Below are 288,358 nucleotides of genomic sequence, written 5' to 3'. Positions count from 1 at the left end.
TAAGCTTCCCAACAAAATTCTTGTGTCTGTTTGCAACCCCACTGTTAGTTTCTCATTCGACCAATGATTTATTTTCTGTTGCTACTCTACTTGTCCAGCACTGATATTTGACTGAACAGAGACACCGAACAGGTTGACTAGCAATAGGCAGTAAATCACTGCACAAGCTGGCAAGAACAATGCAAGCATGCAAGAGCAGCATAGTGACAGCTGCAATCAAATCAAAATTTCCAAGTCACAAACTGCTGGAATGCACCTCCTTACTTCACAATCCAAATCACTCCAAAACTAGTCTGTTAGTATAATCCAAAGGTATTTTAATATTCAGAAATACATAAAACTATATATTGTGTAGGCTTTGCATGGAAATTTATGTAAGTTTAGCATGACAAGGAAGGTATTGTTTGCAAGAGGATCTTTTCTCCCTACTCTAGAGCAATGCTTTGTTTCTTTGCTACAATTACCACTCTGCCTTTTGCTCCATGACATCTTTTGTTATTCCTCTCCTACCCTCCAACCTATCCCAGGCCTTCCCTTTGTTCAACCGCGCACCTCTTCCCCCCCCCCCCCCCCAAAACAGTGTAAAATCCCAACACATTTTTACCTTCCTTCACTTCTGAAGAATTATATTCAACTCGAAACGTTTCTCTCCAAAGATTCTGCCAGGCCTGCTGAGTTTTTCCAGCACTTAAAATTAAAATACTACCAGGATCAAAAATTATGTTCAATTTTCCACTCCCTTATAATTGGCAGAGGCCAATTATAGCGCTCTTGTTGCTCTACCAAAGATCAGCACAGGCTGGAGATTGAACCTGGAGTTATGCCTCCTTTATGCACAGCACAGCTATTCATTGGGTCATGTTGAGTGAGCCAACAGTGCAGCTCCTGTTTAAATTGTCTCACCTTCCCTCACTCCGTGGACGGCGTGGGCTAAAGCGACCTTGATAGCGTCCTCCTCCACGACCCCCTCTAGGCCGCGCTCTAGCATGTTCAACTGTAACTCTGCAGGAACAAAATATTCTCTTAATGAAATACCCCATTTTAAAATGAAGAAAGTTACAGCTACAAAGCAACCTTTTACACTTGTTTTACCTTTCACTACACAATTCTTTCCCATCCAATTCATAAACGGCATCATCTGCATCCCTGTGATCTTCAAACTCCTAATAGGAGATAATAAAGTATAGCTAAATTGATTTATTCCATCAAAAATTGTATTTTTGAATATTTTTTTGGTTTGAGTTACAATGTTCAAATTTGTTGAACTAAAAAGCAACCTTACCACAAATCCAAATCCATTCTTCAAGTCAATTTCCTTTATTCGTCCATACCCTTTAAAGAATTTCTCCACATCCCTTTCTCTGGCATGAGGGCTTAGTCGACCAATGAACACACGGGAGCTCATTTTGTCTGGTGGCATTCCATAGAAAAAGTTAGAAATAAGGCGGATTAGTTTTGGATATTGAACGAAGAACTTTGATTTTATACACATTCAGTAGACAAATCAAAAACGATCTATTGCGACATTGCTCCCCGGAGTTGAATGATATGACACTGACGACGATAAAGGTGTTATGCCATACAATGGGAAGTAAGGCTGCATAGACTATGCTTGTGTATATATTTTTCTTTGCATACAGAAACTTGAGCTGTGATCTACTTGAAGCATGATGAAAGTTGATAAAGGAAGTGAAATATTTTCCCCTAGTGGGAGAGTCCAGAATAAGGAGGCATAAGCTTAAAAATTAGAGGCTGATCAATCAAGGAGGGGTGGGGGGAGGTCAAGGTGCTGTAGCCTACCATTATAACAGCAGGGAGTAATGGATATTTGGGTCAGGAAAAGGGAAATGGTCAGATAACGTTATAGGTACTTCATGTAGTAGATGAAACCGGTAATTGGCAAGATGAGTTAAAATTGGAAACAGTGATGAGGAGGAATACATAGAGGTGTTTGGAGCAGGAGGTAGCAAAACATACCAAGGATGTGGGAACAGGAAGAAAGATTCAGCTGTTCGGGGTGGGAGGTGAAGAGAGTGAATTGGTCAAGGGCTTACAGAACCTGGGAGTCCTGAGTGAGCAGTAGGCACTGATAAACAGTTTGCATTTGAGTGCTGGAGTGGCTCTATGGGCTGAGTATAGCGGAATTATTGGAAAGTTATGACAGTCACTCCAACTTCCTCACCTCCACACACTCCCTACAATCTCTTCTCACTTTGGCTCTTCACATTTATCACTTCTAATCTAGGTTGGTTGCTGTGTTCAAAAAGTGATTGTTTTTACATATGAATATAGTGCAAATAAAACTCAGCAACTTGGATAAAAAGAAATGGCCAATTTGTGACAAAGATTACATGCTGAGGATAGGTAAACCCATCACAGGGCAGAGCAAAGGCAAAGAATATTGAGTGAAAATGAAATCAGGCAGCAATGGGCCAATACAGGAGCAACAGGAGGACTAAGCACATTTCTCACAAAGTAAAATGCCACAGGGCAGCAGGGAGATGGGAATAAACTACATAAGAGCACTTTTTGAAGGACAAGTAGTACATACCAGAGATAAAACAGAACATATACATTTTAATATTCTACCCACTGATAAACTGCCAAACTATGGTACAGCCCTCCTGCATTGCAGGGCATGCTCGGATACATTAATTCAGATTGTTCACATGAAGCCCTTTGCTACAATGAACAAAAACAAGAGTTTTGCTTATTTAAGTAGATTATTAAAAAAACTTGGGGTAATACAACTGCAAATTCCTTAAAGATAGTTACTTTTCCATGATTAGGTCCATGGTTGCATTTTGAAATATTCAACTCGGGAGGAACAGAATGATTGGAATCGCGGGGTTGGGGGAAAAACAAAACTGGCTTTCCACCCCCACATCCAAATACTCTTTCGGTGGGGTGGGGGAACATGCCCATGCATGCGGATGGTATCAGGCAAGAACAGGGCTGGGCGGCGGGTCCTCCCCCTGCCGCTTTCACCAGCGCCATGTGCACAATTGAGGCGGCGGAAAACGTTGGGGATTGAATATTATAGACTTGAACTCATCTTTCCGACCTGAAAACAGGGGCGGAAGAGGGGGTGAGTGGAAGATGAAGCGACACTGGTAGGGGGAATGGAGACCTGGTATAAACAAACACACGGCACCGGGGCGGGGTCCCCTCTCCTGGGAATAGGGCACACAACCACCAAGAACAAAACCCTCGCCTCCCCGAGTCGCCAGGACCAGCAGCGAGCCACTGAGATGGGATTTACAGCGGGTAGAATCCCGGTTTACACTCCCCCACTCAGCCCCGGTTTACCCTCGCCCCCCCCCCCCCCACTCGGGCCCCGGTTTACTCTCGCCGCCCCCCCCCTCGGGCCCCGGTTTACTCTCGCCGCCCCCCCCCTCGGGCCCCGGTTTACTCTCGCCGTCCCCCCCCTCCCCTCACTCGGGCCCCGGTTTACTCTCGCCGCCCCCCCCCCCCCCCCCCCTCGGGCCCCAGTTTACTCTCGCCGCCCCCCCCCAACTCGGGCCCCGGTTTACTCTCGCCGCCCCCCCCCCCCCCCCCACTCGGGCCCCGGTTTACTCTCGCCGCCCCCCCCCTCGGGCCCCGGTTTACTCTCGCCGTCCCCCCCTCCCCTCACTCGGGCCCCGGTTTTACTCTCGCCGCCCCCCCCTCCCCTCACTCGGGCCCCGGTTTACTCTCGCCGCCCCCCCCTCCCCTCACTCGGGCCCCGGTTTACTCTCGCCCCCCCCCCCCCCCCCCCCCCCCCCACTCGGGCCCCGGTTTACTCTCGCCGCCCCCCCCTCGGGCCCGGTTTACTCTCGCCGTCCCCCCCTCCCCTCACTCGGGCCCCGGTTTACTCTCGCCGCCCCCCCTCCCCTCACTCGGGCCCCGGTTTACTCTCGCCGCCCCCCCCCTCCCCCCACTCGGGCCCCGGTTTACTCTCGCCGCCCCCCCACTCCCCCCACTCGGGCCCCGGTTTACTCTCTTCTCCCCCACTCGGGCCCCGGTTACTCTCTTCCCCCCCACTCGGGCCCCGCTTTACTCTCTTTCCCCCCCACTCGCGCCCCGCTTTACTCTCTTTCCCCCCCCACTCGCGCCCCGCTTTACTCTCTTCCCCCCCCCCACTCGGGCCCCGCTTTACTCTCTTCCCCCCCCCCCACTCGGGCCCCGCTTTACTCTCTTCCCCCCCCACTCGGGCCCCGCTTTACTCTCTTCCCCCCCCCACTCGGGCCCCGCTTTACTCTCTTCGCCCCCCCCACTCGGGCCCCGCTTTACTCTCTTTCCCCCCCCACTCGGGCCCCGCTTTACTCTCTTTCCCCCCCCCCCGGGCCCCGCTTTACTCTCTTCCCCCCACTCCATTATGCTCTCTTACCGGCTCCGACTCTCCGTCTGAAATGACGCAGGTGGAAATAAAAAACCACCGCACAAAATGGCGGCCCGCTCCTCGTGGCAGCCAATCAGCGCGCGGCTGTAGCGTCACTTCCGAACGTCATCGCGTCAGCCTCCACCCTTATTTCCCCTACCCATATTCCGCCCAACACCCACCCGTCCTCATTCCCACATTTCTTCTACCCTTCCCCCCATTTCCTCTACCCTTTCCCCCACCCATCCCCCCCCATTTCCTCTACCCTTCCCCCCCACCCATCCCCCCAAATCCTCTACCCTTCCCCCCCACCCATCCCCCCATTTCCTCTACCCTTCCCCCCACCCATCCCCCCATTTCCTCTACCCTTCCCCCCACCCATCCCCACATTTCCTCAACAAAAACAGAATTACCTGGAAAAACTCAGCAGGTCTGGCAGCATCGGCGGAGAAGAAAAGAGTTGACGTCCTCTGAAGGGTCATGAGGACTCGAAACGTCAACTCTTCTTCTCCGCCGATGCTGCCAGACCTGCTGAGCTTTTCCAGGTAATTCTGTTTTTGTTTTGGATTTCCAGCATCCGCAGTTTTTTTTGATTTTATCCCCACATTTCCTCTACCCTTCCCCCCACCCATCCCCCCATTTCCTCTACCCTTCCCCCCCACCCATCCCTACATTTCCTCTACCCTTTCCCACACGCTCCCCACATTCCCCCACCCATCCCCACATTTCCTCTACCCTTCCCCCCCACCACATTCATTCCCCCTAACCTTCCCCTTCCATCCCAACTCTCCCCCCTTTGCTCTTCACCTCTCCCCTTTGCTCTTCACCTTTCCCCCTTCCTGCTCCACCACCATCGCCCGAGAGGGTGATGGAGACAGGTTCAATTGTGACATTCAATTGGGAATTGGATTATTATCTGAAAAGGAGGAAATGCAGGATCTTGGGGAGAAGGTGGGGGAATGGCACTCAGTGAGTTGCTCATTCGGAGAGCCGGTGGAGACACAATGGGCCAAATGGCCTCATTCTGAGCTGTAACAATTCTATGATTCTGTGTTACAAACGCAATCTCTTAGAGGTTTTCACAAGTAAAATAATTTAACCTCAGGTCCAAAAAAAATTGCATTTATATAGCACCTTTAACCTAATAAGATATTCCAGGGCACTTCTGAGGAGTATTGGCAAACAGAAATTTGTCTTTGAGCCATATATTAGAAGTGGCGGTGAAAAGCTTGGTCAGAGGTATTTTAAGTGTCTAAAAGCAGTAGAGGTACAGTACAGAGGTGGGTAGATTTAGGGAAGAAGTCAAACTAGCATAAACTAAATCATTACTGTGATCAATTATACTATGAATGTCTTATGGTGCCTACGGACCACAGAAGACCTCAAGCTTAATGGTAGATGCCACATGGAAATCTGCACACAAATGTCGAATGGCTTCAAAGTGTTGTAAAATTCGACTTCAAACTTGCACCATTACTTTAAGTGTGCAACCAAACCTTCTATTTCCCTCACCATCCATGGTTCCAGCGACAATCTTACATCTGGGATTTACAGTGGAGTCCTGGGCTTCCCATGGTGCAGAGTGGAATGAAAAGTACTTTGAGTTACCGAGCATGATGGTCCATCATACAAGATGAACTATCCTTGTGAACTCAATGGGAGTGAGATTCTAAACTTTAATAAAGTGATTGAAGTTGGTGTTTACCAATGTTGAAGTCACTGAACCTCAAGAGTAATTCATTGTGTACAGCTTATTTTAATATAAATAGGCATACATTACATAGTTCTGTAGTATTCCATTTATATGGTAGTTTTAACATTGAGTGCCAAGATTCTCCAAAATGGAGTTAAGTAAGAAACAATTATTGTTTAGCAAGAATAACTTAAAGCTAGCTTGAAAAGTGTTTAAAAGAGATTTAGTGCAGTGGAGAGGCAGTGTCAGCTCAGCTGCCAGTTCTCTGCACAGGCGGAGAATGAGGAAAGCAGCTCTGAAGATGGGTAGAGGGATGTGGGTTGAAGAGATAGTCTAGTCAGGAATCATGTCTTTGGTACAAGAGAACATGGCTGGCCAGTAAGATAGTTGGTAGAGTTTATATCAAGGATGAGATTGAAACGATAGGAGGACAGAAGAGTCAGTTAGTGAAATTTTGGTATGGAACAATGCTCATACACTGCCAAAAGCACAAATTCTCCTACACGGGATTATTCCCTCAATGGCGCCTTTGATCTGAGCGGTAAACATATGGAACCAGAGCCTGTGCTTGATGAGAAACACCACTTTCTCTGCACTTCAATGATTGAAGCAGAGCATCACAGATGCCAGCTTTATAAGTGAACTAGGAAATTCAACAGACCTCAGTTAGTTCAGACGTTTGTCTCTTGCATCGGATACTCCCTTGTGGAGTCTGATAACAATTAACATTGTAGCAACAAACTGCTGATTATTTATCTAGCCCGTTGACTGAAAATGATTGTTTATCTGGCATTTATTACAATGACAATTAAGGGGTAAGTTTTTAAGATGTTGTTTGTAAATTAATTAATGTACAAGTGATGTAGAAGATAAAAACTACTACTTTGCCCCCTCCAACTTTTTACTTCACCTGTTAAAAGTTGACATTACCTTGGGCAGTTCAAAGGACATCAGCAATTCTTCATTACTGCCTCCTAGGTGTTATTCTTTATGAGTAAGTTACATTGAGTGTCAGGAGGTTAATAGAGTGTGGAGGACCTTGTAACCAAGTACAATCCTATTTTCATTAGTAGCCCACTCAAGAATAATGATCAGAAACAGGTACCCTGGATGATTTTACCTGGTCAACTTTGACAGACCCCAGTTGAAGCATCATGACAGTTTCTATTTTATGTGCTCTATATTTCATTTCTTGCATTGCTCACTGGGTTTCTCTTTCCAATTTTCTCCCTGTTCCCTCCTATCAGCTTTCCATTTCTCCCCTTTCCTAGTCTCTGCTTTTCTTTCTAGGATTTATAAGATTGCAAGGGTATAAACTATCATGCTCTTAAAAAGCTCACTTTGAGCAAGTGTCATTGCTTTAAAAAAGCTAGTTACTTTATAATCACTAAATTTCTGTACTGTTGCCTGTATATTTGTCCATAATTTCTGCTGTTCCCATGATGATCAAACATTACCATCAATTGGCCTGACCAGATGGCTAAATTCACACAAAGAGTGCCACAAGGCTATCTACACTTCGAAGAGCCCTACCCTAACATTAGTCAACATCGTTACGAGGGTGATACACAATTGGGGAAGAGGGACAATTAACAAGTTATAATAAAAGCAAAATACTGCAGATGCTGGAAATCTGAAATAAAAACAGTAAATGCTGGAGAAACTCAGCAGGTCCAGCAGCATCTGTGGAGAGAGAAACAGAGTTAACGCTTTGAGTCCGTATGACTTTTCTACAGAGCTAAAGTGAAGTAGAAATGTGATGGATTTTATATTGTTTAAGAGGGGGTGGAGCAGGTGGAACAAAATAGAAGTAAAAACAGAAAATGGTGCAAAGGCTCAGCAGTCTGGCAGCATCTGTGGAGAGAGAAACAGACTTAATATTTTGAGTCCATATGACTTCTTCAGAGCTAAAAATGTCAAGAGAAGATCAAAGATAAGTTCTCTAAAATAGAAGGTCAGGGATAGTTGGGAGCACAGGAAAGATTGACAAAGATGTTTCTCTCTCCACAGATGCTGCCAGACCTGCTGAGTTTTCACAGCATTTTCTGTTTTAATGTTATATTAAAAAGTTATTTTAGTTTATGGTATTGTTTCAATTCCTGAATTAGATTGCAAACTTCGTTTTTTCACTGATTTCTATATGTTGCTAGCTAGATATTTCTGCCAAAAAACCTCACCATGCATGTGGCTACTTTTTAGGCTAGCACTCAAAGGCGATAGTGTAAAACTGTGCTCATTCACTTTTGCCATTAGAATGTGCAATGTCTCAACTTCTGGCAAAGCATTTCATGTTCCAACAGCTAATAGAATCACAGATCTTAAATTAGGTGGGTTTCAATTTTATTTATGAATTGCATTAAGAAAATTTTACTTAATTTCCGATACTGGAAAAATTTACTGTGCAAAAATTCTGGAATGTACCTACAAGATGCAGCTGGTTCAAATCTAGGTATAGTTTTCTGCCAGTGAATAATTAATCTATCAAAACATATTTCTTTTAAATATTGCTGAAAAGAGAGGCATGTTGCCGAAGCTTCTCGTCTTACACTCATCAGGACAAACGCAAGAATGCCAAATTTCAAACTGTGTAATATAAATTGTTTGAAATTTGGCATTCTTGCATTTGTCCTGATGAGTGCAAGACGAAAAGCTTTGGCAACATATCTCTCTTTTCAGCAATATTCACATTTCTCTTATTCAGTAAAATTTATGTACGCAGAATATTAAGGCCTAATCAATGTTATACAGAAAACTGACAGCTCATCATTGTCACAGCTCTAATTTCCCCTTCAAAAAAAATGTAACTGTTGCTGGTAAAACACAGAGAACCTTTTAAAAAAAAATAATTGTTCAAATATTCAAAAAAATATTTGATTTGGAAACAGGAGTCAGATAGTGCAGAAACTACATTTGAAGTGTAGTTATTGTTGTAATGATGGAAATATAGCAGTCAGTATGCACACAGCAAGGTCCCACAAAACAGAAATTAAATAATTGACCAGGACAGCACAAACAGAAGGAGGTCATTCAGCCCAGAGTCTGCACTGGCTCTCTGAAAAAACATTCTACCTAATCCCACTCCCGTAACCTTGCACATTCTTTCTTTTCAGGTAGCAATCCAATTCCCTTTTGAATACCTCGATCGAACCTGCCTCCCTTTTAGGAAGTTTGTTCCAGACTTCAACCATCCACTGGATGAAAAGATTTTTCCTCACGTCACTTCTACTCCTTTTGTCAATTATTTTGAATCTGTGCCCTCTAGTTCTTGATGTTCTCTTGAGCGGGAACAGATTCTTACTATTTACCCTGTCCATACCCCTCAGGGTCTTGAATACCTTTCTCAAGTCTCCTTTTAGTCTTATTTTCTCCAAGGTAAACAGGCCCAACCTCGCCAATCTATCCTCATAGCTACAGTTGTTTGTCCCTGGAATCATGTGAATCTCTTTTGTATTCTCTCCAATGCCTTCACATCCTTACTCGAGTATGGTGGCCAGAACTGGATGCAGTAGTGCAGATGACACCTAACATATGTCTTATACGAGTTTAACATGACCTCCTTACACTTGTACTCAATGCCCCTATTAATAAACCTAGGATACCAAATGCTTTATTAACTGCTCTCTCAACATGCCCTGCCACCTTCAATGACTTATGTACATATACACCAAAGTCCCTTTGTTCCTGCACCTTCTTTAGAGTGTCTTTCATTTTATACTGTCTCTCCACATTCTTCCTACCAAAATGAATCACCTCGCACTTTTCTGCATTGAACTTCATCTGCCACTTGTCTGCCCAATCCACCAATATGTCTATGTCTTTTTGAAGTTCAAGACTAGCCTCATCACATTTGACAATGCTTCCAATCTTCGTATCATCTGCAAATTTTCAAATCATGCCCTGCACACCAGTTTCCCCCAATTAATTATCCCTGCTCTGGATTGCTCCTTGTCCTTCTCAATTGCCAACCTAAACCTTAGGATACAATGGTCACTGTCGGTGTAGTATATAGACCACCAACTAACGGGAGGGATGTTCAGAAGCAAATTTGCAAAGAAATTACAGAGAGGTGCAAGAATTATAGAACAATTATAATGGGGGACTTCAATTATCCAAACGTAGACTGGGATAGGAATAGTGCAAAGAGACAAGAAGGGTGAGAGTTCTTGGAGTGTGTTCAAGATAATTTTCTGCAGCAGTTTGTTTCCAGTTCAACGAGAGGGCTGGCACTTCCAGTGAAGCCCAACGCAAACTGGAGGAACAACACCTCATCTTCCGACTAGGCACTTTACAGCCTTCCGGACTGAATATTGAATTCAACAACTTTAGGTCTTGACCTCCCTCCTCCATCCCCACCCCCCTTCTGTTTCTTCCCTCTTCCTTTTGTTTTTTTCCAATAAATTATATATTTTTCTTTTTCCCTCCTATTTCCATTATTTTAAAATATTTTTAAATCTTTTATGCTCCCCCCACCCCCACTAGAGCTATACCTTGAGTGCCCTACCATCCATTCTTAATTAGCACATTCGTTTAGATAATATCACCAACTTCGACACCTATGTGTTCTTCTGTTCTGCCGTCTGTGACATCTTTTAATGATCTGCTTCTATCACTGCTTTTGCCTACAACCACACCACCCCCCTCCACTCCCCCCCCCCACCCCCCACCCACATTAAACCAGCTTATATTTCAACCCTTCCTGGGATTCACCTAGTTCTGTTGAAGGGTCATGAGGTCACGAAACGTCAACTCTTTTCTTCTCCGCCGATGCTGCCAGACCTGCTGAGTTTTTCCAGGTAATTCTGTTTTTGTTTTGGATTTCCAGCATCCGCAGTTTTTTGTTTTTATATCTGGCACTGTTGGACCTGGTTCTGGAGAATGAGTTGGCCCAAGTGGATCAAATAACAGTGGGAGAGCATTTAGGAGACAGTGACCATTATATCATAAGGTTTAGGTTGGCCATGGAGAAGGACAAGGAGCAATCCAGAGCAGGGATAATTAATTGGGGGAAAGCCAACTTCAATGGGACGAGAATGCATTTGAGTCGAGTGAGTTGGAATCTGGGGAACCTGGGGAACTCTACTACAGACCTTCCTCCAATCTGAAAAACAACCATTTATCACTACTCTGTTTCCTGTCACTCAGCCAATTTCTTGTCCAAGTGTCAACTTTCCCTTTTGTTCCATGAGCTAGAATTTTGCTCACAAGTCCATAGTGTGGCACTGTATCAAATGCCTTTTGAAAATCCATATACACGTCAACAGCATTACCTTTTTCAACCTTCTCTGTTACGTCCTCAAAACACTCCAGCAAGTTAGTTAAACATGATTTTCCCTTAATGGATCCATGTGGACTTTCCTTAATTATTATGCACCTAAGTGACTATTGATTTTGTCCTAAACTACATTTTCCAGAAGTTTCTCTACCACTGAAGTCAAACTGTAGTTGCTGGCATTATCCTTGCACCCCTTTCTGATCAAGGGTATAACATTTGTAGTTCTCCAGTCCTCTGGCACCACCCCCCGTCTAAGGAAGACTGGCAGATTATCACCAGTGCCTCTGAAATTTTCACTCTCAACTCCTTCAGTATCCTCGGATGCTTCACATCCGGTCCTGATACCTTATCAATTTTAAGTAAAGATAGCCTTTATAATACCTCCTCCTTCTCAATTGTAAATTCCTCGTATTCACCAGTTACCTCCTCTCTCACCTTGGCCTGGGTAGCATCCTCTTCCTTTGTAAATACAGATGCAAAGTACTTGTTTAATACCTCTGCTACTTTTCCTGTCTCCATGTGCAAGTCTCCTCTTTTATCCCTAATTAGCCCTACCCTTTCTTTTACCATCCTTTTATTATTTACATGCTTATGGATGACCTTGGGATTCCCTTATATGTTTGCTGCCAGCCTCTTTTCATGCTCTCTCCTTGCTTTTATGATTAATTTTTTCACTTCTCCTTTGGTTCTTCTATAATCAGCCTGATTCTCCATTGTATTTTCTACCTGACATGTCATATGTGTACTTCTTCCTTTTCATCTTCACTATTTCTCCTGTCATCCAGTGTTATAGATTTATTTGTCCTTCCTTTCCCCTTCAAGGGAATATAATATACCTTGACATAGCTTGCAATACCATCTCTTTGAAGGTAGCCCATTGTTCAGCCACCGTCTTTTCCACCAATATTTAATTCCAACTCACTCAACTCAAATGCATTCTCGTCCCATTGAAGTTGGCTTCCCCCCAATTAATTATCCCTGCTCTGGATTGCTCCTTGTCCTTCTCCATGGCCAACCTAAACCTTATGATACAATGGTCACTGTCTCCTAAATGCTCTCCCACTGTTATTTGATCCACTTAGGCCAACTCATTCCCCAGAACCAGGTCCAACAGTGCCAGCCCTCTCATTGAACTGGAAACAAACTGCTGCAGAAAATTATCTTGAACACACTCCGAGAACTCTCGCCCTTCTTGTCCCTTTACACTATTCCTATCCCAGTCTACATTTGGATAATTGAAGTCCCCCATTATAATTGTTCTATAATTCTTGCACCTCTCTGTAATTTCTTTGCAAATTTGTTTCTGTACATCCCTCCTGTTAGTTGATCTATATACTACATCAATCAATGTTATTGCACCTTTTTCATTCCTTACCTCTAGCCAGAGAGATTCTGTCCTTGACCTCTCTTTCCGGAACTGTAATACCATCTTTAATTAATGCTGCCACTCCTCCCCACCCAACCCCCCAACTTGTGTTTTTAAGAAGCTGCTTGAGTGGTCACTGTTGGACAGGACTTCCCGCTCTTCTTTGAATAGTACCTTGGGGTCTTTTACATCTACCTGAAAGAGCAGATTTGATGTCTTATCCGAGAGAGGACACATCCGATATTGCAATGCTTCCTCAGTACAGCAGTGAAGTGCCAGCCAAAATTATATGTTCTACTCTCTGGATTGGAGCTTGAATCCACGATTTTTGACTCCAAGGCAAAAATGCTATCACTGAGCCAAGGCTAACAAAGAAAAAGATGAAAATACAGTAAAATCGCGCTCTAATAAAATGATCTTTTAAAAAAGCTCAAAGGTCACCATGCAGTTGCATTCAGGCAGCAAAGGCAAACATTTCATTCAAAATGCTTTCATTTGATAAGATAGCAATTAAGTAGTCTAAGAAAATAAAATGTGTGATAATATTTATTTAGTTTCAATCAAAAGTATAATATATCAGTTATAATGAACAGAAAAACTAATATGAACTGGAGAATCTAAGATGTGCCAACAGCTTTTCACAAAAAACATTCCATTAGTTTACTCAATCAATCAATTATATATTCAATACCAAAGCAGCATAGAACTTTAAAACCAGTTCCAATACAAGAAAATTTATTTTGCATTAATGGACTTTGTGTATTAAAGAAAGAGTCACATTTTACAGTTCAACAAAAATCTAGATGAACAAAGAGAAGCATCCACAAACGCACAAACTGTCTCAAGTAAAACATGGCAAATATCAGTTTACAGAAGAAAACAGCTTTTCACAAACATTGTCTAATCAGCACTTTCCACCGAACGCGACCTGGACCTTGACTGGTTCGTCAATCCGGAAGGAGATTTTGATCTTGAATGTGCCTTCTTTGTTGGCTGATCTTTCCTGCCTGGTGATCTGCTGGCAGAACGGGACTTACTGCGACTCCTGCTTCTGGACCTACTTTTTGACTTTGAATGCCTAGGTGATGGTGACCTGCTGCGAGATCTTGAGGAGCTTCTAGAATGAGATCTGCTTCTGGTCCTGGAAATGAATTAGATTACCAAGTTTTTTCATTATCAAATATTTAGTCATAAGTCATCAACAACTTGATTTCTAAAGCTTATTCATGTAGAAAAGGCACCTCAGAGAGGTCATTTAAAAATATTTTCTTCCAGTAACATCTGTGAAGCATATCCAATGTACCCTGTGCCATATCCAGCACCAGCAATTTGAACAATCTGTGTGAAGATTGAAAAAAATTACCTGCTGAGAGATCATTCTGATCTTAATTATTTCCCCATCTCCCATAGTGACAATGAGGTATTGAGGGTAGTCAATGGCCATCTCCACATCAAAACAGAATTCCTACAGATTTTAGCTGATTGCAGTAACAGTGGAAAAGGGGGAGGGGGAATGAGCAAGAATTCCCACTTCTCATTAATATTGAGCAGCCTGACTGGAAAGTACGTGTGTGATATCCAAGTGCAGGGTTAGATCGAGCTGTAATTTTGCCCTCCTCCATATGGTTAAGCAACTGTAACTTGTATTTATATAGCGCCTTCAATGCAATAAAAATGTATCCAAGACGTTTCACGGAGGTATCATAAAAAATTGGACACTCTGCCACATAAGATGACCAAAAGCTTGGCCAAACAGATAGGTTTCAAGGAATGAAGGAAAATGAAGGAGGGGGGCATTGGGGAAGGTTTAGGGAGGGAATTCCAAAGCTTAGGGCCTTGGCAGCTGCAGGCATGGTCACTATAATGTTGCTTGCTTGTCACATGGATATAGTAATTAAGGACTTTTGTAAATTTAAAGGACAAATGTTAACAGTCTTAGAAACAATTACCTGCGTTTCCGATCTTCAATTAATCTTATTTTGCGACCGTTTATCTCCGCACCTTCCAGCTTGTTGAGAGCATTTTTCATATCGCTTGATGAGGCAAATTCAACCACCCTAAAACAAATAAAATTACATTTTGAGAAATTCACACCTTATAATACTGATAATCATGCAATATTTTGCCTCCTGCTCAGATGGTAAAGGCACAGCCAGGTATAAACTAAAGCAACAGCAGAAGATCCCCGGTTCAATCTCCAGCCCATGCTGAATGTGCACTCACCCTATGCTGTCACTAGGACTATGCAGGAAATCAATAAGGATTCTCGTCCTGATGGCTAAAGTGAATACCTGCTGCAATGTGAGCCTACATGGATACTGGGCAAGCGTGAGGTTGTGATGCCTTCCACAGTTTCAGGGTCCGCCAACGTTCAATTTTAGGGCTTGTCGTTGTTCAATGTCTGGGCCTACAGGTGAAGAATGGCCACTTAGGCAAGATAGTGGATGAAACCTGGTGTTGGTGGAATTAGTACAAGAACACGGATTAACTCCTTCAAGAAAACAGAAGAGAGAACATTGGAAAAGTGAGTTTTAAAGAAACAAGTGTTTTAGGAAAGCTTATCAACATGTATAGATTGATATTTCGTCTACACTCCACTATTCTACCCGTTCTGTAACATGAACCACCAACTTGCCTTGGAGCTGCCCTTGAGGCCAGTGGATCATGGCATGCATAATACTTGAAATTTCAGAATACAGTCACGGCTTCTATCCACAAGAAGAGGGATTGTAGTGAGCATAATATCTACTGAGGAATTTTGCTGATATCTGTGGTCTTTATAGTGTCTCTCTTGGAATTGCTGGAGACCGATATCAGATGCCAAGCAGTCACACAGGATAATCAGAAAGGAATTGGCTAGATTCTAAACTCAAGGCATATGTAGAACAGACTGCAGCTTTATTTGAGATTGTGAGGCTCAGTGAAAACAGGACTTGATTGATTTCCACAACACTTTCAATGTAATGCTTCTTCAACAAGCTGGGAGCCCTGGGAATATACAGCCAAATCTTGGATTTAATTTGTGATAGGTATTCCAGTTCAAAGCTCAATGCAAAGGTGGATGAGGCTGTCAAAATGGGAGTGAGACCAGGTGGTCATCAATGTTTTGAAAGACAATGTATGGCATGGGCTTGCAGTGCCTGTTCCAAATATTGCCTAAACTATTGTGACGCTGATTCTTGCAGATTAAATTGTGTTATTGGTGGACCACCTAGAACTTTACACATTATTAAGCATCTTGAACAATGGGTTAATGTGTCGGATACTCTATTGGAGGCCAGAAAATGCAGCTATAAAGTTTTGCACAGCCCAAAAGATTATTGTATTGTTTGGAGGGGAGTAGCTGCTCCATTTGTTAATTCACTTCATTACCTGAGGATCCCAATGTATGCAGACTTTAGCTCTGAGACCATTCAGAAAGGGCAAAGGACAATTTGATCATTCTCACCTACCTGCAAAGTTCCAGTGCAGGTAAAGTTTGTGAATATTATATAGCAAAACTGAATTTTATGGTTCAGAGCGCCTCAGCATGCACCAAAATAGCTTCCTCTTGATCATGTGCAAAATCCAGGACCAGACAAAGAGGTTTGACAAGCTTGTATATGACATGTGATTTGAACATATATCCTGGGTAGATTCTTCCACTATGCTGAACGCATACCTCTTGTACAACTAAAGAGGAAACTATTGCTGGAAGACATTACTAATTGTCAGAGCATGTGCTCATATATCCAGCGCTCTACAGTTACCACGGTTGGCTTGCAGAGAAGTTAGGCTGCTGGTGAAGTTCCACACTTACAACTAAGAGAACCACCATTAATGTGTCTATACTATGTTCAAGAAGATGGTGGCAATACAATCTTACATCTTACAAGGAGTAATGCTGCTCACCATTTTATGACAAGAAACTCCTGATACCTGCTGTCCACCTAATGAAGGCATAGCTTTGCACTTTTCTGTAATCTAATGACCAATTAGTGACTATACTCCTTGGGAGAGGGAGGCTATCATGGTGAAGTGGCTTTAAGATGACACATGTGATGATGGAAGTCAGCCCACTGTGGTCAATTCAATAATCCAATAACTGAACCAGATAAACGTACAACATTCCAAAATACTAGTGATGATAGCTAACCAGTTTGGCTCACTACTAGAGCCAGGAGGGACAGACCCATCACTGGAAGCTGGCATTTTTACAAGTTTGCTCCAAATAACTCTGAAATTCTGTCTTAATAAATAGGTTGATCCTAGCTGGAAGCTTACAAGTGTTGCACTTTGGAATTCCAGATACCTCGCAGCACATACCCTAGAATCCCAAAACCTTAGCTTTATCTTTTTGTGTCTAAGCTATTTGGATTTGGGTAAGTTGGCTACATCCTCTTAGTCACCAAGGTGACCAAAAAATCTTAGCGGTTTCCACTGTTGTACTTTACACAGATTCAACGAACAAGAATACCATGAACAACTAAATACAACTGAAATGTTCTTGTATCTGTTAGAGTTATTATATTTCCATTGGTCAAAGGGTTACTTGCTATCATAGAGTAACACCAGCAGTTACCCAATGGGTGATTATTCAAGCTATCTAGCCCAAAGTGTCTTTATGCTTTGATTAATGCAATATAATTGGATTCCTGAATTGGTAAACAAATCAATTTACTTTTCCAGAAGGGACTGGTGCGATTAAAATTGGGTCACACTCTTTTAGTTAGATAACAGTAAATAAGGGGCACATCTATTCTGATTGCTGAGGAAACAGGGACTTTTTAAAATTAAGTAATCTGAATGCACCAAAGCTAAAATACACTACCAAAGTTTATTACAAGGTGTATATTCAATATTTTTTTAAACTCCACTTGTACACAATTCTCTTCCTTCATGAAGTTACCAATTCAAGTTGTTCAGTATCTCACCCAAGTGACCATTCTTCACAGGCCAATGAATGATTCAATCAGACACTCCAGCCAATAGTATTGCTGCTATTGCCATTCAACTGAGATCAGTATAATCAAGACAGTTAAGTGATTGAACCTGGGTGCTTTCTGGTGCAGATGACTCAGTTCTACTCTGGGCAGCAGTACATTTACCATCTCAGTCACCAGAAGAGCCACTTTTGCCTTCTTCAATTGTCAGTTGTTCTCAATTCACGGCAGAAACTTGGAGGTAGGACAGGATAGATGTGCAGCTTCTCATTTACTGTTGTCTAACTAAAAGTGTGTGATCCAGTTCTAATTGCACCAGTCCCTTCTGGCAAGGTAAATTGATTTGTATAACCAATTCAGGAAATTAATAATACTTGAAATAAAAGTGGAAACTTGAATCACTTGCAGCTTCCTTCAGGCTCTGATGATGCAAGGAGCCTGTGTCGGACCAGGAGGCCGGGCTGGGTTCAGCTGTCACTGGCTCCAAACACCTCCCTATCCGTTCTCACTTTACTTGGGGTATTTAATAATGACTCAGCTAATCAAAAAAAGTTTATAATAAAAAAATGCAGCATCCTGAACTGTGTTCAATCAAATGCTTTGTTCGTACTGCATTCATGTTTCGTGTTCAATCAAATGCTTTGTTCGTACTGCATTCATGTTTCTTCTTCCCATTCTTATATACCTGTTGCCACAGAATTCTCTCAGATTTCATTTTTCCGTAGAGTCACTAACATTCATGAACAGTCAGCATAACAGTGATTAAATGGAAATAATCCTGTTTGACCACTACTCTAACTCCTCCAAAATAAGAGCGCTTCGGGTGTTCTAGTGCATGAATTGCAAAAGGTTAGTATGCAGGTACAGCAAGTAATTAGGAAAGCTAATAGAATGTTATTGTTTATTGCAAGGGGAATTGAATACAAAAGTAGGGAGATTATGCTTCAGTTGTATAGGGCATTGGTGAGACCACATCTGAAATACTGTATACAGTATTCATTCCCTTATTTAAGGAAGGATGTAAATGCGTTGGAAGCAGTTCAGAGAAGGTTTACTAGACTAATACCTGGAATGGGTAGGTTGTCTTATGAGGAAAGGTTGGATAGGCTAGGCTTGTATCTGCTGGAGTTTAGGAGAGTAGGAGGTGACTTGATTGATACATAAGATCCTGAGGGGTCTTGACAGGGTGGATGTGGAAAGGGGGTTTCCCCTTATGGGAGAATCTAGAACTAGGGGTCACTATTTAAAAATAAGAGATCGTCCATTTAGGACAGAGATGATGAGAAATTTTTCTTTTAGAGGGTTGAGTGTCTTTGGAACTCTCTTCCTCAAAAGGCAGTGGAAGCAGAGTCTTTAAATATTTCTAAGGGAGAGATAGATAGGTTTTTGATAAGCAAGCAGGTAATAGGTTATTGGGTGTGGGTGGGAATGTGGAGTTGAGGTTACAATCAGATGAGCCATGATCTTATTGAATGGCGGAGCAGGCTCAAGGCGCCGAGTGGCCAATTCCCGCTCCTAGTTCCTGTGTTCGTAAGATATCAATTTAATCGCCTGACTCAACCAACAAGCTGAGGAAAACAACTCCATATTATAACTTAGGTCTCAGTAAGTGATCCTGAAGCTCTATCAAGTTCCAGTAAGGCTGCATCTGGAGTGTTGTGTTCAGTGTGGGTCTCATAAGAACATAGAAAAATCTAGAACAAAAATAAAAATACCTGGAAAACCTCAGCAGGTCTGACAGCATCTGTGGAGAGGAACACAGTTAACGTTTCGAGTCCGTATGACTCTTCAACATAACTGTTACGGACTCAAAATGTCAACTGTGTTTCTCTCCACAGATGCTGTCAGACCTGCTGAGTTTTTCCAGGTATTTTTATTTTTGTTTTGGATTTCCAACATCCAGAATTTATTTTGCTTTTGTCAGAAAAATCTAGGCTTATTGCAGGCAGCCCAGGAGAGAGCTACAATTTTGAGGGCTTAGAGTTGAGGAGAGGTGATTTATCTTGGCACTTTATGGAAAAGAGAAGGATGAAAAGAGGCTTGAAGATCATGAAGCTATTCATGGATATGGAAAATTTGAATACAGTAAAGTTCCGTCAGCCACATGATTTGAAAGCGAGAAGACTTAGTTTACAGTTGAGTTTAAGAAAATCAAGGATATAGGCAACTTTTATGTTAAGATACAGGGTGATAGAATTTTGAAACAGAATACAAACAGTAGTGGTGAACAGAAATCCAAGGCAAGTTTTATAAAAGGATAGCAGGAAGTCCTATCAGGAAAGGGATACTGAACTATTAGCTCTGGAATTGCTAAGAAAACTGATAGGTAATTTGGTAGGTTAAGTTAGATGCGTGAACCCAAAAAAAATCATGTTATAATAGACAACGAAGCCAGTGACTAAAACTTATAACCTTCTATTGAAGAGCTCCAGAGTATTATTTCAGTCAGTCACTTTTTGCTCGCAACATCTTTTCAAAGCGTTCCAAATCTGACTTGGGAACCATTCTAGTTTTGTTAACAATGCTCGGGAAGCTGAGCAGTGCTTACCAGAACTAAGTCCAGAAATTACCTAATATCAGTAATTTTGGACCCCCAAAAAATCGACATGAGCTGGCTGGTGAAAACATGGGCTTCTTCATTCACAGCATTCTTTGAATAAACTACAAAATAAAACCAAATCGCATTCTTCATCTTGATATTTACTTTGACACAAAAATGCTACATCAGTTATCATTCGGCACCATTATTTCAACAAGTATGGTATAATTACATAGTGTGTACTAAACTTAAATATTAAAAAATGCAATTTGCAAAACAAAAAATAAATCCCTTCTAATTGACATTCTTAGATTTTGATATAGATGCATTTGTTGCTTTTTGGATCAATCAATATTAAAGGTACATTGAGGTAGACATGACAATATAATGGCAGACTTGTGTAATGTAAGGAAAATTATTCCACGTTGTGAGAACTTATATTGACAGCAGCATTAATGAAGTTATACAAATTACCTCAAAGAATACCCATTTTGCAATTGCAAAATATAATTATAGTTACTTGGTAGTACAGAACTTGAGTATTGCTGAAAAAAACATTTTGTTGAAGCTTTTCATCTTGCACTCATCAGGACAATCGCAAGAATACCAATGTCAGGAGAAGCAACAACTTTATACTGTATGAGAAGAGAGTGCTGATTGGTTGGCAAGTGGACTCTGACTGGTAGGAGCACTGCCATGGAGAATGCACATGTACACACATTGCACCTGTTTCAGGTAAACAAAATAAGTGATAGCCATTCGCTGGTTCATTCCTCAGGCCAATGCCATGACCATTCAGAGTCAAGCTGCCCAGTTTAAATTTCAAGCAATGCTTGGCAGTTAACTGTCAGTCACTGTTAACTGGTGCATTCTCCATGGCAATGCCTCTACTGATCAGAGTCCACTTGCCAAGCAATCAGCATTCTCTTCTCATACAGTATAAAGTTGTTGCTTCTCCTGAGATTGGTATTTTTACGATTGTCCTGCTGAGTGCAAGACATAAAGTTTCGACAAAATGTCATTTTTCAGCAACACTAAAATATAATTACTTCAGTGTTGCAAGCATAGTTGTCAATGTGTTCACAATTGCTGCTGTTCAATTCAATATTATACATCACATTCATGTTTTATGTATATCAGAAGTAACTTGTTAGCTGATGAAAGTACAACTATTTTCACATTTAAATCTTCTTAGTTGCATTTTCATTGTACTTGACTCCAAAATGTAACAGTTCCATTCTAGACATCCATTAGTTTTATGCAATCCAGAGAAGCTTACAGCACAGGAGGCAGCCATTCAGCCCATCGCTTCTGGTTATTTGCTAGACCACAAAACAATCCTATTGCCTTGCTTTGTCTCCATAGGCCATTATTTTGCTCAGTTTCAAGTGTTTGTTCAATGATCTCAACCGCATCCACTCTTTGTGCCAAAGTATTCCACTCTTCAAGTATCAGATTTTCTCCCAAAACTTTCCTTATGCTCTGTGACAATTTTAAATTGATGACCTCATCACTGAGTCCTACACCAGAAAAATGTCTTTCACTATTCACTCTTCATAATTAAAATAAAAAGCTTTGTTAAATCTCTTACTAGCCATCTCTACTTGAGAGTGGAAATAGTCCCAATGTCACAAGTCTCTCTTCATAAATATAAATATAATTTCCTATCCCTGGCATCATATAGTCAATTTATACTTTCTGCTTCCTATAGCTTTAATGTTCTTTCTGTAACTAAGTTCTGAAAATGGCACTCAGATTTTCAGGAAATTGTGTATTTGAATCCTAGGTCTCTGTTCATACATAACCTTATTGTCCTTAAATATTTATTCCCATCCCTTGTTCTTCCTCAGAAATTATTACCTCACACTTATCCACGTTAAATTTCATCTGTCATTTGTCTGAGCACTCTGTTAAGCTACTTACACCTTTTACACTCCTCACTGCTTGTTAGCTCTTTAACTTATTTGGTGTCAGCAAATTTTGAATTGTGATGTCCAAATCTAAATCATGTACATATATTAGGAAAAGTGAACCCAGCACTGACTCCTAGAATACATAATTTCCAACCATTCTCCAATCTGAGCAATACTTATTTACCCTAACTCACTGTTCCTTGCCTGGCAATCAAATTTTCATTCTATAATATTTCCTCTTCGACCTTATACTTGAACTTTTCTAATAATCGTACTGTGAGACGTTGTATTGAATGCCTTCTGAAAATCCACATATATATCAGCTACTGCACTTCTTTTATTTATGAAATTAGTCGTTTCTTCAAACTGGCAGCAAGTTTGTCAAAGGCAACTCACCTTTAACAATTCTGTGCTGAATATACTCGATTAACCAATGCCCTTCCAAATACTCACTAATTTTACCTAAGCCATGAATTCGTTCATAACTAGTACTAAACTAACTGACCTAGCCACCCATTTATCCTTCTCTCCCTTCTTGAACAAAGGTGCTACATCGGCTGCTCTCCAGCCTCACAGCACGATTTGCACATTTAAGAAGAAATGAGTAATTACCGCCAGGGCCAACAGTATGGTGGGAGGTTTGCTAGTGTATGGGGGGTGGGTTTGAATTAGCTTGGCGGGGCCTGGGGAACCTAAGTCAGATTCAGAAGGGAGAAAAAGCAAAGCTGGAAATGGAAGGCAGAAAATTATAAGTGAGTAGGGAAGGCAAAGGAAATAAAGGGTAGAAAAAAGACAACAAATGGTTGCTCAGTGATTAACGATATCTGCATTAGCTGGGATAAAATCAGTGAGAAAGGTATGAAGGACAAAATACAGGCAACGGAACATTTTTCTAGCCAGTACATAGCAAGCCTAATCGGAGAAGGGGCAGTTCCATATATATGAATGTATGAATTAGGAACAGGAGTAGGCTATTCAAGCTTTTTGAGTCTGCTCCGCCATTTGATAAGATCATGGCTGATCCAACTGTAGCCTCAACACCACTTTCCTGCTCTACCCTTTATACCCTTTAACTACCTTGTTGGTCAAGAATCTATCTAACTCTGCCTTAAAAATATTCAATAACCTTGCCTCTATTGGTCTCTGAGGCAGAGAATACCACAGGCTCACAACCCTCAGAGAAAAAATTTCTGCTCACCTTAAATGGGAGACCCCTTATTTTTAAACTCAGTCCCCTAGTTCAAGTCTCTCCACAAGGGGAAACATCCTTTCAGCATCCAACCTGTCAAGTCCCCTCAGGATATCATATGTTTCAATAAGATTATCTCTCATTCTTCTAAACTTCAGTAGATACAGGCTCAAACGTCTAACCTTTCCTCATAAGATAACCCTTTCATCCCAGGAACTCGAGTGAACCTTCTCTGAACTGCTTCTAATGCAATTATGTCCTTTCTTTAATAAGGAGACCAAAACCGTACACAGTACTCTTTATGTGGTCTCACCAATGCCCTGTACAAATGTAGCAAAACTTCCCTACTTCTATATTCTATCCCCCTTACAATAAACAAGAACATTCCAATTGTTTTCCTAATCACTTGCTCTACCTGCTTAATAACATTTTGTGATGTATGTACCAGGACAACCAGATCCCCCCGTACCACTGAGTTCTATAATCTCTCTCCATTTAAATATTATGCTGTTTTTCTATATTTCCTGCCAAAGTGGATAATTTCACATTTTCCCACATTATAGTCCATCTGCCAAAATTTTGCCCACTCACTTAACCTGTCTATATCCCTTTGCAGACTCCTTATGTCTTCTTCACAACTTACTCTCCTATCTACCTTCATGTCATTATCAAATTTAGTAACAATACATTCGGTGCCTTCATCCAGGTCATTAATACAGATTGTAAATAGTTGAGGCCCCAGCACTGATCCATGTGGAACTCCACTCATTACATTTTGCCAACCTGAAAATGACCCATTTATGCTTACTCGCTGTTTTCTGTTAGCTAACCAATCCTCTATCCATGTTAATATGTTACTCCCTACACCATTTGCTTTTATTTTGAGTAATAACCTTTGATGTAGCACCTTGTCAAATGCCTTCTGGAAATCTAAGTACACCACATCTACAGGTTCCCTTTTACCCACATCACTTGTTACTTCCTCAAAAAAACTCTAGATTAGTCAAGCATGATTTCCATTTCAAAAAACCATGTTGGCTTTGCCTGATTACATTAAGATTTTCTAAGTGCCCTGCTATAACCTCCTTACTACTCATTTTTAAACTCAGTCCCCTAGTTCTAGTCTCTCCACAAAGGGAAACATCCTTTCAGCATCCACCCTGTCAAGTCCCCTCAGGATATCGTATGTTTCAATAAGATTATCTCTCATTCTTCTAAACTTCAATAGATACAGGCTCAAACGTCTAACCCTTCCTCATAAGATAACCCCTTCATCCCAGGAAGTCGAGTGAACCTTCTCTGTTGTCCTATCTTACTAGCAGATTAAAGCATTTTCCCTATGACAGATGTTAGGCTAATTGACCTGTAGTTTCCTGTTTTCTGTCTCTATTTTCCAATCCGATGGGACCTTTCCAGAAACTAGAGAATTTTGGAGAATTAAAACCAATGCATCTCTTATCTCTGCAGCCACTTATTTTAAGGCTCTAGAATATCAGGACCTGGGAACCTGTCAGTCTTTAGTTCTAATAATTTTCTCAGTGCCTTTTCCCTGGTGATTGTAATTGTTTTTAGTTCCTCCCTCCCTTGCACCTCTTGAATAACAATTATTTCTGGGATGCTATTTGTGTCTTCCACAATGAGGACTCAGTTTTGGGGAATGAAGCAGGGCAAGTGGAAGGGGTGTCAGTGGGAGAACATTTTGGTGGCAATTATCATAATTTAAGTAGATTTAGCATAATTATGGAAAAGAACAAAGTTGGACCAAGAATAGAAGTTTTAAATTGGGGAAAGCCCAAATTTTGAAATGAGACGTGATATGACAAAAATGGGTTGGAACAGCTACTTGAAGGTAAATCAGTGTCAGAGCAGTGGGAGGCATTCAAAGTTGAGACACAGAGTTCAGAACAAATATGTTCCCACAAAGGAAAAGTGAGAGACTAACAAGTCTAGATGTCCCCCACACTGTGCCACTCCTCCCCAGATGTCAGAGTGCGTACCAAGAAAAATAAGGCAAAAAAGGGAAGCTTATGTCAGATACTGAGAACTCAATACTGCAGAAAGCCTAGAGGAGTACAGAAAGTGTAGGGGAAAAATTAAAAAAAAATTAATGAAAAAAAAGGGCATAAAAAAAGATCACAAGTAAAAATCAAAGAAAATCCAAAGACGTTTTATAAATACGTAGGGAGCAAGAGAACAACTAAGGAAAGAGGAGGGCTCAAGACCAAAAAAGGCAACATACATGTGGAGGTGAAAGAAGTGGGCATGGTTCTTAGTGAATTCTTTGCATCTGTCTTCACAAAAGAGGGTGGATGATGTAGACATTGTAGTTAAGGAGGAGGAGTGTGAAATATCGGATAGGATAAACATATAGACGAAATATTAAGTGGTTCAGCATCTTTGAAAGTGGATAAACTGCTAGGACCGGATGAAATGTGCCCCAGATTGTTAAGAAAAGAAAGGGAGCAAGTAGTCAAGGATCTGACCATCATTTTCCAATCCTCTCTGGCTACAGGTATAGTGCCAGAAAACTGGCAATTACAGGCCAGTCAGCCTAATCTCGTTAATAGGCAAATTATTGGGGAAAATTCTGAGGAACAGTGTGAATAGTCATTTACAAAGATACAGATTCATCAAGGTCAGTCAGCACAGATTTGTTAAGAGAAGGTTGTGTCTGACTATTTGATTAAATCTTTTGAGGGGGTAACAAGGAGTTCGCTGAGGGAAGCAAATTTGAGATTTCAGAGGGACCATTTGAGGTGGGTAGATAAGTGAGCTGCAAGGTATACAAGGTTGTTCAAATTTTGTTTCAGTCATTAAATTTTGAAAATAGCATGATGGATCTGAGGCTAGCCACATAAACATTAAAAAACAACTCTAATTAAATATTTTAAAAGAAACAGAAAACTACATTTTGAAGATGAATCTTCAAAGATTAGGCTATTACAAGGTTTCAGCCTTAATCATGACAAACTTTGCGATGATAATCTGTTACATAATATAATGGACAGTTTTCTTAGATCATACTCATTAGCTGGCTGTATGGATGCTACAAAGATTGCATATCACAATCTTTATGTCTAATTCTGCAGTAGGTCAGATAAACACTTTAAAGCTTTGTACTAAAAAATGCTGCATAAATCATCGAATTTCAGTATCTGAAATTAATACATATGCTCCTGCTTATTAGCTCTAGTGTTTTATTAAATCACAGCTACACCATCATGTCAGCCCACGTTGCTTTCAGATGATCATTTTGGGACTTCAGGTAAATATCTTTGCATTAAAGAATGGACTGAAAAAGATGAAAATATCTAGTGCAGTAATGCTAAATAATCACATTATATTAAAATCACATTGTCAGTAGATCTTTTGAAACAGCCAGACACTTGGAGAAGTTCTGGCTAAACTATTTTAAAGTCTCATTATAACACTAATGGGTAAACCTTAATTAAATAGATTTTTTTACAGACAATTTGGGTCAGCGTCAATGCCAGTGTTTATCCTCCACAGGACCCTTTTCCAGCCTTACTTGATCTCACCCTATCAACATATCCTTCCATTCCTTTTTATGGTGACTTCCTATCAAACTTCCCTTTAAATGCCTGTCTCATTAAGTAACACCACAGTTATCTCATGTTAAACATTAGGAAGGGACACATGGAAAGATAACAATGCATCTAATGCTGCCACTTACACCGTATTTTAAAAACAGTCAAAAGCGTACAAATAAGGTTAATCGGCAAAGCAAATTCAACTTACCCCTCATTTTTCTTTCTGTGTGCATCCACAAATGTAACCTCTCCAGCCTGTCTCATCAAGTCTTTCAAATCCTATGCACAACAAGAACAATATTTATTCATTTAACAGTGTACACTTTGATATTTACAGAATACACATTAAAACATATTAAATATGATTCAGGCATTTTAAAGTTTCTGTGGACATTCCAACATGGTTGAACTTATGTTCATCTTCCTTCAAAATATTAGGAATTTGAGAAAATACGATCATTTAAAAAAAATATTTGAATTATTAAACAGTATACATAAATATTTTTTTAACATTTTTACAAAGGACTTTTGGTTACTTATTGGTCAAAACTGCACCACAAAACGATTATTTTAAAAATAAAGGATTTAAATTAAAATTTGGTTTGCCCTGGGCGAGGCACAGAATGAAAGAAATTTCACCCGTCTAGGCACCAACCTTAATTTGTGAAATTGTTTCTTTTTCTCAAAGACTATAAAAGTATGATTTAATTACTTTTTTTACATCAGCCCTAGGTGAGTCACCTTACAAGCCTTAGCCGATGTCACCCAAGCACCTGCGCTGCCTTACCAGAGAGCCACTCTTCAATACTTAGCTGGTCATCTCGTGCATTCGGGCATTCAGGAAATCTGCCTCCCAAGTTTCTGGATCCACATTCTTTCATGGAAATGGAAACCGCTACAGAATTCCTAGGCAGTATTGGCTTTCCTTTTCTTACACTCCAAACAACCCACTAAAGAAATCCTATTATTTCAATCAGAAGCAAAAAACCCTTGAGGTAAGGGTAGGAAACCTGGTTGACAAGAACCGTGCAAAAAAAAAGGTTATCCTGATAAAGGTTGTTGCCAATACTTTGCTAGTTTCTAGGGCACTCATTAAATTTAAATATTAAATACGTTATGCATATCAACCTGAAATCAAATTAGCCAAGCCAGAGCTTCTATAGATGTAATAAATATGTGTAACCTGCAAACAAATGGAGACCATACAAAAAGTCAGCTAGGTTACCTAATCATATATATAAAAAAGGGAAAAGTAATCCTCCAAAGAAACCAAGTGGCTACCCAGACAATAGCCTATTAAAGAGAGAGTTCACACAAGCTTGGGAGGAAAACAACAGTTGGCTAAGCATAAAGATGAGTTCTGATGTAAGGTCATCAAGCTGAAATGTTAACTCTGTTTCTCTCTCCACAGATGCTGGCTATTTCCAGCCTTTTTTGTTCTTATTACAGTTGGCTAAGCTTGTAATCTTTGACAATTCCTCTGCAATTGTAGAGTCAGATTTAAACTGGACCCAAGCATAAATGAATTAAGTAGCAACAACAACTTCAAGGACAACTTATATTTATGTAGTGCCTTTAATGTAATAAAACATCCCAAGGCGCTTCACAGGAACATTATAAAATAAAATGACACTAAGCTACATAAAGAGATATTAGGTCACATGACTAAAAGTTAGTCAAAGAGGTAGGTTTTAATGCAGTGCTTTAATGGAGGAAAGCACGGTAGAGAGGCGATGATGTTTAGAGACAGAATTCCACAGCCTGGGGTCTGGGCAACTGAAGCCATGGCCACCAATGGTAGAGCGATTAAAATCATGAAAGCTCAAGAGGCCAGAATTAGTTGCGCAGAGATATCTGGGACAGTTTTGAGGCTGGAGGAGATTACAGAGATAATTGAGGTGAGGTCAAGGAGGGCTTTGAAAATAAGGATGAAAAATTTAAAATCAAGATGTAATGAGTGCATGGGTGATAGTTGAACAGGTCTTGGTGTGAGTTAGAACACTGTTGGCAGAGTTTTAGATAACCTCAAGTTTAGAAAATAGAATGTAGGAGACTGGCTAGGACTGCATTAGAATAATCAAGGCTAGAGTTAAAGGCATGAATGAGGGTTTCGGCAGAACAATGACAATGGCCAAGGTCAAGTCAGGTGATGTTAGGGAAATGGAAATAGGCAGGCTTAGTGATGGCTTAGATATGTGGTTCAAAAGAAATGCAAGATATCTCCCAAAAAGAAATGAAGTAATATCACTCTGGATGCTAAATTACTATAAAAAATTTAATTTTGAATAACTGGTTTACAAACATATGGGTCTCAAAATAGTGGCCGATACAGATAGTTGCATGTTAGGGCTCCTCCATGATGCTGTCCCACCTCTGGGCCATTTTTCCAGGGGTGGCTGCCATGGGAATTGGCAACCCGCTCCATGGAAGTGGGCAATCAATTAAGGCCCCCAAGGGGGCCTTTTTCCAAACCTGATGGACCGGCCACCCCACAATGAGCCTAGAGCCATGTGTTCTAAAGATTCATCTGAAATTTTATATAAAGTTAAATCTACCCCAAGCACTCTACTGCTAGTCCCATTTTCCATTCTACAGGATATATCTATCTCGAAGTACAAATTTTCCTAAATGCATGCTGTTTAGAAAAAAATAACTGAAGGATGTAGGTTTGTTTCGAGTTCCCAGATAACATTTGGCAAGAATTAAGGTCAAACAAGCAACACGGCCAACAAAAGACATATTGCAGTATGTGCAATAGCTGTACAAAGGGTCTCCCAAAGACTAATCACATTCCACATAAGATCATTAGAAAAGGGATTTCAAGACCAATGCAGCACATTATCTACAGAAAAACTTGCCACAAAAAATGCTTTAGTGCAACTGAATGTAAATGATTCAGATCATGGGGAGTTCAGGATCAAAGAACATCAGTCAAAGCAACTTACCAACTCAGGAGATATCAATGTGGGTGAAGGACGCATTATCTAAATAGTATGCTAAAATGCTCAAGAATGTTGGAACATGGTAAAAGCATTTCTTCACGTAATATCAAACAAAATTGTTCTAGGATAATCCAAAATAAATCAGTTGTTTTTAGTGTCACCATGTACATTATTAAGCACACATTCAAAAGACTGCCATTCGTTGAAGCCATAACACTTGCACAAGTACTTCTCTATGTGTTGCTACAGAACAATTCACTTTGCCAAACAAAGATGTTAAGCTCATAATTCATTTTCTTTCAGTGCATAATATATCTAGTCTATACGCTTTAACTCTGAAACAAGGCAATTGTTTTGATTAAAAAACAATTAATTTACTCAATTCAGTGGACAAATTTTAACAGCACTCTTGTTTAGCCACTTGATGATATGCCAGTGGGACTATACCAAATTTTTAATTAAGATACTGAGTGTAATTAGGCAATGTGTAATTCCCACTATACTCCACAAATTATTCGATAAATTTGTGACAGGGCCCATCAGTAACTTTTGCTGACTCACCACATTACTTTGCCAAAAAGTACCTTTTACCATGGGATCTTGTGTTTTTACAATCTTAGGTGCTGTATGCCTTGTCCCACTTCCAGAGGCAAACTGAGACTCGTGATATTCATTCAGCATTTTGCATCTGCATTTACTCTGGTGGTAACCAGCTACTAAACAAGATTTCAAGCAAAAACTTAGAGAACACTAATATATCATAATAATAATAAATGTGTTAGAAAATACATCACATTTCACATTTAATGTTGAATTTGTTTTGCACAACTGATACATTTAAGGATGAACAATCCAGCTGATCTGAGGTTAAATTTAGGCAAGTGAAATACCAAGTCATCAAAAAATTAATGTTGGGTCCCTGTAGTACATTAAATGTACACAGCAACAAATGAGAACATATTTTCCCATTGCACTTGTCTTATAACAGAGCTATAAAAAATACCCAAGTTAGTACAGTCAGTTTTAGCATAAACTGTATTTCCTACAGTACTGTAGGTTTAAGAATATTTAAGCCACTTATGAAATTATATTTGGTGGCCCTGCAACATGGATGGTAGAGCACTGAACTCCCAAACAGATGATCGAGAGTTCCATCCCCAGTCTGCTAGATGGGCCACTGTGTACCAGCAGAGCATTCCATCTCAGAGGGAAAAGTAAAAACAGGCAGGAACTGACCCACCGTACTGCACAATTCCAGTTGTCTGATCACGAAGTGAACGGATGCTGGCCATGGAGAAGTCTACAGCCCAGACCATGCCATTTTCCCAGTTGGAGGAGGAAATGTGTTGACAAGAGGTAGCAGATGGGGACCTAACAGGAAAACAAGTTATCTGGCATCAGCTGTTTAGGTTTCTGGCACTTGATGTGTTGGTAAAAGTATCATACTCAAAGTACATTCTTCAAAACAGAACCAGTACCATAAGTGTTATTAGAGTTACGGATTCTGGTAGACTTGATCAAACCCATTTTTTAGCTTTGGCACTTTAGATTAGGCTGACATTGTACTTAGAGGCATTACCATTTGCATATGTTCAGACATGAGAGATTCAAGTATTTTGCAAAATATTACACAATAAAAGAGTTTTAAAAGGTAAATCACAATGCTCACCTGCCAACTAACCCTGGAGGACAAGTTTTCCACAATAATTCTGTATTCAGTACGAACTGGACGGCCACCTCTGAGAAACAAACAAGAGCTCTTTAAGCCAGTATTGTTCTGACTGCGTTTGAGTGGCAATTTCAATGCAGATCTGAACAAGCGTGTATTTGCATAATTTGCACCGCAGAGTTGCATATACTCTAATGCTAGCAGCAAGAGCTGCTTTCCAGCCTTTCACATTCAAGCCACATTCTGCTGATTGAGAAGAGCTTTCCTAACAGTTGGTTCTTTCCAATCACAAGGAACCGAAAGGCAAGTTGCTGCTGCACAGGAGGTTTAGAAAACCTTAAAACATGTAATGCTAAGGTTTTCTGGCTGACTTTAGTGCACAAGTAGTATTGTTCTGGGTAATCTAATTTCAAATGAGGCAGCACAACTGCTGCAGTTCTGCAAGGCTGGGGGATGGTGGGGGAAAGACAAATTGTCCACGTTCTTATTCTTGATCACTACTCTTGTGACTGTTGCTGGAAATGATAACTGTGTGAATGTCAGGAGGGTAGGACTAGGCTTGGTTGTGATGTTTCCCAAGTCCAAATAGTCCATGAATATTCCACAACTGAGTAAGATACTGGAAGGCATGCAGAACAATATGTGGCAAAGAGGCAGTGCATTCAACTGAGAGGGAGAAAAAAAATCTACAAAAAAGGCATGTTAGACGTGGGGACCACAATGAGACAAGCTATAAAACTTACTACATGAATGGGATTACACAGGCCACAGAAACAGACCATCTGACCTAACCAGCCCATGTCAGTGTTTATACACCACTTCAGCCTCCTCCCACCTTTCCTCTACAAGAACAATCTTTAAGTTGTAGTGCCAATGCATCCTAAAGCAAGAAGAAAACTGTTTACAGAAAAACTCCAAAAACATGGGGCAGAAAAGAGCAGCAGCAGCTTTGTAAATATGATCTTTCACAAGGCTTTTCCTTGAAGGTGCATTTTTAATATTTCAATATGGTTTTAATTGGTATGGCATATGTTTTGTTGAAGGGAAAGATTCCTTTTAGGACAATTCTTTTCCAATTGGCCTAATGCGGGTGTTAGATTGAACATTCCTTTCCTCTCCTCTCCTCGGATGTTAGACAAAGCAGATTCAACTGTCACCAAAGTACATACAACAAAAATAACCATGGTGCTAGATAACTAATTTAAATATCTGGCTTTTGTTTGGTTATTGCAATCAAATCTTCAATCACTTAGAACAGATTGGAATACTACAGTGTGAAAATTATTATACAAATGTTTAGTGAACCTGTATTAAATTCTCCTTTACCATTATCTTGTTTTGGTCCATTATGCTAACGATAGCTTTATACTTGAGGTACAATCTATTTTGCTTTCATTCCAAGCATTACTTCCATTGTTGTCCACCTTGGTCTTTTTTCTATTATCCTTTTCCCTAATGCTCTGCTCATCGTTCAGTGTTTCTATTGTATTCAATCTTTTTCCAATCATGAGAATAATCTTAAACTCCGCATATCACAGTTCAGTGCTTTCTTGTTTGTTTTGCACTCTGCAAGCATTCGATTTCAACCCAAGTCCATAATTTCCTTTCCAAGAACACGAATATTGTTATTCCAAAGGGTTTATATGAGGATCTCACCTTCCCTCACCTCCACCACTATAAGGTCTGCGATAACTGAAGCGTGGTGGGATTCTGCTTCCTCTGCGCCAACCTCCTCTTGATCGTGATCGAGCATATTCAATAGTAACCCTATGAAGATGATTCAGAAGGTTGAATAAATTTCTTTTCAAGCAATGTAACCAAATTTCAGGAAGGCAAGGCAGAGTTGCCTGCTAACCCCTCCACCCACTATTTTCGCCCCTTGTCCTGAAGGCAACAACTCCTGCCAGTGTACAGTTCCACGAGTACCTGGTGTCATCTGGCATGAGCCTAGACAATACTGGTCAGCAGGAACTTTTGACCAAGTATGTTGGAGATAGCTTCACAGTGTGATGGCCATGTATGCACTTTCCAAAGGGGATTAATAGATAACGACCAGAAGTGGGAACCCTGGTTGATTTTGCTCCCCCAAGTGGGTCTGAAGACAATTTTAGTATCTCTAGGGCTACCATAGCCGAGATCAGCTAACATAGCAAAGATTAGGGGTCAAACTTGGGATGTTCTGGACTTTGTGACTCAAGTTTATTAACTGAGTCATCCAAAGAGTCACAAGGATCAATATGTTATTTACAGGTGAAAATTAGAATTTAGGTTTAACACAGGATTCTGAGTTGCACTGGTAAATTTTAGGTATTAATGTTGGTTCAGTATAAAACGAAATACAGTAAGTGCCCAAAATGCAATCAATGAAAATCACTCGAATTTGGAACATATGTTATTTCTTAACTAGAGGTTAGTGCCTGCTCCAAGCTTAAATCATTGTGAACACATGTAGAATCAGACAATGATACACACAGGAGGCCATTCGGCCCATTCAGCTGGTGCCAGCTCTTTGAAAGAGCTATCCAATTAGGCACATTCTCCGGCTGTATTCCCGTTTTCAAGAATTTATCTCATTCCTTTTTTCTTTTCGTTTCAAGAATTTATGCAATCCAGTTATTATTGAACCTGCTTCAATAACTGGTAGCAAAACTTTTAAAATTCACATATCTTTTCTGTGGTCATTTGTCAAAAGTGTATTTTTAGTAGTGATAGGTGAAAGAAAGAAATCATCACAGTGCTCTCTTCCAGTTGCTAGCTTGTTCCTTAAAGCTGTAATAAAGGTCCTGTAATTCTTAAATAATGTTCTGAAGAAAATTCAGTGCAAGAAATAAATGAGATCAGAATTATTCTACAACAACCATTTCAAACGTTTCAATGCGTCTCACAGCTAGTCATTCTTGCAACAGCAAAGTGGGTATGTAGCAGCAACGATAGAAAAAAACTACAGATAGGGGACATCACGAGACAACGGGCTCAAACTTGAATCAAAATTATATTTTCTGTTATATTTAGTAACAGCCTTCCCCATCCCCCATTAAGACATACAACCGAACACTATTTAATACATAACCCTAATGTGAATATTCCTAAATCAATGCTCAATAGTCTCAAAAATAAATAGGCCAATTTATCACTTGAGGCTGGATCTCAACAGCAGGCTTACAGGGTCATATCCTGTAAAGATTGCTTCTCTAGTAGGAATGTGCAGAAAGGAGTGAAAGAGCTGTCAAGATCACTCAGCTGATACAAATGTGCAAGCACACTTCAAAGTCTGATGAAGCAGGCAGGAACTTCTGCCTGAATAAAAGGAGTCAAGAGATCAGTCCCGAATTTCGGGAATCACATCCATTTTGCAAAGTTCTGGCTCATTTTTGCTCACCATGGGCTAAAATAGATAGGGAGGATGAACACTACTCACAAGGTTTTTAAAATTTATAAAAACTGTTCTTTCTCTTTCAAGTGTACCAAGAAAGCTATAGTGGAAATAGGTGGGTTTCAAAGACGCTTCCACAGGTAAAACAATTACAGGTAATTATTCTTCTCAGTGGACCTGCACAATCATTAAATTTGCACCCACACGAAACAAGTTTTGAGTCTGGCAAGTTGTTGTCCGTTATACATGGAGTTTGACTGAACAGATATTGCACAGATTAAGTAACAGATCTATCCATTTATGTACCAAGACAGGTATATACTGGTCCCTGAGATTGAGGATAATATGCAATTTATGCTCATCAATAATGTTCTGCATTCTTAGTCATCTGGATAGCAATAATATGGACAGAAAATGTAAATAGGTTTGCATTCTTTTTGTGGTGAGGCATGCCCCATATTAATTGTAATGCTGAATGGGGTGAAAGATTACCTTTCATTGCACAGTTCTTTCCCATTCAATTCATAGACTGCATCATCAGCATCTCTGTGATCTTCAAATTCCTGGAATAGAACAACTGGTTGCAAATTACCTTTCTACCAGATGCACAGGGAATGATATGTAGAATGAAAGGCAGTGAGTCATTGAATTTCGCTAGCTTCAAAACACTTGGCACTTACCACAAAACCAAAACCATTTTTTAAGTTGATTTCTCGAATACGTCCGTAACCCTTGAAAAACCTCTCAACGTCCTTCTCTCGGGCATGAGGGCTCAAGTGACCGATGAACACACGGCATCTCATTGTAACTTAGATGTAATTGAACCTGCTTTTATTAAAACATTTAAAAATATTAAATTCAAAGCAGAGCACAACGCTTCCTACAGAAAGTAAAGCAAACACATTTCGAAATTTGCCTGTTATTTAAACTAAATGGCTGATTTATTTGGATCCTTTCTTATGAGGCAATTTTGCCAACTTATCAGTTATCTAGATGGGTTAACATGCATATTACACTCTTGACACCTACAATTGAACAGAACCAAACTTAGAGGGATCCTTTTCATATTCAAGCACAACTTTATTTAAGAATTTTTTTTTCCTGCGGTTATCATTGGAAATGATAGATTAGTAAGTTCCAAATGAGATCTTTGCTTGGCCATTCCAGGGAAAAGAAAATAGTCCAACTAATCAAAGGGCAGAATATTAAATGATGAAACCTAATGACATTCTTATAAGTCACCACATCATTATTTCATTGACTAGGCAATGAAAGAATTGAAGTTTAGCCCATCTTATTGTAAATACTAGGGATGCAAATCTCAGCAATTTACGCTTTTAAGGAAAAGAATGGGAATTTGGGCTGGGGCTGTTTCCATAGCAAATTATTTGGTCACTGCAGGTGTCCCCATGGAGGCAACTGTAACATTTAGCTAGCTCATATGGAACCTCCAGTGGTGGAGATTGGTTACTACAGTGATACAAGTTGAAATAATGCAGAACTTTACACTTAAAGACTGCAAATGTTTTGACATTGCAAAGGGATTGTAAATCAAGAATGCTGTATAGAACTACTGGACAGCAGGGCTAAATTACAACAAATGGTATGGTAAAATAACTCTAAAATGTACCACGCAATTTGAACATGAATTAGCATTGCAAAAAATTCACATTCCTGCCAAGTATCCTAATGAGTGCATGGCGTAAGCTTAGGCATCTCTTTTTTCAGCAATACTAAAAGTATTGAAAAGCTGAACCCTCACTGTACAACTCTCAATTTTGATCTAGTTACATTGGCCCTTGCTGCATGCAAGCACAAACTGCTGAGTATCCAAGGAATTACAAATGATACTGAACATTGTGTAATCAAAATTGAACATTCACACTTCTGATCTTATGATGGAGGGAAGGTCATTGATGAAGCAGCTAAGGGTGGTTGGGTCTAGGAAATTACCCAGAAGAACTCCTGCAGTGATGTCTTGGGGTCAAGATGATTGGCCTCCAACAACCACAATCTGTGCTAGGTAGGACTACAACCATCTCAGCCAAAGATGGCATTTTAAAAAATATATTCTTTCAAAGGGATGTGAGCATCGCTGGCAAGGCCAGCAATTTTTGCCCATCCCTAATTGCCCTTGAACTGAGTGGCATTTCAGAGGACAGGTAAGAGTCAACCAATTGCTCTGGAGTCATATGTAGGCCAGACCAGGTAAGGATGGCAGATTTCCTTCTCTAAAGGACATTAGTGAATCAGATGGTTTTTACAAGAATCGATGATAGCTTCATCACCATTACTGAGACTATCTTTATATTCTGTTTTATTTTTTGATTAATTGAATTTAAATTCCACCAGCTGCCGTGGTGGGATTTGAACCCATGTCCCCAGAGCATTAGCCTGGGCCTCTGGATTACTAGTCCAGTGACATTAGCACTATGTCACCATCTCCCCTACATCTTATTGCGAACAGCAATCATGTAAATTAGGGGTTAAGCAGGCCAGCAATACTGTAGCAGGAGGCTGAAAACTTCTGCAGAAATTATTAACCATATCAAATATGTTGGCTTTGAATCCTCCTAGTAACTGACTGCCACTTAAATTTGCTACTCATGCTTTGACACAGTCTGAGCACATAATCAATTATAAATTTAAAAAATGCAATGAACATTATCTGGAACAGGTACAAATTAGCTTTAACCAGCAACTCGGAAACATACATCCGGGTTCAAGACAGTACAGAAAAGCAACTAGAAAAGAGTTGACCAGAGTGGTATTTAGGGTCTCCAATGACACAAGCTGGAATACACAGCCGAGTAAAACAATTGGATTTCTACATGAAAGCAAATTAAACAACAATCCGGACTACAGCTAATCCACAGTGAAGCCTGTTTCTGTCCATCTTATTTAATCTTTTCTTTCTCTGAAACAAAACATCTTCAATTTTCTTTGTTTCAGACTTTATTTCACTGCCCTCCCCCCATGTTGTTCCCTTTTATTTTTGCTTCTCCAGTTAGTTCCCATCCAGTTTAATATCCCCATCATCCCACAATATTATTCTATTCACCAACAAAAAATGCACACCTACTTTTTAAACCTTCATTCTTACGATGCGAGTGTCAACGGCAAGGCCAGCATTTACTGTCCATCTGCCCTGCAGAAGGTGGCGGTGAGCTACCTTCTTGAACCACTGCATGTGGTGTAGGTACACCCAGAGTGCAGTTTGGGAGAGTTTCAGGATTTTGGCCCAGCAACATTAAAGAAACGGTGCTATACTTCCAACTCAGGATGGTGAGTAACTTGATAGGTAACCTGCTGGTGGTGATGTTCCCATGCGCCTGCTGCAGTTTGGAAGGTGCTGTCAAAGGAGCCTTGGTGAAATGCTGCAGTGCCTCTTGTAGATGGTACACACTGCCGCCATTGCTGGGAGGAGATTAAGATGGTGCATGGGGTGCTGATCAAGTGGCCTGCTTATCATGGATGGCTTTGGGCTTATTCAGTGTTGTTAGCTGCACTTGTCTAGCCAAGTGGAGCGTATTCCATCACACTCCTGACTTCTACATGGTGGCAGGCTTTGGGGAGTCAGGTGGTGCGTTATTTGCCTCAGAATTCCCAGCCTCCAACCTGCATTTGTAGCCACAGTGTTAATATGGTTAGTCCATCTACCCTCCAAGATGTTGATGGTGGAGCATCCAGCAATCATAATGCCACTAAATGTCAAGGAGAGATTATCAGATTCACTCTTGATAGAGATAGTCATTGTCTGGTACTTGTGCAGCATGAATGTTACTTGATGCTTATTGGTCCAAGCTGGCATGGGTTGATAAGTTGGCCCTTGCTGCATGCTTCAGTATCTAAGGAATTACAAATGGTGCTGAACATTGTGCAATCATCAGTGAACATTCGCATTTCTCACTTTATGATGGAGAGAAGGTCATTGATGAAGCATGGTTGGGTCTGGGAAACTACCCTGAAGAACTCCTGCAGTGATGTCTTGGGGCCAAGATGATTGGCCTCCAACAACCACAGCCATCTTACTTTGTGCTTGGTAGGACTACAACCAGAGCTCCCTGGTGTCACATTTGGGTAAAAGCTATCTTGATGTCAAGGGTAGTCACTCAGCTCGCCTCTGGAATTTAGCTCTCTCATCCATGTTTGGACCAAAGCTCTAATGGAATCTGGAGCTGAGTGGCCCTGGTAGAACTCAAACTGAGCACATGGGAGCAGGCTATTGCTGAGTAAGTGTTGCTTTTTAGCACCTTCAATGACACCTTCCATCACTTTGCTGATTGAGAGTAGACTGATGGGGCAGTAATTGGCCAGATTGGAATTGTCCTGCTTTTTCTAGATAGGGCATACATGGGCAATCTTCCACGTTGTTGGGTATATGTAGCATTGTAGCTGTACTGGCACCGCTTGGCTAAGGGTGTGGCTGGTTCTGGAGCACAAGTCTTCAGTACTACAGCTGGAAACAGCCACTGTTGCTACAACGTGAACATTTTAAAAATTCATTCATGGGATGTGGGCATCGCTGGCTAGGCCAGCATTTATTGCTCATCCTTAATTGCCCTGGAAAAGGTCGTGATGAGCTGCTGCCTTGAACCACTGCAGTCTGTGGTGTAGGTACACCTACAGTGCTGTTAGGGAGGGAGTTCCAGGATTTTTACCCATTGACAGTGAAGGAACAGCAAGTCAGATGGTGAGTGGCTTGGAGGGGAACTTCCAGGTGGTGGTGTTCCCATGTGTCTGCTGCTTTTGTCCTTTTAGATGGTAGCAGTCGTGGGTTTGGAAGGTGCTGTCTAAGGAGGCTTGATGAGTTGCTGCATTGCATCTTGTAGATGCTACACACTCTATCACTGTGCTTCATTGGTGGAGGGAGCATACGGTTTTCCAATGATTTTAAATTTAATCATTAGGGATTGTCAAAGTCATTTTACACAGGAATTAATTTTAATATGCAAGTTACTTGATGCTATTACAGACACATGGATGACTAGTAAAGCTTGATGCAAAATCCTTTCAGGGCTCACTTTGAAACAATTCTGCAGGGATGAGTAACACCTTTAGTCAAATTGCAATCACAAATAATGAAGTCAGGTCAAGTCTCAAAGAAAATTTTAATTTCAATTTCCAGAATTTGAATTCAATCTTCCCTCATCCAATATAATGAGTTGAGAAAATTTTGTGAGATATTTTGAAAATCATTAATGCAGCCTCTTCTACATGTACAGATAAGTGGTACCCACAGTGTACATCTTACTAACCATTGCAATGTACGGTTTAATACAATTGCTTTTGTTATTCACAGCTCACTCCATTCTCTGCAGTTTTCCATTCAGTTGTCGCCAATATTAAACTGGTAAAGACATCTGCTCACAGCTGGAAGAAAACTTGGAGGAAGAAAGGGAGGATCCAGTTGTCACGGTCCATGTAAGAACCAACAACATAAGTAGAACCAGGGAATATGTTCTGCTGAGAGAGTATAGGGAGTTTGGGTCCAAATTAAAAAGCTGGACTTCAAAAGTAATAATCTCTAGGCTGTTCCCTAAGCCATGAACCAACTGGTATAGCGATAATCAGATTAGAAAGTTAAATGTATGGCTAAAGGAGTGGTGTGGGAGGAAGGAGTTTAACTTCATGGGCCACTGGCATCAGTACCAGGGAAAGAGGGATGTATATCTGTTGCAAATTATGTATTCTTCCTTTAAATGCTAACTACTGATTACGTAATTTCACTGAATGCAGTTACCCAATCTACATTAGTTAATGCACTCAAGTCTACATAATTTGCTTTGTTTGGATATAATGCTTTTGGCACTCTCATGCTCTGTTCCCTCTGTCCACTCATGACATACAGCTTGGCTGGATATCTGCCTTCCTCCTATTTTAATTAACAAGGGACAAAGATTTTGGGCTTTCTTTTTGTGCTCCAAGTGCCAGGTCCAGTCCGAGCATTAAAATGTAATTGCAGCAATTTCTGTTCCCCTATATCAACACTAATAGTGTCTACTTCCACACCATTACTCATCTCAACCCTTCTGCCATGGGAGCACTGAAATGGCATTATCACCAAAACTGCCCATTTCCACCTGTGCAACATCCCCCTGCCTCCACCCCCACCTCAGTTCACCTGCTGCAAAAAACCCTCACCCATGCCTCTGTTGCCACCAGTCTGGACTATTCCTTGCCCAGCTTCTCATCTTTACAAACTTGAGTTCATTGAAAACTGTAAATGTGGGGTAAACACCGTGAATATGTCATTAGACTTCAAGCCTTTGTGATAAATTAAAACCTGCTGCCACGTTTGATCTTTGGTTTTTTTTTGAAGCATGAAAGGCCATTTACTGTGCATGATTGCTCCAAAATAAAGTAAAATATTGAACAAAAAATGAGTTTTTAAAAAATTCATGAGATGTGGGTGTCGCTGGCTTAGGCCATCCCTAATTGCCCTTGAGAAAGTGGTGGTGGTGAGCTGCCTTCTTGAACCACTGCACTTGTTTTTAGCAGTTCAATACAACTGAGAGGCTTGCTAGGCCATTTCAGAGGACATTTTAAGAGTAAACCACGTTGCTGTGGGTCTGGAGCCACATGTAGACCAGACCAGGTAAGGACAACAGATTTCCTTCCCTAAAGGACATTAGCAAACCAGATGGGTTTTTATAACAATTGACATGATTTCATGGTCTTCATTAGACTCTTAATTTCAGATATTGTGGGGTTGAAACCCAGGTCCCCAGAGCATTACCGTGGGTCTCTGGAATACTAATACCATTACACCTCAAATAAAGGGGAAGCAATGGCATAAGTGAAAAGGGCCTGGTAGACATAGAGTAGCTTCTGTAAATGACCACAGATTAAAACTGAGCAGGAACAGTCTTTGCCAGTTAAAAAGATTCCAACAGTGATGTATAATTGCTGAGAGAGATGAGAATTGCATATCTTAAAATTCTGCAACTATTTTGGAACTGTCAGTAATACTGGCACTCCCTTATTTTCAGTATATTTGAATACTTACACCAAGATGACCTACAAAGTGACGAGAACTGGCTAGAAAATGGTCACATGATCATAGTCAGATCATAATTCCAAACTGGCCATTCATTGGAAACGTTGGAAGAAAATCTGTTTTAATTAAGCTGCACGTGGCAACATATTCTAACATTTACCGTTGCTGGAACATAAACAAACTCAAGTCCTTCCCAACTGGCATTTTGAACACATCGTTGACACTCCCCCTCAAACCCACTGACATTTCTCAATTATTACTTCTTCCAAAAGTAATTTCAGTTCACTTGGAGACCAAGATAATTTCCAAAACGACAAAATAGCCCAGCATTTAAACCCTGCATTTTAAAGAAAATATTTTTGGATTTATAATAAATCTAGAGGGGCAAAAGAACTCTTCTGCGTGGAGCTTTTCCTGGACAACACTCTCCCCCCCCCACCCCCAAAACCACCACCCTACTACTCCAACCCCACCCCAACCGTAACACTCATCACACCAACCCTATTACCACCCCACCCCCCTAATACCACCCCACCCCCATCACCCTATCACCACCCCACCCCCATCACCCTAACACCACCCCACCCCCATCACCCTATCACCCCCATCACCCTAACACCACCCCACCCCCATCACCCTATCACCACCCCAACCCCTTCCATCCTAACATCACCCCCACCCTCACCCCAACCCAACCACCATGCCACTCCAACGCCATCACCCCAACCCTGCCACCACCAAGTGCAGTGGGGGGGGGGGGGGGGTGTGACAGTTAATGTAAGTTAAAAATAACATGTCCTAATCCCACTTCTTTCACTGAAATTACCTGTGTCAAAATTGCAAGTGTTTTTTTGAGGGGAAGGGAAAGGGCGGCCGAATTTGGGTCAGAATCTTTACAATGATTTAACAGGCTGGCAGGAAGGGAGTTTCTGGGCCTGAGAGTCAGGTTGGGAGACACATCCTGTGAAGCTCAGGCTCCCTCAGTCAGTCAGCCTCTCACTACAGGAACCAGCAACAAGTTTCAATCGAGGGAATGTTGCAGATACTCAGCACGGTCTGCTTTTATTTCACATTTCCAGCTTCTCTCCCTCCTGTTCACACTCTCTCAGTCCGTCGCAAACTCACTCACTCACTTGTCCTTTTCCTCTTTCTCTCCCAAACCTTTTCCCTGGTGACCAACAGCCGCCACCTCCTGAAGCCCAGGCAGATACTGTCCGAGGCCAAGAGTGGCCGCGGCTCCCTCAGCAACCACCCTCCCGCTCACACTGCCCCCTCCCGGCCGGGAGGACTAGCAGCTCCCTCAGCAACCACCCTCCCGCTCACACTGCCCCCTTCCGGCCGGGAGGACTAGCCGCTCCCTCAGCAAACACCCGCCCACACTGCCCCCTCCCGGCCGGGAGCACTAGCCGCTCCCTCAGCAACCATCCTCCCGCTCACTCTACCTCCTCCCGGCCGGGAGGACTAGCCGCTCCCACAGTGATTTCCCTCGCGCTCACACTGCCCACTCCTGGACGGGAGGACCAGCCGCTGCCTCAGCGATGCTCTCCCGCTCACACTGCCCCCTCCCGGCCGGGAGGAGTAGCCGCTCCCTCAGCAGCCCCCCCTCCTGCTCACACTGCCCACTCCTGGACGGGAGGACCAGCCGCTGCCTCAGCGATGCTCTCCCGCTCACACTGCCCCCTCCCGGCCGGGAGGAGTAACTACTCGCAAAAATTCAGTGCACCTGTAATGTCCATGATCAGTGTAAATACTATGAAAGTCCTTTCTCAAGGGTTGGACAATGCAGCTATGGTTAAGCCTGTTATTCAATTAATTGGAACAGATTGTGTGAAAGTTTTCCAAAAGGGATGTTCATTATTCCTTTCCAATGATTTAAGTCTGTGAATGGTTGGAATCTGTGTTTTCATAATAACTCTGCATGTTGTTGTTGTTTGTGGCTGACTCACTGATGGTCTCCAAACAAACCATTGAACAATATTGCTGAAAAGAGAGACACAAAGAGAGGCAGATTCAACCCGAGTATTGGAAAGGGGATTAGACTGTTAGCTGAAAAGGAAGAATGCGCAGGGTTACTGGGAGAAGGTGGGGAAATGCTGCTAAGCGAATTGCTCATTCGGGGAGCTGGCACAGACCCAATGGGCCGAATGGCCTCCTTCTGCACTGTAACAATTGTGCGATTCTATGTTTATGAAGCTTTTGCATCTTGCACTCATCAGGACAAATGCAAGAATGCCAAATTTCAAATGATCACAACAACTTGTGCTACAGGAGCAAAGATTGCTGATTGGTTGGCAAGTCGACTGGTTGGCAGAAACTACCGGCAGTCTTGCATTTGTCCTGATGAGTGCAGGATGAAAAGCTTTGTTGACGTGTCCCTTTTTGGCAATATTCAAGTTCTGTACGACCAAGGGACTGTTTATTTAACAATAACTCTAGACTTGTAAACTTTATCCACGCACACTTCCTAGCTTTGTCATTTGCCTTCCAGTTGTTACATTTTTGTTTTTCCTTCCACTATCCATTCCTAGTCTACATAAAGAATGGAAGTCACCCAATGTAACTTGTCGTGCCATAATTACAAGCAGGGATGAGGCTGAAGCATTTCAGCTTTTGACTCTACTAGCGCCTCAGTATGTCGTGCAGAGAAACTACTGTGCTCCAACCAACTCAATTCCCAAGTTGCATCAAGAGTTCATAATCTGATAAATAATGTCAAATTAAGGTAGGAATTACAAATAAGGAGAGAATGCACAACTTATTACCTATCTGTAATTGGTAAGAGGAATACTATTTATATTCCATCCTTCCCAAGCTTTCTTAAATTGAAAGTGTCACCAGAATACACACTGAAAAGGGGAATCATATCCTAATCCTGTCCTCATCTGACATTCAGGTGAACACATTTTTCAGTAGAGCTATCACAGGATATCAATCAGAACCAGAGAATCTCTTGTAGCTTAAAGGCACTGTGATAAAACCTGAACACCACTACCCTGGCTGAATTCAGTTAGCTTAGCACAGGCCCAGGGCTGGATCTGGACCGTTCTGTTCTCCGTGACTGAACATCACTGCAGACCGAACACTTTACCCACTAAATCCATTGGGAACTCCCATTTTATGTATTGTCATTCACATTTTGCATGAGGAAATCTCGCCAGAAAAGAATCTACCCTCCATTTTCACTAACCGACCACAGTCGTTAGGTTTTGCTGTCTGCTTTATGATGACAAAGTTCGAAGGGGAATTCCAGGCCTCTGAAATAAAATAATTGTTAAGAACACTGATGAATTTACTTTTGAGGGCAAATGGAGGAGTGAGGTATTTTTGTTTAGTTACCATTGACATCATAGGACGACTGGTTTGGAGCTCTTTGATCCTCAGAGGAAAAAGAGAATCAGCAAAAATGCAAACAGCCAATTACCAAAGAAACAGGTGAGCGGTTGATGAGCTACTTTTTCTGTTCTGTCTTTTCCCAAAGGAAATTAGCAGGAAAGACAAAACCACTTACTTGTGGTGATTCAAAGAACAAAGAAAAGTACAGCACAGGAACAGGCCCTTCGGCCCTTCGAGCCTGCGCCGATCATATTGCCCGTCAAACTAAAACATTTTGCACTTCCGGGGTCCGTATCCCTCTATTCCCATCCTATTCATGTAGTTGTCAAGCTGCCTGTTAAACACCACTATCGTACCTGCTTCCACCCCCTCCTCTGGCAGCGAATTCTAGACACTCTGCGTAAAAAACTTGCCCCGCACAACTCTTCTATAGTTTTCTCCTCTCACCTTAAATCTATATCCCCTAGTAATTGACTCTTCCACCCTGGGAAAAAGCTTCTGACTATCTACTCTGTCCATGCCACTCATAATTTTGTAAACTTCTATCAAGTCGCCCCTCAATCTCTGTCGCTCTAGTGAGAACAATCCAAGTATCTCCAACCTCTCCTTATAGCTAATAACCTCCAGACCAGGCAGCATCCTGGTAAACCTCCTCTGTACCCTCTCCAATGCCTCCATATCCTTCTGGTAATGTGGTGACCAGAATTGCACGCAATATTCCAAGTGTGGCCTAACCAAGGTTCTATACTGCTGCAGCATGACTTCCCAGCTTTTATGCTCAATACCGCTGCCAATGAAGGCAAGCATGCCATATGCCTTCCTGACTACCTTATCCACTTGCGTTGTCACTTTCAGTGACCTGTGGACCTGTACACTCAGATCCCTCTGCCCATCAATGCACTTAAGGTTTCTGCCATTTACTGTTTAATTCCTACTTGTATTAGACCTTCCAAAATGCATTACCTCGCATTTGTCAGGATTAAACTCCATCTGCCATTTCTCTGCCCAAGTCTCTAACCGATCTCTATCCCGTTGCATCCTTTGACAATCCTCTTCACTATCTGCAACTCCTCCAACCTTACTGTCGTCTGCAAACTTACTAATTAACCCAGTTACATTTTCCTCCAAATCATTTATGTATACTGCAAACAGCAAAGGTCCCAGCACTGATCCCTGCGGAACTCTACTAGTCATAGCTCTCCATTCAGAAAAGCACCCTTCCACTGCTACCCTCTGTCTTTGATGACGAAGCCAATTCTGTATCCATCTTGCCAGCTCACCTCTGATCCCGTGCGACTTTACCTTCTGCTCAGAGAGCTCGTGGTACAATGGTAATGCGTCTGATTCCAGCTGCAAAGGTTGTGTGTTCAAATTCAGTGATGTAACATTTTAGCCTAAGGTTGCAAATACGTTGTGAGGGATTAAGACCTCGCACTGTGTATTTTTATAAAATATATATGGATATGCCCATCGCTATTTCGAAAATTTTTAACAACTGAACAAAGACCTTTAAAATGTCTAACAGTGTGTCTGTCTGTGACCCTGGAACAAAAGAAGCCACTGGGCAGTTTTAGGAATACCCACATCTTGTTATCTCTGAGGAGCCACTAATGACCCCCTGTGGACCATACAGCCCAACTTCAAAGATGCTATACAAAGACCATCTGCATTTAGTAACCCAGGCTAGCCAGAAGGAGATGGATCATCTGCTGAGACAAAGGCCCTGTAATCTTCCTTTCAATTCCTAATGGCTGGGACATTTAACTCTCTTTGGGATCCAGACGATGGATATACGTCCTTTGTCAAAGATGATGGAGAAGTGGGAGTGATGTGACATGAGCCTCTGGCTTGTGGAACAAGTAATATTGCCTTGCTGAACTGAAAAGCTCAGTCTGCTGTTTAGCAGCTAATTAGCAGCCTCACAGACAAGGAGCTCTGCCCAGATGGAATACCTGGCTGCTGTTTCTATGGGAACGTCTATACCATCACCTACAAGGTGATTCACCTTTGCAATTCTAACTCATCTTGATGAAGTCAGTGCCACCGGAAAAGTAAATTATACAGTGTTGCTTTCACACCCAACAACCTGTGTGAAGGAACACCTCATTGGACTTGGATTCTGGACTTTGGAGACAATGTGAAACAATATCTATTTTGCTTGATGGTCTCTGTACTGTAAAACCTCCTTTTCTCTATCCCTGACTTTACTGTATGAATGTGAGGGGTGACATGGTGACCCTCCAATCTGCATTTTGAGTGTGTGTAAATAAACTAACCCTTTGACTTCACCCTTTCTCTAGTTTGCTGCGGGGTTATTAATAGAAAATTGGATCACAGCAAAACCAAGGGGGCTGGGAAGCACACCAGCGCTTGTAAAGAGGGAAACAAATGAAAACACTTTTCTGTTTACAGATGGGATGGTGAGAAGAGGAATTAAATTAAACCTCTCCTGTCTGTAACAAGGGCAACCAATTTGCACAACAATGTCCAGCAAAAATCAAATGAATGGTCAGATAATCATTTATTTTTGTATGATATTGTTTAAAGGAGGAAATTTGGTAAGAATACCAAAGGCTCTGCTCTTCTTCAAATTATATCAAATAGTGCCAAAGAACCTTTTACATCTTGTTGAAAATGTAGTCAGTGTCTTGTAAATCTGGTCTAAGAGACAAGTCCCTGCTGTAGCTCCGTTGGTAGTGTTGACTCAGACAGTTCTGGGTTCAAGTCCCATTCCAGGATTGGAGTACAAAAACCAAGGCTGACACTCCAGTGCAATACTGAGGGAGTGCTGCACAGCTGGAGGTGCTGCCTTGTGGATGAGATATTAAAGAGCATGGGGTGAAGGTTATCCCTGAATACCTGGTCAATGTTTATTCTTCAATCACCGTTGTGGAAACAGATACTTTGGTCATTATTGACATTGCTGTTTGTGGGAATTTGCTAATTTCCTGCTGTGGTTTCCCACATTACAACAACGTGCAGAAGAATGTCATTGGCTGTAAGATGCTTTGAAATGTCCAGTGGTCATAGAAGGTGCTATATAAATGCAAATCCTTCTTTCCAATAAAGCAATTCTCCCTCAGGACTCCTGTGAAATGTCATCCTAGGTTATGTATTCGATCTGTTTTGGGATTGAATCCACAACCCAGCTCAGTGAGGTGACATTTAAAGATCCAAAGGGTAGATTTTAATTATTGCCACTGGAAAGGTCAATTGAAAGGAAATTGTTATACACTCTGCCCAAGCTTCCTTTCCACTTCTGAAAGAGAAGTGGCTGTGAATTAAACACTAAGATAAAAGCAAAACACTGCGGATGCTGGAAACCTGAAACAAAAACAGAAAATGCTGGAAAAACTCAGCAGGTCTGACAGCATCTGTGGAGAGAAAAAAAAGAGTTAATGTTTCGAGTCAGTATGTGTCATAAGGACTCAAAACGTTCACTCTTTTTTTCTCTCCGCAGATGCTGTTAGACCTGCTGAGTTTTTCCGGCATTTTCTGCTTTTGCTCCTTTCCACTTCATTGGAAGTGTGCAGTGTTCAGTTTATCGGTGAAAATTAAAATCTACCCCCAAATCCTGTCACCAAGATTTCTTTTTAAGATCCACCTAAATACAAGAAGGTGGTTTTTGTAATATAAGGGTCTGGCACATAAACGATGAACATGGGACAGAGTAAAGTACCACCCACACAGTGATGTAAGAGAACATATGACTCGCACCTAGGGGGTCAGTATAGTGTTGGACAGAGCCCTGTGTAGAAGCAAGCATGGAAACAGCTCCTAGCTTGGGCCTTTACTGTATCTATGTATATAGTTTCTAGTAGTTAATAAATACTTACTGTTGAACTACCTAAGACCTTAATAAGACCTACCAAACTATGTACAGCACCTTACAATAGTATTAGCTCCCCCGATGGCTCAATTGCTGGTTCACTCCTGGGACTTGCTTCAATTCACACATCTCAGTTGGGCTAGAGGTTGATAAGCATTTCACTTATGATAGTCTCAACAGTTCCGAACTGGGGAAGCAGTGGATATGGTAGGGACAAAAATCAGCCGGCTTCTCACTTCTGTTCTTTATCCAATGGTGTAATGTACGTATCATGTAGACATTGGTGAGGATAAGCTCCACTTCTTAAAATGTGCACCCACCTTCCTCACACTGGATGACCCAGTGACGATCAATGCCCAGCTCACTTAGGAAGATTGCTAACTTGGTTGCAAGGCACATGCTTGTGGCTGATCAGAATGGGTCTTATGGTGGATCTAACTGAGTCAGAAGTGTCTGATTTACACACTTGATACACCAACTCATCAAAGCTCTTGGAACCTGTGGCATTTGATGCCAATAGATTATGAATTAGGCCGTATGTTTTACTGCCATATGTTGACAAGAGGATTGCCCACCTCTTCTCCTTGCCCGATATGTTATTGGCTAAGAAGAAAAACACAAGGCGTTCAACATAATGTGACCAGTCATTGGTGGCCTGATCAAACGGTTTGATGCAGCCACATTGTGGCATATTGGGGGGGGGGGGGGGCACGATAACTTCAATGGCTACGGTGGGGGTTTACAATTGTAACATGCTTACAATTGGCCTGTAGGCACGGCTGGTTCACTACACTTGAGTTGTTGCAACTTTCCTTGGTGTCGTCGACTGGTGGTGTTTTGCCTCGTCACCAGTTGTTATGTTTTAATTATGGGGTCGCTTTGCTCGCGAACCGGTTGCAGGCTTATCTGTTATCAGGCGAGTCAATTACAATATACAGCAGACGCAGAGACCAATATCAAATGAAGCACATACTATTTATTTACACAAACACCAGAACACTTCTCCGGCCAGGCCCTACTCTAGACTAACGTTAATCTGGTAGCTCGCGCTACATAGCTATTGCATCTTACAGTCACGTGGTCCATCTGCTCACAGTCTCTTAAAGGTGTATCACACCTCAGATGACCACAGTTTCTGTGGTTGATTTCACTCCTGGTGACCTAACTCTAATTTCAAGTTTGTGCCCCTTTGCTCTGGATTACCTCACCAGAGGAAAGAGTTTTCTCTATAATTAACCTACTGAACCCTTTGATCATCTTAAACACCTTGGTCAGATCAGCCCACAACCTTTGAAAAACAAGAAGACAAGCCTCGATTCTGCAACCTGTCTTCATGATTTAACCCTTTGAGCCCTGGTATCAGCGTGGTGAATTTGTACTGTGTTCCCTTCAAGGTCAGTATATCTTTCCTGAGGTGTGATGGGTTTGCTGATCATTCATCATCCATTCAACAGAATCGAACTGATTGAAACAGTAAATCCCAGCGATGCACCAATCCACCAACTCTGCAGCTTATGGTTAAGATTCCACCTGACGGCCTCTTTATGGTTGGGTAGGGCAAGCCATGGTGGTTGGCTGAAAAATGAGAAGCACTGAGAATGAATCATCTCATTAGCTGCAAAAATGCCAATATAGAGAGGCAGACAACAAAAATCTTAATGTATAATAGTTTTACTCCCCTTTTCCAGCACAGGCGTTTCCTTGGTAATTTTCGAAACCGACTGGAGTAATTAAAAGGGAATTTAAAATAATTATTTCACTTAATCCACCATGAGTTTTGTTGGGGGGATGTTGGTTACAGATCAGTATGTCTAAAAGAAGTCTCCATAGTCTTCTGTGGGTTAACTGTAAGTCTTTATTAACTACGAGAACTATTTACACATGTACAGTAAGGGTTACAGGCTAGGAGCAGCCTCCATGCTTAGGTCTATACATGTCTCTGCTCAACACCACACTGGCCCTGGGTCTGGATCATCTGCCTTCTTACATTACAATGTGGGTGATACTGTACTCAGTCCCATATTAACCCTGTATGTGCCAAACCATTATACTACATATTTTTTTGATCAGTTTACAGAAGATTGATGTGTAAACTAGTTTTTAATATTTTGTTTATTCTCCTAGTTTGTTAGGAACTTTTCCTCATGTCATGCACCATTCCCAGCTCGAACAGGAACAGCAGAAGGCTATACAGCCCCTCCAGCCAGTTCTGCCATTCATTGAGACCATTGATAATCTGTAACTTACCTCCATGGCGGAATTGTACACCCAGTCGTCTTGGGAAACTCACATATCTACTTCTTTTGATATACCCTTTCTTAACACTTGAGCCATTCTTAACTGCATCCTCTTCCTCTTCAATGTTGGTAATCAAATTTACCACTCATGAAGATGGATGTGTTACATTCCATTAAGATATGAGGGCACCTGACTCAAGTTTGCAGTGCAATTCTAAGGACATTTAATATGGAGTCTCTGATCGCCCATTCCCCAGTGAGAACTGGGGTATTCAAATAGTGTCACCAAGACCCAAAAGTAACACATTTCTTGGGTGTTCAGAAAGAGAAATTGAATGCATTAGTTTTTATGTTCACTTGTAACTAAATATGAAAGGCACCCCCAATTGTGGAAGATCAATAGGGTTAGTCTGCTGGGGGATTAGGGATAGGTCATTCAGCCTCCTGAACCCATTGAACCATTCAATTAAATTATGACTGACATGTATCTTAACTCTACCTTACTTGCCTTGGTTCTTAATGGGGATACTTCCATATCCTTTAATACCTTCGCCTAACAAAAATCTATCCATAATAATAATACATGCAAAATACTGTGGATGCCAGAAATCTGAAATAAAAACAGAAATTACTGGGAAAACTCAGTGGCTCTGGCAGCATCTGTGGAGAGAGAAACAGAATGAACACTTTGAGTCTAATATGACTCTTCTTCAAAAAGTCTATCCATCTCAGTTTGTGCCACCCTGGATTGCCTGTTTCATTTCATATATAAATAAGTCTTTTGGTAGTATGCATGTGTTGGCAATTGCCAAACATACAAAAGAATTCTCTTTAAAACTAAAAAATCCCACCTTATGTTCAGCACTTTTAAAAGGTAAAACTTTTAGCATTTTAAAGCACTGAGATGATTTTACAAAATATAAGAAACTACAAGTGTTAAATCAAATGGCATAGACTTTATTGGTTGGAGTTATCATGCAAGCAGCAACTAAAATAACTTTGATGCTTTATTCACCAATAACATCTTGCCAACTTTACAGTTCAATTGCTCTAGATTCAAGTTATGATCCTTCAGTCAAAGCGTACAGTGCTTTCTTTGCAGTAAAGAACATCCATTACAACTGTTGCAGGGCTGCCACTCTGCATCATCAGTTCTTACAGGAATGCAGACAGACAGAATACCCAAAGGTTCCCTTTCATTGGAACATTGCAAAGCAAATTGATTGACTGTAAAATTAAGCAAATATAAACTGGACCTTCTCCGGTGACCAGCAGGAATCTGAAGCTTCGTTTGTCACAATTCTCAACAATTTCCAACAATGGCGTTTACAACATTCAAAAGCTACTATTGCCCTGGTATAAAAACAAAAAACTGCGGATGCTGGAAATCCAAAACAAAAACAGAATTACCTGGAAAAACTCAGCAGGTCTGGCAGCATCGGCGGAGAAGAAAAAAGTTGACATTTCGAGTCCTCATGACCCTTCAACAAAACTGAGTGAATATTAGGAGAGGGGTGAAATATAAGCTGGTTTAAGGTGGGGAGGGGGGTGGTGGTGGGAGAGAAGTGGGGGGGGTGTGGTTGTAGGGACAAGCAAGCAGTGATAGGAGCAGATAATCAAAAGATGTCACAGACAAAAGAACAAAGAGGTGTTGAAGGTGGTGATATTATCTAAACAAATGTGCTAATTAAGAATGGATGGCGGGACACACAAGGTACAGCTCTTGTGGGGGTGGGGTGGAAAGACTAACAGGGCGTAAAAGGTATAGATTTAGATTTAAAAATAATGGAAATAGGTGGGAAAAGAAAAATTTATATAAATTATTGGAAAATACAAAAGGAAGGGGGAAGAAACAAAAAGGGGGTGGGGATGGAGTTCAAGATCTAAAGTTGTTGAATTCAATATTCAGTCCAGAAGGCTGTAAAGTGCCTAGTTGGAAGATGAGGTGCTGATCCTCCTGTTTGCGTTGGGCTTCACTGGAACAATGAAGCAAGCCAAGGACAGACATGTGGGCGAGAGAGCAGAGTGGAGTGTTAAAATGGCAAGCGACAGGGAGGTTTGGGTCTTTCTTGTGGACAGACTGCAGGTGTTCTGCAAAGTGGTCGCCCAGTTTGCGTTTGGTCTCTCCAATGTAGAGGAGACTGCATCGGGAGTAGCGAATGCAGTAGACTAAGTTGGGGGAAATGCAAGTGAAAGGCTGCTTCACTTGAAAGGAGTGTTTGGACCCTTGGACGGTGAGGAGAGAGGAAGTGAAGGGGCAGGTGTTGCATCTTTTGCGTTTGCATGGGGAGGTGCCGTAGGTGGGGATTGAGGAGTAGGGGGTGATGGAGGAGTGGACCAGGGTGTCCCGGAGGGAACGATCCCTACAGAATGCTGCCGGGGGAGGGGGGGTGAAGGGAAGATGTGTTTATTGCCCTGGTACTTTTGCTGAAATTTCTTACTTAAAATTCCAGTGGTATAGTGAATAGTTGTTCTATACAGACCAGCTAAGTCCAAGGTTCAATCTGTAGTCAATACTGAGTTAACTGTCCTTAGTAGTGGTTGGAGATCTTGTAGCTCAGGAGATAGCACCTCTGAGCCAGAAGCTCCAGGTTCAAATCCCACTGGAGGACTCGTTGAACACTCCTTCTGTGGCCAAGCAGGTTGATAATCAACACTTCCCTACTATTCCCTAAAGTGGAAAAAGTCTGCGTGAAGAAACAAACGAACAGTAACAGTTGAATTGGCCAATTAATGCCCTAGGCTAACAGAGGGTGAAAAAAAAGCCCTGCCAACATTCTGAATCGCTTTGTGACGACTCCTGCTACAGTCACAAGCATGGGGGTGTAAGGAGGGGCCAGGTTTGAAATTGGCCTTGAGGATAATAGCTGACTGACACTTGCTCTCAAGCCTCACAACATGACCACCTGGGCAAGTTAGTGTAGAGCCACCAGCACCTGTGAATATGCACTCCAATGAGTAATGGAAAGGAACATCTGAGACAATTAACATACCTGTCCCCCACCAAAAGACCCCTCCCCCTCCACTCCCACACAAAGAAACTAGGCTCAAAGTGAAATGAAATGTCAGGGTTTTAAAATGACATTGTTGGTTAGACCACTTGATCAGAGAAAGAGAACATAAGTGAAATAAACACAGTGGGTATTGAAGTGTAGCACTATTTAAGCAGCAAGGTGGACACTTCCTGCCCCTTAATTCTTAGTCTTGGTTTGCTGCAGTGGACAAGCATCATGCAGAAATTAGACACTTCCCTGGAAGTGAAGGAGCTGAGGGGGAAGGTCAAACACACAAGTCATCCGAAATCTCACTTACAACCCTCAGTTCAAAGTTGCACTGGAAGAATCCCAGGACAGTGGAGCAATGTTTCAGAATTTGGTGAAAGCCCCTCTGTGATGCACAGCGTTATTATAGTGCAGAAATTATGCCGCAACAAAGGACACAGTTTCCTGGGAATTCTATGCTCCTCCGGAGATCCATGTTGAAAAAGTTGAAAAGCCAATTGTTGTAGAGTGCATTCCCCATTAAAATCAATGGTGGGATTGGGTTGGCTGAATTAATGGCCCTGTCATTGCCACAAGGTCTTGTGGCACAGTGGGTAGTGTCCCTATCCCTGGGCCAAGTGCTCTCGGTTCAAGATCTGCTCCTGGGCTTGATGGCCATGGAAGATGTGCTTGTAGGTGGCCAAACAGGTTGATTATCAGCCTGTAAATCCTCTGAATACGCCCAATGGCAGGTGGCAAGAGTATGTCCTGGTCAGCCATACTGCAGAAGGCAATGGCAAACCACTGCAGTACTTTATCATCAATATGGAAGCCCATGGTTGCCAATGTCCTCTTAGGATATGGTACCTGAAGGAGGAGTCATCATCATCATTGTCACTTAGAGACCATTACAGAATGAGATCAGTGTTGGGCAATCACAGGAATTGTATTTTACTGTTTAAATTAAGAAATAGTTTTGCTCTCATTAGGTGCTTTTTAAGAACAATATTTAGTGGTGGATTCATGACTGTGTCAAGGCACTGGTAGAATGTGACAGAAATTAAATATACAAAGACAAAATGCTGCAGCTACTGAAAATCTGAAATATAAACAGAAAATATTGGAAATACTCAACAGGTCAGGCAGCATCTGCAGAGAAAGAAACAGTTATCGTTTTAGGTCAATGACCTTTTATCATAAATTTTACATATCTGACAGGAAGGAGCAGATTACCAGTTCCTGGTCTTAAACTATTACTCCAATGAGACTTTGTTTTAATACATAATTCAGATTGTCAATCCTATGCACCGTGACTGTGTTCATTACAATATGCCCATTTACACCTTATTAGATTCACGGAGTAAACGAGAAAGCACTAGAATTACAGATTGCTTGAGCAATAAAAGTCTATAGGCCTCCAGTTCTCTTACTGTTGTTTGTACTACCTCAATGGGGTCATGGGGTGAGGGCCACTCTTCTGCCTTATGAACTAACCATAGACAAGAACATTGGTGTATTGATGAAAAAAAAGAGACATGCTGTTGAAACTTTATGTCCTGCACTCATCAGGACAGATGCAAGAATATCAAATCTCATAGGGAACAACAGTTTATACTGCATGGCAAGAGGGTGCTGATTGGTTGGCAAGTGGACTGATTGGTAGGGGCATGGCCATGGAGAATGCACCAGAGCACAGTTAACCCCCAAGCTTTTGTTTAAATTCAAACCAGGTAACTCAATTCTGATTGGTCAAGGATTTGCCATGGGGAATAACTGTCCCCTATGCTTCCATTTAGTTGAAAAAGGCGCAATGCTCAGACATGATTTTTGTTTGCAAAGGCCGGGGTCCTGTGTGTGAATGTATGTAGCTTCTAGCACAACAGGACATTTGCACTTGTTTCTACCCATGAGGCCAATCTTCAAACACTGAATTAAGAACGAACAAAAAAAAATTGCTGAAAAAACTCAGCATCTGTGCAAGAGAAACAGCATTGACGTTTCAGGTCGATGACCTTCCATCAGAGCTGAAGATAGACAGAAAAGTTAAGGGTTTTCAAGGCAGTGGGAAGAGGGAGGGGACAGAAAGAACAATGGAGAAGCTCGGTGATAGGTGGAAGGTGGGTGAGATTAATAACAAAACATTTCATGCTGCAATGACCCAGGAGAGTGCTAATGGATAGAGTAACAAAGCAAAGGGTGTGTCCAAATGAGGCCTGAATGGCTACATTAAAAACACTTCCGGGCCCGATTAGCATCACATCACAATGTAAGCTTGCCTTGGCCATTGACAACATCACTCCCAATTCATTGCTATGCGAAGTATCCTACTTATTTTTCCAGCAAATTATGGCATGAATTCACCAGAAGGTGATTGGGGAACACAACAATCCAAGTTATGGCATTCATTGGAGCAAATTCCAAGCCAATCTGGTGAAAAATTAAAGATTTAGAGATATAAAGTTGAAAATTATGGACAGAATTTATGTCAATGCACATAAAACAATGGGCTGGATCCTGCTGGAGCAGGGCATCACATGGTGCGCACCTCGAGTTAGAAATTTTCTTGCATCCTTCAGCTTGAACTTTCTTTGTGTCATTGCTTGCGGGAAGGGAGAACTGACAGGCTGCGTGGAGACGGTAGGAGAGAATCTGGGACTGACAGTCCACCCCCATAACCAAGAGGATTTAAGGTTTGAGAAAGAAACCGGGGAACAATGGAAAAAGGAAACAGGCTGAATTCAATGTCAAATCAAGTTCAGGGAGGGAAATAAAGAAAGGGAAAGGATGACTGAATTGACAGAGAAAGAACATGTAAGAAAACAAATTATACAAAAATGAGAGACTGCAGATGCTCAAAATCTGAAATAAGAATCTAAAATGCTGGAAAAACAGAGCAGGTCAGGCAGCACATGTGGAGAGAAACTGAGTTAACACTTCAGGTCAATGGCCTTTCATCAGAACACATCTTTCATCAATTAATTAATAAAACCTGGGATTGAAAGCTGGTGGCTGTAATGGTGACCATGAAACTATTGTCGGACGTCATTAAAAAAAAAAATCTGGTTCACTAATGTACTTTAGGGGAGGAAATCTGCCATCCTTACCCAGCCTGGCCTACGTGTGACTCCACATCCACAGCAATGTGGTTGACTCTTGAACTGTGTGGCTCAGAGGGCAATAAATATGGGCAACAAATGCTGGACTTACTTGGGGCACCCACATCCCATGAAAGAATAGAAGCTTTTTTTTTGGGAATTTACTGGTCGAATACCACCACTTGCATTGAATGTGCTGGTCGATTTGCACATTAATTATGGTGTGTGTTGCTACCAATACGCCCTTATTTTTCCAGTGAGATCAGATCCATTGCGTGTTCTCAAAGGTTTTGCCTTCCGAGGCATCAGTATTCCCGCCAGAGAGACACGAGAGGCAGCAGAAAACTCAAGACTGACACTGCTTTTGCATGAAGGGATTCAATATTTTTTTTTTTCAAAGGAAGACAGCTTTCAAGGCGGATTAGGTTTTAGACACAAAATCCAAAAAAATTCCAGCCAAAAACTCTGGCTCCATTTTAGTGCAAACCTGCATTCTTAGCTGCCGTTACTAATGACTTTCTGTTACTTTGCATTAACATTGAAGCTGAAAGTTCTGACCCCAAATTCCATGAAGCAGCAGTGTGGCAACGATTGGGCCCAAATCCATAGAGATGCATTCCTTTTTAGTGTATCTGCTTAAGGAATCATACACAGAGGGCATCCTTTTCAAAATAGCAGAGTGTATTTTTGGTTGGGGGTCCGGGGAAGTCGCAGGGGAGGATACTCCTTGTACATTTTTATATATTTGCCACAAACACCATCCTCTTACACTTCTGGGGGCTGGTTGGTGTCAAAGGGATCCTGGGCATCAACACGAATCATCCTCTACAAATTTCTGTATTTGTTAATTTATTAGCAAATTATTTTACTTGCTGTATGTATTTTGAAAATCCCCTGCAATAATAATGTTTCTTTTGAGTAGGTGACTCTGTCCTTTGGAGTTAGGGCAGGGAAGTTTGGTGTCAATATTTACAGTGTCTTTGTGAGCCTGTCAATATTGGTGGGGATCTGCAGTCTGTCAGTACTTACAGGGTCCCTCCACACTGTAGGGTTTGAAACATTGACACAACAGTGCCAATGTCCAGGAGTACAGCAAACCCAACTTTTAAATAAACTCACCGCTTAACATACTATACACAGTTGATTTGCAAATACGTCATCTTTATTTGTAAGTTTAAAGAACGAGTTACCAATACAAATAATTACTTTATGTATAAATATGCTGCAGTCAAAATCTTCCTCACTTTCTTTCTAAATGAAAAGTATAGATGCAATTTGACAATAGCTCCCACTTCTCTGACCCTCAAAACATTTAAAAAAAAAAGTACTTCAGTTAAAAAGTGCGAGTCACTTTTCAAATATGCCAGAGAAAACGTTTTATGTGCGGCTAGGAGTTTGGATGGCATTAAAGGATCAAACGTTGGTCTGAACTGAATCTTCTTGCATGTGACCTCTCTGACAAATAGGAAACCATTTTGGATTGTTGAGGTCAAATGTATTTCAGCAGGTAAACGAAGACCAAACTCCAGCAGGGCCCAGTCAAGCTTAGCCCTGAATGGATGACTGCCCAGGGTCATTTTGAATGGTGATCCAGTTAACTGTTTTTACATTTTAATAAACAGGAATATTCTAGGATGGTAGGGCACAGCATAAGCAAATGTGCCTGGTGTTACTTGAAATTCTCTCGTTTTGGCTACGTAGAGCCTGTTCCTGCTAAAACTTTACAAGCCCGTCACAAAATTGTTCCACATCTCACTGTACAGTTGGCCCAGGTTCAGAGTCATTCCAAAGCCACAGCCATTTCGGATGCATTTTTGATTAAACATAAGTTTTGATCAATCACCAAGAGCTTGAAATTAAGTGAATAACTTGAAAAGCTTGTGCATCCGGTGAGAGGAGCTACCAGAGCTGGCTGGGGGTGGGGGAGAAATAAGATATAACTTGCAGAAGCTTTTTTTTTTAAAAAACCAAGAAAAAGCTTGCAACTTGGAAAAGTCATTCATTTTTCATACAACGTTACGCAGGCACATAAAAAGTTATGAAAATATTTGTGCTTTCACATTGGGTTCAAAAGTAACCAGTATGTTCCATTTCTTCTCCCCCATCTGCAGTCTTTAGTAACTCGATCGCAAAGCAGGGACGTCAAAGTAGTTTAGTTTATCGGTGGACTGTACAGAGGAAATACTGTGGAACCTTGGGAGAAGGGAAGGCACATATTCATGTCAAAGCAAGGTTCCCATTCATTTATTCATCTAACATATTTACACATCTCAAGCTGCTGATATTAACAGGTCTTGGCGTACTAATTCAGAACCAATCCACCAGTGAGGCAACAGCACTAAGCATTGACCAGTGCAAACCTCTGGGCCTGCAAGATTCAATCAGGATCAACCAACGAATGCATCTGGGTTGCCCTGACTTTGACGGCAGGGTTTCCAGGGCTTGGGGAGGGGAAAGGGTACAGGTAGTCCCCAGGCCACAGGTTGGGCATCCCAGACACAAAAGGACACAGGCGAGAAACTCCTTGAATCACAGCTGAAATATAAGTTTTGCAAGTCTGTAATGCAATCTTATTGCTGCCTTTCCCATCTGAGTATTTTCACTACAACATCTGAAATCGCACACTGAATTGAGATTGTGGAAGTTTTCTATCATAAAGCAAAAAACCTAAATATCAAAACAATGGCACCCATCACATACAATGCAAGATGATTTAAAAAAAAGTCTGAAAATACTTAACTTACTTATAAAATAAATCCTTTATTATGCAGTGTAATGAGTGAACTTGCTTAATTTTGTGCAACAGTGAGTTACAATGTGATCTTATTTCATATACATAAAATGTGTACATTAGTAGAAAATCATGGAATGCAACATTGTGCTTAACTACAGATATCACAGCTAAAGTAAATGGTGCATTTCAATTCTTTCTTTTTGGAACGTTTTGAGAAAAATACCTATTTCTATAATAAAATATGTTTTGAAGTTGCCTGAAGAAAAAAATATTTCTTCTGTAAACTGCACTTTGCCAGCTCAAGCAGACATTCCGCAATTTCTTTAGTTTAAAGCCAAATAGAGGTGAGCAGACACTGGTTTGCATACAAAAGATGCAGAGTTAGAGGTCACTTTCGCCATAGAGCGCTGTGGAGAAGGACATGTAGTCCAGGGAGCCTGGAACGGCGTCCGGCCCAGTGTACGGTGCCATTCTTGCGATGCAGTATTCTGCCTGGTCTGGAGGTAATTCACGACGCAGTTCTTCAGCTGTGATATAGTTCTGTAAGGCAGAAGAAAATAAGGCCCTTAGAATGCAGCAGCTCCTTCCGGTTAAAATATAACCTGGGGTTTCCCCCACCGCCGTTCTCCGGCAATTCTACTAAAAACAATTACCTTGTTAAATTTTGTACAAATTCTCATTCACTTTGCAATTCAAAGAGGGCTTCACTTAACTTTTTTAAACAAAAAGTCAAAAGAGTAAACATTTCAGTTTGTAGAAACGGTATAAATAGATTACAGGGGTGAAAAGATGCTTCTGAAGACCAAGTGGAAAACATTTATAAAAAAAGAATCAAACTTCAAAAGAGTATGGAGGTGAAATTGCACATGATTAAGCAGACATCAAGGGAAACTGCATCTGTCAGCCATTATACGAATCACCTCATATTCAATTCCATTGAAATGGATGAAACAGAATATCAAATGGAGGATATAACAGGCATCCGACCAAAAGCACCTGTTTTGTGTCCCTGTCCATGTCCAACTTCACCGCCTAACTAGTTCAGTCTGTTGCAATAGTGTAAGTAGAATACATAGGTCTAAACCAGAGTAGAAATCTTTATCACCACCCCCACACCCACTAAAGCTGATAGAATGCAGTCTCACTCTACAGCTCGCAGGCTAATGATACAAATGTCAATTGCTGCCCCTAGTGAAGAGATGAGCCACATTAAATGAACTGATAAGAAGTCAGGCTCTACACCATGTCTGTATTAAATTCAAGAACTCACCTTGTCACCTGCCAGAACTTTAAACGAGGCCATGACCTGGTCAGCAGTGTCCGTGTCTGTGGTTTCCCGTGACATGAAGTCCAGGAAGGCCTGGAATGTTACCACGCCCATGTTGTTGGGGTCAACAATGTTCATGATGCGTCCAAACTCTGCTTCACTCTGAAATCATCAACCACAGCAATTGTACCAATGTCTTGTCAGGGTCAAAATAAAAAAAAAAGAGTGCGCACTTTCCCACATTACTGCCCATGTTCAGTCTGGTGGAGCGCAGTATACATGTCAATTTACAGCAGCAAAACTGTGCTCAAATAGGCAGCAATGACTGACACACAAATCAGGATTCTGTGTGCCAAATTTCTTGTTGCAAGTGTTAGCTCAACTCTGACTCAAAAAGTTGTGGATCAAACCCCATAATCCAAGACTTGAGCGCACAGTCTAGGCGGACACCTTGGAGCAGTAATGAGGGAGTGCTGCATTCTCACACATGCCGACTTCTGCAGATGTAAAGCTGAGAATCTGACTGGTGTGCAGACAGACATTAAAAATCCAATGACATTTATTCCTCCCTCTTAAAGTTGGTCAGGGATTTCTTCTGGTTTTTTTTTAGCCCCAAGTACATCACTGAATAGAATAACTGGCCATTTAGCTCATTACAGTTGATTCCCACTTTTGCTTACACTTCACAAATAGGGATTTAATTGTGAGGTTTTTTCTTTGGAATTTGTAGAGGATATGAAATGTCCTTAAGGGAATTCAGGTTCCTTTGTTCTATCCAATCATGCCATTGTGCGGAACTTGACATGCTCGCAGAATTAAATCATCATTTGAACTTAAAACATTCCCCGATTACTTGGCATTTGACATCTAGCAATTCAGGGTTTGCAAAGGAATTCTTAAAGAAAGGGAAGCAGGTGGGGAGAGGGAAATCTCGGGAGAGAATTCCAGAGCACAAAGCAGAGGTAGCTGAGAACACAGCTGGCACAGATCTGACAAAGAGTGGGATTCACTAGAGGCTGAAGTTAGAGGAGCAAAGTATTTGGAGAGGAGCAGCTCTCAGGCTGGAAGTGGTTACAGGTAGGAAAGGGTGAATTCATGGAGAGACTCAAACACAAGGATGAGAATTTTAAATTTGAGCCATCAGTGTACCAGGAACCAATATAAGTCATCAAATTGGAATAGATGACACTGGCAAGAATAACTTAAGTGTGTGGTGGGCGATGGAGGAAGTCTTCATGATGGACAGAATTTGGAGCTGGAAGCTCACTTTTAGGTCAAATGAGGTTGCAAACTATTTTCTTTAACCTGAGATGGTGGCAGATAGGGAGTTGGAGTCGGTGGTGTGGTATAGAGTTTGTATTGAGGGTCAAGGACAATTTTGCCAGTGTTGGACAGGAGGAAGTTACAGTTTAACCAAGACTGGGCGCTAGACAAACTGCCTGATAAGAGAGGGTGGGAGAAAAGTGATGGAGAGGTAAAGCTGGGTGTGACCAGCATACATGAGGAAGGTGGCTCAATGACAATGGATGATGTCACCAAGAGGCAGCTTTTATAAGGAAGAGGAGATGACCAAAAATTGATCCTGGCAAAGACTCCACATACAATGGTACAGGAGAAGGAAGAGAAGTTAGTGATGTAGATAGACTGGCTGAATTCAGATAGGTAAGGCCATACGACATAGGAGCAGAATTAGGCCATTCGGCCCATCGAATCTGCTCCACCATTCAATCATGGCTGATAAGTTTCTCAACCCCATTCTCCCGCCTTCTCCCCTTACCAATCAAGAACCTATCTCGGTCTTAATTACACTCAATGACCTGGCCTCCACAGCCTTCTGTGGCAATGAATGTAAGAATGGAACGAGACAAGAGCAGTCCCACACAGCTCAGCAATGGAAGAGAAGCTTTGGGGGAGGATTGTGTGGGTAATTGTGTCAATGGCTGCTCACATACAAAATCTTATTTACAGGTCTTCAGGACTTTTGTATCTATTGTTAAAAATAAAGGGGAACTAAACAGTATTGCTCTCCCAAAGCAGTGTACATCATTATTAATTCATTCATGGGATGTGGGTGTTGCTGGCTTGGCCAGCGTTTATTACCCAGCCCTAAATGCCCTTGAGAAGGTGGTGGTGAGCTGCCTTCTTGAACTGCAGCAGTCCCTGTGGTGTAGGTACATCCACAGCGCTGTTAGGAAGGGCGTTCCAGGATTTTGACCCAACGACAATGAATGAACGGCTGATATATTTCCAAGTCAGGATAGTGAGTGGCTTGGAGGGGAACTTGCAGGTGGTGGTGTTTCCATGTATCTGCTGTCCTTGTCCTTTTAGATGGTAACGGTTGTGGGTTTGGAAGATGCTGCCTAAGAAGCCTTGGTGAGTTCCTGCAGTGCATCTGACATGGCAAGTCGGCTAACTGGGAGTGGGGGCAAACCCAACCTGCATCTCACCATTGAGGCAGGACAGGGACTGAGCCTGTTGCAAACAAAGTCCACAATGGTTTAGATACTATTTTCCCCTTTAATTCAGAGTGTTTGAACTCCATCTTCAACTAATGTGTCCAAACCTCTCTCTCTGCAGCCCTTACATTTTCAGAGCCTGGCCACTCAACCCATTACAAGGTTAAGCTCATCTTCATTAGTTAACTGATTAGAAGTATAAACAGGTTAGATAGATGTCTCTTGGACTGGAATTCCACCAGTTTTCTCCCCAATTTTGCGCTCCTGGGCAGAGTTGCCATTTGGGGACAGTTCCAGGTGGTGCCGGTCACCCTCTGGAACATTAGCAATTATTCTGCTATGTGCCACGGCACCAAGTGTCAACAGGGTCTTCCACCTCAGGGGGAGGGGCAGCTATAGCTAAGTCCGAACCTGGAATTCACACAGTCACCAGGGCAGGAGTCTGCGCTGATCTCCCCTATTGTCGCTCTGGCGGAGATCACCAGGGTCTAGGGATCAAAGCCCAGACTGTATAGATTAGCGTTGAAAGGCCTCAACCTGCTGCGTGAGCCAAGGTGGCAGAATTTGACATCTGAGAAGGGAGATTATCTTGGTCACATTGATGTGAGTTTAGATTAAGTGTGGCTCCAGCAGAGAGCAGGGCGGCTGCAGAAAGTTAGGTGTCTGCCTCACTGTTGTAACAGTGACCGTTAGTTACCCATTTGCCTAACTTGGCTAGTTACCTCTCAGCAGTATACTGGAAAGCAAGACACATATTAGTTACATGGCACAGCATTAACATTCCTTACCTGTTGGGTGAAAGAACAGCTTTAATAATTAAAAGGCTGCTGGGTGGATACCTGTGTTCTCCTGGCTGTATAGATTTACTCTATCATTCTAAGGGGAATGAAAGGCAGTCTCCAAAACATGCGTGTGAAGCAAAAAGGGGAGAGGAATCTCTGGGCAGGTTTTATGAGAATTATATAAAAAAAGAAAATTCCATCGGATTGATCTGGGTTTGAATTGTACCCAGGTTCCAAGGGTGTAAGGACAGTTCGCCATCCAATGATACCACATAGCCCCTCCCTGCACATGTTATTTTAACAATTGACTTATGCAGTCATGAATTCTCACCAGTTAAACTGCATCCTGTAAATAGGGTTTTTTTTTTTGCAAGTAATTGTTCAATCCTATTTCCTGCACACCCACCCACCCCCCCTCCCACAACCTGCAACATATCTTTGTCCTGAGCACTGAGCTCTGGAGATTTCCCCTCTGTGTATTAATTATACTCCTCCAATCATTAATAAATTATACTGTAACAGGGTGCGTTTGATCAGTCTATTACGAAAACACTCCCCTCAATATTAGTATGGTGATGAGCAATCCTGCTCTCTATTGTGTTCGTTCCTGGATCATTCACAAACATCATCAGCTGAAATATTACAAGCAATGTCTTGCAACAACATGCAGCTTTAAGTACTGAATGGGAGATTGGATTCAATAAGTAGATCATCAAACTTCCCCATCATTTAAACAGCGTAGCATTCCTATCACCAGCTCATCATAGTAAGCAATGTACTAGGATTCATTTTGCGAAACTCTTGAGAATATGAAGAGCACCACAAATCAGGAGAGCAGGTCTTCACACCGTTCCTCTGTTCTGTTGAATAAGGCACTGTGACAGGAGCCGCCATTGCAAAACTACTCCCAAGTCCCACAAATTGTTTTGAAATCATTCTGTTTGCAAGACACAGATCCATTGGTGAGAATTCATGAATGTTGAAGATCATTTAGTAAATTAAGTGTTAAAAAGAATCCACTCAGAATGGGGGAATGTATGGGGCACTCAACTGGCACACTGCCCTTTCAACTCTAGGACCTGAATTTAAATGAAATCCAGACTCACGAGTCTAGAGAGTTAAAGGAAATTCCCAAAGATCTAAACACACCTTTTTAATATGATACAGGTCGAACATACTTTGTAGAATCATACAGCACAATAGGAGGCCCTTCTTCAATACATTGTATCTGTATTGGCTCTTTGACAGAACTATCCAATTAGTCGTAACTCCCCTGCTCTTTCCCTTCGGCCCAGTAAATGTCTCCTTTTCAAGTGTTCATCTAATCCCCTTTTGAAAGATACCATTAACTCTGCTTCCAGCACCCGTTCAGGCAATGCATTGCACTGCAGATCATAACAACTGCATGAGGAAAGTCTAATTTCCTGCCAATTATCTTTAATTATGGAAGACCAAGAGGATGCCACCTCATTAAAATTTAAAAGAAATTGCTTCCATGTGTCTTCGTCATTTTTTTTTGAGAATCTAATTGTCTTTGTTACATTTATTCAACTTTCCCTTTTCCAATCACCGATTAGTGAGGTCCTGAACATCTTCTCAAACATAAAACACACAAACTGCACTGAACATTTAAACTATACAGTTTTGTGCAAATTGCTTCATCCAAAAGCTGCAGTGCCCTCTAGTTGTCCCATGTTTACATAACAACACATGAAACAGTGGGGAGGCCTGCACCACCATTCAACTAGATCAGGGGTTTTCCAAACTGTGGGTCGCGACCCCCCCCCCTCCCCACCAAAAAGGGGGTGGCGGGACGAGCAATCGGGGTCACGAGTTCTGAGGCAGCAATGGCGAGTGAAGAGCGGAAGCTCAAATTTGACAGCCCTGGGATTGGCTGCGAGGCCCCTTTAAATGTGCATTTTTTTTCCGCCTGTGTGCCTGGCCTAATCCAATGAGCCGAAGCCAGATCGCTGACACCAACAGAGCCTGCAAAATGGTTGGTGTCTTAGCCGTTTTTTTTTTGTGCCTGTATCTCCGCCGTTTGAACCCCCTGCCCCACTCAACAAGGCTTTCCCTGCCCGCCCCCCAATTTTCGCTCTGGGGAGGGGGGTTCATGTCAAGTGTGAAGCATTAAAATGGGGTCACAGCAGAAAAATGTTTGGGAACCACTGAATTAGATCACGGCTGACCTCCACTTCAACTCCACTTTTGTGACTTTGGTCCACATCCCAAGATAGCCTTAACGTAAGTCTATCTGTCTCAATCTTGAATGCTCCCATTGTCTCAGAATCCATAGTCTTATGGGTGAACAGGGCTCCTAACTTATATGGCTCCAACTTTATATTTTTTGCAAGTTACATGATGTAAGCTGAAGAAGCTAGTCATTAAAAATAGCCTATCTAGCGGCTTCTGTAATGAAGTACTTAAGATTTTCCACAGTGGAGTAGTGTGCCTACTCATGTCGTGGACTTTGATTCTGCTGTGACTTTACAGTTGGCATAAATTCACGGGCCAATCCACAGAGTGAACCAGCCATTTTGCTGAACTGGAAAACCAAAGGTCTAGACGTAGTACTGCACAATGTTCTAGCAAAAAGAAAAATCCGGGGCCCTGCAGCTTTAGATCAGTGTTTCAATAGTCTTAAATAAGACTCTGAAAGAAACACAAGTATTTGGTGTCTGGATAAAGCAAGTTACTAAACTGCGCACATGTTCTTCTACAACGAACACCAGTTAACATGGATTTGCTTACATTCATCACCCAGCTTCAGAACCAGACGTTAATACAATGAAAATAGAAAGAATGGGAAGTCACCATACCAGATTGTAACCCATGGAGATAAGGCAAGCTTTGAAATCATCACTGTCCATCATTCCAGTCCTCTTCTACAGAGAGAGGAGGAAGGAGACACCAACAGGACAAAAAAGCAGAGTGAAAGGTAATCATGACAAGAAGAAAGGGACAGCAAAGTGCAAGACAAGCCAAATGGAACAACGTTTCAACGATGAATCAAAGTGGAAGAACAAACACAAGAGAGATCAAAATAGGTGAAAGGCAGACAAAGTGGTTCAGAAGTCATGAACAGGATTCATGGAGAAAAATCAACAGTGGAATGGGAAGACAAGTTACAAAAAGAATCCATCACAGACAGAGACAGTAGGTCAAGACAGATAAAAAAAAAGAGAAAAAAAAAACACAAGTTTAGTTAATTCAATGTATCGGATTGGAATACTTCACATCATACATTAGCAGTTAATACCTGTGCGTCATTTCCAATATCGTACCCCAAGCTGATGAGGCAGGCTTTGAACTCCTCTGCTCCGAGGGTGCCAGAGTGGTCCTGGGTTAGGCAATGCCACGTGGTACGCCATGCATGGTGATGGAGACAGCGGTTGTTGGGTGAGGGAAAGGGTGGGGAAAGAGTGAATATTTGGAAGGCGTGCATGCAAAGGAAAAATGGGGGAAAAGGGAGGAGGTCATGCAAGTGGAAAGAGGAAAACAAAGTGCACAAAATTAGACATCACAACGGTTCAAACATCATGGTCCCAAATGATCTAGCTTCATTTCCAGGCTACTAGAAAGCTGAACTCTTCGGTGGCTTGTCTGACAGGGACCAAAACTAACAATTCATTCCCTCTTAATCACAAGAGGTCAATTGGTGAGTAACTTCAAGTTAAGAGCTAGAAAGGAACAAATGTATGCGAATGGGTAACTTGAAATTCTGAGAAAATTCAAAGGAAAGATTTTCATTGTATCTTCTGAAGCTAACCACTGAATTTACCCATGCAGAGGAGTCCAAAGGTGGTTCAGGAGAATGGTGTTTTACTTCTGTTATCAGGTTTGCTCCCTGAAGTGATCACAGTACAAGTTACTCAGGCTGAGGGCTGGTGGTGGGGTGAGGAGGGGCAGGGGTTTGCCATGGGAATGGAGTGGATGACACAAGGGAAGTAGTTTACCCTGACCAGGTTTCTCCTTTCCCTGCCCGTCTACATCCTCCTGGCTAATTCACTGAGTGCTGAAGGTGTAGTAAGGCAGTCCATGGTCCCATTTACCTTTTCCAATATTGATATGAGGGAAGACTAAGACATTAAATAATTGTGTTTTTTTAAAGGCAGAGGGAGAAAATTGAAATTTATTTTTAAAAGTGGAAAGGCACTACAGGGCATCTTGTTTCTGCATGCCTACAGCCTCAGGCTGATCTGGAAAATTAGCCTTCTCCAGACGCTGGATAATAAGTGGCAATTTTGAATTCACAATTAAGTTTCTTTTCACCCCATTTCCCTCTTGCGAATAATTGTTAAAATTCATCCCCGTCAGTCTCCTGTCAAATCCATGACATTAGAAAGAACAGTTTGTTTTAATATTCAGAAGTACTGTAAAACAAACAAGGTATCAATACAATAGTACAATAGAATTTAACAAAGCTGCACATCCAAGAGCGGATGCATCCTTTAATGCAGTGACACAGTGCTCGGGGGCAAGGATATGCAGTGACAGCAGTGCAGTGACAGAAAGGCAAGTGCAGTCAGAGATACAAAGTAAAACATACTCAACTCTTCAAAAACTAAGTGTTCAATCAACATCAAAAATACATTCATTTTTTTTTATTTCTCAATGTGTTATTCTACTTGCAGCAATTAAACAGGCCTCTTACTGGGTACTGTGACAGTTGCACCATGATATACAACAAGAAATTAAGCACATCACATATAAACCAGATCTTAATATTCTCAGTAATTTAAGAATTAAACACAACGGTTCTCAAAGGGTTAACGCTTATACTGATCACACTGTTAAGCGACAATCTCGCAATAGAAATGCATTATCCAATTTTGACAAGGAGAAGAATTGCACAACCATCATGGTGTTGGTTTTATTTAAATAAATCATACACATTCCTTTATTTTCTCCTCAGGTATGCACCAACTGCACAGCACCTCCCTGGCGCTTGCCAAAGCTGCTCTGACCCAGCTGTCAAGAAAAACAAGTGATGACTTTCCTTCTCTTTCCGTCTCAGAGTCCACGGGATCAGCGATGCAACAGTATTGGGAATTCTAACCTGCAGCTCCCCAGAGCATCAACCTGAGGAGGCTAGTGTACCACATGAACGCTGTGGAATGGTAGAATGAGAGCCTTGGTATACAATCCGTTATTCAGCAAGTTTCCCGACTCCGCGGGGGCACCGGACAAATTGAAAACTGGGACAAGCATTTAAATGCTGACTGTGCAAATGGTCCGTGATGCTGAGGGACCAGTGCAGGGAAGGTACAACAAAAAGAAACAAATAAAAGGCATTCAAACCTGCACAATTTTTGTTCTTAATCTAATTGGAAGCTAAATTCATTCATCATGAGTCAAGTTTTGCTCCTGCTGGTTGTAAACTAGCACCAAGCAGGTTGATAATGTGTAAGGGAGCAGATCATGATTCTCACTCAGCATCCAGGGCAGCAAGCTGTGCCAACAGCCCCACACATCAAGGCCCAGTGACATAAAGTACTTGCCCCTCAGTGGAGCAACAGCTTAACTTCACTCACATCCGAGTTAAATGAAAAAGCCCAATTTTTGTGCAATATTGAAGGTGAAAATGCTTCATTTGTGCCAAATGGGCTTGAGGGGCTGACTAGCCTACTTCTTGTTCCACTTATTTGCCATTCACTCTTGTCCTCCCACAAGAAATGGGAGGAGTAGACCATATGTCCTCTTGAGCATGCTCCCCATTCAATACAATCATGGCTGATCTTGGGTTTAGACTCCACTTTTCCGTCCACTCCCCATATCCCTTAATTCCCTGAGCGACACCAAAAATCTGTCCATCCCAGCTGCAAATGTATTCAGCGATGGAACATTCACAACCCTCTGGGGTAGAGAATTCCAAAGGTTGACAACCCTTTGGGTGAAGCAATTTCTCCTCACCTCAGTCCTAAATGATCGGTCCTTTATCCTGAGACTGTGGCCCCCATGTTGTGGATCCCCCAGCCAGAGGAAACCATCTCTTCCCCCAAAAGGCAGTTCTCCTTTTCACAAACTACTTAGGGACTTGTCAACTTAATTATTTTCACTCCATCTCAATCCGGAATGTAATCATTCATTAATTACACATCTTGAATGGATAATGGACACTTGGCAGCTCTTCAAGATCTTATAAAGTCCAACCATAAGAGTCAAGTATAAACGTCAAATACTGAGCCTGTGTTAGGCTTAAATGCTTTCACCGCTATGTTACTCTAGGATGAAGCCTAGTTTAAAAAGGTAATTTCACCCCAACCCCCACTCCCCTGCTGTTTAATCTTTTGGCCCCCTCTACTTGATGCCAGGGATGCCAATAATCTCCTTCTATCTCATTGGAATGGTCATTCTTCATTCATGTGTGAGCCTGAACAGTATTGGCAGCAGTTTAACAGAGTGGATAGTGCAGGAGAGGAGGAGGAAAACAGGAGGGTGTTGAGGGGGTGGGGTGGGGGAGGACGCAGGAGCAGAGCATGATCCTGTTCCAATCAAAGTCAACATGCACTTTTCCAGATACTTAATAATGATCAGAAACAAAGCCATGGCGGACTTTGCCCCTCCCAGGTTCACAGATGCTGAAAATGGCTCAGCTGTGGGCGCCAGTTAATTCCGTTCAGGGATCAAATCACTGACCTTCCTGGACTGTGGGGCTCAGGATCTCCTGACACTTACTCACTGAGTCAAGAGGCAGCAGAGTGTGATTCCACTTTAAATTTAAGTTCTGTGGGAAGGGAGAAGGCAAGAAGAGAAAAAAAAACAGCAGAGGAGCTAAAGACACTTGGCACTAAAGGACTGCTATTACCTTTAGGTTTTGTATCAAGATGAGTTTTTAACATGCACACTGCGCTTGAAAGATTGCCATTGGCAATATTTGTGGGCAAATGCTTAATGCATTTGAACCTCTGGATGTCCATGGGCAAGACTTTTCAATGGTGGAGTTTCCCGACCCACCATTGAAAAGGTTTCCAGGGAACGCATCCATGCCAACCGTGCTTTGTGGAGCATTCATTGGCTGGAGGTGGAGCTTACACCCTACATTCGGGGGAGGTCCTGTCTCAGAGCCGTCGGCCAATCTGATTGGCCGGCAGCTTTGCAGGGCCAGCAGTGCCACCGGGAACGGGGGGGGGGGGCGGATCAGACCTTGGAGTGGCTGATCTGTAAAGGGGGCCAGCGCTGGAAGAAACCAACCACTCCCAATGGCCCATTCCCAACTGAGGCCCAAGCAGAGTTTCCTGCTGAGCTTCTCCTCTGCCCTTGAACGCCAACCATTGGCCTCAAAATTGAAGTGGTCAATAATTGGCTGCCTATGGACCCCAATTGGGGTGAGGACAGGAAGGCTGTCCTAGGCCTCATCCACCTCTGTAAATTTGTGGACAGGTTGGGGAGTGGGCAGGAAGGCTACCCAGGGAATTTTACAGGCCGCCCCTACTCTACAGACCCACCCTGTAATATTCTGGCTCATATGTATGGTGAGGGTTTAGAAATTGTGACCCCATTCTGCAGTCAAACAGCCTGACAATGCTGCTGTCTAGGTTCACACATGGAGAATGATCATTGCTGATGGAAACTGTACCCTAGCATGGTATCTCTACCTTCAGGATGGAAGGAGGATTGAGAAATTCATGTCTCAATGAATGAAGCATGCTTTAGTCTTAACATTTGATTAGTTACTTTGGGTGGGATTTCGACCATAAGACATAGGAGCAGAAATTAGGTCATTCGGCCCATCGAGTCTGCTCCGCCATTCAATCATAGCTGATAAGTTTCTCAACCCCATTCACCCACCTTCTCCCCATAACCTTTGATCCCATTACCAATCAAGAACCTATCTATCTTGGTCTTAAATACACTCAATGACTTGGCCTCCACAGCCTTCTGTGGCAATGAATTCCATAGATTCACCACTCTCTGGCTAAAGAAGTTTCTCCTCATCTCTGTTCTAAAAGATTTTCCCTTTACTCTGAGGCTGTGCCCTCTGGTCCTAGTCTCTCCTACTAATGGAAACATCTTCCCCATGTCCACTCTATCCAGGCCTTTCAGTATTCTGTAAGTTTCAATCAGATCCCCCCTCATCCTTCTAAACTCCATCGAGTGTAGACCCAGAGTCCTCAAACGTTCCTCATATGTTAAGCCTTTCATTCCTGGGATCGTTCTCGTGAACCTCCTCTGGACCCTCTCCAGGGCCAGCATATCCTTCCTGAGTTACGGGGCCCAAAATTGCTCACAATATTCTAAATGTGGTCTGACCAGAGCCTTATAAAGCCTCAGCAGCACATCCCTGCTTTTATATTCTAGTCCTCTCGAAATAAATGCCAACATTGCATTTGCCTTCCTAACTACTGACTCAACCTGCAAGTTAACCTTAAGAGAATCCTGGACTAGGACTCCCAAGTCCCTTTGCACTCCAGATTTCTGAATTCTCTCCCCATTTAGAAAATAGTCTATGCCTCTATTCTTCCTACCAAAGTGCATGACCTCACACTTCCCCAAGTTGTATTTCATCTGCCACTTCTTTGCCCATTCTCCTAACCTGTCCAAATCCTTCTACAGCCTCCCCGCCTCCTCAATACTACCTGTCCCTCCACCTATCTTTGTATCATCTGCAAACTTAGCCAGAATGCCCTCAGTTCCTTCATCTGGATCGTTAATGTATAAAGTGAAAAGTTGTGGTCCCAACACTGACCCCTGCGGAACTCCACTAGTCACTGGCCGCCATCCTGAGAAGGACCCCCTTATCCCCACTCTCTGCCTCCTGCCAGACAGCCAATCTTCTATCCATGCTAGTACCTTCCCTCCAATACCATGGGCTTTTATCTTATTGAGCAGCTTCCTGTGCAGCAACTTGTCAAAGGCCTTCAGGAAGTCCAAGTAGATACATCCATTTACTGGCTCCGCCCACCACTGGGATCGTCCGGTCCTGTCAAATGTCAATGTACTTTTGGCTGGGTTGCCAAATCTCCCGTGGTGGGTCCCACCATGACGGGGCCAGAAAATCCTGGCCTTTATCTTGTATCGAAATTTTGGATCGATCTTCAGCACAGCATATTTTCTTTGGCCTATTCACCTGGTCCCTTGAAGTTCAGGAGCAGCTGGTGCCTCCCATTTGAATAGGGCTTACTTTCCATGGCAAATACTCTACCTTTAAAAGTATCTCCTGTCTCCTGAAAGAAAACGCTGTAATCAAATGTCCTCAGGCAAGAAAATGGAGTACATTTCTCTGCTAAATACACACACACACACACACACACACACACACACAGACACTGCTAGCAAACTAAACCTGCTAGCTTACCCTGTCAAAGTGATTAAAGGAGGCCCGGAACTCATTCATCTGCTCCTGACTGATGCCTTTTGCATCTCTGGTCAGGACCTGGTTTTCGATTTCATTGATTGTCCTGGCAATGGTGGTGAGCAGCTGTTCCCAGCCCACACGGATATGCTGAAACAAAGAGAAGGAAGTCAATGAGATTAGTACACCTGCTTAAAGCATTCTCCATGGCTTCTCCTCACAACTCAATTTGCTACTCTTACTGAAGGCCGTTCTCTGCGCTTTCCTGAGCAGATCTGCACCTTAAAACAGATCAACAGTAACCTTAAAGAAAGAACCGAGAAACCATTCAAACTGGAACAGTTGGGCGTGTCTCCTCTTTCATCAGCTTTCCCCAGTTGCCAACATGGTGAGAGGGAAAGGGCCTAGCAGGAGTTGCCTCAGTAGCTGGGGCTTCCTGAATGTTCAATATCGCATCTTCGACAACCTTGCTTGTTTCAAAACCAGCCGAAAGGCAACAGAAAGTGGATGCATCATCAATGATCATTCTGATTCGATTGTTATTTTTTATTTCCCTGGTCTTAAAACATTGACATCACTTCAGCTGGTCATCAGCTAGTTGAGGAAAATGGTGGCCCTCACAGGAGGGCCAACTTATAAATGCGATGCTTTCAACTTGCGTACCGTAACGCTGAAGCAAACAAATGTTGCTGTAATCAAAGCAGATGGGAGGATAACTACTGAATTATTGTTCCTAAATCCACAAAAATTGGGCTATGACTGCTGGAAATCAGAGCTTGGGAGGTAAGGAACAACAGGATGAGAAAGTGACCACAACACATCTTCCCCTCTCACCACTGCTCATCAAGTTAAAAATACACATTTAGCAAAACTATTGGAGTAAATTCTAAGGAAAATAGCCTATCTCCAGGGAAGATGGTGTTGTAGTGGTAATATCATTGCATTAGTAACCCAGAAGCCCCGACTAAAGGCCTGGGGACATGGGTTCAAATCCCACCACAGTAGCTGGTGGAACTCAAGTTCAATTAATAAATCTGGAAGATATAAAGCTAGTCTCAGTACTGGTGTCCATGACAACTATCCTCAATTGTCGTAAAAACCCATCTGGTTCACTAATGCCCTTTAGGGAAGGAAATCTGCCGTCCTTACCTGGTCTGGCCCACACATCAATGTGGTTGACTTTTAACTGCCCTCAAGTGGCCTAGCAAGCCATTCAGTTCAAGGGCAATTAGGGATGGGCAACAAATTCTGGCCTTCTCAGCGACACCCACATCCCATGAAAGAATAAAAACAAAATATAGAGAATTTAGTTTTTTTAGATTGGGTGGCCTCCAAGATCCTAGTTATGTGGCTCATCTCAAAGAAACATTGATGAATCATTCTGAAACATGTTTCATATCTGATAATTTTATTGAAAAAAAAAATGTGCTTAAGCAGAATTTATTAAAAAAAAAAACCACAGATCCATCAAAAAGGATGCAGGACTTGCTAAATTTGAAGATTAGCTCTGGTAGGCACTAGGCTTACAGCATATATGCTGCATCTTAGCAAAATGATTATTGTTCCTCAAGTCTGGCATATACAACGTCCTGTATTGTGTGGATGAGGGCTGGCTACCTGTTGGATTGCATCAGTGTCCGAGTCTGGAGGCCATTCTCATTGGGGGGCGCGAGGAGGGGTAGGTGGGAGGGGTTAAAGGCCGTGATTAAAAGTCCCACAATTCATATCTACAAACTGGACCTAGGTAGACAAGCCAGGAATGACGAAGAGTAGCTGTGAGAACAAAAATAGGACCAAGGAAATGGCAAACCACTTGAGACACTGAAAAACATTGCACAGCTTAAAACAAAGTCATCGCCAAATCAGCAGAAGCACCTGGCGCAACATCATAAAATGACCACACGAGGACCTGAGCTTTGAGTGTAAACTACAGATGTTAAGGATTAAACAGGGTGCCTCGGCATGTGGGACCCAGAGCTGCATTGGGTGGGGGTCTAAAAGCTTCTCACCTCCATTGTGTAGTTGGTGTGCTTGTTGTCAAAGATTAGTGCCTCTTGAATGAGCTGATGGTCACCTTCTAGCTGATCGATCTTTGGTTTGTAGTTGACTATGCTCTTCTCGTACTGTCGGAGGTGGTTCAGTTGATCCTCCAGTGTGCCGTGCATCTCAATGGAAATACGGCCAATCTCCTACAAACGTGACCAGAAAGAGATGAGGATCAGGGTGATGTGGTGAATATCTCTGCTGCCCTCTTGTGCAAAGGAGTGGGTGCTGTACAAGAGGGATAACCACACGGAACTCAAAAATGCTTAAACAGTACAAGTCTTACCCTTAATTTTACAACAACTTCATTAAGTATGGATGTACATTCTCCAGAACCTAATCAAAATTTGTACAATTGCACTATCAACATTGTTGGGCTTACCATCGACAAGAAACTGAACAGGATTAGCTATATAAATACTGTGGCTACAAGAGCAGGTCAGAGGCTAGGAATCCTGTGGTGAGTAACTCACCTCCTGACTCCCCAAAGCCTGTCCACCATCCACAAGGCACAAGTCAGGAGTGTGATGAAATACTCTCCACTTGCCTGGATGAGGCACCATCCAGGACAAAGCAGCCCACTTGATTGGCACCCTATTCACAAACATTCACTCCCTCCACCACCAGTGCACAGTAGCAGCAGTGTGTACCATCTACAAGATGCACTGCAGGAATTCACCAAGGCTCCTTACACAGCACCTCCCAAACCAATGACCACTACCATCTAGAAGGACAAGGGCAGCAGATAGATGAGAATACCACCACCCGAAAGTTCCCCTTCAAACCACTCACCATCCTGACTTGGAAATATATCGCTGTTCCTTCACTATCGCTGGGTCAAAATCCTGGAACTCCCTCCCTAACAGCACCGTGGGTGTATCTACACCACATGGACTGCAGCGGTTCGAAACAGCAGCTCACTGCCAGCTTCTCCATGGACAATAAACGCTGGTCTAGCCAACGATGTCCACATCCCACAAACGAATAAAAAAACCAGCCAACTAGATGAGGATACTTCACAATAGAAGAGAGACCAACATCTAACACTGAAGGAGACATAAAGCATGGCCATATGCCAAATAGTAACTACAAACTTAAAACTCATTATGGATCAGAAAGGACATAATAGGAACATCGGATCAGAAGGAGGCCATTCAGCCTGTCGAGTATGCTCCACCATTCAATAGGATCATGGCTGATCTGGTTGTTGTGGTCCCAACTCCACTTTGTCATCTGCCCCCCCCTTAACGAGTCTGACACTTCACTGCGGTACGGAGGGAGTGCTGCACTGTAGAAGGGGCCATCTTTTGAATGAGATGATAAACCGAGGGCTAATCTCACCTCTCAGGTAAAAGATCCCATGGTCCTATATGACGAAGGACATGGGCGTTTTCCATATTATCCTGGCCAATGCTTCTCTCTCAAAGCACATCACTAAAACAGATTATTTGGGTCATTGCTGTCTTTGGGACCTTGTAAGCACGCACACACTGGTTGTCTTTCTTCCTACATTATAATAGTCATTACACTTCAAAAAAAGAATGGACATCATTGGCTGCCAAAAGCTTTGCCAAGTTCTGAGGTTGTGAAAGGGATTATATACATTCAATTTCTTACTTTAATTCAAATCGCTATCACAATCCTTGTAACAGCTCCATCATCAATAATACAGCTACCAAAGTGCCTGTAATAGCGCCATCAATAATATGATGCAGTCCTTCAGTCAGCTTGGAGTGCTTTTGGGGTCTTACCTCCATCTTTGTCTGAATCCAAGGGCCAATGACATTGGCTTGTGTTGCGAACTGTTTCCGCAGCCTCTCATTGGATTGCTGTCGGGCGTTCTCCTCCATCAGAGCGTGGTCCCTCTGTGGCACCAAGTGTCGAACCTGAAAACAAAGCATCATCATGTGAGTCACTGGATATTACACCCATTCCTTTAAACGGGATAAAAATCCAAATAGAAGTAAATTTCTTCCTTTACATCTACATGCATTTTACATTGATTGGGGTGCTGGGTGGTCTAACACTCTCTTTTCACCTTGAATCCAGCCCGGAGTAGTTGAATGATAGTTACCTTGCTCTTGATTTGAATACAACCCCTTTGCTTTTACCCTTCATCTGTGTTGAATTCGCTAATCTTGACCAGAGCAGATTGGGATGCAATAATGTGCAGTGCCCTTGGGTGAGGGAAGAAAGTGAAGAGCTCCCAGGATACCCAGTTCTAACTGTCTTCCAGTGCCTTCTGTTTGAAGTGCATCTGTGTGGACCTCAGATGGAGCCAGGGTCAGCTTCAACTGGGATATTCTTCACAGCGGAAGCCATTCAATGCCAAGAGTCACACCTGAATAATGGACACTTTGCAAGGCACTAGAAAGAAACCGCTCTATGGAAAACTGTATCCTCTCAAAGGGTCAACAAGGGAGGGAGGAAGTGGGAAAAAAATAAAAATAAGGACTCTATGCCTCCAAGAGGAAGATGGGCCAGTTCTTAACTGCGGCAAAGACCAACAAATCGAGAAGGAAATTGCCTTTATAGATAGCACTTGATCCAGAAGATCTCTGTGACTGGTTTAGATCGCTTTAGGTAGTTCAAGAAGATTTCCCCCACCACCTAAAGTATTTCTTCCCTTATTGATCCTAGGTTTGTTTCTTTTTGCCTCAGGAGATGAGATGGCTTCAAGACTGGAGAGCGCATGTTTAGGCTTGATGCCCTAGTCAGCTTGAATGTGAGGCAAGCTTGATGGATCAGCTGGCCTTTACCAATCTATCAATTTTGTAAGCAGCTGGTGTGCTCCCAGGCACAAAGGGCCAGGTCATGTTTCCACTGCACAAAACCATCCATGAGTCAGCAGTTGTACTATCTAAATTAGTTGGTTATTTTGGCTAACGAAGCATAAGGATGGCTGGTGCGGAAGTTAGAAAGGTCATTAGTGCAGCGGGCTGGAGGTGCAACAGTGAGGGCACATTGTTGGAGCAGAGCAGAGGGATCTTCATCTTATGGCACACCCATCTCACTCAGCACCTTCAAAAAAAAACGTTAACGTGGAGCAATAAAATCCTTACCATGTCATGCAAATCCTCATCCAAATAAATGGTGACAAGTTAATCTGGAGTGGAATACAGATTGGAGATTTTAGTGCAGTGTGTTAGGAAGTTGGCTACTGGCTCTTTCATTTGGAGACTTGCAAAGCTGCAATCAGTTCCTTCAGTAGATTACAGAAGGACAAAAGAATGCACACTCAGCTGGAAACAATCTCACCAACATTTTGTTTCCTCAGAGATTAAATTCCAAAGTTTTCAAAAGTCTGACACGCAGCCAAAATCCAAATGAAAGCCACCACTGAGATACACACAGTGTCTTTCATTCTGTACATGATGTATTGTAGCTATATTCTGTTAAGAATTTGTTCACCCTCAGGTAAGGTGGATAGACAGCCAACGTATCTTGTGCGACTGTGTTGGGTTTGTGTCAAAACATAATTTTGGAACAAGGCTTGGTACATGGGGACAAATCAAATTATGGAACAGAATTAAACGGTCAAGGCCAACGCAAGTAGTTCCATTATGTGTGGACAATCAGGATGGGAAGCTGAACGCCAAACGAGACTGCAATCAGAAGTCAGGTATTAGTGCAAAATGAAGTGACACCTTGCTGCAGTATTACTTTTATTTTGAATGCAGCTGTCCTTTTCTTCAACACTACACAATTGATAACTTTAACATTGTTCTCACCTTTTCCCACTTGCTGTTAATATCCTGCGGGGCGATAGCTGTGTAAGGGTTGGTACCAGCCATGTTGACATGGTAAGTTTGGACGATCTTTGACACCTCATTGTGTATGCCCAGGATAGCCTGGCGTTCCCGGTCTGCCTCAGGCAGAGTAGCTTTAAACTGCTCGTGAGCAGTGATCAATCCCTGGAAAAGAGGCAAGGAACACAACGTTAATCACACTGACTATATGGATACATTGGGCTTCGAACATCTCCAGGCAAAGAATCATTTGTTTTCCCTGGAACTTAAGCTGCACAGGAATTAATGGAAACTTATCACTTTGTCATCTCTAAAGTTCCCCTTGCTTAAATCTTTTGGCTTCCACTTTTTAATTATCCACTCCTGGTGCTACTGACCCATCCTGAAACAAGGCTCTTTGGGAAAGTCCGCTACCAAGTGTCATTGTCAAATGGTCACTCATTAATCACGAGCCTGGGGAGTGAAGTGATGCTGGACTGGATGCAGTCTTCACTCAACATGTATTCACTGGAGTGTGGTTGGAGTAAAGGCCCTAACTTATTTTTCACCTCCGTAATCCACTGGCTTCAGAATTGCCCTCGTTGAGATCCGCTAACTTAGTGCAGACCAGGAAATGAACCTGAGGCTTTCTGACTTTCCATAGCCCTGTTCCAGAGTGAACAATACAATTAAGAGCTGAGAATTTGAAGGCGTCTGCCAATTATAAAAGCTGTAACTAGACTAATGGAACTAATCTGGTATTTTACAAGTAAACAGAGAAACTCATCCATCATAAGCTATTACTGTGACTTAAATATGCTCAACAGTTCTCAGCAACATTTTCCCCCAGACTTGGCATGTTAAAATCACTGGACTTTACTAATTGTCGAGAACATGTTTGCCAACTTTCCCTAATATAGTAATATATTTTAACCAACTCTCATTGTTCTTGTTGCTTTCCTTGAGAAATACTGAAAGTATTACAGCAATTGGAGATTTAAACAACTTTCATTCCTCTTTTATTAAATTCATTTATGGGATGAGGGCATCGCTGGCTGGGCCAGCATTTATTGCCCATCCCTAATTGCCCTTGAGAAAGTGGTGGTGAGCTGCCTTCTTGAACCGTTGCAGTCCATATGGCGTAGGTACACACACAGAGCTGTTAGGAGGGGAGTTCCAGGATTTTGACCCAGCGACAGTGAAGGAACGACGATATATTTCCAAGTCAAGATGATGAGTGACTTGAAGGGGAACTTCCAGGTGGTGGTGTCTGCTGCCCTTGTCCTTCTAGTTGGTATCAGTCTTGGGTTTGGAAGGTGCTATCTATGGAGCCATGGTGCGTTCCTGCAGTGCATCTTGTAGATGGAGCACACTGCTGCCAGTGTGCGTCAGTGGTGGAGCGAGTGAGTGTTTGTGCATGGTGTGCCAATCAAGTGAGCTTTGTCCTGGATGGTATCAAGCCTCCTGAGTGCTGTTGGAGCTGCATTCATCCAGGCCAGTGGAGAGTATCCCATCACACGCCCGACTTGTGCCTTGCAGATGGTGGAGTCAGTTGGTGAGTTACTTGCTGCAGGATTCCTAGCCTCTGACCTGCTCTTGTAGCCACAGTATTTATATGGCTAGTCCAGTTCAGTTTCTGGGCAATAGTAACCCCCAGGATGTTGAAAATGGGGGATTCAGTGATGGTAATGCCATTGAATGTCAAGGAACGATGACTAGATTCTTGTTGGCTGGCACTTGTGTGGTGTGAATGTTACTTGTCACTTGTCAGCCCAAGCCTGGATATTGTCCAGGTCTTGCTGCATTTAGACACGGACTTCTTTAGGTCTGAGGAGTCATGAATGGTGCTGAACATGGTGCATCAACAAACATCTCTACTTCTGACCTTATGATGGAAGGAACATCATTGATGAAGCAGCTGAAGATGGTTGGGCCTAGGACACTACCCTGAGGAACTCCTGCAGTGATGTCCTGGAACTGAGATGATTGACCTCCAACAAGCGCAACCATCTTCTTTTGTGCTGGATATGACTCCAACCAGCGTCCAGTTTCCCCGATTCCCGTGGACTCTCGTTTTACTAGGGCTCCTTGATGCCACGCTCTGTCAAATGTTGCATTGAGTCAAGGGCAGTCACTCTCACCTCACCTCTGGAGTTCAGCTATTTTGACCACGCTTGACCAAAGGCTACAATGAGGTCAGGAGCTGAGTGGTCCTGGGGAAACCCAAACTGAGCATCAGTGAGCAGGTTATTGTTAAGCAAGTGCCACTTGATGGTCCCTTCCATCACTTTACTGATGATCGAGAGTAGACCGATGGGACGGTAATTGGCCGGGTTGGATTTGTCCTGCTTTTTGTGTACAGGATATAGCTGGGCAATTTCCCACATAGCTGGGTAGATGCCAGTGTTGTAGCTGTACTGGAACAACTTGGCTAAGGGTACGGCAAGTCCTGGAGCGCAAGTCTTCAGTAATATTGCCGGAATATTGTCAGGGCCTATAGCCGTTGCAATGTCCAGCGCCTTCAGTCATTTCTTGATATCACGTGGAGTGAATCAAATTGGCTGAAGACTGGCATCTGTGATTCTGGGGCCTCCGGAGGAAGCTGAAATGGATCATCCACTTGACACTTCTGGCTGAAGATTAATAGGGAAAACATATTGTTTACCTCATGGGGTGCAGTGGCATAGTGGCCATGGCACTGGATTTGTTATCCAGAGGCCTAGACTAACTATTCAGAGAAGGTGTTCATTCCCACCCTTACAGGTTGTGGATTTGAAATCAGTTAAGAAAAGATGGTATCGGTAAAAGTGGCCATTGTCGAGCTGTTGTAAAAATGAAAAGGAATGAGGTTCTCTAATGTCCCTAAGGGGAGGAAACCTGACACTTTTACCCTGTCTGGCCTACAAGTGACTCCAGTCCCACACCAACTATTAAACGCCTTATGATGTGGCTTCGGACTTCTCACAGTTGTCTCAAGCCACCTTGGAAAATGGGGGATTGGCAACAAAACGTAATGGGAAGGAATTTTACATCAAAATTCAACCTTACGCGTGCCTTTTAAAAAGCTCATTCTTGGGGTGTGAGCCTCGCTGGCAAGACCAGCACTTATTACCCACCCCTTGAGAAGGTGGTGGTCAGCTGCCTTCTTCAACTGCTGTGGACCATGTGGTGTAGTTACTCCCACAGGGCCGTTAGGGTGGGAATTCCAGGATTTTGAAGCAGTGACGAGCTGTGAAATATGTTCCAGTCAGGATGGTGTGGGCCTTGGAGGTGGTGGTGTTTGCTTGTGCCTCCAGCCTTTGTCCTTCTTGGTGGTAGAGATCACAAATTTTGAACGTCAGCCAAGATGCAGCCAGCCAAAGAAGCACTGCCTACAATATTTACTCTACAACACCAAGAACAGATGGCTGGCCAAGACTTTCCAAGTCAGTTAAAAAAATTATGAACGATGAACGCAATGATGAGGATAAAAACATATACAGGAACAGGTGTGTTAGCTGTACATGTTGTCACTGTACATATGTAGTCTGTCTCTTGCCACAGCGCTCAACAAAATATTACTGACACCAAAAGCCATTTGGATAAGCTGGGGTGGATTTATATGAAATTCTATTTCAAATAAGGCATTGAACAATTTATTTTATCTTTATTGAGAAGCATGAAATAAACCAAGCTGGGAACATCCTTGTCCAGAACCAGAGTATTATTCTGGAGCATATCACTGCAGTTAATAACTGAGGGAATGCTGTGTGGCGGAATATTCTGCCTTTCTGATTGGGAGGTACACCAGGTACTCTGTTTGGGGCACACAGAAGATCCCATGACGCTAACTGAAAAGAAGCATTGCCTAATGTCCTGGGCAACATGCCTCCCTCAAGCGAAACCAGCAGAACAGATTAACTGGTTATTTATCTAATTTACCTCCTGTAGGGACCTTGCTGTGCTCAAATCAGCTGTCTACAAAGCAACAGTGACTCTCCTGAAGATGTAAAAGTTACTGTTTAAGTTCAAGTTGTTTTTGTGATTTCTTAGACAGACAGTGGGGCCTCAGCTTCTTCAATTTACACCAATGACTTAGATGAGGGGGAGTGAAGGCATAGTAGCTAAATTTGCAGACGACACAAAGATAGGTGGGAGAGTGTGTTGTGAAGGAGACATAGGCCAGAAATTTGCCCTCGCCGGGTGGGCTAGGTGACTGCCGCCCGTGATTAGCTCCGCACCGTGATTTCATGTGGGCGGGCCAATTAAGGCCCACCCTGCGTGGGTCGTGAGCAGCAGCGCTGAGCACTGCCTGGGCAGGTAGGGGTGGGGGTGGGGGGGAAGAGGAGAGAGAGCGGGCCTGGGCACGCAGTTTGTGGGCCTGCGTGAAAGAGCGTTTTAATCCCCGAAGCACGGAGCGGCCTCAGGGAGATTGAGGCACTTTTTAAAAAACATTACTAAAGGCTATAAAAATGTACCGAAACATGTCCGCTCATGTGACGCATGAGATGGGACACGGTTTTATTTTTCAAAAAAAAAAAATAAAAATTTTTTATTCAATTTGGAAAAGCTTTAGGAAACCTCATCCTGCTCGTGGATGAGGTTTCCTAAAAAAAATGTAAAAGCCGCGCGGCCTTTTTGCCCGCCCACCAACCGCTCGGCAGGACAGGCAGCGTAAATTTCAAGCTAATGAGCTCGTTAATGGCCTTACAATTATCGGCAGGCGCGCAGCCAACTTCAGCACGCGCGCGCCAAACGAAATATCGCACGTCATATTCTTGTTAGGCAAGGGAATCAAAGGTTATCAGGGTTGATGTGAATGTGGAACTCAAAACACAAACAGCTCAGCCATGATTTTATTGAATGGTGGAGCAAGTTTGTAGGCCATTCAGCCCCATCTTCTACTCCTATTTTGTACGTTCATACGATGGGGGAATTTCATGCAAACACATATACACAACTAACTTTCATTCTTGTGCATGTTCTCCATGTACCTGCATGTTGAATGGACTACAACACAAACAATTCCTGTATTTAGTGACAATATGGACATGATGCTGTCAGGCTGACAGGGCTCTCACACACCGGTTAGGGAGCCCGCGGGGAACACCCCATCAGTCCCGTATGGGAGGCCCGATGGAAGCAAGTGCCTTTTAGGCACTTAGGTAAGCACCTTTGGGTCCTCCCTGTGATTGTCCTGCTTGCCAACAGTGGCCGGCCAATCAGAAGCCGGCAGCTTCTCATTGACACCAGCGCCAGCAGGGGCAGTGGCAGCTGTTGGTAATGCACCCAGCAGAGGCTAGGATTGACGAGGGATCCCAGTCCAAATTCCAGCGATGGTGTGATGGGGTCAAAGTGGTGGGAGTCAAGGGAGGGGGATGGCAGGCATTGGCTTTCAGGAGGTTACTTCCCTTCCCGATGCCGGGTCCCTCAATTGGGCACAAGTTGCCTGACTAGGAGGGGAACCCCCAGGAAGCCGCTGGCAGAGCCGAGAGGGTGGTTAGGTGGCCTTTCGAGGAAGTGGTAAAACTGCGCGGCCCTCATTTAATCCCCGAGTCACCATTGTGGGCTCAGGGATTATGGGTGTCAATTGAGCTCATTAATGAGCCCAAATGAGATCCCACTGTCAGCAGCCAGGAATCCCACGTCAGTGCCTTCCACCCTCTGACTTCATCAGGGGGAGTTTCCCCACTGCTGGGAGGCTGATGCAGGGCCTCTCCCGCAGTTAAGCAGGCCCAGTTGCCATGGTTACTGCTGCAATGGGCTGCAGAAAATACAGCCCTGTACCTCACACAGAGAGAGGGCGAGAGGGAGAGGGCGAGAGGAAAGCCTTAAATAGTGTGAAATTATTTTGTAGATTCATCTGCCAGAAGAGCTTTGCAACAGAAATTTTTAAGCTGGTCTCCACAACTCACCTCAATTCTCCATCAAAAGCTTCAAGCAGCCTCCAACAACAATTTTAAAAACTAATTTATGGAATGTGGGAGTCACTGGCCAAGCCATCATTTATTGTTCATCCCAAATTGCCCACGAGAAGGTGGTGGTGATCCACCTTCTTGCACTGCTGCAGTCCATGTGGTGTAGGTGCACCCACAGAGTTAGGGAGGGAGTTCCAGGATTTGGACCCAGCGACAGTGAAGGAAGCCATAAATGCCTAGCTAAAGTGAAGCGATGAAGAGTGACCACTTTCCCACCTCTCCCATGTTAATATAAGGGGTGGGGAGGTGGCAGAGAAGCATGGCAACACACTCCTAATCTGTGTTGACGTTTCGGGTCCGCATGACTTCTTGAGAAACGTTAACTCTTGTTTCTCTCTCCACGGATGCTGCCTGACCTGCTGAGTTTATTCCAGCATTTTCTGTTTTTATTTCAGATTTCCAGCGTCTGCAGTATTTCGCTCTCACCAATCCTAATCCGCCTTCCGCATGTCCAAGATACCTCAGGTGGGAAGCAACTGTTAAAGCTCTCATCCCTGCGCCTGGACTTTAAACTCAAATCAGGTTTGGATGTGAAATGCAAATCAGACGCCAATTAAGCAAAACGATTGCTGCCTTCACAACATGGCCGTCTACCATTCAAACGCGCCTCTCAAAAGGGTCAACTCTCTGAATTTGGAGAATGATTTGATTGAAGAGCATTCCGGTCAGGAGAGAATCAGGTTTGTCCCTCTGCCAGCACGGTTCCCCAAGAGAAGTGTCTAAGGTTAATCTTTCAAATCTAACCGTGAAAATACAAATGTTGGATGGTACAGGGCAGACGCTTTAAAAAAGAAAACAGTCGGTTATGAAGAGGTTTGACAGGCATCAAATCTGTTGGAGAGTGCGGTGCTGAAAATTGTTACTTCTGCGCGACAGCATTGCTCTCAACTGGTCAGATGTAACAGACATAATATCAGCATACAGATTAATTGGCTAAGGAAAAGATACAGATACAACAAGGTTGAGTGTGATTTTTATTTAACAACAATCTGAATAATACAAGAAAAATGAGCTGATGGTTATTGTGACATGTACTAAATGCACGTCTTAACCAACAGGGTTGCAACAAATTATCGAGCAGGTTTAATTTTTGTTTTAGTTTATAAATATGTTCATTTTTCAAATAAATTTAAGGGGGTGGTAGCAAATGAAGCTTTTTAATGTTTAAGTGACGCAGGCTCCCATTGTTCTGAGCATGTGGGAGTGCTCTTTATTGTGGCTCTATTTGACGTACCACGTGAGAATGACTCACTGAGAGCAGTTTAAAAGTCTGTTTTAATTAATCTTGCATCTGTACAGCCAGATACAAAATTAAATGCATCAGTGGATGGTGTCCTGTGTTGGGCTCCCTGACATGCACTCTTAGTTTGTTCGGTCACTGCCAGTTTTGGAAAAAGAAATGACAGCGTCCAAAATGGACAACCATCACATTGATCAATGCTCACCTGGATTTCCTCAATAGTGTGAACAATGAAGGTGTCCTGCAGGTCCTCCATGGCACCTTCCATCCAATTGTTAAAGGGAGCAGCCCTCTTTGCATATTCTAGATACAACTGGTCAATGGTCTCCAAGAGTTTCTCTGTCCTCTGAAAAGGAATGCAAAATACACTTAATAAATTGAGGAGGGATGCTTGTTTACTTAAGACAGCTTACTGATGTTAAAGGGAAGCTTGTTTGGTAATTCAACCCCATGGCAATAATAAACTGGGGACTTTATACAGATAGTCTGATTTTAATACTCTGTACTTGCTAACTTTCAAATTATCCATCACCCAAAGCTCTGGCTTAATAAATCATCTTCAGCAAGGTTTTCAGCGCTGTCTTGTTGCCAACATTACATACTCTGGAACTCTGCTCTTGAACACTCTGGTGATTAACTATTCTTGGGCGAGTCTTTGACAAGATCTGGTACTGCTCATTTTGGACCAATTTTCCACACACTCAGCAAAATTCTGTTCATGAATGTCTCATTCCTTCTCAAATCAGGGTTTTGTAGCTGACATCCTCTGACACATTTATAGTTCATTCAGGGTTCCCCAGTATGTTTTCTCTCTTTTCATCATTCACATCTTTCCCACTCATTATCCAACTAATACATTCCCTTGCGTTAATTTACATTTATCTTGTTCCTCCAGAGTACAACCCTTCATATTCATGAGCACTGTTCCGCTCACAGTGCAATGGCTGGTTTACAATCTCTTGATCTCTAGATATGGAGCAAAGAAAATCTGGTTCCTCCATTCTTCAAAAACACATTTTCTTGTTTCTTTCTCTCTCTCTAGCCAACCTTCAGTGTTTCCACATCTATTCCTTTTCCATCAATTGACATTCATGGTCTCAGTAATTCCTCAGAACTGCAATAGAACCTACAAATCCCTTTTGCAGCTAAGACAGCTCTCCAAATAGCTCAGTTCTCTCTTTTACCCATGTAGGTTTGTTTTGCCTTGAACAGTTTTAACATTATGTAAAGCTCAAGCCTATCCCAGGCCATGAATATGGTTTCCATACCTAGGGAGATTCTTCTGACGCTGTTCTTGTACTGATTCAAGAAAAAGCATGCCCATTTTGTGATTGCTCTTCAGGCAATATTCTTTGTAACCCTTTCCTTTTCTCTTTTAAGAAATTTTTATAACAGCCTCTCAGCGGCAGATCTTGTCTTTATTGATCTTTATAAACTGAAAATACTGAGCACTGATCACCAATTTATGCTCTTACAGTTCCTGCAAACAAATTCCTATTGAGAGCTAAACTCGCTGGACAACTCCAAGGTCCATAGTTGCAGGTTTGAACAAGTGGGTGACCCAAGGGCTACCCTTCAGTTTTCCAAGGCAAAAGTGACTAGTTAAAAATGTGTACATCTGTGTGCAAAAGGTCAGAAAAAAGTAATCTGTGTCTATACTTTCAACAAAGTCACCTAGCAGCGAGACAGGTGAGGGGATGGAAAATTATCACTAGCACAAACTGGTCAACAGTTCCACCTACATTTCCTGAGAAAATCTAAACACAGCATTAAGACGACATATTTTACCTGGAAATTTTAGAATCACTTTTTCCTTTACCTTAAAGATCCTTTCTCAAATGCTTCCCTCCCCATTCCATCTTGTAGGCTTGTTCATGTTGTATCGTCTCAAGTTAAAAACAAACTGGAGACCTGCCCCAAGCACCAAAATATCATTTGACTGATGCACACACTAGCAAAGGTGAACCTAATTTACTTAAATTTACGCTCCATTCATTTGAGTGTTATGGCATAATCATGAGGCAAACACTCAACACTTCACTCACAGGAGATAAAGGAGTTGCTCTCATTCATTATGAATGTAATTAGTTTACTGGAATAACAGGAAATCGGAAATGGAACTATAAATCGTACACTCTAACGTATTACATGGGTTAGTTATGTGGACACAGCAGATTTCAAAGGATTTAAAGAGTCCTGCACTCATTTTGCAAGGTGCTCCATCAGCTTGGTATCTGGCTAAGCACATGCACAAGCCTTACCACTAGAGGGCTTAATGGGAGCCCATAGATGCTAGTATGTGCTCCTGCTTATGATTAAGCAGCCTAAGCACTTCTCATTTTTAGCATAAAACCAGCCGCACCAACAGCCCACAGAGCTGAATCTGAAATTGTCTTGGGTCCATTCACACCAGTGCAGGCCAGGCATTGAACATGTTTAATCATTCCTTAACCTGCTCGTAAAGCCCGTTCCCCAATCTCGTGAGGATTGACTAACTCCTTACAAATGTGCACAAGAAAAAGAATACTCCAGCGAAGATCTGACGTTAAATCAGATTAACAAGCCTCCCCACGAGTTCCATAATTTTAAATAGGTTTTACTGCCTGATCCACTAAGTCTAATGCCACGTGTAAAGTGATTATACCTGTCTTCACCCTCACAGTGAGAACAGAATGGTACACACTAAGCGGGAACGCTGGCTGTTAAGCCAAATTTTTACTATAAATTAATTGGGAGTGCCTGTGCCCGAAGCAGCAGCTTCATATTTTCTGTGAACAAGGTTGATAAAACTAATTACTCCCTTCATGGGAGCAGGAGTAGGCCATCAGCCTCTCGAGCCTGTTCTACCATTCCATTAGATCTTGGCTGTTCTGAGGCTTAACTCCATCTCCCTGCCTGCGTTCTGCAACCCTTAATACCTATATCCTTGCCTAACAAAAATCCATCAATCTCGGTTTTGAGTTTTTCAGTTGAGCCTCAGCCTCAACAGCTTTTTTGGGGGAGTGAGATCCAAATTTCCACTACACTTTTTGTTTAGAATTGCTTCCTGATAGTTTAGCTCTAATTTTAAGGTCACACCTCCCTGACCACAGAAAATAAGTTTCTCTCGATCATCTTAAGCACCTCAGTTAGGTTAGCTCTCTTCTATATCCAATGCAATAAAGGCTCAATGTATGCAGTCTGTCCTTGTAATTAAACCTTATTAGATGGTTATCATTCTGGTGAATCTCCGGCACCACCTCTGAGGCCAATCTTCCTCAAATAAAGTGCCCAAAATGGGGCGCAGTGCTCCAGCTGGGGCCTGGCTAGGGTTGTACAGCTAAATATCATCCTTATGGGTTTGATTTAAAAAAGAGAATCTGACAACACGCGTAAACATTTGAGAAAAAAAAAATCATATCCACAAAGAACAGGTTGAAGATGAAAGTACCTCCAAGGCATCTCTTCTCTTCTGGGTCAGGGCTCCTAGGTTGTCCCACTGATCACAGATCTTCTGGCAACGCTCATTCACACTTGGAGAATCCCAATAATCCAGCTCACTGCAAAAGTCAGAAATAATTCTTCTCATCCAATGGCTGTACGAGATCAATAAAGGCTCATCTGTTATCACCCTCAGTATCATCTACAGGGGAAGCAATGGCGTAATGGTATTGTCACTTGACTAGTAATCCAGAGACCCAGGGTAACGCTCTGGAGACCGGGGTTTGAATCCCACCAGTGGAATCAGTAGAATTTGAATTCAATAAAAGTCTGAATTAAAATTCTAACGATGGCCATGGTTGTCAATTGTCATAAAAAATAATGGTTCACTAATGTCCCTTAGTGAATGAAATCTGCTGTCCTTCCAGATCAGCAATGTGGTTGACTCTGAAATGGCCTAGCAATTAGGGATGGGCAATAAATGTGGGTGGGATGCCCAAGTCCCGTGAATGAATAATAAAAAAGATCTTCCTTCATTACGAGTGCTGAAAGTTAAGACATCAAGATAATACCCTGACGGATCTCCAGAATACTGAACACACACTCGCCAACCCCCATGCTTTCACTCTCCCAGGATGTAGTCCCGTTAAGGTTAAGAGGCTGACTCTTTAATCTACTCCCTATGACATAAACAGGGGCATGTCCTGTGTCAGGGTCAGAGTTTGGGGCAGGGCAGAGCTTCTCTTGGGCTCAGAGCGGGATTTTGGCGGAGGGTATGTGGACTGGGGCCTGGGCCTGGGTGGTGGCCAGGTCCCAGACAGGTACAGGCCTGGGGTTCATCAGTTATAGTGGGAACCACACACACCAAACTCACCGTCAATGTGGGGAAAAAATCCACACGCTACAATGAAGATAAACAACTTTCAAGAAACTGTCCTGAGGCCAACTTCTCACTCGTGGATTTTAATGCAGAAACTTCAACAGAAAGGAGAACAATCTTACATTTATATGTCGCCTTTCATATCCTGGGGATCTCCCAAAGTACTTCACAGTACTTCTCAGTTATCGTCATGGTTGGAATGCAGGCAAATACAAGGGCCAATTTGCTCACAGCAAGGTCCCACAAATAGCATTAAGGTGAATGACCCGATAATAATGTTGACCAAGGAATAAATGTTGGCCAGGACATTGGTAGAATTCTTCCATTTTGCTTTGGGAAGTGCCATGGGCTGTGCAGGTCGAGAAATTCTAGGTTTGAGCTATGGTACCAATTTAACTAAGCCAGCCAAATGTTGCTGAGGAGTTTAGAGTTGGCTCAGGTATCCTTAGTTGGGAAAAGTTGAAGGTAGGAAGGAAAACCAACCAGGGTTCCTGCACCCTGATTGCCATCGAATAACTCCAGCTAGACACATGTGGGCTTCGGGTCAGGCCTGGATCAAGGATGACGATCAGCCTGTTCTCATACCAGGCAGCCAAATTTATCAGCTGGTCTGGTCCCTGTCTAGTGCTGGACACCTTTATGTCCAGTATTTTTATTTTGAAATGCCTCTAAGAACCACAGTTGTTTATCTTCATTGGAGTGCGTGACATTTCCCCTCAATAGACGGTGAATTCGGTGTGTGTGATTCCCACCATAACTGATGAACCCCAGGTCTATACCTGTCAGGGCCCTGGCCACCACCCAGGCCCAGGCCCCAGTCTGCATACCCCTGCCGCAATCCCGCTCCGAGCCCAAGAGAAGCTCTGCCCTGCCCCAAACTCTGACCCTGGCACAGGCCATGCTGCTGTTTACATCAGAGAGGGTGGGGAGTAAAGAGACAGCCTCTTAATCTTAAAGGGGCTGCATCCTGGGAGAGTGAAAGCATGGAGGTTGGCGAGTGCGTGCCCGGTATTCTGGAGATCCATCAGGGGCCACCCTATATCACACTTGCACTCCACAGATGAATAGGCCGACAACGCTCAGAATCTAAACTCGCTTAAGAAAAGCTACATGCAAAAGGTGCAGCAGAGCTGCTGACACCTGTATGAATTACAATTTGAGAAAACAAAATGGGGAAGGAATGGAAAAGTAAGCGTTATTCACCAAAGAGAAAAAACTCATGGCAATATGAATTAGAACAGAAGGACACAATTGCCAAAAGGATTGTCATGACTACCAGAAACAGATATTGAAAGAGGTCCCAGGGTCTTAACATTGTTTACCGCTGTCTCAGATTTGTAGTGATTTACAGACAGTCAAATGTTTAGTTCCTCAGGATATACGTTATGAAAAGATAAAAATTCCAGCTGTTAAACAAAATCTCAAAGGCATTGTAAGATCTCATATGAATTGGCTGGAGGCCTACTTCTCTTTCAGTCTCCCATCTTGGACACATTGCAGCCAACACAAGCAACTGCAGATGCCTTTGACTCTCCTTGCTCACCCCCCCCAACCCCCTCCAACACCATCCCAGCCACAGACAAGTCACGACAAATGTTCAACAGATGGAGTGTGCAGCTTTTTTCAAAAAGGCAAGAATGAATGACTCATTGCCCACTCACCCGGAGCTTCACCACATCTGGAGTCACTTCCTGGGCATTTAACCATGCCCCAGGTCCTCACACACAAACCAGGCAATGTCAGAGCACAGCATTGCTTAGCTTTTGCTGCAGGGCCCCAGCAATTCCAATAAAAGGCATCTGAGATAATACACCACAGGAAGCTGCCATATCCCTGATTAACCCACACACAATGCAGATCAATGAGAAGATGGGGCTCTGTAAAACACGCCAAGCCCTGAGATTGTGCTTTTGAGAGGGGGCAGGAGGGGGGGAATGAATAATCTGCTGTCAATTACCTCCTTTGGCTGCCTTCTCATCTCTGTGAAGCCTTCTTCCAACTGGGAGGGTAGGACAGTCTGGACTTGCAAACCGAGCTCTTGTGCATAAGGCACACAGAGCGGCTGGACGCTTCTCCTGGCCAATGGTTCTCTTCCATGCTAACGGCACCCCCAGTCACTCCACTCCCAAAAGAATGGCCTCAGCTGATGACTTAGAGATTTTCACGTTGAGGACACTTTGCATTTGAAGCTGAACTGACTTTCACTGGTCTCTGCCCATCAATAGAACTGGCCAATTACGCGATGGACAGCTTTTCGACCAGGAGAACAGAAGCACATGACAAAGCGAGCAATTGCAGCACCAATAAAACTGACTTTCAACTAATTTGTTTAGATTAAATGTCCTTTGAGGGCGTCTCCCATGGAACACTTCACTCAGGACACTTTCAATCCTTTGCGTTCTTTGATCTTTTACTTAAAATGAAAGCTTTATTAAAGCACATACTTCAGCTCCTGGGCAATCGCAGCAATCTGTTCCACGCGGTCCTGGTGAGCTGCTAGGTCACTTTCGAAGGCCTCATGCTTCTTCAATATAGCCTTGACTTCTGACAGCGTGGCGGTCTCGAAATCCTTTGCCATCAGCATTTCCTCCTTTCCTAAAACAGGGCAGTAGACACACAAACAACAGTTAAAAAGTACAGTCCACGAACAAGCTCTCACTAAGTTTGAAAAACAGAGGAGGCATTGTATTTCAGGGAGCCGGGGCAAGAAACGGATGATAGCTATGTTGACGGCATTGTATCCATTGGGAGTTTAGAAGAGTAAGAGGCAACTTGATTGAAACATATAAGATCCTGAGGGGTCCTGACAAGGTGGGTGCGGATAGGATGTTTCCTCTTGTGGTCGAATCTAGTACTGGGGGAGGTCACAGTTTAACATGTTTTTTTCTCTCAGAGGGTTGAGTGCCTTTGGAACTCCCTTCCACAAAAAGCGGCGGAAGCAGAGTCTATGAATATTTTTATGGATAGATTCTTGATAAGCAAGGGGATGAAAGATTGTTAGGGGTAGGGTGGGAATGTGGAGTGGAGGCTACAGTCAGATAAGCCATGACCTTATGGAATGGTGCAGCAGGCTCGAGGGGCCGAGTAGCCTACTCCTGCTCCTAAGTTGTATGTTCATTACCAAACAGCAATAATCAGCTCGATCTCTCCCCCTCCTCCATCAATCCCCAAAGTACTTGCAACTCTTCACAAGTGCCTGCCTGTCACCACAACCTGAATAAGCGCAGGTGTACAGGCCCTTAGTTGCACTGCTTATCCCTAAACCCTTACTGCTCCCCACAAACATCGATTACCAAGGTCCCCTTCTTTTATCTCACAAATGTATTCCTTTTCCACCTTTACTCCTGTCACTGAAACCTTAATGTGTGCCTTTATCACCTCAGAACTTGATGGGGGGAAGGTTTTGCTGGGTCACACTGATTTGCAGAGCTACAGTGAGTATCAGGAAATTGGGTGGGTTCCTTTATAGCTCCATACACTAAGCTTGCAATTTTCCCAATTTTCACATGCCCAAGCAATCGACTACTCTGGCTCCAGACCCAGGAAAATCTCCTCATTGCTCCAATGCTCTTCTGGCTTCTCAGCCTCTATTGACTGCAACTCATTCAGACAGTCGTAGCTGACATCCTGGGTCTATAGCCTATCCTTGCCAAAATACACTGGCTCACTTTGCACCAGCCAATTAGCTTTCAAAGATTGCCATTCGTGATTTTGAATATTCCCATCCCACCTGCCTAAGTGATCTCCACCTGTACATCCTTGCGGCCCCTTTTCTTCCTCAGCCACAGATTCCTCACTATTTGGGGCTACTCCTTCAACCACTTTGAGGCTACATTCCCCAACGCCTCCCCTTGTTGCCACACTCCCTGATGTCAATTGCCTCCTTCTCTTCCATTGTGCTTTTGACACCTTCAAACCTTTCCTCAAAATCACGAGTTATTCTAACAGTGCAAATAGGGAGAATTTGTTCCCTCAGGTAGGGAAGCAGAAACCATAGACTTACAAGCGAACTAAAGGGGAAGTATTTTCCACACATATGATTTGAACGCACTATCTGAAAGGGTAGTATCAAAGGAACTTTAAAAAAAAAGCAACTGGATGAGTATTTGACACGTATATGTATGAATATGGACACGTTGAAGAGAAGTAATTTGCAGGGTCATGGGGAAAGAGTTGGGACGCACAAGATCAAATTGGACAGCTCTCTCAAAGTGCCAGCATGAGTCTGATGAGCCAAAAGGCCCCTTTGATGGTACAACTGCCTGTGAAGCCTTTCTCTTTCCCTTTCTCTCCCCGATCTTCAGGGTCTGCTCTCTATTTCTCCAACATCCATGAAAGCGCTCGGACCTTTTTTTGCATTTGAGAGCATTTTGGAAATGTAGGTTTTTATTTAGTGTGTCAGCTGAGGCCCAGCCGGTAGTGCTCTTGCCTCGGAATCACTCGGTTCCGGGTTCAAGTCCCATTCTGGCACTTGGGCACAAAAATCAAAGTTGACACTTCAGTGTGGTATTGAAGGAGCATTGCACTGTCAGAGTTGCTGCCTTTCGGATGAGACAGTAAACTCAGGTCCTATCTGGTGGATGTAAAAGATCCCATGGTACTACTTTGAAAAACAGCAGGGCTGTTTTCCCTGCTGTCCTACCCAATTCTTATCCCCTCAACCAACATCACACACAAAAAAGCAGATTATCTACCGCTGATAGGAGATTGCTGGATGTAAATTGGTTGCTGCGTTTTCTACATTACAACAGTGAGTACAATTCAAAAAGTACTTCACTGGCTGTTAAGCACTTTGAAAAGCGCTATATAAATGCAAACCTGTTTTTATTGTCAGTTGAATAAACCGCATCACTTAAAAAAAGGCTAGAATGATGCAGCTGCACTCTTATCATTGTCATGATTTCTTGTCAACAGATCCTTGTCTCCTTCCAAGTCATCAATAACTTAAGGTGCCGATGGATTATTAACTAGGTTAATTAACCTCAAATTGTCAAGTAACCAGGTGCTAGGTGATGAACAGTGATAAAGTAGATCAATCCCCACATCCTACTTTCTCTCCACCCTTTTGGAAAACACCTGCATTCCATATAGGGAAGGTTAAAACACTAAGCGCGTGGAGTTCCAAATGCATTTCCTGCCACTTTCTTCTGGGTGGGCTAGCATAGCATGTAACTGTGCCACTGAGTGCAAGCCTAAATTTACCTCCAGTTCAATACTGGGTCTGAAAAGGGAGAATGGCAGCGCAGCACAGTTGTGGACCTAACAAACTTCATCAAGGAGCAAGAGCTTGCATGCTTGTGTCACAGTTCCTCATGATGTAGCCATGACGTACTCTGTGTCTTTGTTCTAAGCATCAAACTGAAGCTATGCCAGTAAGCAAGGGAGCCAGAATAATACAAGAGTCACTTAAGGCTGATTTTGTGCGGCCAAAGCAAAAAAGACATGTGGGGAGGCCTGGGCCAGTTCATTGTCTGGAGGATCCTGATGTAGCTAACTAGATGAACACCAAATGATTGCTGGGATATTACAAAGCAAATACAATTGTATCCACAAAAGCATTTCAGCTTTTCACTGCAGTGAATGAGAGGGGCCTTTATTCATGAGGATGGATTGCAATCAGCTTGGAATTTATTCAAGCTGAATGAATGAAATGGTAAGAAAAGAATGCTCCGCTGTGTTATGGGCTGCACCAACCTGGCTGGGCTGGAGCCCTACGTAGCACTGATCTGCAAATCAATATTAAAATTATTCCCGAACGGGCACATCATGTAAGATTATAGCAGAATAACAGGTCTATTTTTGCTATGAGGTTGACATGTTAGTAACTGTGTGAGGCAAAAATGTTCGGTAGCACAGACTGAAGTGAATGGGGAGGCAAGTGATTTATCATCACTATGTTGTTTAGTTTCAGAATACTCCTTTCCATCAGGCTTTAGGTGGTGCAGTGCAGTAGTAAACCGTTCTAGTACCTCAGCTTTCAGTCCGAATCCAGCTCAGATTGATGGGGATATAAACCTCTTTCTCCCTCTCCCTATAGCAGCTGAAAGGATCTTTTATGAAGTAAGTTTGTGGTGTCTCCACAATATCCAGAGTACACAATTTAAATATAGGCACAAGAGGAGGCCATTCAGCCCCTTGTACCTGTGCTGCCATTCAATCAGATCATGGTTGTTCTGTATCTCAGCTCTATCAGAGTCTTATATAACCCTTTCTTTGATCCTTATCCCTCTTTAAAAATTCATCAATCTCAAGTCTTGAAAATTTCCATTTATCCAGCATCCACTTTTTGGGGAGGGGTGCCCAGTTTTCCACTACCCTCTACGTGAAGGACTGCTTCCTGATTTCATCTCTGAATGGCCTCCTTTATTCTGGATTCCTCCTGCAGAGGAAGTAACTTTTTTGCATCTACGCTTTTATGACTTTAGCACCTGAATTAGATCACCCCCAACTTCCTAAACACCAGCCAGGTTTATGCATCCGGTCCTTATAATTTCATGCTTTCAGCATTGGCGTCATTTTGGTAAATGTTTGTTGCACTCCCTCCAAAGCCCTCATATCCCTCCAGAGCTGCAGTGCCCAACATGGAATAGAGTGCTCCAGAGTGGATCTGACCAATTGCCCAGCACAAATTGACAGCCTCCCACAGGCCGGGAGGAGGACCAGAGAGGCAAATGGCAAAGCTGACAAAGTCTTCAAAAGCTGCAACCCCATGGGTTTACAGCAGTATATTGAAGAAGGGTTGACTGGTCCACTTGGATATTATGACAGATAATCTCTGGTAGCCAATTAGACTGACCACAGCAATCAAAAATCATCTTTCCGCCAATGGCTTGTTGGGCATGTAATGGGCAAAGGGGATGTGAAGACAGAGAACCGCCAATGTAAAATTACATTCCACTTGGGGCTGCCATGCACTGAGATATTCCAGCATCCAATGCCAAGTTACCTAAGGGTACAAAACTGATCCATACATCGATATTTCGTGTTAACCTCATCCAAAGTTTGAGCCTTTAGACAGTGAAATATTTACCATTGGTCCAGGCCTCATGGATTGCTGCTTTCTGTCTGAACTTTTCAGCCAAGTGGTCCAGCCTCTCCAACCTCCTGATTTCATTCAGAAGCCATTCTTCATAACCTTTCTCGGCCTGCTCCAGCGAGCCCCAGGCATTGTTTATATCCTGCAATCACCACGAATCACAATTAGAGACTCCGAGCAATGTCACATCACTGGTGTGTCCGTTCACATTCATTAACCCAGGGTAGCAGCATTATCCTGCTCCACCTTAATCCCCCACCGCTCTCCCAGAACCAAATGGACTTCCAAACTCTGAATGGATCCCAACAGGATGAAATCAACTCAGGTGTGGATATCAGACCATTCAGTTTTATAACTGACCTCCCATTGTTCATGCTAACACATTTCTGAATGAAAGATATAACTGATAAGTGGCAAAGTAACATTTGTGCTACCCAAGTGCCTATCAATGACCATCTCCAACAAGAGCAAGTCAAATCACCTTTCCTTGGCATTCAATGGCCTTACCACTGCTGAACCCCCAGGATGTTGATAGTGGGGTTTACCATTGACCAGAAACTGAACTGGACCAGCCACATAAATACTGTGGATACAAAAGCAGGTCAGGGGCTGGGAATTCTACAGTGATTAACTCGCCTCCTGACTCCCCGAAGCCTGTCCAACATCTGCAAGGCACAAGTCAGGAGTGTGATGGAATACGCTCCACCTGTCTGGATGAGTGAAGCTCCAACAACACTCAAGAAGCTTGACACCATCCAGGACAAAGCAGCTCACTTGACTGGCACCCCTACCGCCATCTTCTACATTCACTCCGTCCACCACTGGAACACTGTGGCTGCAATATGTGCCATATATGAGATGCACTGCAGCAAATTGTGAAGGTTCCTTCGACAGCGCCTTTCAAGCCTGCTACCTCTACTACCTAGGGCAAGGGCAACAGATGCATGGAAGCGCCACCGCCTGCAAGTTCCCCTCCAAGTCACACATCATCCTGACTTGGAACTATATTGCCATTCTTTGATCGTCACTACATCAAAATCCTGGAACTCTCTTCCTAACTGCACTGTGGGTGCACCAACAGTACATGGGCTGCTGTGGTTCAAGAAGGCAGCCTTTTCAAAGGTAATTATCAACGTGCAACAAATGCTGGCCTTGCTCACATCTCATGAATGAACGGGAAAAAAAAAAACTCAGTTGTATATGCCAATCAAGAAACAACTTGAGCAAATCATGTTAGTGGAATCCTGAACAGTTCACGCAATACCCATCGCAGAGTAGGTCCAAATGGGGTGGGTCTAACTTAGGAGAACTCTCAAGGTGCCCTGTAATAGGCTACTCTGATCACCAGGGAATGCAAAGAAGAAACTGCACCACTCACGTCATACTCACAACACTGGACCTCAGGTAAAGGTGACTGCATTAGTAAGCAAGGCCCATGCACAGAAAATCTTAAGGACAAACATTGTCTCACAGCATCCATATACTTAGTAAGGAAGGGAATTTATGATTCAGCGCTGAACCAGTCCACACTTTCAGCAGGATCTTCTCAGCTCTGACTGTGCACTGCATCCACTAATTACAGAGTCCTGTTAATGCTGAATAAAAGCAGCAGGCTAATAGGAGTGTAACATTATTATTTGAGGGGGGGGTCACGCAATTTGCTTTAGCCATTCTTAAAGAGAAACCCGTAAACACAATGTTGCATTGTTCCCTAATCCCTGTGGAGATTTTTCAATTAATTAATCTAAATTAATCTGCAGTAACATAGACACTGAGCCTTCTGCATATGCCAAGGTCTGAAGGTAAAACCTGATCAAATAGTAGGTGGGCAGCAATGGCCAATTACAATTGGCTCAGACAGGCCATGGGGGACATGGCAACCCTTGCAGGACTTTTCTACTTAAAATAAAGTGTAAAATATGAACCAAAATCAATTTGCAGCCATACATTTATTCAATATATTTTCACTTTTTAAAAAAATAGTTAAACTGTTTTCTTGCTTCATTTTTTCCAATCGTACTTCAAGATAGCTAGCCTGCCCTTTGCCCATGCAACAGCAGTGTGAAATAGGCCCTTAGTTCATTGGGGCATTGGTTGGGGGGGGGGGGGTAAAGTAAATCTTCCACCCCGCTTTTCCTTCCTCAAGCACTGTTGTAAGTGTCTGGATTCCACTTCCTCATTGTCGCATTAAGGGGTTGTGAAGAACCAGATGAGTAATCTATTTTCTTTTGGTGAGGACTGAAATCTTTCAGTTGTGTGTGTGGGGAGGGGGACATTGAGGAAGGAAAAGTGGGGTGGAAGATTTAATCTTGGTGTTCTTTACCTCTCTCTCCCTTCCCTCCCACCCCCATGATCTAAGAGCCTATTTAAGACTGCTGTTGACACGGACACAGGTTAGCTATTTGGAAGGGCAAGCCAAGTGATGGTATGGATTACACGCTAAACATTCCACTTGAGGCTCCTTCACTTTTTAGAATGACAACAGATGGCGGCCCAGAGACAGTTAAGCTCTCATATTGGTGACCTCACTTTTTGTGGCCCAAATGCCAAATCTTCTGAGAATTGGTTTCTTGCGGGACGAACATGGTATTTGATTCCATGAGAATGAAAATCCTGAAATATAACGCTCCCAAATCAGTGCAGCTGAATGCCCTGTTCTGGGCCTTCACTTACACTTCTATCTTTTTTCCTCCTTTATATTCTGTTAAATGTAGTTTCCATCTCTCCCAAGATGTTGACCTCTTCCTGCAGCAAGCTTCCATAGGCACTGGGTACTCTCCAGGAGCTTGCACAAGTGACGATTATTGATGTGTGATTCATGACAATGGGAATCAACTGATTATTTGGCAATGGGAGGCATCAGAGCAAACATTAACCTTGTTATTTCTACTTAAATGCATCAATTTAAAAATCTCCACAGGGATAAGGGAACAATGCAAGTTGTCCTTCTCCAACATACACATGCAGATGGATTTCCAGCAGGGGGGGGATGGGGTGTGGGATGAGGATCAGGAGTGAGAACCCAGGCCCACTCACCCCTCTCCCAACCAAAGATGCGGAAGTAGGATGTAACACTATTGCTTTCCCTGAGGATATTAGCTAGGGACTGAACCTGGGCTCCTCACTGGCTTAACAGCTCAGCTCAGCTAATCACTAGATGAGCTCTTGGGACAACAAACTCAATTTGATTGTGAAAATGAGGATCCCTGGTTAACTACAACACTTAAAACAATTCATCACAGTACAATATCTAAATGTGTTTAGAGCCTTAGTGAGACTGCACCTGGAGTATTGCTTACAGTTTTTATCTAAAGAAGAATATACTGAGGTAGAAAATCAGCCATGAGCTAAGTGAATGGCAGAGCAGGCTCAAGGGACAAAAATGCCCCTATTTCCTATGTTCCTAGCTAACCACTGGGTCAGACACAATTCCAAAATCAACAGTCTACAAAGCTGTAAACATTTCTCTCCTGCGTGTAGGTTTAATAGGCAGAGGTTCAATCATGTTTCACATGTCTGTGAACAACTCCCCTATTGTCCCTCACCATCCCCCCTATTGTCACTCACCGACCCCTTCTTCTCAAGGGCAACATGAAACATAGGAATGGGAGTGGGCTATTTCGCCCCTCAATCCTGTTCCGACATTCAATGAGACCATGGCTGATCTGTGAGCTAACTTCACCCAAACACCTTTCACCAATGCCCCTTAATATCTTTGATAATTTTAAATCTGAGATTGGTCAACAAAAATCTAATAACTGACCCAGCAGTAGCTGTCTCTTGCAATAGAGTTCCAGACATCGAGCTCCTTTTGTGTGTAGAAAGGTTTCCTAACTTCACTCTTGAAAGGCCTTCTTCTAGGTTTTAGGCTAAGAATCCGAGTCCTAGATTCTTTAACCAGCAGAAATAGTTCCTCTCTAACTAGGTTTGTCAACCCTCCAGGATTGGCCCAGTCTCCGGGAATTGAAGATCAATCTTCAGGACACTGCTGTGCCCTGGAGAGAAATCATTGGGACAATAAAAAAATTGGGTTTTTTTTGCCATTTTCTTTGAACATTTCTCTTTACCAGATATAAAAATATTGAAAATGGGGGGGAAAAAAAGGCTGTTTGGCTGACAGTCAAGCATCATCCAATTGGGTAACGAGTCTTTTTGCGTTCCAACTGGCGTCGGAAGGCAGTGTGTCATGAGGATGGATGTGTTGGCCGGATAGTGGCTGGAGTGTGGAGGGCAAGTCATGTGATGAAACCTACAGGAATATATTAAATCACAGTTGGCAACCCTATCTCTAACCTTCCTACTCAAATCAAGGATGGGCAATAAATGCTGGCCTTGTTAGCTACACCCACCTCTCCAGAGTGAGTGAAGAAAAATCTTAAAATCAATTCCAAACATTCACAATGAGTGGATTTTATTTGCAGGCAATTAGCCATGAAGGAAGTGAGAGCTGGCTGGGTACCGAGAAATCAAGTTATGATTGAAGATCAGGAGCAAAAGGAATGGGAAAAAAATCATAAAATGATCTGGATGTTGAAATGAACAGTAAAACATTCATGTTTTAGGTTTATAAACATGTAAGGAAAGAGAGTGTCACTGTGCTCCAACATGTTAGCATAGCTGCTGTCTACAAAGAAAGATCCAGTGAGAAATGAGTTTGGACTTAGAATCCACACCATTGTCATCCACAGGTTCTTCCAGGCAAAATGACGAGTTACTGCAGCCAAATGGGGGGGTAGTGGTAATGTCACTGAGTTAGTAATCCAGTGGCCCAGGCTAATGCCAGGGAGATAAAAGCAAAATACCACGGATGCTGGAAACAAAAACAGAAAATGCTGGGAAAACTCAGCGGGTCTGGCAGCATCTGTGAAGAGAGGAACAGAGTTAACGTTTCGAATCCGTATGGCCCTTCTTCAGAATGAGGGACTTCTCCCAGCATTTTCTGCTAATGCCCAGGGAGACGTGGGTTCAAATCCCTAGTCAGCAATGGTGACCATGAAACGATCCACCTGGTTCACTAATACCCCTTTAGAAATATGCCATCCTTACCTGGTCTGGCCTACATGTGACTCCAAACTTTAATTGCAGCCCCCCCCCCCACCTAAAATAGCTGAGCAAGCTATTCAGTTCATGGGCAATCAGGGATGGACAACAGATGCTGGCCTTGCCAGCGACACCCACATCCCATGAAAGAATAAAGAAAAAAAAATCTGGCAACCCTACAACTTTAACACTACAGTCATGATAAAATTAATAACACATTCACAGCTGAATTGCAGTGCAGCTTATGTCAAAAATTTCATATATGGGCTAAGTAATCAAGGTAAAAACATGGGTACATGGAGCAACAAAAATAGACAAATAAATTCAGCAGGTAACAAGGAAGTGGTGGGCGGCTTATTAAAAGGGTAAAATCGAATCAAATGATATTAAAATTACAAACTAATGCTCCAATCCTACATTACAGACACTGAAGTACATATAAACTTCATCGTTTAAGAACCATGGAAGGAATAGGGCTGAACTCAGAAAAACTGCACCAAGTGTACAATGGCTAAACATTGCGCAACCAAATCCCATCCAAAACCCAAGAGTCAATTGGAAATGAAAAGTGAGCTTGGGGTAATCTCAGTTCTTGAGTATTTACATTGGAATGGCTTCTCCAGTTTATATTTAGAAAGATGTCCGGTATTACTCTCTTAATACGTACCGACACCATCTTGCCTTCCGATGGCATGAAGGCTGGTCTATTGCTGAGTCGCAGTTTGGTCTGTAGGGTGTTGAAGTTGATTTCCAGCTGGCACTTCTCCTGCACTTTGGGTGGTTTGTGGAGGCGGCGATAGTCTCGGAAATCCTCTAGTTTCTGCTGCATGGCCTGCATGGTGTTCTCGGGGGCACGGTTTTCCAACCAGGGAATAGTACGTCGGATCCACTCCAGGAGCTACAAAGAACAAGTGCCGTTAGGGACTTAGAAAGATGGTAAAACATTCCCCAGCTCCCTATTGCCCCGCTTTCCATGTGAAAGTGAAGCTTGGTGATCATAAAAGGAACAGTGCAGTCATGAGACTGAGACGAAGAGGAATTTCTTCACTCAGAGGGTGGTGAATCTTTGGAATTTTCTACCCCAGGGTGGGAGGAAGGGGTGTGGGGGCGCTGTGGAAGCTCAACCATTGATGTTCGCTCAAGACGGAAATACATCGATTTCTGGAGACTAATGGCATCAAAGGATATGGGGAAAGCGGAGAAAACGGTGTAAAGGCAGATGATCAGCCATGACCTATTTGAATGGTGGAGCAGGCTTGATGGGCTGAATGGCCTACTCCTGCTCCTATGGGGGGTATTTTGCAAATGCAGTTTGCTATGTCATTAATGGAGGGAGCAATGATGTAATTGGTGATGATAGCGTGTTTCTGATCACGCATGATGTTACAAATTTAAACATGACAAAAATGATCCAAGCAAAGTTGATTCTGGACACATTCTTCTGGAGTGGAAGACTTTATCCACTTGGTTGCCAATTATACTGTAGCTCAACTCTACTTGTATGGATGTAATGCTGAGGAACAAACATGGCTGCCTGCCACTTAGCAGATTTGGTTGATCCCAGATAGACACCTGCATACTGTGTCTAATTACAGAGCTCCTTTTATTGCCAATATCCTCCATTCTGGAGACTTAAAAAAATACCAGAAGTTCCTCAAACAATAGTATTAAAGGTAACTCGCTGGTGAGTTGGAGGGGGGAGGGTGTTGGCTATCACAATCTCCTGCAGACTTTGGGGAATCAGAGAGGAATTTACTGAGTTTGCTTCTCTCGTAGACAGTTTGCTTCCCTTTGATTTTTGCTTGTCCCGGGACATTGGATGATTAAGGGGTAAATGACGTGCGTAGTTACACTTTATCCAGATAAGGTGTGCTTTTCTTTTGTAGCATTATAAATGACTCAAGAGACAATGGGGATGATCTTTGACTTCCAGTGTAAATAATTTCCAACGTGGTGAGCACGGTCGCCTGTTTGGGGGGGGATTTTCCACCCCCACCCGCTGCCGGGGTCATCCGGTCCCGCCAAAAGTCAATGGGCTTTTGGCTTGGCCACTGACTCTCCCGCAGCGGGTCCCGCTGCAATAGGGCCAGAAAATCCCGTGCTACATGCAATACTTGGGAGTTCTTCCAAGCAAACCCAGGGGTCAGCACTACAGCGTGCCTGAGCCAAAGCAGGGACAGGGACAGATCTTTGCTGTACTCCATACCACCTGAGGTCTGATTTCAGCCTCCTTTGGGAAGAGGAGCCTCAGGCAATTACTCCTGTCGCAGCGAGATATGCCACCTCCCGCTGCATGGGGGGCAGATTACTGGCAGGAGTGCGTACAGCAAATGGCTGGCAAGCTGATTTGCTCAGCATCCCAACCACAGCTATTCCCTCTTCCTCCCAAAGCATCAGCTTCAAATGGTACCAAATGGTAATTAAGAGGGCGCGGTGCAAAAATGATGTTAAAAAGCAATTGACAAAAAAGCTGAAGGGAAAAAAAAAGTCTGTTAAAATCTGTGGCCCACCTGCCTGTGGGTATACCCGAATTAAAAATCTTGTGTATTGTTGAAAAAAAAACAGCATGCTGTCAAAGCTTTCTGGTCTTGCACTTATCAGGACAGATGCAAGAATGCCAAATTTCAAAGGGAGCAACAATTTATACTGCATGAGAGAAGGGCGTTGATTGGTTGGCACTAAAAATGTTGCGTAAGTTGAGCCTTCCAAGGTAAAGGTGGCAACCAATCTGGAATGACACAAATTGAACTGACTTTCAAATTAAGGACAAATTTCAACATTGCAGAGAGTAAAATGATAACACCCATCTGTACTTTAAGGCTGATGATGTCCAATTTTGTTATTTTGCTTCCAGTTATTCCGAATTTTATTATTTGAGCATTTAGCAAGGAAGAACTCTACAGGCGCGCATGTACGTGAAGGGATTCGGGGAAGGGGGAGGGGGGGAACGGAGGGAAATTTCCCATAAGAATCTGAAGAGGCCCATTTGTGGAATAATATTGGGGTGCCTATCCAATCCTTTTAATGAAGCACACCTTTCAGTTTCAAGGAGACAAACATCTCCACAATTCTCAAGTTCTGGTTATGCGATTGTGGAAATTTTTTTTTTATATACACACGTACGTCTGTAGCCAGCTTCTCGTAATCCTCCATTAGCTGCTCATTCTCCTGGTTAACGGCCAGAACTTTGCAGATTCGATTGGCTGCTGTTTCCGCCTGGAAAGAGGGGGAAACAAAAAGGACACAAGTCTTGGTTCACACGCGAACGTTTAAAAAAAAAAAAAATCCCTTCCGTACAAAAGGTTTTCAGCACCGCCCACTCGGTTACAGAAAGGGGACTCTGGTCACACCTGCCTGGGTTTTCATGCATCGTGACCGTTAGAGGACAAGTATTGTCAGCTAAGCCAGTGAGGCCTTCACAACACCAGAAATCAATTAAGCTACGCAACACAGTATGAGGAACTCAAGCTTGCTGACGCCGATACTGATATTTCTCTCGATATCGTCTGTGCCGTTCTCTACCACATTTTCTTCTTCAGTGAGGGGATTGGTTTAGGCTTCAAGTGCCTCCATCGCCATGGTTATACAAGGGTGGAATTTTACAGCCCAATTGCAGCGGGGGCGGGGCCATAAAATGCGGCGAGCCGTTCAAAAGTCCATCGACTTTGGCAGGACCGTAAAATCCCGCTGGCGGAAAACCCCACCTCACATTCTGCCAGTTTGCTTTCAGACGGTGGTACTGATCCTGAGAATACTTCTTCCACTCAGTCCCATCAGATAGCCCGGCCACAAACCGGCAAATAAAGTGCTCAGTAAGAGTAACGAATGAATGAAGGAATCAGGGGGAGGATACCAGGGGCGGAATCTTCCGGTCCCGCCACCAAGTGGGAAGCCTGGAGGGCAGAGGAGCTTAATTTGGCGTGAGGCCATAAATCAGTTACCCAATGGCGGGCTAACCTTTAGCAATGATGTTTTTGGGACTTTAAAGGCGGTCGAGCTTTCCCGCGAACAATGTCGGGAAGCCCTTTAGCATGCGTTAGCATCTCATGCATTCTCATTAAAAGGCAGGAGTTAAGTTAAGTTAAGTCAACCCTCCAAATTAAGTTCCCCGCCAGTCAGAAATTAGGATGTTCACTTTTACGACTGCACATAAGTGGCGTGCACCTGGTGAGGGAGACACCTTCCATGATTAACGGTGAGTTGCCGCAGCGTTATCCTTTTTAAGGGGGGGGGGCATCTGTAAATGCCAGCCTATGTTCGAGACCGGGTGGGGGCAGTGCCAGTTGCATGGGAGGATGATCAAGGAAGGGTTGGCGGAGAAAGGTGGAGCAGTGGCTGGGCAAAGCTGGAAGAGAGAGTGGAGGCTGTCCGGGGGCCTTTTCAATATGGCGCCAGGGCCTTCAACCCCATGAGGTAACCGTGGAGATGATGACTTCCTGCTGGCCCCACCATGAGAATCGGCAAACACCTCACAGATGCATGTTTAATGAGCTGAACAGCACAAGATCGTGTGTGGCTAGCTGTCCCACCCCCAGCGAAAATCACTCCCACCAAACTGAGGCTCCAGAACAGAAGATTCCAGCCCAGGTTGCAGTCTTCACAACTGGAGGTGCTCAGGCCCAAACAGTTAAACTTCCCTCAATTGTGCTTAAAAGTGCAGTCAAGTGGTGTTCTACGCCTTGCAACTCCGTACATTTGTGCCAATTGCATTTCATCAGGAACAGTGACTCAGTCCTGCAAAGGACTGAATTTAGTGTCAAACTGGAAGCAGAGTTTGCCGTGAGTTTGCAACAGGACTGATTTGATCTCGAAGCGATCACAAAGACTTTCACCCATTGTGACAGAGTTGGATAAAACCAACAGCACATCAACAGCTGAGAGAACAGAGCCCCAAAAAAGATGGCTACTGCTCTCACTTTCCGAAATATGAGCTACCATTTTAGAAGCTATTTGATGGATATTTCCTTTGGCCACTTTCAACAACTTCCCAGAATTTTCATATAAATCATTTCATTGGGGAGTTTTCTTATAATCAGCTATGGGAGCACAGCTAACTAACTCCAGCTGTGAACAATGTTTTAGTTATCAGTTTTGCATGAACTCGACTTGCAGCAACGCATCTAGAGTGGCTTTACTGGCCTCCAATTAATTCTTCTACCTGAAAAAAATATTCCACACAATATTTAAAACAAACCCTTAAAAGTCAGTTTTCCTTATCAACTATAAATCTCTCCACATATTTAGACATTTTGAAAAAAAGAGTTTTAGCCGTTATAAGAAAACCAAGATAAAATCATTAGAAATGTGGAGTAATCCACTTAGTCCCTCAAGCTGACTCCCCAATTCAATAAGGTCATGGCTGATCTAATTGTGGCCTCTACCCCACTTTCCTGCTTGCCCTTCCAAAAACCTCGACTCCCTTGAATATATTCAATGGCCCAGCTTCTACTGCTCTCTGGGGAGAAAATTCGAAAGACTGACAACCCTTAAGAGAAGAAATTTCTCCTCATCTCAATCTTAAATGGGAGAGGCCCCTAATTATGAAACTGTGCCCCCGGTTCCAGATTCCCCCACATGGGGAAACATCTTCTCAATAGCTATCCTGTCAAACCCTCTCAGAATCTTACATGTTTCAGTCAGATCACTTCTAAACTCCGATGAGTATAGGCCCAACCTGCTCAACCTTTCCCTCATAAGACAACTCCTTATTCCCAGGTATCAGCCTGGTGTACCTTCTTGGAACTGCTTTCAATGCAATGTCCCTCTTTGAGTGTGGAGGCCAAAACTGCATATTGTCCCCTAGGCGTGGTTTCATCGATGTCCTGTTCTGTTGTACTATTTTCATACTCCATCCCCCTTATAATAAAGGTCAACATTGCATTTGCCTTCCTAATTACTTGCTATAAATGTGTGCTAACTTTTTGTGCTTCATATACAAGGACACCCAGATTCCTCAGTACTGCAGCATTCTGCTTTCTCTCTCCATTTAAATAATATTCCGATCACATCCTGCAAACAAAATCGAGAGTCTACTCTGACCACCACCCAATCGAAGGCTTCACCCGATCAGATCCAGCTCAATTATCCAATAATGCAGGACCTGCATGGCCATCATACAAGACTAAAGTTCCCTCCTTTCCACAACACCTCTAACTGCCAGTGGAATAGCTGGGCTCTTCATTTGAAATGGTCACTGCGCAGTTTTATTGCCAAGCATTCAGAGCGCTCACTGCTGCAGTCAGTCTAAAAGAAGAAATATTGATTTTATCTGCAGCAACAAGCATTTGCCAAGATACCTCATGATAACCAGATCCTGGAACCAATTTAAGAACCTCTCTGCCTTCTGGCACTGGCCTAAACTGCAAAGCCACAATTTTGTGACAAGATTTAACCTCCTGACTCTCACCACACAACAATTTTCTTTCCTCAACCTCCAGTCACGCAATAACTTTTCCACCTTCCATTTGGTTGCTTGGCAACCGAACAGCAATCTGCAGCAGAAGTCCGGAAGGTGCTAATATTAGCCGCAGAATGTGTTTGTGACAGTGTTTTCAGCTGCATTAGTCTGCTGCCGAGCTGGCTGCCATAATCACTATTTGGCCCTTGCAGAGAACCGCCTCCAGTGTAGAAATGGGATCGGAGGCAGCAACACTTCATTGCTCAGTCTCCTGACACAGCTCAGTGCTGGAGTCAGCCCTCACTGGGTTTCTCAGCTTCTACCTCTGGCCTGTGCCAAGTTAGCAAACGTGACAGTGGGGCATTTTCCCATTTCTAACGAAGGTGCCAAGACAGACCCAGGGCAGCCAGGTCCACAGAAATGCTCCTGCCACGTTGACCAAATAAAGTGCCTTAGCCACCAAGCTCAGAATGGCAGTCTTTCCGTACCCCACATCCTTACAGCCCTCCGATAGCGAATTAACAAGCCGTGGGCGGTTTTGGGCAAGTCAGCCAAGTGTACGGCAAACCTGGCCCTGCTCTTCCCTAAAGCCCAACCCACTCCAACTTCAGGAGAGCGCCTCCTGTGCAACGTTTCCAACTCCCACTCCCAGTTATCCTGCGACATCCAAGTACGATCACCCTTCCTAAGCCAACCACCGTTTGCATCTGAACTACGCGGCCCACCGTCAGAGGAACTGAGTTTACCCGTGTTCAAAACCATTCCACAGCCAGCAAAAGGGAGGCTCGCCCCTGGTCAGCGAGGGCTGAAATTTCAACCCAGCTCTCAGCCTGGGCAAACGGCCACTCTGTCAGAAAGCACCCTGCAAAGTCACGCTCTCTTCTACTGACTTGGAATGGATGGGAAAGGGGGAAACGAGGAAAAACAAAAGGAGATGTCAACGTCACTCACCTCTTCGAATCTCAGCAAATGATGTATTTAACAGCATCATTTTGTTTGCTTCATGAGTGGAAAAGGTTAGCGTCATCCAGTACTTCCCACCCCACCTCATCAATTCAACTCCTGTTGGGCTTTTTAAATAGGTCATCAGTAAGCGGTCAAACCAAGTGGAAAATAAAAAAAACAGGATATCTGAATTGTAGAGGCTGATCAGGTTCAGCTCTTGTACTGCAGCCAAATTTAACAGTTTGGATTAGCAGGCCTGAGTAAAACAGTATAACAATGAGACTGGAACCTACAGGCTCCAACAGCTGGACTGAAGTCCATACATTTGCAACGACAGTCAGCATGAGGGAACCTTTCAAAAGGTAAGTTCAAAAAGGTCCTCCTCATGCCCCCCCCCACCCCCATGCCAAGGTATGCCTCCGACCTACCCCCATGTTCCCTCTTGGTTCCTCCCCCATGCCAAGGTATCCCCCCCCAACCCCCGCAAAACATCCCTCTATGGCCCCTTCAATCCCAACAGCATGACAACAGTTCAGACTGCCATTGTTGTCTCTGCTGAAACAGGGAAAGGAAAAAGGTAGACAGCTGAAACAAAGACATAGGAACAAACGCAAACCAGCAAAAGGCCGTGGGAAGGGAACAGGAGAGGTACTGCATTTGGAAGGCGATGGCAAGCGGTGCCACATTGCTTCAGAATGCACTGCCCGCTCATGGTCCCCCTGCAAATGGGGTTCCCAATTTTGATTGTGCGATGGTGGCACAGTGCTCAGTGCGAACCCAAGCACTTCTCCCACAGGAAGGAGAGACTTCCTTTTGAAAAGACAGTTATCCTTTCTCACTTCTAAGTGAATCTTACAGAGTGGTTAGGGTTACCAACGCTCCAGGACTGGCCTGGAGTCTATAGGAATTGGAAGATCAAATCTCCAGGACATTGCTGTGTGCAAGCTCTGGAGAAAAATCATCAGGATATTTAAAAAAAAAATGTTTTCTTTTTGTCAGTTTTTTGAACTTTTTAACCAGATATAAAAATATTGAAAATTGGGGAAATCAAGGCAGTTGGGCTGTCAGTCATACATCATCCAATTGGGTACTGAGTCTTTTTACTTTCTGATTGGCTTAGGAAGGCAGTATGTCACGAGGATTGACAGGTTGGTCGACTAATGTTTGGTGCGTGGGGGAAAGTCATGTGATGGAACGTCCGGGAATACATTTAATCACAGTTGGCAACCTTAAGAGTTAGTGCAGCAAAGGCAAAATCTGGAGCCAGTGTGTAGCGCAGAGGCTCCAAGAAGGGATAAAAAGCAGTTTTAGAAATGAAACGCTAATTCTATAGAAGCAGAAAGAAAGCACAAACGTGTTAAAAGCGAGAAAATGAACAAGCAATAAAAAAAAAAGGAAGAGATATACAGGAAAAACAAAAGTATAGAGTACAGGGCTGACGGACTAGAAAGAAACATTGACCCTGATTAAACACGTCCAATTTAAACTGATTAGGATATTACAAACTGAATGAAATTCCTGTACTTATTTCAAAGTTCAACTAGAGGGCACCAGCACACAATGGTGGAACTGGGTATCGTTATATAGACCAAGCTGCTCCCAGTCTCGATTTTCACTCAGTCCGGGTGACTTGGGAGCCTTTTAAAAACAGTGCACGGATTCAGATTCCGGGATTCCCAACCCCATTCTGATTTTCAGGAGTATCTTTTAAGGGTCCAGGCTGCGAGCCCATACCCTGCACTCCCAGCTTGGTCGGCTCCATGACAGGGGTAAGCGTGTCTTAGCCCTCTGTAATTTGCAGGGAGTCAGGCCAGCTTTTCAAAGAGCCACCTCAGAGATATCGCAAACCACAGTCTGCATGAGGGAACCTGTTGAAAGGTAAGTTCAAAAGGTCCTCCTCATGCCCCCATGCCAAGGGATGCCCCCCACCCACCCTCTATGCTCCCTCATGTCCCCACAATGCCCAAGTATGGCTCTCCTAAGGTCCCTCATGCCAAGGATTGCCCCCAAAACAATCCTTATGTCCCCCATGCCAAGCTATGGCACTTCCATGCCCATTCAACCACTATACGATGTAAAGGACCAACAAGCCCCATAATGACAGGAGGATGTGTAAAGGAAAGCTTTTTAAAAAAAGCAATTCACTGATAACTTTCCACTTTCTTCAAAAAAACTGTTTTCAACTACAGACCAATAAAAGTGCCAATCATCCAGACCCTTTAAAGTATTAATAGCAGAAACTGCAAGTACTTGAAATCTCTGCATCTTGTGTAAATCAACATTTTGAAATTGACAGCATAGATCGGAGAACAAAAGCTGCCAATCAAGCAATGTTTTCTCTGGAGCTCAGGGGTTTCAACAGGCTCTGGATTTCTGGGCTCTTTACTGTAATCTTGGCTGAGAGCTCAGGCATCCTTTAGAGTATTGAAACTCCTGAACCTCAGGGAAAAAATTGCTTGATTGACAGCTCTGGCTCTCTGATCTCTTCTGTCAATTGGATCAGGTGGCATGGATGGGACTGGATTGAGGTGACATGGATGGGGCATAGGAAGTGCGTGAGGTATGAGAGGGTAGGGCTGCAGGACCTTTCCATTTTATTATAACGGGGACGAAGTCCCACAGCACCGAGGTGGGCCTTTTAAATTGTCCGCCTCCGTACCTGGCAACTCAGTCAGCTATCCCACTGCAGACTCCAGCCAACCCCAACAACGAAACCCCCATCCTTGTGGGTACTTTCTCTCAAGGTGGGCGGGCCGAGCTGGGAATTTCCCCAACTCCCGTGACCTGTCTCGAGGGTGAAAATCCAGCCCAATGAGTCCACGTGCTTTTATATGAAGGGCAAAGCTTTAACAGGAGGCTATGCTAAATTGCTTTCTTGAAAGTGAAGTGATACCAAATTGCCAGACCCATCTTGAGAGTCACACTAACAAACCCAAGTAATCATAGTTCTAAATAACACGAGTTGTTCTCTATAATTCCCGACATGGACCGCATGTTCGGGAAAATACATTTAAGCAGCAGGTTTTTGAACCCGGGACTTTAAAGTTAAAACAAAAATAGGAAATGATTAGGAAAATGGGTCTTAACGACTCATTAGTTTCTACGGTCCCATCTTCATTTAACAATCAGCTTCTAACACTCAGCAGACAGAGATGTTCCTGGCCAACGGATTTGAATTCGAAGCTAAGCTGCCAACTTATTCATCTTCCATCAACATTATAAACTACTCCCCACTTCAAACTCAAAAGAACAAAAATAAAATCCTGTGTGGAGTGACTCATTGTATACCCAGCGCGTGGACAGTTCCTGCTGAGTGTTTACCAACTGCATTTCAAACAGGTGAGAAAATCTCAGATGACGGCATGTCAGTGAAAATTAAACTTTTCATTAAAAACTTGCTGACGTGTGTTTGTGCGGAAAGCCACCCAGCAAACACATTTCCAGTTCAGAGGCCATTTATAGTATGGGGACAGATAAAAGCCAGTTTGTTGTTTGCTTGTGGCCGTTTAAACCCAATATTTGCTTACTGAGAAATTTCCTCAGAGCTGAACAAATATGTTGGGCAGCTACACTAGATTGCCACGTGTGTTTGGTGGCAAATCCAGTTCGGACACTTCAATGTTTTCAATTTTCGCTGGGTGACAACATTCTCAAATTGTGTGCAGCGTTCAGTATTTATACAGCATCCTGAGCCAGAGTGCCCTCAGTCAGGCACGGGAATGGGTGCCTGTACATTCTGGAAATGATACCACATAGGATTGAGAAATTCACCCACCTCCACACCCCCCCAACCCACCCTTAGGAAAAAAGGAAAGCTGTCAAACTCCACCACATACAAAGAAATACTCTGGAGTGCAAGGATTTATGTAAGTAAACGTGACAATCATATTGCACAACAACGAAGATGAGCAGTTAATCCGATTCGGCTGACGGAGAGTCTGATTGAAAGCCCATTAACAGGTTAAATAAAATTACTCGTCTGCAACTCAAGGAGAAACTTTCACCACTGTCTCACTTTGCACAGACTGCCAGACCAGTTACAACGCGGAGGCTCCTTTAGATAGATTAAAAAAAAAGTGATAGACCTGTAGGGTATTTGAAAGTAGAAGAGATGCAGGACCAGTGGAAAGATTCATGCAATATCTAAAAGGGTGAGTTACTACACACAAACCAGCATCAACTTGAAAACACACGTGCAAAAGAAAAACCTCCAGCCAAACTAGGGCCTGTACCTGCACGACATTAAGGACAGAACGAGAGAAGGAGGAGGTTGCTCATGAGACATTTTTCCTCAGGCTTGCAACACTAAGTGGAAAACGAGCAATGAGAAGAGGGTTCAGAGCGGAGCAGAAAATAAATGTTTACATTTGCACAAATTCAGCAAACTACAGAAAATCTTTCCAGCTTAACGGTCGCTGTTTTGCCAATACAGTATAGACAGGAAGATCTATAGACAAGAACTGACCAACTGACCTTGGGAACATCATGTTCACTAAGCAACCCAAGGGTGAATAATGTTACATAAACAGCCTCGTGCTTGGACCACACATGCTGTCCAGGCATACGTTTACAGGCTAGAATAAACCAACCCCCATCAATAACAAACACACGAGACACTTACTTACCAATTATTTCCCAAATAACACGCTCTCAGCAAAGCAAACGTACACATTTAGGTTGTTCCACCCATCCAGGTGACAGAAAAATAAAAAAAAGGCAGAGTCTGCTTTGCTGCAGTCTCTCGCTAGATTGGTTATAAACCAGGTCAACTGACCACCTTCTTCACCAGGGAAGTGGCACAATAGAACAGAATGACTTAACAGGACAGAGAAGGCCAAAATATGAGGGGAAAAAAATGAGAACAACTTGGTGCTGAGGGATTTATTACAAATCTATAAAAGTATAGCTGTATTCATGAAACTATAGTCGTCGCAAATGGTTTTGAATATGATTTTTCCATTGTTTACCCTCTTTCTAGCAGAGAGAATCCACAGTGAACTTGATAAAAACGATTGGAAACAATACATCAGTTTTAATAAGCAGGCATCTGGGATCAGGAGTTGGACATAATTTACTGGAATTGGTTTTTATTCACTGTTATGTCTCCTATTTTTGACCATAATTATGATGCTCTACAGGTCCCATTAGAATAGTATTTTTTAAGAGCAGAAACCAGTTACATCATTAAATTTATGAAATGCTTCTGCCATGGGAAAGGAATAAATATGGAAAAGCCACAACGTGGATAAGACATTTTATCACAATCAGCAATACTTAAAAAAAGAAACTTGTATTCAGTTAATGCAGTTAAGAACCAAGTATACACAACAATTAACTGAGCATTACATTGAGGATCAGCCAAGCCAGAGAGTGAAGCAAAAGATATTCACACAACAAAGAGGAGTAGATTTAGTCAATGGTGGATAAGGACACCAGTCTTGAGAACGAAGCCAAGAAATAGTAAAAAAGAAATTTCTCTTTCAACATGAGGAAGTTACTATGGTTGGAAACTGATTTGCTGCTGGCTTACTGTGGACCCACTAATGTTAAATTCCTGGTTGGTATGTTGTAGAGAACTGGGATAAAGGGGACTGTCACAAACAGAACAATGAGAAATGGGGAGAAAGAAAGCTGTAAACCTGCAAGCCTACAATTTACAACTGTCCATTGATTACCGTCAACACTTTATAAGTAATTGTGGTTCTCCTGATTTTTCCCACTTAGAGCAGGGGCCTTAAACAATTCTGTGCCAGATCCAAGGCTAGATGCAACCAAACTTTGATACAAGTTTGAGTCCTCAGGTGGACCAATGCAGAAGAGCAGATACCAAAGGAGAAACTGGTGGGAAAGATTTTTATCTCTCAGGATGAAATCATTTAGGTTGGGGGTAGGCATGGTGGTGGGGCGGGGGTGGGAGGGGTCAGGATATAATCAACAATCAAACCGATAGCAGAATATTTTTCTGTAGACAGTCAAATAGGATGGCTACCTAATGGAGGCATGTAGAGTCACTTAAAGAACAGAACTGACAGCAACTGAGAAGAGAAAGCTGTACAATATGGGATAAAATTGGAAGAAAAAAACAAAAAAAAAAGAGGTAGGGCCAAATATTTGGTGTGATTTTCAGATCCAAAGATCTCATTGTCTCTCAAGCTTGTCAGCTTTTTTAAAAAATAACAGTCGCTGTAAGCACTGTACAAAAACTGGTGATGAGGCAACAATACTAATCCGCTCAACATCACTCCTACCAAGTCAGTCACAAAGTGATACTGAGGGAAGATGGATGGCGAGGTCTCCAGCCAGGAAGCAACTTTGATATATTTTGCTGCTCTTCATATTTCAAAATCTAGGAAAGTAGTTTGAAGAATTTGACTAGCCAATTGACCTGATTTATACCAAAGGAATCATGCCCTAGGTGTAAGTAGGATCCAAGCCATTGAAACCAACACACAGCGCATTTCTTTGTTGAGAATGTTTGTTTTACTTTGTTCAATCTCTTCCCACTCAACCCAGTGCCCCAGCTGTCCCCTATTTATATGTGTTCAAAGTATTTAATTAAACAATGCATTTCACCTGTGTATCCTGACAATATAGTTAACCTACCGTTAACACTAGGGTGACTGTGGGGGAGTTGGTGCAATGGATGAATGAGTGTGTTCAACCTCTAAACCAGCACCTCTTATGTTATTTTTTTAGCTGGACCACCGTAAGCCAGATCAAAAAAAAAGTGAAGGATGATATGGGATCTATGAAAACAAGAGTAAGAAAATCTAAATCAAAGGGGAATTCTACAGGGGTGAGGTAGGTTTCTCACCTTTTGCGCACCTGAGAACGCATGGTAGTAACATGAAACATAGGTCATTACAGCCTTTTCATCCGGCCTAAGCGTGCTTATAAGATCTGTGCAAGGAAGACAAGAAAAGATTAGGAAAGGAAAAGGTGAGCCAAGGTACAATCAGCGAAGAACCATACTGTTCTGATCATGCAACACAGGAGATCATATCAAGAGTGGAAAGTTCAGCATGGGGGGAAAAACACATACCAGCTGGAGAACAGAAAAAAATATAGTTAGCCAGAGAAGCTATTGCTGCAGGAAATATGGATTCCTGGGATACCTTTTGGGCTCCTGAAAATGCATGGTAGAAGCTAGAGACATAAGTCATGATTGCCTTCTCATCCGGACGAGCTGTACCCACAATGTCTGTCAGGAAACACAGGAAAGGGTTTATTTTTTTTTTAAAAACTCAACACAATGTTTTCATCTATTGAAAATCTTGAGGGAAAACGTTTAGAAACAGTTATATTGCACAACAGAGATGAGAACTAGTAGTCCCCACCAGGAGCCCGGCACACGAGGCCCGGAGTGATTTCCGCATTCGAAACTTTGGGGATGATCCATACTGAGTGAAGTCCAGCTCTTATGGTTGAGGATTTTAATTCTTCCAAGGCACACAACGCAATTGCAGATTAAGCTGAAAGCCCACCACCACTGATGACCAGTGGTGTTTGTTTTAAACACCCATCCATCCAGTTTCACACCGCTTCTCCTGGCGAGGGTCACGGTGGCAGTAAGCTGGGCAGGGCCCACCAGATTTTCCTTACCTCAGCCATAGGTTCCAGCACCTCCCAGGGGGGTTCCCAGGCGTTCCCCGTGCCAGCCGGGAGATCTAATCCCTCCAGCGTCTCCTGGGTCGGCCTCGAGGTCTCCGCCCAGTGGGCCGTGCCCGGTACAGCTCCAGCAGGAGCCTACCAGAAAGCATCCTTATTCAGATGCCCGAACCACCTCAACTGGCACCTCTCAATCCGGAGGAGCAGCAACTCTACTCTGAGGCTCTCCCGGATTACAGAACTCTTCACCTGGTCCTGGAGAATACGCCCAGCAACCCTGCGGAGAAACCTTCCGCCGCTTGTACCCGTAATCTTATCCTTTCGGTCATTACCCGCAGTTCATGACCATAGGTGAGGATGGGGATGTAGATCGACCCGTAAACCGAGAGCTTCATCCTAAAATTCAGCTCCTGCTTCACCAGCATAGACCGGTAGAGCGCCCACTTGTTTTAAACAAGTTAACAATATAAAAATGGTATTGTCAATGAGACCAGTGAAAAAGAATATAGGGCACATTAAAAACTATCAAAAGAGAGCAATAAAACATGGCCAACACAGACGTACATCAATAAAATCATCAGCCCAGTGAACTGGCTAGGTTACCATGACAGGAATGGAACTTCATTTTTTCAAAAAAAAAGTGATCAGGAAACTAAATATGGCCATGATCCAAAGTTATTATGCATTATCATAACTAGGGAGGTCTTGTGGTGTCCCTATCTCTAGGCCAGAAGCTTCAGGTTTAAGTCCCACTTCAGGACTTGGGGGCCAAGGAAGCTGTGTTCATAATGTGGCCAAACAGGTTGGTTATTAGCCTGTAAATCCTTCTAATTAAAAACCTGATGGCAGGTGGTAAGAATGGGAGAGTTTCCTGGTAAGCCATACTGCAGAAGGCAACAGCGAACCACTGCCAAGTATAATCATGGACCAATCTAATGGAAGTCCATGGTCACCAATGCCCTTATAAAGGCAGGATAGGAGGAGGAGGAGGACCTTAACTAGAAAAGTCAACAAAAAAGCTGAAGAACTTATCACTCAAGACAATAACATGTTTTACTTTGGACAGTACAGTGCAACACAAAAAACATGAAAAATTTAGAATCTTTACTATTTAAATTTCTACTAAATAGTTTTGCGTATGAAGGATATTGGAGGATGGTACTGTGCCCCACATAAGTAGACGTGATCAGATTTCACTGTATCCTGTAACAGTTAAGTTCACAAACAGGAGTAATTATCCCTTTGTTTCCTTAAGGTACCAGATTGTCACGCTCAGAAGTTAGAAGGCGCTTTCCAATTTCTGATTAGTATCAAAGTCTGGCAATGATTTCCAATAAATTGATCCCAAAAACAGGCTTGGAATGAATCAAGGTATTAATCATATTGACCAGTCAACAAAATGAAAAGTACTGCAAATGCTCAAGGCAGTTGATGCTCTTGTCAAAAGGAAGCCCTGCCCAAGAGGGAGAATACCTTTCTGTTAATTAATGTTAACATAGCAATGAGAAAATATGATTTCACACACCAGTTAGGTTAATAGGCAGGGCCCACTGCAATAAAAAAAAACATTCATGCAAAGTCAAACTCTTATAAAATAACAACATATGTTTAACTAAGTGCAGTGCTTCGAAAGGAGCTTTGATGTAGATGTGGTGTTATACAATTGATTTTATGCCAATGCGAAGACAGTTCAAATGTGCATTAGGCAACATCAGTAATGCCATGGAGAATTTGCCTCCAGATGTCACTGAAATTGTGGGGCATATAATCTCTCTTGTGGGCAGCCATCGCACCAGGTATGATGTAACGCCAACTCAAGGCACTTTAGAAGCACCCAGGGCCACTGAGCCATCCCAAGAACTTTGAAACTCAACCTTAAATCTTTTTGATACTGGGAAAGACAGGTACTCCTAACAGGAAGCATCAAAGCCCAGCATGGCAGAGCACACGGCAAAGTGTAGTCAGTGGGTCCATCAGCCTCACATTTCTCTCTATGGGTTCTGGTCAAAGGTTGACATCTCCTAAAGGCCCAAAACTCTGGGAGATATCTGCGCCCCCTCCAATTCTTACCTTCTGAGCATCCCTGATTTTAATTGCTCCACCATTAGCAGCCATTAGTGACTTCAGTTCTGTAGACCCTGAGCTCTGGAAAACCCTCCCTCCAGCTCTCTATCTCACTTTCCTTCTTTAAGACACTCTTTAAAACCCACCTCTCTGACCAAGTTTTAGGTTATCTGACTTAATATCTCCTTATGTGGCTGGGTGTCTTACTTTGTTTTATAATGTTTCTGTGAAGCTCCAGGGGATGTTTAATTACTTTAAAAGGTGCTTGGTAAAGGTAAGCTGTTGTTACTGGTGTAGTATAAGAGCACTCAAAGAGGAGCGCTAAGATACGGCACTACAAGTGACCATGCATTTTAGCAAACAATGATCTCTTTTAAAATAAAAACACAAGTTTATTAAAGATTGCTTTAACACTGTATAGCTCATATAGCAGCTAAGGGAATGCTGAAATGGAGAAAACACCCACAAGTGGATGTGAAATGGTGCTGTTTTCCCAGTCAATGTGGCATAAAAACTTCCACTTCTATTAAAATGTTAATGATCCAATTTAGCTATTATCACAACATTTAGGATCTAACAATAGTAAATCCTACCTGCTATATAAGGAACAGAACCTGTTCCAAGCTCACAGGGAATTACAGCTCCTTAGTTTACCAATCTGCCTTATCTGATACCAAATCCATTTATTCAGCCTTCCAGGCAAATACTTCTCAACTTTTGTGATTTAATCAGGAAACTTTTCTGCAGGTCAATTTCAATTCTGCCTCACTCTCTTAACTTTGAAACACCATTTCTCATCTTTGAAAGGTTCTGGACCATTGCAGCTCTCAAGGCTTATTTTCAGAGAAGAGGTACAGATGTTGGAAAACAAGGAAATCTTTTTATAATAAGAACAGAAAATGCTGGGAATGCTCAGCAGGACTGGCAGCTTCTGTGGAGAGAAAAACAAGAGTTAACATTTCAGACCTGTGAACTTTCCTCAGATAGAGTTTTGACGTAAGGTCACAGGCCTGAAGCGTTAAGTCGGTTTCTCTCTCCGCAGATGCTGCCAGCCTTGCTGAGTAGTTCTGTCACTTTCAGTTTTTATTTCAGATTTCCAGCATCTGCAGTATTTTGCTTTTGCATTAAGGAAATCTTTTATTTCCCCACGCTTCGATTAGAGTGATTGACACCTTCTTGCAAATGGTCTACGTGAATACATTTGTAGAACAAAATGCATTAATATTAAAGGAAATCAGAACAATGGACTAGAGCTTGTGGTTAAGTGCACCCCTGATGGCTTCGCAAATGTACCCAAGTATGTGGCTCAACTGTACAATGTACGGAGCCTGTAACTGATATCGTACATGAGCCATAGTAAAAGTTTCTCACTACCATTCAGTGTGAAGGATGGATTGGCAGGACGGGGAAGCGGTGGGGAGAGAAAAAATTAAATCCTTCACGGTCACTGCTCTTTATCAAAATTCAGAAGTCCCTCGTAGATTGGGAAGAGGACTGGCTGTCAAACATGCTGCTGACTCTCTCGGCTCACACGTTGATTATGCCCATATGGGAACTAACTACTCCCATGATCACCAGGCCACATTCCCATCTTCCACCCTGCCAAGGCTTGGGGCCATCCAAAGTTCTATGTCTGTTTGTCTCCTAAGTTGTACCAAATCCTGTCCACACCCACACACACACCCACACACACACCCACACATCCCCCCAATATCTCTCCAGTTCCTCCAGTTCTGGTCTCTTGCTAATCCCAAATTTTAAAATCAGGCTCCACCATGGGTGGCAGTATCTTCTATTGCCAGGGTCATGGGCTCTAGGATTCCCTCCCAAAGCCCTTCCATCTCTCGACTCTCCCTCCTTCTTTAAGGCGCTCCTCAAAACCTGCACATCACTCAAGATCTAAGTGTCAAATTTTGTTTGATAAATTGCCTGTAAAGCACTTTGGGATGTTTTACCTTGTTACAGGTGCTGTATAAATGCAAGTTGTTGCTGTGTCTCCAATTTCCAAAATTGTAGGGGTGTTCGCAAGAGTCTACTTATTGACATCTGTTAAATGCAAAGCTTCTAAAACATGATTCACAAGAGGGAGCTGAAGGGTTAAAACTACCACTACACAGAGGATTTCTATTTTGAAGGCCAGAGACAGTAGTTCAATTGAATATTTCAGTTGTCTGATTTCCCCTTGCTCAGCTGGTTGACATGTGCAGAAACCCATCTCCCTCTTTGGGCCTCTAAATAAGGCTTTTCAAAAATCTCTATCAACAGCAACTTAGATTTATATAGTGCATTTAATCTAACAAAACCTCCCAAGGTGCTTCACAGGGGCATTTTAAAACAAAGTATGATACCGAGACACATAAGGAGCTATTAGGTCAGGTGACCAACAGCTTGGCCAAAGGGGTAGGCTTTAAGGAGTGTCTTGAAGGAGCAAAAAGTGAGGTAGAAAGGTGGCGAGGTGTAGGTAGGGAATTCCAGAGCTTAGGGCTGAGGCAATTAAAGGCACAGCCACCAATGGTGGAGCTCTTTATATATCCCTCTTTCTTAGAGCAACTCACCTAGGGGCCACCTCAATCTCACAAGGAGCCCACTTTGGAAATATGCAAACCTTGACTGCTACAGAAGGTAAATATTGTAAATTTTTACAAGCCCTTTCTAGCCACTGATGACATCTTCTGCAATGCTGACTCTAGGGACCAGACTGGTAGTCATGGCACCTTAGCCTCTGGAGTTCCTTGGTTGGACCATTCCTTCAAATAGAATTGAAAACACTCAATTTGGACATTGAACAGATGTGAAGCGAGCATTTTTTCTGCTCTTTGCAATATAAGGAATCTTTGGCCTGTTTTCTCAGTGAGTTGCAGTGTAATCAGGATTCAGTTCCAGGTAGAATATGCCCTGCTGTCATTTGGGACCAATTAACTCTGGTTCTATTTATGCTGCAGATATGGCTGACTGAGGGTATGTTTGGGAAAGTGTGCCTGCCCCAGAGGTCACTAATTTGATCTCTGAAGTAAAACCTTAACTTCTGCACTCTGCATTTACATCAGCTATAAAGCAAATTCTATTGAGGCTGCTTAAACATTTCTCAATGAGACAATAAATTGTAACACATCATATATATATATATATATATATATATAGTTGACTTTTAGCTAATGCAGCTTGCAGTGACTTGTACCACTGAAACAGCACAAATTCTGAAAGAATGAAATTTGCAGCTTCAAACAACTAATCGGTCAAGACTGTAACATTTAGGTAATTGCGTTAACTAATTAAAACAGCTTTCGTTCAACGGAAAAGGTTTATCTTTCACCATCTTAAAACCGTTATAATCACAACAAAAATCCACGAAGGTTTATCGTGGCTAATTACAGGAAAAGGCCTCTCACCTTCAGCATCCAACATTTTGGGAATGTCCAGGTATTTTTCTGCCACATCAAAAGCTGTGTTCAAGTTGGTGTAAGGGTCATCCTAACACAAAAGAAAGCGAACGTCAACAGGACATCAAGACCGACAAGAGGTGATTTAACATTCTTAGCACGATCTTGAAGTCTACTGCAGTGAGGGGGTGTTTGATCAATCTTACATCAAACTGAAATGGAATTAGGCATGGTGGACCACATATGAGGTGAGTTTCCTCAACTTTCAATACAAAGAGTTAGAAATTAGAATTCTAAACTGCAGTATTCAAAAAGTGTGACAGCACTTCCATCTGACCATTATCTTCACCAATGAAACCACCAAATGCTGGAATATTTTTGTTATATGTTGTTGTGTCATCTGGAAATAGCCAGGAGCTAATGCGTTATGTGCCAGTGTTCGGAGAGGCACATTTCACAGCTGGACCGGAGATTGAAGTGGTGTGTACATAGACAATTCAATCTGGTTTTTCTTTTGAGGCAGAAGCATGGCAAAATTAAACATTAAGAATTTCTGATCTTTACAAACTTAAAGTGTGACGATTAATAACATTTGGAAACCAAAATACAACAACAACACCACAGCCATTTTCTTCAAACACAAGAGATAGTGACATCATGAGAAATGTAACAACCCTCCCCCAGATTAAAGCAAAATACTGCGGATCCTGGAGATCTGAAATAAAAACAAAAAATGCTGGAAAAGCTCAGCAGGTCCAGCAGCATCTGTGGAGAGAGAAACAGAGTTAACACTTTGAGTTCACATGACTCTTCAGAGCTGTGAAGAGTCATAGAGTTAACGTTTCGCGTCCTTATCACTGTTCTTCACAGCTCTGAAGAGTCATATGGACTCAAAATGTTAACTCTGCTTCTCTCCGCACAGATGCTGCCAGACCTGTTCAGTTTTTCCAGCATTTTCTGTTTTTAACCCTCCCAGATTTCCTGGGTCAAGTGGGGCAGATGAGAGGAAACATAATTACAAATCAGAGAAATAATTTACAAAGTTATGGAGAAAGAGCAGGCAAATGTGATTTATTGGATAGCCCCACCAAAGAGCTGGCACAGCCATGATAGGCTGAATGGCCTCTGTCTGTACTATGTGATTCAATGAGTAGAAATCAGAAACAAAGACTATAAGCATTATAGACAATCAGCAGATCAGGCAACATCTGAGAAAACATGTCAGGTTTCTCACCAATGCTTCCAAATTGGTTTTAGCTGATCCATTTTTTTCCCCGATTGATAGTCAGCCACATATTAGTTCATAAAACCTCTGGTCGATGTCTTATTTACGTAAGGAATATGAAGTTTACCAGTACTGTTGGAAGTTTGAAAGCATCTTCTGCAACAGTGTGCTGAAAGTCTGTCTGCTTTTCTGTGTAAGAGGGGAAGGTGGTGGTATTCACATCCCTGTGTTACCACAGTGAGCTTCCCATCAGGATAAAATCATTGATTTCATAAACAGGTACATGAAGCTAGGAGTTTACTCCTTAGAGAGAGGGGGAGATTTAATCATTTCCACTGACAGAAGGGAGACAGTGGCGTAGTGGTAATGTCACTGGACTAGTTATCCACATTTGTTTTATTCATTCATGGGACGTGGCCATCACTGGCTAGGCCAGCATTTATTGCCCAACCCTTATTACCATTGAGAAGGTGGTGGTGAGCTGCCTTCTTGAACCGCTGCAGTCCATGTGGTGTAGGTACACCCACAGTGCTGTTAGGGAGGGAGTTCCAGGATTTTGACCCAGCGACAGTGAAGGAACAGCGATATATTTCCAAATCAGGATGGTGAGTGGGTTGGAGGGGAGCTTGCAGGTGGTGTTGTTCCCATGTGTCAGCTGCCCTTGTCCTTCTAGGTGGTAGTGAGGTAGCGATTGTAAGTTTGGAAGGTGCCATCTAAGGAGGCTTGGTGAGTTCTTGCACTGCATCTTGTAGATGGTACACACTACTGCTACTGTGCATCGGTGGTGGACAGTGATTGTTTGTGGATGGGTTGCTAATCAAGTGGACTTCTTTGTCCTGGATGGCGTCAAGCTTCTTCACTGTTGTTGGAGCTGCACTCATCCAGGCAAGTGAAGAATATTCCATCACATTCCTAACTTGTGCCTTATAGATGGTGGACAGGCTTTGAGGAGTCAAGAGGTGAGTTACTTGCCAGAAGATTCCTAGCCTCTGACCTGCTCTTGTAGCCACACTATTTATATGGCTAGTCCAGTTCCGTTTCTGGTCATTGGTAACCCCAAAGATATTGATAGTGGAGGACTGAGTGATGGTAATGCCATTGAATGTCAAGGGGTGTTGGTTAGATTCTCTCTTGTTGGAGATGGTCATTGCCTGACAGTTGTGCGGCATGAATGTTACTTGCCACTTGTCAGCCCAAGCTTCAGTATCTGAGCAAATGGTGCTGAACATTGCGCAATCATCAGCGCAATCCCCACTTCTGACCTTATGGTGGGAGTGAGGTCATAGATGAAGCAGCTGCAGGTTGAGGACACTACCCTGAGGAACTTCTGCAGTGATGTCCTGGGATTGAGATCATTGACCTCCAACAATCACAACCATCTTCCTTTGTGCTAGGTGTGACTCCAACCAGCAGAGAGTTTCCCCCTGATCCCCATTGACTCCAGTTTTGCTAGGGCTCCTTGATGCCATGCTCGGTCAATTACTGCCTCGATGTCAAGGGCAGTCATTCTCACCTCAGCTCTCAAGTTTTTAACTCCTTTGTTCATGTTTGAACCAAGGCTGTAATGAGGTCAGGAGCTGAATGGCCCTGGTGGAACCCAAACTGAGCAGTGAGCAGATTAAATGTTAAGCAAGTGCTGCTTGATAGCACTGTTCATGACCCTTTCTTTACTGATGATCAAGAGTAGACTGATGGGACGGTAATTGGCCGGGTTGGATTTGTCCTGTTTTTTGTGTACAGGTCACAGCTGGGCAATTTTCCACATAGCCGGATAGATGCCAGTGTTGTAGCTGTACTGGAACAGCTTGGCTAGGGGTGCAGCAAATTCTGGAGCACAAGTCTTCAGTGCTATTGCCGCAATATTGTCAGGGCCCATAGCCTTTGCAGTATCCAGTGCCTCCAGCTGTTTCTTGATATCACGTGGAGTGAATCGAAGTGGCTGAAGACTGGCCTCTGTGATGAGGGGACCTCTGGAGTAGGCCAAGATGACACTTCTGGCTGAAGATTGTAGCAAATGCTTCAGCCTTATCTTTTGCACTGATGTGCTAGGCTCCCCCATCATTGAGGGCGGGGATATTTGTGGAATTGTTTAATTGTACACCACCATTCACAACTGGATGTGGCAGGACTGCAGACCTTGGATCTGATCCATTGGTTGTGTAATCACTTAGCTCTGTCTATCTCTTGCTACTTACGGTGTTTGGCATGCAAGTAGTTCTGTGGTGTAGCTTCACCAGGTTGACACCTCATTTTAGGTATGCCTGGTGCTGCTTGTGGCATGCCCTCCAGCACTCTTCATTGAACCAGGGTTGATCCCCTGGCTTGGTAGCAATGGTAGAGTGGAGGATATGTCAGGCCATGAGGTTACAGATTGTGGTCAAGTACAACTCTGCAGCTGCTGATGGTCCACAGTGCTTCATGGATGCCCAGTCATGAGTTGCTAGATCTGTTCTAAATCTTTCCCATTTAGGACAGTGGTAGTGCCACACAACAATAGAGGGTAGCCTCAATGTGAGGGCCTTCATCTCCACAAGGACTGTGAGGGTCACTCTTACTAACACTGTCTTGGACGGGTGTATCTACGGCAGGCAGGTTGGTGAGGATGATGTCAACTATGTGTTTCCCTCATTAGTTCCCTCACCACCACTGAAGACCCAGTCTAGCAGCTACAGCCTTTAGGACTTGGCCAGTAGTTGTGCTACCGAGCCACTGTTGATGATGGACATTGAAATCCCCCATCCAGAGTGCATTCTGTGCCCTTGAATCCTCAGTGCTTCCCCCAAGTGGTGTTCAACATAGAGGAGCATGGATTCATGATCTGAGAAAGGAGGGGGGGGGGGGGGGTGGAGAAACAGTACATGGTAATCAGCAGGAAGTTTTCTTGCCCATCTTTGATTTGATGCCACGAGACTTCATGGGGTCCGGAGTCGACACTGAGGACTCCAAGGGCAACTTTCTCCTGACTGTACACCACTGTGATGCCACCACTGCTGCTTGACTAGTCTCTCCCAATTTTTGCACTAGCCTCCAGATGTTCGTATGGGTCGGCAGGGCTGAGTTTGCTGTTGTCTTTTCCGGTGCCTAGGTTGATGCTGTGTGGTCCGCCTGGTTCCATTCCTTTTTTTTAGACTTTGTAACAGTGTGACACAACCGAGTGGTTTGCTCAGTCATTTCAGAGGGCATTTAGGAGTCAACCACATTGCTGAGAGTCTGGAGTCACATGTAGGCCAGATAAGGTCGGCAAATTTCCTTCCCTAAAGGACATTCGTGAACCAGATGGATTTTTACAACATTAGGCTTCTAATTTCTTTTTTAATCTGTTGCGGGGTTTGAACACGGGTCACCAGACCATTACCTTGGGTCCCCGGATTACTAGTCCAGTGACAAGACCACGATGCCACTGCCTCCTCTTTGCCCAGGTTAATGCTTTTGGGACATGAGTTCAAATCCCACCACAGCAGCTGGTGGAATTTGAATTCAGAGTAAATCTGGAACAAGTCTCTGTAATAGTGACCATGAAACTCCCATCGATAGTTTCCATCCTTTGGAAATCTGTCACCCTTACCTGGTCTGGCCTACCTGTAACTGCCCTATGAAATAGCCCAGCAAGTCCCTCAGTTCAAGGGCAATAAGGGATGGGAAACAAATGCTGGTGTTGCCAGCAAGGCCCACATTGCATGAAAGAATATATTTTTAAGAAGTAACCAGAAGATGCTGATTTAAGATAATTGGGGAAAGTAGAGGGGGGAGGGAAGAGAAGTTTTTTTTAAAACGCCGTCAGTAGCTATGATGTGGAAAAAGTTGCTATGTGGCAATTACCCTCAATAATAAATTTTAAAATTGTTGCATTTTTAATCCTGGTCTGGGGTTATGGAATTGGGGGCTGGTCCTGACCTCACCAATTTATGGCTCCTGACATTGGGGTTGTTTGCTCAGTGAGGTGTGGTATATTTGAGTGTTGTGGGTCAGTTTTAGCATTAGGAGCTTGGGGTGGTGCGGAGTGGCAGTGGGTCAGTGGGGGAGGGGGGGCATAATCTGGATCAAGTACAAAGGCAGAGGGTCAGAGTTCAAAGATAATAAGTGTCTAGGTCAGCTCGTTTTTGTGTTTTTGCTTTATTCACGATATCAGTTTCCAACATCATGATCTTACTGATGAGCTATATCTCAATATTTTTTGATGAGGTATGACTGATCTGCTGCAACTGCGACAATAAACATCAAGATATTTCTAAGCATCAAAAAGACGTTGCAAAGGTTGAACACAGAAGCATAGAAGTTGCTTCACAGGGGTTATGCTACAACTGTGAATCAAACGGGGCCAATAAATCCTCCTTTAAGGCCACACACACTCACAAGCAAAACTTCTGAATCATTAAAAAACAGCTTAATTGGTAGAAACATTGGACCTCAAGCATCCCTCCAGAATATAAAGCTAATTTGGTTGGTACAGACACCGAGGAAAGTAACTGTAGGTTGCAGACAGCAAGTGTGACAACAACATTGTCCCTCTAAAATACCAAGAGGAAACTGAAAATCAAGCATAGGATCATAGAAACAGGAGTAGGCAATTAAGCAAGCTAATACAGGTAGTACATACAAATATCCACTAACAATTGTTACTGTATAAATATTACATTATAAGGACAAATAAGACCCTCATTGGCTTTTGCTTCTAAAAGCACACACTGAGTTTGAGATGATTCTATCTCAGGGCTGCATAAAAGAGTATCATTCTCACGAGGTCAGCCATTATTCTGTATCTATATCTCGCTCGTTATCTGTTGACGTATAAAAAACCTTGTGGTGCCTAGGAGAGTTAACCACATAAGCTGCATGCAGCAACCAGTGTGGTAATGTTGTCTATTTACCAAACCGCATCTGCTCAAAACTCAATCTGTTCTTGCAGACTTCATGCATTTTATAATGTGGAAACTACGTTTATAAAATCAACTGGAGTCTTAGTCACAGTCTCAACAGGTAATCTCCGCAATGCTAATCAGCAACAAACTTTCAAAGTGCATTCTCATTGTCTGCTTGCAAGTTCACAAAGTTTCTGGTGGAAGATGATTTTTCAAGAGGAAACTGTAAAAAGCAGAAAACCTTTTTTTGCTTTAAGAGCAAACGGCTAAGAAAATACGCTAGTGGAAACTATCAATAACCCAAAAGATCTTTGCTGATTAAGTTAGGGCTCATAAGAAACCTCAGTTCCTCTTTCGTGTTTTCTCTCCTCTCTAACAAACTAAACTTCTGTTTTACAACTAGGGAGCCCAAAATTCTCACTAATGCAAGATGTTCCAGTGAAACACTAACTTGAACAATGCAAGCGATACCAAGCAAATTAGGACAGCAATTATATAGAGGGCTCATTTTAATTTTCATAGTGTCAACCGTGCTTGCTTAGTACAGTGCAATATTGATGACAAACTTTACATTATATACCCATATAGGTTGACTGCTAAAGTAAGAAACAATTAACTGACCTGGTTTAATTTAACTCAACAAATTTCCATTTACTAAAAGTTCTGGTCTAATGTGCAGCAATCAAAAACATGTTTTTATTAAAATTGCAGTTCTGTTCCAATTCTTCCCTTTACCCATCCTTCTCTAATGCACCCTTTTCCTGCTGTTCTGTCCCTGGCATGTCTGCCTTTAAATAGTGAACAGCTACATATTCAGAACTTTTGTTGATAGAATACTCGGCGTCTTAGACTTAACACATCCCCTCCCTGCTGTTGATTGGGGCCCTATCTCTTAGGAATGTTGGGGGCGCCGGGGGAGGGGGGTGGGGGCATGGAATGGAGGGATGGGGATGGGCGGCTTTAGCATCGCATAGACATTGCTCCTGACTCCCATTTATCTTTCTATTCTCAGGATAATTTAAAATACAGACAGCGGGCCAAAGGCACCCCCACTGGAGAGGTCAGCCGTTATAAGGCTTGCCGCAATTTTAATTTAAATAAAAACATGTTTTTGTTTGCTGCACATTAGACCAGAACTTGCCTCTGCATCGTCTGCACAAACAGGATTGTTCTTTCTGTAATTCTGCTGCCTCCTCTTCAGCCAGTGATGGATCATGCTGTGAGCGCCAAAAGTAAAACAAAAACAACACTTAGAGCCCCACTATTGTCACTGTTGTGGTAAACCTTTAAGTGGATGTGGTTATGTTTTCTATATACATTACTAGAGGGGAAATGATGCACTGTGTCACATGATTTAGACTCAGTCACAGTTTGTTCCGAGGAAGCTACCGACTTGTACAGGTGTACAAGTTTTCCAACTGTGTAATACCACTACCAATTCCTCAAATCCTTAATAAATGGACCCATGTATTTTTTTGTGTTGACCAATCCCTTCTGTGTGGTTGGTGCTTTGGTGTTTATCCACTAATTAAGTGCAAGGAGAAGAAAAACACAACAAACACGAGCTGGCCTGGGCCTAACATCCTTCAAATGATATAAAACAAACCACATTTCCCGAATTTGCTGCTCGTTTGCCACATGGGCGGACATCATCGGGCTTGATGACAGGAGGACTTTTTGCAGCAGAATGCATCCTGAAGCAATGTTCTGCTCTCCTCCCATCAAACAGACTAGAAAGGGCTGTGCAGGCCAGCTGGAAAGCCTAGGTCCACAAGGCTAGGTGCGTTTAAGTGAATTCACAATCTCCAGCCCATGGATGGAAAGATATTTAAGCAGCTGTAAAATGGGAAACGTTACCAAAGTAACCTATAGAAACAGAACAATGCAGTCCAGAAATAAAAGTTCTTTCCATTCCACTCAGATCATTCCCTTTATCACGGACATTTTCAGAGACATATCAAGGTCTTGCTGTAGTGGAATTTATAGAGAATGAGTCAATGGACATATGCAAAAACATGAATTTAGATTGAGTATCCAGCTATCCTAATGTATTAATTTGCACAACAGAGACATACAAGAATGCAAAAAAAGGATGCCAGACCTTTCGCAGCTTTGCATAGTCAATAAGCTCTGGCCGGTGTCGATGGATAAGAGCACAGAATCCAAGGCCATCCTTCCAACTAAAAACAGAGAAGCAGCAAGAAAATTATACTGGCTTTAACATTTCCTCAAATTCCATGTTTCAATTTCAAACTCCAGCCCTGCTTTGAAACAACTTGAAACTAAATGTCATAATTAAAATCCCAATATCTTGAAGCATTGTTACCTTCTTCAGTTCATCTGAATTTAATACGCATCTACCTTCCTCTGAGCGCTGGGTTAAAAACTGCTCAATGAAAACTGGTATTCAGCACCAGTCTGACAGGCCTGCATCTCCCTGGCACAAAGTCAATGCTGAGCTAACAATTCATTTAACTGTTCAAAAATAAACTACTTCTTCTAGTGGGGTATTCAAGAATAAGGGGGCATAATTTTGAAGTTGGAGCTAGGCTATTTGGGACCGAAATTAGGAAGCACTTTTCCATACAAATGGAAGTGGAAATTTGGAATACTCTCTCCTTACCTGGTCTGGTCTATATGTGATTCCAGACCCACAATAATGTGGTTGACTCTTAAGTACCCTTTGAAAAGGCCTAAAAAGCCACTCAGTTGTTGTATCAAGCCACCATGAAGTCTAAAAGTCTTTGTTGTCTTTGCTGTCCCTGGGTCAAAATCCTGGAAATCCTTCCCTAACAGCGTTGAGAGTGGTTCCTACAAAACAGGGGCTGCAGCTGTTCAAGAAGGCAGTTCACCCCCAACTTCTCAAGGGCAATTAGGGATGGGCAACAAATGCTGGCCCAGGTAGCGACTCCCACATCCCGTGAACAAATGAGAACCTCTTCTTCACTCTACAATTAGACTGCAAAACTAGATTAAAACTACATACACTGTTGATGCAGAACAGAAAGTGCTCTGCCGGCATTAAATTTATGGTGTAATCAAATTTCTCACAGGAAGAAAAAGAAACCAAGCACATAAATTCTGCTACAAGTCCCCAATGGTAAAAGCAACAAATCCAGCATCTAAACATGTTTGTGCATTTCAGAAGTAGATTGCCCAACTAGAATAGTTTGGAATGCACAGACTGCCAGGATCTTGACCCATGAATGTTCCTCAGCCAATCATTATGATGGGAAAACTGCACAAAAGTGAGTGTGAGTAAGAGCATGTGAGAGAATGAGGGCGCCAGTGTTTCACCTTACGCTACAACTAATTCACTCAGAGGGGTCTTGATTGCAACATTTAATTACCATCTTAAGTAAGCGGCCTCAAAATCCCTGCTGAATATCGTTACGAAGGAGTACGTTTTTCAGACTGGGTTACCTGATGTGAAAGTTCTGAATGTTCACATTCTTATAAGGAGCCGTCTTGCGCTGACACCACAGGAGGAGCCCTTCCTTTGCAGATGTCTCTGTGAAAACCAAGGGCAAACTTTAAAACAATGCACCACTGTTTAAGGTTAGAGGGATAACATTTACTAGGTGGTTCTCAAGATGGACACATAGTGGGGGGTGCAGTTTCACAGCACATTACAGACAGTATCTCAGGTTGAAAAGCCATAAAAAGCTGATGGAAATGTATGTGGAATTCCACTTGGAATAGTATTCAAAATCCAAGTGGTAATAATGAGTCAACCATAAAACTTTTAAAACTGCAGTGAGAGTCCTTTTTTTAAAATCTTTATTCTTTCATGGGTGGGGGGCATCTCTGAGAAGGCCAGCATTTGTTGCCCATCCCTAACTGTCCATTTTAGAGGGCAGTTAAGAGCCGACCATATTGTGTGGGTCTGGAGTCACACGTAGGCCAGACCGGGTAAGGACGGTGATTCCCCTCCCTAAAGGACATGAGTGAACCAGGTGGGTTTTTACAATAATCGATCATAGTTGTCACGGTCACCATTTACTGAGACGAGCATTCAATTCCAGAATTTATTCATTGAATTTAAATTCCACCAGCTGCCATGGTGAGATTTGAACCCATGTACCCAGAGCATTAGCCTGGGCCTCTGGATTATTAGTCCAGTTACATTACCTCTACCCAACCATCTCCCCCTAGTATTGGTGGAGTATTAGGCTCTTTACTGTAGGAAGCACATTGAGGCTTCTAAAAGAGTATAATACAGATTTACGAGCGTGCTGCCTGTAATGAAGAAATATATTTCATTCGAATGCAGATTATGAGGAGATATGATAGAAATATTCAAAATAATGAAAGGGTGGGACAGAACAGAGTGAAGCAGACTGTTTCCTGTTGTGGCGGGATCTACAATGACGAGCTATAGATATTAGATTAAATGTTACAGAATAATAATAGAAGGCAGGAGAAACTTTGAAACAGGGGGAGTTAAGAAACTGAGGAATTCACAGTGGCAAAACTACTTCAACATTTAAGATTAGACTAGATGAAGGAAAAGGGGATAAGGGGATAGGAACCAGTATGGGTAAATGTGATTTGAACTTTTGTCTGGAGAGTAAATGCCCACAGGACCTGGTTGAGGCCAATGCTCAGTTTGTGTGTTATAACTTCTATCTATGTCGACAGACTGCACATAATCCCATTTCCACTGGCCTTACAAGTGGAAATCCCAGCCTCAAATTCATCTGGTCTTCGCCCAATTATTTCTGCAGGTTCACAGTTGATACCTTATTCTAGCACTGAAACAGCAGAGGGCAACACTACTTCTCAAAGCAACCATTCTGTTGTGCAGTCAATGGGCAGCACTGATAGCAATCACAAAAAAGTCCATAAAGAGAACAGATTCAAAATAGTTGACAAAAGGGGTATTAGTGACGTGAGGAAATTTTTTTTTTTACCCCGAGGGTGGGTGGAGCCTGGAATGAACTTCCCGAGAGGGTGGTGGAGGCAGTTTCAATCGAGGTGTTCAAAAGGGAATTGGATTGCTAACGGAAAAGAAAGAATGTGCAAGGCTACAGGGATAAGGCAGGGGGAGTGGGACTAGGTAGAATGCTCTTTCAGAGAGTCAATGCAGACTCAATGGACTGAATGGCCTCCTTCTGCACTGTAGAGATTCTGTCATTCTGTGAGTTTGCCCTTCTGCTCAAGGAAACTAGCAAAGGACAGGAGAAGAAAGTATAGCAATAGGAAGAGACCTGTATAAAACCCAACAGGGGCAAACCTCCATGCTATAACCTATCACCAATTGGGAGATCACTACAAATCCACGAACAATCAACAGAATACACTCTGGATACACTCTCCAGTTCAAATCATAGTCACTGTTATTAAAGGAAACGTATACTTCTGGCCATGGGGAAGAAAAATAGAGCAATGGGCTGGAGGTGGGGTGGTGCTAAAAGGCTATTCAAATTATATTCAGGTTGCACTAAAGACAAAAAAAGAGCTTCCTGGAAACCTGCCCTTTTGGGTCGCCAAAGTCTGTTTGGATGACATAACTAATTCACAATCGATGATGCAGGACCAGGTTGACATTCCGTAGTAAGAGAAGAGCCAATCCCCACTCAGCAGAATGGCAGACAATTCTCGCCAGGTCCATGCGTTGTATCACCAGTTCACTTAGTTATTTATTTCAGAGCAGTGGCTGCTTGACCCAGGATAGGGGGCAGGGAGAGGAGCAGAAAGAGGTGCAGTTTCCTCCTCCTACACGCAACTGGTTACCAGTTAAGACTCAAATCCCTTGCTGGGGTATAGAACAACTGGAGGACAACAGGTTACAGTTGCTGGCGTTCAAGGCACGATCTGTATTTTAAAGTAATAATGCGACATGGGAAGTTCCTTGCTACAACGGCAGAGCTCTGGAGCTTCAACATGCGCAGGGATCTCGATTAAGTGAAAATTTTGTAATAAAGATTGCATTGGAGATCATTTCCTGTGGGTGCTTTTCAAAATCTACTGTTTAAAAAAGACACAGTTTAAAGAAAATTAATTTGATAACTGGCACCAAACACTTAGATGCTACTCAATTAGGAGCACTCCATCAATTTCAGGGACATTGTATTATAACATTCCTCACCAGCCATTTTAACTCAAGGACTGTGTTGTAGCAAGGGACAAATCTATTTGTTCTCCTGGTAGTAAAGGGAAGGGGAGAGAATACAAAAGTTTTATTAACATTTGAGCTCCCCTGTTGAATAGCATGTATTTTTTTACCTTCAGGGGACAGAGAAAACTATTTTAAATACAGTGTACTTAATTCTTGAGACCAGTCCTGTGCAAAATTTATGGTAAGTCAGCTGCAATTCACTGGTAACCATGTATTGAACCAATTAGGTTTCCCGGTTGGTAACTACTTAAACATTGACCAGGAGTATTACAGCCACTCGTCTGAAAGCATATCTGCACTTCCCCAATTCAATTCAAAAGGCAAGGTATAGTCACAGTGAGGTCGGCCACATATGGAAGGTAAAAGCCAAAGGAGCTTTCAAAGTTTTGACTGCAGTAAAAAGATGCTGTGTTTTTATTTACTGGACACTTAAGGACTTCAAGATAATTCTGACAGCGAACCAACTTACCTTCCACTGAGATATCCTGAATGGCAAATCGAAGGATAATTGTCCAGATCATACCAAGTGTCATCTTCGCATTTCCATCCACAATTTCTGGAAAGAGGGAAGAGAACAATTATTTAACACAAAGTCTGAAACGCCTCTTTCCATCATTTTTACCAAAAGCCTGCGGACAATCATCGAGTCCACTTCCCATTCAAACCAAACAGGTATTCAAATCTTAAACTCAAGTTAAAAGTGTCCTCATGCCAAAATTAGAAATTCAACACTGGTGTGCCTTCAGTAAGAAAGTTAAGCTGACTTGCACATTTCTGTGCCTTTAAGAAGGAGGATGCATACCAGGAGCTCTTTTGTAAGTAATTCAAACAGTTGCTATTAACAGTGTAAAATACATTTTTATTTTAAAGCACTTTACAATGAACACTACAAGCTTCACCTCCAAGTTTAACAAAGGTAAAGAAAGATAGTAAATTATAACGGAATTGGAAATATGCTTCAAAAAAAAGGGGGAAATCTCAATAGATATGGGGAAAGAGCAGGAGGAGTGAGATTAACACTTTCAAAGAGCCAGCACACATATGATATGGGCTGAACCTTTTTTACTCCAAAATTGGTAGCTGTCTTAAGTGAAAGATAACACTGCAATCCAATAGCAGAGGAAAAGATAATTATGAAGTTTAGAAAAAGAAGTTTAAAAAAAAATGGCTATAGTATGGTGTAGAATATCAACAGCACAAGTTCATCCCCACACCAGCTGAGGTAGATCTTGGGACCTACCTCCTTGCCTTGTCTCATAGTAATATCATAGCATAAGCCATAATTAGCAAGGCTCAGTCGATAAGGACGCTACATGGAGGGAGAGAGATTAAAATCCACAGCGATAAGTCAGATCACACACAACTGCACCTCAAGGTCATTTTAAGGCCACGTAGCTTCACCAAGGTTTCTAATATTTCTAACTTTCCATCAATATTACATATCTCTCTAAATCGTAGCCTGCTTCATAATAACAATTATGACAATAGTTGGTTACACCCATTGCATCATACCCATTTGGGATTCTTTTCCAAGAGCACATAATAAAAGACTAATTGTACAAATCTATCAATTGCTCAATCTATCAGCAGCAAACTGTTGAAAGTACTGGTAGTGACACCTTCCAAGTAGCATTCACACAACAATAACCGGCTCACCAATGCTCAGGTTATGATGCTCATTATTTTGTTCTGTCAGGGAAACTCAGCTCCTGACCACATCACAGCCTTGGCCCAAACATAGACAAAAGAGCTGAACTCAAGAGGTCAGGTGAGAATGGCTGCCCTTGATGCTACATTCGGTCAAATGATGTCAAGCAGCCCCATCAAAATTGAAGTCAATGGGAATCGGGAGTGGGGGAGGGGGTGCGGTGGGGGGGAATCTCTCCATTGCCTGGAGTCATACCAAGCACAAAGGGAGATGATTGTAGCTGTTGGAGGCAGGACATCACTCCAGGAGTTCCTCAGGGTAGCGTCCATCTTTAGCTGCTTCATCAATGGCCTTCCCCCCATCATGAGGTCAGAAGTGTAGATGTTTGCTGATGACTGCACAGTGTACAGTGTCATTTGCAAACTCATCAGATACTGAAGCACTCAGTGTCCACGTGCAGCAATGCCTGCATAGCATTCAGACTCGGACTGATAAGTAGCAAGTAACATTCATGCCACACAACTACCCAACAATGACCATCTCCAACAAGAGAGAATCTATCCATCTCCACCATTGACGTTCAATGGCATTACCAACACTGAATCCCTCACTATCAATATCCTGGGGATTACCATTGATCAGAAACTGAACTGGACTAGCCATATAAATACTGTAGCTACAAGAGCAGGTCAGAGGCTGGGAATTCTGTGGCAAGTAACTCACCTCCTGACTCCCCAAACCCTATCCACCATCTACAAGGCACAAATCAGTAATGTGATGGAATACTTTGCACTTGCCTGGATCAGTGCAGCTCCAACAATACTAAAGAATCTTGACACCATCCAGGACAAAGGCAGCCTGTTTGATTGGCACCCCATCCACCACCTTAAACATTCGCTCACTTCACTCCTAACGCACAGTGGCAGCAGTGTGTATCATTTACAAGATGCACTGCAGGAACTCACCAAGGCTCTTCTGACAGCACTTTTGAAACCTGTGTTCTCTCCCACCTAGAAGGAACAAGTGTACAGCAGACACATGGGAACACCACCCACCTGGAAGTACCCTTCCAAGCCACACACCATCCTGACTTGGAAATATATCGCTGTTCCTTCACCGTTGCTGGGTTAAAATCCTGGAACTCGCTCCCTAACAGCGCTGTGGGTGTACCTACACCACATGGACTGCAGCAGTTCAAGGCGGCGGCTCACCACCACCTTCTCAAGGGCAATTAGGGATGGGCAATAAATGCTGGCACAGCTGACACCCACATCCCATGAGAAAAAATGACAGCTCATTCATTCTATGGCGAGCTTTGAAATCAAACTGGGCTTTCACTGTTTCAATGTTCCAGTAACCTCATACGTTTAAACATGCTTCTTGATCTAACCTGAGCTTGCTGATCTCAGCAGGGGTGGAAAAATTAGCCCCAGGATCCTGAGAAGGAATCAACATGAATCAGTCAGGATTTCCCTTCCTGACTTAGGATCCATTAACCCTCAGTATTTGTGTGAATAGCAGGTGAAGACAGGGCGGCTCAGTCTACTGATGATGCCCTCAACCACCCTCATGGCACTCACTGATAAGGCTTGCCTAAGAAGACTGGCTGCTTGAAAAAGGTACCAGAGTGTTGCTGGCCCCTGGGGAACCAGGCTTTAGTATGGACCAACACCTTCAGGAAAAGGAAAGGGACAGAATTGGAAGCAAGATTGACACCTTCGTAATCTAAAAACTACCACAAACTTTCGCCCCCGATGACTACGGGATTTCCTCAGCATACTCTGAATAGCAAACTGACCGATTACTTTTTAAACTCAGTGTTTGGCAAATAAATAGTGTTTGTTGCCGGGGAATCGCATTTTGCTGGCATTTGGCTGCTTTTGAGGCAAAATTGCTAACACAAATAGCTTAGGATACGATCTGTCTTCACCCAATTATATTAATCTACAACCACATCTGAATAGACTGGTTTGAGACGGATGCGCTGACCAAGGCCATCTGTCAAAAATAAAAAAAATCTATAACCCTTTTCACCTCCATCGCGGCTCGTGAATGTCCAAACTATTACCCTTCCTCGTCTCTATTCCAGGTGTTCTTGAGGTATCAGTCCGGAATTCAACTTTTATCACTTTGAACCTATAAACAATTTACCTACAACCACAGTATACCTTTTCAACACTGTATAATCTGCTACAAACTCCATCATCTCGTCCTCATCCTCAATCGCCAATTTCACGTGCTGACCTGGAGTTTCTTCTCAGCAGCAAAGCTGCATCGCTCGTTGCCACCCCCAAAAAAAGTCCGTTCTTGTCCACAAGGCTGCAGCAAGAACTTGTTCTCCCAGTTGCAGACTGGCTCCAGCACGAGCTCATCTCCCAGGCCCAGTGGTGCGGTGTATCCTCAACGAAACCATGCACCCACCCACCGCCCCCCCTCCCCCTCCCCCCACTGATGCCATCAGAGGTCAGCGTGCCCCTTGAGGTCAAGCAGTCACTTGGTGCCTGGTGCTCTCTCTCATGGTTCGAAGTCGCTTTGAGCTTTTTCAAACTTTTAAATACTTGCAATCAATGTTAAAAGCTGTTGTAAACTCAATTGTTACAAACTTTTAAATGCTCTAAAAATCTTTTAAAATTTTTTACACACTTCAACAAACTTTGAATTGTCAACTTAGCAAACTTGTTATGGAAGCCAAACTACTGAGTGATAACCAAAGTTTAACCAGGTGTCAAAGAGATTAAGAACAAAAACAAAAAATACCTGGAAAAACTCAGCAGGCCTGACAGCATCTGCGGAGAGGGACACAGTTAACGTTTCGAGTCCATGTGACCCTTCATCAGAACGGAACCCTTCTGACGAAGGGTCACACAGACTCGAAACGTCAGCTGTATCCCTCTCCGCAGATGCTGTCAGGCCTGCTGAGTTTTTCCAGGTATTTTTGTTTTTGTTCCAGGTTTCCAACATCCGCAGTATTTTGCTTTTGTCAAGGAGGTTAATATTGGTGTACGATGACCAATGTTTTTAAGAAGATGACTAGATATACAAACCCTTTAGTGAGCCTGGATATAGAAACAGACTCTTCCAAAAACTGGCAGAGACACAAATCTGATGTCCTGACAGTTCAGTGAATCAACCGCATGACCCTGCTATTATGTTTACAGGGGAAAACGCTTCCCCTATCAACTTCTGTTGCGGGTCACCTTTCCACATCACTTGTAGATTGAACACAACTGTTGTGGGCCTCTCCCTTTCATTCATCATGCTCAGTTTAAAGAGGTCTGTACAGTGAAATGTTTAAGCCAGCTCTGTCGCCAGTATCCACATACGGTTTGCCAAATGCTTCAATACCTGTCACTCTCAGTCAATTATATTCCATTATTCACTGAATGTTCTTAAAACTTATGCAGCAATTCGTGTTTTTACAATAGCCCCATCCCGACCCCGAATTGTCACAAGAACTTTGAGTGATTTTACCTTTTCTGTTTGTACTTGGTACTTGCTCGTTTACAATGAATTACTCAACTCAAATTAACTTCACTTTAATGCAAATCAGCAGATCACAGCTCCAAAATAGAAAGACTTCTTTTCAAAAGGTCCATACATATATAAACCCTAATAACGCTCAGTGTCAGCATTCTTAACATCCAATGTGCCGAGCAGCCGATGGACACACTTCACCCGTAGACAGGAACACTGCTTTCAAGTCAAAGGGTAATTTACTCATGGAATGGAGATGTTAATTTGGAGTCAATTATATTGAAAGGTGCTGAGGAATCGAAGACGCACCTGCAACTTCTGGATTTGAGTGAGCCGGAAGTTGCGGCTGAATTTGTCCCTCAATAACTTCTCAGCCTATGTCTGCACATTCCCATATAGTAAATGTGCCATCGATATAGCCTCGAGTGTGTACAACATCACTGCTCGCTTTGACACTTGATGTTGATGTCCACAACTATTTTACCCGACTGATTCTCTAGCTACCCTTAGTCAATGTGCACAGATACCCTCAAAAATCTCCTCTTTTACCCTCAAAAATCTCCTCTTTTACCTCGACAAGTGAATTGGAATTCATCAGCTAAACACACTGCGCAACTGCTCTTTGTTTTATTCTTTGTGGGATGTGGGTATCACTGGCTAGGCCAATATTTATTGCCCATCCCTAATTGCTTTGTTCAGATGGTGTTTAAGAATCAATCACATTGCTGTGGATCTGAAGTCACATGTAGGTCAGATCAGGTAAGGACAGCAGATTTCCATCCCTAAAGGGAATTAGTGAACCAGACGGGTTTTTACGTCAATCGGCAATGGTTTCGTGGTTGTCACCAGGCTTTCAATTCCAGATTTTTACTGAATTCAAATTTCACCATCTGCTGTGGTGGGATTTGAACTCAGGTCCCAGAGCTTTGGGATACCAGTCAGCGACAATACCACTTTGCCACCACCTCCCCACGGGGGAGCACTTGGCGTTCACAAAGTTACGTTTCTCCGGGCCCGAAGGGAGCTAAGCTCCAGAAGCTAAAAGGTGGGATTTTCTGTTGGGATCATCTGCTCCTGCCGAAAGGCAATGGACTTTTGTCCGGACTTCCGAATCTCCAGCCGAGCTCGCCGTGACGGGGCCGGAAAACCCTCTGGACCCTGTAGGTTCTGTCCAAGCTTATCAAATTGTAACAAATTTATTGACCACGAGCAATCATTGTGCTGGTTGGTTTCGCTATTTAAATATTTTATAAAATATACCGAATATATATTAAGTGCTCCAAACTGTTTATACTTGCTGGTTTTCCTATTAATTTCGAAAACTGTTGTGAAGTGAAATGAAAAGTTATGAACAAAAAAAAAAATTAATATTACAATTAGACTGAACAATTGTACAACTCAGGGACAGAAACAACAGGGTTGCTTCATTTGAAACATGGGACCTTTCATGATTCAAAAGTGTCGTGTTTTTTTTTCTGCAGATGTTATTGCCAATGGCCAGAAAGGATAGATTCCCCTGCATTAAATGTTCTAGGTGCTAGATTTTCTGGTTTGGACATGGCTGGCAATCGCTAACCTGAGGTAACCAACAGATAGTCAGCTCCGCATAACGAAGTAGAGTTCAGGGCCCAGAGAAACAGTATCTGGCACTGAACGAATGTTGTGGGGGAGTTGGAAGGAATTCTCATTTTCCATCAGCTGCCAGTGGACAGGTGGAAACAAATGTAAAACAGCAGTTCACTAACATCACATGAAAGTAACGCAACACTGCTATCCAACTTCAGAAGAAAGGAATATACATTTTTTCCACTCAAATCAGCCTAAACTATGCAAGATGACCTAGAGGAAAAATCTCTCAACAATAAACACTTACCAGAAAGGAACAATCCATGCCAGCCACCTTCAAAGCTGCTGCCAATAATTCTCAGCAATGCAGTCTTACTTATGGGACAGTACAGACTTGGTAAGTGGCTAAACTTGGGAAGGATGAAGGGCAAATTCCACTCAGTAATCTGGCTGCCAGTATCACATTCACGAGTATTCTTGGCTCAAACCATTCATTATTTCAGGTGACTACCGCGCAGATTAATCAAAGAGTTCAAACAGCTCCTATTTTTGGTTTTACAGAGATATCACGAATTACGGTTGGTAGTACAGAACTTGAGGGTTGCCAAAAAAAGACATTTTGTTGAAGCTTTTTGTCTTGCGCTCATCAGGATAATCGCAAGAATTCTTGCCACTGTCCTGCTGAGTGCAAGATGAAAAACTTCGACAAAATGTCTTTTTCAGCAATATCACCAATTTGGTAACTTGGCAGTGTTTCCATTTCTTTTTAAAAATGTACAAGTAGTGCTCTATACGACAGCTTTGCAGATGCTATCAACTGGGACCTGTTAAGTACATGCCCAGGAAGCAGCCATGGCAACAGTGGAATGATCTTTAGCATTGCAAAACGTTAACAGGATAGGAAGCACTCAACCATCCATTTTTCTTGGAAGTAGTGTGTGTGGGTGCGTGTTTGTGTTTGTTTTATTGGCAGTGCTGGTGTTGACTTGTACATATGATCCAGACCTTCTGTGTGTGCTGCTCATAGAAGAACTCACAATTGTAGTATAACAGCAAGTTCTGAGAAATTTTTCCATTTTGTTGTTAAAAGTACATGCACCCTTTGATCACACTCGGCAATACTATTCCTACTTAATTCATCCAATGGTCACAGGTTTACTTTGTTACTTGATATCCTGTGAAACGGTTGAAAGATAAATCACCGGCTTTCATCTTTCTGAATATACAGTATTCATTAACTGTATGTAATACTACTGACGTACTGTTAATTTTATCATATGAATTACTATATTTTGTTTCAGTTATGAAGCAGTATAAACAAACAAGGTACTTTTATTAGACATTTTACCATAGAGAACCACTGTCGATTGAATAATTACATCAATGGTTTCACAAATTAGCAGGAAACATACTTTGTTTCAGTGAAAACCTGAAACAATTGATTTTATAAATCAGCAGACGCTTATAAAGAAACAAACAAACACACAGGCACACGCAGACACACACGCACGCAGACACACACGCACGCAGACACACACGCACGCAGACACACACGCACGCAGACACACACGCACGCAGACACACACGCACGCAGACACACACGCACGCAGACACACACACACGCACGCAGACACACACACACGCACGCAGACACACACACACGCACGCAGACACACACACACGCACGCAGACACACACACACGCACGCAGACACACACACACGCACGCAGACACACACACACGCACGCAGACACACACACACGCACGCAGACACACGCACGCAGACACACACACACGCACGCAGACACACGCATGCAGACACACACACACACACACACACACGCATGCAGACACACACACACACACACACACGCACACAAAGGCAGACACACACACAGGCAGACAGACACACACACACACACAGGCAGACAGACACACACACACACAGGCAGACACACACACACACACAGGCAGACACACACACACAGGCAGACACACACACACAGGCAGACACACACACACACACACAGGCAGACACACACACACACACACACAGGCAGACAGACACACACACAGGCAGACACACACACACACACACACACAGGCAGACAGACACACACACACACACAGGCAGACAGACACACACACACACACAGGCAGACAGACACACACACACACAGGCAGACAGACACACACACACACACACAGGCAGACACACACACAGGCAGACAGACACACACACAGGCAGACAGACACACACACAGGCAGACAGACACACACACAGGCAGGCAGACAGACACACACACACAGGCAGACACACACACACACAGGCAGACACACACACACACAGGCAGACACACACACACACAGGTAGACACACACAGGTAGACACAAGCACACACACACAGGTAGACACAAGCACACACACACAGGTAGACACAAGCACACACACACAGGTAGACACACGCACACGCAGGCACACACGCACGCAGACGCAGGCACACACGCACGCAGACGCAGGCACACACGCACGCAGACGCAGGCACACACGCACGCAGACGCAGGCACACACGCACGCAGACGCAGGCACACACGCACGCAGACGCAGGCAGACGCTCGCAGGCAGACGCTCGCAGGCAGACGCTCGCAGGCAGACGCTCGCAGGCAGACACTCGCACGCAGACACACGCACGCAGACACACACGCAGACACACACACACGCAGACACACACACACGCAGACACACACACACACGCACGCAGACACACACACACACGCACGCAGACACACACACACACACACAGGCAGGCAGGCAGGCACACACACAGGCAGGCAGGCAGGCACACACACAGGCAGGCAGGCAGGCACACACACAGGCAGGCAGGCAGGCACACACACAGGCAGGCAGGCAGGCACACACACAGGCAGGCAGGCAGGCACACACACAGGCAGGCAGGCAGGCACACACACAGGCAGGCAGGCAGGCACACACACAGGCAGGCAGGCAGGCACACACACAGGCAGGCACACACACACACAGGCAGGCACACACACACACAGGCAGGCACACACACACACAGGCAGGCACACACACACACAGGCAGGCACACACACACAGGCAGGCACACACACACAGGCAGGCACACACACACAGGCAGGCACACACACACACAGGCAGGCACACACACACACAGGCAGGCACACACACACACAGGCAGGCACACACACACACAGGCAGGCACACACACACAGGCAGGCACACACACACAGGCAGGCACACACACACACAGGCAGGCACACACACACACAGGCAGGCACACACACACACAGGCAGGCACACACACACACAGGCAGGCACACACACACACAGGCAGGCACACACACACACAGGCAGGCACACACACACACAGGCAGGCACACACACACACAGGCAGGCACACACACACACAGGCAGGCACACACACACACACAGGCAGGCACACACACACACACAGGCAGGCGCACACACACACAGGCAGGCGCACACACACACAGGCAGGCGCACACACACACAGGCAGGCGCACACACACACAGGCAGGCGCACACACACACAGGCAGGCGCACACACACACAGGCAGGCGCACACACACACAGGCAGGCGCACACACACACAGGCAGGCGCACACACACACAGGCAGGCGCACACACACACAGGCAGGCGCACACACACACAGGCAGGCGCGCACACACACAGGCAGGCGCGCACACACACAGGCAGGCGCGCACACACACAGGCAGGCGCGCACACACACAGGCAGGCGCGCACACACACAGGCAGGCGCGCACACACACAGGCAGGCGCGCACACACACAGGCAGGCGCGCACACACACAGGCAGGCGCGCACACACACAGGCAGGCGCGCACACACACAGGCAGGCGCGCACACACACAGGCAGGCGCGCACACACACAGGCAGGCGCGCACACACACAGGCAGGCGCGCACACACACAGGCAGGCGCGCACACACACAGGCAGGCGCGCACACACACAGGCAGGCGCACACACACACAGGCAGGCGCACACACACACAGGCAGGCGCACACACACACAGGCAGGCGCACACACACACACGGCAGACGCACACACACACACGGCAGGCGCACACACACACACGGCAGGCGCACACACACACAGGGCAGGCGCACACACACACACGGCAGGCGCACACACACACACGGCAGGCGCACACACACACACGGCAGGCGCACACACACACACGGCAGGCGCACACACACACAGGCAGGCGCACACACACACAGGCAGGCGCACACACCACAGGCAGGCGCACACACACACAGGCAGGCGCACACACACACAGGCAGGCGCACACACACACAGGCAGGCGCACACACACACAGGCAGGCGCACGCAGACACTCGCACGCAGACACTCGCACGCAGACACTCGCACGCAGACACTCGCACGCAGACACTCGCACGCAGACACACACGCAGACACACACGCAGACACACACGCAGACACACACGCAGACACACACGCAGACACACACACACGCAGACACACACACACACGCACGCAGACACACACACACACACACACACACACACACACACACACACACACAGGCAGGCAGGCACGCACACACACAGGCAGGCAGGCACGCACACACACAGGCAGGCAGGCAGGCACACACACAGGCAGGCAGGCAGGCACACACACAGGCAGGCAGGCAGGCACACACACAGGCAGGCAGGCAGGCACACACACAGGCAGGCAGGCACACACACACACAGGCAGGCACACACACACACACAGGCAGGCACACACACACACAGGCAGGCACACACACACACAGGCAGGCACACACACACACAGGCAGGCACACACACACACAGGCAGGCACACACACACACAGGCAGGCACACACACACAGGCAGGCACACACACACAGGCAGGCACACACACACACAGGCAGGCGCACACACACACAGGCAGGCGCACACACACACAGGCAGGCGCACACACACACAGGCAGGCGCACACACACACAGGCAGGCGCACACACACACAGGCAGGCGCACACACACACAGGCAGGCGCACACACACACAGGCAGGCGCACACACACACAGGCAGGCGCACACACACACAGGCAGGCGCACACACACACAGGCAGGCGCACACACACAGAGGCAGGCGCACACACACACACGGCAGGCGCACACACACACACGGCAGGCGCACACACACACACGGCAGGCGCACACACACACAGGCAGGCGCACACACACACAGGCAGGCGCACACACACACAGGCAGGCGCACACACACACAGGCAGGCGCACACACACACAGGCAGGCGCACACACACACAGGCAGGCGCACACACACACAGGCAGGCACACACACACAGGCAGGCACACACACACAGGCAGGCACACACACACAGGCAGGCACACACACACAGGCAGGCACACACACACAGGCAGGCACACACACACAGGCAGGCACACACACACAGGCAGGCACACACACACAGGCAGGCACACACACACAGGCAGGCACACACACACAGGCAGGCACACACACACAGGCAGACACACACACACAGGCAGCACCATGCACGCAAAGAGTAGAATAACATTTACTGCTGAATCTTTCTTGCTTGTGATATTTTTGCTTTGCGATGTTATGAATAAATCACCTATAAAGTTATACAAGAGAATTGCGATGCCACCAATAGTCATGGAATGGATGAAATGAACAGCAACGGTCTGGATTTTGCATTTAGCAGCAAATGGTGTTCACTGTTCATAATGCCTACACAGAATGGACTTTGACACAGCAAGTTAGGTTATCAGGCAGCTAAAACAGTGTGGTGCCCTCTACTGGCAATCAGGGCTTATGTGAGCAAGGCCAACAACACTGTCTCCTCAAGCAGATTGACGAACTTGACTGAAGCACACAGTTAATTCAATGTAAAATCATATACTGAAAGCAAACTAAAGAGAGGGAAAGAAAAATGGAATTGAGAGAGTATGAAAAAGAGACAAAGAAAAATATACTTTGTTTTAATGTTTAGTTTTTAAAAAAATTTACAATGATTACTATTGCTGAAAAGAGAGACATATCTAAGCTTTTCACCTTGCGCTCATCAGGACATTCACAAGCATACGGATCTGATCAAGGTAGGCATTATCCTGCAGGATGCCTTTGATGTGCCCTATTTCATGCTGTATATCATGCAAACTCATAAATTGGCCTAAGACCGTCACTTTCAGTCCTAAAAAGTACCCAGTCTACCTCAGGTTATCTTGGAAGGGCAAGGTATCTCAAAAGTTTGAGCAACAGGTGAAGCTAGCTGTTTCACACTGTTACTATGCAGTAGCAACACGGGTGGTGTTCACCACTAACCGGATGCTGCTGTCTAGCCAAAAAGATGTTCTGCCGATCACACAAACAAATAATGTGGTATGTGAATTTCAGTGCCAGAGCAATGCTAAGTATATAGGCCGTATGCCCCAAAGACTGGTGGATCATATCAAACAGCATGTCCCAGCCGCTGTTTGCAATGAGCAGTGTACAGGCTGTACCCAACCAGCCCCTGCTTGCAAAACTCAAAACACAGTATCCAACATTAGATGTGATTCTGCAATTGGACAACTTGCTAAATAATCCTCAATGTGCTAAGGATTATGCTGACAATCAATTTAAGATTGTCAGTTGGGCTTGCAGCATGGCACATTTGTGTGTACTGGAAGCTACATATATTAATTCACAGGGCCCTGTTCGATTGCAGACAGAAAGAGCATCTACACACATTGTGCCTGTTTCAGTTAAACAAAATAAGCGATAGCCATTTACTGACTTCATTCCTCAGTTCAATGCCTTGGACAATCACGGTCAAGCTGCCTGGTTTAAATTTCAAACAATGCTTGGCAGTTAACTATCAGTCACCATCAGTAATGCATTCTCCATGGCAATGCCACTTTCCAACCAATCAACACTCTCTTAGCATACAGTATAAGTTGTTGTTTCCCCTTATATTGGGACTCTTGTGAGTGTCCTGATGAGTACAATATAAAAAGCTTAGACATGTCCTTTTTTCAGCAATGTTATGGTATGGCAGATGGTATTTGCCAGGCTGACCAAATCCCAAAGGGAAACTTGGTCAGGCTATCACAACGATTTTACAATTTGCATTTATTACAAGAAGGTTTGGGCACTGAAGGCAGAAGTAATGAGTGCACTACCAACTTTTAAGATTTTAAAGATTAAATTAAAAACTCATTAACAAAAGAAAAGAAAATTTAAATACAAAGGACTACAGTTACACAGTACATTTAGTTTTATAACAGTTCTCACAAGATTTCCACTTAACTACTCCCAACTACACTCCCCTTTTTAGACAACAGTCCAGACAGATTCTAAATCTATAAAACATCCAGCAATATTACCACAAGCACCCACTGTCACTGGAAGGGAGGTATTCCACAGCTTTTATCTCCCTCTCACTCAACAATGGACCTCTTAATAGCTTTTAACACAATGCTGGTTACTGAAACAACAAACTTCTCCAGGGTGGCTAGAGGTTTTTTCCACTAGTCTGTTTCACACAGTGCACCTTTCAAGATCTTACACGGCCACACCTCAGACAGCTTTCCATCTTTCTTTAAATATATTTCTCCCTTTTCATCTGTAAATCCCATCATTTCACCCTACTTTGTGTTATGACACAGAACTTTTAAAGGCTAAGTTATTTAAAATCCCAGAGGGAAACTTTAGACAACTGTCATAATCTAGGTTTCCATTGTGATGTTTAAGATACAACTCCAAATTCAGGAATAAGACCATGAGTTCTTGAGAGGCTTTTATATCAAACTAAATGAGACATTTACTAATTTACAACGAATTAAATACATACACATGGCTACAAATTATTATCATAACTATTAACAAATTCCCAAATTAATCTCTACTAAGGCAACAATAACCAAAAGACTTAACCAGACACCAGGCAAAGCATTTTCACCTTACAAATTCAAATAAGTTCCTTTCAATTTGGTTCCTTTGCAGACAGTTGTAGGCTTACAGGCTTTGCTCTTACATGCCTCTGCTTTGCACACACAAACTCTCTTCTGTTATACCCAGCACTCCTCTTTGAATGTAAGTTCTCATTGTATCACCAGGCCCTTTGAACTTCTTTCATAGTACCAATTTTATTAGTAATATAGACATTGCTTGGTGTCTCCTAGCTGGGTGCAAGATTTCACTCCCACTCTTGAATGTCCATTCAACAAAATGCAAATGTACCCTCTACCTTCGTTTACATCTCAAAACTACTATACATCAAAGCACCCAAACTAGTTGGCTTTAATCCAATAAAGGCACACCCACAGACTAAATCTCGATTTAAAAAAAATAATTTCCAATAACAATATATACATTAATAGCTTCATGACATTCCCCTTCCTACCAAAAAATGTACCATCATAATTCTAAAAAACTGCTTCATTTTTTAATAACCCATCTTACTCACCTATACTTATTACACTATTACATTACCAGATGCATGCATTACCAAATCCTTGGTATCAACAGAAATCACTCCAGCTCAGTGTCCAGGTTTTTTTTAAATGTCCAATTTTCTCTTAAGTTTCAAACTCTTGATAACGCATCTGCAAACAGATCTTCTCTTCCAGCAATATGTATAATTCGTAGATTAAACTGTTGTAATAATAGACTCCACCTGAAAAGCAATGCACTTTTGTCTTGGAATTTGTCCGAAAACTTCAAAGGATTATAGTCTGTATAAACAAATGTTATCTTCCCTGTTGTACATTCAGCTTCCGTGAAAAATATCCCATCGGTTTTTCAATTCCAGTGTCATCTTCTTGTAACAGTACAGCCCCAATGCCTATATTGCTTGCATCAATGGCCAACTTAAATTGCTTGGCATAATTGGGTACTGCTAAAACTGGTGTCATAGTTAATACAGTTTTCAAACTGTCAAATGCCTTCTGACTCTCCAGCGTCCATTGAAATTTCTTGCTCTTTTTTAATAGTTCAGTCAGTGGAGCAATCTCACCGCTAAAATTTGGTACAAGTTTCCCATAAAACCCACTCACACCCAGAAATCTCAATTCTTGTTTTATTGTAGCACTGGGAAATCCACAATAGCCTTGACTTTTGTATCTCCCGGAGCCAACCTACCATGTCCAATGTTATGGCCTAGACACGTAACTTGCTCCTTTGCAAATTCATTTTTAGCCAAGTTCATCACCAAATTAGCTTCTTGTAGTTGAGTGAATAATTCTTCCAGACACTGTAAATGCTCCTCCCGCGTCTGACTGAAAACTATTAGGTCATCAATATAAAGAGCACAATCGCTTAGACCTGCAATTACTTGGTCAGTCTTTGAAATGTCACAGGCATATTCTTCATACCAAATGGCATGACTTTAAACTGATATAGTCCACTTGGCATTCCACAGCTGATATCTCCTTTGCTCTCTCTGACAACGGTACTGGCCAACGTCCTCTTAGCAAGTCAATCTTTGTGATAACTTTCGATTGTCCCACTTTCTCAATGCAATCTTCCAACCTTGGTATAGGTTTTGAATCCGCTTTTGTCACCACATTCACTTTTCGATAGTCCACACACAGTCTTTGTATTCCATCTGGTTTCGGTACCAGTTATTGCAACTAGACTCAATTATATCATTTTGAAGCATGAAATCAATTTCTTTTTGCACTTGTGATAACTTTACCGGATTTAATCTATAAGGATGTTGCCTTATTGAAGATGAAGTTTCTATGCATACATCATGTGTAGTTAAATGTATCTTTCCCAACTTATTTCCACAAATAGGTGTGTGTGGCTGCAATAGCTTTTCCAAATCAGTTTGACACTTGCTTAGAAGGTAACTCAACATTTCATTTACATTTTCAAACACCCTCTCATTATCCAATTTGATTACAGGAAAATCAGAGTCCTGCACTTCTACCTCTTTCTCATCATCCACTATTGCTAATACTTAGTTTTGTTCCTCTTCCCTGACAAAGTACTTTTAAAGCATATTTACATGACACACCCTCTGCTTCTTTCTTCACTCAATTTATTTTCAATCCTATAAGGCCAATAAATCTTGCATTTAATGAATCACCTGGTACTGGTAACAAAACTAGTACTTTCTCTCCAGAAACAAAGCTGCGAGTCTTAGCTTTCTTATCTGTTTTCACTTTCATCACTTGCTGTGATGTCTTTAAATGTTCCCTAGCAACTCACATGCCCTGTTCAACCTTTCCCTGAAACTTGATACGTAATCTAGGCGAATAGTTTCTGAATTATGACCCGCCAATTTCTCATGAATCAATTTCAGTGGTCCCCTTACATCATGTCCATAAACTTGCTCAAAAGGGCTAAAACCAGTCAATGCATTAGGAGCGTCTCTAATAGCAAATAACAAAAATGGAATTCCTGTATCCCAATCCTGTGGATAATCCTGACAGTACGCTGTCATCATAGTTATAAAAGCTTGATGCCATCTTTCCAAAGCTCCTCGTGACTCCGGATAATAAGCTGTTGACTTAAATTGTTTTATCCCCAAACTGTTCATTACTTCCTTAAACAGCCATGACATGAAATTTGACCTTTGATCTCATTGTATTTTCTTAGGTAAACCATATCTTGTAAAAAATTTAATTAACTCCTCCACAATCTTCTTAGTTGTAATATTTCTTGAAGGTATTGCTCCAGGAAACCTGGTAGACACGTCATTATTGTCAGTAAGTACTGATTTCCACTTATTGTCTTAGGGAGGGTCCTACACAATCAATCATGACCAGGGTAAAAGGTTCTTCAAATGCTGGTATTGGGATTAAAGGCACCAGCTTAACCACTGCATGTGATTTTCCTGTTACTTGACATGTATAACAAGTTCTACAGAATTTGACTACATCCCTATGCAATCCTGGCCAAAACAAACCTCTATCTTTTCCTGTGTTTTCCGAATTCCTAAATGTTCCCCCATTGGAATTTCATGAGCAGTCCTCAGAATCTCATTTCTATACTCTATTGGGACAATAATCTGAGGCACCTTCCTCCAGCTTTCATTTGCTGAGACATGATCTGACCTCCATTTTCTCATTAAAATAGCTCCCTGAAGATAATAACATACTGGAGTACATTTTGCATCCATTTCTGAATAAGCTTTGATATAATTGCTTTAATTGAAAATCATTTTTCTGCAACTCCACTAACCTCCTTGAATTAAACACTTCAGCTGAAGAGTCCTGTTTTCTTTCCTCATGAACAATGTTATCAAACACAGTGGCAGCTCATTGGATTTCGACACCTTCTTCTTGCCTTCGAACTGCCTGCCCTTCTTGTTTTTCTTGCTCCTCCCTATAAATCTTTGGTCTTGTTACAACACAATCAAGAAACAATCCAGGATGTTCCTTCTGTAACAACTGTTGAAAAAAATTCTACAGGCATCGCCTACATTTGCAATCCAGCTATATCATTACCGAGAATAAATTGAACTCCTGCAATGGGCAATTTTTCCACCGCTCCAACTGTAACTTCACCCATCTTCCATTTGCTCTTTAAATTTACCTTCCACAATGGAATAGATTTAGCATCTCCTTGAGCCCCACTTATTATTACCTGCTCCTGCAATACTCCCTTTGACCAACAAATATCACTTTCCCACAACATTGAAGGATTGACTAGCCCTTGTCTCTTAAAATTTTAACATCTTTACCTACTCCACCCTGTACACATGGAAAGACTTTCCCTTCACATGCAAAACCTTTAAACATTTCTGCAGCCTGCTCCTCAGAATTACCTTGAGTAAACTGTGAACACATTCCCACTTCTTCACCTATCACTAATTCTCCCTGTTTCACCTGTACACAAACCACTGGTTTCTCCTGTGCCTGAGCCTCAGAACCCCCAGTACTTTTACTTCCAGAGCTTTTTTGTACCCCAATAATTCCAACAGATTTTTCCCGCAATTTCCAACACACAGGCTTCATGTGCCCCACTTTATTACAATGCAAACACCTCAATTTCCGAACGTCACTTCTACCTTCAGCACCTTCCTTTTTATTCTGAGGAAAAAGTTCTTGGGAACTTCCAGCTACTCCTCCTCTTTCCGGGCTACTTACCTTCCTTTCTCCTTCCCACTTTTTATCCTTTTCCAATTTGAAAGGGTGACGAAAGAAAGTTTTATCTCTATGAACTAACTCATAATCATCAACTATCTCTGCTGCTTGTCTTACAGAATCAACCCTCTGTTCCTCCACATGTGTTCTCACTACTGAAGGGATTGAATCTTTAAATTCTTCCAAAAGAATTACCTCAAGAGCTGCATAAGTCATCTCTATTTTTAAACACCTGTATTCACAGGTCAAAATTATTTTGTTTTACTTTCTCAAACTCTATAAGTTTGTCCAGGCTGTTTTCTCATATTCCTAAATTTCTGCCTCTATGCTTCAGGAACCAACTCATATGCATTCAAAATAGCCCTTTTCACCGCATCATAATTCACCGACATTTCTTCTGATAGTGAAGCATTTACCTCATGCGCCCTACCCACTAACTTGGACTGTAATAATAACGTCCAGTACTCCTGTGGCCATTTCATCTGTTTAGCTAGCTTCTCAAATGAAATAAAGAATGCTTCTATAACTTTTTCCTCAAACTTTGGAGGAGCTTGTACAAATTTAAACATCTCTCCATTGGGTTCTACTTTGGAGATAAGTCCTTCCTCACTTCCTAGCGTCTCTTTTTTAACTGCCAACATTTTCAGTTGGAATTTTCTCTCTCTTTCTCTTTCCTCCTTTTCTATCTTCACAATTTCAAATTCCTTTTCCTGTTTTCTTTCTCTCTCCCGCCTTTCTACCTATTCCCTTTTAAAAGTCATTTCTATGTCCTTTGCTTCCAATTCAAGCTTTTTCAGTTCCTTTGCTTGTTGAAATTCAAGCGCCTTCATTTGTAACTGAAGTCTCACTACTTCCAGCTGTGACTCACTAATGTCAGGTTTCACTTCCAACTGTAGGTGCTGTGCTATACTTTTAATTATATCCTAGCCCCCGCAGGTAACCCCAATTTTAACTTAACTGCCAACTCTGTTAACTTACTTTTGGTTATTTTTCCCAACCCAGAGTTATCTCTTCTACTCCCAAGCAAGTCTTAGCAATTGCTAATGACATCTTGCAGTCTCACCACTTCTAAAATCCCTCCCAAATCCTGAATTCAAAGTGTTTCTCTTACTCCTAACCCTAAGGTTCACCAATTCCAAACCAATCAAGGAATTATAAATATTATCCCACAAGAGCCCCCAATTGTTATGACACAGCAGTTTTAAAGGCTGAGTTATTTAAAATCCCAGAGGGAAACTTTAAACAACTGACATAACCTATGTTTTCAACTGGTATGCTTGAAATGCAACTCTAAATTCAGGAATTTACCGGTTCTTGAGAAGTTTTTATATCAAACTAATTGAGACATTTACTAATTTACAACAAATTAAACACATACACATGCTACACGTGACTACAAATTACTATCATACCTTTTAACAAATTCCCAAATTAACCTCCACTAAGGCAATGGTAACCAATGGACTTAACTAGACACCAGGCAAAGCATTTTCACCTTACGAATTCGAAATGAAGTTCCTTTCAATTTGGTTCCTTTGCAGACAGTTGTAGGCTTACATGCCTCTGCTCTGCACACACAAACGCCCTTCTGTTATACTCAGCTCTCCCCTTTGAACGTAAATTCTCATTGTATCACCAGGCCCTTTAAACATCTTTCATAATGCCAGTTTTATTAATAATATCAACAGTGCTTGGGTCACCTAGCTAGATGTAAGATTTCACTCCCACTCTTGAATGCTCTATTCAACAAAATGCAAATGCAATACCTCTACCTCTGTTTGCATCTCAAAGCTACTATGCATCATAACACCCAGGCTAGTTGGTTTTAATCCAGTAAAGATACACACGGACACACCCACAGACTAAGCCTCTATTTAAAAAAGTAATAACTTCCAAAAGCATTATATACATTAATAGATTCATGACACTTTGGAAGTTATTTTTCCCAGAACATAAAACTATTTCATGTTGTCATTATGACCAGCATTTCCAGGAAAAATAAACATAATAATTTTGCCTTATTTATCTTGTCAGTTGTAAACATCTAATCATGTAAATTCCATTCACACTGCATCTGCTGAGACTTCATCCTAGCTTACTGATCTCCATTTCAAATGCCTATTTTACACTTAACCACTTTTGATGATTCAAACCCTGCAGTCTGACTATCTGCAGTTTAATTAAACCACAACCCCACCCCCCTCCACACACACACACACACACACACACACACACAGCTTTGAAGTATCCCACAGTAACATTGGGAAAAAATGATCTTTTCCTTTACAGCAATACTCAAGTTCTGTACTACCAAATGACTAAATGATTACAATCTGAAGGAATGAGACTCCTCACTTGTAAAAGTAAATTCTCAATGCCAGAGATTTTCTTTGGACGTAATTAAGACTTGGCAAATCATCAAACCTCCCTCAACATCAGCTTCCAAACCTGTGACCTTTACCACCTAGAAGAATAAGGGCAACAGGGAAACACCACCACCTGCAAGTTCCCCTCCAAGTCACACACCATCCTGATGTTGAATGATATCAAAAATCTGGAACCTACTCCCTAATAGCATTGTAGGTGCACCTATACCCAAAAGGTTCAGATAAAATTATCTAAAGAAACCATTTCAAGATAAGATACTGACAAAAAAAACCTCAGAAGCGACACTAGATGTTCCTTAAACTTATCTACTGACGTGGAAGGGAAGAACAAATGGCAGATACAGACTTTCACACCCCCTGGTGGTTAGGTGGAGAGACATTGGCAAAATGCTGGAAGCCCCTCACTTGCCTTTCCCTCTATTCTGGGAATAACATATAACATCGGGAGGAAAAGCAGAAGGTGGTAAAGGAAAAAGAAAGGAGGAAGTTAAAAATGCGCCAAAAATTTTTCTACAAGGCCGAATGACTGTGCATTGCCAAAGCCCGGGCAGATTACTTGAATCATAAATTTTTAGAAGGATTTTCTGCACACTTAGATTGTAAATCTCTTCTGAACCGTTGAACAACGAGTTAGAATAGGAGCTAAAGTGCAACTTACAGGCCACAACAGCTCTGCACTGAGAAAAAGGGAAAGCATCCGTTTACCCAAAATGGACAACTGAGCCAAACTTGTGATACTCTTGGACAGTGCAGGTAGAGCACAGTCTGCAGTCACACAGCAAGCGAGGTGTTCATTTTTGTTTTTGGGAAGAGGAGGTGCACGCTGCAGAACTTTCCAGGAAAGCTGAGCTCCAGAAGCAAAGTTCCCTACTACTACTACCACTACTTCATGGCAAATACTCAAATTCTTTGGGCAGAGTAGAGGAGAGCTCCAGAGGCTCAGTGGGAGGATAAGACAACCAGCACACTCCTGAACCACACCAAATCTCAAGGTTCAGTCCCAAGTTAGCTGATGTCAGGAGTAGAGGCACTGCAATCAGCTATCGACTGAGAAAAAAGGCAATGAGAAAATTTATGTTCCCATCACCTCCACTGGGAAGTACCATGGATGTATCCAGCAAAAAAACAGGTAAAGTACTCAACTCTGACACTTTAACTGGCCTACCCACACCCTGTTACCTTGGTCACACACCAAGAATGACAGCTTATATCCTATTTACAGCACAGAGACGGGCCTTTTGGTTGAACAGGTCCATGCTGATGTTTATCTGTCTCCTGAACCTTCTCCCATCTCACTTCACCTCAACATATCCTCGAGCCAAGTTCGGCACCACATATGGAACCATAAGGAAAGGACTGCCCAAGAATGCTTTCAGGTTTCTCAGGAAAAAAAAAATACCCTATTCCTCCAGTGGAATGCTGGGAACGTTCTGCTCCGTCTTGTGTCTCTTGCGCATGAACCAGTTTTCTCTTTCTCTCCCTGTTACTCAACTGAGCCAAAACAAGATAAAGATTAGGAAAATACGTTTCTCTTCTCAGCTCTCTTACCCCGCACCTACTCTCTCAGTCAGTTACCATAGTCCTCTTTCGCATGGAACCAATTTCAGACATGTAGGCAAACAGCAGATTATAAGTCTTCTGGTGGTTTTCAGCATCAAAAAAAAGTGTCTAACGTTCTTAATCCTGGCATCAGGAAGCAAAGCTGGAAGAGGTAAAGTTTATTCACACAGGCAGGGCCTCGCTGCATTATTTTAATGCAGGCATTGGCCCCCCATGAAGCACTGATCATTGTAAATTCTGCCTGAAAATCTGTCCCCGCAGTTGGTTTTACATTACTGCTGCAGCTTGCCCACAATATGTGGGCCTTCCACAGCTCTTGGCAAACCCAGAGTACATAAGCAGCTGGCTGCCTGCTGCACAGACCTGCCGCAGGTCTTGTGCAATATGACAGCAGCTCAGGCCAGGCAGCATGCCAGCTGCTGGGCAGCGGAGTGAACGAACCAGAGTACAATCTGTCCAGGCCCACTTGGAGGCTGGCCTCAACTCTGCCTACCCTCTGCGTTTCTCACAAACTGAACGCAACAAAACAACTTGAGGCACGGATTTCAATTGGCTTACGGAGCAGAGTGGAATGACCCTAGAATCTTACTAGCCAGAGACGGAGGTGAAAACTTCAAAAAGAGGCAGTTGGTGAGGCACAGTCTGAGGTCTTTTACGTTGCATTGCTGGTGCTGCTGGTGGCCCTGGCGTCCACGGCAGTGCTGTTAACAGTGTAGCACCACCTCCAGTTTCCATTTATATAAACACCACCACAGGGAGAAAGAGCCATCATCTGTCCCGGCTGCCCAAGGGGAAAAACAGGGAAAGGTCCAGCCAGAGGAAAAATAAAGCAACAAATCAACAACCAGAGCTAAAGAATGAGAGGCGACCTTATTGAAACATGCAAGATTCTGAGAGAGCTTGACAGGATAGACGCTGAGGGGATGTTTCCTCTCGTGAGGGAATCCAGAACTAGGGGCACCGTTTAAAGATAAAGGTGTCTCTCCCATGTCAGATGGAAATGAGGAGGAATTGCTTCTCTCCGAGAAGCGTTCATGTTTGGGATTCTTTTCCACAGGTCACTGAGCATGTTTCACAGGAGGACAGGTCACTGAGCATGTTTCACAGGAGGACAGGTCACTGAGCATGTTTCACAGGAGGACAGGTCACTGAGCGTGTTTCACAGGAGGACAGGTCACTGAGCGTGTTAGACTTTTCATTGACAAGCGAGTCAAGGGTTATAGGGACAGGCAGGAAAGTGGAGTTGGGGGGTCACAATCAGTTTAGCCATAATCTTATCAAATGGCGGAGTAGGCTTGATGGGCCGAAAGGCCTACTCCTGCACCTATTTCTTATGATCTTATAGGTCCTTTAAGTGCTGTAAAAACGGCAATACTGGAGCCTTAGGTTATTATAACAGGTTAAAGCAGCAGCTGTGTTATACAAAGGCACTAAGATTAGCGATTAAACAATCTGAGCACAGATCCAAATTTCTGGTTATGTGAAAGTGGCCGAGCGGCTTACAAACAACTCCACCATATCTGACTCTGGAGGTTTTCACTGTCTCATTAACTAGGAGACAACTGGCTATTCATGAGCTCAGAATTCGAACCTCACACTCAGCTGGCAATGGATTATTAACAGGCTAAAGCAGCCTGTCTCCTGGAGGGACCAGGGAAAACAAACCACAAACACTGTAATGGAGTGGAAGGGGCGGTGGGGTAGCGGCGAGTCCTTTAAATGCAGGAAGGAAGAAAATGAAGAAGTAAATCAGATCTTTGGGCAAACGACACCCCGAAGCTTGACTCTGGTTTTTCCATCCATGATGGCTAATCCAGCTTCCGTAATGCCATTTTCTTCCTTTTTAGCTAACTTTGGTTAAAAAAAAAGGAAATGGAATGACTGTCGGAATGGATTTCCTTTCATTTACAAAAACTTGACTGGGGCTGAGAGGGAGGAATCGTTTGTTGGCAGCATCAGCACTCCTTCCTATCAGATCACTGCGCCTCAGCACTTAAAGCCATCAACAAGCCCAAGTTCAGCCTTGAACGTCAGACTTCCTCCCCATCATGTTCTGTGGCCAGCAGTTGGAGATACCGCCCATCTTAACACGAGCCAAGTCATTTTGTGTGCAGAGCTATGCACTTATCAACATCCGCAGATGCCGAGAGGTTTCTCCAGGCTGGCTTGCTGCTGCCAAGGGATAATTCTTTTGTCCCAATAAAGGTTCACAGTTAAAAGGAAATCCATTTAAACTCAGCATTATTTTTTTCCCTTTTCATCTGGTTACTGCAGAACGCTCACCCCTATCATGCACCCGCCCCTCCGACTGACAAGACAAACCAGGACAATGGCCTCAGGTGGGACACCCACACTGCCAGGTCCTGACCTGTGGCTCCTCTGCACCTGGCAGCAAACCCAAAGCGAACTGGTTGTGTTTGGCCTCTCTTGACTTGGCAGCGGGATTTAATGAATCCAGCCGGTTTGCTGCTGCGTCTGTGGGTCCTGCAGGTTTAGGAACTGGCAGTTTAAAACAAGCTCAATGACTGGAGTAGGCTATTCGGCCCACTGAGCTCACTCCACCCTTCTGGTTAACTGTAACAACTCCTCCTTTTTGATCCCGACTCCCTATCGTTTTCCGACATCCATTCATTACCAGGAAAGTTGGGCCTCAGGCTATGAATAAATTACCACCCAAGTATTGTCGGGGAAATCAATGAATTACAGCAAATTGCTTCTTGATCCCTTCAAAATTGTCTTGATTAAACCCAAACCGTGGTTCATGATCCTTCTCTTGTCTCAGCAAGCTGATGGTCTGCAATCACTAGGACACAAGAAATAGGAGGCGTAGACCTAAACTTATAACATTATAAAGTTATAATGTTACATTCCTGAACTCTCAGGCCCTCTGTCATTCAATACGATCATGATTGATCATGGGGTTCAACTCCACTTTCCTGCTGTCATGCCCATAAGACATGAAAGAGATCATAAAATTGTTTAAATCAAACCTTACTTTCTGCTTTTTTAAAAATGGACTTTGCTGGACCAAAAACATGGCTCCTAGAGGTCACATGATTTGCAAGTTGACTACAGTTCTGGAACCTTCCAACGGTAATTACGAGACAATGCTCAACCTTCATCCATGTGGAATCTCACACTTATCATTGTGCGGACCCAATACTATCAATGAAACAAGGGAGCAGCAAATGGTCTGTCTCCCCAGCCTGGACTTATAACAAAAAAGAGAGAGAGCCATCAAAACTCATTATACCTGCAAAGGCACCAATAGCCACCATCTACCTCCTAAGGTGAACAATGTATTTTAACCAGAGACGTAGAAACTGATTGTTAACCTGAAACTGACTCACCAATGGATAACACCACATGACCTAAACTCCTTTGGCCTTTGGAAAGTTATAATGTTACATTCCTGAACTCTCAGGCCAGTCTGCTGTTAACATCCAGCCTGTCAACACCAAACCGGACTCCATGCTGACAACAAAGGCTGCCTCAAGTTTAAACTCCTCGAGGCCTCGTTCTTTGGAAGATTCCTGCCATCGCCTGTCGAGCAGACCAAGTCCCTGTGTACCAACCCCATCTTGCTGCATCAACATCAACTTCCAAGGAATTGAGCAACTCCTACTTTCAGCCAGCTGAACCTGCCTGAACACTAACCCCTATGTGAAGGAACCCTCATTGGACTCTGACATTCTTGGTTTTTTTTTAAGTTACTCCTAGTTGTTAAACTCTTTTCTTTCCTATCTTCTTCTTGTGTGCTTGTGTGTGTGTGTGTGTGCACGTAGTTGGGACGACCATCCCCCAGGTTTGAATGTATGAATAAACAATACTTCAGTTTTAACCCTAAAGAGAGTTTGCTGCGAGTCACTTGAAAATTGACTTCACAAACAGAGGGTTGGGAAACATGTCACACCCTATTTCAACAACTAAAACACCTCGGCTTACGAACAGGCGGCAAGAAAAATAAGAGCTCAGCTTGCCTCTCTCCCCTGACCGTAACATTGTCTACTCCCCCATATCCCTCGTTTCCGAGGCACCAAAACTGTCTATCCCAGCCTTAAATATATTCAACGATAGAGCATCTCCAACCCTCTGGAGTACAGAATGTCAAAGATTCACAGCCCTTTTGAGTGAAGAAATCTCTCCATATCTCTGTCCTAAATGATCGGTCCCTCATCTGAGACTGCGTCTCGTGTTTTCGATTCCTCGATCAGCAAAAACAATCTCTCAGCGCCCACCCTATCAAGCCCATTTAGAGTCTCACATGTTTCAATGAGATCGTCTCTCATTCTTCTAAACACCAGAGAATATAGTCATTATGAATCAGAAGGATCTTGGCAATATAAGTATCTCCCGCTTCCTGATTGGGAGTTGCCCTGGGAAACTATCTTGAGAGCATTCAATGAATACTTTCCCGTTAGTGTCAAGGCCAATGTAGGAGCAGCTTTATACAGGCACAACTGTCATAGCTTTCGCCCTGTCGGAGAGAAAGTCCAGCAACTCAAATGAGGACAGCTGTTGAATCTAGATTGTAGAGCTCCATCCACTCAGTCCACAATCTATGCATGCACCTCTGGGAGGTGCATTCCATAGAGCAAAGAGCGACACACAGAATTCCATTTTCTCAGTTCCAAATTTGTAATCTCAATTCACATGCGGGGCACAACTCCAGGGAATGTCTTACCCAGGTCCACAGTGTTCAACCAGAATTGCTCATCGCGCTCGGCTGCCTGAGATTTTAGTAAAAGTACAATACTGCAGACGCTGGAAATCTGAAATAAGAACAGCAAATGCTGGAAAAACTCAGCAGGTCTGGCAGCATCAGTGGAGAGAGAGACAGAGTTTACGTTTCGATGCACGATTCTTCTTTGAGTTCACATTTCCAGTCCGTATCGCTCTTCTTCAGGCTCAAAATGTTAACTCAAAGAAGAATCGTACATCAAAACATTAACTCTGTTTCTCTCTCTGCAGATGCTGCCCGGCCTGCTGAGTTTTTCCAGCATTTTCTGCTTTCATTTATGCCTGAGATTTTAGTCTAGTGATGGCCAGCATCAAGTAAAATCTAAAAATGTTTAGAATGTGGGTTGAATATGAACACCAAAAAGACAAGAACAATGGTAAATGGAAGGAATATATGAGAAGGGACTATAGTGAAGACTGATGGAATGGTGTCACACTGCAACAAGTAGATAAGCTTGTCTCCTTAGGACAAATGATAACAGCAGATGGTCCATGTGATGCCGGAGCCAGAAGAAGGATAGAGATAGCCAAAAGTAACTTAGTGAAGATGAGGGATGTGTGTACAACAAGAAAACACAAGCCTGTAGCAAGGAAAATGCTCATAAGATGTGACATTCTATCCACTTGCCTGTCGGCCTCAGAAACCTGGGCACTAAATAAAGATCTGTGGAAGAAAGTAGAGGCCTTTGAAATGTGGATGCTAAGACGTACGTTCAAAATTCCATATACAGACCAGAAGACAAATAAAGAGGTGTTTGAAATTGTAAAAGAAAAAAGAACTCTTAAAAAGTGACATCCAGAAAAGTAAAAAGTAAAAAGAAAATCCATTTGATCAGAGCGGAAAAACTACAGACGTTGTTTCTAGAGGGTAAAGTGGAGGGCAGCAGGAAGAAGGGTCGACCTGGGTGTAGTTGGATGATGGATGTCACCGAGTGGTTGCAGATGAGCTACTGTGGGCGTGTAAGGATGGTGCAAGACAGATAATTATGACATACCATGACAGCAGATCTCCTGGTAGGAGTAGCTACAAGCAGCAGCAGGCCTGCACACATGACAACACCAGAGGCACCACTGCTGTGAAGGCAAGCCTCACCCAGAGCTGGGTTCCCACACCATCGCCACCTCCCTTATTTAACTGTGACCTGCCGAAATCAGCCTGCCAGAGACATCCCTGCACTGTAAAAGCAGCAGGCAAGATGATCAGAGGGCCTGGGTCTGTCCGAAAGGGCCCTTGAGTCCTTCCATTTGCAGGTTGCCTCCAAATGTACTCCCTGGGAAAAGGGATTTGGCCAACATCCAACTCAAGACAGCAGACTGGCAGCATAGTCAATACAATTTTAAGTGGAAACTGCTATCAGCTTGATGTCCACTGCAGCAGTTAAATAGTCTACCTCTTCATATTGGTAGCACAGTACCAGCCTGTTCATGAGAGGTGGATGCCCATTATAATATTGAAGTTGCTGCACTCTTTTATAATCTGCATAGGCATTTGATGTAATAAGTGTGCAAATATTGCACAGTGTGTGGTATCTGGAAAGGATGAAGGACAAAGTGTATAGTATCATGCAGTGGTTGACCTTCCTTTTCTGAGATTGCTAATTATAGAACATTTCTCCCCAAATAAGGGAAGCAATAGCTTTCAGGAGGGAAATCCCCATAACCTTCATTTTACACAGTGCTGACACATACGCCAGCAAAAATACATTGGGGAGTTCTTTCGGTGAAGTTAGGCCATTTTGGAAAATTAACCCTTAACCAAGTGCACCCAAAAGAAAGAAACAATGGTAAAACTTCCCAAGGGCTTCTTTCATTCCCTCATGGTGTACTCCTGTGAGCCAGGATGGATTTGATTTGTGTCAGCTCCAACACTGTTCAATTAAGCTACTGCAGTATAAATCCCCAGGCAGGGATCTCTGCAAAGTTCAGCAGCTGAGCTACAGCAGCTTTATTTCATTAGGAGCAGCAAACTGCGACAACATGGGGGAGAAAAAAAACCTTTCAATGCAGCGAGTGGGATGGATCTGGAATGCACCGCCTGAGACTGTGGCGGAGGCAGATTCAACCGTGGCTTTAACAAGGGAATTGGTCAATTAGCTGAAAAGATAAAAATTTGAGGAGACGTGGTGGACTTTGGTGGGCTTGAGTGGGCTGGGGTTGGGGAGTGGTGGGGGATGAGCAATGTGACCAAGTGAGTTGTTCTTGCAGAGAATAGACATGAATACGATGGCCCAAATAGTCACCTTTGCTGCTGTAACCATTCTATTAATCTACGATAAATCGGAATCCTTCCCCTCCCACCTTGTTTCACAGGAACACTGGAATAGGAGAGGTCCATTCAGCCCCTCGAGTCTGCTGTTCTGCCACTGGAGGAGGCAGTGGCATAGTGGAATTGTCACTGGACTAGTATTCCAGAGACCCAGGTTAATGCTCTGGGGAACCCAGGTTTGAATCCCACCATGGCAGGTGGTGAAACTTGAACTCAATAAAAAAATCTGGAGTTAAAAGTCTGATGATGGCCACTAAACCATTGTTGATGGTCATAAAAACCCATCTGGTTCACTAATATCTTCTAGGGAAGGAAATCTGCTGTCCTTACCTGGTCTGGCCTACATGGTGACTCCAGACCCACAGCAATGTGGTTGATTCTTAAATGCCCTCTGAACAAGGGCAATTAGGGATGGGCAATAAATGATGAGCTGGCCAGTGACGCCCACATCCCATGAATGAATAAAAATAATTCAAATAGGTAATGGCTGATCTGGGTCTCAATTCCAACTTTGTACCTACTTTCCTCGCACCCTTGCCGAACAAAATTCTATCAACCTCCGTTTTGAATTTTCAAGTGAGCTTTAAGGGGCACTTCCAGATTTCCGCTACCCTTTCTGCGAAGAGCAGCTCCCTGACACCACCTCGAGTAGCCGCGCTCCAATTTTTCTGCCCCTTCACCCAAGTCATTAATATAGACTGTAAACAGCCGAGATCCCAGCACTGACCCCTGTGGCAATCCGCTTGTTACCAACCTAAAAATGACCCATTCATCCCAACTTCCCATTTCCTGTGAGTTAGCCAATCCTCTGTCCATGCTAATGCATCAGCCGAACACTGCAAGCTCTTATTTTGTGCATTAACCTTTTATGTGGCACCTTATTGGATGCCCTTTGGAAATCCAAATACAGATTGAGCATCCGTTATCCAAAATCCTCAGTGTTTCGGATTGCAGAAAATTCCGATTTTCGGATACCGCACATAGGCCCAGGCCTACTTACATTACAATGGCCGAAGCCTAGGCTAGCTAAAGTAAATAAAATGGCTAGAAAAGTAAGGTGTCTCACTGAATAATAAGTACAGGGTACCGGTAATAAGTTCCCAGCCCTGGCGCCATTTGCGATTCTGCTTGCAGGAGAGGGCTCAAAGCGCTGATGTGTAAACAAACAGCTAGACTTTGCGCACTGGTGGTCAGGTGGGAGTGGCAAAGTTCATGTTGGCTCAGGTCACAAACTCCCCCTGCTAAAGGTTGATGAGGTTCAAAGAAGGGCGGTTTTCGGGATTTACGGATAAAGGCTACTTGACATCTACTGGTTCCCCTTTATCCACCTTGCTTGTTATATCCTCAAAGAACGCAGATAAATTTGCCAGGCACAAAATCATGCTGACTCTGATGGAATTATGATTTTCTCAATGTCTTGCTATTACTTTCCTAATAATGGATTGCAGCAGTTTCCCAATGACAGATGTTGGGCTTATAGTTTCCTGCTGTCTGTCTCCATAAGATTCCACAGAACAGTCGGATGCCATATTAACCTGCTTTTGATGTGTTGCTTGACTAGAACATTGGAATAACTCCCTACTCTTCTTTGAATAGTCACGGAATCTTCATATTGACCTGAAGAGAAAGCTTGGTTTGAAGTTTCGTCCAAAGATGACCTCTGACCCAGGAAATAGAATGTTACCACTGAATCAAATGGAGGAGTGATGAGCGTAACACAATGTAAACGTGTTCATTTAGAAGGAGGAGCCGATGTCTACAGCACTTGATAGAGGAACTTATTAAGTACCTATCTAGTCCTGGAGAACAATACAAGCCCAGAATAACAGCAAAGGGGAATGAAGCAATCTGTTTTTATCAGTGTTAATCATGGGCAGTGTATTTCATGAGGGTTTCCAGGTTTGGCAAGTATTGCGATGGCTGTGGATGTGTGGTTCCCATTCAGGAAATGACCTAATATGACCTAATGTCCCTAACAGAATCACATTTTTACAGATAGGCAGGGCTGGTTCACATCAGCTGCAATAAGACTTATTTCACTGTATTCTATCAGAATTCAAGAACCAAGAGTCTTCTAAATGAACACGTTTACATTGTGTTACGCTCGTCACTCCTCCATTTGATTCAGTGGTAACATTCTATTTCCTGGGTCAGAGGTCATCTTTGGATGAAACTTCAAACCAAGCTTTCTCTTCAGGTCAATATGAAGATTCCATGACTATTCAAAGAAGAGTAGGGAGTTAATCCAATGTTCTAGTCAAGCAACACATCAAAAGCAGGTTAATACGGCAGAGTGCTGGCAGTTTGACATTATCCTCTTGCACAGTGGTATTAACCTGTAAAATGGATCATTTTCATTTTTCAATAGAGAAAGGGCTTGAGAAACTCAGGTAAATAGTCAGAATGCAGAACACCACCCAGCTTGAACACAGCAGGGTGGGAAAAGGTGAGGTACACCAAGAACTAGCAGATTGTTTGCAGCAAGTTTAGTCTGAAATGGCTGTAGATCTTACAAGCAAAAGAAGCCAATATTATAAAGCACCCCTCAATGCTGACTAAGTAAGTCCATTGGTCAACACTTGCAGACTGGTTTTTAGCATCAGACAGTTTTTATATGTGGTCACCATAAAGGCTTCCAATTATTTATAGGATAGGTAGGCTTTGGTAGAGGGACAATCTAATGCTATTTGCATTGTAGCTTGCTGTGCTAAAATAAAGGACCATTATAGCAGATTTGCTTCTTCACAGATACGCAACACCTGTGCAGAGTGAGATGGCAATATTATCAGCTACTTTTCTGACAAGATAGTTGGGGAAAGTGGAACCAATTATAAAAGTCTGCAAGTTAAGCTTGTGTTATTTTCCTTAAGGTTTTGATGTAAATAGCCTTCATGCCATGTAAGAGACAGGATTGAGATTACAGACCCTAACCATTCCAGTTTCCTGCTATCTGTCTCAGTAAGGTTCCATGCAACAGTAGGATATATTTGACAGTGGTACATATGTGGACTTAACCATAGTATATTATGGAGACCAGCCAGAGATTTAAGAGGGACAGTGTTTAAGATGTAGGGTGGTGCTCAATAGAGGCAACAGGGGCCTTGCCTCCTGGCTAGAGTGCCAGTGAGAGCCTACATTGCCTCTTTTGGGGAAGGCCTGCTGAATTAAGGGCCTCTTAATTGGCCAGTGGTGGGCCTTACACAGGATCAAGGAGCCAGGGGATAGAAGTCCTGCCCGCCAAGAGCTGCTGGGCCAGAGGCCTGCAGCTCTCACTGCTCGACAGCACCAAAGAGGTGTAGTGGCTGTTAATGGTACTGTACAGGAGAGGCCTAGGATCGGCTGGATCCCAGACCAACAGGTGAGTGATGACTGGAAAAAGAAGTTGCTGGGTGGGAAGGCAAGGGATCGGCAGAAAAGGCGAAGGGTTGGTTGGGGGGGTGGAGATGGTGGGGTGGCTCTTCACAGTAGTTGGGAAGGGTTAGGAAGGCCCTCCACTGGCCTTCCTGTCACAGACTTAATTTTGGCAGGGGCGGGTTGCTGATCTGTCACCCTCCCGCCTGATTAATTGCCCTCCCCCATCACCAAACTCACTTTGGGGGACAGCATTAAATTCCATCCATGGTCTGTGTGGAGTTAAGCAGGACTCAGTTAGACTGTTTAACTCCATATTGTACTCCCGCATCAGGAAGAGAAAAAGTCAGTTCAGGTTTCTGTCCCTGATCATTATCCCTACTCAAAAAACACATATGTGGACATTGCAGGAGGAAAGGTTCGAGTTAGGCTACGAATTCCTCCTCAGCCAAATAGTCTACCTACAATCATCTTCTAAACTCTCAGATAAAAAAAGGGCACCAGTGTGCAGTATGGAAAGGTTCCTGATGGATGTGAAACAAGCAAGGGGTCAGGTGGTTCGAACACTGCTGTAAGCTCACTTTGGCAAGATCAAACTTCAAAAGTATAGTTCACAAGAAATTTTTGTACAAACTCAGGGCAGTCTTCCTTTTTTGTAAAACATGAGTTGGGAGTTCTGCAGGAATCCGCTGGTGCACTGAACATTCCATCTTGATCTGCACTGCCTTCAGGGCACAGTCTGCTCAATCCTGCACCCAAATGAGTGAGTGATTCCTCAAATAATGCTTTTATCAGGAACTTATAATCACTAGGTGACAACGTCACAGGGGAATTCGCACCAGCTCATTGCCTTCTCTGCCTGTTAACCAGCAAGAGGGTGTGCCTGAAATGTTGATGAATTTGTCAATGCTCCCTGGGGGCTTGCATTGTTCAGTAACAGGAGCACACACAGGGCTGTGTTGTACCGTACATTGGAAACACGATACCATCCCAGCTCATCATGAATGAAATGACAGTATTGAGCTTTACAGGCATGGTACCTTGAGTAGCACTAAAAGGAACAACATTACCCTCAGTGAAGCCTCTGGTGTCCAATGGCACGTTCATCATGGCTATTACAGTCTGACATCCACGCCCCAAAATAAAAAGGTAAGTACCCCCCACCCCCAACCCAAACACCACCACCACCACCAAACTGGTCCACCACTCCATTTTCACAGTGATTTGCCAAACCACATGCTGTGGCCCTCACACACATCACATATCCTTCTAGCTGGGTCTTTGGGGAAGATCATACGTCAAATACTGAATATTTAATCCATTCTGTAGTCAGCATTCCCAACACCATCAAACCAATCCCCTTTAAAATCTCTTGAAATTCTGCAAAGTAGTGCTTGAATTTTAGAATTTTCATCCTTGCTTTCAAATCCTTCCATGGGCTCACCCCTCTCTACCTCTGTAATATCACCTTGCCCGGCCAACATACCTCCGACTAATTTATTTTGTAGTGCATGCGTGAAGTCAAGTGCTCAGGCCCTTTAAATTTTGTGTATTTGGCCGCACGCAAGAGGAAACTTGTGCATGGCCACATGGCTTAATGGGAACATGGCCTACAACCCTCTCATTCTGACCCCTTGCAGTGCCTGTTTTTTCAACCCTCCACCATTGGTGGTCATGCCTTCAGTTGCCTAGGCCCCAGGCTCTATAATTTCCTCACTAAACCTCTGTGTAACTCTACCTTGCTCCCCTCTTTTAAGATGGTCCCAAAAACAGGTTTCTTGAACCAAGCTTTTGGTCACCAGTTCTGACATCTCGTGACTCGGCGTCAAATTTTGTCTGATAATGCTCCTGTGAAGCACCCTGGGAATTTTGACAAGGCTTAAGGCACAGTATAATTGTAAGTTGTTGAAGTCCTGAAGATCCTGGCAAGATCCCCATTCGAACACACAACATCCTCATTTGGAAGATTAGACATGCCTTTGAGATGTTAACTTGGCTGCTTACTTTGCAGGGTGGATTCAGACACACGGTGGAAACAGCCATGGTCTGTGACCAGGTTTGTGGCCGTGGTCCTTACCTGATTCAGTCTGGTGAGGTGGGGGAGTGGACAAGAAAGATGCTTCTGAAAGGTCCACTACATAAAAAATTATTCTCTTTATTATCACAGCCACCTCAAGTACAAGATGCTGGGTTGGAATCTTCAAATGTGCAGTTTTGGTCTCTGCCACACTTAACATGGTTAGTTGAGCCTCACCTTCAATAGTAAAGGCCAACAGAAAGCATTTATTTGGCAGGAAAGGTTTGACAGGTTGGGCATATACCCACTGGTTTTTAGAAGAATGAGAGGTAATCTTTTAGGAACATGCAAGGTCCTCAGGGGACGTGACAGGGCGGATGATAAGAGGATGTTTCCCCTTGTGTGGGAGCCTAGAACCAGGGGACACAGTTTAAAAATAAGGGGTCTCCCATTTAAGACAGAGATTAGGAGAAATGTTTTCTCTCAGAGGGTCGTTAGTCTGTGGAACTCTCTTCTCCAGGGAGCAGCAGAGGTTAGATCATTGAATATATTCAAAGCTGCGTTAGATTTTTAGATCTACAAGGAAGTAAAGGGTTAGGGGAGCGGGCAGACCCTGTAAGGGCAGGTAGGTGGAGTTGGGCCACAATCAGATCAGCCATGATCTTATCCAATGATGGAGCAAGCTCGAGGGGCAGAATAGCCTACTCCTTCCTGCTCCTACTTCATATGTTCCTGTTTTTGTGTTCTTGTGCATCCATGGTATTCACAGAGTCCTTTCTAAGCTGTCCTCGAGTATCTTTCAATGGTCTAACACAGTCATTGACGGTCCTTTGACTCTGGAGGAGCTGAAACAGCTTTTTCCCATTGCTGCTGCCACAATAGGCAACTACCCCCCCTTGCCAGAAGCCTTTTGGCTGCTTGAAAAGCTCCCTGAGTTTTCTTTAACAGTTCACAACACTTATCTTTGTTTTGCCAGTTATTATGCTCTTCTAATTTATAAAAGCATTTTTGTCTCTGTCTTACCCACTGCTATACAATTTGCAAAAACATTATGAACAGTATTTGACAGATCTTGGGGGGGGGGGAAAATCAGCTTGTATCATCTGGCTTCAATCCTGGACTCTGGAGGACTTGGGAGGAAAGGCTGCATTTGTTCAATTTCTGTGCATTTTGTTACCAGCACAGTTAGATCTATTGCTGAATACGACTAAACAGCTTTTTATGCAGAAGATAGCTCTGGGCAGCTGAAAATTTAGCTTTCAGGAGTCATGAAAAGAGCTTCCACCTGTGAGCTAGTCAACCTTTACAGGGAGATCCCCTGTTTACAATTAAGTTATAAAACCACTGAGCCATATTGACTTCAACATAAGAAATAGGAGCAGGAGGAGGCTATTTGGCCCCTCGAGCCTTCACTGCCAGTCAGTATGATTATGGCTGGCCTGATGCGGCCTTAAACTTTACATTCCTGTCTGTTCCCACCAACCCCCCATAACTGTTGACTCCCTTGTCAGTCAAAAATCTGTTGGAAATGGGGCTGCAAGTGATTATGATGAGAGGAGATGCAGACAACATTCTTATGAAACTAGCTTCTTTGTAGTAGCACCTGCCTGCATTTTTTAAACTGTGTACAAAAGCATCAGATCTTCACCTCTCTCTCTCTCTCTGTGCTCCCCCCCCCCACCCCAACCACTTCCAACCCACCCACCCACCGAAGGTTTGGACTCTTGTTGGGGCTGCAGAGCCCAAAAGCCTTAGCGTATCTGCTCCAAGGTGAGAGCTGAGGCAAAGCCGCTGGTGTTAACAAAGGATGGGTTGACAATGTAACATGGCTGAATCTAATCCTCTAGCCAATCAACAACCAGTGGGTCTAGCATAAAGAAAAAAAAGTCAGAATTTTCCAGTCTCTGAAGTCAACCATATCATTCCAAGTATTGCCTGGACTGGAATGAGCTCGCTTGGCACAGACTATGGATTGGAATTGCATTGGAGTATATTGGGATTGAACTCAACTGCCTTTCTGACACCAAATGCAGAAACTCATATGTGAAGGACAGCCAGTTGAGTGAGGTTCCTGGAGGTAGTCATTCATTAGCTCAACATGGATCATCCTGGCCACAGGTCACATACGCATCTGCGTACAATCATGCACAGGCCCTGCTAGTAAAGCCTTGCAACCAACTGTCTGAGACCCCTTGCCATTGGACCAAGGCCCCGCTTTGTCGACACTGTTGGTGTGCTATGATCAACTCGCTTATTAAAAAAAAAGAAATCACACACAGGCATCTTCCACTCATTTAAACGAAGTTTGGGTCCTGAAACATTAGGACTCTGATAGACAAACTCAGCAGTGACAGACCTGAGCACTGCACCACTACCATAGTTCGGGACTCAGGTGCCTTGACTTCAACACTGCCTCCCCAAGACAGACACAACATGCAGGAGAAGGCCAACTGAAGCAACAAGGTGACGGGTAAGGTTCATTCAAGAAGGCACCGAGCACATCAAGAGACTTCATCAGGAACGTGCAGAGGCAAAGTAAAAGTGTCGAAGGGAGTGCACAAACCTTCAAACAACCCACCTACGCAACTCTTCAAGCATTACCCACCCCACATGTGGCAGGGTCTGCAGATCACGCATTGGGCTCATCAGCCATCTCAAAACCCATCGGACTAAAGTGGAAGCAAGTCATCCTCAATCCTGAGGGTCTGCCAAAGAGAAGATGATCGATCAGTGCCTTTAGAAAGGAGGGAGTTGAGAAGGGATGCAAACAACACACAGGGTCTTCACTGAAATCGGCTCAAAGCAACAGGTCATTGCTATCCCCATATCCCAATGCAAAAAGAGTAACCACATCATGAAAGCAGATTCTATCAAGTCACAAAAGACAACAAGCGGATCAACATTTTGCTTGAGGGTCAGTGAATTTTCCTCTTCACATCCAAAAACAATGCACATATTTTTGTCCAAACTGCCAAGATATGCTGAAGTGAAATGGTAGAAATCCAGACAGTGGGATTAATAGGGCACATCTGGAGAGGATCAGATGGAACTGCTGCAACTGCACCACCTGGGCTGAGCACATCTCCAACTAATTCATTTAATAGCTGCTCAAGGAACCAGAGGTCAGCAGCTACTGCAGCACACGACAAGCTACAACGTGCTTCGAGACTTGTAACATAGAACGTGTTGAAAATAATTTTGATCCCCACAGCACTGATGTTGCATCATTTATGAACCAGCTGCTCCATGTGTAAAGTCACATCTAATCCTATATTAAGTGAAAGGGGATAGATGACAGGGAGTGTTGCCCTGAGAGGGGGAAGGCCTGAATCAGCTCATCCTGGCCACCCTATAAGTTTCCTCTTTTGTGCAGGACAACAGGACGATCTCACCACGTGTTACACTGAAGTGCCAACATGCTACACTATAGAGTGGATCATGCATGATTCCCCTCACCTGATCCCTCAGGCATGTTGCTGCCAGGGTTCAGTGATGGAGACCAAATGTTTCAATGGGCAGGTTATGGAAAGGAGACCTATCTTGATCACTTTGACGAACAGAGCCCTGATATTCTGGGGAGAAGATACCCAACCGGATTCAGAAGGCTCCACATGTCCTTTATTTACAGGCTATAGGCCAGTTTGATGTTGTCCTTGAACAATCCAAGGTCCAAACACCTCCTAAAGCACATAATCATTTCCCCTGTATTACAGCAGTGAGTGCACTTCAAGAACACCTGACTGGCAGTAAAGCAGTTTGTGCAGTCACGAGGTTGGGAAAGGAAGAGGAAATGAATGAGAAAACAAAAGGCAAAGCGAGACCACACAGTACATCTTTCAGCTCTTCAACTCCCAACCTCTTTCAGGTGCTACTTCTCTTGAACCTCCCTGCTTATGCTTAGCTGGTGGGGCAAGACTCTTGCCATTCTAGGTGCTCCCATTCCAGGTGCAATTATCTTTAAAGGGGAGGCTCTTAAAAGGGGGCATAACCTTCCTCTAGGATCAAGACCTTCATCACCTTGTGAATGGCCTAGTGGTCTGCAATCTCCTGCTACAATACATACATAAGCTCACCACGCTGCCTCTTTACCATCAATTTCAGTCATATTGCAACATGACTTACCACCATCCCCACGCCGCATTCATCTTCCAACCTCATCCTCATGCCCCAGTTGGACTGAAACATTGTGAACTAAACTTGCTGTTTAAAATTCTTGGGAATTATCTTTCAGACGTGCGCCTTGATTCCGATTCAAGAGGTCACAGATTCATACACACAATCGAAAACAGCACTCCAGCGTAGTACTGAGGGAGTGTTGCATTGTCAGAGGCGCTGTCTTTGGATATGACATTAAACCTCTCAGGCAGACGTAAAGGATCCCTCAGCATCTTCCAATCAAGAGCTGGAAGCCCTCCCCTATGTCCTCACCACCACTATCATCTGGTCATTTAACTAATACCTGCTGCTGGCATGCTGCTGTGCATAAACTGCTTGCTGCATTTGATCTAAATTACAGCAGGTGACTACACTTCAACACACTTGACTGGCAGTGATGCAGTTTGTTCCATCATGAGGTTAGGAGAGGGAGAGGGAGAGGGAGAGAAAATAAATGAGGACAGAAAGAAAGAAAGAGAGAGAGAGAGAGAGCGCAAGAAAGGGCAGTCAAAAGAGAGTAAAGGATAGGAAAAAGGAGAAAGATGCGAGTGGAGGAGGGCAAGGAGGAGAGGAAAGGACTGCCCTTTTCATGTAATCTTATCACAATTCATTTTAAAAACCGGTTGTCATTCTCCTCACTTGCGTTTTGTTAAGTTTGATAAGGTCAATGCTGGAGGCAAGGCAGAAATTTTTAATTTTTAACAGAAATGAAACCATGAGATGAGGAGTTTGGGGGAAGATAAAGGTATAGAAATGGATGAAGAGATGCGGTGAAAGATGGGCACATCTACAACCAGTAGCTCTTTATATATTAAAAAAGTAAGAACTGAATGAAACTCAGTCCTAAATGGTTTCAGTTCGGCTAGAGGCATGCAGCTGCTCTCAGCAATGGAACTAAAACAATGAGAGGAGGAGACTTGATCAAAAAGAATGAGATATTATTGTCTGTAGAACAAGAGAAGTCAGGATAAACTGACCTAAAACTAAAATGAATTGTAATGAGGAATACAAGATCAAAAGGTCTTTTAAATACGCTACATTAAACAAGGAAAGCTTTCCAGATAAGTCTCACCGCACAGAGTAAGTATTTGCATTCAACAGCTCACAGATGACTAATTCAAACAAGACAGAAATATTCAAATACCTAACAGTGCTTGCGCGCACATACAAAAACACGCACCAAAAAAACCACGCATGTGCATGCAAATCAAAAACACACGCACCCCCTCAAAAAACACACACACGCACTCACACACGGCTGTATTTCTTATTAAGAAGTGTACAGAAAGAAATGACTGTTGTACGTGTGCTTTTATGTTTCTGTTTTTGTCCTAGGTGTCATATTTTGCTTGATAAAACTCCTGTGAGACACCTTGGGAGTTTTTATTATTTTAAAGTGCAGAACCACAGGGGCTGGATTTTTGCTGGGAAACAGGAGCTGGGTGAGCTTCTGTGTCAGAAACCCACCTCCAGTGGGAAACTGACCGAGGTTTAGATTTTTGTGGGAGTGAGCCTTTAATTGACACGGAAACAGTTTTCCTGTCCAATCAATGCTGGTGGGGGCAGGAAGAGAGGTGGCTCAGGTGAAGACTCCTTCAGACACCCATGGCAGCCATCACTGAGGCTGCTGGTTGTCCTGAGGGAAAGGGTTTGTGCTGCAGCCTGCCACTGTGCCACAGGGAAGTGGGATGTTACAGGGGAGCGGGAGGTCTGGCACCCATGATAGGAAGGAGAGAGGTCCTCTTCTTTGGAGGAGCAAGCCACCTCATTGTGCAGCAGGGGAATCTCTCTGTCCTGCCTCGTCTCCCTCCACCTCCAATTCCTCTTCTTCTCTTACCTCCTGCTCCTCCCCCCGATGAGTTGTGCCCTGCTGGGCCGTCACCGTCCCTCAAGGTCCACACCTCTCTGGAGGGCCAAGTTATGGAGAGCGCAGCAGACCACCAGAATGGTTGAGACACATGCTGGAGGGGATTGCAGGGCATAACCCAACCGGTCCAGGCACCAGACCCAGTTCTCTCTGAGCCAGTGATGCCCCATCAGTTGTGAATCCGTTGTGTTGCCAATCTTAGTGAAGAGGCCATCAGTCACCTGGATGACGTACCAGTGTGTAGCCGCCTGTGCAATGCTGCTAGTGCTCTGCACTGACAAGGACACAGATGTCTGTGATCCAGTACCAAGAGAGTCACAGTCTCTTTCAGCACTGGTTCTCAGTCATGTACTGGTGGCTTCACCTCTCCCTGTAGATCCCGTGCTCAAAGTAGTGTCTCCTTTTCCTCTGCATCCCCGGTCCCTCTCCTCTGACCTCCTGATCCCTGGCGTTGTGCCCTTTCTGTGCAGGCTTCTCCTCACCTCCAATAGCCTCGATTTCTGAGGGTGCAGCACCCATTTCCAACTGCAGCTTTACTGGTGTTCAAATGGAGTCTTACCCACTGCTTCGATGCCCATGCGATACCAGAGAGTGACAACCTGCTGAGATGGCAAACTTCTTCATTCTGACTCTTTCCTGACCTGTGATGGGCTGCTGCAACTTTAACTTCAAAGGGCTACACTTACCTTTTGAATCTTTTCTGGCCTCCTTGACCCAGCTCCACGAGGACCTCGCCTCTCTTCATCCAGCTGCAGAGAGCCGGCTGCCCCCAGAGAAACCCAGAAAGTTTGCAGAGGCGGGCTTTTAACAAACCCTTAACGACGTTAATTGGCTTGTTTAGAGCTTGGCAAGCTCTGAGGCTCATGCTCCTCCAGCCCTCACAAAGACCACGGATGTTGGAAATGCAGGCGGGACATCTCACCGTACAATGTCGCCACAATTTTCTTCTGGCTGCCTGCCTCTGTTGCGGCCCGAATTGGCCCATCAAAATCTGTCCCCGGGTCTCAGTTTGTCCAGTTGGCCTCTCCCAGCAGAGGTGGGAGGTGCCAGATGGTATCGCCCGCCTCTACACATTAGTAATCTCACCCCTGAGACAACAGGTCATGGGGTTAAACCACACCACAGGCCTTGAGGACACTTGTCTAAGCCAACACCTGTCGAAACTGTTGCCTTTCATACTTTCCACCTATTCAGGTGAACACAATAGATTTAATGCCATTATTCAATGAGACGTTGTGGGAGGTTCTCTCAGTGTCGCCATCAGTTTTTATCCCCCAGCTAACACTATAAAAACCATAATCACTTGGACAGCAATGAGCTAAATCACATTTGATTTTCATTGCACAAACTGACTGTCCTGTATGCCACGTCACAAAGACTCCATTTTAAAAGTACTTCATTGGTGCACTGGAACATCCTGATGATGTGAGAGGTGCTATGTCAATGCAATTTCATTCTTCCTTGATCAAAAGACTTCTGAAGGTTTTAAAAAGTTTCAGCCTTGGCTCAATTTAGCCTCAGAGATTTCTGGGTTTACGTTAGGTAAGGGCATTAAGGCTATGAAACTAAGGCAGGTAAATGGAATCAAGGTGCAGATCAGCAATGATCTAAGTGAATGGCAGCATAGGCTCGATTGGCTCTAACACTCCCAAGACCCACTCCAGAGACTTCAGCCCATAATCTAGGCTAACACATCAAGTGCAGTACGGAGGGAGTACTGCACTGTCAGAGGAAACATTAAACCAAGGTGCAGTCGATCTTTGCAGGTGGGTGTAAGCGACTCCATGACACTATTCAAAGAAAAGCAGGGGAGATACTCTCAGGATCCTGGCCAATATTTATCTTCTAAGATGACAGATCACTTGGTCACTGTCTCATGGCTGTTTGTGGGAGCTTGCTGTGCACACATTGGCTGCTGCATTTCCCTACAACAGTGACTACACTTCAAAAAGCACTTTGTCCTGACATCATGGAAGATGCATTCTAAATGGATGATTTCTTTTTTCTTTAAAACAATGAGTGTAACAGGACTAAAGGCTTCACCGACCAAGTGCATCATACATACAATTGAGGAGTCGGCCACTCGGCCCTTCGAGCCTGCTCCTCCACTCAATAAGATCATGGCTGACCTGATTGTAAGCTCAAATCCACATTCCTGCCTATCCCCGACAGGCAAGGGGGTGAAAGGTTATCAAGAATCTTATCTAACTCTGCCTTAAGAATATTAAAAGGCTATGCTTCCAACACCTTTTGAGGAAGAGAGTTCCAAAGACCCTCGAACCGGAACAGAAAAAATTTCCCCTCATCTCTGTCCTAAATGGGTGACCCCTTATTTTTAAACAGTGGGCCCTGATACTAGATTCTCCCACAAGAGGAAACACCCTCTCCACACCCACCCTGTCAAGACCCCTCAGGATCGTATGAATGTCATCGTGCTGGTTCGCTCCATGCCTTGAGCAGGCTACCCTCCTAAAGTAACTCATTAGGTTTACAAGGCAGGCCAGGCAATTCCTAGAACTGGTGGCAGACTGGAAGACACAGAAGCAAAATGGATTCCCCACTGTTGGAGAAACACAGATCTATGCCGTACATGATTGTGCCACGAACTTTGAGAGAACGAACAACACTCCTGTAATTTGAACAGCTAGTTACAATTGTGGCATCACTGCCATGAGACAGCTAGGTGTAAGTGTCATAGCAACCGTACCAGTCAAATCACTCAGTGGAATGTGATAATCACAGTTCCACACAAGTCCACAGCCTTAGCCATTATTACTTTACTCAAATATGTTGAAATGTTACAGGTGTTTTACAATTGTAGACTTCAATGAATCAACTTTTACTATTTCTTCATTATACAGTTACTATGTAATAAATAATGCAGAAAACAAAAAGTATGCCAGTGGGAAGCACATATTGTCAGACAACTTGATCGAAATCTAAAATCCAGGGTTGATCAGATCCAAACTAACAGACCCATAGGTTTGTGCTTTTCAGGGGCCACAAGAAAGTACAAACTGGTCTCGTCTGACATCCACCCAGACAACGAGGGGGGGCCAACAAAATCCCAACAGCATGTAAAACTGTCCCACATACAGAGGTTAACCAGGTAGCCAGGATTATCCTCCAGTCTACTTGGGCAAGCAGGTATTTCAATCTGATGTTTGAGGTATTGAGGGGCAGAGAGCATGGTAACAGAATGGTAAAGTTCACGCAGAATTATCCTTCATGCCACGTGTAATTATACGAGTAAAATGGTCACTTTGGTTCACATCGTAGAGGAGAATTTCCCCCCCGTTGGGAGATCGGAATGACGCGTGGTGACATCGGAACGCACGCCTGGCGTCACCGCGCGCCATTTTACAAGGCCACCCCCCCCCCCACCGCCGAACAGAAAATTCTGGCCATACTTTATTCGTTCGCGGGATGCGAGTGTCGCTGGGAAGACCAGCATTTGTTGCCCGTCCCTAAATGCCCTTTGAACTGAGTGGCTGGCTAGGCCATTTCAGAGGGCAGTTAAGAGTCAACCACATTGCTGTGGGTCTGGAGTCACATGTTGTCCAGACCAGGTTAGGGTGGCAGATTTCCTTCCCAAAAGGACATTAGTGAACCAGATGGGTTTTAGTGACAATCGATAATAGTTGCCATGGTCACCATTACTGAGACTAGCTTTATATTCCAGACTTATTAACTGAATTTAAATTCCACCAGCTGCTGTGGCGAGATTTGAATCTGCGTCCCCTGGGCATTAGCCTGGGCCTCTGGATTACTAGTCCAGTGACATTACCACAATGTCACCATCTCTCCTACACTCAGCCATAATTACGAGAGGTAGCATGCGAGTAGGGGGAGTGGGAATGTGAGAAGTAGAGAGTTACATGTGCCTGCACCACTGGCATTATTAAATGGCGTCTAAATGCAGCAGGCTCTGCTACTTACCATGCTGTGGTTGCTCATGGGTCTAAGTTCTGCTGCTGGGTGTTAGGCTAGGGTTGGGTAGTGAGCTGGTGAAATGATTCCTGTCTCCATGGATATTAAGCTAAACAAATTCCAGTATAAAATCTGTTTCACTCTTCCTTCTAAACCTGTTGTTAGCTAAACCGAAGTATGACAATGCTGGAGTAATGGAAAATATTTTCTCTTCTGAGTCAGGGATAAGATTATGACAAGCACTCCACTGCCTGGGATGATGGGAGTTTTATTCAGGGCAGTAACCAGGCTATAGCACTTGTAACAATGGCCCCTCTGTACCTGCATAAAGCTGTAGAAATCTCTGACTTGGCTATCGATCAGGATAGACTGTTCTATTTTTCACATTCTTACCTTCTGCTCCGATGGAAACAAGTTTAACCCCCTTGCTGGCGATAAAATCCAGGGCTTTGTTGACATTCGATATTTTATGTACACGCATCTTCCCTCTTTCTGGTTTGGGCAAGCGTTCGCCTGTTCATGGAAAATAAATATGATATTATAATAATTCTCCACTAGGCTTTACCAAAATGGTTAAACTACTTCTCCTCAGCCTGATTCATCCCCAAGGCCCATCAATCCAGTACCCAGCAGCATGATTCACGTGAGGAACACCTCCAGAAAACACATGTTGAGTTGTGGGTTCCATTTGTCAGCATGAAGCTGGTTTACATGGGACTAGGCTACATGTTCTTCACTCTCCTCCTGCCTTCTTCCTCCCCCTGCAAAGGCATTTTCAAATTCCCTCCCTGACCTCATTCCATTCCGACTTACCTTTGTAATTGCCTCCCTTCCTACAACCCTCTGAGATCTCTGCACCCCCTCCAATTCTAGCCACTTGACCATCTCTGATTTTAATCGCTCCCGCATTGGTGGCCATGCATTCAGCTGTTAAGGCCCTTTGGCTCTGGAATTCTCTCCCTAACCCTTTCTGCCTCTCTACCCCTCTCTGCTCCTTCAAGACATTCCTTAAAACCTACCTCTTTAACCAAGCCTTTAGTCATCTGACCTAATATTTTGTTATGTGATTCATTATTCAATTTTGCTTCATAACATTGTGCCAGGTACCTTACAACATTTTACTATGTTAAAAGGCACTATATAAATACAAGCTGTTGTTGTACAAGTAGATAACTTTGAATGTTAAACAGAACAATATGCTTTATTAAAGCTACTCCCTATCTGAGCTATGGTCACACCTCTGGCAGCCTTTATATAATCTGGAATTTCACCTGTAACTCATTAGCCCCCACTCAGATCTCAAAGTGATTTTTTTCCTCTTGATGTCTCTTGCTTGGCGACTGAAGGCCTCTCAGAGGAAGTTCATCATACTTGGGAGTAACACGAGTGAAAAACACTACGACTCCCCAAAGCCCACAAGCTGCTCCCACTTTTAAACAACATCTCGCCAGAATGCTGCGCATCAACTGCCTGATAAGAGTCCAGCTACAGAACAAAGGCAGATCTCAGACTTGAAGCCTCAGCGAGGAAGCTCTCATAATTCCAGGATGCCAGCACATGGGTGACAGTGGGGGGTCATAGTTTAGGATGCACAGGTTAAAGGTTAGAACACTTACATTGATTTACTAGCAAGAAACAACAAAAGCACTTCAGAATTTTGTCAAACTATGGCAGAGGTCACTCAACCTTCTTTGACAAGAAGGCACCAACATGCGATTCCTTGATTACATGCTATTATAAACTCAAACGGCAAGAATTTTAAGAGTGCTCCAAGTGCCTCAAAGATATGATAATATGTTGCAGCTCCTTCACTGTCTGTGCATGAGGGACCGGGATGAGGGGGAAGTTCTTCACGCCGAGGGTGGTGAATCTTTGGAATTCTATGCCCCAGAGGGCTGCGGGATGCTCAGTCATTGAGTACGTTCAAAACTGAGATCAATAGATTTTGACGTATTAGAAATATCAAGAGATAATGCAAGAAAAGGGTGAAGCAGGAGATCAGCCATGATCTCACTGAATGGTGGAGTAGGCTAGAGGGGCTGAATGGCCTACTCCTGCTCCTATTTCTTATGTTCTTATGCACATGCTGCTGTCTATGTCTGAAATAGTTCAGAATGTCCAGCTTGATTCCTTTTCACGTAGATATATTGTCACGACTCACAGGGATTAGTGAGCTGTAACATAAAGCCCCAATGTTCCCCGAGCCGCAACACATGTGAACAGTTTGACCAAACCACAAGATTGCCCCAATTCTACTTAACTCTGTTTTTTTTTTAATTCATTCACGGGACATGGGCTTCGCTGGCTGGGCCAGCATTTATTGCCTATCCCTAGTCGCCCTTGAGAAGGTGGTGGTGAGCTGCCTTCTTGAACCGCTGCAGTCCATGTGGTGTAGGTACACCCACAGTGCTGTTAGGGAGGGAGTTCCAGGATTTTGACCCAGCGACAGTGAAGGAACAGCGATATATTTCCAAGTCAGGATGGTGAGTGGCTTGGAGGGGAACTTCCAGGTGGTGGTGTTCCCACCTATCTGCTGCCCTTGTCCGTCTAGATGGTAGCAGTCATGGGTTTGGAAGGTGCAGTCGAAGGAGCCTTGGTGAATTCCTGCAGTGCAGCTTGAAGATGGTATATACTGCTGCCACTGTGCGTCGATGGTAGAGGAGTGAATGTTTGTGGATGTGGTGCCAATCAAGCGGGCTGCATTGCCCTGGACTGTGTCAAGCTTCTTGAGCTTTGCGGGAGCTGCACTCATCCAGGCAAGTGGAGAGTATTCCATCACATTCCTGATATGTGCCTTGTAGATGGTGGACAGGCTTTGGGGAGTCAGGAGACTGGTTACTCATTACACGATTCCTAGCCTCTGACCTGCTCTTGTAGCCACAGTATTTATATGGCTGGTCCAGTTCAGTTTCTGGTCAATGGTAACCCCCAGGATGTTGACAGTGGGGGATTCAGTGATGGTAATGCCATTGAGCATCAAGGTTGGCGATGGTTGTATTCTCTTGTTGTAGATGGTCATGGTTTGTGTGGCATGAGTGTTACTTGCCATTTGTCAACCCCAAGCCTGGATATTGTCCAGGTCCTGCTGCATTTGGACATGGACTGCTTCAGTGTCCGAGGAGTCGCGAATGGTGCTGAACATTGTGCAATCATCAGCGAACATCCCCACTTCTAACCTTACGATGGAAGGTAAGTCACTGATGAAGCAGTTGAGGATGGTTGGGCTGAGGACACTACCCTGAGGAACTCCTGCAGTGATGTCCTGGAGCTGTGATGACTGACCTCCAACAACCACAACCATCTTCCTTTGTGCTAGGTATGACTCCAACCAGTGGAGAGTTTCCCCCCCCCCTCCCGATTCCCATTGACTCCAGTTTTACTAGGGCTCCTTGGTGCCACACTGTCAAACTTGGCCTTGACGTCAAGGGCAGTCACTCTCACCTTACCTCGGGAGTTCAGTTCTTTTGTCCATGTTTGAATCAAGGCCATAACGAGTTCAGGAGCTGAATGGCCCTGGCGGAACCCAAACTGAACATCAGTGCACAGGTTTTGCCAAGCAAGTGCTGCATGATAGCACTGTTGATGACTCCTTCCATTATTTTACTGATGATGGAGAGTAAACTGATGAGGCGGTAATTGGCTGGGTTGGATTTGTCCTACTTTTTGTGTGCAGGACACACCTGGGCAATTTCCCACATAGCCGGGTAGATGCCAGTGTTGTAGCTGCACTGGAACAGCTTGGCTAGGGGCGTGGCAAGTTCTGGAGCACAAGTCTTCAGTACTATTGCCGAAATATTGTCAGGGCCCATAGTCTTTGCAGCATCCAGTGCCTTCAGGCGTTGCTTGATATCAAATGGAGTGAATCGAAGTAGTTGAAAAATGGCATCTATGACGCTGGGGACCTCCAGAGGAGGCCGAGATGGATCATCCACTCGGCACTTATGGCTGAAGATTGTAGCAAATGCTTCAGCCTTATCTTTTGCACTGATGTGCTGGGCTCCTCCATCGTTGAGGATGAGGATATTTGTGGACCCTCCTCCTCCAGTGAGTTGTTTAGTTGTCCATCACCATTCATGACTGGATGTGGCAGGACTGCAGAGCTTAGATCTGATCCGTTGGTTGTGGGGTCGCTTAGCCCTGTCTTTAACTTGCTGCTTATGCTGGTTGGCACACAAGTAGTCCTGTGTTATAGCTTCACCAGATTAACATCTCATTTTTAGGTATGCCTGGTGCTGTTCCTGGCATGCCCTCCTGCACTCTTCATTGAACCAGGGTTGATCCCCTGGCTTGATGGTAACGGTTGACCAAATCTGCTGCTGCTAATGGCCCACAATGCCTCATGGATGCCCAGTCTTGAGTTGGTAGATCTGTTCGAAATCTATCCCATTTAGCACAGTGGTAGTGCCACACAGCATTATGGTGAGTATCCTCAATGTGAAGGCGGGACTTCGTCTCCACAACGACTGTGCGGTGGTCACTCCTACCGATACTGTCATGGACAGATCCATCTGTGGCAGGCAGGTTGTTGAGGATGAGGTCGAGTATGCTTTTCCCTCTTGTTGGTTCCCTTGCCACCTGCCGCAGACCCAGTCTAGCATCTATGTCATTTAGGACTCAGCCAGCTCGGTCAGTAGTGGTACTACTGAGCCACTCTTAGTGATGGATATTAAGGTCCCCCACCCAGAATACATCCTGCACCTTTGCCACCCTCAGTGCTCCCTCCAAGTTGTGTTCAACATGGAAGAGCATTGATTCATCAGCTGAGGGAGGGCGGTACTTGTTCATCAGCAGGAAGTTTCTTTGCCATGTTTGACCTAATGCTATGAGACTTCATGGGGTCCGGAGTTGATGTTGAGGACTCCCAGGGCAACTCCCTCCCGACTGTATACTACTGCGCCACCACTTTTGTTGGGCCTGTCCTATCAGTGGGACAGGATATATCCAGGGATGGTGATTTAATTTAACAGAGTACAAGCTCTAGGTTTGTAAATTTAAGTAAATAATTTTTTATTGAACAACTTTTCTTTAACTAGTAGCAAAAGAAAGAAATATGAACTGCTAACTTCTAACACTATAACTTAATCTCTACTCCCTCCTTAAATCCCTATATACACACACAAGACACATAAGGCACACAAAACATGGGATAAAACAGTTCAATTGAACCAATCCAGAGCACAGGATTCGATGGGTTGACTTTGATCGATGTCTTCCAAATTCCTTTCAGTTCTTTGTTGGTGACACAAGGTGGTCTTCCAGCACTTTCAGTCTTTAGTTCACAGGTTGAGAACTTGCTTTTCAATGTCTCTTAGTGGTTTTCCCCTTTTCCTTTTTTACAGGGGTTTCCCCCTTTTCATTTTTACAGGGGTTTCCTCAGAGAGAGAGCGCAAGTTTTTGAGATATGAGTAAAAGAGATTTTAGATGTTTTCTCTTTGCAGGCCAGGAGCTTTCTGCTACCACACAAACCCTTGGTCAGGTGCCAATTAATATGCTGTTGTCAGGTAGCTTCCTTGGTCAAGGACTCCTTTCCAGCACCATCCTGTCTCCCATGGCACACTGTTTCAGGATTGCAACATATAGCTCTCATCCTGTTCCAGTAGGCACATCTTTCAAGCTGCAGCAATTGTAATTTTAATCCACAGTCCAACAGAAATAAAATGATATGTTCTTTATAATATGCATGGGCGTGAACACAGGCACCGAACAATGAACATTAGACAAACCTACCAGAAATAACCTCCAGGAGAAGCATGAGTTTAAGGCCATCTCGAAAATCCTCTTCGATGCTCTCAATCTGTGTGCCTGCCTTGCGGAGATGAGAGTTGCACCAGGCTGTGAAAGTCTGTAAAATATAATTGCAATCTCAGAGTTAGGAAGAAATGTTATTTCCACAGAGAAAGAGACTTATATTTAAGTGGCTTTTGCATTGAAGGATGATAGATGAGAATTGCAATCTGCATTATATTGAATTGTTTTTTTTTAAGCAAAGGGACTTTAAAAGAGTTTTGATTTACCATTTGGGAATTAATTATTTTTCTTCACATTATTGAGTTTATTTCTCCTAGTCGCAGATTATCCAAAAAAAAAACATTGCAGCCAGGTCTGTAGGCAAGTTTCAAGTCAAGTCAAGGAGAAATTGCCCTTAAAGCTACTCTTAGTTGAAAGTCAGATAATTGAAATTATCTGGTCATTTTCATTCTTAGTTGTGAGCTCCCACATTGTTATTTACATTGAAGTCAAATTATTGGGGAGTTCACAGTTTTGTGCGCAAAACATATGACCAAGTTGTCAGGAGTAGAATTCTTTGGCTCAGTGTCAATTTTCACCCAATTTTATTTCTGCAAAGCACTTTGGAATGTTTTCCTATGTCATAAGTGCTATATAAATGCAAGTCGCTTTTGTTGATTGCGCAGAAGCACCTTTAATGTAATGAATGCCCCAGAACATTTCAGTTTTGGATGATTTACAAATCGCCTTGGGTAGAACTAAAGTTTCTTCTCGTGGGGGAATCTAGAACTAGGAGGCACGGTTTAAAAATAAGGGGTCTCCCATTTAAAACAAGAGATGGAGGAATTTCTTCTCTCAGAGGGTCACTAAACATATGGAATTCTTATCCCCAGAGATCAGTGGAGGCTGGGTCTTTAAATATATTCAAGGATGAGTTAGACAGATCTTTGATTGACAAAGGAGTCAAAGGTTACGGGGGCGTGGTCAATCTGCTCACAGTCTCTTAAAGGTGTAATACACCTCGGATTACCACAGGGGGACAGGTAGGAAAGTGCAGTTAAGGCCACATCAAATCAGCCATGGCCTTATTGAATGGTGGAGCAGGCCCAAGGGGCTGAATGACCTACTCCTATTTCTCATGTTCTTATGAAGGGGCCAGCACTAGAATGTTAGGCTGACTGAGCTCAGAAGCGATCAAGTTTGTGGAGCTGTTTCAATGAGATAAATTCAGAAGCAGGCTCTGTTGAAGAGATGAAAATATATGTGGTTTTGGTGGTAACTGGAATGTACAGTTGGAAACTGAACTTGGAATCAAATAAAAGCCCAAGGCTGTGCACCAACTGGATCAATCTAAGTAAGGCAAAGGTTTGGGTTCTTTGGCCGAAACATAAGAGCATGGCTTCAGTTATATCGATTCCAAACTGAAGGAAGCTCACGCATGCCCAAAAACTTAATGTGGCCCAGCCAGTGGGACAGAGCTGTTTGAACAAAGAGTGATGGCGACAAGAGGGCTCGAGTAGTTGAATGTTGTCAGCATGTGCACGCGAAAGTTGGCTCCACTTTACAAAAGGGAACTTGTGGATGAGGGAAAGAGCTTAAGCGTGAACAGCTTAACCCAAGGTCCGCATGTCAATTGTAGAGAACTACACCCCCACTGATCAACTACACCCCAGCATTTGGACTGGTACCACCCACAAACCGCACCCGGCACCTCAATTTAAAAGATCGGTGCTATAAGCTTCTGTTGGCTGAACGAGTGACATTCCACTTTTATTACGTGGGAACAGGAATTTCTAACCAAGTTGTCCATTTTCTCTTGAAACTGGCAAACAAGTCACACGGGTCTACAATATACCTAAAAGGGTTGCGAAACTCTCTAATCAGGACCACTGATTTACGTTAGCGGAATAAATTAACTTCAGGAGATTGCAGGGTTCTTTAAAAACAAAACGCCATTTCTGGATTCATATTGCAGAGTTCTTTTGTGGAAACAAAAACCCCAGGACCTTGATCATATTTCAAAACAAGAGCGATTTCAGTGCAACTCCCTAAATAGCTGGTGATTCTTAACTTGCTAATGGGCAGCCTGCCTTCGCTTGAGGGGCAAGACTGTTTTATTGCTCCTGGATATATATTCTATTTCAGCGCCTCTCCAGACTGCACCCTTCTACAATCGCTCCACCTTCAGGCACACAAGAATGTAACTATTAGAGAAGCCAGTCCACCAATTTTCAACCACATATAGAGAAGGTAGGCCCCTTCATACCAAAACGTATTGCTTTCTCATTCCTTTGTCATTACTCTATTTCTCTGTAATATGATAGGAGTACCCATCCAGTATTACAAAGCCAGGCCTAATAATAAAACGGCACCGTCAATATAAACTAATTCTTTAGAAAGTGAGCCAATTGGTTTTATCTTTCAGGACAAAGTGGCTGCTTTATCAAAGTCTCTCAGCCATTGAAAGCTTTTAGCACACACCACTTTCTGTTATCTGTTTAAAAGGTTGCTGGACATCAACTTCCTCTTCCCAATTCAAAGACAAAAAAAAGGCACGGGGGTCCTGTTAATTGCCGTCAATGAGTAGGCTCCCTAAATTTAACTCCTTCGTAACTCAATAAGTATAATTCACTTTCCATAGGTCTCTACAAAACTTCCAGAAAATAGATGCCTACTCTTAATATTTTTTTTTCTTTTCCGGTGGAGCTATTTCCATTTGTCAGATTTTCTCCTCATCGAGAGATTACTGGGACTTGTTCCATGGGTGCTGGTTTCCCTTTGGTGCTTGTCAGAAGGCTATTTGGCTACAGAGCCTTCACACCTGACCCCCATATCTATCAATGTGCACTTTTTCAGCAAAGACGTCTAGATAGTGGCCAACATAGAGGATCCTGGACTATTTTCCCATCCAAATCTGGGAGCAGAGAATCCAGTTGTTGAGAACAGCTAAACTCCTTTATCACTGAATTAAAACTGACTGAACAGTCAGTTGTAAGCTTCATCTTTCAATGATGGAAAATTAACATACAACAACTTGCAACTCTATAGCGCCTTTAAATTAATAAAATGTTCCAAGGTGTTTTACAGGAACAATATGGAATGAAATATTGGTATTGAGCAAAGATGACCAAAAGCCTGGTCAAAGAGGTAGGTTTAAAGGGGCATCTCAAAGGAGGAATGAGAGATAGGGAGAGGTGGACAGATATAGGGAGAAAAATCCAGAGCCTACGGCCTAGGCAGAGGAGGCATGATCACCAATGGTAGAGTGATTAAAATCAGGAATGCTCAAGGAAGCCAGGATAGATGGAGTGCAAAGATCTAGGTAGATTGTAGGAAATTACAGATGTAGGGAGGGCGCAGGGTCATGGAGGGATTTGAAAACAAAGACAAGAGTTTTAAAAATCGAGCCATTGCTCGACAGGGAGCCAGCACAGATCAGCGAGCAGGACATGGTGTAAATTAGAACGTGGAAAGCAGAGTGCTGAATGACCTAAAGCTTGCAGAGGTTAGAATGTGGGAGACCAGCCAGAGATGCACTGGAGGAGTCCAGTCTAGAGATGGGAGAAGCATGGATGAGGGTTTCAGCAGGTGAGCCTAGGCAAACGCAAACTCGGGCAAAGTTAGGGAGGTGGAAGTAGTTGGTCTTTGTGATGATGCGCATGTGTGGTAGGAAGCACATCATGGATCACATATAAAACACTAGAGATTTTGAATAGTCTGGTTCAGCCTCATAGGGATTCCATGGAGATGAATTGATTCAGTGGCTAAGGAACAGAATGTGCGATGGGTACTGAAGATGGTGGCTTCAGTCTTCCCAATGTTTAGCTGAAGGAAGTTTCTGCTCATCCAGTACAGGATGTTGGACACGCAGGCTGATAATTTAGAGGCAGATGAGGAGTCAAGAGAGTGGTGGTGAGGTGAGCTTACATGTGGAAACTGATGCCATGATTTTGGATGTGGAAACCTGGAACTTGCACCACCAAAAGGCTGTTGATGCTGCTGGGTCAATCGAAATTTAAGACGGAGATCGATAGAGTTTTGTTGGATAATAGTGTTAAGAGACACGGAACAAAGGTGAATAAATACAGCTGAGATACAGATCAGCCATTACCTAATGCGAACAGGCTTGAAAGGGTGAATGGCCTCCTTCTGAGCTGTACTATTTTACACTTCTATGAAGGGTTTACTGCACAGGATGTTCACTTTCACACATATGTCATCAGCCATAACTCACTGTTAACAGGAAGTCTCATTAGATTGCAGATGTGAAATACTTTGCGGTTTTCTACCTCAGTGATGGGAAAAATAAAATGTTATGAACACCACACTGCAACATAACTGAAGCGTGACAAAGGAACGACAGGGAGGTCAGATTTCAAACTGAGACGCCTTCAACTGGAAATGCAAACTGACACAAGTCAGGGTTCTCATTTATATTAGTAATTACTGCTCAAGTGATCTTTTCACTTTTGAAGCCCTACAAATTATAGCACTTGGTGCCATTGAAATGCAGGGTGAAAAGCAGACAAACCCATGACTGTCGAAAGCTGAGAGAACGCTGGAGTTGGAAAACGACACAAAGACAGTGGGAACATCAGGTCACAGAACCTCAGCACCTTTTTGCCAAATCACTGAGCAAAGCAAGGTCAGAGGGCAGGAAGTAAATTTTATGGACAAAGGTGAGATTGGAGACGTCACAAGGGCAGATGGGGGAAAAGAATTAAAAATTGCAGATTTAGGATGGGGTAAAGACAGCTCGGCAGACAATATTGTTTTCAGTGACAAAAATTCCTCGGGCTTGTTGGAGATGAAGGTGAAAGTGTGGATGCAGTGGGTTAAGGAGTTAGTTGCTGGTGATTATCATATTTGGCGAGGGATTTGGCATGGCCTTGCCTGTGATTGAGTTTTCGGGAGTTATTGCTGCCACAGGAAGTGGCTCAGTGACTGGGTGGCCATGAATATGGGTAGCGGAGTTATATGGAGGGAGACATTTATGAGATGGCAGGTTGGCAGTGCATTCAGAGACAGCAAAGAGGCTTAATATGAAGACTCTCATGACCCAGGTGGGGGGGGGGGGGGGGTGGGAGTCACTCAGTGCAGTGGCTGAGGGAGGAAAGAAGGGTAGGAAATCTAAGGTAGAAACTTGGTTTGGGGCTTGAAGGAGGGCAGGAGTGAATGAGGATTTTGAAGGCAAGGCAATACATTGAAGGTAGGCGATTGCCCAGGGAGTCTTTCATCCTGATGGAATATGACCCTTAAGTGGTCAGGCCTACCTATTAATTTCCAAGGGCAAATCTATGCCAAATTTTAATGGTTAATAAGTCAGATGTTGGATAAATTTGCGGTTGAAAAGGAAACTTGGACTCACATTTCCAATAGAAGGAAGAAATTTCACCAGCTCAGGTTTGTTGAGATTAATGGGAAACTCTTAACACTGGCCTGTAAGGCGTAGACCAAGGCCACTCCAGGAGAGACTCTACAAACATGATTGTGAGACTAATACAGGGAACAATTAAAATGAGCCCAAGTATGTCAAATTCAGCGAGAATTTAATTCTTTTCTGCATATCACTTAATTGATATGGGCATCACGGCTGAACATTAATTGCTCATCCTTAGTTGCCCCACAAGGTGCTTGAGTGTTAGCCATGGCTCAGTTGGTCGCACTCTCATCTGAGTCACAAATTTGTGATTTTAAGCCTCATTCTAGGCCTTGAGCACAAAAATCAATGCTGACGATGTAATGCTGTACTGAGGGATTGCTGCACTGTTGGAGTGCTATCTTTCCGATGAGATGGTAAACTATCTCATCTGTCCTCTGAGGTGAACAGAAAAGGTCACATGGCACTATGTTGAAGAAGAGTGGGGGGGGGGGGGGGGGGGGGGGGGGGTGGGGGTGGGGGGGGGAGGAGGAGGAGGAGGAGGAGGAGGAGGTGGTCAGGGCTTATCCCCAGCATCCTGGTCATTATTTATCCCTCAATTAGCAACACAAACAAATAATTATCTGGCCATTATCACATTGCTGTTTGTGGGAGCTTGCTGTGCACAAACTGGCTGTCACAAATCAAACGTTACAGCAGTGACTATACTTCGAAGGTACTTTATTGGCTGTAAAGCACTTTGGGAGGTTCAGTGGTCATGAAATGCGCTCTATAAATGCAACTCTTACTTTTCTACAAGCTGCTTTCATTGCTGTACAAGCATACATTTTCTAGCCAGCTTCCCGTGGGCCCAGTTTGTGTTGTCAATAGTTAAGATGCACTGCGCCCAGGGAAGCAAAGATACACCTGAGGAGCGTGGGCCCAGGTCCCCAAACTGGTGATCGGTGCTGAAATTAAAATCGTTCAAATTGGGTACATTCCCAGATGCACTGTGGCTCATGAACTCGACCTGTGCTGCCAAGGTTTGGGTTGAGCTGACAGAATTCTGCACAAAACACCAGTATCTCTTATATTTGGAATTCATGCAGTTTTCTCCTTGGAGCATTGTAGTTATTTGATTATTTTATTTTGTACGAAAGACCATGCACAAGAATTCTCTGCAAACCCCAACGCCAGAATGCAGGCAATTGTCTATATTTTCAAAAAATATATCAGCATTGATAGGAAGTGAAGAGCTGATGTGAGGCAAGCAGAACAATTAAGTTTTGATGATTGCAATCACAAATAATATTAATAAAAATATCAGCTTGACAGCTTTACAACTGTCTCTAGATATTTAATGAAGTATATATATTGTTACTTTTCCACTTCCTGGATGCAGGATAAATAGGTGAAATCATCAGGAATCTTGAGGGGGCAGAGGGTAAATCGGAAATTAAAATATTTACTGCGTGGTGTGGTTCTGAACCACGTTACTGAATTGTCTATAAACACTCCACACAATAAATTAACTTTCTTCCGGAGTGCAGCGGCTCACTTTAGGCTGTTGACGGAACTGTATTTGTTAACAAGAGTCAGGATCAGCTCTGAATAGCTTCCAATTGCTGCATTCAAGCTCCCCCATTCGGGGCAGAGTCCAAATCCCCAGAGTCCACTTACACAGGAGAAGCTTGGCTTCACATCAACACTACAGTTGGTTTTCCAAATGCTCGCCTGGAGTGTGGGTGTTGTCCATGATTGCTTTGAATATGCACCAACAGGTGAGGCACCTTGCCACAGGCGAGGAGTTAGAAACTCTACCCTGGAGTGTAACGGCAGCCTGAATCCAGCTCAACTTCATCAGAGGCTGAAACTTGGCAGGTGGGAGTCTTACTTCACTTCGTTTTAGAGTCCGCTTGAGCTGAACAAGCGATTTCCATGACAGAATGTTTAGCGTTCAAGCTACACAACCTTAACAACAAGAAACCCTCAATTGCATTTCTCTCTTTAAACTCTAAACTGCCTTTTCAATCTTCAGAAAATAAGCTAGAGCGCAAATTCAGAACTGAATTGAACAGTCTGATGTTACCAGGGATGAGGGACTTCCGTTACAAGTAGTGGGGGTAGGTGAGGAGAGAGTTGGGAGGGAGGGGTGGTTGGTTGGAAAAGCTAGGGCTGCTTTTCAATGGAACAATGACAATTAAGAGGTGACCTAATGGAAGTTTCCAAGATTATGAGTGGTTCTGATAGTTAAAACAGGAAACACTCTTATCTCTGGAGACTGGGTCAACAACCAAAGACCACTGATTCAAAATCATTGGCATTAGATCTAAAAGAGGAATTTTTTCATTCCAGAGTTGTCAAGATCTGGAACTGAAAAAGTGTTGGAAGCCGATTCCATGAATAATTTTAAAAGGCATTTGGCAGACACTCTTGAAGATGAGGAACTTATAGGGTTACGGATAAAAAGCGGGAATGTGGGGCTCAACATGACTATTCTTTCAAATAGCCAGCATAGGCATGATGGATGAATGGGCTGCCTCTGTGCTGTAGTTTTCTATCATTCCATGAATATCTTCAGCTACATATCAGGTTAAAGAATTTTGTAAGACTTCCAGAGCTGTACCTGATGTATAATGAGGTGTTTGGTTAGTTTGTCAGATAAATTAATAGATTTGTAGTCACTAAAGGATCATTAAGCTTTTGGGTTTATTGAGCAACAGTACGTTGGAAAGGCACAATAAAATTACCTTTAATACTGTAAAATTAAACAGATGTGGATACATATATACTGTAACTTCATTGAAAGGCTTTGCAGCTAAAGTGAAGATGCAGAATAAATCTAAACTCAAGATCTGACCTTAAAGAGAAGCAATGGGAGATTCTCAGCAAAGGTGGCCTCACATCATTTGGGTTTGACACTGCATGAAGTATAACTCCAAGATAATGTTAAACTGGAATTAAAAAGTGCTCAGGGAACTCACTCTAAAACCACTTGGCGTTCACAAGAATTAAGAACGTAAGAAATAGGAGCAGCAGTAGACCATCGATCTTGCTCTGCATTCAATAAGTTCATGGTTGATCCGAATGTGGCCTTAACTCTGCTTTCCTGCCTGCCCCACATAACCCTCAACTCCCTTGTAGATCAAATATAAGGCTAAGTTAGACAGACCTAGCCTTGAATATATTCACTGACTCAGCCTCCGCTGTTCTCGAGGCAGAGAGTTCCAAAGAGAGAAGAAATTCCTCCTCACCTCTGTCTTAAACGCAAGACCCCTTATTTTTAAACAGTTCCAGATTCACCGATGAGGTGAAACATCCTCTCACCATCCACCCTGTCAAGCCCCCTTCAGAATCTTATGTTTCAATAAGGTCACCTCTCATTCTTCTAACTCCATTGAGTACAGGCCCAGCCTGTCAACTTTTCCTTATAAGGCAACCCCTTCATCCCAGGAATCAACCTGGTGAGCCTTCTCTGGACTGCCTCCAATGCAAGTATATCTCTCCTTAAATAAGTAGACCAAATCTGTACACAGTACTCTAGGTGTGTTCTCACCAATGCTCTGTACAGTTGTAGCCAGGCTTACTTACTTATATACTCCTTTCCCCTTGCAATAAAGGTTAATATTTGCCTTTCTTTTTACTTGCTGTACCTGCATGCTAACTTATTGTGATTCATTTTTTTATTGTTAATAATGCTTTTTACCCTTTGCCAAGATCAAAATGGTTGCCGAGTAAATGAATCAGATCCAGACATCTCCAGCCAATTCTAAGCTGTTGTCAAGGGTAGTCAATGAAGGAACCACTGCAGAAGGATGTGAATAGGCAACAGATGGAAGAAGAGCAAGGGGGCAAGTAACCACTTCCTTAGCCAAGTGAAATCTCTGCCTGAACTATGCACTTAACCTCTCAGATTCAATAAAGCACAATTCAGGTTACTACCAACATGTTAAAATGTTAGAAATGTTGTCAAATCCATGCACCTCTTTAATAAATTGTCCAGATGGCCTCAGATATTCTAACATCTTCACCATTTGTTTTCACAATTCCTTTCACATATTTTAGATTCATTGTGTTGCATAACATCGCAATTTTGGAAAAAGGGTACATTCTGCTGAACTCAAGTTTTCTTGATGCATAAAATCTTTCAATGTCACAAATCCAGGTGTCGCGGCGTTACTTACACAATTCAAATAGCTGGATAATTCACCTCTTTTGCACAAGAAACGAGTAGATGGGCATCCTATTAAAAATCAAAATTAGACATGCTTTTGGTTGCCTTAGGTTGTAATATAAGTCCACTTGGACTACTTAAGAGTAGATTTAGAAATAAACAAAACAAACACTGTGCTCATAAAATCTTTGAAAATGGTCTTTCAATCCTGAACTGAAAGTTCTGAGGTGAGTACCAAACACATTAGAACCTAGATTCAGTGGATTAAGCCAGAGTTAGAGACTGGAGGGAAGCAATGGGCCAAAGTAGCGTTGAGGCTAATGGCCCTCATCATTTATAAGCAAATTGGGTACCAACTTCAGATAAACACAGGTGCACAGTTAAATAATCCTTAAGTTGCTGTCTGAGATGCGCCACTCCATTGTAAGCTGCGTGAAAATGGCATCTCACCATCTGGATTGCACTGTGTGAAGTTCAAGTACTGACGTCGTAAATATGGACTAAACTTGCAAGTTAGGGTTTTTCCATTTCAGTTTAAGCATCCTTTTAACAGCATGATAAATCTTGATCACTATCAAATAACCGCTGTAGCATTTACATTGAATTTTATAAATTTGGAATTTCATTCTTTCATCTTTTGGTTTTTGCTCGAGTTTAAAAGTAAATGTGTTTTTTTACATTTAATCTTCTTTTCCCCTTCCCTCTCTTTCTTAATCCACTTTGTTTTTCTCTTTTTATTTCACTTTCCCTACCTGATTTGACATCGAATTCAATATTCTAACTTACACTTCTGGGGTAATTGGTGGTACCATTGGGGGAGTTCTATGTTCCTCCAAAAGCCAAAAGTTACAACAACCTTTGGGCTACTGTATACCTTACTCTTTCGATTATTTACCTCAGCTCCTCAAAAAAAAATAGCCAGTGAAAGCAGAAAAGGGTTTTATTCCCATTTTCCCTCTTTATCCATCTGACCAGCGAACTAGGAGTAAAATACAAATCCACAGCAACAGCCATCTGGCATTCCTTCCCTTTCCTGCAGGAACTGCTCGAGGAATGTCAGCAGGCTATTTTTGAGGTACCATAACTAACCCTAATCCACCACACACATGCACGCACACAGCCTGGGATACTGCAGCCAACTACAACACCATAAAACGAAGGCTCGAACCAACTCCTTCCTGATTTAAGAACATAAGAAATAGGAACAGGAGTAGACCATCTGCCCCTCGAGCCTGCTCCGCCATTCAATAAGATCATGGCTGCTCTTCTTGTGTTTCGATTTCCACATTCCCATGTAACCCTGAAAACCTTCAATTCCCATGCCTAACAATAATCTATCTACCGCTGCCTTAAAAATATTCAATGACCCCGCCTCCACCAACTTCTGAGGCAGAGAGTTCCAAAGTCGCACAACCCTCAGAAAAAAATTCTCCTCATCTCTGTTGTAAAAGGGTGACCCTCTAATTTTAAAACAGTGCCCCCTATTTCTGGACTCACCCACAAGAGGAAACATCCTTTCAACATCCACCTTGTCAAGGCCATCCAGGATCTTGTATACTTCAATCAAATCACCCCTCACTTTTCTAAACTCCAGTGGAAACAAGCCCAGTCTGTCCAACCTTTCCTCATAAGTCAACCCACTTGTTGCAGGTATCAATCTAGTAAACCTCCTCTGAACCGCCCCCAGTGCATTTACATCCTTCCTTTCATAAGGAGACCAAAGCTGCACACAGTATTTGAGGTGTGGTCTCACCAATTCCCTGTATAACTGAAGCATAACATCCTTACTTTTATCAATTCCTCTCATAATAAAGGATAGCATTCCATTAGCCTTATTAATTACTTGCTGTACCTGCATGCTAACCTTTTGTGACTCATATACTGGAACATCTAGATCCCTCTGCCTCAGAATTATGCAGCCATTCCCCATTTAAGTAATACTCTGCTTTTTTGTTCTTCCTGCCAAAGTGAACAACTTCACATTTTCCCACCTTGAACTCCATTTGCCAGATCTTTGCTCACTCACTCAACCTGTCTATATCCATCTGCAACCTTCTCATGTCTTCTTCACAACATATTTTCCTACCTATCTTTGCTACCGTGTCTTCACTCCCCTCATCTAAGTCATTGATGTAAATCATAAAAAGTTGAGGCCCCAGTACAGACCCCTGTGGGATGCCACTTGTTACTTCCTGCCAATCAGAAAAAGACCCATTTATGAATACTCTCTGCTTTCTGCCAGCCAACCAATCTTCTATCCATGCTAATGTGTTACCACTACGCCATGCACTTTTATTTTCCGTAATAATCTTTGATGTGACACCTTATCAAATGCCTTCTGGAAATCCAAGTACAGTACATCTACAGGATCCCCTTTATCCACAGTGCATGTTACTTCTTCGAAAAACTCCAATAAATTGGTTAAACAGGATTTTCCTTTCACAAAAACCATGCTGACTCTTCCCAATTGCCTTGAGCTCTTCTAAGTGCCCAGCTATAGCCTCCTCAATGATTGATTCTAATAACTTCCCCACAACAAATGTCAAGATAACTGGCCTATAGTTTCCTGTTTTCTGCCTCCCTCCCTTCGTGTTAGAGGGGTTATATTTGCGACCTTCCAGTCTAATGGAACCTTTCCAGAATCTAGCAAATTTTGGAAAATTAACACCAGCGCATCAACTACCTCAGTAGCCACCTCTTTTAAGATCCTAGGATATAGACCATCAGGACCCGGAGACTTGCCAGCCTGTAACTCCTTCAGTTTGCTCGGTACCATTTCCCTAGTGATTTCAGTTTCACCAAGTTCCTTTCTCCTGTTCACCTCCTGATTTGCAGCTATTACTGGAATGCTTTTTGTATCCTCTATAGTGAACACACAAGCAAAATATTTGTTCATTTCTTCCACCATTTCCTTATTATCTACTATTAACTCCCCACTATCACTCTCTAGAGGACCAACACTCACTTTACTTTTTTCCTTTTTAAATACCTGCAGAAACTCTTGCTATCTGTTTTTACATTTCTAGCTAGCTTCCTCTCATAACCTACTTTCTTTCTCCTGATTAACCTTTTAGTCATTCTCTGCTGTTCTATATATTCTGTCCAATCATCTGTCCTGCTACTCACCTTTCCAGAATTGTATGCTTTTTCCTTAAGTTTAATGCTTTCCTTAACATCTCTCGTTAATCATGGACGGTGGGTCCTCCCCTTAGAATTTTTCTTTATAGTAGGAATTTATTTATTCTGAATAATCTGAAATATCCCCTTATATGTCTGCCCCATTGCTTCTCTATTGATCTATCCTCTAGCCTAGTTTCCCAGTTCACTTCAGCTCGCTCAGCTTTCATCCCCATATAGTTGCCCTTATCTAAGTTTAAGATACTAGCCTTAGACCAACTCTTCGCCCTTTCAAGCTGGATGTAAAATTCAATCATATTGTGGTCGCTGCTACCTAGGGGTGCCTTTACTCTGAGGTCATTAATTAATCCTGTCACTTTACACAATACCAAATCTACTATAACCTGCTCTCTGGTTTGTTCCAGAACATGCTGCTCTAAGAAACTATCTCAAAAGCATTTTAAGAATTCCTCGCAGGCTACTACTGACAATCTGATTTTTCCAGTTTATGTGTAGATTAAAAACACCTATGATTATTGCTGTCCCTTAATCACAAGCACACAATATTTTCTCTTGACAACTTTGTCCTACATGGTGGCTACTGTTAGGGGTAGACCACTCCCACTAATGACTTTTCCCCCCCCCACTATTCTTCATCTCCACCCAAACTGATTCTACATCCTGATCTCCTGAACCAAGGTCATCTCTAACTATTGCACCAATGCCCTCTTTGCAGTGCCGCCCCTCCAACTTCACCTAGCTTCCTAGTCTGCTTGAATGCCATGTAATGTACCCTTCAATATTAAGGACCCAATCTTTGTCATCCTGCAGCCACGTCTCCATAATTGCTATCAGATCATATTTATTTACTTCAATGTGGGCTATCAATTCATTTACTTTATGAATGCCACGTGCAGATAGAGAGCCTTCAGTTTTGTCTTGTTATCTTTATAACATCAAGCCTTGACTGTTGATGTATTCTTAGATTTTTTTCTCTGTCTGTTGTCCATCCGTTCCTGCCATTTTGTGACCCTCACTTCTCATGTTACTATTTTGCTCTCCTGCCTTGACTCTTACACCTTGAATTACTACCTCTACCCAAGCTTGATCCCTCACCCCTCTTGTTTAGTTTAAAGCCCTCTCTACTTCCCTAGTTATGCGATTTGCGAGGACACTAATCCCAGCACTGTTCAGGTGTAAACCATCTCAACGGTACAGCCCCCACTTTCCCCATTATTGATGCCAGTGCCCCACAACCCAGAACCCACTTCACCCACACCAGTCTTTGAGCCACACAATCATCTCTCTAATCTTATTTGCTCTATGCTAATTTGCACGTGGCTCAGGTAATAATCCAGAGATTATTACCTTTAAGGTTCTGCCTCTTAATTTGGTACCCAGCTCCTCATACTGACTTTGCAGAGCCACTTTCCTAGTTCTACCTATGTCATTGGTACCTACATCGACCACAACGACAACTGGATCCTACCACTCCCATTGCAAGTTCCTCTCCAGCTCTGAGCAGATGTCCTGAACTCTAGCACTGGCAGGCAGCATAGCTATCTGGACTCTTGCTCTCTGCTGCAGAGAACAATGTCAATCATCCCTCACCATACTATCCCCTACCACCACTACATTCCTTTTTGCTCCCTCCACTTGAATGGCTTCCTGTGCCACAGTGCAATGGCCAGCCAGCTGATCCATCTTGCAGACTTTGCTTTCACCCTCACAGGATGTGAGCACCTCAAACCTGTTTGACAATTGCAAAGCCTGAGGCTCCTCCCCTACTGTCTGCTCAGTCCCACCACCCTGCCTCACTGACAGTCACATCATCCTGTCCCTCACTGCTGATCAAAACAGATCCTATTCTAAGAGGTGCGACTGTCTTCTGGAACATAGTATCCAGGTTTTTCTCCTCCCTTATGTTGCGCAGTGTCTGCATTTCGGCTTCCAGATCAATAATCTTGGTCCAGAACTCCTCAAGCTGCTTACACTTCCTGCAGATGTGTTTGTCCTGGATTGCCTTGGCGTCCAAAAGCCCCCACATTCCACAGCTGCAAAATAACACCTGCCCTACCATTCTAATTTAAGTTATTAGTTAATTTACTCTAATTACTTTCTTCCTACGTATGCTAAAATCTACCGTGTTTATTGAATGCTAGTCCCACTGACAACTAAAGGTTGCTTCTTAACTACAAGGTATGTGTTTTAGGTATTTGTTTAAATTACTTTACTTCTATTGCTTTTTTATCTTTATTGTTTGATTATAATTTTAAAGTTTTGAAATTTTGGTTCATTATTTTAAAGTTTTAGTTCTTTTTATTTATAGATCCACCTTAACTCGCCTATCCTAGGCTGGCTTCTCACACACTGACCCTTAGACTGAGCACTTACCAGCCAATCAACTTACTGGCTTCCTGTGATGTCACAGTTGTCTTTTTTCCTTTTTCTGGCACTACAGCTTCCCAGCAGCTAAAACACTGAAACAGCGCGTTGCTCAGCTCCCAACTCTCTCCCGCAGGTCTGCTCCGCTCTGCTCTGACTGCCAGCAAGGTACCCAAACTGAAGTCCCCGTCGCTCTCCTCGCCCTTTTAAAACTGAAGTCTCTCCTGCTCTCCATTTCCTTTTCAAACCGACATTCCTCCTGCTCTCCACGTCCTTTTCAAACTGGACTCCCCGCTGCTCTCCATGTCCTTTTTAAATTGAAATCTCTCCCGCTATCCACGTGCTTTTCAAACTCTGTATGTATAGCTTGGTGCCAGAACTTACCTGGCAAAACAGGATTCTTCTTTTGCACTCGTTCACACTGATGATTTACTTAGGTATAATATCACCTTATATTAGAGCAAAATAATCTTTATTAACAAAAATATTAGAATTCTTAGCTATTCTGCCACAGAAAGCAGGAGAGCCGGGCAATTTATTCCCAGTGCTCTGAGAGCACCTTCACACTGTTGGAGCGTCCTTGGTCAATGATGTCCAGTTTTCCCAATATTGATGGTATTCTGTAAAAGGACCAGGCAGCACTGGAAACCCACACTGTTACGAGCTGTTTTTGGTCTCCACTTAAAACTGAACCATAGAACCATGGAAAAGTTACAGCACAGGTGGTCATTCGGCCCACCTTGTCCATGACAGCCTGAGGACACCCAGGTGCCTTTTCTAACCCCACCTTCCTGCACCTGGCCCATAGCCCTGCAGCTTACAGCACTTAAGGTGCAGATCCAGGTACCTCTTAAAAGATTTTAAAGTTTCTGCCTCTACCACCAACTTGGGCAGTGAATTCCAGACACCCACTAACCCTCTGCGTAAAAAAGTTCTTCCTCATGTCCCCTCTACACCTTCTGCCACTTATCTTGAATATATGTCCCCTGGTTCTAGAATTCTCCATCAAGGGAAACAATTTTATCCTGTCCACCCTATCTATTCCCCTCATAATTTTGTACACCTCAATCAAGTCACCTCTCAGCCTTCTTTGTTCTAAGGAAAATAACCCCAACCTATCCAATCCCATTTACCAATGAGAATCTAGGGGGGTGCTGTAGCTTCTTGAACAGCAGCAGCAGCTGAAGTAAATGGGGCAGAGCAGTGTGCGAAGGGTTGCTAGTCTTTGCTTGAGTGCCTCTTCTCTGGGACTCTTTGCTTTTTAAAAAAAAGGGTAATACTGCTTCGTACTCAATCACTAGGATATGCAACATGACTCATCCTCTCATCAACCCTGCTTCACTGTACAGCTTCTCAGCGTGACCCTGGCTTGATCAAGAACTATTCTCAAGGAAATAAAGGATTTGACTGCACTTCCTGCACAACAGTATACACACATTACATTCAGGGTTAGATCCCCTCCCAAGCTCCCTGTCGGGAAAAGGAAATCTTGATTCATATTTTGCTTCTTCTCAGTTTCCATTTGAACACAAACATTTTGGAGGTGTCTTTGCCGTGCTCATTCTGGCTGACTAAGTCTTAACTCAGCAGCTTGGTACATTAAATACTTCACAACATATTCGAAGGAAACCATCCCAATGTTTTACAGGACAAATTCAGAAGCATCTTCCAAATAGTGAACAAAATCAATGTGAACTTATAAGGGTAAATTTCCATATCCTTTAGGTATTTGAATATCTCTCGCATGGAAACCTACTCCAAAAAAGGCAGGTGATGCAAATATAGTCGACAGTATCACCAGCCTACAACAATAACTAACAGAGGTGCACACACAGACTCTACATGCCATGAAGAGCTTAAGAGTTCACGTGGTAACATGACTCCGTTAGCTCATCTGCAGCACTCCTCAGGCTGAAACAGGGATTGGCCTCTGAGGATCTTTACGATGACAAACGAAAAGCCCAAATACCCGGCTAGTCGGAACCAACAGAAATTTTTACCTTTGACCGTCAGAGGCTATTTTAACATCCTGTTTCAAAGCTTTAAAAGAAACTGATAGCAATAACTGCTGAGGCAACCTAACATTAGACACTGTTGCCCCACAAGCCCACTGCGTGACCAGGACCAGCAAGGATTCACCTCAAAAAGGCTGCAGAACGTATACCACAACGTAAATACTCGAGGGTCAATATGCTTTCAAGAGACAGAACAATGACCTTTTGACTCTGCTCCTATTCACTGTCCTCTCTAAGGCAAATCAAGCACGACAGAGACCGAGTAAATCCAGTTCAGAAAAGTCAAGAACCTTCTACAGACCAAGGAGCTTAAAAGAAGCTCTTTTTAGGAGAGGAGCTATTTTTTTTAAAAAATGGAACGTTGCTTTTTCTTACATCAGAGATTGGGGTTCAAATTCAGCCCAAGCTGGTAATACTCAAGTATACTCCCCTTTTTTAATAATAATGGTCCTAGATTGGAAGTGTTTATTTTTTTCAGGGGACAGCGCGAATGCAATCCCCATTACCACAAAGCCTGCAGTAGAATACCCCGCATTTGGGGACATCGCAGGTGTCGGCACACCCAACGTGCAATAGGATAGCCTCAGCCTGGAAGCACACCCTTCATGATCATTGTGCTTAACTGGCAGGGGAGAAACAGAATTCCAAATGCACATTAGCTGCAATTAGATCCTAAACTGGTACATCTCAGATTAATTGAGAGCAAGGAATGTTCCCGGCCGACTTAGCTTGCCTAAAGAGGCTTGATATGGACATTAGATGGGAAAAAAAAAATAAAATTGTTATTCTCAAACCACCAAACACAAAATTAATCCTAAACAACCAACCCACAGCTGCATTTTATGGTGCTACAATGCAATAGTACATCAGTATATTCGCAGAAGAGAATGCATGCCAAAACAGCAAGAAAAAAAAAGATAGTATGCCCATCTTGATTCATCCCATGGAGCTGCATGTTAGAGGCTTAAAACAACTTTTCTACTCTCTAGGCCATAAATCCCACAATTCTTACAGGGCCTTTGTTTGGGAGCAACAATAAGCAAGAGGAGCTCATGGACATCTTGGCCCCAGTGATTGAAGCCATCCAATCGGCTGCCTTTGCCACGTCCCTCCCTATCTGCCCTAGCGCCGAACTCACATCTTTCTCTAGTTTCTCTCCCCTCTCTCCTCATGCCCTCTCTGAGTTCATCTTATCCAAGAGACCACCTCCTGCTCCCTAGACCCACTAAACTGCTGACCACCCAACTTCCCCTCCTGGTCCACATGTTAGTTGATATTGTTAATGTTCTCTCAATTCAGGTCTTGTCCCTCTCTCTAAATTTGCCATCAGCAACCCTTTCCTCAAAAGAAAAACCCTTGACCCCTCCATCCTTGCAAACTACTGCCCCACCCCCAACTTCCCTTTCCTCCCCAAAGTCCTTTCGAAACTTTTACATATTCTCACCTGCAAGTTGCCCGCTGGTGGCATCTTTCAAAAGCACAGGGCGGGGTTTCTGCACCCGCCCGCCACCAGGATCGTCCGGTCCCGCCGCAAGTCAATGGCCATCTCACCTGCGGCTGGTCCCGCCCGAAACGGGGCCGGAACATCGCAGAGTGTTAGATTTTACATTTTTGCTGATGGCACCCAGCTCTACCTCACCACCAGCTCCCCCCCCGCCCCCGTGACTTCTACGTGCTTCCACTTGTCAGTATTGGATGAGAAGAAATTTCCTCCAATTGAAAATATTGACAAGGTTAAAGCCATTGTTTCAGGAACCCCTCCAAACTCCATTCCCTAGCTACTGGCTCCATATCTCCCCTTGGCAAGTGCGAGTCAGAACCCAGGCTGCTTGCAATCTTAGTGCCATACTCAGCCACAAGATGAGCTTCCAACTGCATACCTACGCTATCATGAAGATCACTTATTTCCAACTCTGTAACATTCTCCGACTTTTCCCCTGCCTGAGCTCATCTGCTGCTGAGACCCTCATCCATGCCTCTGTTACCTCTAGACTCAACTATGCTGACACACTTCTGGTGCTATCACACGGGAGGTGGTAATTGCTGGGCTGACCAAATCCCAAAGAGAAACTCGGTCGAGCTATCACAACGATTTGCAATTTGTATTTTTATTACAAGAAGGTACATAACCTGAAGTCAGAAATAAAGATTCCACTAACACTTTTGGAGACTTTAAATATTACATGAAAACATTTAACAACAAAAAAATGTAAACACACAATATTACAATTACACAGTTAAATTTAGTCTTACAATATTTTGCAAAAGACTTCTACTTAGCTATACTCACAAATAAACACCCTTTTCCAGGCAACAATCCCTATAGATTTCTAATCTATAAAAAATCCAGTAATATTATTGCAAGACACCCACTGTTGCTATAAGGGAGGTATTTCACAGGGGTTTCTCTCTCCCTCGACAATGGAAATCTAAGGCTGGCAACAGAATCTTACTTTCTGGAATAAACACACACTTCTCTGGGGTGGCTGGAGGCTGCTTACTTTACATTTACAGGCCTGCCCATGCAAAACACCCTCTTCAAGACATCACATGGCCACAACACCCATGCAGCTTTCAATCCTTCCCTAAATAAGTTTTTTCCCTTTCATCTTTAAACCCATTGTTCTTCACTTTCTTTGGAAGTTACCTTTCCCAGAATATAAAATTCCTTCATGTTGTCTTCATTGCCACTACTTTTGGGAAAAATAAACTTAACAACTTTGATTTATTCATTTATGATCTTTGCTAGTTGTAAAACTTCCTGTTATTTCTTTGAAATCCCACAGCTAAAAAATCAACTCCTCATATATTTCCTAATGCAAATTCCTATTCATGCTGTATTTACTTGTATTCCATCTTAGCTTGTCCATCTCCACTTCAACATGCCTGCTTTTACACCTAACCCTTTGATGATTTAAACCTTGCAGTCTGACTGTCTTCAGTTTAAATAAATTAGTCTCACACACACAAACATACACACAGCCCCACAAGCCTGCTTCACAGTAACATTGGAAAAAATGAGATTTTCTTTACACTGGCTGGACTCTGACGTTCTAGCCACCATAAACTTGAGGTCATCCAGAGCTCTGTGACCTTACTCAGAATAACTTCAGTTCTCCTATAACCCCTGTGCTCGCTGACTTACACTGAGTCCTGATGAAGCAATGTTTTGATTCTAAAATTCTCAGCCTTGTTTCTGAATCTTTCATGGCTTTTCCCCTCCCTATCTGCAGTCCCCAAAACCTTCTGAGGTCTCAGAGCTCCTCTAATTCTGGCCTCCTGAGCAGTCCAAATTTTAATTGCTTCACTATTGGTGGCCATGCCTTCGGCCTACGCACCAAGCTCTGGAATTCTCTCCCTTTACCTCTTTGGCTCTCTGCCTCTCTTTCCTCCTTTACGATGCTTCTTAAAACCTACCCAAGTTTTTGGTCATCTGCTCTAATATTGTCTTAGTGGCTTGGTGCCTAATTTTGCTTTGTGAAGCACCTTGGGATGTTTTAGTACATAGCGTTTATGTGCTGCCTTTAATGAAAGTTGTTTTTGCTGTAAAAGCAGGTGTGTTAATCCTTTGGATGAAATGTAATTAGAAATTCTCATTCACAATCCCTGTGTGGCATCAAAGTCCATTTGGTATTTTCAGTGCCGCCCATCCACAATTGACAAATGGAATGTGTATTCATGGACCATATTTTGTCACCTATTGTACTCAGCCCCAAACAGAAAAGAGAAAGAAAGCAGCAAAAGAGAAAAGGGCCAGGGGGCACAGGTTTGCACCTGGTGAAAGCTCTCACCTTAGCCATTAATTTGGGACACATGTTAGACAGAGATGCTGATCATGTATCATTTGAGAGGCAGCCAGGTGCGTGTTCTAATTTACAAGTCTGCTTCCCATGTTACAGCATGCACTATAATGGCTCTACATCTTGCATTTTATCAGTAGTTTGGAAAGCCTTGATGTTGGATTAATTTCTTTACCGTATTTCTGTGCTCAGGGACATCTGGCTTCTGACACACAGGGACAACAAAAACCTGCTCCTCAATCTGGATTGAAACCCGGGTCTCCCAATTGCATGCAACTAACTCCTTCTTGAATGATTCCAGTATTTACACTCCCACTCTATCTATCCCTTCTACGCACAGACCAATGTGCATTTTGCACTTCTTCCTACCATCAGTCCTAAATCTATCTTCTTACCAATTTTTACCTGCATCATCTTGTCCCTACCCACACAACATAGTCAAAGGTAACACTTTATTCCTTCAATTGTCTCTAATTACCTCTAAACACACCTTCCTTCCAGGCTCCCAAGTTCAAGTTTCTCTACCCCTCTCTCACAACTTACGTCAAGAACATGATGGATCCGCTCTGTGGCTCTCCCTTACTCTCTGCTAATCCTCGAATGTTTCCCTTGCCTCACACCCATCAGATCTGCGCACTACATTCAAAATGTAGTGCGCCACCTGGGGGTATTGGGCGGGATTTTTTGGCCCCGCCCGCCGCTGGGATTGTCCAGTCCCGCTGAAAGTCAGTCGGCCGCTGCATCTCCCGTGGCTGGTCCTGCCCTGACGTCCCAGCCATTGGCAGGTTGCCGACACCCATGGAAAAAAAAATTGGAGGAGAGAAGGCTAGAAGGAACTTGCAATGTTCAACATGCAAAGGGAACCAAACAAGCTTCTCAAACACAGGATCAAGTCAACACACCATTTTGTCGAGGCACAAATCAGGCTCAGTGCTTTGGGAGTTCACTGTATAGAGACATACTTGCTCACGCAGTTGGTCCTAGATTGAGCATCCCTATACCAGACCACAGCATAACCAGTCTGATGACTGAACAACATGAATTTAATACATCGACCAGGTTAAATATTTAGCATTGGGCTCGATTTTATGTCCCTCGCCAGTGGGTTTGAAGATAGGGATGGGGGGGAAGGGGGTGCAATGCATAGCCTGCGCCGCTACCCACCTGCCCACCCTTGGCCTGTCTCAAATTTTACAGGGGACACTGGAGGCTTCAGGAGGTCTGCCCACAATTGGCCTCTGGAGACCCTTAAGGAGCCATTTATTAGCCATTTAAAGGCCTCATCCTGCTTCTGCCACTTTTTTTTTACCCACAGCATGAGGAGGCTCACACAGAGCTTTAGCTGTACAAGCAGATGTCAGAGAAATCAGGGGAACCTCCTTTTGAGGTCCCCTTTGCCCTTTGAGGCACCACCCACACTCCCCTCTGCCCCAAAGGTCTTACTTGCCCTTTTAGCCTCCCAGCTGTCCACAACCACTCTGCCAACACCCCCCCTCCCCCCACCTCACCAGGGCCTGCCAGCCTTGCCCTGTCAATACCCTGGATTTACCTTGGTGTCCAGGCTTCTCTTCTTTGGGACTGCCTGTAGTCCCAGCCATGCCCACCACTCAAGCCTGGTGCTGTTGGTACTAAAGAACTGCAGGCCATCCAATTGTCCTGCAGCTCTCCAAGGCGGGACTACTTCCTGATGTAGGGGTGGCTGTCTCACCTTAACACTGCTCCCAGCATTAGAATTGCTGTGGGCATCATCATGGGTGTGCTTCCCACCCCCAACAACCCCACAGCTTTTTTGACGGGAGCACAGGGACCACGGCACCCCATAAAATGCAGCCCATTGCTTCCAGAGTAACATTACCGTAGCATTACTGAGCAACGGCTTCCATAATAACTGCTCAGCAAACGGCCATCCTTGTTCTTGTATATGAGTATTTGTGAATACGGGCCTACCTAGGGCACTGTATGTGGAGGAAGTGGCGTCTTGCAAGTATGGGGCAACTTCAGTGTGTCAAGCTGGGAGAGTTGAGAGATCCTCAGGAGAATGAAAACCTTTTGCCGTCAGCAATTGCCTACGAGGGTAGTGGACTCCAATTAACGGCTGCATTTGGCATTGATAATGTAACTTAACAGAATAACTGAACACCTCCAAAATGTATTTGCTATTTCAGGCATTTTGCGCTTTCCTGTGCTCAAGGCCATATTGATTCTTTGGAAAAGCTAAACGTCAGAGTGCAAGCAGTTGTAAACAATTCTCAGTTCCAATTAAGCTTGTAACCTGTGACTGATTCACACAAAATAAAATAACTTAGGGAATTGTTCAAAGAAATTGATGAGTTTGGAGATTTAACTTCGAAACAAGGTCTATCCCTCTCTGCCTTGATTTTCACCTTCCTCTCACTGGACCATCATCTCAGCAACATATGGGGGGACGGGAGGGGAGAGTGGAATTATTTGCCTGCAGCTCTTGTTCCTGGTTAACTTGTTCTGTGATGTTTCGTTTTCTCTACTCTTCCTCCACAAACATCGTGCAGAAACTGTTTTCTTTAAATTAAAGCTTGCATGTCCCAATTTACATTTAGGGAGCAAATTTTGGAAGTCAGCTGACAGAGCTGCATTGCTGTGCAGCAGTCTTTGGTCTGAAATGGACAGCAGTCAGTACATTTGAAACCCCAGCTCCAATCAGATGTGGTACATTTATGGTGGAAAAACTGTTAGGAATGGAGAAAATTCTCTTGTGCGTTCAAATGCTATATCTGCATAGGAGACATGTACTAGAATTAGTGTATTGCTGCCTTTATGTCTCCCTGACTATGTGGTTTAACATTAGCTACTGAAGAACATCCACTGCTGCATCAATGCATACTCCTCACATTCCCTTCTTAAGCCAAGTCCAATTGTACTTTTTCTACTTTGGATTTGTGCCTGTTTAGAATGTGGAGCCACACAGAAGCCCATTTAAAATAAAATAATGGGTGGAAAGAATTCAACTGCAGCCTCAGATTATAAATCTCAACCGTGTTTAAATCAAATGTTGATGCATGTTTAAGTAGGAGAGGGTATGCTCCTGACAAAAACACGGCTGCCCTGTCATAGATGCCGGCTCAAGCATTGTGCCCCAGAAAACAAACACGTGCCACTCCACGACAGCTCGCTTCAGCTTCATTAGCACTACCTCCAAATTCTATTAACCTGCAATGCATTACAATCACAGCAATCACAATCACAGCACCCACACAGTGTCAGCACCGAATGTAGGAAACATGATAAAACAAAACTCTGTAGATAACAGAATCCAAAATATACCTCTTGAAGCAACACTGGTCTTTTCTTTAGTTATGACACTGGTCTTTTCTTTAGTTACGGGGAGCCCCAAAATAGGGTCTATAAATATAAGGGCCAATAATAAATCTAATCAAGGAGAAACATCTTTACACAGTGGTTACAATGCGAAACTTGTTACCACAAGGAGTTATTGGGGGAAATACAAAGTTTCAGGGGAAGCTAGATAAGCTCATGAGGGAGAAAGAAATTGGAAGATACGCTAATAGGGTTAGATGAAAAGAGGTGGGAGAAAGAAAGCTCTTATGAAGCATAAAGCCTAACATTGACAAGCTGGGCTGAATGGCCCACTTTTGTGCTATGAACATTATGCTATGTATTTTCTGATGTCCGAATGAAGGGTGTAGTGCACTAACTCATTAGCATTGCAACAGGCTCTCTTCCACCAATTATTGGTTAATTGACTACAACCAGATACTGTCTGGAGTTTGCTTCTCATGAGGCACTGATTCTCAGGTTCCAAGAGTAGGTATTAACTCCCGTAGCTTTCAATTAAGTATTACAACAATGAAGATAAATTCTCTGACCCTGGCCTGAAGGATAATCTTTCACCACTACAGCTTTCAAGAGCAGTCAGTAGCAGTTAATGTTGGAACAAGGCAGAGTACAGTAAGTTCAGATACATCATGTAGGCCAGGCAGACTGGTTAATGAAACCCAACTATAATGCAGTCAAAAAGCTGTGACAGGAAGCAGAGCTGCTGTGCAATAAAATACAGTAACAAGGGGGAGACAGTGGCATTGTGGTAATGCCACTGCACTAGTAATCCAGAGGCCCAGACCAATGCTCTGGGCATATGGGTTCAAATTCCACCACTGCAGCAATTTAAATTCAAGTAATACATTTGGAATTAAAAGCTAGTTTCAGTTATAGTGATCATGAAACTATCAGATTGCCATTAAAAACCCATCTGGTTCACTAATGTCCTTCGGGGAAGGAAATCTGCCATCCTTACCCGGTCTGGCCTAGAGGTGACTCCAGACCCACGGTAATGAGGCTGACTCTTACCTGCCCTCTGAAATGGCCTAGCAAGCCGCTCAGTTCAAGGGGTAATTAGGGATGGGCAACAAATGTTGGCCTTGCCAGCGATGCCCACATCCCATGAAAGAACAAGAAAAAAATCTCCAAGGAACATGCAGATGGCCTCTCTGCTCCATCTGACAGCTCCACTGTTTTGCAATCAGGTGACGGATGATTGATGAAGTGATAACTTGTCAGCAGAATTCTACAAGTTCTGTCAGGCCTGGTATCCAGCCATGGATTAGATTCATTCTGTGTAAACAGGTGAGTCTTCCGAAACTTCCCATTCCTCTCCGTAGCAGACTCAACATCTGTTGTCAAGTCCAAATATGACAAGAGAGCTCAGTGTATGTAAAAGATGCCTGAAGAGAATTGTAACTGCATATTTTGTTAACCACAGAAATGAAGTCCCTCAGAAAAAATGTGGTGACTGAAGGGTTTCAAGAAGGTTGGGGTTTAGGACCTCGCTATCCCTGCTTCAAGAGGAGATGACAGCCGTTTACAGTTATTTTTAAGAGATTTTTATTCTTGTGGGGGAGGGAGCGGAGAGGAAGCAGGATGTCATTTTGCTCGAAACAAAAAGCACTTTTCCTTCAAGAAGCCTTTGCCTATGAACAGCTGATGATCTGCAAATCTACGCTTATAAAATAATTTTTAAAAGCACAATTGTGGCAACCCGAACGAGAAACAGAACAACCAAAACATGGTAAACTGTGACATACTTGTTTGTCAAAAGGATCAATGCTTCAGGTTCCAATTACACTTATACATTTGCCAACCTACAGCCTGGACCACCCTGTTACTCCAATCACGCAAGGCCCATATTAGTACCACTAGGTTTCACTGACGCAGATCATGTGCAGTGGACGACAAGCTCAATGTGCAATAGCCAATTAAGACCAGCTTAGGGACCCATTTCCAGCAGGTCCTCAGGTCAGGGCTACTACTCATAGTAACTTTCAGCAGCTTGCACTGGATGCCTCGGTTGAAGAATCAATGCAATGTGGCCTTCCCAGTGATGCCCACATCCCATGAAAGAATTTTTTAAAAATTCTCCTAGTCTAATCTGGAGTCCCAAAGAGGGAGGGAAGCCTTGTTTTGGGTAGGGAAGGAATTCAATAAATTAACCACGTTTCAATAATTATCATCAAGAGATGCCCAAGAAACCCTGGCGTGTTTAGCAGATCTCAGCTGTAAATCAGCACAGTTGAGGGTGGGTGGTGGAAGAACATTACAGATGTCCGTACACCCTTTGGGATTGGGAGATGTAGGAAAAGATAAACCAGCAAGAGCTTCTGCTTCTCGATCATTGTTTAACAACTCCGACTCAGAGTTCACGTGCATCGATGAGAGGGTGAGGACAGGGCTGGGCTGAGATGCAATATCCCACATGAATAAATAAACCACTGGAGTTTAGAAGAAAGAGAGGGGATCTCACTGAAACATAAAATGCTGACAGGGCTGGACAGACTGGATGCAGGGATGATGTCTCCTCTGGCTTTGGGTGGGGGGGGCGCGGGTGGAGCAGCGGGGTGTGTTCTAGGACGAGAGGTCACAATCTCAGTATACAGGGTCGGCCATTTAGGACCAAGATGAGGAGAAACTTCATCACTAAGACGGTGGTGAACCTGTGGAATTCTCTACCACAGAAGGCTGTGGGGGTCAAGTAACTGAATATATTTAAGGAGGAAATAGATACGTTTCTAGACTCTAAAGATGTCCAGGGGTACGGGGAGAGAGCGGGATATGGCACTGAGATAAGGATCAGCCATGATCATACTGAATGGCAGAGCAGGCTCGAAGGCCAAATGACCTCCTCCTGCTCCTATTTTCTATGTTTCTGCCCTACAATCATTATCACGGTGAACACATGGATACTCAACACCTGGGCGAGGTGATGGGGGGGGGCAACCAGTGCTCATGGAATTAGTTGCCACATCCTAATGGTAATCTGCATCTGCCTTCTTGGTCAAATTATCTTTCACATTTCTCTTCCTCCATCAGATCGATGTTGTCAGAGAATTAAAATTCGCTGTTGTGATATAGAATGTAGTAGTAACATTAGCGTCCCTGCAATCTCATAAAATGTAATGATTATTATAAATGGCCTTAAATTCAAGGAGGTAAGGGAGCAAAAAAAAAAAAACCCTTGAAGGTCACTTTGCTATCAAAGCTAGTTAATGTTTTGAAAAAAAATTTTTTAAGTGACTTTGCAATGCAATGAAAGACACCCAGGAATTTAAAATGCTACAATGCTATAAGATTGCAAAATGCTGAAGAGAGATTGCTGCTTTGCAACATTTTGGACAACTGTGGCAAAATAGAAGTACAAAGGAGCTCCTGCATGCCATGATTTAAACAAGCACAAATATAGTGTTAGCCAGTACCTTGTCACAGTGAAGTTTACAGAATGCTGGAGTTGTCAGGTTTCTGAGGGTTGTGTTTCAACTAGAACTTGGCTCCCTTCCACAAATGCTCCAAAGAGCCGATCACAAGGGCCAGCCACCAACACGTCCAACCCAAGGATGTTCTCCCTTTATTTTCTGGAGGAGGTATGCAGTTTGCACAGGATGGCGAAGGAATTAAAACTGAAGGGTTGATGGAAGGAATTGAAACACTCTACTGACCTAATTTCATTGGGGAAAATCTCACTTAACTAGAGGTCAGAATGACTGCCAACATCCTCCACAAATCAGCAACGGTGGACAAATATTTGCACTGGAATTAGAAACGCATATTTCTTCAGACTCGTACAGTCATGGGCCATGACGCCACTTGCGATCTTGATGAGACAAAAATAGTTCCTCAGTATCCAGAAGACAGAATGCGCTTGTTTTAATTCACTTGCTGGAATCAACAATTGCTGCTTCCGTCATTCATTGACAACCTAATGCTAAACAGAGCCTGCATTATACTGCTGGAACCTCGCAGTAATAACTGGATTAAGGACCTGGGGTAAAGTTCCTCTTTTAAACTAGTGCAGAAAACTGCAAGACACCAGGGAGCCACAGGACTGAATCAAGTCAAGTTTCGGAAGGTTCAATCTGAAATACACACACCAGATGGGATGCTGCCAGAAAACCATTAAAAGAATGAAATCACAGAACAGAACACTTTGATGATTCATAGTTAAATAGGAACCAGTCTAGACTGGGTGGACAGAGGAGTGGACAGAGAATTCTTCTGATTCTGGGTCCCAGTTATATGGCAGAGAATTGCACACCAAATCGAACATGAGGCCGCATAATGACGCTGGGCCTTTGCTGATAGTCATTACAAGACGCAAAGAAGAGCAACATTACACATAAAAAATTCACTTTTGTGAATATGTTGAGTGTTCATTCTTTGACAGATTTGGTAGAGGAAGAGAAAAACAGGAGATAATTTAAACCAGGTTAAGGTTACAAACAGCCATTAGATTGAGACAACTGATAAACCTGAACGATGAGATCAGAACAGGAGTAGACAGTCCTTTCCGGCCATCTTGATAATGACTAGGTAAATAAATCCTGACTGTACCGAAAGTCTGTCCAGATCTCTGAAGACTGCTCTGTGGTCTGTAGAAGTTCAACATTATCAACAAGATAACAAAAGGCAGGGGGTGATAGGAAATGATACAATTTGCCACTTTTCCCTCCCTCTTATAAAACACCAACGTTTGCCATCTTATACTTGAGCTCATTGTGCACCTTTACCTTTAGGCTACATTTCCTCACACAGGACATGACAATTCACTAATACACTAGGTCCCATTGTTAGCACTGCTTCAGCTGCATCACATCAGAAATCAGCTGTCTGAAAGGCAGCAGTGCATTCACTTAAACCAGACGCACTCGGAGTTGGACTGGAGCCAGCAGTGACATATTTTGATGCATTAACTCCATTTCAGCCGATTGTGGAATCGGAAGTCAGTCCACTAAGGCAAAAATCCAGTCATTAATGTTTATATTCTGATAGGTAGAAGATCTGCTGAATCTCAGTTTTAACAGCGCTTTTCTCATTGTCTTAAGATTAAGTTTCTCCTCCTTTCGATGTAGTTTCCAGCATGCCTTTTAGGATGCCCCTTTAATGCACACCAGCTCCCATACCTCAACGGCAAGAAATCTTTAACATTACTCCTGGTTAGAACTCTCAGTCTAGTTGGCACTTCAATAGAATTGAGTATTGCTGGAAAAAGACATTTTGTCGAAGTAGTATTAATGCACAGGGCCCTGTTCTTTGTAGACATGAAGAACACACATTGCGCCTGTTTCAGCTAAACAAAATAAGTGATAGCCATTCGCTGGTTCATTCCTCAGGGCAAGGCCTTGATCAATCAGAGTCAAGCTGCCTGGTTTAAATTTCAAACAATGTTTGGCAGTTAACTATCAGTCACCATTAACTGGTGCATGCTCCATGGCAACACCTTTACCAATCAGAATCCACTTGCCAACCAGTCAGCACTCTCTTCTCATATGGTATAAAGCTGCTGCTTCCCCTGATATTGGTATTCTTGCGATTGTCCTGATGAGTGCAAGATGAAAAGCTTCGACAAAATGTCTTTATTCAGCAATGCACAGGTTCTGTACTACCAAACAACTATGCAATAGATTTTGGATGCAAAAATGCTTATTCGCTCTCAAGATTTGTTACAGTATCCTGTAACAATACAACGCTGGTCCAACCCTGTGGAAAATGCATGGTGGCTTCAAGAAACATGACCAAACATAATTCTGTGCCCACGTTGCACTGAACAGTGTGAACCTGAGTCTTGCATAACAGGGAGGTTCCAAGCTCTCTCTCTAGTTGATTTGAGTTAGTTTTCAGGCAAGCTGTCAAAGTTCCCTACGATTAGGCAGAGTGGAAGGACAGCACAAGAAATGACCAGAGTTCTTATCCTTGATTGCTGCCTGTGGTAACCCCTACTGCAAAAGTTAGGAAGCTCGACTCAAGAGCAAGAGCCTGATTGTCCCAATTAGCCCAACAAAAAAGCGCCTATCTCACGCATGGAGCACAACCATTTGTGCAACACAGCACAAGTCTGCTGCTACCCACAAAATCGCACACTAGAATTAATTTATTTTTATACCACTATTTATGGTGAGCAATGTTTACAGATGTTATCTGTCTAAAAGTCAAAATGTCCCAGGTTTCCACCATCCAGCTGGCACTTTAAAGGATTAATTCACGGGTTGCAACATCGCTGGCTTGGCCAGCATTTCTTGCCCATCCCTAATTTTCCTTGAGAAGTTGGTGGTGAGCCACCTTCTTGAAACGCTGCAGTCCACATGGTGTATGTGTACCCACACTGCTGTTAGCAAGGGAGTTCCAGGATTCTGAACCAGCAACAGAGAAGAAAAGGCAACATAGTTCCAAGTCACGATGGTGTGCGAGTTGGAGGGGAACTTGTATGAGAATTCACCAATGCCTGCATCTGCTGGTCTTGTCCCTCTGGACAGGTGTTGTCGAAGGAGGCTTACATACAAATTAGGAGCAGGAGCAGACCACAGCCCTTCAAGCCTGCTCTGCCTTTCAATAATATCATGGCTGATCTGATTGTAACCTCCCGCCAGCCCAGATAACCTTTCATCCCCTTGTTAATCAAGAATCTATCTAGCTCTGCCTTAAAAATATTCAAAGACTCGCCTTCCACTGCCTTTTGAGGAAGAGAGTTCCAAAGACTCTCAACACTCAGAAAAAATTTCTCCTCATCTCTGTCTTAAACGAGTGACCCCTAGTTCTAGAATCCCCCACAAAGAGGAAACATCCTCTCCACATCCACTCTGTCATGACCCCTCAGGGTCTTAAAGGTTTTGATCAAGTCACCTCTTACTCTTCTAAATTCCAGTGGATACAAGCCTAACCTGTCCAGCCTTTCCGCATAAGACAACCCACCCATTCCTGCTGTTGGCTTAGTAAACCTTCTCTGAACTGTTTCATTTGCATTTATATCTTTCCTTAAATAAGAAGGCCAATACTGTACACAGTCCTCCAGTTGTGGTCTCACCAATGCCCTGCACAACTGAAGCATAACCTCCCTACTTTTGTATTCAATTCCCCTCTCCATAAATGATAACATTCTATCAGCTTTCCTAATTACTTGCTGTACCTGCATACTAACCTTTTACGATTTGTGCACTAGGACCCCTCTGAATCTCAGAGCTCTGCAATCTCTCACCATTTAGATAACATTATACTCCATTTGCCACGTCTTTTCCCACTCACTTAACCTATGTCACTTTGTAGCTTCCTTATGCCCTCTTCACATATCCTACTTATCTTTGTGTCATCAGCAAATTTAGCAACCATAACATCTGTCCCTTCAGCCAAGTCACTCATACAACTTGTAAAAAATTGAGGCCCCAACGCTGATCCCTGTGACACACCAATTGTTACATCTTGCCAACTGAAAAAGATTCATTTATGGCTATCCTGTTTCCTGTTAATGAGTTGCTGCAGTGCACCTTGTAGATGGTACGCACTGCTGCTACTGTGCGTCAGTGGTGGAAAGAGTGAGTGTTTAAGGTGATGGATGGGGTACCAATTAAGCAGGGCTGCTTTATCTTGAAAGGAGTTGAACTTCTTGAGTGTTGTTGGAGCTGAACTCATCCAGGCAAGTGGAGAGTATTCCATCACACACCTGACATGTGTCTTGTAGATGGTGGACAGGCTTTGGGGAGTCAGGAGATGAGTTATTCACTGCTGAATTCACAGTCTTCGATTTGCTCTTGTAGCCACAGTATTTATATGATAGTCCAGCTCAGTTTCTGGTCATTGGTAACCCCTAGGATGTTGATGGCAGGGGATTCAGCGATGGTAATGCCACTGATTGTTAAGGGGAGATGATTCGGTTCTCTCTTGTCAGCGATGTTCATTCGCAGGCATCTGTGTGGCGTGAACGTTAGTTGCCACTATCAGCCCAAGCCAAGTCTTGCTGCATGTGGGGAAGGACGGTTTCAGTAGCTGAGGATTCATGAATGGTGCTGAACACTCTAATCAGCAGCGAACATCCCCATTTATGACCTCATGATGGAGGGGAGATTGGTTGATGAAGCTGAAGATGGACACTATCATGAGGAACTCCTACAGCGAGGTCCTGGAGCTAAGATGATTGGCCTCCAGCAACCATAACCATCTTCCTTTGTGCTTGGTATGACTCCAACCAGTGGATATATATTTCCCCCACTGATTCTCACTGACTTCAAATTTTGCCAGAACTCCTTTATGCCACTTGGTCAAATGCTGCCTTAATGTCATGGGTAGTCATCTCACCTCTGGAATTCAGTTCTTATGACCATGTTTGGACAAAGGCTGCAATAAGGTCTGAAGCAGAGTTCCCCTGGCTATGGGTTACAGTGAGTTACACCGAACAAATGGTCAGATTTCTGTCTATCATCATATATCTGATTGTTTATCTATTTGCCAGCATAGTAGCACATTACAAAAACAAAAATACCTGGAAAAACTCAGCAGGTCTGGCAGCATCTGCGGAGAGGAACACAGTTAACGGTTCGAGTCTGAATGACCCTTCAACAGAACTAAGTAAAAATAGAAGAGAGGTGAAATATAGGCTGGTTTGGGGGGTGGGGGGGGGACCAAGTAGAACCAGTGATAGGTGGAGATAACCAAAAGATATCATAGACAAAAGGACAAAGAGGTGCTGAAGGTGGTGATATTATCTAAGGAATGTGCTAATTAAGGGTCGAAAGCAGGACAAGCAAAGGTACAGATAGCCCTAGTGGGGGTGGGGTGGGGTGAAGGAATCGAAAAAGGCTAAAAGGTAGAGATAAAACAATGGATGGAAATAAATTTAAAAATAATGGAAATAGGTGGGAAAAGAAAAACTTACATAAATTATTGGAAAAAAAAGGGGGGGGATCGGAAAGGGGGTGGGGATGGAGGAGAGAGTTCATGATCTAAAATTGTTGAACTCAATATTCAGTCCAGAAGGCTGTAAAGTGCCTAGTCGGAAGATGAGGTGCTGTTCCTCCAGTTTGCGTTGAGCTTCACTGGAACAATGCAGCAGGCCAAGGACAGACATGTGGGCAAGACAGCAGGGTGGAGTGTTGAAATGGCAAGCGACAGGGAGGTCTGGGTAATGCTTGCGGACGGACCGAAGGTGTACTGAAAAGCGGTCACCCAGTCTGCGTTTGGTCTCTCCAATGTAGAGGAAACCATATTGGAAGCAGTGAATGCAGTAGACTAAATTGAGGAAAGTGCAAGTGAAATGCTGCTTCACTTGAAAGGAGTGTTTGGGCCCTTGGACGGTGAGGAGAGGGGAAGTGAAGGGGCAGGTGTTGCATCTTTTGCGGTTGCATGGGAAGGTGCCGTGGGAGGGGGTTGAGGTGTAGGGGGTGATGGAGGAGTGGACCAGGGTGTCCTGGAGGGAACGATCCCTGCGGAATGCCACCAGGGTGGGTGAAGGGAAGATGTGTTTGGTGGTGGAATCATACCGGAGTTGGCAGAAATGGTGGAGGATGATCCTTTGAATGCGGAGGCTGGTGGGGTGATTAGCACATTATTTCTGTTTCTTGACACTGTTAACCAGCTTGTTGTGTGAATGGACCCACAAATCTCAGTTGTCTAATACTGAAACTCATGTCAGTAAATTTGAGAGGTCAATGTTGACTGGTTCAATTTGAAATTACAAATACGAGATGAACTCTTTTCTTCTCCGCCGATGCTGCCAGACCTGCTGAGTTTTTCCAGGTAATTCTGTTTTTGTTTTGAAAGATATTATTAGTTTTTTTTAAGCATAGTTATTAGTGTGTGGAATGTTATGGAGTGGTTGGGGCAGAAGTGGTTGTACAGCTATAAGACTGGCATCTACCTGGCAATGTGGAAAATTGCCCAAGTATGTCCTGTATACAAAAAGCAGGATGAATCCAACCCAGCCAATTACTGCCCCATCAGTCTACTCTCAATCATCAGTGAAGTAATGGAAAGGGTCAGCAACAGTGCTAAGCAGCACTTGCTTAGCAATAAACTGCTCACTGATGCTCAGTTTGGGTTCTGCCAGGGCCATTCAGCTTCTGACCTCATTTCAGCCTTGATTTAAACACGGACTAAAGAGCTGAACCCCAGAGGTGAGGCAAGAGTGACTGCCCTTGATGACAAGCCAGCAATCGACTGAGTGTGGCATCAAGGAGCCCTAGCAAAACTGGAGTCAATGGGAATCAGGAGGAAAAGTGTCCACTGGTTGGAGGTATATCTAGCACAAAGGAAGATGGTTGTGGTTGTTGGAGGTCAATCATCTCAGTTCCAAGACATCACTGCAGGAGTTCCTCAGGGTAGTGTCCTCAGCCCAACCATCTTCAGCTGCTTTATCAATGACCCACCTTCCATCATAAGGTCAGAAGTGAGGATGTTCGCTGATGATTGCACAACCATTCACGACTCCTCAGATACTGACGCAGTCCATATCCAAATGCAGCAAGACCTGGAAAATATCCAGGTTTGGGCTGACAAGTGGCAAGTAACATTCATGCCACCCAAGCACCAGGTAATGACCATCTCCAAAAAAATAGAATTTAACCATTGCCCCTTGACAATCAATGATGTTACCATTGCTGAATCCCCCATTATCAATCTCCTGGGGGTTGACCAGAAACTGAACAGAACCAGCCATATAAATACTAGACGAAGTGGTGGCGTAGTGGTCTGGTATTCTAGACACCCAGACTAATGCTCTGGGGACCTGGGTTCAAATCCCACCATGGCAGATGGTGAAATTTGAATTCAATAAAAATCTAGAATTGAAAGTCTGATGATGGCCATGAAACCATTGTCAATTGTCATAAAAACACATCTGGTTCACTAATGTCCTTTAGGGAAGGAAATCTGCCGTCCTTATGTCTGGCCTCCATGTGACTCCAGACTCATAGCAATGTGGTTGTCTATTAAAATGCCCTCTGAACAATAACTGCTCCCATGAATTAATTAAAAAAAGAGACTGTGGCTACAAGAGGTCAGAGGCTTATAATCCTGCGATAAGTAACTCACCTCCTGCCTCCCCAAAGCCTGTCCACCATCTACAGGGGACAAGTCAGGAGCATTATGGATTACTCTCCACTTGCCTGGATGACTGCAGCTCCCACAACTCTCAACAAACATGACACTGTGCAAGACAAAGCAGCCCGCTTGATTGGCACCCCTTCCACAAACATTCATCCCCTCCACCACTGACACATGGTGGCAGCAGTGTGTACCACCTACAAGACGTACTACAGCAACTTACCAAGCCATCTTTGACAGCACCTTCCAAAACCACTAGCCTTTAGCACCTAGAGGGACAAGGGCAGAAATACATGGGAACACCACCTGGAAGTTCCCCGTCCAAGCCACTCACCACCCTGACTTGGAAATATATCACCATTCTTTCACTGTCACTGGATCAAAACTCTAGAACTCCCTCCCTATAGCACTGTGGGTGTACCTACAGCACAAGGACTGCACCGGTTCAAGAAGGCAGCTCACTACCACCTTCTCAAAGGCAACTAGGGATGGGCAATAAATGCTGGCCTCGCCAATGATGCCCACATCTCAGAAATGAATTTTAAAAAAGGAAACCATGACATCTAAAGGGAAAACTGGATACATTTTTGAAGCAGTGGAAGATACACAGCTACATGAGAACTAATCCAGGGGGACTTGTTAAAAATTTCTGGCACAAATGTTTTGTCTGGCTTGTGTGTTGTAAACGTGCACCGTTCAATAATTCTATGTTGGGAGCACAAATGCATAACTGAGCTCTTGGGAGCTTTTGACATGTGAACTGGATGTTGAATCTTTCACAACTCCATGTTTCTGGGATCTTTAAGAGGGCACAGGAAACCGCCCAGCAGTACGAGGTCAGATACAAATCATTAAGGTGCATTATGTCACAGTAAGTGAACGTAAGAGCAGTGATTGCAAATTAATTCACTTCGTTCCATCACCTTCACCTAACACAGAGTAAATATGCTTTGGATCCCCACCTCAGTGTTGATTCTTGATGAACTATACTCCTGACTTTGAAACTTATGAAGCTGGCAACATTAGTCTTCAGTTTGCTGGATGGAAATCAAAATGAGTTCACACCCATTGTTGATCTGATTGATTGCCTGTCTTTACTTTAGTTCCCTATAGCTCGCACCCTGAAAGGAGGCAGTGGTGTATTGACATTGTCACTGGACTTGTACTTGAGATCTGGGGTCAAATCCTTGTGAAATTTGAATTCAATAAAAATTAAAAGGCTACTGATGGCCATTGTGAATTGTCATAAAAACCCATCTGGTTCTCATTCTTACCCAGTCTGGCCTAAGTGTGACTCCAGACCCACAGCAATGCAGTTGACTCTTAAATCCCCTCTGAAGCGGAGTAGCCAGCCACTCAGTTCTCAAGGACAAATAGGGGTGGGCAATAAATGCTGGCCCAACCAGCAGCACCCACATCCCATGAATGAATGAAAAAAAAATCCCTGTGAAGCATCAGGGGCAAAGATTACCTAACAACCTAACAAAATGTATCCTCCAATACCATACACCTTGTTGTTACAAAACTCCTCGTCAAACTCTATTCTGAAAATCCATATGTACTGGATAGGTAAAAGGGAAAGCAGTAATCAGGCACTTCTTCAAAGATCTGCAGCAGTTCAAGGCATTGGCTCACCTCCACCTCCTCAAGGGCAATTAGGGATGGGCAATAAATGCTGGCCAGAAACGCTTACATCCCATAAAAACAAATTTTTAAAAAATTCTACTCGATGTGCCAAAAGCAACTTGCATGTAGCAGATTTATGCTGTCTACACGATTATCTAGATACTTACTAATTTGATCTTAAATTATCATGGGTTCTGAAAATTTCCCTCAAACTGTCTCCAGTTACCCGATTTATTGGGTCTCTTCCTTCTTGATCAGAGTTGTTTATAAACTACCCTCCAGCAATGTTCCCTTGAATTTCTCTTTGCAGTGCACACCCAGCTTTTTGAACTGCGTGTGTCCCTTTAAGATTGCTGTGCAGTTGCATCTTAAAGGGAACATTTGCTAGTTTGTTCCCTGCGCAGTATGCTGCACAGTCATGCATCCGCTCAGCTTAGGATGCATGTTATCAGTACCTTGTCCACCTCCAGTTTTGCAATTTTTGTCTGAACCAATTCCTTTTCTAGTTATCCCCAATAATGATTCAACATCCCCCTCTAGGATACCTACATACTTCACTCTACAATCATTTGCAAGTGTTGACATTTTAACCATATTTTCATCTTCCACAATGAGATTCCCCCATCCCTCAGATGATATACTCTAACTAGCCTTTTACTCCTGACATGTTTATATAAAAAAACCTTAATGTTCCCTTTTATAATAATCTGCTTTTCTTTTTTAATATTTCTGTTCCATCCTTCTAATCTCCTTTTTCACCTCCTTTTACACTTCTTTAATTCCACCGATTTCCTTTAAGATTGTTAACCTGAGTTTTATTTATATGCCTCCATTTTACATTTCTGTTTAGTTCATCACCAATTATCTCCAGAATATCATCCTTCGATGTACCCTTGGTGTTTTATGTAGAAATAGATGTAAACACAGTCTCATATCAAACTCGTATTTGAAGATTCCTCCCAGGCAATCTGTCACTTGCTTTCTCACTTTGCTATCAGATCCTTTCTTATCTGAATCATTATGGCACTTTCCAGTGTGCTCCATTCCTATGACTCAGTTATATTCAAAATAAGAATAGAGAATCATCCAGTTGCTTTTCCCCCATTATTTAACTCTCTCAGTTATTGGTTCTACTTCATTTCCCAGACCTTAAGCAATACTTTTTTTAAATGAACAAGAAGCTTACCAATTTAGGAAGCAGTCTTGGATTAATTTGAAAAAATGTGGTGTGTACAGGAATGCAAAAAGCATTCAAAACGCATTTGGAGATTTGGAAGCTTTACTAACTTTGGGAGGGTATAATATGGTAGCAGTAATACTAGACATTGCCTTTATTTATCCAAGTCTATTGGAGAGCAGTTAGAGCCAATATTATTGCCCACCGTTCTTGCACATCTCTTAAAGTGGTCCACAAATTTCCCATCTATATGACTGGCGACCTGCAATGTACACAGAAAATTGCCATTTCCTTTCTTACTCTTTAATCCTACCCATATAGACACTATATTAAGAATCCCACAAAAAACTATGTCCTAATGTTGCAATATAATCTGTTAGTAGTATTGCTGCTCTACAACTCCTTTCTATTATTATTGAACAAGAAATGTTAGGTTCCCATGTCTGACCAAACTATACTGTATACGTTCCAAGCTTCCAAATCTCCAAATTTGTTTTAAATGCTTTCTGCAATCCTTTCCAGATCACTCAATTCTGACTCCAATGGTTTTGACAATATATTACTCTTCTGCCTACAATACAATATTGACTGCATGTCAGAAGTTCTTTGTTGGCTGTGAAGCATTCTGGGGAATGATAGGCACTATAGAAATGCAAGTCTGTTACATCTATCTTTTTCAATTCTTTCACACACTCCTTTCCTTCCTATTTTCTCTGTTTTCTTCCCTCCAGACATACAAGTTTAAACCCTTCCATAACAGTATTTATTTTTCCATTGAGAACATTAGTCCCAACCCTGTTCAAGTGAAACCCACCCATACACTACAGGCGATTATTTACCTAGAAAAGGAGCCCCCAGTGTTCCAGGAATCAAAATCCTTCCCTCCAATATACTCTCTCCAACCATACATTCACCTCTCTTATCTTGCTCTTTATATGCGAATATGTTTGGAGTAATGCTGAGATGATTATGCCTCAGATTTTACTTATTAATCAACGCCCAAATTCTGAAGTTATTTTTCAGACCACAGTTTGGCTTCTTCCTATGTCACTGATTCTAACAAGAAGCACCATTTCCCTCTCTCCCCAAAATCTTTCTTACCCTTTGCCTTAGGATCTGAGAACCAACCTATTGTTGCAGCTTATTTTATTCCCACAACTCTGAAATCCCAATTACTAACAAAATTTCTGAAATTCAGTACCTCAGCTCTGGCAGTTGCTTGCTCTCTACAATGCCATGGTCTTGCTTGTAGCTGTTGCCTTCAGGGAGGATTATATTTAGCACTAGCTTCTCAAGCGAATCCTTTCAGGAAATCCCTGCATGGTTCCGTTCCTCACCAATCTCATTCTCCCTGTGGGACGCCCGTCTTGAGTTTGCATTCCGGGAACCTTTCAGCCCTCTATATGCAATGGATTGCCCTAAGCCCCTCAATCACAAGCGTTGAGCCAGAGGCACATACTGCAAGCAGGCGTATCTCTGATATACGAAACATCCAGGACGTCCCGTATCACAACGGCTATCATATATCATAAGCGGTTTCTTCCTCTCCCATACTAAATTAAATTACAACTTAATTGATGTAACTCCTCCAAATGAACTCTTAAGAAACCCCGGGAAAAATTCAACACTTGCCCCATGTTGAATTTGCAGATTCTAATGAGGGCTTAAGTGAGTGCATACACTTGTGCATGGGAGGTGGGGCAAAGTAGTGCAGTGGTGGGAGGAAAGATGGATCTTGGGCTTCAACTTCATTTCCTGCTCCTTTGGTTCCCTGAGCAACCCAATATCTATCCCAGCTTTATATATATTCAATGATGGAGTATCCACAACCCACAGGGGTAGAGAATTCCAAAGATGCACAACGCTTTGAGTAAAGGTTTTCTTTTAATTATTCATAGCATCACTGGCTAGGCCAGCATTTATTGCCCATCCCTAACTGTCCTTGAGAAGGTGGTGGTGAGCTGTTTTCTTGAACCATATGCAACCTATATAGTTTAGGTACACCCACAACACTGTTAGAGAGGGAGCTCCAGGATTTGACCCAGCGGCAGTGAAGGAATGGCCATAGATTTCCAAGTCAGGATGGTGAGTTGCTTGGAGGGGAGTTTGCAGGTGGTGGTGTTCCCATGTGTCAGCTGCCCTTGTCCTTCTAGATGGTAGCAGTCGTGGGTTTGAAAGGTGCTGTCTAAGGAGACTTGGTGAGTTTCTGCAATGCACCTTGTGGATGGTACACACTGCTGCTACTGTGCATCAGTGGTGGAGGAATGTTTGTGGAAGGGATGCCAATCAAGCAGGCTGCTTTGTCCTGGATGGTGTCAAGCTTCTTGAGTGTTGTTGGAGCTGCACTCATCCAGGCTATTGGAGAACATTCCATCACAAGGTAGAGAGTATTCCATTTCTCCTCATCTCAGTCCTGAACGGTCAGCCCTTTATCCTGAAACTCTGTCCCCTTGTTTTAGGTTCCGCAGGCAGGGGATGTTTCAATGAGATCACCTCTCATTCTTTTAAACTCCAGAGAACATTGGCCCAATTTATTCAGCCTCTCATCTTGGACAAACCCTTCGCCCCAGGGGCTATTATAGTCAACCTTCATTGCACTGCCTCCAATGCAAACATATCTTTCCTTAAATATGGAGACCAAAATTGCATACAGTGTTTCAGGTGTGGTCTCAGAAAAGACCTGTACAATTGTAGCAAGACTTCTTTATTCTTGTACTCCAATCTCCTTGCAATAAGTGCCAACATGCCACTTGCTTTCCTTAACTGCTAGTTTTACCTGCATGTTAACTTTGCATCCCTTGCTCCAAGTACACCTTGCATCCCTTGCTCCAAGTACACCTAAGTCTCTTTGAAAATCAACATTTACAAGTTTGTCTTTTAAAAAACATTCTGCTATTCTGTCCTTACAACCAAAGTGAATAACCTCACGCTTCACTTTATACTCCATCTGCCACCTTGTTGGCCACTCACCTAACCTGTCCTGTAGCCTCCTTGTGCCTTCCCCACAGCTTAGATTCCAACCTAGCTTTGTAATGTCAGCAAACTTGGATACATTACTCTACATCTCTTTATCTAAGGCATTAATATAGATTATAAATAGCTGAGGTCCCAGCACTGCCAGCTTGAAAAGGCCCAATTTATCCCTGCTCTGATTCATGTCCATTAACCAATCCTCTCTCCATGCTAATATATCACTTCCAACTCCATGAGCCCTTATCTCGTGTATTAACCTTTTGCGTGCCACCTTATCAAATGCCTTTGGAAATCCAAGTATACTACATCTACTGGTTCCCCTTTATCTACCCTATTCTCTCACTCTAGCAGTCCATCAAAGCAAGGACAACGCTTGCCATGGAGTACATGGAGCAAGAGCTTGTGTGTGGGTCTTTTAAGGTGGGGAGGCTGCTGCACTGCAGCTACCACATGGTTCTGGCTGACCAGGGAACTGTCCCACTCATACCACCTGCCATAGGCATGTTAGAAGGATTAACAGGTTGATAATGAACGTGTGGCCATGTTACGAAGGTGCCTTCCATGGCCATTAAGTCCTGAAGTAGGACATGAATCCAGAGCTTCTGGTTCAGAGGTGGGGAAGCTACCACTGCACCATAAGACGTGCAATATCTACCCTATGAATTACACCCTCAAAAACACTAATAAATTTGTCAAACAGGAATTCCCTTTCATAAAGCCAGGCTGACTTGTTCTAATCATACAATACTTTTCTAACTGCATTGTGAAGTTTTCCTTAATAATAGATTCTAGCACTCCCCTGATGACTGATGTCAGACTAACTGGCCTGTACTTTCCTGTTTTCACACTCCCTCCATGCTTAAATAGCATTGTTACATTTGCTAACTTCCAATCTGCTGGGACCTTTCCAGAATCTAGGGAATTTTCAAAAATCATAGTCAGTGTATCCACTATCTTTGCAACCATATCATTTAGAGTGTTAGGACATAGTTCATCAAGTCCTGGAGGATTTGTTGGATTTTAGTCCCTTGAGTTTCTCCAATACTTTTTCTTTGCTGATATTTATTACCTTAATTTCCCACTCTTATTAGCCCCTAGGTTATCCTCTACTTTTGGTATGTAACTTATGTCTTCTACAGTGAAGTAGATAAAATATTTGTTCAATGTCTCTGCCAGTTCCTCATTCCCCATGATAATTTCTCCTGTCTCTGCCTCTAAGAGCTCAATGTTTACTTTAGTTACTCTCCTTTTTATATTCTTCTAAAAACTCTTAGAATCTATTTTTATATTGTTGGCTAGTTTATTTTCATATTGTACTTTTTCCCTTTTTAATCAACACATTGATGGCCTTTTGCTAGTTTCTAAAACATTCCCATTCATAGAACTTACTACTAATCTTTGCAACATTATAAGCCTCTTCTTTTAACCCGATGTCATCCTTAAACTCCTTAGTAAGCCATGGATGGATCTTTCTTGCTGAGTTTTTGTTTTTAAATGGAAGGTATTTTTGTTGAATATTTTGAATTGTTACTTTAAATGTTTCCCAATATTCACCGCCATACTTTTTAGCCTATTTACCCAATCAACCTTAGCCAGCTCTCCCCTTATACCTCCGTAATGGGCTATGTTTAAGTTTAAGGGTTACCATCCCTGACTGTTATCCTAGTCACGCAGCTAAAGAGGTGTATGTCAGGGTAGGACAGAACTTAGCTGTGATGTCTCACATGGTTAGATAGCTGGACAACACTCTCAGCTAAGGCCTGGACTTGATGAATGGCCACTCATATACAGGAGGGTAACTGCCATCTCTGAGATCATCCCCTAGAATTAAGTTAGCAACTTCAGGTGAGCTGGGAGCAAACTGGAGATGGTGAAATAATAATCGATGTAATGTGACACATAGCATCCCGAAAAGTTGGAAAGCTGCGACTGAAATGTATTTTCCACTTTTAAAGTACAGCAACCCAAAGGAATGAGCTTTTGCGGCAACTGACAACTGTGAAGTACAAATTTTGAAATGAGACATTTCTCCCTGTGTTACCACAGAAAATTCCCAAGAAAAAAAATATTATATTTTCTTCAGTCTCGAGCCTAGACAAACCATAGCAGATTCTTTCAAGCCATTCAGAAATGGAACAATTCATCCCGACTTAATTCATCCCGTTCATTTTATGGTGAGAATTCAATAGTCTCAAGGGTACCTATAAAAGTAATTGCCGCAAACTCGCAAGAGCAGCAATAAGCTTGTATTAGCACATCATGAACCAGCCATCAGGCAAGGAGCCCCCAAGAAGCCTTCTGAATTAGACACTGCGCCAGCATTGTATTAACATATTGAGCTGAAGAAATTTCAGCTGCAATGCATTAGCACAACATCCAAGGCTTTCAAAATTGCCAGTCAAAACAACTCCTCCCGAACGTTCATCTGCTTGCCATAGCATGTATATGTATATGTAGGTTGTTCTTTTTTAACAAAAAAATGTTGAGATCCAAATCCTTCATTTTATTTAATTCCTTGTGTTTACAATAGAAGAAACACTGATTTCTTGGCAAAAATTCACCTGGGAGTCACTGGGCCTGGACATTCTGCTGTCAACACTTCAGACTATTCAGGGAAACTTCTGACTCACCAGCGAAAGTGTTTAATTGGTCAGCAAACAGAATTTCTACTGACAATAATTAAATGCTGACAATTAGCAAATTTGAACTATTAATGTTTGGCTACTTCCCTGCTGAGGAAGCTCGAAACAATGTTGACAATTAAACTCTTAGCAACAAAAGCGAATGTGGTACTCCCATGTCAGGGACTATTCGCCTCCCTTTCAAAATCATGGTCATTAGCCCCTCGACTCCTCTTGTCCTTGCAAGTCACCACCCCATCTAAAGTTCTCTTTCTTCGTCACTAAAACGCTGAAACATTATATCATCTCCTAAATCTGTGCCCATCTTTCCTACATTTCACGTTTGAGTCCTTCCGAGCAGGTTTCCATCCTTGCCACAATCTTAACCGGTCATAAATGACATTCTCTGTGGAGTGTGATGCACTATCCCTCCTTGTTCTCCTTGACCTCTCTACAGGCTTTGACATGGTCAATAACACCGTCCTCCACCAATGCCTTTGCTTCAGTGCCCAGCTTAGTGAGGTTCCACTATATCCAACTGTAGCCCAAATATCTCCAACGATGAGTTCTCTTCCCGCCTCCCCCACTGCTCCATCCGGAGTCCTTCAAAGATCCGTCATTGGCCCCTTGCTTTTCCTCATCTACCCACTCGCCTTTGTGACATCCTAGGTATGTGATCAGCTCTACTTCTATAGCAATGATACCCAACTCCAACTCTCCCAATTGCTCAACCACCTACTCCCATTTCTCTGGCATTGCCCAGCTTGGTTCCCGCTCAGATCAGTGCCCAGATCTTGGCCCTTGTCACCTTCAGACTTGAGTCTACCATCCACAAACATCCTGCTCATCCATCGCCTCTGCCCTTGCTAACCTAGAATTGGTTCCTGATCCACCAATGGCTCAAAAATAGAACTTCCATTATTAGGTTTGAATTTCTTCTGTCCTATCTCTGTATCCTCCTACAGCTCCCACCTGAACGCTCTGTTCCTCTGACCTTGGCCTCTTATACATCATCCACCCTTTGCCCTATTATCTTTAGCCATGCCTTAGGTCACCAAGGTTCCTTGCTCTGGAAGTCCTTCCATAAACTCCACTCCATCGACCTTTCCTTAAAAACCTATCTTTAAAACAAGCTTTTGCTCACTTCTTAGTATTTCCTTCTTGGGTTTAATATTTTATTAGGATTGTGATATGCCTTGTGATGCTTGGATTTATTATGCATTTTAAAGAAATAACATTATGTGTGTGAGAGTGCGAGGAGGAGGAGAGAGTTCGGCGGGGGGAGGGGAGGAGGGAGGAGAGTGTTCGGCGGGGGGAGGGGAGGAGGGAGGAGAGTGTTCGGGGGTGGGAGAGGAGGAGGGAGGAGAGAGCTCGGGGGTGGGGGGAGGGGGGAGAGAGAGGGCTGGGGGGGGGGGGGGGGGGAGAGAGGGCTGGAGGGGGGGGGAGAGAGAGGGCTGGGGGGGGGGGGGGAGAGAGAGGGCTGGGGGGGGGGGGAGAGAGAGAGAGGGCTGGGGGGGGGGGGGAGAGAGAGAGAGGGCTGGGGGGGGGGAGAGAGAGGGCTGGGGGGGGGGGGGGGGGAGAGAGGGCTGGAGGGGGGGGAGAGAGAGGGCTGGGGGGGGGGGGGAGAGAGAGGGCTGGGGGGGGGGGGAGAGAGAGAGAGGGCTGGGGGGGGGGGGGAGAGAGAGAGAGGGCTGGGGGGGGGGGGGAGAGAGAGAGAGGGCTGGGGGGGGGGGGGAGAGAGAGAGAGGGCTGGGGGGGGGGGAGAGAGAGGGCTGGGGGGGGGGGAGAGAGAGGGCTGGGGGGGGGGGGGGAGAGAGGGCTGGGGGGGGGGGGGGAGAGAGGGCGGCGGGGGGGGGGGGGGGGGAGAGGGGGCGGCGGGGGGGGGGGAGAGAGGGCGGCGGGGGGGGGGAGTGGGGGCGGGGGGGGGGGGGGAGACGAGGGCGGCGGGGGGGGGGAGAGAGGGCGGCGGGGGGGCGACAGGGCGGGCGGGGGGCGGTGGAGACAGCGCGGCGGGGGGAGACAGGGCGGCGGGGGGAGAGACAGGGCGGCGGGGGGGAGACAGGGCGGCGGGGGGGGATGAACAGGGCGGCGGGCGTGGGAGACAGGGCGGCGGGGGGGGAGACTGGGCGGCGGGCGGGAGAGAAGGGAGGCGGGGGGGAGTGACAGGGGCGGCGGGGGGGAGGACAGGGCGAGCGGGGGGAGAGACAGGGCGGGCGGGGGGAGTGAGACAGGGCGGCGGGGGGGAGACAGGGCGGCGGGGGGGGAGACAGGGCGGGCGGGGGGGAGACAGTGGCGGCGGGGGGGAGACAGGGCGGCCGGGGGCGGGGAGACAGGGCGGCGGGGGGGGAGAACCGAGGCGGCGGGGGGGAGACAGGGCGGCGGGGGGAGACAGGGCGGCGGGGGGGAGACAGGGCGGCGGGGGGGAGACAGGGCGGCGGGGGGGAGACAGGGCGGCGGGGGGGAGACAGGGCGGCGGGGGGGGAGACAGGGCGGCGGGGGGGAGACAGGGCGGCGGGGGGGAGACAGGGCGGCGGGGGGGAGACAGGGCGGCGGGGGGGAGACAGGGCGGCGGGGGGGAGACAGGGCGGCGGGGGGGAGACAGGGCGGCGGGGGGGAGACAGGGCGGCGGGGGGGAGACAGGGCGGCGGGGGGGAGACAGGGCGGCGGGGGGGAGACAGGGCGGCGGGGGGGAGACAGGGCGGCGGGGGGGAGACAGGGCGGCGGGGGGGAGACAGGGCGGCGGGGGGGAGACAGGGCGGCGGGGGGGAGACAGGGCGGCGGGGGGGAGACAGGGCGGCGGGGGGGAGACAGGGCGGCGGGGGGGAGACAGGGCGGCGGGGGGGAGACAGGGCGGCGGGGGGGAGACAGGGCGGCGGGGGGGAGACAGGGCGGCGGGGGGGAGACAGGGCGGCGGGGGGGAGACAGGGCGGCGGGGGGGAGACAGGGCGGCGGGGGGGAGACAGGGCGGCGGGGGGGAGACAGGGCGGCGGGGGGGAGACAGGGCGGCGGGGGGGAGACAGGGCGGCGGGGGGGAGACAGGGCGGCGGGGGGGAGACAGGGCGGCGGGGGGGAGACAGGGCGGCGGGGGGGAGACAGGGCGGCGGGGGGGAGACAGGGCGGCGGGGGGGAGACAGGGCGGCGGGGGGGAGACAGGGCGGCGGGGGGGAGACAGGGCGGCGGGGGGGAGACAGGGCGGCGGGGGGGAGACAGGGCGGCGGGGGGGAGACAGGGCGGCGGGGGGGAGACAGGGCGGCGGGGGGGAGACAGGGCGGCGGGGGGGGAGACAGGGCGGCGGGGGGGAGACAGGGCGGCGGGGGGGAGACAGGGCGGCGGGGGGGAGACAGGGCGGCGGGGGGGAGACAGGGCGGCGGGGGGGAGACAGGGCGGCGGGGGGGAGACAGGGCGGCGGGGGGGAGACAGGGCGGCGGGGGGGAGACAGGGCGGCGGGGGGGGAGACAGGGCGGCGGGGGGGAGACAGGGCGGCGGGGGGGGAGACAGGGCGGCGGGGGGGAGACAGGGCGGCGGGGGGGAGACAGGGCGGCGGGGGGGAGACAGGGCGGCGGGGGGGAGACAGGGCGGCGGGGGGGAGACAGGGCGGCGGGGGGGAGACAGGGCGGCGGGGGGGAGACAGGGCGGCGGGGGGGGAGACAGGGCGGCGGGGGGGAGACAGGGCGGCGGGGGGGAGACAGGGCGGCGGGGGGGAGACAGGGCGGCGGGGGGGAGACAGGGCGGCGGGGGGGAGACAGGGCGGCGGGGGGGAGACAGGGCGGCGGGGGGGAGACAGGGCGGCGGGGGGGAGACAGGGCGGCGGGGGGGAGACAGGGCGGCGGGGGGGAGACAGGGCGGCGGGGGGGAGACAGGGCGGCGGGGGGGAGACAGGGCGGCGGGGGGGAGACAGGGCGGCGGGGGGGAGACAGGGCGGCGGGGGGGAGACAGGGCGGCGGGGGGGAGACAGGGCGGCGGGGGGGAGACAGGGCGGCGGGGGGGGAGACAGGGCGGCGGGGGGGAGACAGGGCGGCGGGGGGGAGACAGGGCGGCGGGGGGGAGACAGGGCGGCGGGGGGGAGACAGGGCGGCGGGGGGGAGACAGGGCGGCGGGGGGGAGACAGGGCGGCGGGGGGGAGACAGGGCGGCGGGGGGGAGACAGGGCGGCGGGGGGGAGACAGGGCGGCGGGGGGGAGACAGGGCGGCGGGGGGGAGACAGGGCGGCGGGGGGGAGACAGGGCGGCGGGGGGGAGACAGGGCGGCGGGGGGGAGACAGGGCGGCGGGGGGGAGACAGGGCGGCGGGGGGGAGACAGGGCGGCGGGGGGGAGACAGGGCGGCGGGGGGGAGACAGGGCGGCGGGGGGGAGACAGGGCGGCGGGGGGGAGACAGGGCGGCGGGGGGGAGACAGGGCGGCGGGGGGGAGACAGGGCGGCGGGGGGGAGACAGGGCGGCGGGGGGGAGACAGGGCGGCGGGGGGGAGACAGGGCGGCGGGGGGGAGACAGGGCGGCGGGGGGGAGACAGGGCGGCGGGGGGGAGACAGGGCGGCGGGGGGGAGACAGGGCGGCGGGGGGGAGACAGGGCGGCGGGGGGGAGACAGGGCGGCGGGGGGGAGACAGGGCGGCGGGGGGGAGACAGGGCGGCGGGGGGGAGACAGGGCGGCGGGGGGGAGACAGGGCGGCGGGGGGGAGACAGGGCGGCGGGGGGGAGACAGGGCGGCGGGGGGGAGACAGGGCGGCGGGGGGGAGACAGGGCGGCGGGGGGGAGACAGGGCGGCGGGGGGGAGACAGGGCGGCGGGGGGGAGACAGGGCGGCGGGGGGGAGACAGGGCGGCGGGGGGGAGACAGGGCGGCGGGGGGGAGACAGGGCGGCGGGGGGGAGACAGGGCGGCGGGGGGGGAGACAGGGCGGCGGGGGGGAGACAGGGCGGCGGGGGGGAGACAGGGCGGCGGGGGGGAGACAGGGCGGCGGGGGGGAGACAGGGCGGCGGGGGGGAGACAGGGCGGCGGGGGGGAGACAGGGCGGCGGGGGGGAGACAGGGCGGCGGGGGGGAGACAGGGCGGCGGGGGGGAGACAGGGCGGCGGGGGGGAGACAGCGCGGCGGGGGGGAGACAGCGCGGCGGGGGGGAGACAGGCGGCGGGGGGGAGACAGCGCGGCGGGGGGGGAGACAGCGCGGCGGGGGGGAGACAGCGCGGCGGGGGGGAGACAGCGCGGCGGGGGGGAGACAGCGCGGCGGGGGGGAGACAGCGCGGCGGGGGGGAGACAGCGCGGCGGGGGGGAGACAGCGCGGCGGGGGGGAGACAGCGCGGCGGGGGGGAGACAGCGCGGCGGGGGGGAGACAGCGCGGCGGGGGGGAGACAGCGCGGCGGGGGGGAGACAGCGCGGCGGGGGGGAGACAGCGCGGCGGGGGGGAGACAGCGCGGCGGGGGGGAGACAGCGCGGCGGGGGGGAGACAGCGCGGCGGGGGGGAGACAGCGCGGCGGGGGGGAGACAGCGCGGCGGGGGGGAGACAGCGCGGCGGGGGGGAGACAGCGCGGCGGGGGGGAGACAGCGCGGCGGGGGGGAGACAGCGCGGCGGGGGGGAGACAGCGCGGCGGGGGGGAGACAGCGCGGCGGGGGGGAGACAGCGCGGCGGGGGGGAGACAGCGCGGCGGGGGGGAGACAGCGCGGCGGGGGGGAGACAGCGCGGCGGGGGGGAGACAGCGCGGCGGGGGGGAGACAGCGCGGCGGGGGGGAGACAGCGCGGCGGGGGGGAGACAGCGCGGCGGGGGGGAGACAGCGCGGCGGGGGGGAGACAGCGCGGCGGGGGGGAGACAGCGCGGCGGGGGGGAGACAGCGCGGCGGGGGGGAGACAGCGCGGCGGGGGGGAGACAGCGCGGCGGGGGGGAGACAGCGCGGCGGGGGGGAGACAGCGCGGCGGGGGGGAGACAGCGCGGCGGGGGGGAGACAGCGCGGCGGGGGGGAGACAGCGCGGCGGGGGGGAGACAGCGCGGCGGGGGGGAGACAGCGCGGCGGGGGGGAGACAGCGCGGCGGGGGGAGACAGCGCGGCGGGGGGGAGACAGCGCGGCGGGGGGGAGACAGCGCGGCGGGGGATAGAGAGAGCGGTCTCAGTGTGGTTTCAAAGAACACAAATCAAAATTCTACATTCCCAGATCCAACAGAAGAAAATTGAACTCTCTCTCTCTGTATCTTTCTCTCATTATGTCTCAAACACAAAAAATCCACTGTGAATCTGCAAAAAGATGCACAGAGTTAAGTCTGTGACGAAAGGAAGCAGTGTTTATCTAGAGACCTGTGACCACCATGCTGTATTCTCCTCATTTATCTCCATGATGCCTCTCTAACCACACTCATAATTTAGTTGCAAAATGCAGAACATAATGTCTAACGTTAGATGTGATTCCATGATCGGACAGCACTTGCTGAACAATCCTGAGTATGCTAAGAATTACACTAACAGCCAATTGAAGATTATCAGTCAGGCTTGCAGTGTGGCTCACTTACACTTGCTAGAAGCTTCATGTATTCATAAGCAGGAATCTGTCCTCTGCAAGCAAAAGGAACATGAGCAGGTGCTGCGCCTTTTTTGAATTCAACAAAAGGATGGGGGAGCAATAATTCCCTGGTGCATTCTCCATGGCAACGCCTGGACCAATCAGCTCCCTTTTCTCATGCAGTATAAATTGTTGTTCCCTTTGAAATTTGGCATTTGTGCAACTGTCCTGATGAGAGCAAGACAAAAATCATCGGCAGCAGGTCTCTTTTTCCAGTAATACACCATTTTTTTGTAGAAGGAACAAAATACAGCTCCAACTATTCAGTTTTTAAAAAAAAAAATCTGCCGGCAGCCGGCGAGGCCTTTGAACATCTTAGTCTGGCCTCCAAAAGTTTCCCCACGTCACACCAGAACATAGCTGAAAGTAACAAAGCAGTACACTTGAAACTGACTACACTCCTACTACAAATTCATCCTCATCAGTCGCAAGTGTGATAGGTCCCTAATGTTATGAAATCTTTTCAGCAGCACTGAACGTTTTGCCACCACAGCAGGTCTCTCCCCACCAGCCTTTCCCCAGAAGAAATGCAGTTAAAGCACCCTTTGACTCCGTACATCATTGTCGAGTGGGAGGGAGCCCATTTGCCACACTGCAGCTAATATCTACATGGTTCTAATTTAGTCTTTCTTATAACTGGTTCTTGATGCCACAATGTTGAGAAACAAACAGTGAAGGGTGCACAAACTTATAATCATTGCCCTGTATGAGTATTCAGGGCTCCTTTTGTTAGCTTGCTTGCTGAGGAGCAAAAACAAAGCAGAGATTGAACAACAAGTTCCACAGGTGTCTTATACATCTAGGCTTAAACAGAAACACCTTTCTCACAAGAATTGAAAGAAGGGGAAAGAATGAGAGGAGAGGGGTGGAGGAGTGGTGTCCACTGTGCATTGCACAAGATTTCTCAATGGATTCCAACAATACCAGTGTGCCACTGAGATAAGCATATAAATGGCAGAGGTCCAGACTTTTGTACTTTTGAAGCAAACACATTTTGGACACCCCATGTAGTAGAAAGGCAAAGGAAATTCTCCACTTAATATACGCCACTTGCTGAGCTCAGCCATGGCACACCTTTCAAAGCAGGGGTTAGAAAGGAAGGATTTATCCACATTACTATACAGCAGCAAATTAGTCCACTCTTTTGCTTCCTTGTGGCTGGTTTCAGAGCAGTGTAAGTCTGGGACAAAAGCTACCAGCCTTATCACAGAAGGCATTCCAACGAACCAAAGGGAGATAAGTAACTGAAGGGTGGGAGGAGGAATAAAAAGAATCAAATACATTTCAATAACAAAATGTGCCAAGTAGGAAGTCATTAAAATCAACAAAATGTGTACTCGCTGCATTGGGTTTTTTTTAATCTCTTCTAAGGAAAACCAACTAGACTGAGTTGGAGAGCAACACCTACACAGTCACCATATCAAAAATTCAGCGACAGCAGCAACCTTCCTGCTTGACTATATTAGTCAGGCTATTATCGTTCACAATGCAGGTCTTGCTTGCAATGAAGCAGAAAGCAGTTTAATTAAACAAACACAAAATGTTTATTTTATAGAACATTCGAAACTTCTAGTCTTCGTGGCTAGACTTTACTCAAGGGAGTCTTTTGTGACGAAAGTTTTGGGCAGGTTTGACAGTTCTGCTTACACTGCGTCGGTAACCTGCTGCACACTAATTTGAATAAAGCAACACAAGCCTTTTAAATGTGGGTCAGCAGGGTTTGGAACAGTGCTGTCTTAAATTGAAGGAAAGGTTTGTACCAATGTAAGAGTTAAGCCAGACAGTCATGTGCGTGCACACATCATTGCAATCAATGGCCATTAACACTGCCCAGGCCCTTTCAACAAGTGCACGTGAAAAGCAAAGGCAGAGAATTCAAATTAAAGTACTGTACGAGGCATTTATTCTTAAAATAAATGAACTCATGTTCTGAATGCTGCTCTTATGACAAGTACCCCTTTGTGCAGGAGGGACAGGTCTGGAAGAGGTAATAGTCTATTGAGTGCAAACAATACTCTAGTGTGAATAGTTTTATTCTTCAAGAGAAGAATCAGGGTCAGGGTGGGGGGTGGGAAGGGAAATAAAATGACTAAGCTTTTTGCCTGCCCAGTTAAGTGATTGATGAATTGATGTAAGCACATGTCATTTGGCTGATAACATTCATCTACTGATGTCAAGGAGCATTGAAAGGTCACTCTCATTAAGAAAGCAAGCTTGTTTTTGTAGAAGCAAATGATAACTGTACAATTGAGCCAGTCAGGACTGCATGGCACACGCACTTGTTCTAGACATGGGTGCTGCTCAGACGTCGGTCATAGTTGATCATTTGCTGGTATAGAAGTCGATTAGTTTTCAGCCTAAGAGTAACGCTTGTCTTCAGCTCAAAGAACAATTTAAGAGTGACGGAGAGAGAGAAATGACAAGTTAGTCAGATTGCACATCTTGATTTCAGAGGGCATTGAAACACAGTACTGTAGTAGTCCCTGTTCACTCTCCCTCTCAACAGCCAAGTACCAAACCATACCCAAGAGTCAAATGCACCTAAACACACCACTGATTCTTTTGTAGAATAGCAGCAGCTCAAAGCCATTTTGTTTTATTCATTGAGGGTATTGCTGTGAAGGTCAACATTTATTGCCCATCCTAATTGCCCCAGGAAAATGGTGGTGAGCCACCTTCTTGAATAAAACTAAATGGCTTCCTAGGCCATTTCCAAGGGCAGTTAAGAGTCATCCACATTGCTGTGGGTCTGGAGTCACATATAGGCCAGACTGGGTATGGATGACAGATTTCCTTCCCTAAAGGATATTACAAAACTAGAGAGGTTTTTACAACAATCCAATGCTTTCCTGGATCACCATTATTGACACTCGCTCTTCATTCTGGATTTATTCAATTACATTTAGGTTTCTCAGCTGCTACAGTGGGATTTGAACTCAGATCTTCAGATCATTAGTCCATTTCACTCTGATCCCTGCCAGAAGTTAAAATAAGGACAGCTGCTTTCTTTGCTGGAGAACATTTATTGTCTTAGCTCACAGCCAACATTACTCCAACACACCAGTGTCCCAGCTATCCCCAGCTATTCTTTTGGAGCAACCAATGAAAGACAAATAGATAATTGAACAAATTAACAAGGGGACAGTCATTTATAGGTGTACAAATACACATCATTTGTTTAACAATGTGATTGTGATTAAACTTGAACAATGTAATTAATAAGACATTGACAGACAAGGTCTGCAGGTTACTAGTCCAGCAACTTGAAGACTATGCTACCATAAACCTGTTGGAAATCACATTTTGTGTGCAAAGTGGGCAGAAAACATCTCAAAACAAAGATCTGAAGTCTTCATCTGACATTGGGGGAAGACTAGAAGCAAATATCCACTGATATTCATTTATTTTGGTGTAATTAAAGCTACAAAGTCGACCCTAACAATTTGTGCTCCAAATCCAATTCTCATTTGACCTCGCCTCTTTAATTTGCTCAATCACAGAACAAAAAGTCCTGTGATACGGAGACAGCTTCCCAGCTTCTCTTCCGTAAAAATGCCATTGAATATCTGCAGTGAAATCTGTCAACTTCCGCTATTTGGATACTACATTACACGAGGGGAGTTTTTTCTTTGAGGCAGTAGCCTTGTAATGAGCTTGTTATGTTTTAACAATGGGGTCGCTTTGCTCGCGAACCGGTTGCAGGCTTATCTGTCGGCAGGCAAGTCAATTACAACATACAGCAGACGGAGAGACCAATATGAAATGAAGCACGTACTATTTACTTACACAAACAACAGAGCATTAACATGTGTGCTTCACCAGCTAGACCCTACTCTAAACTAACATGAACATGGCAGCCCGTGCTACACAGCTATTGGGTCTTACAGTCATGTGTTCAATCTGCTCTCAGTCTCTTAAAGGTTTTTCACACCTCAGATTACCACAGAGCCAGGCAGAAACCACGTTTCACAGGGAATCCGAGTGGCTTGTATGAAGCAGGGAGCTACTGAAAACAAAGTTAGTCACTGTGCCACACCGACCTTCAGCCCAGCCTTTCAAAACATTTGGTTTCTGCAGGTTTTGACAAGGTTGCTGCAGTCCTGCAGCTCCTTGCAGTCAGGCTCAGTGTGGGGCAATGTTCCCTCTCCAACCCCCTCTGTGAAGAAAGCTGTATCAAGTGACGCAAAAGGTAAATAATCGGTTTTCTCCCAATTTGTTTCTTCTATTCCCATCTCCTCATCAATTGGCATTTTTTTCCTAAATTTGTTTTTTTTTTTAAAAAAAGGTTTTTCCTGAAATTAGTTAGCGCCTGTAAAAAACACACACACACACACACACACAAAATCAGTGCTAACCTCGGACTCTATGAAAATAAGCAGACTGACTTCCATCACACCATCAACTTAAAATAGACCAATGGAGCATCAGCACAATTACCTTAAAAAGAGAAAATGCCATATGAAAGAGCGTTTACGCTGTTGCAAATAGGCTTCCCATTACGTACACAATCTTAAATCAATGACACCCTACTGTAAACTACATCATGAGTACCTATAAATTAGAATCACAATCTCACATTTCATCTTCATCCAGCTTAATGCCATCCTGGCAGAACATAAGAACATAAGAAACAGGAGACAGCCATTCAAACCCCTTGAGTCCGCTCCGCCATTCAATGAGATGCTGGCTGACCTTCTACTTCAACCCCATTTCCCTGCACTATTCCCTTATCCCTTGCTGTTTTGAATATGTAGAAATCTATCGATCTCAGTCTTGATCATACTCCATGACTGAGCCTCCACAGCCCACTGGAGCAGAGAATTCCAAAGATTCACCACCCTCTGAGTGAGGAAATTCCTCCTCATCTCAGTCCTAAATGGCCTGCCCCTTATTCTGAGACTGTGTTCTTTGGTTCTAGATGCCCCAGGTCTAGATAGGTCAGATAAATAACGTGGGACGACAAGGTCTTCCAATTCAGTTGTGTCTTTTCACTTAATTCTGCATTCTTCAGTTCAGTAAGACACAACTTTAGGGTTGGAAGGGGGGTAAAAAAAAAAGAGCATTCTTTTGAAAAGCAGCATGCACTCCAATTGTGAAATACCTCAAGCAAATAAGATAAAACAGCAGCTTAAAATGGTGCCCGGTTGTTTGATGCAGGAATTCTAATTGCCTACGGCTGCTTTGATCCTGCCAGTGACCCAAGGACTCAGCTCTCCTGGAGTATCCAAATATCAGTAGTGAATACGATACTAGCAAGTTGTTTCACAGGAACCCTTTCATTAAGCCAGAGGGTTTACCAGCACATTTACAAATGCAGTCCTCTCTTCTGTTTCTCCCACTCAGTTCCAAAGTTACTAACGTTTGTTGGATGCTGTGTGTAAAAAAAAAGTCTCCATTTTAAAACGCAGAATTGGGAATACAGTAATTCCAGTTAGTATTTGTGTGGGCCATCTCTATTTATGAAATATTGATTCACAAATTCAAATTTTTTTTTTTTGAGGGGGGCGGGTTGGGGATGGTTAGGGAACGAGGAGGAAGGAAGAATGTACAACTTAGAAATGCCTTTCAGGAGAGTCTTGTAGAGCCTATTCTGTAGTTTCATGTTTAAATCTCATCTCAGTGTGGTCCTTTTCTGAAATGCCATCGACCTTCCCCAGTTCAACATCTATTCACTATGTGTAAGCTTGATCAAGGGGGGCGGTTAGTTCAGTGGGCTAGATGGCTAGAGTGTGGTGCAGGGTAATGCCAGCAGCACTGGTCCAATCCCCGTACCGGCTGTGGTAGTTCATGGAGGCCTGCCCTGCCTCCTTGTTTACCCCACGCTTTATGTGGAATGGTGCCCCTCAAGGTAAATAACCAATCATCTCTCTCTCTCTCTCTAATGGAGAGAGATGCTTAATGTCCTTCATGGACTTTGGCTAATTACCTACCTTCTTATTTAAGTTTGATCAAGAAGCAAGATACCCAGCCATTTCACCACATGGCAGATCAACGCCAAGCCAAACTCATCTTGACTGACTCTCCCATTTGCAATGGGCCAATCTCTGGTTTCTTCTGCTTAATTATCTGACATCCAGTACTGGATGAGCAGAAATTTCCTCTAATTAAATATTGGAAAGAGTTAAGTCATTGTTTTTGGACCCCACTCCAAACTCCGTTCCCTAGATACCGTCTCCATCCCCCCTCCCTGGCAACACTTTGAGATTAAGCCAGTCTGTTTGTAACCTTGGTGTCACACTTCATCCTAAAATGAATTTCTGAGCTCATATTTGTGCTATCACCAAGGCTGCCTATTTCCACCTCTGTAACATTGTCCAACTTTGCCCCATCTCAGCTCATCCACTGCTGAAACCCTCATTTCAGGCCTTTATTACATCTAGACTCGACTATTCCAGTGCACTCCTGACTGCTCCCCCACACTCTACCCTCTAAAAACTTGAGGCCATCTCAAGCTCTGCTGCCCGTGTCCTTTACTCGTGGCAAGTCGCATTTCCCTATCACCTCTGTGCTCACTGACCTAGTTCAGCTCCCGGTCAAGCAACATCTTAATTTTAAAGTTCTCATCCATAGTTTCAAATCCCTCCATGAATTCTTGCCCCTCCTTATCTCTGTAATCTCCTCCAGTCCCAGCCTCAGATACCTGCACTCCTCTAATTCTGGAAGCTTTGGTATGCCCAATTTTAATTGCTGCTCCATTGGTAGCCGTGCCTTCAGTTGACTCAGCCCCACGCTCTGCAATTCCCTCCCTGCACCTCTCCACCTCCCTACCTCGCTCTCCTCCTTTAAGACATTCCTTAAAACCTACCTCTTTGACCAAGCTTTTTGTCACCTGACCAAACATCACCTCATGTGACTCGCTGTCAGACCTTGTTTCATAATGTTCCTGTGAAGTGCCACGGGACGTTTCATTACGTTAAAGGCACTATATCAATGTAAGTTGTTGTTGTCTTAGTTCTGGACAATGTATTTCAAATAACACTACCACACTCCCTGATGGAGATCAACTAACTTAGTACTGGCCAAGGATTGGATATAAGACCTCCTAGTCCATATGATGTACCCAATCAACCGCACAAACAACCAAGCTTTGCAAATTGCATCGAAGCTACTTGAAGCTTTTAATCCTCCTCATCCAGGTAGAAATGTGTAGACAAAAGAGAACAGTTTTGGTAAACAGAGTTTATATTTGGTACATTCTTCTGTTGTAATGCGGACTACATTAACTCTTACTGCAGTTTCAGTAAAAAAAAAAGTTTGTACAAATGATCAAGTGTTTTTCCCTCTTAATTTAAAAAAAAATCAAGAATGTTCACGTCACAATGTAACCAACAAAGGCAGGCAGATAACCTGCTCCCAGACGTTCACTAGTCCACCATCTAACATCTGTCCAGATGTTACAGTGGGGTTATACTGTTCAAAATAATCCAATACAAAGCATTCGAGCACCTTTCGACAAATAAGACACCCTTCTTTTTCTTCCAGGATAACTCCTGTTGTTTTCTGGTGTGATTTTTCCAAAACTTCGGACGGTCAGAATATGCAGCACAGCTACTTATGGAATAGACTGGAAACCCCGTGTGAGAAAATGCTTGTGTTTGGAATAAAAATAGTCCCCGAAATAGGGAAATCTATTTGTAATTGTATCGACTCAGTTATGTCTGAAGTTTGCATGCAACGGTGGGAAAAAAGGGTCAACACATCCGAAATATTACTTCATTTTATCAAGAGGCCCTTCAGTGCACAACTAATAACAGCTAAACTGCAACAGTGTACAACTGATAAGCACGTTGTTCGTTTTAAGAAAGAAAATTGACGTTTAAACCTCTATAAATAAGCAACTTGAACATTTGGCCAACTGTATTCCAAAGAACATTCACGAGAGAATTACAGGCTGTAAAAATACTTAATAAGCTGTGTAAAACAGAGAGGATTTAACGAGCTCTTTTGTAATATATTTGTAAGATCTTTTCTCATTCAACACAGACTCTCCAACAGCAGTGGAGACTATCAACTCAACAATAACCAGACAAGATAAAAATATTAACATCCAAAGTGCTTCAAAGTACTTCATATAAATAACTATTTTTGGAGTGCTAGGGCACAGCAACTGTAAAAGTTCAGAGCCAGCAATGTCCACAAACGTTGCATGACCCCATTAATCTGCTTTTTCTTAGGTGGTCCTGGTTGAAGGTTATATTGACCAGGTCATTCTGACAACTCACTGCTCTTCGTTGAAGAGTGCCATGGGATCTTCAGTGGCCATGTGAATGGGCAAAACAGGCTAACCAAATATTTCTACATACTCAGGATTCCTTGCTGATGGGGAGGGGGAAGCGAAGGAACACTAAGCAAGCAAGTGTATTCTCCAGGGCAGTGTTTTATACCTTCTAACTGCATTGACGTGGCCTGTAAAGAATTTGCAGTCAATCCATCCTCAACTGCAAGCATGCACAGTTTGCAACATCTTCCCCTTGCAAAGGAAGGGTTTTTACCACAATTCATGTTTGGAAGCTCTGCCTTATGCAGTTAAAAGAATTAACAGCTGTACAACGTGACAGAACAGTCTGAATACATCTGTATTTATACAGAGTTGGAAACTTGCCTGCAATCATGTGAATAATTCCTGTTTGTCTACCATCCAAACACCACATTCAACACAAATTGTTACCCTCTTATTCGCAGTCCATCTCAGCAGCTAACCGTCACTTCATGTCAATACAATTGATCCAAAATGAGTGAGTCACACAGAAAGTGAGCAGTACTTCTGCAGAATAGATTTTATCTAACTGTGCCTCCAGAGGTGTTTGGATGTTCTTTCCATTAAACACTGGGCATTAGCAAACACTTCCTTTCACAAACATTCCACATCCATGTCCCACATGATTAGAGCTTAACAAGATTTTGTATTTTATACAATGACACAGAATAAAGCATAATTCATTACATTAATATAATTTAGTTGGAGCACAGTTGCATTTACAAATCCTTAAAAACTCATTTGTTGTCAACTTTACTAAGTACTGAAGACCCGTCAGGACTAAACCAGATAAAACAAAAATGTGGTTTTGAAAATACATTTTACATTACTAGCCAATTTATCATGGCATTGCACATGGAAGTCAAGACCATATGTAGTCTTTAACTGAAGTGGGATGAGAGACTGGGAGATAATTAGACCAAGATGCACCCATAGAATTCATATATTCTGACCTTATTTTCATAAATTGTGGCAGCATACTCACCTCTGAATCAGAAGACTGTGGGTTCAAATACCTCTCCAGTTTTTTCAACACTAAAACCTAGACCTACACTCCAGAGCAGTACTAATAGAGTGCTGTCAGAGGAGCCATCTTTCGGATGAGATGTTAAACTGAGGTCCTGCCTGCTCTTGAAGGTGGACATAAAAGATCTCAAGGCGCCATTTTGAACAAGAGCTTCCCTGGTGTCTTGGCCAATATTTATCCCTGAATCAACATCACAAAAAGATCATTTGGTCATTATAACATGACAATTTATGGGAGCTTGCTGTGTACAAGCCAGCATCCATGTTTCCTACAAGATAAGTGACTACACTTAAAAAAGAAAATACTTCACTGGCTGTAAAGCGCTTTGAGACATCCTAAGGTCATGGAAGTCTCTATACAAATACTAAATACTTGGATTGTATATTGGTAAACAATAAAACACACAACGTCTTAGGAAGTAGAGTTGATTGGAAGACGGGAGTTTCTCTATCGCCCAGGCTGAAAAATTGAAGTATTTCAGCACCAAAAATGGCGCAAGGGTGTAATCACAATGTAACAAGTTTACATAGACAGTTTGCATTTTAAATGTTGTCACAGAATCATGGGGGCGGATTTTTCCCTCGCCGGGTGGACTCGGTCAGGAAGCTGCCAGTGATTGGGGCCACATCGTATTTCAGCGCTGCGTGTGTGTGTGTGGTGGGGGGTGGGGCAAGCAGGGAGATGAACATTTGTCAAAATAAAAAATAAAACTTTCTAAAATGTTATGAAGCACGTCCCATCGTGTGACTGTCACATGAGCAGGGGCATGTTATTAATTACGTTAAAAAATGTTATTTTATTTGCTGTTGGAAATCTCATCCCGCCCGTGGATGAGGCTCCCTAAAAAATGCAAAGGCCGCTTGGCGGTTTTGTCTGCCCGTCAACTGTCAGGTTGGATGGGCAGTGAAAAATTTCTTTTAATTACCTTTTTAGAGGTCTTACAGTATTTCGGGGGGTGGTGGTGGTGGTGGTGGTGGTGGTGGTGGTGGTGGTGGTGGGGGGGGGCGGTGGCTGGCATTTTGCCCATCATGTCAGTGCTGGTTCTGAAAAGCTACACACACCAATAATATTTATCCAAAACATTTTTGGAAGTTACGATTGAAACCGTCTCCACCATCCCTTGTAATGCAATCCAGATTGTAGCAACTCACTGCGTTAAAACAATTCTCCTCTTCCACCTGGAGATTTTTCACAATTATCTTGAATCGATGTCTTCTGGTAACCAACTCTCCTCTCATGAAATCAGTTTTTCCTAATGTGCTCCACCAAAACCCTTTATAATTCTCAACACCTCTCATCTCCTTTGCATGGAGCACAAGTCTCTCCACATAACTGAAGCCTCTCAACCATCGTACCATCCTCAAAGCTTCTCCACACCCTCTTCGAGGCCTTGACGCACTTCCTAAAGTGTGGTGCTGGGGCCCAGAACTGCACGCAGTACTCCAGCTGAGGCCTAGCCAGCGATTTATAAACGTTAGCATCACTTCCTTGCTTTTGTACTCAATGCCTCAATCAATAAAACTAAGGATCATTTTTTCTTTATAATGGCTTTATCAACATGTCCTTCAACACCTTCAAAGATTTGGCTATGCAAACCCCCGGGTTGTTCTGCTCATGCATCCTTTTTTAAAAAGCTACCATTTAGCTTACATTGTCTTTTCTCATTCTTCCTTACAAAATACATCACTCCACACTTATCTGCATTAAATTTCATCTATCATGTATCTGCCCACTTCACCAGTCTATTTATGTCCTTCTGAAGGCTGCTGCCATCCAACTCATTGTTCAGTACGTTTCCAAGCTTTGTTTCATTACTAAACTTTGAAATCATGTCCTCTATATTCAAGTCCAGGTCGTAATTTAGAAATTTATAAACGGGAAAAAAAATTGGCAGAAGCTGTTCATAGACTAACGGGAATCTCGTTGAGGTGGCAGGGTTCTTGGCTGCCAGCTCGCCTCTTTTTGGAAGGCCCGCAGTGTTTTGTGTCACTCAGACACTTCTTAGGCCAGGAAACCTGGGGGCAGAAGACCCATCCACCGAGAGCTGCCGGCCAATCAGAGTTTGGCAGCTCTTCTGTACTCAACAGCACCACCAAGATGGCGGTGGCTGCTGCCAATCCTACGCCAACCTGTGGTTGTGGGTCGAGGAAGTACCCAGGCCCTGGTGAGTCATGGCAGAAAGTGGGGGGGGGGGGGGGGCGGTGTTGGAAGGAAGGTGCTCGACGGGATGGAGGGAGGGGAGTTGTAAACAGGGGTAAGGGGGGAGGCTTTCAGCGCACTCCCTCCTGCCCCAAGGCTGGGTCCCTCGATCAGGCGCTGAGTGCCTTTGAACAAGGGACCTCCCATCGGAAGCCTGCAAGCAAACATGCTATGGCTTTCTTGTCATGCTCCCCCCATCATGAGCCCCTTGCCTGCTGCTAATGCCAGCAGCAGTAGGGTGAGGCCCTTCAGTGGGAATTAATTGCCACTTAAGGGCCTCAATTGGTGGTGAGGCAGGAAGACTGTCAACGGACCTTCCTGCTCTTGATTTAATCGGGATGGAGACAGGAAGGTAGCAGGCATCCCACCCGCCACCCTCGCGCTTGATTAAATGCCCCCACTTCTCCCTTGTGTGGGGGAGGGCATAAGATTCCACCCAAAGACTTTTGGTATACTGCTGTCAATCTCTTGTATCATTGTAAACAGTAAGTGGAAAAAAAAATCTTCAGATGTAACAGGAGTCACAAGAGAATAAACGTCAAAAATAGATGTATTCTTAAACATTATATTTCCATTATAAGTTCCCCGTGTCCACATTAACAATGGAAACCGTTCTGGAGGGAGAGCATTATGACAAATGTGACTAATGTGCACCGAAAAAGTCTCCATTATAAATATGGACGTTGGAACATATTTTTATAATACAAAAATAAAGCAGGCAGTGTTTTAATAGATTTACCGTTAGCTTTGGGCACATTTCATTCATACCAGAGTGCCCAACTGTAGATTCAAATCTTCTGCTGTAAAGTCAAGCTTGCAAGCCAAGCTAAACTGTTCCTGGTTTGCTGAAGGCCAGAAGAATTTTCTTCAAACAAAAAGTTTATGTTGGTGAATTGGAGAAAACTACCAAATACCAAGAGAATTTGACAGTGATCACAAGGCTGCATAACTCATGAGCAATTACCAGCTCGCCCACTTAAGGGAAGACTATTTCCAGCACGCAGCTTGTCAATTGCTTCATATGCATTTTAACCTTTGACAGAACCAGCATACAAGGCATGCCAGCTCCGTTAGGTACCCATTGATAAAGTTACAGCAACAACTAGTCAGGTGATGCAGTCACAGGCTGGCCTGCTCCAAATTATAATCCCGACCAGCTCAAAGCAGTTCAATCGATAAGCTCAAAAAGCAGAATATTCTGGATGCTGGAAATCAGAAATCAAAATAGAAAATGCTAGAAGTACTCACAGGTCAGGCAGTATCTGTGGAGGGAGAAACAAGAGTTAGTGCTTCAGGTCGATGGCCTTTCATCAGGACTGGAAAAAGTTAGAGATGTAATAGGTTTTGAGCACAGGGTGGGTAGGACAAGGACAAAAAGGAGCTCTATGGTAGCATGAAAGATAGGGGAAATTAAATGGCAGAAGAGTTGGGCTTCCAGGACCAAAGGTGATGGGGCGAGAAAAGAAACAATAGATGTGCCTAGAGGTGGTGTACAGCTGCCTGAAAGCAAAAATAAGAGAAGGCTGTAAAGTATCACCACAAAACGCATCTTCCCTTCCCCTCCCCTCCCATCATTCTGAAGGGTTGCCCCTCTGTGAAACCCTGGTCCACTCCTCAATCACCCCAAATACCCCATCCCCTTCCCACAGCAACCTTTCCATGCAAAAACAGGAGATTTAACGCCTGTCCTTTTACCTCCTCCCTCCTCATTGTCCAGGGCCTCAACACTCTTTCCAGGTGAAACAGTGATTTACATATACTTCTTTCAATTTAGTACACTGTATTCGCAGCGGACAATGTGGTCTCCTGTACGCTGGGGAGAGCAAACGCAGATTGGGTGACTGCTTTGTGGAACATCTGCATCCAGACCACAAGCTTGACCCTGAGCTTCTGATGGTCTGTCATTTTAATTCTTGCTCTCACGCTGACATCTGTCCTTGGCCTGCAGCACTGGTCCAGTGAAGCCAATGCAAGCATGAGGAAAGAACCTCATCTTTTGGTTAGGCACTTTACAGCCTTCTGGACTCCACAATGAGTTCAACAATTTTAGACTGTAACCCCTTTTTGTTTCCTTTCCTTTACACAGTTTCTCTTATTTTTGCTTTCAGGCAGCAGTACACCTCCTCGAGGGACATCTTTTGTTTCTTTTCTTGCCCCATCACCAGCCTCTTTGGCCGCGGAAGACTAACTCTTCTGTCATTCAATCTCTTCTGTCTTCCACCCTACAACAGGCCTTCCCTTTGTCCTTGCTCTACCCACAACCTCGCTCAAAACCTATCACATCGCTAACTTTTCCCAGTTCTGATGAAAGGTCATCGGCCTGAAACATTAGTTCTGTTTCTCGCTCCGCTAATGCTGCCTGATCCGAGTATTTCCAGCATTTTTTGTTTCTGTCTCAACAGATCAGATGTTTGAGTTAGATCCTTTTATTTTACGAACTGGAGTGACCGCTTTCTGCAGTCCCGGGTAAGCATTTCCCTTCAACAACGGATCCTCACATGCAATGGGCAGCTTCTTGGAAAATCGTCAATGGAGCTACCTGTTATTTTCCTCCCATTCATTTCAATAAGTTATGGGCAAAGCATCCACACAGTGTTCTCTCAGTCGCAGCTGTGGGCAAGGCTCCTTCAGTCTATTCTTTGCTTCATTTACAATTAAGTCTTCAAGAGCACTTGGCACGTCATAACATTCAAGGCTATGGGCCAAGTGCTGGTAAATGGGATTAAATTGGGAGGTCAGGTGTTTCTCACGTGTCAGTGCAGACTCGGTGGGCCGAAGGGCCTCTTCTGCACTGAGATTCTGTGATACTGTGATATCATTTTCAGTGGCAGAGAACTGGCCGTGTTCTTCCAGGCGAAGACTAAGAAAGCACAAGTTGTTAGGTGCAATTCAAATGCAGCCAATTTAGGCTTTTGTACAAGGGCTTGGGATGATTGCAGTATGCAAATATAGAGGCTCCACTGAGGTAAAATCTATTCCAAGCAGGGAGAGGGTGATGAGAAAAAATGTCAAAACACTTGGACATAACAGCACATTTCATGAGTTTTCAAGGCAACAAAATTGCTGAGAGTTGGTGAAAAGAAGGAAGCCAAAATTACAAAGTTGGCTCTGTAACTAGGTGTGAAATACCAAAACACAGGCAGGAAACAGGCCTGTATTTGCTTAAGCATAATTTCTGGGGTCACAGCTGCTTCAGCGCTTTTAGTTAGCTGCACATCTTGAGATGGTGATGCAGTTTTTATTTTAAATAAACAAGCACTACATTTAGGGCTGTAAACTCTGGTTGGACATATTCCAGGAGATGTCATCTAGGGTTGCCAACTGTAATGAAATGTACTCCTGTGCTTCATCACATGACTTGCCCCCACGCTCCAGCCATTAGTTGGCCAACACATCCATCCTAGTGAGGCACTGCCTTCCTACAGCAATTGGAAAGCAAAAAAACTCATTACCCAAATTGGATGATGCTTGACTGTCAGCCAAACAGCCTCTTCCTCCCACTTTCAACATTTTTATATCTGGTAAAGAGAAATTTTCAAAAAAAAACAATCTTTTTTAATGCTCTGATGATTTTTCTCCACGGTTGCACGCAGCAATGTCCTGGAGATTGATCTTCAATTTCTGTGGAGACTCCAGGCCAATCCTGGAGGGTTGGCAACCTGAAGTACATTGCATTTCAATAAAATATTCTAGTTTTAAAACCAGGCAACCATTTTTTCAGCCAATTGTGTTTAACCCTCCAGCCCTAAAGTTCCAATAAGCTGGCAGCACTGAAGCCTGGCAGTTCACTGCTTAGTGCCAGACCAGCAGAGAAATAAATGGAACCAAACCAGGGAAAATTAGCTTTTCAACAGCTAAAACGTATTCCAAAAAAGAAAGACAAAAAACCAGATTAAAGAGACACTGAACCAAGGTAATTGTAAGCTTTCTCTAAGCTACTGGTGGATTGTGTGTCAACAGCGAATTAAATAACATTCAGACAGTGTGTCAACCTGTAGAGGTCATTAATAAAACCTTTATTCTGCTTTTTTGACTTTGATTATCTGATGTTGTTACTGGTAGCACATAACCCAGCTGCCCTGCTCACATCCCGCACTTTTACACAGCCATTATTCACATATCCAAGCAAGCACTCCGAACCGTCATCAACAATGACAAATGCCTCCACCCGTTTTCAGGGAGTCAGGTGACTTTGAACCGATCAATCTCACTTACTACTCCTCTAATCTTTCACATTTTTCTTATTACCTTGCAACTCAACAGCTTTTCTTTCAGGCAGATAGTGCCCCTTGTTCCCAACTTATGAGAAGTCATTAATCATACTTTGATATTTGATACAACATTTATAGTCCAATATGAGGCCTGTGGACTTCATTTATGTTCATTCTTCAAAAGTTAAAATTGTGACCATATGCAGAACTATCAATTTACCTTCATCCACATACATTCATTGAGAAGATGATCCAACACCAGTCCATACATCAAACTCATTCCCCCTCCCCCTCCTGTCATTATTTTGGCTGTACAATAAAAGCCACAGACATGCACAAAGGTATAACAAAGTTTCAGGGCAACAAGCAGTCACAAAAAACTGAAAGTATCTTCTCCATTTCAAAACGAGAATGGACAGTGTGTTTAAACTTACTGTGAGGATTCACTTTGACTATCATACTGAGGTATCCTTTTACACAAAGTCTCTATTGAGGACCACTCAGCTGGCAAGCTTCATTCGCTCACCAAATGCTGATGCCTTCTATGCATGGGTTGTTTGAACAAGCTCAATACATAAAGAAAAGATTGCTTTGAAACTGCGTTTACTGCTTCGTAATGCAAACAAGCTTCATCCTGTATGGCCTGAACCCATCTCGAAATACTGTAAACATTATAGAGCAGTCTTTGGGAACAAAATGTTACAATGGTGGGGAAGGGGGTGGGGGAAAGAGAAAATGAGCAAGATCACTAGTATAAAATAAACGTTTTATATGGCTTTCCGCTAACAATGGAGGAAGCGATTTCTCATATCAGAAATTATTACGCCTTGTTTACAAGGAAAAGGAAAAAAAATCTACCAAATATTGGGCATCTGAAAAAAAAACTAAAATAGAAATTTTGTTCATACATAACAGATCTATTTGCATCTGTAGAGAAAAACAATAGGTCAATATTTTGGAGTAAAATCATCAGAATTGAGTACATCTGAAACATTAACCTGTCTTTTCCCCTTTTGTTTTATCTGATGGATTCGCCCATCACCTTGACGGACGAGGATTCAGCAAGGAGACGAGCTGTTCACCGTCTAGTTTGGTGACGTCTCATACACGGTGCTAAACAAAGTCAGTTAATTTACAGATCCAATTGCAAATATTACATACATAGTCACTGTTGGAGGAGATGATGAAGGTGCTGGCTTTGGGCCACACTTGCTTGTCCTGTAGGGACTTAACTATATTTTCCTCAAATGTTAAGACTGCTTGATAACAGACACTTTTCCATTTGGATCTGTCAGGAGTTGTTTTTCCCTCACGCAATGGGGTCCGGCTTACAGGTTCTGAGGCTTTTTATGAGTTCCTGTGCTTAGCTGGTTGTACAATACCACCTTTGGCATCCAGGAGTCCTCCACGTGAATCACATGGTCGACCCAGCGAAGCTGAGATCTGATAACCATGCTCTCGATACCAGGTATATGGCACTTTGCAAGAAGTTCAGTGTTAGGGATTTTGTCCTGCCACTTTAATGCTGCTGATAAATCTTAAGCAATGAAGGTGGAATGCACCGAGTTGCTCTATGTGACATCGGTAGGTTGTCCATGCCTCACAACCAGAGAGAAATGATGTGGGAACCAAGCTTGGTGGAGCTTGATCTTTGTTTTGGGACGAGCTCAATGCTCTCTCCAAATCCTGTCGGTGAACCTGCTGAATGCTTTTGTCTGATGATAGGAGATTATATCATCCAAAACTGCTCACTATTCAAGCATCATCCTGGAATGCAAAGATAACTACCAGCTTCTTTTCTCCACTGTGACCCAGCTTCTTAAACCCCTCTCCCTTCACCTCCAACAACAAGTGTGAGGAGCTCAGTCTTCTTTGCCAATAACATTGAGGCAATCTGATCAGTTGCCTCTGCCGCAGCCCTCCCTCTCTCAGTTCACTGGGCCTAACTTGCTTTAGTGGTTCCCCCCATGCCCTAACCCTGAACTCATACCTTTCTCCAGTTCCTCTCCTACCTCCCCTCACCCGACACCCTCTCCGACCTCATTTTGTCCACGAGACCCACCTCTTGCTCCCTCGATATTATTCCCGCTAAAACCGCTGATCACCCAACTTCCCCTCCTGTCCTCCATGGTAACCGATTTTGTAAACGGTTCTCTCTCTTCAGTTGCTGACAGCAGATTTAAAGGAGAGACGGACATCACCCTCTTCTCAAAAAGACAACTCTTAACCCCTCCGTCCTTGCAAACGACCGTTCCATCTCCAACCTCCCTTTCCTCTCCAAAGTCTTTGAACATTTTGTCACCTAAATCTGTTCCATCTTTCCCGGACTCCCTGTTCAAATCCCTCTTATCAAGTTTCCATTCCGCCACAGTACCGAAATAGCTCTTATTAAATTCACAAATAGCATCCTATGTAATTGTAAAAACGGTAAACTCTCTTCTCCTTGCTCTTTCCACCCGTCTGTAGCCTTTGGCATGGTTGAGCACACCATCCTCCTGCAACACCTCTCCACTGTTATCCAGCTGGGTGGGACTGCTCTCACCTGGTTCCATTCTCATTTATCTAATCATAGTGAGAGAATCCTTCACAATGGCTTCTCTTCCTGTTCCCTCACTATTACATCTGGTGTCTTCCAAGGATCTATCCTTGACCACTCTTATTTCCAATCTATCTGCTGCTCCTTGAGTGACAACATCTGAAGACACGGCACTAGTTTTCACATGTGCATTGACAGCACCCAGCTCTTCCTCACCACCACCTCTCTCAACTCCTCCACTGTTGCTAAATTGTCAGACTGTTTGTCCAACAGTAAGTACTGGATGAGCAGAAATTCCTTCGAATTAAATATTGGGAAGACTGAAGCCATTGTGTTTGGATCCATTCCAAACTCCATTCCCTAGCTACCGACTCCATCCCGTTCCCTGGCAACAATCTAAGATAAAGCCAGTCTACTCATAAACTTAATGTCACATTTGATCCCCAGATGAACTACTGACTTCATATTCGTGCCATCAAGACTGCTTATTTCTATCTCAATAACATTGTCCGACCTCCCTCCATCTCAGCTCTTCTGCTGCTAAAACCCTCATCCGTGCTTTCATTATCTCTAGACTCGACTATTCCAACACTCTCCTGGCTGGTCTCCCACACTTACCCCTCCATAAACGTGAGGCCATCCAAAACTCTGCTGCCCGTCTTAAATCACACCGAGTCCCATTCCCATATCATCCCTGTGCTCGCTGACCTATATTGGCTCCCGGTCAAGCAATGTCTTGATTTTAAATTCTCATGCTTGTTTTCAAATCCCTCCATGGCCTCCATAAGACGTAGGAGCAGTAGTAGGTCATTTGGCCTATCAAGTCTGCTCCACCAAAGAGATCATGGCTGATCTGATAATCCTCAACTCCACTTTCCTGCCTTTTCCCTATAACCCTTGATTCCCTTCCTGATTAAAGATCTGTCTATCTCCGCCCTGAATATACTTAATGACCCAGCCTCTACACCCCTTTGTAGTAAAGAATTCCACAGATTCACTACCCTCAGAGAAGAAATTCCTCCTCATCTTTGTCTTAAATTGGTGACCCCTTACTCTTGAGATTATGCCCTCTGGTCCTAGACTCCCCCACAAGGGGAAACAACCTCTCAGCATCTACCCTGTCAAGCCCCCTGAGAATCTTATATGTTTCAATAAGGTCACCTCTCGTTCTTCTAAACATCAATGAGTACAGGCTCAACCTACTCAACCTGTCTTAAGAAAATCCCTCCATCCCCGGGATCAACCTAGTGAACCTTCTCTGGACAGCGTCCAATGCCAGAATATCTTTCCTTAGATAAGGGGACCAAAACTGTTCACAGTATTCTAGGTGTGCTCTAACTAGTGCCTTGTATAGTTTTAGCAAGATTTCCCTATTTTTATACTCCATTCCCTTTGCCTTTCCTATTACCTGCTGAACTTGTTTGTTAGCTTTTTGGGATTCATGCACAAGGACTCCCAAATCCCTCTGTGCTGTAGCTTTCTGCAGTCTTTCTCCATTTAATTAATATTCAGTTCCTCTATTCTTCTTGTCAAAGTGCATAAACTCAAATTTCCCCACATTATATTCCAACTGCCACGTTTCTGCCCACTCACTTAACCTGTCTATATCCCCGTAGACTCCGTGTCAACCTAACCACTTGCCTTCCCACCTACTTTTGTGTCATCCGCAAACTTGGCAATAGTGCATTACTTACCTCATCAGTCATTAATATAAATTGTAAATAGTTGTGGCCCCAGCACTGATCCCTGTGGCACTCCACTAGTTACAGGTTGCCATCCTGAAAATGCCCCCCTTATCCCAACTCTCTGTCTTCCATTAGTTAGCCAATTCTCTATCCATGTTAATATACTACCCCAGTGCTATGGGCTCTTATCTTATTAAGTAGCCTTATGTGTGGTACCTTATCGAACACCTTTTGGAAATCCAAATATATTACATCTACTGGTTCCCCTTTATCCATCCTGCTTGTTACCTCCCCAAAGAATTCTAATAAATTTGTCAGGCATGATTTCCACTTAATGAAGCCATGCTGATTCTGCTTGATTATATTATGCATTTCTAAATGCTCTGCTATTACATCCTTTAAAATAGACTCTAACACTCTGCCAAGGACAGATGTTAAGCTAACTGGCCTATAATTACCTGTTTGTTCTCTCCCTCCCTTTTCAAATAAGGGTGTTACATTGGCAGTTTTCCATTCCCCGGGGCTTTTCCAGAATCTAAGGATTCTTGGAAGATTATTACCAGTGCATCCACTCTCTCTGTAGCTACTTCCTTTAATATCCTAGGATGCAACCCATCAGACCCAGGGGACTTACCGGCCTTTAGCCCCATTAGTTTCCCTAATGCTTTTTCTCTAGTGATAGTTATTGTATTTAATTCCTCCCCCCCACCCCCTTTGCCCTTTGATTATTTAGTATTTTTGGAATGATATTAGTGTCTTCTACCATGAAGGCTAATGAAAAGTAGTTATTCAATTCCTCTGCCATTTCCTGGTTCCCCATTATTTCCCAGCCTCATTATCTAAGGAGCCTACATTCATTTTGGCCTCTCTCTTCCTTTTTATATATTTAAGGAAGGTCTTACTGTCCGTTTTTATATTACTTTTGGTATTTTTTTGGTCAACCTTTGTTAGTTTTTAAAATTTTCCCAATCCTCTGGCTTACCATTAATCTTTACCACATTGTCTGTTTTTCTTTCAATTTGATACTATCCTTAACTTCCATGGTTGGTCTATCCCCTTCCTAGAATCCTTCTTCCTCACTGGAATATATCTTTGTTGTGAGTCATGAACTATTTTCTAAAACATCTGCCATTGTTCAACCATCTTTTCTGCTAAACTCCTTTCCCAGCCCACTCCTGCCAACTGCCCTCATTCTTTTATAATTACCCTTATTTGAGTTTAGCACAGTTGCTTCAGACCCAAGTTTCTCACTCTCAAACTGAATGCTAAATTCTACCATGTTATGGTCACTGTTTCCAAAGGGATAATTTACTCAAATTATTTATTAAACCTGCCTCATTACACATTAACAGATCCAAAATAGGCTGATCCCTGGTTGGATCCACAACGTATTGTTCTAGGAAACTGTCCCGAATACACTCAATGAATTCTTGCTTGTGGCTACCTCTGCCAATTTGATTTTCCCGATCTACATGAAGGTTAAAGTCACCCATGGTTAATGTACTGCCTTTTTTACATGCCCTCATTATCTCCCAATTTCTTCTCTGTCCTACGGTATAGCTATTGTTCAGGAGCCTATAAACTACTCCCGCCAGTCCTGGTGGAATGAGCAGGGGTGTTTAAACCACGTGCTTTTTTAATTCTTTCACGGGATGTGGGCATCGCTGGCTAGGCCAGCATTTATTGTCCGTCCCTAAATGACCATGTGGTTCTTCTGATGCCAGTTTATTTTTCACATGAGCTACTCGTATCTACAACACTAATCAATCATCACAAACCACAGGTTCAAGCCCCACATGCTCTCTCGAGGGTCTGTTTTCTAACCATAGAAACGATGGCATGTGTTTACTAACACAAAGTTCAAGAGCCAAAAGCCCACTGTCCATGAAACTACACTAAATTTTTTTTATTTTATTCATTTACAGGATGTGGCCATCACTGGCTAGGCCAGGGTTTATTGCCCATCCCTAATTTCCCTTGAGAAGGTGGTGGTGAGCTGCCTTCTTGAACCGCTGCAGTCCATGTGGTGTAGGTACACCCACAGTGCTGTTAGGGAGGGAGTTCCAGGATTTTGACCCAACGGCGATACATTTTGAAGTCAGGATGGTGAGTGGCTTGGAGGGGAACTTCCAGGTGGTGGTGTTCCCATCTATCTGCTACCCTTGTCCTTTTAAAATATGACATGGTTTTCATCCAAACTTCTACAGTTCAAATTCTAAACAAGATGCGTTTCAATCTTTTGCCTTCACTCCTCCCAGCCGTACCATTCAGGTTAATCTCATTGAAAGTGATTCATCCACATCAATTTACGGTTTCCCACTCATTTGAAAAATCATTACTCCTCCCACAAGTTCAAAATCACTTTTTTCTCACCCATTCCCCAGCCCAAGAAGTTATTATTTGACTACACTTAACTTGACATCCCATCCCCCAGCCCAAAAGTCCCATTACAGTTCAGGCCTTCTCATGCACAGGCTGCGCAAGAGTAGGGCTAAGTACACTGTAACATAACAAGGCCAAAAAACTGCATATGTATTTTAAAACTTCAAAGTTAAGAGCACTCGGAGACGCAAGACCTGCTTCCAGGCCTTTGCTGTTCTTATTCAGAGATTTTGGGTGAGAGATTTCTTAGCTCTGAATAGTTGAGATGTTGAAGACATGCAAAGAATCTGGTCCTAGCATTACACATCTCCCGTTTCCTTAAAAAAGAAACCATTTGAATCACTGAGCTTCACCATGTTCCCTTGGTGATTCAAGATAGAGGTTGGTGAGGGTTCACAAGGCACTGTGGCTGTCAATATTCTACATTTCAGTAAGGAGGGAATGTTCATTAATAAATTCTTCAAACTCTACTCCAGTGCTTCCCAAACCTCTACCCACTGTGACCCCATTTGGAGGCTTGAAAATTACTGTGACTGCTCCCTCAGTGGGGTCTGAGAGCCAGGATATATATGTGTGTGTGTGTGTGTGTGTGTGTGTGTGTGTGTGTGTGTGTGGGGGGGGGGGGGGCGGCAGAGAAATAGACACCTGTGGGAGCGGTGAGAGAGGGGTGGAGACCTGTGAGAGCAGGGGTGGGGAAGCATTTGAATCTTCTTCAGGCATTTTTTAAAACCTGGCCTTTTTTGGAGCAGAAATCAGGCCTCAACATCAGTGAGTTAGGCCATGCCTACCATTAAAACTCAAGGATTTAAAGTGGCCTCAAAGCTGTTAACACTCAAGAGTTCGGACCCCAGAGCCTCATCTCATGAACTACAGTTTGAAAAGCCGTGCTCTCTCAATAGCAATGATCAACGCATAGCGCAGCATTCAAAGAGTGCTGCATGGTCAGGGGCGCCAACTTACAGCTGCAAAAATAAACCAAAGCCAGTCTGCCCCCTCAGTTGGATGCAAAAGATCCTATGGCATTTTTTTCCCCAGAGGGAAAGGAATTCTCCTGGTAAACATTTATCCCTTAACTACCAGCACCAAAATCAGATGAATGGGTCATTCACCTCATTGCTGTTCGCAGGTTGCAAGCCAGAACTGTCCATGAATGAAGTGAATGAGGTGATATTGGAGGACCAAGTTTCTTTGAGCACACATTTAGTTCTTCCCTACATGCTTATATCTATTGGGACTGGGAGTAAGGGAGATGTAAGTAAAGGTTAGGAATGGAAACACCACCAATTGGAAGCTCCCTTCCAAGTCACTGACCATCCTGACTTGGAAATACATCGCTGTTCCTTCACTGTCACTGGGTCAAAATCCTGGAACTCCCTCCCTAAAAGCACTGCAGATATACCTACACCACATGGACTGCAGCAGTTCAAGAAGGCAGCTCACCACCGCCTTCTCAAGGGCAACTAGGGATGGGCAATAAATGCTGGCCCAGCCAGTGAAGCTCACATCCCATGAATGAATTTTTTAAAAGCAGTCTAAGCCTCACTGTATGAACACCCTGGATCTCTAAGTGATCAAGGAAGGTATTGTGCATATCCTTCCATTCACTTTCTGTATTCATTCTTCTCAGAACGTTGTGGTGTTTCCTTTAGTGGAAAGGCCAAACGTGCAGGCTGTTCCAAATCCAAAGCAATACAACCTTGTAGCCTTGTGCCTGGAGGTTTGTAAGAGTGGCCGTTCGACCTTTAACTTGGTGAGAAATAAAATGAACTCAACTTTGGACCACTGCAAGAGGCACAGCCATAGTCAGCATTCAGTCAAGTGGTTCGGACAATGATTGCAAATCCGCATTCTGACACAAAATGGCTTCAACTCATTGCACGTTTGAATTTAAATACATCCACAGTACTAGAAATTTTTCAAAATTGGACAGCGTTGTTCACATGAAACTGATCAATAAGCTGCTAGACACCAAGCAACATGCAATGCATGTTACTACATTATCAACAGGCAACAAATATTTATGGTTTGTTAGCTATGTCCTCATAGGAATAAAGGGACTACTTTGAGGAATGCTGTCAGCTGCTACTGTGGAGCTATGTTGAAATCTAGTGTGTCTCTTTAAGGCTATTAAATGAAACTGGAGCAGAGCAAAACCTACCTTGTCCTCACTCTACTGGTCAATGTCGGGGTTTGGGGGGGGGGGGGGCGGTGGCGATATTTTAAACCAGCACATTCGGAAATTAGAGTCTGTAGGCAGTTGCTGGAGCAACAATTGTCGCTGGAGAGGGACCAAGTCAACAAGATTTGCGCCCTACAACATGACAGGCACAGATCAAGTTAACATCTCAAACCTTCGACTTGCAGTTTTGTGCCTGGGATTGATTCACTTTGTGCGCGGATCCAGCCCACTGCAATACTGGTGTAGCAAGGATTGTAGTTTTGAGTTTTAAAACCATTCTCTTGGTCCAGAGGAACTGCATTTGAGTTACAAGCGCACAATCAAAAACACTTCACTGAATGGATTTATTAGTGGTCAATAGCAATTCTTGTGCTGTTACTCATCCCGAACGCTAATGATAAACATCTCATTGAACCGAAAATAATGCATCCAGGTGTTCAAAAGAAACATGTCCTTCATATGAATCATACACATGCTTCCATTAAAAGTAAATATTTTTGTTCAATGACCAAAGACGAATGAGAAAAACAGGAATGAAGGCCAAACATTTGGACAAATGATTATAAAAGCAGTCTGTTGGCAAAGTTGTTTTCATATATACACACATGGACTCAGCTGGCAGCCATTCAAAGAGATGGGCCACATCATATGAAGAATTCTATACCCTCAGTATAGGCGACTTCTGAAACAGCGGTGATCAACTCAAGGCATTCTTTCATCACACCAAGAGTGTCACGGCTCAATTGAATCTGCAGATGACAGCTTTGAGACTGAAGGCTCGTTGAAGAGCTACAACAATTGTCCTTAATATACCAGATCCCGTGTGATTAGAAAGCAGATCAAATGTGTGAAACGCACCTTATTAGTGCACTGATGTTTATCAATGGCAGAGCAGGCAAAACTAATTACTAAATTGTCTCAACTGAACCATAGTTCCATGCAAGAATTGACTCTAAGCTTACAAGCCACCCAAATTCTTCATTAGTTTCACTGCAATGTACACAGTCGTTGAGGTGAGGTGTAACGTTCCATGAACTTTTATGCACAGAAAATGTTGAAGTTTTAATGGTAAAATGCGGTGAGAAAGGAAGAAAACAGCAGAATTTTACTTCTAGGAAATCAGTAGCGATTACATACAAGCAGTGAGCATTCTCCTGTACCTCACTAATAGGCCAATTGTTCTTGTACGAAATAAAAACAGAAAATGCTAGAAATACACAACAGGGCAGACAGCAACTGAGGAAAGTGAAATAGAGTTAATGCCCGAAACAAATTCTGTTTCTCTCTCCACAGATGCTCCCAGACCGGAGTATTTCCAGCATTTTCTGTTTTTATTTCGATTTCGAGCATCTGCAACTTTCTGTTTTTATATTGGCATGACCATGCCGTTCAGCAGGAATAACTGGACAACAATCAGGAGCAGGAACCCAAGGTGAACTTGTTCCTATTGCCCAGCCCAGGAAATTACATATAATGCTTTTTGTTCTGCAGTTTTTTAAAAAAAAAGTATATTTGGCCAATTTTTTTGAAGAGGCTTACGCTACCAAATTCTTTCAATGTCCAGTCATTGGCAGCAGCTGTGCCTCGATTTGAGTGGTGACATCCACTCAGTATCACAAGTTTCCACCCTGGGTCTACCCTGAATGACTAAACAGGATGATTCTCAACCCCCAGATCTTTGGGCTCATGGGGCAGGGCGCCCCACAAAGTAATGGGATCGAGGGTACATGATTGGCTTTCTTTTCTTCCCTTCTCTGCCACCACTCTGCCTCATCATTAAAGCATTGGGATTCAAAGCGTGATGCAGCTTCATGGACAAGTATATGTCAAATGACATATCTGTCTGTGTTGGAGATATGATCTCTTATTGAGATTTGTAATTCCTTTAAGACATCTAACACTGTTCTGTGATGTTTAGTGCATTGTTTTCTACATGTGTGAAACATATTGATCCATGCTAGCTAGGTCCCTGTATGTAGGCAAAGGAAATTACTCTGCATTAATTCATTCAGTCTTGAGGAGGTGGTTGGAACGTAAAATTCTCTGCCACAAACTGTTAAAGAAGAAACAGTAAACTCCATTTAAAAAGCCATTAGCTGCCTGAATTAGAGGAATATTAAAAAAGGACAGAGGAGTAAATAGGAGCGTGGGTCAGACAAGATGACTCATATAGAGAAGTGACCAAGAGAGACTTGACAGCCCCAGTAGTAATAAGAAGGCAGAAAGCGTGTGGGGAATGCAGGTAAAACCCAGTGAGGCTCAGGGCATGAGGGCTCTGCCGATCTCAACAGCAGAGCTTCATTTAAATAATCTGTGCAGATGGCCGTCCTATGGCCAGTCAAGCTGACAGCCTGGCCAGTGGCTGAGAACATGTACACATGCTAGGAGGGCGCTGTCAGTACAGGATGGAAGCTCCAGGTCATGATCAGGAAGGGGGTGGATGTACCTCTGCCACGTGGATTGCAGCAGTTCAAGGGGGCAGCTCATCATTACCTCAAGGGCAATTAGGAATGGACAATAAATGCTGGCCTAGCCTACATCACATGAAAGAATAAATTTTAAAAATGCAGCAACCAATTGCACAGCAAACACTCAGAAACAGCACTATAATAAGGATCAGATAATCTGTTTTTTGTGATGTTGACTGAGGGATAAATATTGGCCAGGGCACCAGGGGTAACTCTCCTGCTCTTCTTCAAAGATGGCAACTTTTACATCCACCTGAGGGAGCAGATGGGGCCTGAATTTAACTTTGCATCCTAAAGATGGCACTTCCGGCAATGCAGCACTCCCTCAGCACCACACTAGATCGCCACCCTTGATTTTTATGTTCAAGCCCTGGAGTGGGACTTGAACCCAGAATCTTGTGACTCAAAGGTGACAGTTACACTAACTGAGCTACAAATGACTCAACAAGGCCTGTAGACTGCTCCTGGCACACAAGAGCTGTTAAAAAGCAAATCTTCAACATTTACCTTGGGCAGCCAGCACCCCTCATCTCGGAATTTTTGCCAAAAGTCCCCAATGAGGGCCTCCCCCTCATTCACTCTTAAATTTAAGTCACGTGTCAATCATGTCACTAGGCCAAGACTTTTGAATGTTAATTAGCCCCCTTGCGTGTGTTTTGCAGGAGCCTCATGAATGGCCTGACGTGTTTGTTAAATTTTAATCTGGCGGAAATGGAATCGATTTGCTCGATTTTGTTACTTTGAACCCTAACCCCCTCCTGCCCATATGGGGTTAAAATCAAGGCCAATGCATCTAACATTGGGCAATTCAATGAGCTACCAATTCAACCCAGGAATCAAACACCCCGCAATAAACAGATTTTGTTTTTTACTTATCCTGCAAGCTACACACTTGACTTTGCCCAGGTATGTGACTGGATTTTCAATCTTGTGTGGATGAGAAGGTTAAGTTTTGCGCAGTGCCTGGAGTCCCTATAAATACATAGGCTGCAACCATCTCTCAGGCTACAAGGTAGCCACAGAAATTTGAAAAATAGAGTGACAGACTGAGATAGAAAAATAGCAAATGGAAGGAGCCCCTTCATTACAGTCATGTTGTTCAATGGAGTTCAATATACCTGCCCATTTTAGTTTTACACCTTGAATTTCTGTGACCTGGAATTCACTTCCTGAGCGGTTCACAGAAGCAGATTCTGTAGTACCTTTCAAAAGGGAACTAGATATATATCTGAATGGGAAAGTTTTGCAGGGCTGTGGGAAAAGAGGAACCAATTGAACATCTCTTACAAATAGCCAGCACAGCAACAATGAGCCAAATGGCATCCTTCTGTGCCCATGAGATCCTATGATTTTATAACGTCAATGCTACAGCTCCAAATTTAATGCTAGGGATTTTAAAAAAGAATGACAAGACAGGAAAGAAAATCCTCATATGCAACAAGATGATATGCACCAAGCCACATTTGCAGAGAAAGATCAGAGCAGAGCACCACCAGCACATTAGCCATGCTGCACTTTGAGAAGTCAAAGATATAAGTCAAAGTTCACTTGCAAAGGGCACTTGCAATAACTGTATTGAGAAATGCACCATTATGAAGACTTAAGCCTTTTACAACATGGACATGAGAATTTGCAAACCATGTATAGTGTTTCCTTCACGTTTGAGTTAAACTACATTCACTTCTAACCATACCATTTCATTGTATGGCCCTTTTCTGAAGGCCTCTCCTCTTCAGTTGATGACTGACGCACACAATACATAACTGGCATCCTCCCCCTCAAAGACCATTACTTCTCTGCCAGCCCAACCCTTGTACAGCAAACGCTGCCTATGACAATATCATACCATGAAGATAACTTAATCTTCTTTTGCACCCTCTCCACGTTTCAAACATTCTTTGGCTCGGTCCAGCTGAAAGGAAGCTTTACTTGCTTCGGGTTTCAGAAGCATCAAACTAACTTCTGTTTCTTTTCCGGAAGTGGAAGCCCTGCAAAGAAGCCATCACTGAACCGAGCTCTTGTCTTGCCTTTGAGTAATAGGGAACCACCCTTAAAACAGAGCGAACTAAGTTCTGGTTAAACAGAACAGAGCTTATCCCGGGAGGTTGTTTGTTCATCTTTAGTTGCAGGTGGCCTGATACTATTGTGCTGGAAACCTCCTGATATTTTTATGCTTAGAAAACCACACAGTCTGTACTTAGACAACCAATACTTCCATGCTTTACAAACCACTTTCCATGTGACAGATGTACATTTATCTCCAGTGACAGCAGTAGTTACATGGTAAATTTGGGCCCACTTAAAATTTCCTATTCATACATATAACAGTGGAACAAGACAAACAGCAGCGAGACAACCAGAGGCACCAACGCATCTGTAACAAGCACCACATTCATGCTTATCCGTGTTTGAGAGAGGGGTATGGCTTCCCTGATAGTTGTGTGGGTGTGTGCGCAGTAAAGAGCATACACGTCAGGAAGGTTTGATGCTCAATTAGTAAATCTCAGGCATAGTGTGGGTGCGAAGAGTTGGCGGGGTGGTGATGGGAGGGGCACATCACAGGTGGTGTGTCCATGGGCTTTGGAGATATAGGGTGTGGGGAAGGTAAGAGAGAGAAAGCTGTGTGTGTTTATTTTTTTTTAAAAAAAACAGAAAATGCTGGAAATACTCAGCAGGTCAGATAGCATCTGTGGAGAGAGAAACAGTTAATATTTCAGGTCGATTCACACCAATGTAGTCAAGTCTTCACCAAAACTGCCAGCAAGCCCAAGTACCAACTTCTCAGGGCAATTAGGGATAGACTATAAATGCCAGCAATGCCAATGCCACCCATACGCTGAGAACGAATTAAATTAAATGAGCAAAAAAAAAAAGGCAGCTCCTAAGTTGCTAAACTTTCCCTCCTCCAATGGTAGGCAGTAAGAGTAGGAGGGTTTCCTGGTAAGCCATACTGCAGAAGGCAACAACGAACCACTGCAGAACTTTGCCAAGTGTAATCATGGACCAATCCAATGGAAGCCCATGGTTGCGAATGCCATCTTAGGGCATGCTGCCAGGAGGAGGAGGAAAGTATAGTCAAGGCCCCAATTTGCTTCACAGGTGTAAGGAAAATGCCAGGCTAAAGGAGGAGAGGTTAGGGGAGGTGCCCAAAAACCTCAGAAATTAGGCAGGCTTAGCGAGAGTCCTAAAGGAAGAGCAGTAGTTGGAGAGGTTTAGTGAGGGAATTCTGGAGCAATGAATGCAGGCAGCTGAAATCAGGGCCATCAGTGGTTGGGAAAAGGAAGGGGGTCAGTGTACAGGAGACCATAGTCAAAGGAGGGTCAGGGTTGGGGGGGGGGGGGGTGTTGTGGGGAGCGGGGCAAGTGTGGGTTTTTCATTGTTCCAGAGACAATTATAGTGATGGGGATGGGAAAGGCCATAGAAGAATTTTAACAAAATGATAAGAATTTTGAATTTGAGGCACTGGGGGTCTTTTTTCAAAAATGCATTTATGGGATTTGGACGTTGCTGGCTGGGCCAGCATTTATTGCCCATCCTTAATTGCCCTTGACTGGGAGGTAATGGAGGACAGAGGTGACTTGGAAAAAGGTAAGGGCAGCAGAGATTTGGGTGAGCCAAAGTTTAGAGGAAAAAGTGAATGGGAGACAAGTCAGGCAGAGCCTGGAGGTGATAAAGGCACGGGCGAGGGTTTCAGTTCCAGGGAGGAGGTGGAAGTCAACAATCCGCCTGACGAAGATAGGATTTTGGAAACTTAGCTCAGGGTTGAGTAGGGCTTCAAGGATATGAACAATCTCGTTCAGCCTGAGAATGGCTGAGAAAGGAGATGGGAGTCAGTGTTGAAGGTAAAGACAACAGCATCAGTTTTCTGAATGATGGGGATAATGGAGGATACTCGGCTCCTGTAAACCCAGATATGCACCCCCCTGCCAGTGTTCATTTTTGTGGGGAAGGGGAGAGAGAAGGAAGCTTGGCCAGAAGGAACGGGATAAATTGCCCATTTTTTGTCCACTCACTAAAAGAAAAGAACGTTCAGTGCCTCGTATCACAAAGCCATAAAAATGATCAATTTAATACGGCATATCTGTCAGTTCCACATTGTAATCTTGGGAATAATGATAGGGCATTTCATCCTCTGAGCTGAAGTTCAAAGCTGTTCCAATACCTCCTTTGAGCTCAACAAATATTTAATCAGGAAATGCCACCCACAAACAAAGCCGAAAACACAATTCGCACCACTAGGTGAGCAATTCATTACCCAGCAACTGTCAACTCTTCAAAAAAGGCCAGAGTCATTGCTTTCGCACTCTGTGAACCTCCCAGTTCAGATCCAGTCGGGCCGACCACTGCCTTGACCCGACATCAGCCAATCCTGAAAGTTCTGCATCATTTTAAAAAACAAAACTTATTGTGGGGAATGTGAGCATTTGCTGGCAGGGATTGCCCATCTATAGCTGCCCTCAGAAGATGGAGTAGGGCAGCCTTCTTGAACTGCTGCAGACTGTATCCTTTGGAACTTTCTCATGTAACACGGTATCTTGCTAGGCCACATCAGAGGGACATTAAGAGTCAGCCATGTTGGTACGAGTCTGTAGTTACACACCAGGTAGGGACGGCAGGTTTGCTGCCCTAAACAGCATCTGCGTCACACCTTTTCGTACTTCAAACAGAAATTGGCAGGGTATTCAGGTACATATACAGGTATTTTTATTTTCATTCCCTATTGCAAGTCTCCCTGGTCTGGTGCCTGGAACCAAGAGAATGGTGGAGGCACAGCCTTCCCCTGCACCACCACCAATAACTTCCTGAACCAGCTGGCAGAAGGTCACTTCTTCTACTTTTGTATGGATAGGTATAGAGCAACAACTATAATTTTACATCAAGGTGGTCAAGCCAGGATGTTACGTCGAGAGTGGTGGTGTGTATCGCTGTCATACCTCCTTCGTACTTATGAGTTAGGTATTGAATCTTTATGTGTACCATGGTCTGTTCTGGGTGACCACAGTCGCATACGGGAGTTTTTCATTTTCCCATTTGTGAATTGCGTATCCACATCTGCCATGGTTTGTATGGCTGCAGTTTAGGGATGTCCATAAGCTTCATGGGAGGTCAAAACCAGGGACCTCCTGTGTTGGGTCTTTCACGAGGTGTTTATTTATGATTACTTGCGAGGACCACTTGTTTTCCCCAACCTTCTTCAAGGTTGAAATCACATTGCCTGAGGTTGTGTGCTTGGGTCCTAAAGGGTTGATGTAACTTCGAGCAGAGATGAGGGACATTGGTGAGGTCCTAGTGGACGTGGAGGTCACTTAAGACACAAGTGACCCTTTTCATTTCCCTCCCAACTCATGGCTCAAACTGCATCAGTTCCCACAGAAGAACACTAGATGTTGTTAGCAAGCTAACGTCCACCATCACTGCACTGCCCCAGCACTGAGTTGAATAAATAAACAGCTAAATGTTCACAGAATCACACAGTGCGTAAGAGGCCCTTTGGTTCATCGAGTCTGCACTGACACGTGAGAAACACCTGACCTACCTACCTAATCCCATTTACCAGCACTTGGCCCATAGCCTTGAATGTTATGACGTGCCAAGTGCTCATCCAGGTACTTTTTAAAGGATGTGAGGCAACCCACCTCCACCACCCTCCCAGGCAGCGCATTCCAGACCGTCACCACCCTCTGGGTAAAAAAGTTTTTCCTCACATCCCCCCTAAACCTCCAGCCCCTCACCTTTGAGCTTATGTCCCCTCATGATTGACCCTTCAACTAAGGGAAACAGCTGCTCCCTATCCACCCTGTCCATGCCCCTCAATCTTGTACACCTCGATCAGGTCACCCCTCAGTCTTCTCTGCTCCAACGAAACAACCTTAGTCTATTCAACCTCTCTGCATAACTTAAATGTTTCATCCCAGGCAACATCCTGGTGAATCTCCTCTGCACCCCCTCCAGTGCAATCACATCCTTTCTATAATATGGCGACCAGAACTGCACACAGTACTCCAGCTGTGGCCTCACCAAGGTTCTAAACAACTCCAACATGACCTCTCTACTTTTGTAATCTATGCCTCGATTGATAAAGGGAAGTGTCCCATATGCCTTTTTCACCACCCCACCAACATGCCCCTCTGCCTTCAGAGATCTATGGACACACACGCCAAGGTCCCTTTGTTCCTCAGAACGTCCTACTGTTCATTGAATATTTCCTTGTCAAATTACTCCTGTTGATTTTTTTTTAAGTCTGAACCACCATAATTTTCCACCACCTCAGGTAATGAGGAAACAGACAAAGTCCTACAGCATTACTTGATATTCCTGGCTACGGCACAAAGGAACTTTTGACAGGAAAATTGTGTAAGATTTTTGCTCGCTGAGCCAAGCCCAAGACATACTGTGCCCTTGGCGAACATTTCCTAACTTTATCCATTCAAATTATGCTACAGTGCTCAAAAGGATTAAAGCAGAGAGCCAAGTGTGTCAGTGTGGTGTAGTAAGAAGAAAGGAAACTTGCATTTATTTTACATATTTACAGACCAGAGGACATCACAAACTGCTTCACAGCAAATGAGTTACTCCTGGAGTGTAGGCACTGTTACATAGACAAATGCAGCAACTAATATGTCCACAAGATTCCACAACAATGACAGTAAACTGTGTGTTATTCGGCACTCTATCAATCGGAATTCCCTACCAACTGAACGTTTCCCTAATACGAATCATCACTTTACCAACTGGAAGCAATTTTATTCGGAATCTAAACCTGCATACACTATTATTTCATACTTGAATTTAAGTATGAATGCACTGTTAAAGATTAAAAGTTAAATGAATACTGTTCTTTACTTCCTGAGTACTTGCACATTCATACAGGCTTACAAGTGCGTGCTGTACTCCATTGGTAAATAGAACTCTCCATTAACCGTCATTTTTCCCCACACATGCCAGATAATAAAAATACTGTTTGACAGGTGAATGTTTGGAATGGCACCGTGAGAACACCCTCTTCTTTTTCTAGTATAATGGAATTTATTCCATAAAGGGAAAAGGGAGGTAGGCTCTAAGTTTAGTATCTTATCTGAAAGGTGCACCACTGACAATGGAGCACTCCATCAGTGTGCACTCAAATGGAATACCAGGCATGCAACTGTGCAGTGCGTCCCCAAGCAACATTATTTCCAACATGAACATCCAATCGATGGAGGATATCTGGATTTCCAAAACGCATTCAATAAGCTGCCACACAAAAGGTTAATAGGCAAGATAAGGGTGCATGGATTTGGGGGTAATAAATAGCATAGATCAAAGATTGGTTAACAAACAGGAAGCAGAGTACGCATAAATGAGACATTTTCAAGTTGGCAGGCAGTGAATAGTGAAGTACCACAATGGTCAGTGCTGGGGCCTCAGCTATTTACAATCTATATTAATGACTGAGGTGGAGAGACAGAGAGTAATGTATCTAAGTTTGCTGATGATACAAAGTTGGGTGGAAAAGTAAGCTGTGGGGAGGATACAAAGAGGCTGCAAAAAGTTATATACAGATTAAGTGAATGGGCAATAAGATGGCAGGTGGATTAGAGGGAAGTGTGAAATTATTCACTTTGATCAAAAGAATAGAAAAGCTGAATTTATTTTTTTTAAACAGGTGAGGAACTTTTAAGTGCTTATGTCCAAAGAGACTTGGGTATGCTCATACGAGGAACGCAAAATGTTAGCATACATGTACAACAATCAATTACGAAGGCAAATGGTACATTGCCTTTATTGCAAGGGGATGGGAGTACAGAAATAAAGAGTTCTTGCTAGAGTTGTACAGGGTTTTGGTGAGGCCACGTCTGGTGTGCAGTTTTGGTCTCCACATTTAAGGGAAAATATACTTGTACTGGAGGCAGTACAGCAAAGTTCACCAAATTGGTCCCTGAGATGAAGGGTTGTCCTATGATGAGAGGCTGAGCAAATGGGTCTATTTTCTGTGGAGTTTAGAAGAATGAGGGGCGATCTCATTGAAGCTTATAAGATTCTGAAGGGGCTTATTAGGGTAGATGCTGAGAGATTGTTTCCACTGGTCGGGGAATCTAAAACACGGGGGCATAGCCTCAGGATAAGGGGCCAATCATTTAGGATTGAGATGAGGAGAAATTACTTACTCAAGGGGTTGTGAATCTTTGGAATTCTCCAACCCAGAGGGTTGTGGGTGCTCCATTGTTGAATACACTTCAGGCTGGGATAGACAAATTTTTGGTCTTTCAGGAAATTAAGACATGGGGAACAGGCAAGAAAGAGGAGCTGAAGCCCAAGATCAGTTATGATCATACTGAATGGCACAGCAGGCTGGACCAGCCATATGGTCTACTCCTGCTCTGGTTTCTTGTTTAATGGCTGAGACTCCAGCTTGGGAGTGATGAAGACCAGGTTTAACCCCAGTCTGTTGAGCTAGCCAAACTCAACCATGGCATTAATAGGGATGCTACAATTGGTTACATTGTCCCTGGTTTAAGAAGAGTAATATTGATTGCTTCAAAGCAACCCTACAGTATACTGGTTACTAAATGAGGAGAGAGAGAGGCCCACAGTTGTGATGTTTTCCATTGTCTAACAGTCTGATACTTCCCACTACAGTTTGCATGCAAATAGCTGATTAGGAAAAGTACTGGAGGGTAATCAACACTTGTGGGGCTGTACCCCATTGTCCAACACCTTTGGGAGAGATTGGGGGAAAATTGAAGGGAACTCTCAATTGTTAATATCTGTTTGTCTCAGAAAACATGAAACCTTACTATTGGACAGTACCATCCAAACATGCAGTTGTGCTCTTTAACAATCGTTGCTTACATCTTCAGTGCTTCGAATAGCTTATCTCTGAGCTGATGAAGCACTCACTTAACAGGAAATCTTATATCTTTCACATTAATGTCCCATTTTAAAACCACTTCAACAGTTAATAAATGCCACCCATTTTCACATTTTCAACAACATTGACATTTCAAAGAGAACAGAATCTACTCATTTAGCTGCTACTCCCCTGAATCTACTAGTAGCCATTGTTGAATGGGAGTTAGTGATGAATCAGTGTGGGACATTTAGGAAATGACATTTTTGAGGTGGGACATTTAGGAAATGAATAAAAATTCAATACAAAAAAAATTTGAGCAAAATTCACTGCATGATTCCATGGGCAAATGCAGTGACTTATGTGGTACTAAACTAGGTGAGCCAGGAAGGCTCCAAATTCAATCCCCAATTTGTGTTAAATTAGCCAATCTCACAGATAACTCTGCGATTGGGCTCAATGTCACTGGGCTGGTAACTCTTTCGAGTACAAACCCGTTTCCATCTGGTTCAGATGAAGTTACATTGTTTCATAGTTTGCCATTGTGAGATTTGAACTCTTGATAATCTTTTAAATGAAAACCAAATCAACAAAATTGGGAAAAATCAGGCACAGCCCCTAATTCAGGTCAGCTGTAAAACCAAGAACAAAGTTTTAAAGGAAACTTACAAACTTTAAATCAAAATGTGATTAAAGGGGTCAACAAAACACCCCAGTCCCCGCGGTGCCCACCGAGCACGGAAGGCCTCGAGAGTGCCAGCAGACACCGCGTGCTCCTTCTCCAGGGACATCCGGCAGCGAACGTAGCCGCGGAAGAGGGACAAACAATCGGGCGGGACTCCCCCGTCGATCGCCCGCTGCCTGGACCTGTTAATGGCCAACTTGGCCAGGCCCAGGAGCAGGTTCACGAGGAGGTCCTCCTCCTTCCCGACCCCCTTCCGCACCGGGTGCCCATAGATCAGGAGCGTGGGGCTGAAGTGCAAACAAAACATCAATAAAAGGTTTTTCAAATAACTAAAAAGGGAGTGCAGCCTACAACACCCTATGTATACATGGTCCACGGACTCCACAAGACCGCAAAAAGGGCACGTGTCCTGAGAGTCCGCGAACCAATGCATCCTCTTATTATAAGGGACTGCTGCATGCAACACCCTCCAACCCAGGTCTCCGATAGAAAGGGGGAGGACACCTCCGTAGAGGGCCTCCCATCGGGGGCCTCTGCCGCCGGACGGCAACAAGGCACGCCAGGGCGTGTCCGGTCGACGGATAAGGGCGAGAAAATGGAAGGTGTGCAGCACCAGTCCGTACAAAAAGCTCCTCTTTGCCGTGCCAAAAGGCACAGAGGGCATGTCCCCGAGGCGGCTCATATTGCGGGGCACCAGCACCCGAGGGAGGGTTCGGGGCTTGGGGCCAATGTGGAATTCCGTCCGAACAGGGGAACGCTCAGACGGAAGACCACCGCGCACCTGGGCCGCCTCAAGACCCAAAATAACGTCGGGTCCGAGCACGACCGTTCTCAGGTCTTGGATGGCATCGGCTGCGACCTGGACACTCACAGACGCGCGTCGCGCCAACTCCTGCGGGAGCATCCAGCCCAGTCCTCCGCCACCCAGCACGTCCCCGATTCTGGTCACCCCTGCGGCCACAGCCCTCCTCTCCGCCAACCACTGAAAAGGACGGAGGGGCGGATTCCTGAGCAGCGGCTCTCTGACGATAGCCGCTACTCCTGACAGGGGAGAGCTGTGTCGCGAGGCGACCACTTTCCAGACTTTGATCAGGTCCTGGTAAAAGACGGGCAACGCCTGCAAGGAGCCACCGAGGCCCAGCTGTTCTATAAACAGGAGCTGCACGTCATAATTCAGGCCGTGCACCTGACGGAGGAAATACGTCATCAGGGCACACCATCTAGGAGGAGGCTCGACGTAGAGGTATCGCTGCAGGGTCTGAAGGCGGAAAGTCGCCATCTGTGTGCGTATGCACACTAGCGCCTGACCACCCTCCCTAAGCGGGAGACTCAGAACCTCGGCAGCGACCCAGTGCAATCTTTTGTCCCAGAAGAAGTCGACTAACAATCTCTGGATTCTTGTGACAAAGTCCGGGGGAGGGGTCAAAGTGACCAGCCGATACCACAACATGGCGGCGATCAGCTGGTTTATGACCAGAACTCGACCTCGGTAAGATGGCACTCGGAGCAGTCCTGTCCAGCGCCGCAGGCGAGCGGTGACTTTCGTCTCCAGTTCCTGCCAGTTTGCCGGCCAGGATTCCTCAGCGGGGCAGAGATGGACCCCCAGGTAGAGGAGGCTGGTCCTGCTCCAGGTGAAAGGCCTGAGCTCCTCGGGTAGGGGATCCATCTGCCACTGACCGACCAGGAGTCCAGAACATTTACCCCAGTTGATCCTGGCAGAAGAAGCGGCAGAGTAGACCTCCTGGCACTCGCGCATCCTCCGCAGGTCAGCCGGGTCACTAAACATAAGGAGCACGTCATCGGCGTAAGCCAAAAGGACCACCCCGATGCCCGGCCCGCGCAGAACCAATCCCGACAACCTCCTCCGCAAGAGGCGCAGGAAAGGCTCCACGCAGATAGAATACAACTGGCCAGACAGGGGGCAGCCCTGACGTACCCCTCTCCCAAAGCGAAGGGGCGCCGTCAGGGACCCGTTAACCTTCACTAGACACTCCGCGGCGGTGTACAGAAGTCGGATCCGGGCGACAAAATGCGTCCCGAACCCGAAAGCTCGCAGAGTTCCGAGTAAGTATTCGTGATCCACCCTGTCGAACGCCTTCTCCTGATCGAGAGACAGGAAGGCGCTCGACAGACCAGCCCTCTGGGAATGGTGGATGATGTCCCGGACCAGATGGATGTTATCATAAATGGTTCGGTCCGGGACGGTGTAGGACTGGTCAGGGTGGATCATGTAGTCCAGCACGGTGCCGAGCCGAGAAGACATGGCTCGGGCGAAGATTTTGTAGTCCGTGCTGAGGAGGGAGACCGGGCGCCAGTTTTTAAGAAGGTGGAGATCCCCCTTCTTCGGCAGCAGGGCAATCACGGCCCTGCGCCACGAAAGGGGCATCTCCCCGGTAGCAATGCTCTCCCCCAGGACCCCCGCGAAGTCGCTCCCCAAGACGTCCCAGAACGCCCTGAAGAACTCCACGGTCAGCCTGTCTAGTCCCGGGGTTTTGCCCCTAGAAAGACCGTCGAGTGCGCCGGTCAGCTCCCCCAGACTTATAGGGGAGTCGAGCTTTCCGGCGCACTCCGGGCCGACCTGCGGCAGGTCCTCCCACAAAACTCTGCAAGCTTCCTCACTGGACGGATCCGGAGAGAACAGGGCAGTGTAGTAATCTCGGGCAATGGCCCTGATGCCCTCCGGATCCGAGACAAGGGATCCGTCGTCGGCCAGCAGCGTAAAGAGCTGCTTACGGACCCCGTGCCTTTTTTCCAGTGAGTAGAAGAAGGGAGAGCCACGGTCCATCTCCTTAAGGAAACAGATCCGCGACCTCACGAACGCGCCCCGAGACCCGACCAGTTGCAGGTCCCGCAGCGCGCCCTTCCTCTCATCGTACACCGACCGCAGGGCCGGGTCCGCGTCGGGCTGACGGAGACGTGCCTCCAGGTCGAGCACCTCCTTCTCCAACTCCTCGACCCTGGATTTGCGTCTCTTTGTCGACCCCTTCGCGTACTCTTGACAGAAAACTCGGACGTGAGTCTTGCCCACGTCCCACCATAGCCTCAAGGAGGGGAAGCCTCCCCGCTTCCTTCTCCAGCCGGCCCAGAAGCGACGGAACGAGTCCAGGAACCGCTGGTCTTCCAACAACAGGTTATTAAAATGCCAGTACGCGGACCCCGTCCGAGCGCAGAACGAAGTGAGCTCCGCCCACACCAGACGGTGGTCCGTGCACGGAACCTGCTGTATAGAAGCAGCCGGAACGCAGGACACGTACGCCTTCGAAACGTAAAGGCGGTCGAGTCTGGACGCTCCGACTCCAGGTGACACAAAGGTGAACACGCTGGAGTCAGGATGGAGATTTCGCCAGACGTCCACTAAGTCGAAGGACCTGACCAGGTCCCGCGACTTACTCACACCTCGCGTGCAGTGCGGGGTACCGTGACGGTCCCGGACCCCGAGGGTGCAATTGAAATCCCCCCCGAGGACGATGCACTCGCCAGCGTCGATGGAGCCAAGATGAGTGGACACTTCTTCAAAGAAGCTCGCTTGCTGCTGCGTGCCCAGGGGAGCGTACACATTCACAAAGTGAGGCACCGCCCCCCCCAGACGCACAGTCAGGTGCAGCAACCGGCCTGGCACCGGCTCCTTGACCCCCAAGATCTCCGGCTGAAAATGCGGGGCCAACAAGATAGCCACCCCGCCAGAATTGGAGGCTAGGTGACTCATGTAGACCCCCCCTCGCCACTCCAGGAGCCACGTGGCTTCGTCTCCCGGAACGGTATGGGTTTCTTGCAGGAAGCACAACGCATACTTCCCGTCCCTGAGGACCGAGAAGTTCTGGAACCTGCGCTGTGCGGCCCTGCTGCCGCGGATGTTGAGGCTGGCTATAGTGGTCTTCATTGTCAAAGGTACATCAAACCTTCACCTTAAGTCATTAAAAAGAAGAAGAGGACTTTTTAGTCCTTCCTCTCCTTCAGGAGCCCAGCGAGAAACGTTTGGACCCTCCGCCGCGCGTTCCTATCCAACTCGGGAGACTTGAGAGCCTCGCGAGTGGACCAGAACACCAGCGGAAACGAATGCCACCGGTCCAAGGCCAACTGAACCCTGTCTCGGCGACCGCGGTGCCCCGACAAAAAGTCCCGGAGTTCCCTTGGGGGGATGAGGGGGGAGTCAGTAGAGGGCACCAGGGGATCCACCGCCTCGCTTGAGAGCGACTCCGCGTAATCCCCAACGCTCACCGACACCTCGTCCTCCTCCGGGTCGTCGCCTCCAGCTTCCGACCCCTCCCCCGCATTGAGTACGGGGGCTGAGTCGGAGCTGCCAGCTGGCTCTATCTGTGCCTCGATCCCACCCCCAGGATCAAGGCCAGAGGAGTCCTCTCTGGTCTCCTCTAAACTTTTTGGGCCAGAGGGCAGCGGCAGTTCTGATGCCCGCTCTCCTCCCGGCACCGGGTCGTCCGGGGAGCTCAGGACAAGCTCCTGACCTAAACATAGGACGCCCGGTGTCAAGGTTTGGGAGGGAGCGGGAAGGCCCTCCTTTTCGCCGCCACCCAATGACGCATTTATATTTTTTAAATTTTCAAAGTTGCAGTCCCCCGACGAGCCAGAAGGTACCTCAGGGGTGTTAAGTGCACTGGAGATGGACACCACCTCAAGGGAGGTGCCCTCAGTGACCCCCGAGGGGTCCTGTTCAGGGGACTGCAGCAGACTGGTAGGGGGAACAGTGGTAGGGGTAGGAGTTTCGGGTTCCCCCAGAGGGCAGGGCGAGGTTTTACTGGGTGGAGACGCCACCACCTCTTCATCAGGGAAAGGGACACGCCCAACTTCTTCAGTTTGGGCGTCGCCCACTTCCTCCTCCGAAGCGTGACGTCTCTTCCGGGTCAGGCTGGGGGCTAGGGAGACCTCCATTTCCGAGGCCCCCTCCTCCTTGTCCAGCCCTCCCGGACACTCCACCCTCTGGGTTTTTGATGTTTGTTTCCCCGGCTCGGGGTCCCGCGTCTTTTCCCCGCCGGCCCCGGGAGCACACACAGGGACGACGCCGGGCCCAGCACTTGGCGCCTTAGCGCCCACGGACCCGGGAGCACACGCGGACATGACGCCGGGGCCGGATGATGTTTTTTCCCCCGAGCCGGTTTTTCCATGTGTTTGGGGGGTTTGGGGCGTTTCAGGGGCCGCCTCCAAATTTCGGGTCTTCCTCCGCGCCTTCTTACGGCGCGGGGGCTCTCCCCCCGCCTCACCGGCAGCCGAGATGGCAGCTGCTGCCGGGGTCGCTTCCCCTTGCGGGGAGGGAGATGGAGTGGTGGCGGGGGGAGGAGGGGCGGTGCCAGCCGCGGCCGCTTGGGTGGGGCTCGTGGCCTTGGAGGCAGGGCAGTTCTTTCTTACGTGCCCCACCTCCTTACAGGCATGGCACCGCACACCCTCCGCGGTCCAGAAGACCCGATAGGCGGTCCCCTCAAAATTAACTGAGAAGGCCCCCTCCAGGCACTCCTCCCGGGCCAAGCGGACGAAAACTTGGCGCCGGAAGGAGTACACGTGGCGGAGGGCCGAGTCTTTGAGGCCGAGCGGGACTGGTGCAACCCCTGACCTGACCTCCCCCAGCTTATTAAGGTGGGGGAGGAGGAGCCCACATGGTATAAAGGGCGGGACATTTGAAATAACAATCTTCTGGGCGGTGGCCTCAAGGGGATCCACCGCCAGAAAAGTCCCGCCCACAGTGAGCCCCTTCTGCAGGGCGAGTTGCACCGCCCGCTCGGACTTCAAGAAAAAGATGGCCCTCCCATACATCTTTGAGGCCGCGACAATGGCTGAGGGGCCGACAACCCCAGCCATAGCCTTAACGCAGGCCTCAATAGTCATCTCAGGGTGAGCGTAGCATTTTACCCCGAGGGCCCTGGTGAGGAGACGGAATGGCGACAGGGCAGCGGGAGCAGCAGGAGCTGCAGAAGCAACCACCCCCGCATAAGTCTTTTTTGTAGGCCCTGCCACCGGTGACAAAGCCGCCTCCACATTAGCCCTCGAGGGCCCGGCCACAGGAGATGTTGAACTGGCTTTAAGGCCAGAGCCAAGCCCACCCTGGGAAGGATTGGCCATTTTTTTTTTTTAAATTATATATATTTTTTAATATATATATTTTTTTTTAAATATACAATGTTCCTCCCTAGGGAGGGAGGTAGTAATAACCTCCCCCTTTTGTACAGGAGAGGAGAGGAGGGAGAGGAGTGAAGGACAGGGAGGCACAGGAGGGAAAAGGGAAGAGTCCAGGTGGGTGTCTCCAGTGAAAGGTGGATGTTAGGTGGGGTGTGATGATCTTCTTGCAGGGGGAGGCGATGTCTTCACCAGCCACCGCTGGCCTTACTGGGAAAGGGCTGGGTGGGGCGGGGGGGGGGGTAGCAGAATGGTGGTTTTAACCACACACCCCCCTCTCTTCCTTCCCCAAACCTTCCTGCAGTCTTCTTTCCTCCCCCTACAAAACACAGTCCTTTATTGCCCCCACCTTACACAAACAATAATGTTGGACACCCACCTAGGATGTTGTTTTTAGACACAGTCCTGGCCTCCTGGCCTTCCTGTCCTGTAGCAACAGAAGCTGTTCTTCTTCTCTCCCTCTCTCTCCTTTTGCTCCACACGGGCAGGTCCAGCAGCAGCAGCAAACACCCTCAAGTGCAGGTCCAGCAGCAGCAGCAAACACCCTCAAGTGCAGGTCCAGCAGCAGCAGCAAACGCCCTCAAGTGCAGGGGCAGCAGCAGCACACAGCAGAAGCAACAACCCCAAAGGCAGCAGCAGAAACAGTTGAAACACCGAGGAGCAGCAACACCAACACCACACACCTTCTCTCCTCAGTATCAGGAAACCAACTGAATCCACAATTACCTCCACGAGATCATTAAGAAAATGAACTCTTGATCTGGGGGTTACAAACCCAGTACCATAACCACTTGGCTACTTAGGCCAAGTCTGTCACTGGGCTGGTAAGCGGTGGGGAAGGAAAGGGGGAATAAAAAGCACATCAGCTGGAGCTCCTGTTGCTAATCAGAAAGTGCTGACTGGCTGTCAGATGAGGACAGTCCTCTCTGACGAATGGCCGCTTGGGTGAAATAAAGGCGGCTGCTGGCATTTACAAATCCATATCTCAGCATTTAGCCACAACTCTCTGGGGAGGGGAAGGGGGAAAAAAACTGGGAAAGTCTGGTGGTGTATGGGCTGGGAAGGAGGAGCTCCAGGACCAAAATCCCCATAACTTTACTCCTTGATTTGTGTGTGGATAGTGCAAGCTTCACTTGGCCTGCTACAGTCCTGATAGAACCTAGAATCTTGAACTGGAAAGTCACTGATGAACAGACAGTTGATTTCAGTCAAAGGGGTACAGCAAAGTGGCAATGACCAGCGCCCCAACAACCCTTATAAACACTGCAGTGTCCGTCTACTGACAAAAGACATCAAAACTAAAAGCTGCATAGCAACACTGTTGCTAGGTCACAGTGTGTTTCCAAGCACAGATTTACAAATTACATTATAAATCAACAAATTATACATTCAACTGGATAATGCTTCCAGACCTCTGGGATAATACTGCTGTATTTTGAGAATTACAAGTGATACCAAGCCAACAATTCTGAAAAAAAAATAAGATTGAATGAAAGTATCACAGTTCCTTAAGTTACTGTAATTAAGTGGTTCCTTCAAATGAAGCCACGTAGTCAAGGAAGGGAAGAAGGCATTATAGCAAGTTTGATCCCGCAAAACTTGGAACAGGGAGGCCAAAAAAAATTGAGGTGTAGGTACCATTAAACTGTACAGATTTATGTTTTAACCAAAATAAAGCAGCATTCGTAATTGAAGATGGATCTTTTATTAAATGGATGTGTTTTTTCCCTTCACAATATAACATTTTTTGAAAACAGAATCTGTAGTGCATTTAGTCTAACTAGTAGTCTAGCAGTGTAAGGTCTAGCTCCAAAGTTCTGGGTGGGAGTGGCACGGAGCCTCAGTAACTTCTTAGACCAGGGGCCTGCAACCTTTGGCACCAAAGCCTATGCGGCTCTTTACATCTCATCTGTGGCTCCCAGCTCTTCCAGTTAATTTAGTTCAGTCTTTCATGGGATGTGGGCATCACTGGCAAGGCCAACATTTGTTGCCCATTCTTAATTGTCCTTGAACTGAGATGCTTGCTCAGCCATTGCAGAGGGCAGTTAAGAGTCAACCACATTGCTATGGATCTGGAGTCACATTTAGGCCAGACCAGCAGATTTCCTTCCCTGCAGGTGGATCATACTAACATGAGCAAAAACCTAAAAGAATCAAGTCAATAAAAGAAAGAGCTGTGTTTTTTTTACTGTGGGGAAAGAAAACTCATTGAAATCATGAAATGCATTATAACAAATGATTATTTTAACAAAAAAAAACATCATAGTGCTCTAAATAAACCTGTTCGAGTGGAATGGCAACTCCATAGTTATAAATAATGTCTTTTGTTCATGGGACAGGTTTCATGGTTGCAACCATTTTGCTTCTAATATAGCTGAGACAGTAAATTATTCTGGACGTGCTATTAGAAGCTTTTTATTAAATCACGAGAATCGATTGCCACAAAGAAAATCTTAATTCTACATAGTAAGGTAAAGTTTGTTTTAAAGACAAAATTGTTTAAAAAAGGCAAAAAATAGTTACTGAGAGTAAAGTGCGTTTTAATTTTGATTTATGTATTGGTCCATAAAGAAAATTTACTTTATTATATATGCATCCTATGAGACACACTTGACAATTTGTCTAGTATTTCGTTTGGTAATGTCTAATTTTCATGCTGCAGCTCCCGAGTTTTTTTTTAAAATTGCCTGAAAATGGTTTTTCAGGTAATAAAAGTGTTGTCAACTCACCTTGGATGAAAGATCCTCTGAGACGCACACCGTTGCCAAAGTTTCCGTTATCTTAAAATAAATAATAATATATCCTACAATTCGCTACATCAGTGAACAAATATCATTCTAAACTCACTGAAGGCCTCAAACATGCACAGCAGCAGAAACTGCTCTTAAAACAAAACATTTTCAAATTGAATATGATAGGTGATATTGAAGGTGATTACCTTTTGCCAGAACTGGGAAAAGTTATGGTTCTGAAACATGAACTCTGTTTCTGAGTCCGTTGTTGCCGCCAGACCTGGTGAGCATTTCCGCGTTTTCTGGTTTTATTTCAAGAGCTTCAGCATCCACAATATTTTGCTTTTGTGTAGGTGATATGTCTTTTACTCAGTCTGCACTCAAGGCCAGATACCCATTTATATGAACAAAGATCGGATAAACAAAAATGTTCTTCCATCTCAGGTCTGTCCTCGATTACAAAAGCAAAATATTGCAGATGCTGGAAATCGGAAATAAAAGCAGAAAAATGCTGGAAATGCTCAGCTGGTCAGGCAGCGTCTGTGGAGAGAGCAAAACAGAGTTAACATTTCAGGTCGGGGATCTTTTAGAACTAGAAAACTGTTGTAATTGGTTTTAAGCAACTATGGAGGCAGGGAAAGAGGGAAGGGGGTGAGAGCCAAAAGGAAGATCTGTGTTTGGATGGCAGGCAGGAGACATGAAGTGACAAAGGGATGATGGTACAAGGCAAAAGGACTTCCCCATTGCCATCTCATTTTGCCTTGCACCATCATTCTTTTTGTCCTTTAATCTCTCCTAACTTTCATCGGAACACAAGCTTTCCCTTTTTATTAGTCCTCAATTCAACACTCCTCCATCCCCCAACAAATCTCTGCTTCCATCTGAACTAGCTTAAAATTGATGAAAGGTCATCAAACCTGAAATGTTAGAATGTTAAACAAGAGACTGCAGAACTCTACAGTACAAAGGGATCTGGGTGTCTTGGTACATGAATCACAAAATTAGTATGCAAGGTACAGCAAGTGGCTAGGAAGGCTGCCTGACCTGCTGAGTATTTCCATTATTTTCTGTTTTTATTACAGTACAGAGAAACTTTACATCAGCAGTTGTGTGTGTACAGCAAGTAGTCTCCTAATATAGACTCAAATCTTCAACCAGCAACTGGAATATAAATACATGGTTCAAATGCAAAATTCCTCTCAATAGAAACTTGTCGTTGTATTCTGGATTGTTTCACTCCTGATGCTTTGTGTTTTTGTAAATTAGTAAAGCTTCAGTGGAAGTGTTAGGATTCACTCTTTGGTGTGGTTGGGGCGGAGGGGACTCTTTGCCTTGCAGGCATAAAAACTTACATGGCAAATAAAGATGAAAGAGCTCAAAATGTATCAAAAATTGATAAGTATCTTCTGCAATGCACAAACACAGACATATTTTGTCATAAAGATACACCATCCCTGCCTTTTTGATTTACAAAGAACAGCTTGCATTTTTTCCATAAACACTGTTCAGTCCTGGTGGATGGTTTTTTTTAAGAATCCCATTAGGAACCCCATTTTGCCACACGTGTCAGGTGTCAAAATTATTTTTTGTGTAGACAAACAGATCAAAGTACTAAAAATCACAATATGGGAAACGTTATAATGAGTTGGGAATAACCATTGAACAGAAAAGCGGGAATCACAAAACAACCTCAATGAAGCCAGTGGCTTCATTTTGAAAACAGCACATCGCAGTGAACTTCGGAACAAGGTAATAAAACTTCACACTTAGAAGCATTTTGATTGGGCTTGGGAAATCCAAGCAGGAGTGTTAGATAAATGGCAAACAAGAAACCAACATAGAAGACAGGCCTGGATCCTCTAACAATTAGATAGCTGGTTCTGATATTTGAAATTATAGGAGACAATGTCCCTCTTTAGAAATAAAAGGACTCTGTCCAACCTTTGATTAATGACCGAAAAAAGAGGGAGGAATGGAAAAAAAAGTAAAACCTTTTCTACAGGCCCATGACAGGCTGTACCCAGCACACACCCTGTAGATACTTTCCCGATTCCCACTGCACTGTTTAGCTTATTTTTAAATGTTGTGTCTCTTAACACTTCAAACCGAGGCATCTACAAACATTTTCTTAAGAAGTTAAGCTTCTTTCTCCAAACATTTTTCTTTATCAGGCCTAAGGAATGGACTGGTGAAGGAGGAGATTAAGAGAAAAGCCACAGTCACCTTCACTCAGTAACAATGACAAAAGAATTTACAACAATCACCCGTTAATCAGAAGGGGGAAAAAGTACAACAATGTCACTTCTTTGGTATGCGAAAGAAATTCAGACATTTAAAATGATATATACCTAATGCAGTAAAATGACCTAATGCATAAAACCTCTGGCCAAGACAAATCAAACACTTGCATAGAAAGAATGTCTGTTACCATTTTTGGACATGACTGTACAGTATGAACCCAACCCTTATCCTTCCCAAACTCTTATCAACTCTAAAATATTTTCCTTCATGGTTTGAAAAATCACCAAAACATTTTGTAGCACCTAAATCTCCACATGCATTTTTTTTTCCCAAAAGAACACTGACTGATTTAGATCAGGAAACAGAAAGTGTGGACAGTGTTTGAGAAAAGATTTAGGGGAATACAATGATACTGTCTGTTTCGCTTCAAATTAATAGAATCCCAGCAGTAAATCTAAGGATTAACTGGGTCCTATTTACAAGCTTCCCCACTGACAGCTTGTTCATTCTGTTTGGTTTTCAGTACCATTCACAGAAAGGTGCGGTGTGGTGTGGTGCTGAGGTGGAATTAGTTATGAGAAACTTCAAATAAGTAACAATGGTACCTGGTACACCCAGTCTCAAGTCCTTTGAAAGAATTCCCCGTAGCCACAGCACAAGAGTGTGGTTTGAAGATTAACTTCTGCTTGGTTAGTACCTGGAGTTTGACATTGAAACAGGCCAGGGTGCTGCAGAAGGACACTGCCAGACACAGTTATACCAGGTGAGAGGAGAGAGAGAGACAGAGAGAGAAAGGCAGCTTTGCCATTTATTATGGTAAACTGCCCCCACTACTGCACAGTAAACCCCTAAAATTTCAGTGTGTGACCTGACCGAAGAAACACAGTCCCACATCGCTCGATTTTAAAATTCTCCCTCAGCCAATAAAGTGTTCAGCCTGAAGGAGAAATAAACACCGAAATTAAACTCACCAAAGCTCATGTCAAACTGTTCAATCCTTAATTCCATTTAAATATTGGACTAAATACATGGAAGGTCCGAGTGTTGAGCTGCAATATTCCGAAAGCTGATTAGCCAGGCAAACTCGCTGGAGGGGAGCCTAACTGTGTATATTGTGTTAAACATGGAGTCTACCTGCATAAAACAGCAAGGCTACACCCAGGTCAAGGCACCTATCACCCATCTATGTGTCCCTGCTTTGATCAGGGAGATGGGCTGGGGAGAATTTCTCCTGCATTAAAAAGCTTTTTTTTTTGTTCATCATCTATTTTCCCCTCTTGAGGAATTTGCAGGGCCAATCTCCCAGTCTAACTGTTTAGCAAACCGGGAAAGGTACTGGGCGTTGCGTTGCTGAATCGACAGTCATCCAGTAAACCATCTGTTGCTCTCAGAACTTCGACCCAGCAGAACCCAGCAACAGAACAGGGACAAGGCTCTTCTGCATGCAACACTGACACAGACACATACATATACATAAATCTGAACCATTTTCAACAATGACGATGAGTTTTTTTGTAATGTTAAAAAAATCACGACGAGACAACCTACAGCTCTCACACTCCCCCACTAAAACAGCATTAATTTCAAAAAGAAGTAGGGTGTGTAAAAATGAGGTCTGTGCTTTTAGGTAACTCTATCATAACCCCTCAGTTATCAGTCGACCAGCAAACGAGTTCCCGAAGCTGGAAAGCCAGCAAGGGAGATAATGCTTTGAACCTCTAGGTGACTAAAGCCGGTTGGCTGCTCAGGAACAGTACAAGCGGCTTTGCCCACTTGCCTTTCTCTGCTGCTTTTCCCAGGCTGGGTCTAAGAGGAGGTCTCGGTCCCAGTCATCCTCTGGCTGCATGTAGTCATCGCCCTGCGAGTGGTTAGCATCGTAATGATCCATGGTGTGTCCTTCTCCCTGTGGCGTGTTGCTACACAGCTTAGCCCAGGTTACAATCTAACACCAACAAGCTGAACCCAGCAGCTCTCTCTCTCTCTCTCTGCTGCTGCTTTACACAAGCAGGCGGCGCCGCACCTTAGCGGCGGAAATCCCGCCTCCCTCCTCCCGCTCCCATTGGCTGTCACCCCCACCCAGCCCGCACTCCGATTGATGTAGCGGTATGTCCGTCAGAGCCAGCGGCTCCCCCAGAGGCAGTGGGAGAATTTGGCTGCTGTGGAGAGAGGGGAGGGGGAAATCTGTCCATGTCACTTCTATCATCTGACTTGTGCCTCTGAGCGACGGGTGACGTTTGTAGATTTTTTTTGTTCTTGCACTGTCAAGTTAGCAATGCAGCAAACAGGCGCTCGCTGATCCCTGAGAACCACTGTCCCTGCTTATTTGGAAGCTGCAGTTGCTTCAGGCGGATCACTAACACGGTGCAGGCACTGAATGTCTGCAAAGGTGCTGACGGGTGTAAAGGGACTCCCCTCCCTGTGAATGCATCATTTCATTCAAGGTGAAACACCCAGGGTTGGAGTCACATCAATAATAAATATTTATAATTGTTGTAATAACGTGGATAACGACAATGATTCTAACCACGTTGTGTAAATATATAATCACCCTAACGTGGATTTATGTCCATTTCCCGTTAGTATTGTGATTTCAACAACGACCCCCCGCCCAATAAGGTTATGAAAATCATCCATGCATTAGATGTCAGTGGGCTGATGCCACTGTGGACGGTGGAACACCTCGGAAGGCAAGTTGCTGTGAAGTCTGATTCTGTAATACAAGCTAGTCACTTTCGATACCAGCCAGGAAGGAAGCGAATGCTTCAAGTATAATTCTCAGGCTTCTCACTGGACTGGTGTTGACGGTAACAAAAAAATGTAGAAGATTAAAACAACACCATTTAAAAAAAAACCCTCTTATGTAAGAAAGGATGAGGGAGGAGGGATTCGAGGGATCTGGGTGGAAGAGGTGAGCAGTTGAGTGTAAATACCCACGTGGGGAGAAGCTGGACCGAATGGTGGGTTGGGTTGTGACAGAAGATCATAAACCCGAGATGTTAATTGTGTTTCTCTCTCCACAGATGCTGCCAGAGCAGCCGAACATCTCCAGCATTTTTCTGTCATGATTGGTGTTTTTTTTACCCCTGGTGCTGCACGTATATGTAAATATCTGCTTTAACACGTGAAATCCAGAGCATAGTCATCACCTGCTCCAAAGCCCACTTTAAAATGTTGCATCGCGGAAGAAAGGGCTTTTCCCTGGGATGTCACCTTCCTTTCGGCACAGTGACCGGGTTTTAATCCCACTTTCCCTCCTCTTTCTAACCTCACCACGCCCCTGATATTCATGTTCTTGTGTATAAAGCTGCACTGGCGTTTCTAACTGGATTTGAGGGAGGGTGGGTGGGTGTGTGGGGGTGGATTTACATCATCACATTTCTCCTTTCAGAATCAGAAATTCTTTTCGCGTGGAGTAAACATCCCGAATTAGATTCAATCTTTTTTTTTACCTCTTTCTCGCCGCGTTTACTCTGGAACTGAGCATTTGCATTCCACAGATTGCTGGCAAACTTCTCCCCTTTCGACAGCATGAGAAGTCGCCTGTAAGTATGCAGGGGCAGGGCGAAGGGAGAGCATCGGACATACCCTCATGCAACCCTTTCTTTGCCATCTAAGGTAAATTCTCCAAATCTTAAAACTCACACACACACACACACATAGAGAGAGCAAACCCCGCCTCCTCAGAATAGAGTGCAAGGGTGTCAAGGCTTTGGAGAACTCGCTACCATATAAGGGAAAAGTTTAAAAAACGGACCGGAGATAACGTTAAGCAGCCCCTAGGGCTTGAGACAGGACACGAGAGGCAGATGCTTTCATGCAATTTTATGGCCGCACTCATTGTGCAGCGCAGGCCGGGGCTAAAGCGCACTTGACGATATTTTATGAGCAGCTATGAGGCAGCGCAGGCTCCTAGCATCGTTTTCAGCCGAGCAGCTCCCAGTCTCTCATTTACAGCGTTCGTTAAAAAGTTCCAGTGCCGTTGCAGATCGTAAAGGCTTAGCAGGGTCGGACAGGCGATCCCCATCCTTCCAAGTGCAAAGCCCCATTTGCTCCTCGTTTATGTTTAACTG

At 44.3% G+C, this 288,358-nt stretch overlaps 3 protein-coding genes and 1 non-coding gene across 14 annotated transcripts in view; all 4 read right to left on the bottom strand.

Moving 5' to 3' along the window:
* The window catches only part of LOC121292788 (serine/arginine-rich splicing factor 5-like), a 9,997-nt gene extending 5,525 nt beyond the window's left edge, over positions 1 to 4,472 (bottom strand). Inside the window, exons 1-4 of one of the 2 annotated variants that reach the window (XM_041215170.1) lie at positions 4,370 to 4,472; positions 1,283 to 1,410; positions 1,093 to 1,163; positions 904 to 1,002 (exon numbers count right to left, since the gene is read on the bottom strand). In XM_041215170.1, coding sequence (XP_041071104.1) covers positions 904 to 1,002; positions 1,093 to 1,163; positions 1,283 to 1,405 — 293 coding nt within the window. In that variant the 5' untranslated portion in view covers positions 1,406 to 1,410; positions 4,370 to 4,472. Of the gene's footprint in view, positions 1 to 903; positions 1,003 to 1,092; positions 1,164 to 1,282; positions 1,411 to 2,775; positions 3,219 to 4,369 lie in introns of those variants that run through there. The other variant, XM_041215171.1, reaches the window with a different exon arrangement.
* Positions 4,473 to 13,221: 8,749 nt separating this feature from the next.
* Positions 13,222 to 43,026, bottom strand: LOC121292789 (serine/arginine-rich splicing factor 5-like). Of its 6 annotated transcripts, none has more exons than XM_041215173.1 (8): positions 42,923 to 43,026; positions 35,470 to 35,617; positions 35,282 to 35,352; positions 33,073 to 33,183; positions 31,417 to 31,486; positions 27,014 to 27,084; positions 14,641 to 14,748; positions 13,222 to 13,832 (listed from the first exon to the last, which is right to left on the bottom strand). In XM_041215173.1, the coding sequence occupies exons 2-8, from the start codon at positions 35,590 to 35,592 to the stop codon at positions 13,592 to 13,594; spliced, it is 795 nt and encodes a 264-aa protein (XP_041071107.1). In that variant the 5' UTR covers positions 35,593 to 35,617; positions 42,923 to 43,026; the 3' UTR covers positions 13,222 to 13,591. The 6 variants fall into 6 exon arrangements, with proteins under 6 accessions (XP_041071107.1, XP_041071106.1, XP_041071108.1 ...); XM_041215172.1 differs by having other exon boundaries at positions 35,470 to 35,614; positions 42,923 to 43,006; XM_041215174.1 differs by having other exon boundaries at positions 42,915 to 43,004.
* Positions 43,027 to 60,004: 16,978 nt separating this feature from the next.
* On the bottom strand, positions 60,005 to 286,311 carry actn1 (actinin, alpha 1). 5 transcript variants are annotated; one of them, XM_041213978.1, is made up of 22 exons: positions 286,066 to 286,311; positions 186,600 to 186,714; positions 181,266 to 181,385; positions 136,211 to 136,297; positions 133,044 to 133,131; positions 131,722 to 131,800; positions 123,546 to 123,627; positions 117,600 to 117,685; positions 106,266 to 106,358; positions 103,810 to 104,040; positions 98,097 to 98,244; positions 93,511 to 93,661; positions 90,197 to 90,305; positions 86,972 to 87,112; positions 79,573 to 79,755; positions 77,593 to 77,727; positions 75,808 to 75,987; positions 73,802 to 73,948; positions 67,763 to 67,843; positions 67,323 to 67,388; positions 61,269 to 61,427; positions 60,005 to 60,538 (listed from the first exon to the last, which is right to left on the bottom strand). In XM_041213978.1, the coding sequence occupies exons 1-22, from the start codon at positions 286,174 to 286,176 to the stop codon at positions 60,380 to 60,382; spliced, it is 2,751 nt and encodes a 916-aa protein (XP_041069912.1). In that variant the 5' UTR covers positions 286,177 to 286,311; the 3' UTR covers positions 60,005 to 60,379. The 5 variants fall into 5 exon arrangements, with proteins under 5 accessions (XP_041069912.1, XP_041069910.1, XP_041069909.1 ...); XM_041213976.1 differs by lacking the exon at positions 67,763 to 67,843; XM_041213975.1 differs by lacking the exons at positions 67,323 to 67,388; positions 117,600 to 117,685 and adding an exon at positions 117,299 to 117,384.
* LOC121292862 lies at positions 204,126 to 204,286 on the bottom strand. Its single transcript, XR_005946356.1, has one exon. It is a non-coding gene; the product is annotated as a U1 spliceosomal RNA (small nuclear RNA).
* Positions 286,312 to 288,358: the final 2,047 nt, after the last annotated feature.

This window comes from Carcharodon carcharias, chromosome 20 (genome assembly GCF_017639515.1).
Source record: "Carcharodon carcharias isolate sCarCar2 chromosome 20, sCarCar2.pri, whole genome shotgun sequence".
Taxonomy (NCBI): Eukaryota; Metazoa; Chordata; class Chondrichthyes; order Lamniformes; family Lamnidae; genus Carcharodon; species Carcharodon carcharias.
The sequence above is the reverse complement of the archived record's forward strand: the minus strand, read 5'-3'. Positions and strand labels throughout refer to the sequence as shown.

Excerpts from the sequence above, each read along its gene's own strand:
- actn1 (XM_041213978.1), bottom strand. The coding sequence starts at position 286,176 with ATGGATCATTACGATGCTAACCACTCGCAGGGCGATGACTACATGCAG. Across the intron at positions 186,715-286,065 it reads GGGAAAAGCAGCAGAGAAAG|ACTTTCACAGCCTGGTGCAA; the intron begins GCAAGTGGGCAA and ends TATATTTTACAG. Across the intron at positions 75,988-77,592 it reads GGATTCAGACAAAGATGGAG|GAGATTGGCCGTATTTCCAT; the intron begins GTAAGACCCCAA and ends TCACGTTTGTAG.
- LOC121292789 (XM_041215173.1), bottom strand. The coding sequence starts at position 35,592 with ATGAGATGCCGTGTGTTCATCGGTCACTTGAGCCCTCATGCCCGAGAG. Across the intron at positions 33,184-35,281 it reads AAAGAACTGTGCAATGAAAG|GGTTACTATTGAATATGCTC; the intron begins GTAATCTTTCAC and ends TCATCTTCATAG. Across the intron at positions 27,085-31,416 it reads CCTCCAGGGTTAGTTGGCAG|GATTTGAAAGACTTGATGAG; the intron begins GTGAGCATTGTG and ends TGTTGTGCATAG.